Source organism: Dreissena polymorpha, chromosome 11 (assembly GCF_020536995.1).
Source record: "Dreissena polymorpha isolate Duluth1 chromosome 11, UMN_Dpol_1.0, whole genome shotgun sequence".
Classification (NCBI taxonomy): Eukaryota; Metazoa; Mollusca; class Bivalvia; order Myida; family Dreissenidae; genus Dreissena; species Dreissena polymorpha.
The window spans coordinates 60,010,741-60,299,098 of NC_068365.1; the positions used below are offsets into that span (position 1 = coordinate 60,010,741).

At 36.3% G+C, this 288,358-nt stretch overlaps 7 protein-coding genes and 1 long non-coding RNA gene across 28 annotated transcripts in view; 4 read left to right on the plus strand and 4 right to left on the minus strand.

The window, feature by feature from the left end:
* LOC127849566 (death-associated inhibitor of apoptosis 1-like) overlaps window positions 1-2,472 on the plus strand; it is a 9,062-nt gene extending 6,590 nt beyond the window's left edge. The window contains exons 3-6 of the mRNA XM_052382281.1: window positions 148-308; window positions 1,070-1,187; window positions 1,311-1,667; window positions 2,027-2,472. Of these exons, the coding sequence (XP_052238241.1) occupies window positions 148-308; window positions 1,070-1,187; window positions 1,311-1,667; window positions 2,027-2,223 (833 nt within the window). The 3' untranslated portion in view covers window positions 2,224-2,472. The remainder of the gene's footprint in view (window positions 1-147; window positions 309-1,069; window positions 1,188-1,310; window positions 1,668-2,026) is intronic.
* The window catches only part of LOC127849568 (death-associated inhibitor of apoptosis 1-like), a 49,262-nt gene extending 7,999 nt beyond the window's left edge, over window positions 1-41,263 (minus strand). Inside the window, exons 1-6 of one of the 5 annotated variants that reach the window (XM_052382286.1) lie at window positions 38,501-41,263; window positions 38,093-38,159; window positions 26,423-27,132; window positions 25,885-26,045; window positions 25,066-25,183; window positions 23,169-24,968 (exon numbers count right to left, since the gene is read on the minus strand). In XM_052382286.1, the coding sequence (XP_052238246.1) occupies window positions 24,646-24,968; window positions 25,066-25,183; window positions 25,885-26,045; window positions 26,423-27,092 (1,272 nt within the window). In that variant the 5' untranslated portion in view covers window positions 27,093-27,132; window positions 38,093-38,159; window positions 38,501-41,263 and the 3' untranslated portion in view covers window positions 23,169-24,645. Of the gene's footprint in view, window positions 1-23,168; window positions 24,969-25,065; window positions 25,184-25,884; window positions 26,046-26,422; window positions 27,133-37,053; window positions 38,037-38,092 lie in introns of those variants that run through there. The other 4 variants (XM_052382287.1, XR_008034914.1, XM_052382284.1 and 1 more) reach the window with 4 other exon arrangements.
* LOC127849571 (E3 ubiquitin-protein ligase XIAP-like) lies at window positions 4,474-7,548 on the plus strand. The gene is made up of 3 exons (XM_052382292.1): window positions 4,474-4,581; window positions 4,809-5,656; window positions 6,083-7,548. The coding sequence occupies exons 2-3, from the start codon at window positions 4,840-4,842 to the stop codon at window positions 6,535-6,537; spliced, it is 1,272 nt and encodes a 423-aa protein (XP_052238252.1). The 5' UTR covers window positions 4,474-4,581; window positions 4,809-4,839; the 3' UTR covers window positions 6,538-7,548.
* Window positions 41,264-42,197: 934 nt separating the features above from the next.
* LOC127849563 (baculoviral IAP repeat-containing protein 7-B-like) lies at window positions 42,198-53,274 on the minus strand. 2 transcript variants are annotated; one of them, XM_052382279.1, is made up of 6 exons: window positions 53,099-53,274; window positions 47,475-48,252; window positions 46,686-46,846; window positions 46,079-46,196; window positions 45,600-45,953; window positions 42,198-42,946 (listed from the first exon to the last, which is right to left on the minus strand). In XM_052382279.1, exons 2-6 carry the CDS (start codon window positions 48,097-48,099, stop codon window positions 42,744-42,746), a joined length of 1,461 nt encoding a protein of 486 aa, XP_052238239.1. In that variant the 5' UTR covers window positions 48,100-48,252; window positions 53,099-53,274; the 3' UTR covers window positions 42,198-42,743. The 2 variants fall into 2 exon arrangements, with proteins under 2 accessions (XP_052238239.1, XP_052238238.1); XM_052382278.1 differs by lacking the exon at window positions 53,099-53,274 and adding an exon at window positions 49,183-49,334.
* Window positions 53,275-55,395: 2,121 nt separating this feature from the next.
* Window positions 55,396-149,643, minus strand: LOC127849556 (nuclear pore complex protein Nup205-like). Of its 2 annotated transcripts, none has more exons than XM_052382260.1 (41): window positions 149,582-149,643; window positions 133,796-133,938; window positions 133,074-133,245; window positions 128,328-128,546; window positions 127,725-127,810; window positions 125,896-125,991; window positions 125,136-125,265; window positions 123,793-123,957; window positions 121,304-121,416; window positions 117,030-117,092; window positions 115,866-115,982; window positions 114,177-114,293; window positions 103,431-103,569; window positions 101,597-101,790; window positions 100,569-100,751; window positions 99,843-100,103; window positions 96,795-96,974; window positions 93,445-93,502; window positions 92,508-92,697; window positions 91,131-91,251; window positions 85,957-86,212; window positions 84,407-84,655; window positions 83,936-84,079; window positions 80,729-80,824; window positions 79,805-79,914; window positions 79,503-79,640; window positions 78,518-78,709; window positions 72,517-72,790; window positions 72,104-72,202; window positions 70,241-70,398; window positions 69,156-69,347; window positions 67,522-67,637; window positions 66,460-66,601; window positions 64,903-65,035; window positions 63,017-63,262; window positions 62,082-62,162; window positions 60,772-60,938; window positions 59,160-59,274; window positions 58,695-58,829; window positions 56,954-57,132; window positions 55,396-56,675 (listed from the first exon to the last, which is right to left on the minus strand). In XM_052382260.1, the coding sequence occupies exons 1-41, from the start codon at window positions 149,601-149,603 to the stop codon at window positions 56,586-56,588; spliced, it is 6,081 nt and encodes a 2,026-aa protein (XP_052238220.1). In that variant the 5' UTR covers window positions 149,604-149,643; the 3' UTR covers window positions 55,396-56,585. The 2 variants fall into 2 exon arrangements, with proteins under 2 accessions (XP_052238220.1, XP_052238219.1); XM_052382259.1 differs by lacking the exon at window positions 149,582-149,643 and adding an exon at window positions 147,920-147,968.
* A 13,108-nt stretch (window positions 149,644-162,751) lies between these two features.
* Window positions 162,752-176,997, plus strand: LOC127849581 (uncharacterized). Its single transcript, XR_008034930.1, has 3 exons — window positions 162,752-162,809; window positions 174,179-174,279; window positions 176,879-176,997. It is a non-coding gene; the product is annotated as an uncharacterized LOC127849581 (long non-coding RNA).
* A 14,432-nt stretch (window positions 176,998-191,429) lies between these two features.
* LOC127851917 (two pore channel protein 2-like) lies at window positions 191,430-251,717 on the plus strand. Of its 2 annotated transcripts, none has more exons than XM_052385903.1 (25): window positions 191,430-191,899; window positions 202,113-202,162; window positions 205,236-205,312; window positions 208,570-208,747; window positions 209,057-209,173; window positions 210,299-210,405; window positions 211,375-211,498; window positions 211,892-211,967; window positions 213,000-213,065; window positions 213,407-213,471; window positions 214,906-215,033; window positions 216,706-216,787; window positions 217,519-217,614; window positions 221,149-221,271; window positions 223,083-223,139; window positions 223,730-223,858; window positions 233,330-233,376; window positions 233,627-233,726; window positions 234,792-234,863; window positions 237,606-237,685; window positions 241,728-241,818; window positions 242,387-242,469; window positions 243,344-243,425; window positions 244,282-244,409; window positions 248,013-251,717. In XM_052385903.1, the coding sequence occupies exons 1-25, from the start codon at window positions 191,548-191,550 to the stop codon at window positions 248,101-248,103; spliced, it is 2,601 nt and encodes an 866-aa protein (XP_052241863.1). In that variant the 5' UTR covers window positions 191,430-191,547; the 3' UTR covers window positions 248,104-251,717. The 2 variants fall into 2 exon arrangements, with proteins under 2 accessions (XP_052241863.1, XP_052241864.1); XM_052385904.1 differs by having other exon boundaries at window positions 191,430-191,767.
* A 5,620-nt stretch (window positions 251,718-257,337) lies between these two features.
* The window catches only part of LOC127851914 (uncharacterized), a 34,385-nt gene continuing 3,364 nt past the window's right edge, over window positions 257,338-288,358 (minus strand). Inside the window, exons 3-39 of one of the 14 annotated variants that reach the window (XM_052385888.1) lie at window positions 286,775-286,978; window positions 283,932-284,018; window positions 280,238-280,441; window positions 279,840-279,965; window positions 278,760-278,897; window positions 278,160-278,297; window positions 276,674-276,811; window positions 276,229-276,366; window positions 275,475-275,612; window positions 274,332-274,469; window positions 274,012-274,149; window positions 273,223-273,360; window positions 271,818-271,955; window positions 271,432-271,569; window positions 270,645-270,782; window positions 269,178-269,315; window positions 268,728-268,865; window positions 266,877-267,017; window positions 266,499-266,636; window positions 266,169-266,286; window positions 265,937-266,052; window positions 265,282-265,403; window positions 265,010-265,097; window positions 264,345-264,418; window positions 264,158-264,194; window positions 263,908-264,005; window positions 263,385-263,510; window positions 263,095-263,243; window positions 262,782-262,917; window positions 262,420-262,569; window positions 262,120-262,222; window positions 261,663-261,736; window positions 260,710-260,847; window positions 260,349-260,474; window positions 259,710-259,870; window positions 259,291-259,429; window positions 257,338-259,094 (exon numbers count right to left, since the gene is read on the minus strand). In XM_052385888.1, the coding sequence (XP_052241848.1) occupies window positions 259,023-259,094; window positions 259,291-259,429; window positions 259,710-259,870; window positions 260,349-260,474; window positions 260,710-260,847; window positions 261,663-261,736; window positions 262,120-262,222; window positions 262,420-262,569; window positions 262,782-262,917; window positions 263,095-263,243; window positions 263,385-263,510; window positions 263,908-264,005; window positions 264,158-264,194; window positions 264,345-264,418; window positions 265,010-265,097; window positions 265,282-265,403; window positions 265,937-266,052; window positions 266,169-266,286; window positions 266,499-266,636; window positions 266,877-267,017; window positions 268,728-268,865; window positions 269,178-269,315; window positions 270,645-270,782; window positions 271,432-271,569; window positions 271,818-271,955; window positions 273,223-273,360; window positions 274,012-274,149; window positions 274,332-274,469; window positions 275,475-275,612; window positions 276,229-276,366; window positions 276,674-276,811; window positions 278,160-278,297; window positions 278,760-278,897; window positions 279,840-279,965; window positions 280,238-280,441; window positions 283,932-284,018; window positions 286,775-286,978 (4,721 nt within the window). In that variant the 3' untranslated portion in view covers window positions 257,338-259,022. Of the gene's footprint in view, window positions 259,095-259,290; window positions 259,430-259,709; window positions 259,871-260,348; window positions 260,475-260,709; window positions 260,848-261,662; window positions 261,737-262,119; window positions 262,223-262,419; window positions 262,570-262,781; window positions 262,918-263,094; window positions 263,244-263,384; window positions 263,511-263,907; window positions 264,006-264,157; window positions 264,195-264,344; window positions 264,419-265,009; window positions 265,098-265,281; window positions 265,404-265,936; window positions 266,053-266,168; window positions 266,287-266,498; window positions 266,637-266,876; window positions 267,018-268,727; window positions 268,866-269,177; window positions 269,316-270,644; window positions 270,783-271,431; window positions 271,570-271,817; window positions 271,956-273,222; window positions 273,361-274,011; window positions 274,150-274,331; window positions 274,470-275,474; window positions 275,613-276,228; window positions 276,367-276,673; window positions 276,812-278,159; window positions 278,298-278,759; window positions 278,898-279,839; window positions 279,966-280,237; window positions 280,442-283,796; window positions 284,019-286,774; window positions 286,979-288,358 lie in introns of all 14 variants that reach the window. The other 13 variants (XM_052385887.1, XM_052385889.1, XM_052385891.1 and 10 more) reach the window with 13 other exon arrangements.

Sequence of the window (288,358 nt, forward strand, 5' to 3'; positions counted from 1 at the left end):
TATTTTTCATTGAATGAAAGCTGTGTACATAAATCAATACCAATACTGTATAAAAACATAAGGTGTGTCCCTGCGTAAAGAAAATCCATGCAAGCTGCGATTTGGTTTCAAATGTATTATTTTTCTATTCAAATTTAATTTATACAGGTCAGGGTGATCGTTGTAAGTGTTACTGGTGCGGAGGAGAACTCCACGACTGGGATCCAGAGGACCTTCCCTGGGTCGAGCATGCAAAGTGGTTTTCGCAGTGCGGCTTTGTGAGGCAACAGATGGGCGAACAATTCGTCATAAACGTCAATAATGGCGTGGTGAGTGCAGCTTAGAAATCATTTAGAATTAAAACTGAATGTTTGTGACTTTTGTGACACCAGACATACATTTTTCTAATTTTGTAATAATAACCAGCTTGTGTAAAAGCCGGATGATATCAACTATTGAAGTATTGTATTGTTCTTAATGACTATATATGGTTTAATCCGGCTTTATTAAGCTGCGTCACATGTGCGTTTGCATTTGAGCTTTGTACTTCTATGATGTTATTCTAGTTTAATTTAAACATGTCAATATAAATTGTTCTTTCATACCAAGAATCTCGCGGTTTGATTAAGAAGTATTAAGCCTCAGTCAATGATGCCACGTTTATGTATCAGAAAATGGTTGAGTGAGGCTGATATTTTGAGTAATTGCCATTCTGTTGAGATGTTCTCTCTGTGATTTCGTACTTGAACACGTATGAATAATCGTTCTTCTATAACTAGTATCGAAAAAAATATGATTAAGACTGAATTATTGCCAGCATTAATGACACGTAAGTGGTTCAGTGGACAGAGTATTTCAGTCCCACGCTTGTTCCTCTCCACCCAGGTGTATAAATGGGTACCTGTGTGGGAAATAAGTCAATGTGCCGTTGCTGCCTTGTGCGCCATATGTTAACGGACGACTTAAATCCTAGTGATCGGGGGTTAATGTCAAAGTCGGCTGAAGATGCATATCGAAGCAGACTATAAACCGCATCTTTAACCTTTAACCTTTCAGTCATTATATTTTGAATTATTTATTTATGACGTAGACAGCAAACGTTGAGTCTCCTAGCAACCAGGAGTTCTTGAGACGTCCACATGTTCTTGCTGCACTGAACGACTATAGATATACACGAGAGCAGGTCTTGGAGGCATTACACACATACGGTAAACATACTTGCAGTAATTCTGATCAGCGTTGTAGACTTCATTAAAAAGGTTTGGTTGTGACTGTTTTTATATCAGAAAATGCGAAGAGTTATTCTTATAACATTCATCATGTTGAAACAGGTGTCCTGAACCTAGTAACTGCGCAAGATATTAGAAAATATGTCGAGGAGTTGACACAGAAGAGGCAGGTAGCCCAAATGCATGCAAGACTCACTGAAACCGTTACCTTTGCAAACTCAAGACCATCGAGTCATTTGGTCAACGGGTCAGACAGTTCATTTGCTGTGTCAGCTGGTGGCCAGCAAGTAGCCCAGCCCAGTGACGATGCGGGGGCCTCCAATGGTCAGTTGCGCATCGAGGATATGGCGATGGAGGGCGTGGGGGAATCAAATACTGGCAGTATTAATAACAGGCGTTTACAGAACTTGAGTCTGAATACTAACTCAAGTTCCTTGTCCTCAGCAAGTATTCCTTCAGGTGAGATCAAAACGTTTAGTTTTGTATTGTAGAATTTATTTAAACAACTGTAACATTAAATTATACAAATATAAAACCATTCCAAAATCGACTTCAACGGCATGTTTTGAGATTTGTCCAGACACACACACACGCGCGCGCACCAGCACACAAACGCACACACTCGAGTTTTTATAGTTTGTAAATGTGCGAAGCGAAAGTTAATTTTTCGATATCTTGTTAGGAAACGGTTCAGTTCTGCCTTGTGCGGTTCCTATATATACATTTTCTTCAATTATGTTTTGAAAATAAGGCATAGCGTCAGAGGTCAATTTCATGTTGCTTGATGAAAATCATTGGATGTATAATATTTGTTGTAGATGTCGACTATTTTGTTAAGGAGAACGAGAAACTCAAAGAACAACGCGTGTGTAAAGTATGTATGGACAGGGAGGTCTGCGTTACCTTCCTTCCTTGTCGCCACCTGGCAACCTGTGAAGAGTGTGCTAAATCAATCAGTACTTGTCCCAATTGCAGATCGGCTGTTGAAAGCAAAGTTAAAGTATACTGGGCTTGATAGGTAAAGCAAAGATCAAATGGTATATGTTCCTTAATAAAAAAAACTATCATAGAATATATGTATTTGTTATTGTACAACTCCTTTAGAATCGGAGTTTACGCAGAACGAGCTTATTCGAGGGATAAAATCGTAGTTATTATCTTGCATTGGAAGGTTGTAATCTTTTCTAGTTATAGAATATGTTACTTTTAATGTATTATTTAATTTTGATATTGTATTTAGATTGCATTTGTATATTGTATTTTTTATTGACATCATAATCTGTGTTTTATTCTTTTGGTTTACTGTTTGATGTTTTATATTTAACATAATTCATAAGTACTATAAATTATACAATTTTATTCATTACAAATACCGAAACAATTATATCGTTTTTATTTAATTGTCGTTGATTTTTATACAATACACATTTATGTACAATTCTAAAGCGTTTTATTTCGGGGACCTAGTGTCACCGTTAATTGTATCGTATTGGAAATTATTGCAAAGTTATTATTGTAAGTGTTTGTTTTTGCATCAAATCCTTTTAAAGTTAAAGGCCAACAACAACAAAATACTTTGCAACGAGGGTGGATCAATTCCAAATACATGAACGCGTATAGTTAAATCACATGAGAATCTGATAATTAACTTAACCGCAATATCATTCCAACATTAATTAACGACAAGTGACTTTGTAACTTGGGAAATAGTCACTCTCACTTGTTCATCCGTTAATAATTTCCTGTTTGCTATGTTAGATACATCTATTTAAGTGCGCTAGCGATCACTTTGGGTTATGCATTAACATAATACATTACAAACTGAAGATTGTGTGGTTTAAATGAGAGTCTTCGCGAAAATTGGGATTCCAAATATAAAGATCTACACATCCGGTAGGCACCAGTCCCATTGTGAGATTACGGGATACCACTCTCAATTCATCTGTACAATAACTGGAATACCTTACCAGTCCCTTGAAGCTATTTGTGTAGTCTGTCACAAAAAAATATTTGTGTGTCTCGGAACACATATTGTTTAACAACAGTGATATATAGAGAGAACAATCAGAGATACTCTTGTAATTATTAACTCAATTTATAACATAACATTTCATATCAATATACTATGATACAAACTGGGTTTACTGCCTTGTAATGGCCAATGGAAAACATTTGGAGGGCTGGGGCGGTTAAACCGGTTTCAGGCTAACCTCACACTTAGACCAGGGAATAACACAGCAAATGCTCGTCTAAAACTATCTTAATCAAATGAACCTATGCAGACTGAAAATGAAATTAATTTTAGTGCACTAGTATCGAAAGTATCGGAGTTAAAAAAGATATTAAAGGATAGATTTATAATAAAAAAAACATTTGTTACTGAAGTTAATGTATTGCAATACATTGCAAAATCAAAAAAAAACATACCAATGGCTTGAAAAGCGCCTCGCTCTTTGAAAATGAGGCAAAATGCGTGTGCGTGAAGTGTCAACCCACAATAGCATATGTAAATTTTGCAGTCCGCAAAGCCTAATCAGGGAAATATTTCGTTTTTGTCTTACCGGAAATCCAGTTTAGGCGGACAGTATCGTCCCTGATTATCCTGTGCATCGGCTAATATGTGACCACAATTTACGCACATTCAGCTAGCCCCGTTTTCTCACACCGAGGCTCATATCTCAGTTCGTTTCAGGATATGACTCGCAACGGATTAAATAACAAAGTGTTGACTTAAACATGTGTTCGTGTATTTCATTGTCTACATGAAACCTTACAGCACGTACGCCTTTCAGGTCTGAAAGTGTTTCACTACAGGATGTTATTTTACATTTGTGAAAAACAAAGTAGATTAACACAACCAATATCACATCAGAGTGAACGTGAATCAGATTGCACCTATTGTAAAAGTACATATACTATTATATTAAACGCACATAGATATGATCTGTCTGTAAATTATGTGTTTCAAACGCATTTACAGTTGATCTATTAATGCAGATTTTAGAAGTGGATAACTTCACGTTTTGTTTATGTTGTTCAACCTTGAGCGAAAAACATCAGTAGTCTTTTACTATAATAAAGATCCATTGAAGTCCCATAGGTTTATTTCATATTCATCATTTGCTTGTTATCATGATGAACGTTTTCAGTCATATTTAATACTAGAAACCTTTTATGGTGGTATTTGAATTGTGTTTACGTCCGCAATAACGACACTCCACACTCACTACCGCATCGACTTTTCTCTATTTATAACGTATGAAATTTCCATACACGAGGCTATATATTCAGTGGATATACAACAGAAATAGTATAGTTTGCATTCCACTACTACTTGAAAATAACTCAAGATTATCTGTTTGGTGAGATACACGTAAGTCATATTTTGTTACATATACTAACTTCGTTAAACTTAATAATTATGGTAACATCAATCGTGATAATGTTAACATATCAATATTTTATTAAAATCAAGAAACTTCACCAATACTTTTTGGTAAAATAATTTAGAAAAATATTTCTTAAATAAACGACAAACCCCGCCAAAAATTTGCCTGTCGTGTATTATAATGATAAATTTAAACACATCTCCAATTTCAGGTGCGTTTTAATAGCTCTTTTAGTGAGGACCATGGAAGAAACTAGTTTAAAATCGAGTAATGTTAGCGATGTTAGTGGGAACTATACCAGTAGTTTAAATATCCTACCATTTTTAACTGTCGGGCAATATAATGATTTAGAAGAAGATTCGCCACCAATATTTACACTTAATTCTCGCCACCAAGATGGGATGATGGACGACGAAAGCATATATGAAGAGACAGAAGACTCAGATCCACGAGAAGATTATTCTCACTTCTACCGTGAGAGTGAGAGACTCTCAACGTTCCATGACTGGCCTCATTGGGCAAATGTAACTAAGGAAGAATTGGCCAAAAATGGGTTTTTGTACCTACATGTATCTGATCGCGTACAGTGCGTGTTCTGTAGAGCGAGTTTGGGTAGCTTTAAAACAGGTGATAATATTGCTAATCAGCACAGGAAATATTGCCCGGAATGTCCATTTGCGTTTGGCAATGAATGTGGAAATATACCCATTTCTTCGGGTAAGGTAGTTTCACAGGCGACATCCGTAAAAACATTGAATAGAACAAACCTTTTAAGAACGACTGCAGCTGGAATCTTTGCTAATTCTCCCCTAAGATCAGGCCTGATTCATACAACTTCAACTCTATACAGAGCCGATACTGCCGTGGTCGTCCCAGAATTACAAAGTGCATCAACCCTGTCTTCGGTTGATTCAAACCAAGGAACAGCAGCAGCTATCACAGAGCCCAAGTACCGTGACTGGGCTGACGAACACACAAGGTTATTGTCATTTAGGGGATGGCCCGCACACATGAGACAAACACCGAGAGACTTGGCAGCTGCTGGCTTGTTGTATATGGGTAAACAAACTTGTTATTTAAATAAGATATTACGCATTTATTTTTCGCAGGGATTTATTGTTGAAGACTATGGAAAAGAAATAGTTAACACTATACATTTTGTGTTGGAGAATTGTGCGAATTAAAAAAAATCATAACCCTTTTTTCCCGAAACAATATTTAAATTAAAAAAAAACACAGACTAAATTTCAAGTTAAATGTTATGCTTTCTGGGTCTTTGTTTTGATCACTGTCAATCTAGAATCAATAAAACTCTAGTTATTTATACATAAATGGCGTGAGTTTGGATATGATAATAATATATTCGTGTACATTATATAATTTTAACAGGTTTGATCGACAGAAAGTACCCCTGCTTATTAAAAATAATAAGACATTTTGCCGTATTTAACTGAAATGCTAATGTGCATTTATTACCTTCGGTAGATCAGGCTGATCGTTGTAAATGCTACTGGTGCGGAGGTGAACTTCATGGCTGGGAACCAAACGACATTCCCTTGGTAGAGCATGCAAAATTGTTTCCACAATGCGGGTTTGTAAGGCAGCAGAAAGGCGTTGAATATGTTATGAACATCAAACATGGAGAGGGGTTGACAAAAAAGAAGCAGACAGCAACTCAAGAGCAAACAAGACCGGCAATTGTTTCACCCAGCCAACCTGGTATTTTGGTCAACCGGTCAGACGACTCAGTTGTCATGACGGCACACGGTCAAATAGTCGCCCAGCCAAGTGATGCGACGGATGATGCCACAAGTCAGTCAAAGGCTGACGATCAAGGGCTGGACCATGAACCAAATTCTGACCATCTTACTAACCAACGTTTGCAAAATCAGAGTTTTATGAGGGACTCTAGTTCATTACCCGCAACCAGAGTTCTGTAAGGTGAGTCGAACTGTAAGAAACATAGTCATTAGTGTCGATGTGTCTTGTGTGAGGTTGAGCGCTCTAAAACCGGTTAAAACCCACAATGCTTTGCATTGACCGTTCCAAGGCGGTGACCCCAGCTTTATTCTTATATGTGTTTATGTTGTTTTGTATTGTGCTGTTTGTACTGTTTTGGCAATTGGTCACTTGCCTTAAATAAAGGACTAACTAACTGTATATAATGAGAATACAATACTGCTCAAGCAGCTGGAGTTACACTTCTTTATATTGATTAGAAACTGACGTTTTGCAAACGGTTTTGCATTTTAACAAATTAAAGCACTTCTGATTACAATATTGTTCAATAGATATGCTCTCTTATTACTAGGGGTGGTCTGCATTTCTCAATGCTTTCATCTAAAGTTGGTTCACCACATCATTTCAATGTTCCTAAATTTAAACCATAATAAGTGTTCCGGTCGGAGACATATGCCCCCCCCCAAAAAAAACACACAAAAAAGCAACAACGTGACCTTGACCTTTGACCTAGTGACCTGAAAATCAATAGGGGTCATCTGCAAGTCATGATCAATGTACCTATGAAGTTTCATGATCCTAGGCCTTAGCGTTCTTGAGTTATCATCCGGAAACCATTTGGTGGACGGACCGACAGACGGACCGACCAACCGACATGTGCAAAACAATATACCCCCTCTTCTTCGAAGGGGGGCATAACAAATAAGCTTTAGGTCAATTGTAGATGACGTTTTTTATAATTAAATGATATTTTATAACACTTTGTGCATATTTATAGAGCCCAATTCAGTCTTGAAAGAAAATGAGAAGCTGAAAGAGCAGCGTGTGTGCAAGATCTGCATGCATGGATAAAGAAGTGTTAACCATGAACATGCCGTGTCGTCACCTAGCTACCTGCTGCTGTTCTAGATACATGTCCGATATGCAGAAATCGGATTTATAAAAGAGTGAGCGTCTACTGGACCTGATAGGATTGCCTTGATAATAATATTTCCTATTTTTTCTTAACATGTGTGAGAGCAAAAAACTACTACCCCATATTATCGGGCTACATGCAATACAAAAAACTGAGGAGGAGAGGCATATAAAAAGTAACCAGTGCAATACTCACTACTAGAATATGTTAATTTGTGGTCCGATTTCTTAAGTCGTTTCATTAATTGTTTTGTGAATGCTCAGGTTGTGTACTTATTGTAATCACAGACTGCGAATTATATTAAGGAATATTTTTTTATAGTAATAAGAACTTGTTTGTAGCTTGATTTTGCTTATACCTTGGAGTGGGCATTACAAAAATATTAAAACGGGATTATGAACAAGCATTTATGACACAAGAAACATTGACTTCAACTGCAAAGTTTTATTTTTTGTCTTGTAGGTGTTTTTTCTTATATGTGTAAAGGGTTATTTATTTTTACAGTCTAATCATTGATGTTGTGATTAAATTTTGCAGTTTTTTTCAGTTTATACAATAAATGAGATTCCCACATATTTTACTCGCGTTATCCGTAAATCTAGTTTACCAGTTCTCTTGCTATCATTGTGTGATATTTTTATATTAATTTTTATTTATTTGCTAACGTTTTTGTTTTCTTTTTTTTAACATTTTCTTGTTGTTTATGTGTTGACTTATACAGGCATTCTTTTGATATTTTACTGAAATACTGAGATCTCAAAATTAAATAATACATAAGGTGATATTTTTATATTTTTATTTATTTATTCCATTATAAAATTATACGCACAATCATAAAACGCAATTATATATATTTTTTTTAATTTGTGTTCATTTATATTAATACTTAATGTTTACATAATTTTAGAGTATAGGCATGTTGAAAAGTACAGTTAAGAAGATATAAATACATGATCAATAACATTTCTCGAAATCATCTAAATAACTATCTTTTAAAAAATGCAGTTAATACTCACACCTTTTTGACATCAATTTGTCTATAATATGTACATTCAATGAATTGTAATTTACTCTATCATATTTAACAATTTTTCTTGCAATTTGGTTACATATTTAGTTTGAGATTTGAATATATTTAATACAAACAAATGTTGCCACTTATATGAAATTGTATTCGAAAAAAAACACCTGTTATTTAGGTTAATATACAAGTAATAATTGTTTGTTACTAACGAAGACTTTCCTCATTACTGAACATTTTCACGAAACGTCACAGGAATGTTCTTTGGATTAATTATAGAAAAACAATTAAGAGAGCCAATATTGCCCGTAATCGATCACCTGAGCCAACTGTAGGTACACCAATTGTTCACAAATAAACCTAGTTTTGCACTGATGTTGATCAAGACTCAAACATGGCCTTGATGTCATAAATATTTATTCAAACAATATTTTATCATGATTTAGTTATACATATGGTCAATAGAGCGGTATTTCTAAGATTTGGCACAAAATTTTTCAACGCACTTTATCCATATTCAATCTTGGCTAAAATGATGTCAAGATTATCAATTTGACTATTTTAATCAAGATTGTACCACAACTGTGGTCTGTAAAGTGGCAACGAGGTTTAAAAAGGTTGACGCATATTTTTGCACTGTCACAAACGTTAAACATAGACTGATCACAAAAGCTCTAAAATCTTTTAAGCAATGCAGCCGATATATATAAACATATTTATGCTTAACCCATGGTATGTCGTCATAAACGTTCAGTGTGAAAATCATGACAAACAACAATATTTTAATTCCTAAAACAACTATGCATGCAGCGCTCGATCTTCATCCTTATAACATTGTTAACTTACACTTTTCAAAAGTTTAGGTAGCAGACATACAAATTAATGGACCGTTTTCGATTAACTGGTATTTTAAAATATGTAGAATGTATTTATGGTCTTAAATACTTCGGAAGTTTCAAAACCGATGAAAATGGAAATAATTAATGTTTTCATAAACATGCTTCTCCGGGAACGATTTTACAGTCAGTATTTAATTTCAATCAAACAAAGAAAGTTTCCAAACACTTTAATGATTGTTTTTTATAGTCAGCTTTATCAAGTGTTCAGTAAAAGTATTTAAGCGTTTCTATGACCAATTGGTAAATGGAAAAAAATAAGTGATATTGTTTGACAGGGAAGATATTTGTGTTAGGCTTTTGCTAGTAATGTAATCTAATTATTAGATCAGGACACATGGTCTAACAAAATCTTTCCAAGCAATCATCGAAATTTTAAATCAAATTTAATTTTATGTTTTAACCAATCACCGATTGCGTTTTCCCGGCTTTAGACCAGATGTTCATTGACCAAAAAGGTCGGATTCAATTTCGAATAAACCCCAAAGGACGTGGGTTGTAAATTTCCTTCTTTGTCTCGGAAATATATTCAAAATAGCCTAAATGCCATCGTTTTTTTAATTTTACCTGGAGCAAGGATGACTGGGCCAACGACCAGTTTTACCAGACACAAACGCAATTCATTATGGTAATGATTCTGTGTTGATGAATAATACAATACTTTAAAATGTGTACACTTGCCGATGTGATATCTCATTAAATAACAATATTTTTCTCCAATGAATGTATAGTGCGCAACTAATCTACAATTCTTAATTTTGACATACTAGAGATATTGTTTGTAATGTGGGTAACAATAGATTCAATTCTATTCTCCTTAAACAAACACCTATGACCTAGATTTCTTAAGGTGAGTATGCAACGGGAGAATGCTTATTTGAATATTGCAAATGCTTTTTAGTTTAGGGAATACAAACACAACAATGGTTTATTTTACCACAAAATAAATATTACATACATCGGGGAAAACATCTTCGACGAATAACAAGAACTGATGATAAACATTAAAACTGTTATTCAATTCGTGCCTTGAACATAATGTTGTTATTTTATTTATAAAATGGCAATTTAATGAGCATACGAAAGCGGTCTGTTGGAAGCAATTACTTATCTCCAATGCACTAGGTCATTTCGATAAAATCACAAAAAAGAATGCCTTTAAGGCGTCGTGTGAAAATGGGTCTTATGGCGTTTCGGCTAGCGTAGCTCAAGCCCAGCCTGTGCAGTTGCGCAGTCTGGTCAAGGGCGATGCTGTCCGCTATAAAATCACTAAGGTTTTATGGTCTCATAATGTATCTCCTGACCAGACTGAGAGATGCTCAAACAAGGTGGGATATAGCTATGATGGGCGCATATTGCATTAGACCCATTTTCGCATGACGCGGGTTTAAACAAATCTTATTGCGAAATGTAAATGGCTCATTTTAGAACATATATTTTCGATATAAAATTGAATTCAAAATAGCAAATACAGCAATAAGGGTAACCTATTCAGGCGTTCAGGAACGATTTCCAGACATGCTTACCGATTACGGCAAAAATTTATGGTTAGATAATTAAAAGAGTTTTTCTTATCGTGATCCTATACTATTTCGGTGGTGTTTGTTTTCTATTTTTGCAAGCAAAACTGTGTTTATCGATAGTCAATTATGTCTACCCCTGACGATTAAGTAACCGAGTAAAGAAAACTCCGAAATTCTGCGATATGGATTTTAACGCGTAATTGTAACTGGGCCATAATTTGTGTCTATGTGTTGTTTGAACATGCAGAGAGTAGTCCGGAATTTCTTACACTGAACAGTGTTACATCCTTTACACTGTGCATAGACAAAGTGATGTAGACAAAGTTCAGGGAATTTCTCTCGAATAAGCCTATGAAATATCCGAATGTATTCATTTGTGTCTGCTGGCGTTATGTAAAGGTCATTTAAGGTATAAAGCTTTTGTAAAGGGAATTTCCATCATGAAATAATACTCTTGTGTTAGGAATCAATATTTTAACAATATTCATTTAATATGATGGTTATTGCAAATTTTATTTTATATCAACTGGTTCTCATTATACCATTTTCATCATATTTTGTATTCTTTCAGAACGTAAAAAACGGACATGCTTTTTAGATTTTGTCTTAGTTATCTCTTTAACATAAATAGGATGATAAACAGTGCACACACCTCTCGACATGTTCGTTAAGACGCACTCTTTATAAATGTGAACGGGTTGCTTTCATTTCAAACTTGCGATTTAAAAAGCTATAACCTAATAAAAACAAGAGCTGTGTTTGTGAAACACAATGTCCCCTACTGCGCCGCTTTGAAGCCATATATTTGACCTTTGACCTTGAAGGATGACCTTGACCTTTCACCACTCAAAATGTGCAGCTCCATGAGATACAAACGCATGCCAAATATCAAGTTGCTATCATCAATATTGCAAAAGTTATGACCAAGGTTAAAGTTTTTGGACAGACACACACATACAATGACAGACAGACACATGCAATGACAGACAGACAGACAGGCCAAAAACAATATACCCTCGATCATTCGATCCGGGGGCATAAAAATGGGTTGCGTCTAAGATAATGCAATAGCGAACAACTCCAGAGCCTTCAGCGCTTTGTAATTAACATATCTGAATAACACCGCACTTGCGTAGGTACCAATACAACTTAAAATACGTAGGAACATGTGTCTTCAAAGTCGACCACACGTCATATGATAATGTTTACAACTGATGCATAAAGTAGGTCACACAAATACGATCAACGTAAAATATTGTGTTTACTAAGTGTTTAAAGAGTTTATTCACGTAAACGATTACATAAACGATTATATTACCATGGGAAAAAGTATGCAAATCATTCGGCAACTTTGTCGTTGTTTACTTCACGTTCATAATGTAGTATCTTAAAAATAATACAATATGCGATAGTTTAAGTTAAGATAATTGAATTTCGTTAAATGTAGATCACAAACAAAAATTTAAATATCCTATTACATAAAATTGAAATTAAATGAAAAGTGAACATTAAGTTTTAGATGAAGATTAAGACAAATAAACAAAACACAAATTAAAGATTTCACATCGCAAACGAAGAATGTTTATTCAAATAAACACTTGTTTTTTATATTAGTAATGTGACATAACAGTCATGTGTATACACATCCAAGTTAACTATCAGGCTTTTTAATATATTGTATGGCTTCTTATATGGATCGATTTGCAATAATAACGACATAAAATGAAATAATTCTGGGTTATGACCTCTGGTCAATACAAGAAAGGATTAAGCGGGTGCATTTATTTATTTGATTTCATTTGTTGCTCTGTTGAACCAATGAGTAAACAAATTTTTCGTAAATTGAATTGATGTTCAATAGCTTTATTGTTTTATTTGCATTAAAAGAGCACGCGGTTGCGTAATTGCATCTGTGTGTCTAAAATAATTTTTTGCTTTGTATTTGATTCCTTCAAACCGGTTTAAATCATCCAATCCACGGTTGTGGTCTCAGTTTGTGTTGTGTTGTTCTTTGTTGTGTCCGTTATTGCATATGTCTATTTTTATATATTAAAGACTATCGTATGGATAGGTGAGTGTCTCTATTTGTGTTGTCTATGGGGTTACAATACTCCACACATTAATATTTCAACCAGAAAAAAATCTCCCGCCACAAATGAGTGAACCTGTGTCCTTCCGGTTCGAAGGCAGATCCTCTACCGCGACGCCATAAACGCTCGCTCATATTGCAAGGCAGTATACGTGCAACGTATACCTAACCCTACTACATACTTACCCATTTACAAATTCTTCCACGAAATTCATTTGCCATTGCTTCTGTAGGATTCCAAACAGATAAGAAAAACGTATATTCATGTGTTATTTATTTTGGGCGCAAATGTAACAAATCTAGAAAAGATCACCGACCACACTGGGGATCGAACCCACGCCCTCCCGGTTCGAAGGGAGATGTTTTTCCGCGTCGTTATACAAACTAGCTCATATCGCAAGGCAGTATAAATGCTTCTTATTTCTCACCCTACTACGTATATATATATATATATAAGATTCGAACCGACCAAAGATTATTTTCACGTACATGACAAGGTACCTGACTTAACATGTATTATACAGACAGCTACACTATACGGGAAGCTCCTCACCTAGGGTTAGGTAAAAATGTTTTGTAATAAAACAATTGTTTCTTTACACAATGCATCACATATGGTACTGACGTTAATAGCACCGAAAAAAGACTTACATAAACTTTGTAACAGCCCATTACATTAAATCGTTGCCCTGTGATGAGTCACAACGTTACACTTGACGTATTCTGGTATTAATGCATGTATCTGAAGGCAAGAAATGCCTATTTTGGTGTACAATGTGTCAGCTGATACATTTTTGTAACATATTTAATCAATATTGTGAGGTAGTGTAATGCACTGCAAAAGGTGACCAACCGAAGCTTACTCAAAACAGCATAGTATTTATTACATTTTAAATGCGTGGCATGTGATTAATGCTTCACGTGCTTGTCATGGTCAGCTCGGATTAAACTCTGGACCAAGGGCAGCTCGGTTTGATGCTACATTGTTTTCTTGGGTAATACATTTGCTGGATCGACTTCACGCTGTTCGGAATTAAACAGTTAATGCCGACATCTGGTCTGGACCGTGACTTCTACTTCTCTACAGCAACTTGTGCAGCGAACGTTGATAGCACGGTTGTGAGAAGGTGACTCTGTTGGCATTGTATTTTATTTAAGATTATTAATATTTCTTAGTACTAATGTTGTCAATCACTTGGTTTAAAACCATTATGGTTCGTATATTGGCCCAAAGGTAGTAATAGTGCTTGGCTGTAATAAGTCGTCCAATCTGAACGTCAAACACAAATTCGCGTGTAACAGACAGGACTTAAAATAAATTGTTAGTTTTTGTGAAAGTTTACAAATAGCAGTTTTCCTACTTTTAACCAAAGGTCGTCCAATCTGAACGTCAAACACAAATTCGCGTGTAACAGACAGGACTTAAAATAAATTGTTAGTTTTTGTGAAAGTTTACAAATAGCAGTTTTCCTACTTTTAACCAAAGGTGAATCATGCTTTGTAAACTTGTACGTATAAACTTCATAAAATTTCCACGTTTAAATGTGGAAAAAATATACTGTGGCTTGTCTTAATAAGATTTTCATATCAGAATGAGTACATTTCTTTTTCAAAGCATGTGTATCATCAAATGTAATATATGATAATTAATACATGTATTTCAGAATGAATGTTTCATTGAGCTCTTAAGGTTCTCATCAACATGCCTTAATTATACATAGCGTCCACTTCGTCAATGTGAGTCAATAGTTATCTCTTTATGACTAGAAAACACTACAGTACGCAATAGGATCCCCAAATGGAAGTACTTAATTATTCATATTCTATGAGTAGTACGAACACACAATGATATTTATATATTTCCGTCATTTTTATGTAATCCACTTCAATCCAATTGGGAAGACTGTATTGACGTACGGTAATATTTTTAAATAAGATTAAGTGAGATCCGTGCGGTACAGTACTCATCTTATATAAACGATTCAACAATATATGTCATTTGGCATTCCCCATTTGGCTAGATGGGAATCCAGGCGTTTGACAACATTTGATACCGATGTAGAAACTCAATGGGTAATTATATTGTTGCGTGGTTTCGAAGAAAACTTCGTTGTTTTTCCCATGAGTCACGTGTGAAGGTTACTTTATTTGAGTGAGGCTTTATCGCACTCGAACGTCATTCACAATTCTAGAGCAATTGTCAAATACGTAATCTAGACACTCATATAACTCTCAAACATGAGTAAATGCGGGTTTGTACCATACCAATACAACAGGATGTATGGTCAATGGAAATACTGAAGAGAAACAACAGTCATTCTCACATCACTGATGAAAACACGTTTTTATTTACACATGTAATACACAAAACGTGATTGTTTGAGTATACAATCATTGGCCTTTTAACACTGGTTCTGTAACATTAGTTCAATGGCATATACATCATAGGTTATTATTGTTATAATATTAGTATTCGTGCATAGATTAATCACTATAGTCAAGTAGTTTTATCACTTGTGCAAATGAGCAAAAACGCGACTTTAATGTCGGTTGAACAGTAAAACCGACTTAAAAAGTAAATTACAATACTTTGCACAAATTAAAAGGAAGCAAGTATGAGAAACTTCTCAAAGAAATAGAGTGTAGCTTTGAACAAGAAAAGCTGTGAACGTTTCAAGTGACAGAGAGGAACATTTAAACTCGTTGGATTACCGATGCGATACCGAAGTGAATAGCGATCGATAACACACTGCCACTTTAATTCTATGAACATTTTCCTTCACTCTTAAATTAAAGCATACACAAATGAAGACCGGATTATTTGGCAAGAAACAATCCGTATCTCTTGTATCTGGAAAGGTTCAACCCACTCAAATTTCAATATGTGTGTGATAGCTCGGTATGCTTAGTTTCTTCCAAAACTCATAGTTTGCCGAGTTTTAAGTGAATACTTAACGTATCAATTACTCACACACAATAGTATTGTTCATTCACTGTTACCAAGGGCTATGCGGTGTTATAAAAAGCAATTATAAAAGTGTATGTTGCAAAAAAGGTTGATACGAGTTGCAACATCACTTATTTCTTAGATACTTAGCTTTTGGAATAACACGCTCTTGTATAGTCGCATCAAAACAGATTGACTCAGTTTTCTGACAAATGTCACCAGCTGATCATTTTAATTTAATTTAGATTTACACAAGAAGAAATAAGATTTCCAGTTAGCGCGTTGGTTTGTCAACAAGATTCTGAACGCAGTAATCCGGTTAAAAGCCTATGAAATAGGTAATTAGTTACTTTATAATATATAGGATTGCACTGAAGAAAAAGTATCAGGAGAGAAATTCTTATTAACACAGCTGGTGTTTGTTTTATTTAAGCTAGTGACAGATTGCCTATAAAGTACATGACAATGTAGCTGATTGCCTGATGAAATATATACAAACACTACGTTTACGTTCGCTTTTGGTTGCACGTGTATCGCATGATAACTACATTTTTTTATTCACATTTGTCATACCTTCAGCTAGTAGTTATACGAATGGTTAGATTAATGTTATCGTATTACTGGTGCTGCATGATTTGCAACATGATTACCTGGCCATAAATATTGGCGACGTTTCGAAACCGATTAGTATAGAGATAATCCCGGTTTGCATATACATGTTTGTGTCGAAATGTTTTTCTTAAGAATAAACGTTTACGTTGCTTTAAACAAACCTATTCAATTTTTACATGCATCCAATTCAAATTAAGTTTAGGCACTGTCGTATCAGCACTCAGCAGTTTCCCACGGGTTCAGTAAACTATCTTAAAATAGCGCAGTACTTGGTTTGTTTCGCTACTTATCATAGCCATACTTAATTTACTGCTTCCTTTTTATGAATGCATATTTGAAATTGAAACGGCCATACAAATACAGTGTATGTTGTATTGGTGTGTTTTATAAATTGTTTCACTGGGTAAATACAAGTGGTTAGCTTAGCTATTCTCCGGAAGATAATATAAAGCCTGTAACTATGTGTATATAACAGTGAATATTAGTAAAACATTAGTCTGCGTTCAAAGTATTTCAACCAAAACATTTAACCGGAAAGCATTAAAACATAATACAACCACCAATAACCGCATTAGTATTATGTTAATGTACGATGTTAATATGCGTTGAATCTAAGGTTCACAAGACTTGTGTTAAATGACAGCGCACCCCTTCGTTCCGGTCTTGTAACAGAGTGTAAACAAAATTCTTTACACTATATGATATGAAGTTCATATTGTTTCATTCGTGCAAAAGGATTGTAAACATATTGACGCAACTACCAAAAAAAACCATGTAAATACGACACGAATATGACGTTGGTAAATACCAACGAATGAAGTGCACTTGTACTTATATTTCCATACACAAATTTGATTATATGTCATATTTCCACTAGCAAATTTCTGATTTTTCCCAACATAACTTGCGTAGACGAATTATGTGGTAAAGTATTTATGCATTTAAATAAACAGGAATCTCTGTAATCACTACCGAAATGTTACCCTTGAAATTACACTAATTTAGAATAACCATTAAATTGGATATGAATATGATATTGTTTTAAGTTTTCAATTGTTGTTCTTAAAATATCAATGTATAACATATTAGTTAAAGTCGTTCAATCGAAGTCCAGGAACCTGTATGAACAATAAAACAACTTATATTTTAATGCAGCCATATATGGACACGTGAAGTACAATCATAAGTGTAACTGATTTATGGTTTTGAAATATAGAAGGTAGACACCGCATGCTGAACGTTATGCGGTATTTTCACTTCTTCTTTTCTCACAAGTAAGTTTGAGCGAGATGACGCACGCTTTAGTTGCTATAGTGTCCATTTTTGCTTGTAAAGAACACGTGTTGGACTGTTGGTGATCAAACTATTAACGCTGTTATAAATGTTTACAAATTCGGATTCTGTTGTTTTTGTCAGAAAACAATGGCAAATGTTGGCCTATTTCCAGTTCAGAGGCTGTCTTACTTCATATGTTACTGGCTTATGGAAGCCTTATCCTGTATATATATGTAAATACGTTATCTGTTATCGTTCGATTTCTTTTACGTCCATCAGTTGTGAGGTCAGCAAGCGGATATTACACACCGTTAATTTACAAAAAAAATCTTACTTAATGACTTTACTTTATTATACTGTTAAATAAGTCATTAACTTTATTCGTGGTTCCACCTTTACGAAAAAATATGGTCATACTCTAGTGGCCATCTAGCCATAAATTACGACCTGGCGCATTAGTAGGGTTTCTCGCAAGTTGATGCAGCTTAAGTTTCGCTTTGCGTATATATATAGTTTATAGTGTATACTATTATGTCAAGCATATCGATTTTATTTAATTTAAATTATTTCGAGACCTATGTCCAGCCAGCCAGTCGATTAACTGGCGTGTACTTACAGTAGCCTGGGTTTAAATTAATGCACTCCAAACGCATGCAAGATTAAATTTGATTGTGCGTAACCGCATCAGACGAACTTAAATTTATTTCAACAACTTTGTTGTTGTTTCGTATTGATACTGATACACGCCGGGTATGCGAATACTTCGTTGACGGATGGCACTTCACTAACAGAGAACAACAAACGCCACGCGTTTTAGTTATATCCTAAAGATTAGTTTTTAAGACAAGACACATGGTCGAGTTGATAAATGGTGTATCCTTTTGTATTGGTAATACACAATTTCCCGGAAGAATGGTACAGTTTTGCCCAAAATATAGAAAATTCGATCGGAAAACAACATAAACTGGATGAACAGTAAACATTTTAACAAAATAAAACTACTTAGAATTATTGCAAGAAATTGTTTGCTATTCCAGCATGTAGAGTAATCACTGTGCTTCAAATACTGAAATTTTGAAAGTATTCAATGAAATATAAACAAAGAAAACAGCATGTTGTAATAGGTGGCATACATAAAGTTGCAGGCACTTTGTTTACCGATAAAGGGCACTTCAGATTACGGAGACTTTCAACAAAGCGGACACTCTAATAACTGAGTTTTATCTTCTACCTTAAATGCATTTATTTATATTATGGCTATTCATACGTAACATTTTGAAAATATATTTTTCAAAAATCACATTACTTTTAATATATACTATGTTTATTATAATTGCAATTTTCAAATAAGATAATATTTATTATAAAATAAATGTGTACATAATGAACTTGTTTTTTATTGGTAACTTGAGATTCAGAGAAATGAAAATACAACGGATAATGCGGATCAACACAATTGTGTTTAATTTTACTTATATCAGGGCTCTAGATTACGGTAGTAAAGGGGTCTTTATGAGGCAAATACACATTTGTTCTTCATAAAATCCTATGTCGGTTGTGCTTATTTGAATCGCATCATCAAGACGATACTTATGCGTAGCAACAAAATTAAAAAGAGAATGGTAAAACTCCCTTAATTGTGAGCCCTGCTTATAGGGAGCACTTCCCTTTACGCAACGCTAACGTTTGCTCGAAGTGCGATTCACCTGACCCTAAATCACTGTATTGGTTGAGTTTAAAGAAACACGGGTAAAATTAAATCGTAAAAACAACTGATTCTGGAAAAAAGGAATGCGTACATAAAATGTTTAAATGTCATATTATGGTGTCAGTACTTAGTATACCCCCACAAACGAAGTTTAGGGTGCTATATAGGATAGAACTTGTCCGTCTGTATTCGGAAATTGTGGAGCATTGTGTAAAAGGCCACAAGTGCCAGACTTTAAAATACAGAGAGCTTATTCTTCAAAGCGAAACTGGATTGCTTAAGTACCAGTCGAAGTCCCACGAAGGGATAATTTCCATAAGATTGGAGAATGAGGGGAAAACTATTGAAGTAAGGGGTTCGCAATAGAATTTCGGACCTGCATCGCTGCTGATATTAATCTCTGAGTCAGTTTAAGCAGAGTGATTATTCATGACATGCTATCTAATATATAAGTAAATAGCCTTAGTACCTTCATTTGGACATAAAGATAAATGCTTTAGATCAACGGTTTAGAACGTAATTTAAAATATATGGTCATATAGATTTTACTCATTAGACATATCCAATTTGTTTAACATTTCTCTTTCACATTTATACCAAATCATAATCATATTTCAAAGGGATAAGAACATGCTTCGGTAATTCGTTTTTTATTTGCGTACTAAGTGCATACATTTTTATTTATTGCCTGCTTACTTTAACAGTATTCCACAGCGAATTCTGCATTTTTGATTCACAAAAAAACGAGTGTGTTATATCTGGAAAAAAGTGTCTAGATGTCGGGAAACGAAGTGCCATTGTATTTTAGATGATCGGTAAACGAAGTGCAGATGAAAAATGTGCATGCGACTCTTAAAGCATTTGAATTTTCTCAAATACATTAGTAAACTAAAATGAAACATGTTGTAACATGACTGGATATATTGATCTTTTATTTCGAATAGTAAGCACGTTCTTGATTTATTTCAAAGTATGTTTATTTTGTTAAATATGTACTGATCATTCAATTCATGCTGATTATCGATGGAATTTTATCGTGTTTTTTTTAATAATTCACCGTTTTTCCGCGAATTTCTTTCTTCGCAATACGAAGTGCTATACCATTAATCACCCAAACAATGTTCTGTGTCTAAAAACCAAATAAACAGAACATAAATACAAAAAGCTGAAGAACTCACATCTCGCGCGTGGCTTTTGTTGTTCTCTGTTAGTGAAGTGCCATCCGTCAACGAAGTATTCGCATACCCGGCGTGCTGATACAGAGGCGATATATCGCCCCCTTGGTGCAAAAAGGTACCAAGTGACATTGAAATAAGAAGGCACGTGGTACCTTTTTGCACCAATGGGGCGATATCCATTTATCACTTTTAACGACAGAACAAGCAGAAAACAACATATATATGTACTACGCCATGTGCAATAGAAGTAGTCATACCATCACAAGTACCGCACATAGTTACGAAACATACAATTCACGTATTCCCTAGCAATACGATTGTTACTTAACATACCCTTTTGCATACGTAAGGGATTTCGGGGAATTCTAAATCGTAACATAAACTCTTAGACTTAAGATATCAAAATAGTTTTCCTACTTAAATGATCTGTAAAATAAAGTGAACATTATTAATACTTGACTGTCAATTGCATATATCTAAATGCAAAGTATGAGGCGCTGCGTTAAAAAATTTAATTAACTTGTGGGTAATTTAAGAGTTTATACTTTCTGAGGATATGACACAATCGTACTGTTATATTTTTTCTTTCTTTTACCAGATGTTTCCTCCACGTATGTGTTGAAAATACGAAATGCTGTTATGCTTAAAAAACAAGTTAAAAATGTATGACCTTTCATATTTAAACAAATTTATAAGCATGCATACATAGCTATATGATTAGTCATAATTGCTCACATTTATATTCATTCCTCCAAAACTGTATGATTTGTCATATTTGAACGCAAGACTTCGCATTCTTACAAAACTGTATGATTTGTCTTGTTTATCACATTTTTCAGCATTTCTTAGATAAAGCATGTGATTGGTTTAAGAATTTAACCACATATGCCTAGTGGACTCTCCCATCCTTCTAAATTGGATCAATTTATTTCCAAAAAATAGGGATGTCTAGCATATTTATTTCTATATTTAGAAAAATTCTTACAGAAATCCCTTTAAGCAAACAGCGCAGACCCTGATGAGACGCCGCATGATGCGGCGTCTCATCATGGTCTACGCTGTTTACTACGGCTTTTTTCTAGACGCTAGGCATTAATGGGTTAAATCCGTAATCAACGTGTTGTAATATCGCCTTACTTCGCAAATTTCCGTCACCTCGAAGGGTATCCGATTATGTGAGTAAAACTACGATAATTTGGTCAAAATAAAAACCAGATATGCCATGAATAAGAATTGCATTCCTAACATTCCCCTAACACTGTGGTGTAAAGATAAACAAAATATGCTTTCATGTCGAGAAGTCAAGGGTTAAATTCCCGCCGAGAGAGTACTTTCAAAATTAACGTTTTTAAAGCTATTTAAACTATTTAAGACTATTCCAAATAATATAGTGTTGTTAATAAATACGTTCAATGCCATAACACAAGTGCGAAAAAGTATATTTGTTTTTCAAATGATAATACACCACGTCTTATACATTATTGAAAAACGTATTTTAAGTGACAACGTTGGTATTTTCCGTTTGCCGTTATTATGTGAAACATTATTTGTTAATGACTTGTGACACGAGATTTGGGGTTTTCATGGTCTACTAAGAGGAGATAACAACGCTTGGTTGATTTTATTTGCTTTGTTTTACTGTTTACATCTCATGTACTATCATACATTGCTTGATCAATATTCATAAAAAAGATATTTCCAAACAAATGGTTAAACAAACAAATATAAAGAGATATTGAAAATTTGCAAATTGCAATGACTGATACTCCTTTATTGTTCGGTAAAGTTTTTTTAAACTTTTATTTTGGATGCAGAATACCATGGCCATAGGACAGGTACGAACAGAAGCTGTAAAATGTCGTTTTACATTTCTAAAACCTTAATTCGAAATACGGAACATTTTGTAGGAACTCGGGTCACTCGATAAAATTTTGTGTAATATGACTCCCAAAATGTATGTAGTCATTTAATAATGAATCAACATAGAGCTGCACGCATGTGAACATTATCCATCAACGAACGCGTTAATAAATGTATTTATAGCAATATACTCAGTTTTCACATGCTACGGAAAGTATTTGAGCAGATGAGTTAAGAGCTAATTTTATAATATTGTCCTGTTTCGGTAATCCGTTTCGCGTTGTTAACAGGCGGGTTTACAACGACAGTGCGTTTTAAGAACAGAAGCGACTATCATGTAAGAATATATGTTATATGACAGTGTGATATGACAGAAACATTTATTTTTACACTGTAATCCGTGTGTAGAGTGTTTTTGAAACAAAATATATAAAATCCATAATGACAAGTGTTTTACCCGATACTGTTTTGCGTTATTGTGTATGACGTTAAAAAGGTGTAATACAATGGGCGTACACTGAAATAACACGAGTTTGTAATGTACAGTTGTCTGGTTTTGTATTTGGTCAAAGCTAATAAATGCAAAATACGAGTTTAGCTGTTCTTCAAAAGCATCCACTGTTGTACAGTATGTACTGACATTTGCCATATGTGATCTAATTATCATTTAAACAAAAAAAGATAATACATGTTACAGGAAATATGATTCACAACTAATATTAATGAATTTAAACTTAAAGCGATTATGTTTAGGCCAATCTTATGTGTTGTTTACCCAATGTTCATGCTTTCGAACGGTCAGTCGACAAACATCGTAGAGAGCGGATTACAACACATACAAACAATTATAACATATTTATGTGTGATCACTGATGCATACAGCGAGAGACGATGATAGAGCTCACGTGTTCAAGTTTAAAGGATATTATTGAAAGTGTACCATTCCTCGTTAATGCTTGAATCATCTCGATATCCTATGTATTTGATACACAGATGCGCGTTTCACTACATATCGCATAATTAACGTAGTTAATTTATTGCAATCAGATTTCAAAAGAATATTTAATATAAAATTACAAATTTAATGTTATTTAAATATTTCTCATTTCGGCAAATGTATGCACATGCACACCCCGTATTTTGCAGAATGCGTGTCAAAATCACCATCTTTATAATTTTTACTGGTGTATAATTAAATAATTCACTTTTCCTCCATTATCGTGTACCTTAAGCATCTTAAACCTGTTTTCAGGTCTTGCTTTAGTTTTGGTCCAGGTTTACAGATGTGTTTCGATAAACCGCGATGTTTACATTTTATCTCTCGCTCGCTCTCTCTATCTCTCTTCCCATGATGCCATGTAAATCTTCTTTACTTATGAGGAGTATGTTCATAGTGTTCATTTCCGTCAAAACCACTAGAAAAGCAGTTATCTAGCTAGACCCTATAGATAGAGACAATTAGTAAATATGTGTGATTCGGACCAGCGCACTATTACGGGGTCTTCAATAACTCCTCGGCAGATATTGTGAGTATTTAGCCTTAAAGCGCAATCTTCACACGCTATTAGGTAAAGACAATTAAAGAATGTCATACACATGTTCTTGCCCCAGCAGATCTTTCACATCACTCACTTTGTTAGTAAATCGTGTCCAAGAAAATTATCTATATCTTAAACATAACGGACAAAAGAGCAAATTCAAATATGGGAAACATCATTTTGGATGGAAACTACTTAAATGGCATGTATTTGTTAAGAACCCCTTACATTATCCCATTTATGCCTTGCGTCTTGAAAAAAGGCCTTGGCAAACAGCGTAGACCCAAATGAGACGCCGCATTATGCGGCGTCTCATTAGGGTCTGCACTGTTTGCTTAAAGGAATTTCTGTAAGAAATATTCTAAATATAGAAATAAATATACTAGACATCCTTAATTTTGGAAATAAATTGATCCAATTTTTAAGGATGGGAGAGTCCACTAGGCATTTATGGGTCAAGATGCAACCTGTCCAAAATGTTTATTTATGTATTGTTGTATTGAATTCATAACAAATACATACTAGTTTACAAACTGATAGAAGAACTAGAATGGCTATTTAGACTGAGGTTCTGCATTTGCTGCTGAGTAAGGCTGTCAGGATATTGCGATTCTTCCATGCCTTCAATCCTTACATCTTCACTGCACAGCTGACCACTGGACACCTCCATGTCATCACTGGGCTGGGCGACCTGCTGACCACGGTCTGTCATTGCAACTGAACTGTCTGACCGGTTAGAACTTACAAAACGTTCAGAGATTCTTGCTAGCGTTTGGGCTGCCTGCCTTTCGCTGTTTAACTCCTCAACGTATTTTCTAATATCCTGCACGGTTACTAGGATCAGGACACCTAATTAAAACAAAATGTATTTTTTTTAAGTATTGCTATTCCCCCTATACAACAGCTTGTCAATTCGCGTATACTTTGATAACATGACAGAACATACCATATGTGTGTAATGCCTCCAAGACCTGCTCCTGTGTATAGCCATAGTCATTCATTGCAGCCAGAACATATGGACGTCTCAAGAACTCCTGGTTGCTAGTAGACTCTATGTTTGTTCTCTAATCCAAAGGCACATAAACCACAATAAATGGCAAACAAAGAAAAATACATTCACATAAACTTCATATAAGCTTTTTTCATACAATGTACACTGTACATGTATTTCAGTATATGGTAATACTTACTTATTTGTGTCATTAATTAATTATTATCAATAAGCAGCAGAACCTATACGTATTGTTGCTAAAGCATAAGTGTGTTTGATTTGTGTCATTAATTAATTATTATCAATAAGCAGCAGAACCTATACGTATTGTTGCTAAAGCATAAGTGTGTTTGATTCAAGCATTATTCGGAATAAAATTCAGGTTAGCAACACGATTGATAATTAAGATAAGATTATACCTTCCACTGATTTATAACACGCATACATTTGAAACAAATCACAAGATTACCCGAGCGCTTATAGTGTTTTAATGAAGTATCATGTTTCTGTCATATTGTTTTATTGTAATGTGCATATAAATAAATACATACATATATATATATATATATATATATATATATATATATATATATATATATATATATATATATATATATATTCACGCTGATAAGTTCGTTTACTAATTTATCTGTAACGATATGATTCAATTGTTGCAAATATCAGTTTTGTTTAAAAGTAGAAATTCATACTTATTTTTCTATTTACTTATACAGACGAAAACTCATTGAAAAGAGCATTTATTTCCAATATTACCTCTCCATATTTGATGTGATTTACATATTCAACGCCCTTCTGTTGTCGCACAAAGCCGCACTGTGGAAACCATTTTGCATGCTCAACCCACGGGTCGTCATCTGGTTCCCATCCATGGAGTTCTCCTCCACACCAGTAGCATTTGCAACGATCACCCTGACCTGTGAATGTTGAAGATATTGTGTTAATACACTAAAAAGGAATTTGTTAGAAAATACATCGTTATCTTATATTGGTACACACAAAAATCACTATATTAATTTATTTTAAAATCACATATCATGTCATAAATTAACAATATTAAGCAATCGAGTAAAACAACCATACTGTAGGTGCATAAAATTAGTATTAAATATTTGGATTAGATCCGTACTTGTTGCGTGTTCTTGTCGTGGAGATTTAGATGATATCAACTGCCGATAACCTATATAGGCTTTACAACCACGCGTACTTACATGGAGTTGTTGAGATTCACCCTTGAGATTTGGAATGTAAATTTAATAAACACTAAACTTGTGATTATTTATAACATGCTTACCCATGTACAACAGTCCTGCGGCTGCCAGATCTCTCGGAGTTTGTCTCATTTGTGCAGGCCATCCCCTGTAAGACCGCAATCTCGTATGTTCGTCCGCCCAGTCCCGATATTTTGGCTCTGTGATCACCGCTGCAGCTCCTTGGTTTGAATCAGCGGTGGACAAAGATATTACACTATGTGATTGTTGCACAGCAGTCGCATTTGCCGATCTGCTTGGAGTTAAAATTGGCTGAACTAGACCAGCCCTATTTGAAAAATGTGCAAAGTTACCCGATGCCACAGGCCTTGCCCTGTTTCTTGCATTCAATGACTGCACAGTTTGTGTTGGTTGCTGAACTCGATTTGCAGATGGTATTGGTATATTTCCGCATTCATAACCAAACGCAAAAGGACATTCGGGACAATATTTCCTGTGTTCATCGGCTACAATATCACCTGGACCAAAGCTACCTAAACTCGCTCTACAAAATACACACTGTACGCGGTCTGATACGTGTAAATACATGAACCCATTTTTAGCTAAATCTTCCTTAGTTACATTTGCCCATTGTGGCCAGTCATGGAACGTTGTGAGTCTCTCACTCTCACGGTAGAAGTGAGAATAATATTCTCTCGGATCGGGGGCATAGTCTTCTGGCTCTTCGTCTTCAGAGCTATCATCACCCATCATATTCTCGCCGAAGCCGATGTAGAAAAGGCACTGTTGAAATCTGTTTTAAAAAGTAATGCACGTTCCAGTAAAAATGTTGGTATTAAAACTGTTGATTAATTCCTGTTTAAACAAATCGTAATAGCTTAAAATCGTTATAATCCATTTATCAGTAGCCAAGCCATACATAAGATACAATCTGAAAAAAAAATATGCCTCTATTTTTGTATATTGCAAAAGGGACTTGGTCATAGTGTGGTAAAATGAATATTTAAAAAGTATGTCAAAGAGTTCCAAAAGAATGTATACATTAAGTTCAAACAAGAAAAATAACACTCATGACTGATAATTATTTTTGAACATTTGGTTCAGTAGTGGATTATCACATCATTCGAAATCGGTCATTTATTAAATAAAGCGTTTGAAACGCTTTTCTTTTCTTTTGTTCTTTTGAAACTAGGTGTAGCACTAAGATAATGTTTATTAATCGCTAGTGTAAACTAAAGCCTTCTTGCCACAGTGGTAGCGCACTTTTAGTTTCCAGGATTCTCGGGTATCAATCCTGATAAAGGCAGTAGTTTTTATTCAACTTTTTTGCTATTATAGTAAGTTTAGACTATTCAAAACATTATAGATTTTTATGTAAACCTATTTTATAACATTTAACAATAATATAATATAATAAATCTATGATTATGTCCCTTTAACACATATTATCAACCTTTTTAATAGGATTCAAATTTCGCCAGTTTTCGTACAGGTACTTATTTTACAACATGTTAGAACTGAAATGCGCAATTTCATGTTAAATAATCGCATAAACTTGTTTGAACATTCACACAATAGCTGCATTAATCTGACAAAAAGGCAAATCGACATAGACCAGTTCACGCGTGAAGTCACGCGCAACTGCGTGTTTACATCCGGACTACATGTACATTGATAGGCAAAAGAAAGTCACAATCCATGGGGAGAAATAGAGCGTGATCGTTTATATGTAAACGCTTATATTTAGATGCTAATTTTTTAAAATGCCAACAAGTTGTTCTACTTTACTGAAACTAATAAGATTGACAACAAGCAATAAATAGATCAATTCCAAATATACAACATAAAGTAATATACAACAAAAAGAAACCATAATGGTATTAGTCTAGGAAAACTAACACGTTGACACATTAAATTAAACATTTGATTTAATTAAATATTTTTCATTTTATTGTTTGCATCAATCTTACAATCGTGTAAACCTTTGCTTTCCGGTGTTTAATTGCCCTCGTCTTGATCAGATATTATCCAGACTTAACTAACAACAAGGTGTCATGAACCACACTGAGTGGCAGATGACAATTGATGATGTCACCATGTCTTCGCTTTCTGATAGTATTAAGCAGTCATTTGGTTGAAAATTTACCGCCTACATACTTAACAATTGCGTACATTAGATATGTTACATTTTGTACAAATTAAAATTCATGTCCAATATAGTTTATCAGAAATTGTACACCGTAATGAAACTAGCCCGTTTAATTTATAAAAAATAAAGTATTCAATAATTATAAAATTTACGTTAAAACTTTTGACGTATTTAGCGGGTATCGATTTATTAAAACTACGTCATCCCGTATGAAGATTTACGGCAATGCACGCACGACATCATAAAAACAAGAAATAACGTTTGGCACCAACTGTGGTAAATATTTTTTCAAAATATATATATATGTATATATATTTATGTGTGTTCAAATGTTAGATATTTGTCACTCATACTCACTCGTAACGAGTTTTCAATATACAAGAATACACAGTTCAATTTGCATCATGAGAAGTTTTGTTTTCCAGTTGTATGTTTAAGCGGTACTGCACGATTTTGTCAAATATTTATGAATTTATATAAAATGTGTAAAAAAACTTATTATACATATATATTTCAATATAAATTAAAATAAAAAATAAGAAGTATATGTGTCGACAAATGAGAAATAAGCCAGATCTTTAATTCTGAAATCGAAAATGTCTGTGCAGTCGAATTCGCCAGCATGTATATCATGCATCTACGATGTGAATCTAAATTTAGTTCTACGGATCATTTTAATTTCCTGCAACGATATCTATTCATACGACGAACGAACCCTAACTCCGCTTCTTATAAAAATACGAATGCTTCGGTTATTGTAGGAAAATATGTACGAAATATCTTCGTCACAATCGGCTCGGGCGCTTATTTGTCTTTGCTGCATTTTATGAAATTCGTCTTAAATGTATACTTTTTCTTTCCTATGTTTGTGTTATTGTAACATATTTATATCAATATATTACAATTTAACACATATAAAAATCGTGCAATCTCGCTTTAATATTCCTCAATATTTTCTGTACAAAACCCATCCAAATTAAAATTACATGTAAATACAGCTGATCACTTTGATGTTCAAGACTGCGTATCGCGATAAATACTTGTCATTTTTAGATGATATTTTGCACACAGCATCTTCAATGCCTGTTTTTAAAAACGCATTGATTGAGTCGTAATCGGAGCTACTCTTTGTCAAACATTTCGGTATGTTTTGCTGACATGTATATACGACTTTTTTTAACTTCCGTCTCGTTTCCAAATCGAGGTTGAACATTTTTCGCGGCCACATGCTATAACTCTGTTGGAAAGTAAGAAGTTTACGCATTAATTTAATGCCATTTAGAAGTCTTTCTGCCTGCAAAAGTCCATTTCAGTTTTGATTTGTGTTTAAGATTTTGCAACACCTTAAATTAAATGAAGAATTAGGGCATTAACGGATCAAGCGTGATAATATTCGTATTGATAATACGGGCAAAAGCCCGTAGCGAAGCGGGCGTTGACCGTTCATACATATGGAAATTTAGACATAAAATTACACCTAGGGATGCATCTCAAAAAGATTTGCCACGCGACATATATTTTCGCGATGCTATTTATGACCTAGAACAAATCAAAAACACATTGACATATGCTAAATCACATGTAAAACATACCTCAGGAAAAAGTATATAAATGACATCATAATTGTGTAGTGAATTGCACTTAATATTCTCGCATTATATGTTTTTCCCCGCTACATTAGACCATTTCAGATTTAAGATTACACAATTATCTCCCCTGAATACTCATCTTCTTCATTTTCTGTCTCATAGACTGGTTCACTACATATAGCGACAGTCTTTACCAAACACAATTTCGGTAAATATAACCCGTCTAAAATGTTTTGCGTGAATCTTCGATTTCTTTCGAATTTATTTGCTTTGATCTTTTCGATATCTTATTATTATTATCCTGACAAATCACAAACGCTTGTCAAAAATTTATTTGTTTTACACATTATAGTTGGCGTCTATATTCTCGCAGTATTCTCGCGGTATTTCAATAACGACATCCTACTGTTAACATGTCAGAATTCGTGACGCATTTTCCATTCGCTCTCAGACAGCAATTTTACGTGGGATCATGAGCAATATTCTGGTAAAGTGTGGTTGTTATCCATCAGAAATACATTTATTCACAAAATTTAACGATATTCCGATTTAATTTTTAATCTTTTAGCTTATTTTCAACGTATTTACACCTCGTCTGCTCGCACTTGGCCGATATCCCGAAAGTTTACATATCACTATATAAAGTTCAGGCCTAAAACCACAAAATCTCATACCGTTGGATTTTCGTACCGAACTTTTTCGTAACAAATCTTCCTGATTCGATATGAAAAACCAAAAACAGGACATTTAGAAATTGTCTGCATCATTTAACAAACTTTAAGATTTAAGTTGGTTTTCCGTTTTTAGAAGCTGTTTGCCAAGGCAAGAGCTGGGCTGCCGCATAACACAACTCCAGCGATTCTATTGAGCAAAACTGACAGTTTGGGTTTCCAGAAATAAACAAAGCAGGGATTCCTGAACTATCGATGTTTCCAAGCTATACACACAGTTATTTGCTGTGGTGATCTTATTATTTATTAGTTCTGTTAGTTTACTTGGATGGAACATGTGTAAACGTTTACAGAAAAGTCAATATCTGTTATATCTATAAAGAAAAATCAGCAATGGCATTATAAGATCAGATGTGCAAACAATGTCAAAGTGCTGTTAAATTAACAATTTGAAGGCAATGATGCTGAAAAAATATGAAGGTTCCCTTGCAAATTTAGTCTGTATATCGACAAGTGTCTGCCAGTAAATGTCAAACTTGTAATACAAAACTTACCACAAGTATGTAAAAGGACTAATTACCTGTTGTGATCATTTTTAGTAAGATAGTGTAATTCTAAACAGTAACAAATAGCTTGTTTAGTTAGTGCATAATGCCATTAATATGATTTCCTTTATATTGTGTAATTAACAAATTTGTTGTTACTTGTTGTTCCATGAAAAATGTTTTATGCGCTAGTACAAAATCAGCATGGTTATCCCAGCGCTTTTCGGAGAAAAAGTGGGTATATTGTGGTTATCTCCGTCTTCCGTCCGTCCGTCCTGGCCACTATCTCCTCCTACACTATAAGCACTAGAACCTTGAAAATTACACACATGTTAGCTATGGGCATATGTGCGACCCCCCACTATTTGGAATTTTGATCTGACCCCTGGGTCAAAAGTTATGGGGGTTGGGGTGGGGCCGGGTCAGAGATTTTCACTCATTTTTATGTTATTTTACATTAACTTCTTCATGTCTACACCGATTTACTTCAAATTGATATTGGAAATCTCTTATGACAATACAGTCAATCTCAACTATGCATGGCCAAATTACCAACCCTGGGGCGCCCTGCCCACAAAGACCACGCCCACCCAAAATTGCTTTAAACTATAATTTCTTCATTTCTACACCGATTCACTTTTAATTGATACTGAACTTCTCTTATGACAATACGGTCAATCTCAACTATGCATGGCCCCAATACCAACCCTGGGGCGCCCCGCCCACATAGACCACGCCCACCCAAAATTGCCTTTACTATAATTTCTTCATTTCTACACCGATTCACTTCAAATTGATACTGAACTTCTCTTTTGACAATACGGTCAATCTCAACTATGCATGGCCCCATTACCAACCCTGGGGCGCCCCGCCCACAAAGACCACACCTACCCCAAACTGCCTTTTTACTATAATTTCTTCATTTCTACACTGATTCACTTCAAATTGATACTGAACTTCTCTTATGACAATATGGTCAATCTCAACTATGCATGGCCCCATTACCAACCCTGGGCGCCCCTGGGTCAAACATGCGGCGTGGGGATACGCGTCGGTCTCTGCAGCGCCATTTCTAGTTAATTTTGTAAAAGGTAATAAAATGTTACTTCATTGATTCCACAGTTTTGCAAAAGATAACATCACTTTGGAATTTCATATACGTAAATATTCTTGTAAGTTGATGACAGTGTTTTAGCATTACTGATTGTGTAACTATTATTTTATGTGCAAATAAATGATGTGAAGCGTTTTGTATCTCCACACAATACCACACACCTTTTTATATATGTACTGAATATATATATATATATATATATATATATATATATATATATATATATATATATATATATATATATATATATATATATATATATATATATACTAACGTCATTTACATGCTTCTGCTAGCGGCTTACCCTATAAAGACAATGACTTCTTTAGCGTAAGAATTCCCGGGTACATTTTAGTAAATTTTTCGTACCAGGTGTACATTTAAGTATACTTAAGAGTACCCCAGGTACATTTAAGTATGTTATATCCTTGAGATCTATTCATAGAACATATCTTATTGTTTAATGACGTCGGTGACGTTCATGACGTTGTCGTCACGGTGATTTAGTTTAGATATACAGAATCAAAGAGAGTGACTCGCGAAACGACAGAGGCTTGAATTATAGATACTGCGATACAAAACACCCGTTCCAGAAAGAAAAATGCCCAGCTTATGGAAAAAAGTAGGGATGGCAAAATTATTCGAATATTCGATTGAATGGTCAGTATTCGAATAACAGAATTGATATTCGCATATTCGCATTTATTTTCCAAACGTTATTGCCTTAATATGTAATGACCTGCGAGCCGCTTACAAATTGGCTACCGAAATTACTTGGGATTAACATGTCTGATGTGACGTTCTCCGTGTCAAACCAGGTATGTGTATTAGTACGTTAATACACATACCTGGTCAAACTGATAACGCGGCCCGTATCAGCGTTGATTGCGCAATGCAATATACACACTCTAAGAAAGGCCCCGAACTGTTGTTTGTCAATGGGATGCCAATTAATGGCTTCATTTGACTGGCGAATAATAATTAAGTTTCTGTGATCACAGTATGAACAGCCATTAAAATGAGTGAATTACTCAATTTGCGCATAATTTATATTTCAGCTGATCTGTCGATCAGATCTCCGACTTTCATTCATAAAATACCGGATTATTACGCTGGTGGAAAATGTATCGGCATGTTTTGGTTTTGTTTAGTTACAGCGCGTGCTTTCAGTGTATAAGCTCCGCCCATAATTATTCCAGAATAACCCATTAACGATTTTCTTCTCTGTTTATATGAAATTTGGCACGTGCCGTGCTAAATCGAGGCTCGCTTTCCGTAACCTACGACGGGCTTCTTGGTTTCTAACCGGCATCGGGCGGCTAGGCAACGACATATGACATTATTCTCGTTTGGAAAAATACGACATTGTGTTAGTATTGTGCTTGTTGATTTTGCAAAGAAAGTGCATCAATGGTTCAGCGCGAAAAATGCAAAAAGTGTGTCGTTTTGGAATTAAAGTACGTTATAAAGCAATATAAAATTCTATGACATGATGTTTTTCCTTTTTTTAAACCTATTTATTTAAGCTCGATTGCGTAACAAGCCTAAGCTTATATGAAACGCTCTCGAGTCCGTTTCCTTGATGTCTATGGGGGAGATCTAAAGAACGCTCCCACAGAGGGGATCGAACCCGTGACCTCCCGATCGCTAGGCGGACACCATATCCAACAATAATATGTTTTTCCTTATATTTGCTCTTGAATATTTGGTGTACTTTGCATGCATTATGATATGTTTCTTTATAAAAATGTACACGCAATCGTTACTTTAAAATTTCAAATAAAAATAAAATGATATAACATGATATTTTCTCTTCTATTTGTGCCCGATTACAGTATCGGTCATAGTATTAGCCAACAGCGATAAAATTATTTGATATCAACGTTAACAATCAAGAAAGTGTGATGCTTGCGGTAAATTGAACCATTTTTCGAAGGTTTGTAGATCAAAAGATCATGGGAACAGAGACAGACCTACACCTTACAGGGGATCGAGAGAAGTTAGATATACAAGCAATGACACAGATAGTGAAGCTTCAAGCAGTTCGGAAGAAGAATCCAGAGAATTTATTCATGCAGTCAGGAGTCAGACCAAAATGCATTTGCAAAGACAGAAAATAGCAAAGAGAAATTACACACAGTTTGGATATTGTGGACGAAATCAAGTGCATGCAAGAAAGGAGCATTGTATAGCTTATGGGAAAAGATGCTATTATTGCAACAAGTGGCACCACATAGCCAAAGTATGTAAATCTGCTGAAAACGATTATAACGAAAATACAGTACCAGGCAAGAGCAACATGCAAAGAAGAGGAACAAGAAAAAGAAGGATTAATGACTATTCATCTTCTGATGAATCGGATCACAGCTTATCCAGATCTAGTTTAACAAGAAGCGTTCAACATAACAGCAAATGCTATGACTTGATCGGAAATGGCTTTACGGTTGATTCCTTTCAAGGAACAGGAGTCAATTCATAACCATCATAAACATTGATTATACGTTTAATCAATTGTTATTTGATAATTTATTTGTTTTGTTTAATTTGCACAATTTAATTCTTTTTCAAATGATAGGAGAAATGTTATATCCTTGAGATCTTTTCATAGAACATATCATATTGTTGAATGACGTCGGTGACGTTCATGACGTTGTCGTCACGGTGATTTAGTTTAGATGTACAGAATCCAAGAGAGTGAGCATTAAAGGATTGAAATAGCGAGCAGTCTTAGTGAGTGAGTCTTTTACAAAGTAGTACCCGAACCAACAATGAGCAGTACTTAGTGTCTTAAGGGTGATCTTAAGAACGCTCCCACTTAAGGGATCAATACAGAAACCTCCCAGTTACTAAGCAGACATCATATCCACTATACCGCAGCCACCGAACCAGCTTTAAATTCCTGCGGCTAGAAAACACACAAAATTATAAGATGCTAGATCTTAAACCTAGGAACATGTTACTCGTTTGAAGATTGAATTTTTTGGATGCATAACATTATTTTTGAAACAATAAAACTATTTTGAACACAATAATGTAAAATAGTATTTATTAAAAATACATGGCTATCAAAAAAGCTTTTGCCCGTAAATTAGGTAGCACCTATAATCATATTATATTATATTAAAATATATGCAAATCTTGTTGATTCTTACAATAAATGATCACAATCTTAATGTTTTATTTATGTTCCATGTTCAATATCGATGATTAGTTATGATTCAAACAATTTACATGGTTTATAAGATGCCCTTATCTTTTCGGTCTTTTTAGGATTTTCAACAGATAATTCACACAAGAACACTATGCTTAAAGTGTGTATACAAGATCACATGTAAAGAAAACAATTTATAACAAAAAATGACTATAATTTATAACTTATATGTAACTTGGTCATTGTGAACGACACATTTCATGTTTCGACAGTTCAAATAGCGTGTTAGATGCCCCCTGAGTGGTTTCAGTCATGTGATCCGTTATGGCTACAACTGATCCGTTAAAGCATAAATTCTGCGGCGAAAAAAAAGGTATCACAAATACATTTTGCCTGCGTTTAAAAATAGGACTATGTGCTGAATCAGTAAGCAAAGGTAATATTTAATCAAACTGGTGAGAAAGAAGTATGAAAGCAATTATTGCTTTACACCAGAAAAACTTAATTACGCTACTGATCCGGTAATGGTAACTAGACTGTACCGTCATGCACTTCGCTTTTAATAGGGTTTTGAAGTACGTTTATTTTCAATGGACCCCTTACACTTTACATCACTCATTTTTATCACACTAGCGAACTCATGTCATTGATAATTATAATTTTATAATTAAATGTCTTAGTATTGTAATTTATTGAAGATTTTCTGCAAAAATTAATACGGCTAATGCATAGAGCTCTTTGATGTGTCAAATTGTCGGTCTTTCAGTCTTCAGATAATCTTTACTTTGATGCTTATGACGCGTTTTTTTAAAGATGCAAATAAATGTATTAATAAATTCGTTGGGAACTAAATATTATATGTTTTTAAAATATTTTTGCGTTACTGTTATCCATGCTTTTGAGGTTAGAATATACTAAATAATCGTTTCATGTTGCTGTACTCTCTAAAAATATATCATAGTTGACTAGAAGGAATGTTTTACACTTTAAACTATTGTTCGGGGTTTATCTTTCGGAGATAATGGTAGGGCATAAATAGGTGTTCACGACCGAATCCGTGAAATATGATAAACTTGGAGACTTTAGTAAAGCCTTGCACTGAAAAAGGGTGCATTCCACTAAGAAACAGCCGGAAAAAAAAATTGCAAAAACAGTCGATTTTGATTTGTGTCAAGTTCTTTCTTGGATTGAAGATGACCTATCTTTTTTATTGCATAAATCGATTCCGCTTAGAATAGCCTTTAAGAAAAGGTACGGTTATGGGGGTCTCTATGCGCAAAATGTTGCATTTATTTTCGCTCAAAGTTGTCGCTTTTACATTGAATTATATAGTGAAACTATTTAGTATATTGTGACCTGGACTGTCAGTGCATTGCGCATGCGCGAAAATCATGAATCAAAACAATAACAATGAACTGGTCTATTCAGGAAAGGTCTATTCTGCAAACAGAAAACGATTCAAATGACAGTTTAGCAATAACAAAGCAAGACAAACCTGATGTTGATCGTTATTTCTTTAATTCAAGCGAATGAATGCCAAACAAAACAACAGGAAGTTTTGTTTATTTGGTCTCAAACACGGAGTATATATTGCTAGAGTCCGTGGTCTCAACCTATCTCGGTCTTAAACCTACGGGAAGTAGTTTTGCAGAAATTATAAATGATGGGTTACAGCTCACTATATTGGGAAAATAGGGGCAACTCGGGGTTGATTTTTGTTAAATCAGCGATTAATATATCCGATGTTATATTTCTTCAGTTTTTGTGTATGACGTGTATGACGATAGTATTTATCTGTAGCATTTAATCATTTCACGTTAGAATCCACGTAGATGGAAGAGTTTATATTGGCGTAACGTTAAGTTGTCGAATAATAGGGTCTACGTTAAAAATAACCCGAATCTACAAATAGTGTGTTGGCAATATATATAAAGACTTATATTTGCATTTTAATGCGATTTCAAAATGTCTATTCCTTTTTATATTTTTAATGTTCGCATGTGTTGCAAATCATTTCTTACAATGTAGGCCTACATTGAAACCACGAAGAGGTTTAACCGAATATAGTGTGGAAAACTCGTATACATTATCACCCAGAAATGAATCATGGAACCTCACTAAATTTCACGAATCGTACAGAAAATAAATGTTAAACCTTGTATTAATTTCATTATTAAAAGAGAACATTTTCCTAGCAAAACGGTGTGAACAGATCATCATTATAACTTATAAGGACCCATACACAAATCAAAATATAACATTAAAAAACATACAACAGTTTGTATTGTATACACAACATCAATTGACAATACATTTAAACGCCCACAGTCAACACAATGATTACACAAAGAACATCGCGACTTATATATGTGCATATTAACTGGTTTTCCTACTTTCGATTTCAGTGCTTTATTTCAAAACATCAAATTTTATTTAATTTCGCTAGATACTATTATAATTATTAAACAAATATCCTAATTTAAATTAATATTTATTTATAGTATATGAAAAACCAATAATTTGACAGGAATTACCTTTGCGTTTATATAGTCCTGTGTATATACATCTTAGATCTCTCTGTGTGTCGGTGTAGTAAACAACCTAAATACAATTGAAAACAAGCAAATTCGTTGAATTGATATCCCCCGCCAAACTAGAGCTTTGTCACAGATGTAAGCATTTTTTCAAGATACAAAGGGCCGTAACTCCGTTATTAACGGATGGTGTACAATGCCATTTGGCGTGCATCGTCGTCTTATCCATATATATACTCATACCAAGTTTCAATGAAATCGGCCAAAGCACTTCCAAGATATGGCTCAGGACACAAAAGTGCCGGACGGACGGATGGACGGACAACGCCAAAACAATATCCCTCCGCCTTTGGCGGGGGATAACAAGCCAAAACGTCAAATGTATATTCCCTATAATATTGTCCGTACACTATATTTGTAAATGGTGTATTCTGTTCAAAATAATAACTTAAAACTGAACGATATCATAACTAGTAGGTCACAGGGAAATATAATATCAAGGGTAAGCAAAGTATCCTAGCAATTGTGTATGGTTATATATGTATATGCGTTAATCGAAACCGCATATAGTAGGCTACTTTTCGCACTGATTTAAGTTTAAATATGATGAGAACAACTGTGAGGAGCTTACCGAGACGAAGACACCGCCTAAGTACGTGCTTCATATTAAAACAACACGACTAGATTCGCAAAGGCGATAGTGCCATAAGCTCGGAAAAGCGGCATATGACCTTGTAACATTATTGTTTATCTAACATCATACTTATACTTATTTATAGTATCGGAAGAATATTATATTTAGAATTAATATGTATTAATTAATATAATTCGAAAATCTGTAAAAATGTATTGACATGAAAATATTTCCATGAGCTTTACATGTTATTTTCGGGCTTCAAAAATTCTCAAAACATGCGCATGAAACAACTGTCTACCTCTTAAGATCTGAGATATCGAAAAGTAAAATGATTCAAATCAAGTGTTTCCGAAAACAATAGTAGGAAAGCTTTCAATTTCGAAGCTTGGTGCGCCAGTCCTAGTGAACTTTTATAGTTTAAGCATTCACTGTTTATATACCATATTAGCACTTTATAGATGTAACGAATTTACAAAAAATACAAGTAAAATGTCTGGTCACGGTTGCTAAATACATAACGTTTTGTCTATGTTTATTATTCCTTGTATGCTTCCATAGCTTTAGCATATTTAACTTTAGCAATAAATGCAGAAAAAAAATGAAATAAACACTTCATATTGGTTTTCCGAAATTTAATTTAAGTGTGTGTATCGATCTGGCCTGGGAAACGAGTTGACAATCCCATGTACCTTGTGAATCGATTTATTGTAGAAAATTGCATAGAACATTTACTGTACTAAACACAGAACAAGAGCTGTCATCATAGGATGACTTATGCCCCATATAAACGCTTGATAGAAGTTATGAGCTTTTTTCGAAACCTAAACGCAGATTTCGAAACCTAAACGCGGACCCTAAGTTCAAGGTCAAGGTCACAGGGGTCAAAATTTGTGTGCGTATGGAGGCCTTGTCCATATACACATGCATGCCCAATATGAAAATTGCTATCTGAAGCGACATAGAAGTTATGAGCATTTTTCGAAACCTATACGCAAAGTGTGACGAACAGACGGACGGACGGACAGTCCGATCACTATATGTCCTCCTTCGGAGGCATGCCTGGGAAACGAGATGACAATCTGTTTTGCCGTGTGAATCGATAAGTATTGATGTAGAACATTGCATATCGAATAGTATGGGTGCATGTTCGCGGTCGACGAACGCAATTTTATTTTATTTTCGGAATGTTGATTTAAAACTAGAAGTAGAATAATATCGTTTATGGCTTATACTTGAATTGATGTAATTAAACAATCGAATATTGTAGCAAACTGTTCATTTATAAGTTATGAAGTATAGACCCAATAAAATAATGATTTCTTGGAGTTTCGTTCAGTATGTGTGTGTGGATGAACATCATTCAGAAAATATCACACAGTATTGTCAATTTGGTATTTTCTGGTCTTTTACAAATAATTTTGCTCAATTAATTTTGAATTGTACGATGTACGATCAAATTAGGTAGGTAAATATGAACCAATATAAAAATTAGCCTTTAACAGTTTTACGTGCAAAAGAAAACGTGCCCAAAAGAAGAGCAACATGTATACATGTAAACGTTTCACACACATTTACATAATTTTCCTTATAGTGCATAACGAGCAAATGCTTAGTTTGAATTTAATTATGTAATGACATACACAATCTTTATTTAAAGATGACTTTATGTACCAAACTATTTCATACTGAAACGTTTGGTCGTATAAGTACAGACGCTCCAATTGATGATAACATGTATGGCTTCTATGTAGATTTTAAGAATGGCGTATGGTTTAAATATGTGTTCACCGTCTCTCTCATTGTGTAAAACTTAGCTTCCTAGGTACAATATAACCACCAGATCGACAAAAAGGGCTACAATACAACAAATTATGAGATATGTCGCCCTTTTTGTCGTTCCGTTGGGTATATTCGTCGTTTTGGCGACTTTTACACCCGCAAACAAAACAAAATAAACACCTAAAAAGACACATATACCCGCCCGATCGGCAAATAGGGCACCAATACTACAATATGTCATTTATCGCCCTCGTTGAAGTTCTAGCGGGTATATTTGTTGTTCTGGTGTATAGTCGCAATGGTTACTTTTAGACCTGCATACACGAATTAATATGCTCACAAGAACGACGTAAACGGGGCAAATATGACAATGGTAAAATTTGTCGCCCCTGTACCGTTCTATCCAACTGTCGTGTTGACTACGTTTAAACCCACTAACATGCCAGAGCTATATGGCGGAATTCAGCCACCATACAAATACCTATTTCAACAGCAAGTGTTGATTTTTGGGGTTTGCTTACACGTCGACTTTAAATAGTATTTAAACGGTAAATATGTGAAGGTATACCAGCTGGAATCCCAGCCATACCTTAACGTCTGATGTGGACAATTTAAAGAATCTCAAGTTGTTTACATTGTATACATGCCTGTTTATTTGGGTAGACATTTGCATTATTGCAGGTAGACGTGTATGTAGATTTAAGCATGCAGGAGGGTAATCAAGCATTACGAATGACATAGTACATCTAGTTGAACTTGTTTTCAGTATCTTAAATGTTCAGACAATTCAAATGATTGTTACATAGATTTGTCAGAGCATTTTTTAAAGTTTAGTTAAGGGCACATTCAAATTAAACTGCAAGTATTTATGATAAAACACCAATTCAACACAATAGTCGCGGTATTGTTATATTTATTATTTTTGGAAGTGTGTATATTGTTTCGTATTGTGCCGTACTGTTCTGGCAATTGGTCACTTGTCATAAGTAAAGGACCACGGACGTACGTATAACAGGAATGCAATACTTCTGGAGCCGCTAAAGTTTCACTTCTTTGTATTGACAACTTTCTAACTGTTCATGCTAGTTATTATGCGTATTACAACAGACCCAGTTTCATACCTGCTTGACAAAAAACTGCAGTTCTCATTATCGTAAGACACGTATTATGCACACATATGGTTCAACCTGCAGCTGGCTTTAACATTAAAGGCGGAAAATTTTGATGAACTGATATCGGTTAAAATTCTATTAATTGTTCAGAATTTCAAATGTTTACCCAATTCTTATTTAACATTTTCATAGGGTAACACTCAGTGAACTAAATCAATTTCTTCAGTTTAAATCCGATTCACAAAATAGGTACAATCATTGTATAATACAGGTTAATCTATCGAGCTTCCCAGCATAATAACTTTTGTTATCTGGCCCCTCCAATTGTGTATTCTAGTAACCATCATCAACCATAAAATATCTTTATCAATAATCGCGTCTCTTAACTTACGTTTTCGTCGTAAAATTATTGATTTTAAGACACTTCCAAACAATAATGCTTTTCTGGAAAGTACATGCATGATAACAATTTAAAAATTGTCCATTTTAATAAATGTTTATCAAATGCAAAGAATATATAAGGAAATAATATAACTTCCGAACTGATTATTTTCTATCAATTAACTTAATAAATCCATAACTATAATATGTTTATGCCTTATTTCTTCAGCTGACCAAGGTTTGGTCTCATATATGTGTATCATGGTACATTATATAGATATGAAAATGATTAGAAAACAAATCTAGGAGTAAATTAACGATGTAGGAAGGTTGCCATCGGGGATTTAACTTTTACATTTCTTCGTTTTAAAAAGCTCGATTTCAGTCTTACGTGTCTAAATACATGGTTAACTACTAATCTTTTGATCAACGCAGTTATTTTTCTTTAAGTTACAGTTCTCATTTATGCACTTTCCTATTTACTATCCTTATTTTACAAACCTCGTGTCACTGGATCGTGGTGCAAAAAAGTTAATGGTAATTTACACAGTTTTATATGTATATTTCACTCATTCCTTCAGCGTGCTTGGACATTCATCAGGGTAAACCTGTCTTGAGGTCTTACGTTATGCGGGATATAGGTTTACCCATGTGCATACTGTTCATTTCTTTTAAAACCACTATGCAAGAGACTTCCTTCGTCGAGCCCGACCTGATACCTGTAGACCTTGGCTAAAATACCTTATCTAGTAGACCAGCGTACCCTCACCCTTTTTTCTACAGGTGCTCGGCAAATGGGGCAAATATTGAGTAATTCGTTACAATCTTCGCAAGTTGCCAGGTGACGACAAGGCAAGAATGTGATACACACTTCCTTATCCATGCAGATCTTGCACATATGTCGCTCTTTAAGTAACTCGTTTTCTTGAAGAACTGCTTCTACGTCTAAAAAAGGACAAACCATTGGTTAATTTGAAATGGAATCATTGCATTTACTGCTTGTATTGAGCTCAACGATGATGAAAATTCGTATGTATTTTAAAACCCATGATGATAAATTGTGTGATATCACATTATCCATAGCATTTTACAGAAACAAAATCATGATTATACTTATAACGCCAACGCTACAAGATAAAGTAATAGTTTAAGGCATATATTAAAATGAAATAAATAAAAATAAAAACTATATATATATATATATATATATATATATATATATATATATATATATATATATATATATATATATATATATATATATATATATATATATATACACTTCAACACCGTTATTTCGAACACCGATAATCCGAAGTCACCGTTATTTCGAAGTATTTTTCCGGCCCCGATTTTGGTTCTTCTGTGTTTAATGTAAAATTTCATTGTTAATCCGAACTTCGTTAAACCGAAAAAATCGTTAATTCGAAATGATTCTGTCGGTCCCGCCACTATAATTCTCACCTAATCATCAATCTTTAATCCGAAGTTAAAGCTGCAAAACGCTGAGCATAATTTCACACCTTTGTCGTCTGGGCATGGTGCGTCAAAAGCTGATAACCTTTGTCGTCTGCGCGTATCGTGTTAATTTTATAATGTCGTCAAAAGCCGATAATTACTATTTATGTAGTTTTGCATTCTTTAGTAACAAATAAAGTGTCACGTTAGGTCTGAGTTAATGTTGTCCAAGGAAATTCATCTTATATAAACTCTACCTTCTGCGAGCAAAACACGGGCGGAAGTGCGTTCCTCGATGTCCTTGACAAATAGGAGAAATATGTTACACGCGTCCAGTTTAGTGATGTTCAGGGAGACATCGCGTCTTATTTACAAAAAATGTTAATCCATTTCCGAAAATGTATTCGTCTGTATTCACATGTATGACAATTTGTGCTATTCGTTATATTTTATATGGTCTGGTAATGTGTGCTATTCGTTATATTTTATATGTTCTGATAATTAGTGCATATTCATTATATTTAATATGTTCTGTACTTAAAGAAAACATAAAAAGAAGAACAATAATCGTTTTATTCCTTCGTTTGTTACAAGTAGAAATCTATTGCAATCTAACAAAAAAAGTAAACAATTATTAATAGTAGCGTGTAGCCGAACCATGCGAATTCCACAACGTTTTATTATTACAGAATCGAAGAAGTCGTCTGTCAAATGTTTATTTCGAATTATCGTTAATCCGAAGTTTTTTTAACGGTCCCGACTACTTCGAAATAACGGTGTTGAAGTGTATATATATATATATATATATATATATATATATATATATATATATATATATATATATATATATATATATATATATATATATATATATATATATATACATACAAGATCACCGCCTAGCGGGTGCAGACCGCTCATCTATTTTTCATGTTAAAGGTGGAGGAACATATCTCAATACTTCAATTAAAAAGGAGGGTGGGTGGGGGTGGAGATGGGTGTATAGTGTGGGGTGTGGTCATTAATTAAATTATCTTCCAAAAATACGAAAGAAAATGAAAACAATGGGGGGATTCTTGGGTGTGATGGTGGACGATCTTTCAAAAATAAAATAATAAAAATAAGTATTTGTTTTTTATCATGTGTCAATAAAAAAAATTGGGGGGGGGGGGGGGGGGGGGTTCGGGGGTGTGAGGATGTGGTCATTTATAAGATGAACTTTCAAAAATAGGGAAAAAATTGAACAATTATTTTTGTTTGGGGGGGGGGAGGATTCTAGGGTGGGGCGTGGGAAATGGTTTGGATGGAGTCTAATGTGGTATATCAGGTAAGTGTTGTTTTGTATCTGATCATAAATGAAGAAGTTATGGCAATTTTAGCAAAATTTAATTATTTGACCTTGAGAGTCAATGTCATTTAAAAGTCAAGGTCAAATTTACCTTGCAGAAGGTACAGTACCTTCATGATAGTATGAAAGTATTTGAAGTTTGAAAGCCTTGATACTTTAGAAGTCAAGTGGATCTAAACACAAAATTTAACCAAATATTCAAAGTTACTAAGTCAAAAAAGGGCCATAATTCCGTCAAAATGTCTACCAGTGTAATGCAACTTGCCCTGTACAGTTCTCTTATGATAGTTAGCAAGTGTTCCAAGTCTGAAAGCAATAGCTATGATACTTCAGGAGTAAAGTGGACCAAAACACGAAAGTTAACGAAATTTCCAATTATAAAGGGGCCATAATTTTGTCAAAATGCCAGTCAGAATTACATAACTTTGCCTGCACAGTCCCCTTATGATAGTTAGCAAGTGTTGCAAGTATGAAAGCAATAACTTTGATATTTTAGGAATAAAGTTGACCTAAACACAAAACTTAACAAAAATTTCAATTTTCTAAGTATAATAAGGGCACATAATTCTGTCAAAATGCCAACCCGAGTTATCTAACTTTGCCTGTCTAGTCCCCTCATAATAGTGAGTAAGTGTACCAAGTTTGAATGCAATAGCTTTGATATTTTATGAGAAAAATGAACCTAAACACAAAACTTGACCGGCACCGACGCCGACGACCAGGTGATGACAATAGCTAATTTTTTTCAAAAAATAGATGAGCTTATAAGCGGAAAAATAACGATGAACTCACCAGAATGATTACTGATAGAGGAACTAGAGTTGCTAATAAGACTGAGGTTCTGCATACGCTGGTTAGTGAGGCTGTCAGGATGTTGCGATTCTTCCACCACTTCCATCCTTAAATCCTCGCTGCACAGCTGACCACTGGAAGCCCCCATGTCATCACTTGGCTGGGCAACCTGCAGACCACGATCTGTCATTGCAACTGAACTGTCTGACCGGTTGATCAAGTGGTTCGATAGGCTTGGGTAAGTACTGGCTAAACTTTCAGCGAGCATTGCTTGCGTTTGGGCTGCCTGCCTTTTGCTCTTTAACTCTTCAACGTATTTTCGGATATCCTGCGCGTTGACTAGGTTCAGAACACCTGATTCAACAAGTGTTATCTCATTAGAATACAAATCGCGGTGTCCCTTCTATGATCATTTACAGACCAAGATTGTCAATGCATGAATCTAAAAATATAACCAACATAAAATGATGTATGTATACCATATGTGTGTAACGCCTCCAAGACCTGTTCCTGTGTATATCCATAGTCATTCAATGCAGCTAGAACGTGAGGACGTCTCAAGAAATCTTGGTTACTAGAAGACTCAACGTTTGCTCTCTACGACACATATCACCCAAACTTTAATAAATACTTTAGAAGTATACAGATCAATACCAGTATATTGTTTTAGTGCTCACATTGGCCCACATCAATTATCCACCATTAGTGCATAAGCAGCAAGACTTTCATAAAACAATGCCTTATTACAAAGTTTGTTTGAGCACGACTTATGCTAGAGTAGTACTGGCAAAACAACAGTTAACACATTAAAATAAATACTCTTAAGTTGTATTACAGGGATGAAATACTAACCAATTTGATCCAAATCAGATATCAAAGCCTTTGAAGCACATATAACAAAGTTTTATGATTAGGATATATTCTTAATTAACGGTAAGCATAATTATGTATATTTTGAATACATCAAACAGCGATATTTCCAAAGTCAATTTTTACAATAAACAAAGGAAGCATAAACAAAAAATATGTTTCCATTTACGTCTAGAAACGAACGCGAACTGAAATGAACATTTTTTCCAATATTACCTCTCCATTTTTGATGATCCTAATATATTCAACGCCCTTCTTTTGTCGTACAAAGCCGCACTGTGGAAACCACTTTGCATGCTCAACCCAGGGATCGTCATCTGGTTCCCACCCATGGAGTTCTCCTCCACACCAGTAGCATTTGCAACGATCACCCTGACCTGTAAATGTTGAAGATATATCGTACCCTTCGAGCAGTGATATGGCTGGTTCCGAGTATACTACCGTAATTACACACCACGAGATGATCGTCTTGAAAAAATAAATCTTACGGTTGAATGTCTTTACAATTTATTTATTTAAGTTTTTGTCGTTAACACATGCATGCAACCCAATAGTAATTAAACATAACACAGATTAGCTTAAAATAAGAAAACGTAATACAAATGAAGTCAATTAAGTCTGGAAGTATTTTGCTTCTAATGAAGTGTTTTATCCGTGACCGCACGGGGAGGTAAACATTGCTGGGAATATGAATATATCGCTTTGTTGATGTTACGTTATGGGGTTTATAACCGCGTCTTTTTTAATTTAGGAAGAGTTTATGAGTGTAATTGTGTTTGAAACTTATTTTAAGTTGCTTACTCATCCAATAAACGATCAATATAATCTCGTCGTTATATCAATCGTCAATACATGCTCTTAAATAAACGTATTTACAAACAATGGATAGTTTATACAGATCAAACGCTGTATAATATTAATTAAATGCAACTGGTTCTCAAGAAAACGGTAAATAACGAGCTAAACAATTATCTAACGAAGGGCCAAATTTTCAAGGTTGATTACCCATGTACAACAATCCAGCAGCTGCCAAGTCTCTCGGTGTTTGTCTCATCTGTGCGGGCCATCCTCTGTAAGAACGTAACCTTGTGTGTTCGTCTGCCCAGTCCCTGTACTTGGGCTCTGTGATAACAGCTGCAGCTTCTTGAATTGACTCACTTGAAAGTATGGATGTTTCGCTGTGTGATTGTGGAACAGCAATTGCATTGACAGCTCTGTTTGGAGAGTGATGTGCAAAGTGTCCAGCTGCCGCAGGCCTTGCCCTGTCTGTTACAATCAGCGACTGAACATTTTGTGTTGCTTGCTGAACTCTACTTGAGGATGGTATTGGTATATTTCCACACTCATAACCGAACGCAAACGGACACTCTGGGCAATATTTCCTATGTTCATTGGCCACAACATCACCTGCTTTAAAGCTACCTAAACTTGCTCTACAGAACACACACTGTACGCGATCTGATACATGTAGGTACATAAAGCCATTTTTGGCCAATTCGTTTTTATTTACATGAGCCCAAGGTGGCCAGTCATGGAATGTTTCAAGTCTCTCGCTCTCACGGTAGAAATGCGAATAGTAATCACGTGGGTCGGGTGCATAGTCTTCTGGCTCTTCATCGTCATCATCCATTACTATCTCCTGCTGCTTATTTTGAATATTTTCGAAAGCCCTCTTGCATGTACATCGTGCGCAAGTTGTGGCTAGTTTAGGGTATATCCTTCCCGTCTATACATTTTTAGACTTGTTTTGTGTAACTAGTATGTTCAATTTCACACGAAATTCCTGTAAGAGACCCAGACTCAAATTCCAGAATGGTAACAAACATGTGTATTTTCCGTATTCAGTCCTTGTTTTTTAAATAAAGTTTACATTTAAAGGATCATTTTTACGTCATTATAGACGAATATATACTTAACGTACTTCTTTTACTTCTAACAGTCAATTGCTGACTATTACAGGAAGGCCTTATAGGCAGATATGAACATTTTCGAGTCCGTTTCCTGGGAAGAACCAGTACTAGGTGTCTATGGAGGAGATAATGAGAACACTCCCCAAGTAGGGAGCGAACCCACGAACTCCCGATCGCTAGGCGGACACCTCATCCACTACGCCACCGCGGCAAACTATCGGCCCCGAATCAGACCTTGAAAACCACTGCAGAGTAAATTAAGCTTTTTCTTGTTTGACAACGTGATGAGATAAAATAAGCTGTTACTCGTAAACGTAACGCAAATTTCCGAAAAAAGCAAAACGTGTACGACAATTCACAAGGCGACCCCGTTTTTTAATTCAGGCGACCGCCCGCGCCCGCCCCCCCCCCCCCCCCACACACACCTTGTACAGCCTTTATCTTATACGGATCAAAAATAAATGTATACCGGCGAGACCGTATCATACACGGGCCGTATTGACTGGATAAAAGTGGGGCGTACATTATTCTTACAACACAACAGGTTAAATTCTTAAGTAGGCTATATAATTGCTTCACGTGATTCCTAACAACACTTCAAACCTAATACAATAAAAAAAAATCTCTGTAATTTATGTGTGTCTTTCACTAGCGTTTGCAGCGAGGCGATTTGCTTTGACAGCAAACTTAAAACAGAAATTAAAACAACTTTACTAATACTATTGTAAAATGGATCGATTGAGCTACATAACTATTTTCTTAAGCATGCTTTCGTAAGGGTAGATTAACAATAATTGCGGTACCTTCAATTGGCATTTAAATCCTCTAGTTTAAACTGATTAATGGCAGATGCATTTTGACAACGAAACTCCCGTTTGTTTGCAACAACTGTTTGAATCGTATGTCCTTAAATGCGTAATAGACCAGTTATCTAGGTCTTTGCAATATATTACCACTGTCGCTATTTTTAGATATCAAATGAAGCGTCGAATTTCAGAACGAGGCTGGACGTGTATAGACTAGATCTTTTGCGGAGAATATCGATGAGTATAAATAAGTTGATTTTTATTAATTACATTCGGGATTTTCATGAGCACTGACACTGTGACAATTACGGAAAACATTTGCATACATGCATCTGTTGTTTAGTCAATAAATTGATGAGGGGTTATAAAATGAACATTCTTACACATAAGTCATATTTCAAAGCCATAGTAGACTATTTAGTACCACTAGTGTATACGTGGATATACATTTTATTTAATCTTTATTAAAATTCAAGATACCCATGATCATCAGAGCAAATGCACGTGGTCTGAATAATAAACATTGATAATTGCACAAAACAAAGATATACATATGTCGTATACTACAAAACGTTTTTATATAACTTATATTCTCAAAGGTATGTTTGTTGGTCTCTAATATTTTTCATGAACGATCGAACGTGTAAAATGTGTTTTGACTCAATCATAAGAAAAAGCAATAGAAAAATGCAAAGCCCATCACACTATTTAAATGTTATGTCATTTTTCTTTAAACTTGAATTAACCTTTACAGTGAAGGACAATATTAAAGAATTCTTTTATACAGATGAAAACAACGAACGTGGAGCAAACTGTACTGTTATGCATGCACAACTCTTCTTCCATACACTAACGAACACTCTTTATAAGACTACATAATAACGGAGATTTATTTTAGCGGTACCCGCTAAATAGGATTCGTGTTTAGACTTAAAATTTTATAAATATTTCAAATGTATAGGTATTAAGCACTTAATAATGTATCCGAAACATTCTTTCACAAGGATAATCGTTTCTACGCTAATTTGGACAAGGCGGACATTCGTTAATACGTTGTTTTAACTAACCGGACATTCATTCCCACGCTATTTTGACATCCCGGACAATCGTTTCAACATTATTTTGACAGACCGGATATTCACTCCTACATAGTTTTCACGCCCCGATTTCTGCAAGGTTTTGCAGAGTACAGATCTCAGTGTAAGTCGATATATTCGAATATTGTTAACGTAATGATTCTAATGATCACGATAAAGTCTTACAACAGAATAAAATATAACACAATGAGAAAAAAAGTATAAAAAAATATTTTAATAAGCACACATTAAAATACCGGATAATATGCCGTGTCATATTATTTTGATGACATGTGATAATAATGACCGGGATAGCAATTATTCAGGAACGAATCTCAAAATAACGAAGTCACGAATGTTCAGGTTGTCAAAAAGCATAGGAGCGAATGTCCGCCTGTGTGAAAAATAGGCTGGGACGAATGTACTGTATCATTAATGGCTAATACAGTGTTTAGTTTGAGTATTTGGCGTTACATTAGTCTTAGAAATGACTACGTAATGCTACTACCTGTACCACGATGGGACATTGGGGTGTCATAAATGATATTCAATGATCAGGCATCTACCACGGGTGGTTTTTGACACCGTGCTGGTATTTATTATTTGCCGGCACAGTATCTGATCATAACGAGGTAATGGATTTGAACAAAATCTCTAACAAAGCATGTCAAATGTGGGTAAAAAATGAGAAAAACAAGTACTTTAACCCATTTATGCATAGCGTCTAGAAAAAAAGGCCTTGGCAAGCAGCGTAGACCCAGATGAGATCATGCGGCGTCTCATCTGGGTCTGCGCTGTTTGCTTAAAGGAATTTCTGTAAGAAATATTCTAAATATAGAAATAAATATACTAGACATCCCTAATTTTGGAAATACATTGATCCAATTTTGAAGGATGGGAGAGTCAACTAGGCATAAATGGGTTAATCAAGAAAATGTATTTAATGTATAGACACTTATAATGTGAAGTACATATTTATTACTGAGTCTGACAATGTCATATTGTGTATTTTATTAAATCGTTACATCGCCGAATGTTCAAAAGAGTGAAAGGTTGAAATCAGGTGCGGCGTTGCGCGGGACTATTGGAAATTGCTACACGTTCAGCCTCGTTCTAGAATTCTGCGAGTCACATGACTTTGCGCTGTTATCAATGTTGGCCCATTGTGAAAATCGTAATTGATCATTGGGCGGTACGGAACCAGTTTGCACGAAACGTACCATTCTAATGACGGGCAAAGACCTAGGATACACTATATATAAATAGGTCTTTGTTACATCTTATCGTCCATACAAAGCCTATCTTTAAAAGCTCTTTATAATATATTTTATATTGTGACTGGCCATTGTTATAGTAGTATAACACCTCTAATTTGGGGTCTAGATTACATCGACTATATATGGAATCCTTTATGCAATAAATCGTCTGCTGATCCAGAGTAACTAGTTTATTCTTCGCGTGAACATTACTCGATTGCTCATGTGCAGCTTTTATATATGAAAACTGACATTGAAGCAGAAAAAAAGGACACTTGATGAGATTTAATTTCACACAAAAAACTGCAAAACAAAAATAAAATGCATGTTCATTTCAATTAAAATCCTAAACTTCTTATCGAGCAGTGAGTTTTACAATATGTTGTATTGGCATGTAAAATGAAAACGTGTTTCAGTTCTTAAAGCAACATTAGAATATAATGACTATTTCACGAGTATACGAAATTTAGTTCAGTTGCTCACAAAAAATAACGCCCATGTAAATTATCTTAACCATATTCTACAAATGTAATACCCATACCAGGGTGCAGAATCAAGTTTTTTTTTTCAAGAATTTACAAACAGGCTGGACAGAATGTAAACACACCCTTAAGAACTTTATTTTTGCAAATATCAAATATGTCACGTTATTGAAATACATTTGCAAAACCCTTTAGTGCATACAAGATAGTTTTCTTATTAAATATAGTAATTCTGATGTATTTCACATTGCCATTAGCAGCATAAAAATCTGTCTTTTATCCACAAGTTGAAATTCTTAAGAAAAATTGTTTTAAAAAGTTATTCGAAAAAAATCACCACTTACCGGTTCCGACAAAGTCACGTGATCCTGCACCCTGATAACTCACAAGTTGAAAATTGTGTTAATCTTTTAACAATGATTGGATCTTTGAACGTAGAGCTAATTTCAAGTTATTGAAAGCAAGGACTGCTTTTGCCGACCTCAAATAATGCAGCCTCGGGAGCGGAAGGACCTCATAAACATCTGTATACGCAAATACATACTCGTTTTTATACACAGACGGAAAGACCGGAAGGGCTTTTGTGGGGCGGGGCATGGCAGGCTTATTAATTAACGTGTCACCTTTTTACATAAAAAAATAAAGTAGTATAAAATCATGGTATATCGGTACCACATCATCCAGTATATGTTTTAGTTGAATGCCTTAGAGAATATTTTCACATCGTAGAGAACAAATTTAAGCAATATTAACGATAAGTCAATGTACATTCATATAAAACATGAAGAATATCGTGTTTTAATTGTTAGAGAGCATAACCATCGCTAATAATAAAGTTTAAGTTAATGTTTGAACAGTTTTGTGACAAAGAACTGCTTTACGATAATCATTAAAGTTTCGCGATAATTTTCGCGTTAACCAATGATCGACATATCGTGTTATTTATCATGCATCTTGTTAGTTTTTGCACAATTTTCTGTCAGTTCTTTAGCTGTATAACTAAGACCGGGTACTGTTACCTACTGACTCGTGAAATAAAACATCACACACCCGACTCGTACGATACAACCCATCGAAACAATAAAGTCGTGTTATATACCTATTTATCACATGTCGGTCGTTTTCTGCCACCAATATGTAGGGTAGTTGACACTCAAAACGAAAATCTTTTTTTCTCTTTCAGCGATTTACTGGGTAGTTCAGTATCGTATCAGTAGACGGACAACTTTCTTTTGTTCTATCTACTTTGGTAATCCTGGAACATATTGTTTACTTGACACAGGAAATGACGTAACCGTAATACATTTACGTAACTTTTCGTTGAAAGAAAACATTTTTTGTTTTATATAAAATTGTTTCACTGAAAAATAAATCACTATATTCTGATATATTTCGCCTTCATGGGCATTTTCAAAGTATGTTTTTATTATCGAGTAATATGCATAAAGGTATATTATTAATGGAATATAGTATAAGTGTGGTTGTGTCAACTTGCATCGCCTACTTGTGTGAACACGACTGGTACAAATTGTCAGATCACCAAACTAGCATAAAATTGTATTAATATGACCCGCGTCATCCGAATATGGATTTTAAGCTCAGTGCAGTCTGGTAAGAAGCTACCCAGTCCGCTATGAAGTCACTCAATGTTTCGTTGTCTCATAAACGGACCAGACTGCGCGGATGGGCATGTTAGTCTAACGCTAGGCTGGCTGCATATTTTTGCATGCCGAGGGTCATATAATACTGGTTTAATGTTGCATTCAGATGGCGCATATATGTGGGTAGGCAAATAACGCAGACAACTAGTTTTCTTTTGAAATGATTAATTTATTACAAGAGCATATTTTAATCTTATTTTGTATCGTGGGAAAATCGTATAATCCTTGGAGTACAATCAAATATGAACTGTATGGGTTCAAAATCAACCACAAAAATGATATTGCTTTGCACGCCTTATAAAAGCAAATAAGTGGTTATTATGATATTATGCATATTAACATGTCATACAGTAATCCAACGCCTGTTTAAATTGATAGTGTCTTACACTTTAAGCAATCCCAAATGGAGATATCGTGTATGTAAATATAGCTTGGTTTTACAATGTTTATGACTTTTGCCTATAAAATACATGTACGATCGAAGTGTTCCATATCTATGTCGTAAGAAAGCAAAAAAATAATAAAATGAAGTGAAGAACATTCATTTATTTAATATGTATCCTGTGCTTTCAGAAGAATGTTGATTACCCTGTACTAAAAATATTTGAAAACTAAAGGGAAGGGGAACACGACTATCAATTTAAAAGGGAGCGTCTATTTGATTGTGTGCTGAGAACACAGTAAAAAGAGACAATCCATAAGTTAATATGTGGGTGATTTAACAAATAACTTCGTATGTGATTGCCCCCGTGGAGGTTGTAATAAGGGTGGATTTATTGCATGCATTTATTTACCTACGTTTTATCAAAAACAGGTGAACCGTGAAAAAAAAACGAATAACATATGAGTTGCTCTTCAACTAAATGAACGAAACGCACTTAGAACGAACGAGTATTGTGTTACTTAACACAAACAAACATCTTAAACTGTGCGTCAGTCTGGGGCAATTTACAATTCTGGGAGAGGTGGTTTCAAGGTGTGTCCTTTATATATTTTCCGTATGTTCGTTAATAATTCTTTAAGGTGCAATAATGTAGGTGGAAAATAAATCATGCCAATGCTATTCTATTTGTGTGGATGTCTTATGAATTTAAGAGAGGCATGAACATGTTGACATGCATAAATGTAATTCATTTTACGCACGTTAAATTGACCATGAAAACGTCCGAAGGTCGTCAAATTATATTACCAATTTTACCATATTATTATCAACAGTGATCATTCAAGAACAAAAGAAAAGAGCACACGTCGCGCCACAGCTTGGAAAACATGGGTCACTGTCGACAAATGAAAAATTCAGCCTTGTTCTGGTAAAACTGGGCTTCATGAATGTGCGTAAAGTGTCATCCCAGATTAGCCTGTGGGGCTAATCTGGGACGACACATTCTGCCTTAACTGGATTTTGGCTAAGAAACTTATATTAAACAAACATTTCTATTAAAGCGGAAGTTGTCGTCATTGAGTAGCCAGTGCAGACTACACAGGCTAATCTTGGAAGACTCTTTAGGTACATGCATTAAGACCAGTTTTCCCAGAACGAGGCTCAATGTGTACAAAAGCCACAACAGAAAGGATCATTCTAAGTGATTTTTTTGGGAAACATACATCGCTAAAAAAAAGGCATTGACTTTCATGTTTCTGTGTAATACATCTTGGACAAGGGTTTACCTACTTACCTATATTACTAGTAAAAAGCGAAAGTGGGGGAATTAATAATGAACAGTAATCTACAGTATAGAAATTCAGTCACATTTATTTATAAGAACTTTTATAAGAACACAATCAGTTCAGATGCAATTAGGTGTGCATTATTAATTAAGCTTGTCAATATAAAAAAAGTAGATGTGAATGCATTTTTTAACAAATATTAATATGTGAATGTGGTAATTAATATGACTGTTTTCTACAACCTGATGACAGACACAATAGTCCAGGTCTATGCATGACATTCAAGTACAAAGGGTATGAAAAAATGCAGTTATTCATCTGACAAATTTCATAGCAAAACAATTTTAGTATAATATTGTATATCATAGTTATTTAACATAAATGTATTTCCCATTCTGAAGAAAAAGACTATGCACACTTCTTATATATACATGTATATGGGGGGTTTACACCTTAATAAGAATCAATAATCAGCATAGTTTGATGTTGTTGTTTTTTTCTAAATAAATAGTTAAATAACATGGCAAATGATTTAAATGTAGTATTTCAAGAAATGGTTCAAATATATAATAACAGAACTTGTCTCATGCACTATTAATATTTCAGTTGAAACATATATCTTTCAAATACCAAAAATACTAAATGTTAAACATATATTTTGAGTTTTACACATTAGTCTACAAAAACATGTTTTTTGTACATGTTTCAGTAGGACAATTAATTTACTTTAGGGGTAAAAATTAACTGAACATATAATAATTGTTACATTGTATAATCATCCCCTTTTGCACGTTGTGATATTGTCGAATTTGTTTCTTAGTGTCGGTTTCAAAATTACTCAGATTTCAACAAATGTTATACTATCAAAATAAGTTCACAATGTAATAGCCATAGCAACTTTAAATCTGATAATGATGTTCATACAGTTTATCAATAACACAAAACAACAGAGGTACTTTCATAACAACTTCACAAGTTGGTGACAGTTATGTTCCTATACTCAAGAGCCAGTGTGCAGTTGAAGTAATTTAATTCATATACTGTAAAGTTTCGTCCCAGATTAGCCTATACAGTCAGCACAGGCTATTTAAAATTTTGATATAAAGGAAATTTCTGCTTAACAAAATCCACTTTAAGCAAAAAGTTTCATCCTTGATTAACCTGCACCGGCAAATCTGGGACAAAACGTTGAGCATATGCATTAAGCCCAGTTTTCTCAGAATGCGGCTCAATTCAGTGACGGCCATGTTCGAGTACTCAAGAGCCAGTGTGCAGGCGAAGTAGGCGTCTTATTCTGCGGACCACAGCCTCAACAAAACCATAGTGGCTTCGACTTTTGCAGAATGTCTGAAAACAATTGAAGGGAGACAACTCCAATATGTGGCAAATATTGTAAGACACATGGTGTTATTACTGAGTTATTAGAATAAAAGTAAATGAAATTAAGGGGTAAGAACAATCTGTTTTAGGGGAGTACACACTAATTAGACACAATCAGAAAATGAAAACTTAAACCATATAACTTGATACTCTGTGTGTTTTTTTAATGCAAAGTTTTAATTATGCAAGCAACAAAAATCCAGGGCGTTGTAACACTGGTTGTAGTGTTAATGCATGCTGTTTACCTGATTGATTTCCAGTATCTTCTTGAATAGTGACTCGCTGCAAACGGTAAGCGCCGCCTGCTTGAGTGCCTCTATGTCCTGTTGACGAACATGACGTCTCGAGTCGTCCAGGTCAAAACTCAAGCCCACCGAGTCACCACTACCAGTCTGGCTTGGGGAAGAACCAAGACCAATAGAGTCTGCGTAACAGAAAGGCTTATTTAGGGAAAGACCAATTGAGTCTGCAGAAAAAACAAAAAAACAGAGAGGCTGGTTTTGGGAAGAATCAAGACCGATAAATCTGCAAGACAGAGAGGCTGGTTTTGAGAAGAACCAAGACTGATTTAGTCTGCAAAACAGAGAGAATCAACTGCCACATTTGGTCTATTTCATATGGTATGCCTACAATATTTTTCGATAAATGTTATTGAAATACGCCAATGTTCTACAGGTAGCATAGTCTATTTTGTATACCTAGAATTGTTAACATATTTTTTAACAACTGTAATAAGTGTTTCAAATAAACCTATGTTCTACAGAATAAAACTTTGTTCTACAGAAATCAAATAGATAGCAAAAAACATGTGTCATATTTGTCTCTTTTGGAGAATATAGTAGAACATTTGCTATGATAGGTCTATTTTGATGGATAGAGAAGAACATTTGATATGTTTAGTCTATTTTATAAACCTATAATTGTTGACATATTTCATATAACATATGTACCAAGCCTTTAAAATAAGCATATGTTCTGATTTCTAATAGAACAGAATATTTGTCATCTTTAGTCTTTTTTGTGTGATGCAGTAGCAGAGCTCCCCCTGTCTAAAAATTTTCTTGAGGCAAAATAACCTTAAAATACAAATAATTTTTATTATGGTGATTTCATGAGGTTTTATGAAGAAAAAACGCTGTAGCCAAATACAATTTTCTAAGCAAAATTTGATTATATGGTGAATGGCAGTACAAGCCTTGCAGTAGAATATTTGCTATGTGTTGTCTTCTTGGCATGATTGAGTAGAATATTTGCAGTTTGGTCTTTTTTAATAAAAAAAATCAATGGTTAAAGGCCTAGTAAAATGGTTATCTGACCCTTCTATGTGGTGTCCAATTGTGTATTTATCTATTAAAAACATATGTATCTTTAATTCTTTTCTCACAGCTGACATATTCAAGGTCGACTGCAGCCTTTCCTCAGCATCTAAGAATTGATCTCTGCTGATAATAATCACTCAAGTTTAATGTCATTGTTTACAAGACATTAGGAAATTATTTCAAAAATACGATTTAATCTGTAATTGACCATTGGACAATACTAAAGCAAGGACCTGGCAGACCAATCACTCAGTATGACTATGCATTTGAGCCTCGCTCTGTGAAAAGGGGGGTTTAATGCATGTGTGAAAAGTATCGTCCCAGTTAAGCCTGTGCAGTCCGCACAGGTTAATCGGGGATGACATTTCCCACCTAAACATGATTTTTGCTAAGAACAGACTTTCTTTAAACAAAAAAATATCATAAAAGCGGAAAGTGTCATCCCTGAATAGACAGTGCTGACTGCACAGGCTAATCTGGGACGACACTTTACCCACATACATTAAACAGTAACATGTCCCTTAATGCATTATTATTGCACAATTTGTTTGTTTAACATATTTATGGAATGGAGCTTCAAAACACTTTTATTACCATTCAAACTTTTTGCCAATACTTACTATCATTTTAATTAATCAATTATTAAATTACAACTTGTTCTCCGTACCCTGGAGCCTCCTGATCTGTGCCTGGCGTCTAGCCTGCGCCTGGAACTGGGTTGCCCCACGGTCGCTAGGCACGCAGTGAAGCAGGTAGTACTCAAGGTGGCGCCACAGCAGGAACAACGTGTTCTCTATGATGACTGCGGCCACGTGTTAAGAAAACATTCTAATATAATATAATAATTGTGATGGAAGTGCGGCCATGAAAAACCATTAAATTAGTAAAATCATTGATTTAGTTAAACATCAAGGAATTTCTACATGATTTTCAATAGATTTACCATACAATTTGTAAACACTTGCGCAGTGCTTTATGAAATGGGGGTTTAATGCATTTGTGTAAAGTGTCGTCCCAGATTAGCCTGTGCTGACTACACAGGCTAATCTGGGGCGACTCTTTACGCACATGCTTTAAACCCCCTTTTCACAGAGCACGGCTTATATGGATGTTATCATGGACCCAAGGATACATGAGTATGCCTGGAGCTCCCTGTAGTTGTAAGCTATGATCTGGGACAGCTTCCTCCTGGCCAGGCCCTGTCTCTGCTGGGACGACATCTTTTCTCCATCAGCTATACCAGAAAACTGCAAGAAGAATGACAGCAAATGATTAACATATACAGGAGCCTTGGAATGCTTGTTGAAACATTAAGACGGGTATTTGCATAGTAATTTTTCAAAGATTGGTATTTTACTTGTAACTTAAACATAAACCAAAATGCGGCAAAGAAATTTTAAACGTATCTTTCATTAAATCCAAAACGCATCAAAACTGTCATGATTTAGCTCCTGAAGATACCCTAAACGTCACAAAACCCCCAAAGTACATCGTGAACTCCATCTGATTCTGCGCTTGATCCAGTGAACGACCAAAAGCAACTACAGTCAAAATGCCATAATGCAAATTATAAGTTTAAGAAATAACATTTTTTTTATACAAACAAAAGCTTCAGTCTTGTAATTTTGCTTTTTCAATTTTGATTTTTAATTAAATGTCAAAAAGTAGTGTTTTCCCATTCAGAAGCAAAGTGTAAATTGCTTTATGCAACCAGCTTCTAACCAGTGTTCATGCTGTTTGCTGCTCATCATTATCTTAGGGTTGGAAATTAAGCCTTTACAACTTGAATCTAGTAGGAAAGGTCTTCAATATTGAATTTTTAAGGGACAACAAATGGGTCAAAATGCGAATCTGAGTAAGAAAGGGTTACCCCAACCACTTGTTTCAATGAGTTACCCCACCCACCTATTAAAATGTGTTTCCCCACATACCTGTTTCAATGTGTTATCCGATTTATCTGTTTCAATGTCTTACCCCAACCACTTATTTTGATTTTTCCCCATCCACCTGTTTAAATGTGTTATCCCATTAACCTGTTTCAATGTCGTACCCCACCAACTTGTTTCAAATGTGTTATACGACCAACCTATTTCAAAGTGTTACACCACCCACATGTTTTAATGTATTACCCCATCCACCTGTTTTAATGCATTACCCAACCCACCTGTCTCAATGTGTTATCCGACCCAACTGTTTCAATGTGTTTACCCCACCCACATGTTTTAATGTGTTACCCCACCCACCTGTTTCAATGTATTACCCCACCCACCTGTTTTAATGTATTATCCCTCCCATCTGTTTGAATGTGTTACCCCACCCACATGATTCAGACATCTTACCCCACCCACATGTTTGAATGTCTTACCCAAACCACCTGTTTTAATGTGTTACCCCACCCACATGTTTTAATGTATTACCCCACCCACCTATTTCAATCTATTACCCCACCCACCTGTTTTAATGTCTACCCTGACCACCTGTCTAAATGTGTTACCCCACCCACATGTTTCAATATCTTACTCAAACCAATTGTTTCAATGTGTTATCCCACCAACCTGTTTTAATGTGTTTGATCTACCCACCTGTTTAAATGTATTACCCCATCCACCTGTTTGAATGTGTTACCCCACCCACATGTTTCAGACATCTTACCCCACCCACATGTTTTAATGTCTTACCCCAACCCAACCATCTGTCTGAATGTGTTACCCCACCCACCTGTCTGAATGCGTTACCCCACCCACCTGTTTCAAGTCCTCCACACTGAGCTCAGAGAGGCCCTGCAGTTTGCTCAGGTGCAGTTTCCTTGTCTCATACACCGCCAGGAACTGGTTGGTGCACTGCTTCAACTCGTACACCACAATTCCCAGGTTAGGCAGTTGGGCAGGACTCAGAGTGGACATCGAGAAATCTGGGCCGGAAAGAAACATGGAGAAAATTGAGCAGTGTTCTGGGAAAACTGGGCTTGATTCATGTGCGTAAAGTGTCATCCCAGATTAGCCTGTGCAACCTAAATAATTTAATAAGGGACGACACTTTTCGCTTTTATGGCATTTTTGTTCAAAGGCCATCTCTTATTATAAACAAGAGGGTCAAGATGGCCCTAGTTTGCTCACCTTTTTTTACAAGGCTTTGTTCATTGCTTACCGGTAGTTGAAAATTCAGTACTCTAGAGCATATTAGATTGGTTCTCTTCTGTTAACTTTTGCAGTGTGAGCATTCTAATTGAGTATTGTCCGTTTGCATGGGTTTTTTGCAATGCACACATTTGCAAGTATTGCTAATTCTACATGTGTTTACAAGGTTTTTGTAAGATTTTGACCTAGAAATGTGGCCTCTAGAGTGTTTACAAGGTTTCTCTATAGCCAAATAAGGAATACTGCACCGCCCACTGTTTTTCAACGGACCCGAACCACTTTTGAACTCAACCAACATATCATGAAGACAAATATTTTGACAAAGTTACATAAAGATTGAGAATGTTATGTGAATTCTACAGTGTTTACAAGGTTTTTCTTTTTTTACCTTGTGACCTAGTTTTTGACCCAGCATGACCCAGTTTCAAACTCGATCGAGGTATCATTGGGACAAATCTTCTGACCAAGTTTCATGAAAATCGGACAAGAAAAGTGGGCTCTAGAGTGTTTACAAACCAAAAGTGGACGACAGACAGACAGACAGACGACGGACAAATACCGATCACAAAAGCTCACCTGAGCAATCAGGTGAGCTAAAAATCCAGTTAAGGTGGAAATTTTCGTCCCTGAGTAGCCCGTACAGACTGCAAAGGCTAATCAGGGACACCACTTTACGCACATGCATTAAGCCCTGTTTTGCCCCAAATGTGGCTCAATTACAAGTGGTTTCTCTTACGGGAATATTTGGCATTATTCAATCTGCTGAAATTGTTTAATTTGCATTGAACTTATGGTCATTTATGAAAATGCATCTAGCTGCTATTGCATATTGTACATAACCATGTCTAGACTATTATTGCATACTACCTACGTAGTAATAAAGAAAGCACAGATGATAGTAAGCAAACTATCCATACCTCCACTTCCATGCAGATCTCTGACCATGGCTTCCTCCATGTTTGGCCAGAACAACACCCTACAGTACTGAACATTGGGACCTGACATCAGAAAACAATACCCTACAGTACTGAACATTAGGACCTGACATCAAAAATCATCATGAGTTTGAGTTGATGAAAGATTAAAGGTTTGTCAAATGTATGTAATCTGTATAAATCTTAAATATAAATATGTTAAAACATGTCAATAATTTTAAAGCCTTCAGTTTAAATCTGACAATAACAAACAAGGGACAAAATTGTCACAAAACCAGGTTTTCAATTTAAAAAAAAAAAGATTAATGATCAAGTCAAACTGAACTGATTGTTTAAAATTAACCCCCTTTGTTTCAAAATCAATCTATTTTTAGTTGTGGTGACCTTGACATTGGAGACATTGACGTAATTCTTTAGTTCGACACACCGTCCAATTGGATGGTGAACAAATGTGCCAAATGATTTTAAAATCTCACAATGAATGACATAGTTATGGCCCGCACAAGCTCATTTATGGCCATTTATGACATTTGAACTCGAAGTGCGACCTTGACTTTGGATATATCGACGTATTTCTTTTGCATGACACACCGTCCAATGATGGTGAACACATGTGCCAAATAATTTTAAAATCTCACAATGAACGACAAAGTTATGGTCCGGACAAGTTTGTTCCGCCCGCCAGCCTGCCCGCCGACATTCGCCAATCTAATAACCAGTTTTTGCATTCGGAAAACCTGGCTAAAATGCGCATGAGTACTAGTGTCTTAATTCAAATACTCTTGTCCATTTTACAAATTAAGAAAAAATGCTAGAATGCTTTTTCTAATAAAAAGAGAGATCATTAGTGTTTTCTTTTAAATCTACCACAAGAACACAACAGCAATCAAAGGATCAACTCAAGACAATTTAGTTACCAGAGTTAGACACTAGTGCCCGACAGAATGACGTCACATTGGTTGCTACTTCTAGATACGCTTGCGTCACTTTTGCACAGACGTCCACACGATCGTCTGCAGGTACATCAAGGTTCTTTAGCTGCTTGGTAAGCTTCTCAGAGACGCAGTACTTAGGGAGCAGGGACACCATGTGACGCTGGATACGCAGCTTGTGACCACGGAACTCTATCTCTGCCGAGTCAACCTCTGCGTACTGTTCTTCCTCTGCATGGGAAAATGGGGCTTAGTGCATGTGCCTAAAGTGTCGTCCTATATCTGCCTCTCCAGTGAGCACAGGCTAATCAGGCTAGACAAATTCTGCTTAGATTTTTTAGAAGAAACTTCCTTGACACAAACAATTCCATAAAAGCGGAAAGTGTCATCCCTGATTAGCCTATGCAGAATGCACAGGCTGATTTGGGAAAACACATTACGCACATGCAGTAAGCCTAATTTTCACAGAGTGAGGCTCATTTATAGATTTATCTTGAGGGCCAAAATGGCATTAGATTGCAAACTTGTGGTATGTGTTTTTAAGAACATAGTACAAAGTTATTTTGCTTATAAAGTATATCATGAATCTATTTCATTATTTTCTTCATAATATGAAAAATCATAGAAAATAACAACACCTTTACTTAGACAGTGTGTTTGACTATTCTTCTGTTTCAATTAAACATTACCTTGTCACAACTGCCCCCAAATCAGACTGTAACCTTATGCACAACATTTCAGCATTATATACCAACCCCACTAATCCTTACATTTTATCCTTATTTAAATTGACCTTGACCTGGACCCAACTTTCTCAATATGCAATCCTATGCCAGGTCTGCAAGTCAGCTAGAGATAGGAGTTGTATAAACAGTACAATAAGGGGCATAATTATGATGAATTGCATTTTTAAGTTAAGGGAGTTGGTCAGTGACCTCACATGACTATCATGAAGACAGGTGTGAAGTGTAAGAATGTACAGGGATAAACTTGTTGCATGCAATCTTTAAAATGAATTTCACCTTGTATACAAACCTTAACCTGAATTTTTTACAACAAAAGGGGGAATACTCATTCTAAAAGGATGTTAAAAGTTACAAATGTTTGTCCGTGCTTGTTGTTGTAAACCCTAGACACATACATGTACATAGTTTTAATTCAATATATGTATTAGATATTGAGTTACGGAGAAAACTATATCAACTAGCTGCAACTTTGAAACTTATTTCTTTACTTGCTAATACAATCAGACCTGCTTACACTATCTATTGGTTTCCTGGGCCCGTATTAACCTAAAAATTCTTAGACTTAAGTCTAAGAATAAAGAAAATTCTTTAAATTAGAATATTCAAGAATTTCTTTAATTTTGAGTCAAACTCTGCAGTAAACATCTCTATCTATATTATTCTTCATATAGAACATTTTGTTAATGACATAATCACCAGTGGAGGCCTTAATATATTCAAACACTGAACACATTTTTCTTGGTTCTAAGTCTATTCTTTATTCTTAAGTCTAAGAATCGGTAGGTGAATACGGGCCCAGTTGTTTGGAGAGCTTTTCTCCGTAGTTTTGGGTTGTTGTGAGTAGTTTTTTCTTTTGCTAGCATTGACAGCATTACAACAACATGACTGGGTCACATATCAGTGAAACTGTGTACAAAGAATTGGCAGAATTAAGTCTTCTAAACAACATTTTAACTTAAGGTTTCACATTGTGGTTACTGCCCTTGTAATACAATATGAAATTTTATGACAAATTACCGTTCAAAATGACAAAGAAGTACATTAGTTTTATTCAAAAGTGTAAACAAACTTCCAAAAGTTTAACTCAAAACCCACACCCGCCTTACACCTTATTGCCATGGTTACCTTGACTGTTGGCCCGACATATGACAGCTGTGGTGAGTGCAAGCTCCTGTAGGGCATGAAGGTTCAAGGTCAGCCTACGGTCCAGCAGGATGGAGTGGAAGATGTCGCCGTGGGAGATGATGAACTGCATTACCTGGGGAAGTAAATAAACAGGACAATATTAAAGAGGCCGTCCAAGAGATTGGTAAATTGACAAAATAAAAAAAAAGTTGTTTCAGATTCGCAAATTTTTGTTTTTGTTATGATATTTTTTAGGAAATAGTAATACTGACCATTTACCATGCTCTTAAATATCCATTATATGCATCTTTTGATGATTTGAAAACCTGAAAATTATAAAGCGTCGTGCGACGCAAAACGATTGAATAATTTGGAAAGTTCTGTTGTTGTAGTTATATTTTGTGAAACTACGAGGATTGCTTATATAGGTAAAATTACATCCGCTCTAAGCATGAGCATGGATGGTCGAGTGGTCTAGGCGGGAGACTTTTTACTCCAGGACTCCAGGGGTCAGTAATTCGAGCCCTGTTGAGGGTTACTTTTTTTTCCTTTTTTAAAATTGTATTCTTGTTTTTTTACTGCAGATTTTTAGGTCAAATGTTTAAATTTATCAATATAAAGCATTTAATGACATGCTTTAATACATGCCAAAATCTGTTGGAGGGCCCCTTTAAAGGATAACTAGGGACTACACTACGCCTTCAATATTTTTTTTGTTGAAAAGTAGTATCCTCTTAAGACAAAATGCATTTTATGTGGAAAGTGTTGCCACTGATTAGCCTGTTAAGACAGCACAAGCTAATCTGGGAAACACTTTTTTTATACACAAAAATGAAGCCTTGTTTTCCTTTTGTGAAACGATGAACTGCAGAAAAAAAGGAGAAAATCACACCTCTATGGGTTGGGGAATATTTTGTTTTATTTTGAAAAATGTAGATTTTTTAGTGTCTAAAAATACATAGATAAACGAAAATTGTATCAATTCAGGTGAAATAAGATTTAGGAGATAACTGCGTAGAAAATACTTTCTACTATAAAACATTTCTTATTTTCACCATTTGGTGTATCTGATCCATAGCAAAGAAATGTGGATTTAATTATTTTTGCTTTGTTTCATAAATTTAAAATAGGAAATATAGTGAAATTGTTTGTGTTATAACACTTAAATAACTATTGATTAAGTAAATTCTTAAATTCCCCCCCCCAAAAATAATATGCTTATTACAACTTAAAAAGACTTTTCAAAGCCAGCAAAACTATGTATTGAAATTTTTAGACTGGATTGTGAGTAAAAAGGACCCTTTTCAATACTGGGAACATGACCTTATAACACCAGCCTTGCTCTTTAAGTAGTGTGTGTATGTGAGAAAAGTGTCATTCTGCACAGGCTTATCAGGGCAATGCTTCACATTAACAGTAATTTTACTAAGAGATTGCCTTTAAATGAAAATTGCATTTAAGAGGAAAGTGTCAACCCTGATTAGCCTGTGCCAAATGACAGATTATTCTGGGACAACACTTATAGCGCATGCCAGTCTGTGTTTCAATAAGCCCTACCTGTGTTCCAGCCTCCCTGTTCTCCGACCCGAGAGATGTCAGGATGGCCAGACAGAAGCGCAGGCTAGTGAACAGCAGGTGCCTGTACCTGGATACCGGATCTGGTAGGAAGTCATCTTCAGTATTGTACACAGACTGGGATCTAGAGGAAATATTTGACCAAGTTCACTGAGCAATCAACGGGGCTTTACCTAGGCCCTTTAAACACAGAGGTTTCCTATGATTCGAATCAGGCATACGGCTGTGCCTGCATTTCCAAATCAAACAGGACTCCTTTGTCGGAGTTTCTATATCAGGAGTGCCCATGTGCCTTTATTTTTTATATCAGGCATAGCCAAGAAGCCACAGAACTCCATCTCTGCTGAGTCGGACTCTGACCCCAGTGATTAAATTTCCAAATCAAGTATAACGATGGGGAATCCAATGTGCTTTTATTTCAAACTATCTTGTTTCAGCCCAGACATAAAACAGAAATCCATGCATGACACAGATTAAAAAACATTGAACCAATAAGCAACTGACTGCTGGTCTTTGTCCTTTCTTTTGCCCTTAATTGTTTCTGTTTCTTCTGAAGAAAGGTCTCCATAATTGGGTATATTTACATTACAATACAACATTTGTGAGACCATAAAATACATAACTTAAACACTCAAATATGTGATTTGTTTTTCAGTAACTTAATGCATATTCTTGAAATCTTTTAGATCTCCTTTATTTTGCTAAAAAACTGATGATAAACATGACATTTTTAACTTCTTAATCCTATCATAACTTAAACTTTTAATAAGAATTCTGATTAGAAAGAATCTCGACATTGGATTCAACTTCACAATCTCCACCTTATGGGAAAATGGGGCTTAATGTATTTGTGTGGGAGTTTCATTAACAAGAGACTTTCTTTAACAGAAAGTGTCATCCCTGATGAGCTTGTGAGGATTGCAGAGGCTTATCTGGGACAACACTTTATACACAAGCATTAAGCCCCATTTTCCCAGAGCATGGCTCATATAATGTAAACAGATGTTTTGTACCCGTACAAATGAGCTTTTATAATTTTCCTACCTGTCCATGTCAGGCCTCATATCAAAGAAGGAGCACTCTGCCAGTTTCTGCATGACCCCACATCTCAGAAGAGTTGTGGCCCCTACTGCTGTCTCGGCCACACGGGTCAACAGGCTCTGGAAGAAAGTATTTGTACTTGATTTTGCAGCCTTGAAAGTGCAATTGTAACTTCAATACAATTATAGAAACTGTTGATGAAACAAGAACTGTCACGGTGATGCCTCAAAAACACCACTCTAGCCTCTTTGTTCAAGATTATTGGCAGTTTAGTTTCAAGAACTTGTTTCCAAACATTTCACGATTCAAATCATGCTATTTCATCTTGATACCTCATATTAAAGTCGAGTTATTCCATGGATAAATTTTCAGCATAACATTTGCAAGGGAAATTATAAAAGCAGGAGGTATAGTTTTTGTGCACCGCATTGCTATTGAGATCTATGTACCTATGATAGTTCATGTTGATAGCTCAAATAGTATGCAAAGACATTTTAGTAAAATAGCTCTAGATTTAAATTCATGCTTGGCATAGAGGTATGCCTAATTGGTTTAATTTGAGAGTTAATTTACATGCTCTAAAGAATTTGCAAAATGAGTAAGAAGTCTCTGTAAAGGTTGATACATAAAGACACATTCAAATTAATTCACAACCATCTCAAGCCAGTCCAAAAGGTAATTAAAGATCTCTCTAATGGAACCAAAGAAACAAATATGAATATGGAACAACTGGGCTTAATAGATTAGGGACAATACTTTACGCAGATGCATTAAAGACTTTCCGTATTCCTTACCAGTTGGGACTGACACACCACAGTATTCCTTATTGCTTTGGATTAACATTGGATATTTTTCCTTACCAATTTGGATTCACCTAGTTTGGACTCGTTCATGACAGCATGCAGCATTCCATACCAGTTTGGACTCACATAGGACAGCATTCATTACCAGTTTGGACTCACATAGGACAGTATTCTTAACCAGTTTGGACTCACATAGGACTGCATTCCTAACCAGTTTGGACTCACATAGGACAGCATTCCTTGCCAGTTTGGACTCACATAGGACAGCATTCCTTACCAGTTTGGACTCACATAGGACAGCATTCCTTACCAGTTTGGACTCACATAGGACAGCATTCATTATCAGTTTGGACTCACATAGGACTCACATAGGACAGTATTCTTAACCAGTTTGGACTCACATAAGACAGCATTCATTATCAGTTTGGACTCACATAGGACTCACATAGGACAGTATTCTTAACCAGTTTGGACTCACATAGGACTGCATTCCTTACCAGTTTGGACACACATTGGACAGCATTCCTTACCAGTTTGGACACACATTGAACATCATTCCTTTCCAGTTTGGACTCACATAGGACAGCATTCATTACCAGTTTGGACTCGCATAGGACTCACATAGGACATCATTCCTTACCCGTTTGGACTCACATAGGACAGCATTCCTTACAAACTGGGACTCACATAGAACTGCATTCCTTACCAGTTTGGACTCACATAGGACAGCATTCCTTACCAGTTTGGACACACATAGGACAGCATTCCTTACCAGTTTGGACTCACATAAGACTGCATTCCTTAACAGTTTGGACATAGAAAAATATTCCTTACCAGTTTGGACTCGTACAAGTAGAGCACTTTGAGGTTGTTCACACCTCCACCCAGGAGAGCCATGAGTTTCTCATCGTCAACTGCCAGGCTGTCCACAAGGTGCTGTAGGTAACCCTTGGAGGTGATGAAGGACAGCCACTGGTTGAACTTGTCCATCATTAGGATACAGTCCAGTACAGACAGGGCCAGCATCTGTAAAAACAACATATAATCACTTATAGCAATGGGGCTGAATTCATGTGCCTTAAGTGTTGTCCTTGGTTAGCCTGTGCAGTCCACAAAGGTTAATCAGGGAAAACACTTTCTGATTACACTGGATTTGCATTTGGAAGAGACTTCCTTCAAACGAAAAATTCCATAACAGCTGATTCAAGGGTCATCCTTAATTAGGGTGTGCAAACGCACAGGCTGATCTGGGATGACACGTAACGCACAATCAGGTCTTATTTAAACCCTTGGAAATGATGAACATTGGCCACTGGTTTAACTTGTCCATCATCAGGATGAAGTCTAGCACTGACAGAGCCAGTATATGTACGATAACAATTACAGTTCACACTTAACCACTCAAATACTCACTTTGATACATCTGTAGTCCCTTAAAAAATCAAATCAAATTTAAGAACTTTCTAACTATATTCAACTTTTAAGGGCTTAGTTTGCAACCCTACGGTTGGAATACAAAAACGGCGTCAGCATTTATGCATATTAGGCATAATTTTAACATCAGTTTCTACATTGATAAAATACACAAAAAAAGCTTTTAAATTATTAGATGATGTTGGAACTTTAACATGAACAGTATGCTACCAGAACAACACAATTACAACCATTCATGACTTCAATCACTGGCATAACCTAAGAGGTGTAACCATAAGAAATAAAGGCTGATAAAAAAACTAAAAAAGTTATAGTTAGATACAACCAATAGTTCAATGATTGGGCTGTCATTCATTTGCTTTGTCCATACATCCACCACAGAGCATTATCTCTATCTTCTTTTCAGTTACTACCAAATAACTCCTTAACAACACAAGATACCTCTCAACATTTCACACCCAAACACCTGCAACTCCACCACTCACCCTGCCCACATCCAGCCCGTCACATGCGTCCCTACACAGCAGGTCCATGAAGCTGTCCCCGTAGGTGAGGATGGTGGCGATGTTCTCCCTGCGCAGCTGATCAAACTCTGTGTCAGAGGCCGCCAGTAGACGAGACTCTACGCCACCACTGGGCTCCTCTGAGTGGGGTAAATAAGGTGTATTGTAATCAAAGTATAAAGAGGACAGCGCTGTACTACACTATTACTGGGCTCCTTTGTATTGACAAGGAAGAGCAATCACACTAGTTTTGGTTTTGTCTTAGGACTGATTATGTAAATCAGTGAAGTAAATAGTTGAATTTATACAAGTGATAGGAAAAAACATTGAAAGTTAACGAATAATTTTAGCAGGTTAATTAACTGAACAAACAAAATAAATGAAAAAGAATGTTCAAAAATGTTATATGAGTTGTGTTTCATATATCAATATTTTTCTATTTAACACAGGTAAATGTTACCAAACAATGGCAAGAAGGCATCATAGAGTTTTGAAAGTTTAATATTTGAGCCTCATTCTGGGATAACTGGGTAATATTCATGTGCGTTATGTCCTCCTTGATTAGCTTGTGTTGCACAGGCTAATCTACAACAACACTTCACTGACATGTATTCAGCCCACCACTTCACTGACATGCATTCAGCCCACTACTTCACTGACATGCATTAAGCCCACTACTTCACTGACATGCATTCAGCCCACTACTTCACTGACATGCATTCAGCCCACTACTTCACTGACATGCATTCAGCCCACTACTTCACTGACATGCATTCAGCCCACCACTTCACTGACATGCATTCAGCCCACCACTTCACTGACATGCATTCAGCCCACCACTTCACTGACATGCATTCAGCCCACCACTTCACTGACGTGCATTCAGCCCACTACTTCACTGACATGCATTCAGCCCACTACTTCACTGACGTGCATTCAGCCCACTACTTCACTGACATGCATTCAGCCCACTACTTCACTGACATGCATTCAGCCCACTACTTCACTGACATGCATTCAGCCCACTACTTCACTGACATGCATTCAGCCCACTACTTCACTGACATGCATTCAGCCCACCACTTCACTGACATGCATTCAGCCCACTACTTCACTGACATGCATTCAGCCCACCACTTCACTGACATGCATTCAGCCCACTACTTTACTGACATGCATTCAGCCCACTACTTCACTGACATGCATTCAGCCCACCACTTCACTGACATGCATTCAGCCCACTACTTCACTGACATGCATTCAGCCCACTACTTCACTGACATGCATTCAGCCCACTACTGCACTGACATGCATTCAGCCCACTACTTCACCGACATGCATTCAGCCCACTACTTCACTGACGTGCATTCAGCCCACTACTTCACTGACATGCATTCAGCCCACTACTTCACTGACATGCATTCAGCCCACTACTTCACTGACATGCATTCAGCCCACTACTTCACTGACATGCATTCAGCCCACTACTTCACTGACATGCATTCAGCCCACCACTTCACTGACATGCATTCAGCCCACTACTTCACTGACATGCATTCAGCCCACTACTTCACTGATATGCATTCAGCCCACTACTTCACTGACATGCATTCAGCCCACTACTTCAATGACATGCATTCAGCCCACTACTTCACTGACGTGCATTCAGCCCACTACTTCACTGACATGCATTCAGCCCACTACTTCACTGACATGCATTCAGCCCACTACTTCACTGACATGCATTCAGCCCACTACTTCACTGACATGCATTCAGCCCACCACTTCACTGACATGCATTCAGCCCACACTTCTTGTATATTATTTTCTAGTTCAATAAGTAACCTTGGAGATGTGCCTGTGAACTCTTGGGTTTGCTGGCTATCTGCAGGTAGTACAGCAGGGCTCCATACAGTCTGGCCCTCACCCTCTGCTGGGCTCCACCTAGGCAGGGGGTGGGAATGAAGAGTATCAACCTCATACAAAGTAGAAATTCTCATTTCAAACATAAATTTCATAATTAAGCCTTTCATGGAGAAATGATTGACAAAATGTTGTAAAACTAATAGTTTTGAACATATTTTAGACAGAGTCTGATAGATCACCTAAAATGATAAACAATCATACTTGCTATGTTTTTTACTTATTAATCAATTATAAGAGATTCAGATATCTGATTGACATAAAAAAAAAGAACACTCTCAATTTCTACACAAATTTGAAGCCCAGGTTGCTATGGCAACAAATATACAACTCACTGCATCTCAGGGTGTGCTCGATCAGTCCCTTCAAAACCATCTGCAGTGAGGTTGCAAACAGTGTCCTTGACCCTGACCCCTTGTCCCAGGACACGGCTGTGTTGCTGACCCCTGCAGACCTGTCCAGCAAGGTCACGTATTGAAGGTCGCGCCGTTCTTGGTCACTAGGCAACTCGTCATGCGTCATGAAGCACTGGCGAAGGTTGGCCATCAGGGTTAGCAGGACACCAGACACAGGGGCAGTTAACTCTGGAAGGGCATTGTCGTCTGCAACCTGAGGAAAAAAATTAAAGGAAAAATAACATGAAAATAGTTCCACAGTGGTGGCGTAGTCAATTGTCTACATAACTAAAATTGTTCTAGAGCATGAGTGGAAAAACTAAATTTAGTCTTAAACAAGAACTTGCCAAAGTAGTGATCAATACAAAATGACACCACTTGTTGTATTAGTAGCATGTTGTTGCAACTTTGTTAAAGAAAATAGAAACAAGAATGCCATTTACACCAGGCATGCAAGACAGAAATAAATGAGGGAAAGATTGGACAAAGTTTCTATTGCTTTCACTTACTTTACCTTTGAACTTACATTGAGACCTTGACCTATGGCCTAAATACTTGGTTATGGTGTGCACCACTCAGTATGCTTGTAACTATGGCAATTTTTTTTAATTCATCGTATGCTCAAGACTATGTTTTGAAGTATAATCAAGCTGATTACTTTTGAATAGTTATTTAAAAATCCATTAATTCTGGACAAAGTCATTCTCAAGACAAAATGTTCAGTAATAATTACCAAATTGTGACTTATGACCTTAAGTGTGACCTTGACCTTGGACACTAAGACATGCTTTTCATGTGTGACACTATGTCTGATCATGCACTTTTTTTTAAAGATTTTAAAAGTATCAAACATTGACCTTCAATCAAGATATGTAATCCTGACCTTGGACATAAAGACCTTGGTCTTGCGGGCTACACTGCATCTGATCATGCTGATCACCTATTTGAGAATCCATTCATGCTGGACAAAGTTTTGCATCAGACTTATTGCCAAAATTTGATATTTGAATGTGACCTTTGAACTAGGGATCTGATTCTTGAGCACAACTATTTGTTAAAACATGCTAATCATGCTTTACATGAAATCCATCCATAAAGACAAATGTATGTGCCAGACAAATTTATGCATCAGACTGATTGACAAAATTTGATCTTTGAACTTGACCTTGGAACAAGGGATCTGATCCTGAAGCTCAGCTATTGGTTTCAACATGCTAATCACTTATGGCATGTTACATAACAAGAGCTGTCAGAGGACAGCGCGCTCGACTATTCCAGTGCTTGATAGTAAGCCATCATGGGAAAATTGTTCATATTCAATAATTTATTAGACAATCTTTCAAAAATAAACAAAGGAAAAAAAAAATATATTTTTTTTGTTGGGGGGAGGGTAGTAGGGGGGGGGTTGAGAGTATCATGTAGGATGTGAGGTGTATTCATTTATTAGATAATCATTCAAAAATAAAAAAGGAAGAAAAAAAAATATGTTGGGGGGAGGGGAGGGGGGGAGTGGGGGGGGGGGCAGGGATTCTGGGTTGGGGCATGGGGTATCTTTTGGGTGGAATGCATTGTGGTATTCAGGAAAGTGTTGTTTTGTGAAAGTATTAATAAAATCTGATCATAAATAAAGAAGTTATGGCAATGTAACTAAAGTAATATGCATATTGTCAATGGAAAAAGGGCCATAATTCTTACAAAATGCTTGATACAGTTGTCTGCTCTTGTTTATAGATTGGGGTCATGTTGGTAAAGAAGTATGCAAAATATAAAAGCAATATGTCAAGGGATATAGAAAATATTTGAGGTGGTACGCAAACTTTAACATAGACAAGGGCTGTTTGTAAAACACGCATGCCCCGAAATGGGCTGTCAGTTGTAGTGGCAGCCATTGTGTGAATCTGTTTTTTGTCACTGTGACCTTGACCTTTGACCTAGTGACCTTAAAATCAATAGGGGTCATCTGCCAGTCATGATCAATGTACCTATAAAGTTACATGATCCTAGGCCTAAGCGTTCTTGAGATATCATCCAGAAACCATTTTACTGTTTTGAGTCAATGTGACCTTGATCTTTGACCTAGTCACCTGAAAATCAATAGGGGTCATCTGCCATCATGATCACTGTGCCTTTGAAGTTTCATGATCCTAGGCCTAAGCATTCTTGAGTTATCATCCAGAAACCATTTTACTGTTTCGAGTCACAGTGACCTTGACCTTTGTCCTAGTGACCAGAAAATCAATAGGGGTCATCTGCCAGTCATGATCAATGTACCTATGAAGTTACATGATCCTAGGCCTAAGCGTTCTTGAGTTATCATCCAGAAACCATTTTACTGTTTTAAGTCAATGTGACCTTGATCTTTGACCTAGTGACCTGAAAATCAATAGGGGTCATCTGCCATCATGATCACTGTACCTATGAAGTTTCATGATCCTAGGCCTAAGCATTCTTGAGTTATCATCCAGAAACCATTTTACTGTTTCAAGTCACAGAGACCTTTGCCCTAGTGACCTGAAATTCAATAGGGGTCATCTGCCAGTCATGATCAATGTACCTATGAAGTTTCATGATTCTAGGCCTAAGCGTTCTTGAGTTATCATCCTGAAACCATTTTACTGTTTCAAGTTAATGTGACCTTGATCTTTGACCTATTGACCTGAAAATCAATAGTAGTCATCTGCCAGTCATGTTCAATGTACCTATGCAGTTTCATGATTCTAGGCCTTGAGTTATCATCTGGAAACCATTTTAACGCATTCGAGTCACAGTGACCTTGACCTTTTACCTAGTGACCTGAAAATCAATATGGGTCATCTTCCAGTCATGATCAATGTACCTATGAAGTTTCAGGATCCTAGGCCCAAGCGTTCCTGAGTTATCATCCGGAAACCATTTTACTGTTTCGAGTCACTGTGACCTTGACCTTTGAAACTCAATAGTAGTCATCTGACAGTCATGACCAATGTACCTTTAAAGTTTCATGATCCTAGGCCTAAGCGTTCTTGAGTTGTCACCCGGAAACCATTTGGTGGACGGACCAACCGAGGGACGGACTGACAAACGGACCGACCAACCGACATGTGCAAAACAATATACCCCCTCTTCTTCGAAGGGGGACATACATATATATATATATATTTATTTATATATATATATATATATATATATATATATATATATATATATATATATATATATATATATATATATATATATATAATTATACAAGTAACAATGTTGTTAAATGCAGTTTGCACAGATCCAGCTAAAACTGGTGAGGCCAGATTACATGTATCTGAACATAGGCAGTTGCAAAATTACATCAACAGCTTGGGCAAAAACTTTGTGTAAAGCGTGGCGTCAGCATCACATTAACATTGATGCTATTTGCATTCATTAATTTCACATATAATTTTATGAGATACTGCTATATCTGATCAACAGTAAACTACATTTAAATTGACAATTAATTGCAGCCATAATGGTCACAGATTTGTTTCAGAGATACTGTCACATCTGCTTCACAGATTCACGCAATTAAATTGACAATTAATTACTTTATAATGTTCTGAGAATATAACTGTTACATCTGCTTCACTCATTTAAATTGACAAAAAAATTAATTGCTTTATAATGATCTGAGAATATTACTGTCGCATATGCTTGCAGATACACTTATTCTCACAAAACCTAGACAAATAGCGTCGCTGATACTCAAACTATAATTACTTTTGATTAATTTTTGGATATATACAAATACACATGCTATCAAAGTGAAACAAATATTATGTTCATATGTATACAATACATATAGGATCTGATATGTTCCTGTTGATAACACTGGTGGATAGTTAGTCTTTGATAGCAGATGACTCAAGAAAAAGGCCATATGAAACTATTTAAGAAGCATCATAATGATTTGCCGACATATGAATAATTATGCATTATTATTTTACAGTTGGCCATATGATACATTTACACTTTTATTCAATATTTATCATATCAACCAAAACAGGAAATATGACAAGTGGCATCTCATAACAAAACACTAATTTTGTAATAACTGTGTATAACAAATTCAACAATAATTTATTAAAGCGCTTTACGAGTCGAATACATGTTGTGACCATATTATGCATGAAACGCACAATTTCCTTGAGGATTACACCCGATTGCGATATTCAGTCTGCTAAGTTACTTTCCGAGATTTTATCATTGAGATGTACACCGTAGGGACCGATGGTTCTGGTAGAAAAAAAGCCAAAAACCTTTCAAAATATCAAACTATTATGGCTATTACGTCACTCATCGTCTGCATGACTTGACAACAGGTATTGATGGTACTTGCGCTCTCATTGGCCAATATCGATTTACCAATACATCGAAGCTCCGTCTGTGGTTGGAACTCTCAAAATATTCTGCGATGTTGATACCGCTTTGATGTTAAGAAGTGCAAGGTTCAGAAAAATACAATAATCGGTAAATAACCAGCGCCCTGCTGATTCTGATTTCGAAATTCAAGCACCCCGGCAAAGGACCTTTAAATGGCCCGTGGAAAGCACTGTGTATGGGTGCGCAATACAAGTTATGCTTTAACTGACTGTTTAAAAGGAGGATTTTAATGTCACATCAAACTGTATATGGGAAAACAATTTTGGAAAAGCAAACCGATGCTGATCATTCTGATGATTATGCAATAAAAGCAGGGCAAGAACTTAATTATCCCCACGCGTTTAAAAGCGTGGGAATATTGTCGTTATCTGCGCGCCGTCTGTCTGTCCGTCCTGGACACTATCTCCTCCTACACTTTTAGCACTAGAACCTTGAAACTTACACACATGGTAGCTATGAGCATAATGTGCGACCTTGCACTATTTGTAATTTCGATCTGACCCCTGGGTAAAAAATTATGGGTAAATAAATGGGTAAAATAGGTAAAAAACAAGGGACAAAATTGTCACAAAACCAGATTTTCATTGTGAAAAAAAATCTGATAAAGGGAGACAACTCAAACTGAACTTTTGAAATGAACAAACAAAATTAACCCCCTTTGTAAGTTTGTTTTAAAATAAATCTATTTTTAGTCGTGGCGACCTTGACATTGGAGATATTGAGGTGATTTTTTCGTGCGACACACCGTCCCATGATGGTGAACAAATGTGCCAAATGATTTTAAAATCTCATAATGAATGACATAGTTATAGCCCAGACAAGCTCATTTATGGCTATTTTTTACCTTTGAACTCAAAGTGTGACCTTGACCTTGGAGATATTGAAGTAATTTTTTCGCGCGACACACCGTCTAATGATGGTTAACAAATGTGCCAAATGATTTTAAAATCTCACAATGAACGACAAAGTTATGGCCCGGACAAGCTTGTTCCGCCCGCCCGCCAGCCAGCCCGCCAGCCCGCCAGCCAGCCAGCCAGCCAGCCAGCCCGCCCGCATTCGCCAATCTAATAACCAGTTTTTTCCTTCGGAAAACCTGGTTAAAAACTCATTTTACTAACAACATACGACGCACATGATAATTACTTTTGACCCAGGGGTCAGATAAAAAAATGTGACAGAGGAGGCTTAAGCCCTTTGGATACAAGAAAATATTTTTTAACTAACCTTCACTTTAATGTTGATGATTTACTATTATGAAGGCTGACAAGTCATTCAAATTCAAATCATATTAAAACAGGAGTCCATAGTAGGACTAGTGAGAAATTATTGGGAATAAATGCTCTAAGAATTTTTAATATTTCATCACTTAGCGTCAAATAAAATGAAAAACTTTTAACTGATCCCTGATTGGTATAGCCTATTTTCATGTTAGTAGTATAGATTGCAAAACAATACTTTCTCCTCATTGCACCATCTAAACACATCCATGTAACACACCAAAAATCAATGCAAGAACAATCAATTTATTTATCTTATTTCATTCCTGCACCTTTTTCAGGAGGTCCTGCAGTATCTCAAACAGCACGGTCTGCCTGGTCTCTCCCTGGAGCAGGTCAGCAGGGCAGGCTGACAGTATAACCTCAACCACCTGCCTCCACGAGTCAAACCCCTGCTGCTTGCAGAACAGACTTTGGCACACCTTGTTACGCTCAATCACCATTCGCAGAATATCCTCAATCTCCTAAAGATTACAACAAAATGTTGTTGTTTTTTTTAATTCCGCACAAGGACAGTCCTTGGATACATCAAACTATGGTTATTACTTTATATATTGGCTTTGATATCCCAAGACTATTGTTACAGTAGTATACAGATTTTTTAACATTAACCATATGTCTGAACTGTGGTGACAAAATGCTGCACGTAAACCAAACATTGTTCTTAAAGGTTTCCAAGTTTGATGAGTATTATCTAATAAAATACTGAGATTTATACGCATATTTGTTTTTATATTAATTATATCGTAAGCCTAAGTCTTATTGACACACAAAATTTCGTTCAGTAAGGAGTACCAGTACTTAATAAGGGGAAATCTTGAGCATGCTCAGCCAATTTAAAACATTAGATTGACAACAAAGGAATTACACAACCATAACTGAGGCTTGCTCTGGAAAAACCAGGCTTAATGCATGTGCATGAACTGTCATCCCAGTTATATAAACATGTGCAGTCAATACAGGCTACTCAGGGATGACACTTTATGCTTTTATGAATTTTTGTTTAAAGGATGAATGTTCTAAATGAAAATCAAGGCAATATGGCAAGCGTTTTCCCTGACTAGTCTGAGCCAACTGCACAGGCTAATCTGGGACGAAACTTTACACAAATGCATTAAGCCAGTTTTTTTACAATACAAGGCTCAATTTTTAATAATTGCCATAGATTATTGTTAATCTTACAATCTTAAACTTTTCAAACAAAGAACTTTGAAGCTTATGACCCTATATAAACTCTGGCCAGGCCAGGTGTGTTACCTCGAGTATTCTCTGCCTCTGCCCAGCCATTGTGGTTCCCTGCAGGTTGTTGAGTTCGTTCAGCAGGATCCTGTGGAGAGTCTTCACATCGTAGAACGTCACCCCATCCTCATCTTTCCTTTCAGTGCTACCAACAACCTGTGAAAGGTTTCAATAATACATCAAACATATTGACATAAGGGACCAATATGAAAATAAAACATAGAGCTTTTTTATTTAGTCTTTCTTCTATTATATTCAAAGTCGCGAGCATAATTTGATCACTGCGATATTTGTCAAAGCCACATGCAATAAAGCAGTACCTGCTGAATGAGGTTTGTGTCAAAGAACTCCAGGTTCATGTGTTCCGGATACTGCTGGTGAAAGCTGAGGGTGTCCAGGATACTCATTATACGACGCCGGTACTGGCGCCCTGCAATGGAATACAGTTGAATTGCTAGGATAAAATACCTCTTGAATGTGAAAGCATTGTCTATTAATGGTATTGTCAAAGGTTAATGTGACAACTCAGCATTATTATAAATCCTTCAAGTGTGCCCACGACCTTCTGAAGGTGTGACTGACTCGTTAAATCTGCATATAAGCTCAATCTTATATCTTATTGCAGTTTTTGAAAAATCCTTCATTGGGTATAGGGGACATGGATCAGATAATAAAGAAGAGAATCAATCTATAAGCTTTGAAATACAACCGTGACCATGAGTGGCATGTCTGAACATTGTCTCAATGACCTGTACATTTGCAGCAAGTTTCATGAAATCTGTGAAAAGACAGAGGATATATGGAGCGGGCATGATAGTGTTGCAAACAGACTGTCAGAATGACTGATGGACAGACATAGGCCATTCCTTTAATTCCATGTGTGCTTGGTTGCCAGTAAAACGAAAGCCAGGCTTGTAATAGTAACAAGACTACCAGACCTTGTGGTGGGCAATGGATTTGTTACTTTTGCGAAAGCCGCAATACTTTCACAGATTTTCAATCAGTTTCTAAATGCATGTGCGTAAAGTGTCTTCCCAGACTAGCCTATGAAGTCTGCATCAGGTCAACACTTTTTCCTTTTAAGGAACTTTTGGTATAAAGGAAGTCTCTTCTAAACAAAAATCCAGTCTAGGCTGAAAGTGTTGTCTTCATTTAGCCTGTGTTGGCTGCTGATTCTAATCTGGGACAACAACTTACGGACACACATTATGGCCTAATTTCCCAAAGAAAGGCTCATTTTAAACCTCTGACATTCCTGGAGTACTGTGAGGACTGGTTTATGTCTGCCAGTCTGGAGGACAGCAGCTCCGACTCATCTGCGCCACCCACTGGCTGCAGCACTGAAATACAAAAGAGTGTAAACTGAGCCTCGTTCTCAGCATATCAAGGTTTATGCATGTGTTTAAAGTGTCTTTCCAGATTAACCTTGACGTTTTCCGCTCGTATGGAATTTTCTGTTTATAGGAAGTCTCTGCTAAACCAAAATCATGTCAATGCAGAAATTGTAGTCCTTGATAAGCCTGTGTGGACTCACAGGCTAATCTTGGAAATACTTTAGGCACATGCATTAAGCCCTGTTTTCTCAGCGCAAGACTGAATAATGTTGACAACACTGCAATTCACCAGTAGAAACGCTTAAATAACAAAATGAGTTTGACAATTTTTTGTTAGATTTCACGTTTTAAATATAAAACAAACAAAATTCTAACTCAGAAAAGAAATATCTTTACCATGTACTATCCAAACGCAAAAAATAAGCAAATAAAGAAACAAGGGACAAAATTGTCACAAAACCAGGTTTTCATTGTGAAAAAAAAATCTGATAAAGGGAGAAAACTCAAACTGAACTTTTCAAATGAACAAACAAAATAAACCCCCTTTGTAAGTTTGTTTTTAAAAAAAATCTATTTTTAGTCGTGGCGACCTTGACATTGGAGATATTGACGTGATTGTTTCGTGCGACACACTGTCCCATGATGGTGAACAAATGTTCCAAATGATTTTAAAATCTCACAATGAATGACATAGTTATGGCCAGGACAAGCTCATTTATGGCCATTTTTGACCTTTGAACTCAAGGTGTGACCTTGACCTTGGAGATATCGACGTAATTTTTTCGCGCGACACACCGTCCAATGATGGTGAACAAATGTGCCAAATGATTTTAAAATATGACAATGAACGACATAGTTATGGCCCGGACAAGCTTGTTCCGCCCGCCCGCCAGCCAGCCAGCCAGCCCGCCCGCATTCGCCAATCTAATAACCAGTTTTTTCCTTCGGAAAACCTGGTTAATAAAACAAGATATGTGTTTGTCAGAAACACTATGTCCCCTACTGCGCCGCTTTGATTTATAATTTTTTTTTATCATTTGGCAGGTTCAGATTATTTATACAAGGGAAGAAATATTTTTTAAAGGGATATAATAAAAATATTACTTCCCTTATAAAAATGCTCTGTACCTGCCAAATGAGAAATAGAAATTATCTCCCTATAAAGCTAATTACTTCCCTTGGATTTGTTTTTTTTTAAACTTTGACCTTGAAAGATAACCTTGACCTTTCACCGCTCAAAATTTGCAACTCCATTAGATACACATGCATGCCAACTATCAAGTTGCTATCTTCAATATTGCAAAAGTTATAACCAATAATAGTTTTCGAACGGAGGGACAGACTGACGGACGGACAGTTCAACTGCTATATACCACCCTACCTAGTGCATAAAAAAGAGTAAATACTTTCTGACAATTACCCCCTGCTCCAGGTTTGCAAAGTTCCTTATTTTTGCATTTTAGCAACTTAAATAAAATAATTTGGTTAATTGATCATTTAGCTTTATTTGTTTTCTCTGCTTAAACATTGGTATCAATGAACTTATCTTTAATAACTAGTTTTAACATTTCAAATTACAGTGAAATTACTGAATTGCAGTATTTCATTTAAAATTCTCATTGCAATCCATGAGAGCTAAGTGGACACATGTTCTGACTGTAAACAGTTTTCACCTACCGTATGTCTGGTCCACCTATCGTATGTCTGGTCCACCTACCGTATGTCTGGTCCACCTACCGTATGTCTGGTCCACCTACCGAATGACTGGTCCACCTACGGTATGTCTGGTCCACCTACCAAATGTCTGGTCCACCTACCGTATGTCTGGTCCACCTACCCTATGTCTGGTCCACCTACTGTATGTCTGGTCCACCTACCGTATGTCTGGTCCACATACCGTATGTCTGGTCCACCTACCGTATGTCTGGTCCACCTACCGTATGTCTGGTCCACCTACCGTATGTCTGGTCCACCTACCCTATGTCTGGTCCACCTACCATATGTCTGGTCCACATACCGTATGTCTGGTCCACATACCGTATGTCTGGTCCACATAACGTATGTCTGGTCCACCTACCGTAGGTCTGGTCCACCTACCGTAGGTCTGGTCCACCTACCGTAGGTCTGGACCACCTACCGTAGGTCTGGTACACCTACCATAGGTCCGGTCCACCTACTGTAGGTCTGGTCCACCTACCATATGTCTGGTCCGCCTACTGTATGTCTGGTCCACCTACCGTATATCTGGTCCACCTACCGTATGTCTGGTCCATCTACCGTAAGTCTGTTCCACCTACCGTATGTCTGGTCCACCTACGATATGTCTGGTCCACCTACTGTATGTCTGGCCCACCTACCGTATGTCTGGTCCACCTACCGTATGTCTGGTCCACATACCATATGTCTGGTCCACCTACAGTATGTCTGGTCCACCTACCGTACGTCTGGTCCACATACTGTATGTCTGGTCCACCTTCCGTATGTCTGGTCCACCTACCGTAAGTCTGGTCCACCAACCGAGTGTCTGGTCCACCTACTGTATGTCTGGTCCACCTACCATATGTCTGGCCCACCTACCGTATGTCTGGTCCACCTACCGTATGTCTGGTCCACCTACCGTATGTCTGGTCCACCTACCGTATGTCTGGTCCACCTACCATATGTCTGGTCCACCTACCATATGTCTGGTCCACCTACCGTATGTCTGGTCCACCAACCATATGTCTGGTCCACCTACCAAATGTCTGGTCCACCTACCGTATGTCTGGTCCACCAACCGTATGTCTGGTCCACCTACTGTATGTCTGGTCCACCTACCATATGTCTGGTCCACCTACCGTATGTCTGGTCCACCTACCATATGTCTGGTCCACCTACCATATGGCTGGTCCACCTACCGTATGTCTGGTCCACATACCGTATGTCTGGTCCACCTACCGTATGTCTGGTCCACTTACCGTAAGTCTGGTCCACCAACTGAATGTCTGGTCCACCTACTGTATGTCTGGCCCACCTACCGTATGTCTGGTCCACCTAACGTATGTCTGGTCCACCAACCGTATGTCTGGTCCACCTACTGTATGTCTGGTCCACCTACCGTATGTCTGGTCCACCTACCGTATGTCTGGTCCTCATCAAAGTCATCCAGTATGAGTTTCATTAGGCGCTGGGTGTGTGAGCGCTGTCTGTTCAGGGAGGTAACTCTCAGCTCCACAGCCACTGTCTTCAGCAACCAGGATTGGTGGCGCGCCACAGGGTGCTCTGAAACAAATATCAGGTATCAGTAATTTGCAGTTCCTAAAAAATAACTGGCTGATATGTGTAATTTTCAAAACTAACATTTTCAAATTTTAACAACTTACAAATTCGATAATGGAATTACATTACAATTTTTTTAAATAAATATGTTATGTCCTCAAATAGCATCACTTATGGTCACTCTTTTGCAATATGAAAATATAACACTTAATGTCAGCTAAAGCTATTCTTTAAAAAAACTTCAGAACTGTTGAAAAATAGAAATTAAAGCTTACTAGAGAGATGCAAATACCGTACAAGTTACCGACAATCATTTTAAAAGCGCCTTACTGTAGTTTTTCTGCTCGTATGGTAGATGCTGGATCTGTCTGTACAGGAAGTCATGTGATGTGCGCAGGTACCGTAGGGTGGGGAGGGAAGTGTCCTTGTTGGCCGACAAAAGGTAGATGAGCTTGTAACAGAGTTCCGCAAGGGTGGGGGTGTCCACTAGACACTGGGGCCCATTCCCGCTGGAACCAACTCCCTTGGTAAGAATTGCCAGGATGGAATGAAGGCAAGTCTTCTGGGAACTGAGTATGCCTGGCAGAGAAGTGGCACATTAAGCTTCAAGTCTATATATTCAATTCAACAGGGCGAACATGGCAAAAAAATAAAAATAAAAAATTTAAAGGTGTGGGTTACATATTGAGCATACATGTTGATATTCAGCAACAGAGCAGACAAGGTTAATTATGCAAATTTTCAATAATTAAAGGCTCTATAAAGGTGAAGATCCGTAAATATTTACCAATTCTTAAATAATTTTTTTCATATTTTATTTAAAAAGGTTATCAAAAAACAATATGTATATGCTATTGGACATTACAATAAAAAAAAAAGCAATACAACTTGTTTGAGCTCTAAATAAAGTGTCCTCCACGTCAATTGTGTTTACAAACAGTCAGTTTATTTACATCGCTGTTTACTCGGAAAAGAGAAAGTGAAAGTGACTCAGGTCACCAAAAATATAACGATGATTTTTAATGTTTTCTGGTATCACCCACAAAGTAGGTCTCTTCTAAATGGTTAAAACGTTTGTAGTGATCTAATAAGTTACTTTCTGCTGGTTAAAAGTTGCTTAAAATAGAATTAAAATTGAATTTTCTTTTGGCTATTTTTAGCATATGTCACCGCTCTGAGGCTACACATCACGTTAGTTGCAAAAATGTAAACATTTAATCCAATTATGAAACGGGGTTATCTTCCATAATTCTTGACAACGTTGTACCTAAGCTGTTTTATTAGCAGTTTTAATGCAAGAGTAACTGAAATCCGGTAAAAATCAGACCAGTTGATATGCATAGTCATTGGATTTGTCACCTTTATAGAGCATTTAAAGGGCCATAATTCCAAAGTGCTTCAGGTAATATGGCTAGTTATACTTCTTGACATAAATTTTATGAGCACAAGCATTGTCAATAAATTTGATAAGATTAAAACAATTTGAGTTAAAGGGCAGAGAAGGTTAATTTTGCCGATATTTTATAATTCAAAGGCCACAGTGTGTGTGTCGAGCAATCTGGATGGTTATCAAACTTGGCTGAGATGTTGATTTTCTAAAGTACCTTGCTCACCAGAAGATTCGGCCATACCATCTTGATTTATAACATAAGTAATGAGCAAAATGTTGAAAATCTAAATTACTACATAATGCTTGTGTATAATGTCTACTTCTATGAAAAAGTAGGTTGCACAAACAACCAATTTTAAAATAACTTAGTTTAAAAAATCAAAATGTGAAGATTTACTTTATAATTAATGATAATCTTATTAAAAATTCCTGTGATCTGACAATTTACTCTTTTAGGTTTCTGCATTACAAGTCCACCAGTACAACAAACCTTGATCCTGAAGGTTTGTTTTGCTGACTGGTTTCCGGATCTCAAACCCCAGCAGATAATGAGCCAGGTTGGGAGCCGGCAGATCAAGGGAGCTAATCAGCAGCTTTAGCAGGTGCTGCCTGGTTGAGATGCGGGTCTTGGCTAGACTGGTTTCAGAATCCTGCTCAGCAATTTCGTTTTCCGTCTGTTGGTCATCTTCTGCGTCATCAGTTTCAAGGCATTCAACAAACCCGTGAAGGAGTAGCTCGTTGGTCTCCTGTTATTTTAGAGAAAATAAATAACATTAATTCATTGAGAATATTAGCCTGGCCAGTGGGAAAAAGTAATATTGCTTGATATATAAAATTTGAATATTTATTTTTAAACTAACATAAAATATAAAATTCAAAACATTAAGATATAAATTCAATGGATATTACAACTTCAAACTAATTATTTCTATACTCAACAGCTCTATTAACAAACACCTCAATGTAAAACCATCAACAATTGTGAATTTGAGCTGGATTAGGAAGAAAAATACTTTTCACCAATCGGAATAAGACCAAATAACGATCATAAAATCTGATTTAAAAAAAGAAATGTACATAAAATACAAAATAAAACTGATGAAAACAGGAGTCATCCCAACAACAACAACAAAGGTTTATTGTGATATGCAGGCCGCCGGCCCCTTCCACAGTTATAGAACATAATTATATATATATACAAAAGCATGTGTGCACCTAACATCATCAAGCATGAACTGGTATAGGTTTAACATATTGAAAAAGGTAGTAAAGCATAAGTAGCTACCCTACAACGTAAGTAACTCCTTACGTCTTACAAATGCAAGGTAAATATACGATGCTAGATCCTTAATATAAGTTTCATTTCGACTTGACATTAATACATGCAATTTCATTACATTGGGATTTATAAGAAATTTTCTCGGAATAAATCGTGCCCTTAAATCCTTAAACATTGGGCAATAAAAACAAAATGATTTTCCGTTTCAACTTGTTTTGAGTTACAAACTTTGCAAATTCTTTCATGTATTGGAATATTAGAATACCGGCCCTTTTCTATTTCAAGTTCATGGTAACCTGATCTAAATTGTGAATAGCAATGCCTGTATTTTCTTATACATAGAATGTCAAGGTACCTTTCATGACTGTACGATGACTTTATATGTTTATACACCCATCCCATTGGAACCGTCAATTCCAATTATGGGGGTTTAAACCAGTTTAAGGGGGCATGAAAAACAATAGCAAATCACCCAAATGATAAATACTGGTATCACTCTCTTGGAAAAATACAAAAAGACATTTGGGGTTTAAACCCTTTTGATGGTGCGCTGAACCTCACACTTATCCCAAAATCAATCAGTAGCACACACATGAAAACATAATTGATGTCATAGTCATGACATTATCATACAAACAGGAAATCAATAAAATAGAATATAAATTTGTATGAATTGCAATTTATTTCCTCATTGATTTAATGTGCACCAGAGCAACAGAACAACATTATGGGGCACAATGAAATGAAGTTAATACAAATAATAAAATTCCTTGTTGTTTTAAAGATTTCAGAAAGAATAATATTACCTGTAATAAAAACGTTACAAAACAAACGTTACATTTGATTCCAGCAAACCTCATTTCTTTATAGTTGTTTATAGTGTTTGGTTGCATTTTAAATGTGGTGTTTATCAATTTACTGGACTGATTGCTAGCCAAAATTAAGAGTCTAGAAAGATTTTTATATCTAAATTATCTTTTTTTTGTTGAATGCTTGACAAAAAGGCTCGTGCTTTTTGTTTTCTAAACCTTGCATGATAAACCTGATCTATAATCAACACTAACCTATTATTCTATTTATCCCACTTTTTATTCAGTAAACCTTTTTATTTAAACAAAATAAGTTTAACTGGATAATTCTGCTGGATTTATGACGTCATTTTGTCGAAAAAACGTCATTTCATGCCGTGGTTTATAGCAGAAATTTAATCAATGGGGCTTCAATCAACCGAATTCGCTGTAAAAGTGGGATAAAATATGTTAAATTACTTTATGAGCAACAACTTGTATCCTGTATATCAGGTTATTGTCATAAGCAGCATGTTTTATTAATGTAAATGTTAGTAAACAAAAACTTTGTTTTAAAACTAACTTCAAAATCCTCAACAACCAGTTTCTTAAAATTGAGTCAACTGGTTGTTTTACACTTCTTCTTTGTTTTTCTTCGAGTCAATGTGTCAAGTGTAAAATGCAAATCAACCAAGAGACTGAAAAAGCATGCTCAATTATACTTGACTAGGTAAATATTTTTAAAACATGTGTCAGTATATCACATTTTATGGAAAACGGGACCATTGATTCAATCATCCCATGTTCTCTAGATAGTAAAACCAATAGATAAAGTCATAAACTATGTAAATTATCTAAGATTCACTTCACCTCATCACATGAATGATCACATGGACTGGACACAGGTTACATATGAGGACATCAAAAAGAAATCATTTTGGGTTATCATATACATTTATCTTATAAATACCTGAAGTCAGGTTGTTGACATTATATATTTATCTCAACCTAAGATAGTTACACTCATTTAACTAAGATAGCTGCAATCATAGTTCATTATAGGATTGAATCTATCAAGTAAATTACATACTAAATATAAAGCAGTCTTTGGACTTTGATTCCTCTGCATTAATTGTGGTCCGTGTGTCACCAGTTGAAAGGGCATGTAAATGTTTTAATAAGATATTTCATTTCAGTCATTCATAATAATCATGTACAGCCTAATTGGACCACTTGACCACCTACTTAAAAAATAATGGAAAACAAAGCACAGTTTGATAAGAGTTCCTGTGACTCAAATACAGACTGATTCTAGTTCTGATTCTTATTTGATTGAAACTTGGCACATGTGTTCCAGGTCATTGTGTAAAGTCACTGACTAAGTACCATAACTCTGCCATGCAATTAAGCCCTTTTTATTACTTAGAATTTTGGTTCCAGTAAACATGCAACTTCTCCATGTCATTATTTCTACCACAGGTTAGTAGTACCGCTCAGACTAGTTGGTGAATAGTTGAACTAACAAAACTGATTTAATTTTTAAGAAGCAATTTAATATGAGTAAATTTGTATCCTTGCAAAGGAATTTATCACCATGGAAAGTCCAAATCTAAAATTAAAGCACTGAGTCCAATTAAAATGAATGAAAATGTATGTACCAGAAAAACATCATAATAAACATCATACAATAAATTTAAGATATGATGTTATTGAAGAATTTGTATTATTGCTTTTAACATACCTAAATGTTAGTAAATTGAGTAATTATTTTTTTTTTTCACTTCTTTCAACCTTTATTTTATGGCAACATTCAGTTATTTAATCACCATTTTTGGTAAAGGGACCGTGTTCCTTTGGATAATCAGTTCACTCCGACTAAAATTGTTTAGCATTGATTGTTGTTTTTTTTTTGCAAATAAATATATGCACTTAAAAATTGAGAAGATAAGTGTTTTCAATATTTTATTTACTAAAGTCAATCTTATACAGCTGGGTGGGAGATGAATTAAATGTGGAAATTTATCAATATAAAAAAAAAATTATTATTTTAAAACCTTCCATTGGGAATTTAAAGGCCCCCAATGGGACTTCTTCTTCATTGGGAATGTGGTCGTATAACACAGTCTTGGCCGTAACCCGCTCCACCAACACAGTCTTGGCCGTAACCCGCTCCACCAACACAGTCTTGGCCGTAACCCGCTCCACCAACACAGTCTTGGCCGTAACCCGCTCCACCAACACAGTCTTGGCCGTAACCCGCTCCACCAACACAGTCTTGGCCGTAACCCGCTCCACCAACACAGTCTTGGCCGTAACCCGCTCGACAGTGTCCAGTGATTTTTGCGTCGGTCGAGTGAAAATTCTAAGACAGTAGCCCGATGGGTCGAGTGCTTTTTTTGTGTCCGAACTTAGTAACCAGTACGAAATAGCTTCATATAGACGCTTATTCAAGACTGCATTGGTTATTTCCCTTGAGCACTTATTGATTAGACGCTTATTGAACAGTGTTGTAAGTCGATCTCGCGAGACGTTATAACAATTATTATTACTTGGTGGAGAACTTGCGGTGATACATTTATTTTAATGTATTTTCTGTGTTATTTTGAGGGCGCATCGCACAAACATCAACAGCAAAATGAGAATGAAGGTAGCAACACAAAATATGAACAACAAAACGAAAATTCCAAATGTCATGGAAAAATAATCAGTCTTGGCTTCGTTTTGATGTCTCCAAGTATTGAGAAATTTGATTATGCGCCTGCATTGCTGACTTGCTGGTATATGCATGTCATACATAATGTAAAAAAATATGCAATTAAATATCATGCACTAACTAATAAGTATAGTTTTTTACAGTCAATCCGACAATCTGTCAAGGAACAAATCCTGACAGTACATTCAAAGGTGTATTATACTGCATTTTAGATGCTGGTACAATCGGCAAGTCGGCGACAAATCATATGTGGCTTAGGCAATAGAACTACTGCTTCAAATGTCGTTGTAGATTTAGAATACTCAGAAGTTTGGGCAGGAAAGTTGCCTCCTTGTGCTACGTCTTATGCACAGTTATTATTGCTAGTTTGACATTTTATTTACTTTATTCCGATATGTGTTTGGAAAATTTATATCATGTTATACAATTGTTTATTTTCAGGCCACCTTAAGGAGCATACATGATATGTCAGACCTGGATGTCGGAGACTCAGACAATGACCAAGATGGAATGGAGATGTCAGGAGACCTTGTGTTAATTTTTTGTAAGATATTAACTGTGAATAAAAACAGAATCAAGTGTTTATTTGTTTAATCTTTATTGTTCTATGTTTCATTATTACAAACATAGTTACAAATGTAACAGAATTATAACTTTTAATTCGGGCTAGTTAAAATTGATTTCGAGCTAGTGAAATTTCAAAGCTGGTAGCCCAACCAGGCTAGCGCCTAAAAAAAATTAATGCCAAGACTGATAACAACCCCGACTTCGAATTTAAAAACAACAACACTGACATTGATCATGAATCTTGAATATTTAGAAGCACTACAATTCAGTGGCAACTTAAAATTGTAAAAAACTTCTTAAACATGCAGATATCCTACCCTGTGTTCAGTGTAGAGAGTGATCAACTCTGCCTGTATGGGGCCTGACTTGCAGACCATGTAAAGAATCCTCATGGCCGACAGAGCGTGTTCTGGCATTGTACTGTTGAACATCAAGTACCTGCACAATAAATTCATTGAAAACATCATTACACCATAATTGATATAAACCCTTTTCCTCTCAGAAGCAAAGTGAAAATGGCTTATGCAAACAGCATAAAACCCATCAGTATGTTAAGGTAGGTAGCTTTTTAAACATGAATCTAGTTAGACAGGCATTTCATTTAATTAGATTTTCTCAAGGACTATAAATATGTGAAAATGCCTGAGTGGGAAAGTGTTAACTGGCATGATAATGCTGCCACCTTATGGGATAAAATAAGAAGTTACAGTGAGCTGCTTTATGGGAATACTGGGCTTAATGCATGTGGATAAAGTGTAGTCTAAGATTAGCCTGTGCAGTCCACAGAGGCTAACCAGAGACGACACTTTTTACTTTAGCCCGATTTTCTCAAAACGAGGCTTTCAAAGTGAAAAAATTAACGTAAGCCTACAAGCCCTGAACTGATAAATGTTAAATTTAGTTTGATTATATTCTCAGTTTGATATGGGTCATGCTCTGTGAATAGGTGGTTAAATGCATGTGCGTAAAGTGTTGTCCAAGATTAGCCTGTGCAGTCCGCACTGGCTAATCAGGGACGACACTTTCGGCTTTTTATGATCATATTTTTTTTTTAAGAAAGTTTTTTCATCACAAAAACCCAGTTAAGGAAAAAAGTGTTGTTCCTGATTAGTCTGTGCGGACTGCACAGGCTAATCTGGGACAACACTTAACACACATGCATTAGACCCCCCTTTTCACAGGCGCGGCTCATATATTCTGGCTTTGAGACAATGTCTTATTGCCATCTGTTAATACAAGGATTTAGGATTGCTTGGTAGAATCGCTAGTTTTTATGACTGGAAGGAAACTTACTATTTGTACATCCTTGCAATGTGATAAGTTGCATATTAGTGTAGCTGTTGCACCTTTCTTTATTGATAACGTTAGCTTAAAAGTCAGCCACAGCAGCCCTAACTTAAATTAACAATCTGACTAAACAATGTCTTAAATGAAATGTAATTCTAAAGTATGCATTATCACCTTAAACTAAATGGATTTTTTTATTCAAAGTTCTGTCTGTGACTGCAAATCAATGCTCCATGGGTATGATTTAAAAACCACCTCAGGGGCGAGAAAAATACCCTATCCCCCAAACAGGATTCAATTAAACTCTCTATTTTAACAAATTAATAACTACTTGTAAAATAAGATTGAGATTTCAAGAAAGTAAATCAGCAGAAAGGAGGAGAAATCACACCGCTGATGTCCCTTACTTGGTGATGGTGACAATAAAGTCTGCCTTGCCAGTGCGTGGGTTGATACTCAGCAGAAGCCTGTTTAGGGGCGTAACCAGGATAGAGGCGCCAGACTCCCTCACCATAGCAACAAACTCATCCTCCTTGACCATGCTTTCCCCTAGCAACTGTAGGCATAGCAATGCCGACCTTTCCAAATGCTTCTGACCTATAAACATTCAAATGTCATATTTTTTCTATAATATTGGTCATTTAAAAGCTGAGTTGAAAATTCGCACAAAACCGCAAGCCCTTTATTGGTAACTCTCAAACCGGAATTACTCAGTTTTTCTGTGCCATACAAACAGGCATATCACATTTTCTTAACCCTTTCAGTGCGGGAACCGAATTTTAAAGGCCTTTGCAAACAGTTTGGATCCAGATGAGACGCCACAGAACGTGGCGTCTCTTCAGGATCCAAACTGTTTGCTATTCTGATAGTATTCTTTGAAAAAAAATCGAAGAAAATGCGAATTTTATAAATTCAGCAGACGACATTTAGTAGACGACAAATTTCCCAGCATGCAAAGGGTTAATCTTAGTTATACAAATTTGAGCCTGTGTTGTTCAACTGCATATCGCAATAACTTTAAACAGGTAGCTAACAAAATTCTATGATTTGCCAAAACAAAAGTAAAGTTTTCACAGACTATCATCAAAACACACTAAACCCAAAATAGCAAAGATTTATTAAAATCAAATTTAATCAACACAATAACTTGTGCATCTCTTCTAAACTTGATTCGGTAAACAAAATATTGTCGTTTTACAGTTTCTCTACTTTACTACATCAGTTTTAACTTTACTATTTTCTCTTATTCTTCCTTAGCAGTTCTTTAAAAAAAAAACTGAACGCAATCATTTGATCAAAATAACTTAATGATATTGCAAAATTATTCCAAGATTTCAGTATTACCAGCAGTGGAAGTGAAGGTCTCAAAATGCTTCATTGTGTCATCAAGTATGCGCACCACCTGAAGTAGAACAGATATTTATGGATTGAATTATTTACAATTTTGAGTACAATAATATTCATAGCATTTAACATAACCAAATAAAGTAATACTATTGAAACATCAAACATACATCTGTAAATATTTTTCGGTATTGTTATCTCATTGTTTTGGGTGCATTTATATAAAATCATGCATTTCATGACAATAAAAAAGCACAAAGTTTTTCAAAACCATAAATAGGATCTGATGCTGAAAAAAAAAGGAACCAGTCTGCATTAAATGTAAACAAAAGCTGTCCCAAGAAAGCCCGCTAAACTATTCTTAAGCTTTGATAGTGTAATGTACATTTTCTGTCCTCCACATGATATATTGACACATTTTACAATGAATATCTAAAACAGCTACATTGTTACATGCAAAATTAAATATAGATAAAAAAAATTAGTTCAATTAATATCCCCTTCCAATAATAAATTTTGTGACTGACGCATTGATGGACTGACAATACAGATGCACAGACAAGGCCAATTCTATATCCTTCCACCTTTGAAGGGGTATAACAACAAGAGCTGTCAGAGGACAGCGCGCTCGACTTTTCGAGTGCTTGACAGTATAACGTAAGCCATCATGGGGAAATTGTTCATATTAAATAATTTAGTAGACGATCTTTCAAAAATAAAAAAAGGAAAAAAAATTTTTTTTTTGGGGGGAGGGGGGGGGGGGGGGGGGGTGAGAGGGGGTATAATGTGGGGTGTGGTCATTTATTAGACGATCTTTCAAAAAGTAACAAAAATAAAATAAAAATGGGGGGAGGGGTAGGGGGTGAGAGGGGGGGGTATAATGTGGGGTGGGGTAATTTATAAGATGATGTTAAAAAAAAATGTTTGGAGGGGGGGGGGGAGGGTGGGGGAGTAGGGGGGTGAGAGGGGGGTATAATGTGGGGTGGGGTAATTTATTAGATGATGTTTAAAAAAATGGGGGGAGGGTTCGGGGGTAGATGGGTGAGAGGGGGGTATTATGTTGGGTGTGGTAATTTATAAGATGATGTTTAAAAAAAGATTTTTTTTCTGGGGGGGGGGGGTTGGGGGGGAGGGATTCTGGGTAGGGGCATGGGGTATTGTTTAGGTGGAATCCATTGTGGTATTCAGGTAAGTGTTGTTTTGTCAAAGTAATAATGAAATGTGATCATAAATAAAGAAGTTCTGGCAATTTAAGCAAAATGTTCAATTATCTAAGTGGAAAAGGGGCCGAATTATGACAAAAAGCTTGATATAGTTATCTGCTCTTGTTTATAGGTTGGGGTCATGTTGGTAAACAAGTATGCAAAATATAAAAGCAATATGTCAAAGGATATAGGAAATATTTGGGGTAGTACGCAAAGTTTAACATAGATTTATCAATAATATGCATATTCTAAGTATAAAAGGGGCAATAAATCTGTCAAAATGCTTGATACAGTTGTATGCTCTTGTTTATAGGTTGGGGTCATGATGGTAAACAAGTATGCAAAATATGAAAGCAATATGTCAAGGGACATTGAAAATATTTGGGGTAGTACGCAAATTTTAACATTTGCTGCATATTCTAAGTGGAAAAGGGGCCATAATTATGAAAAAATGCTTGATAGAGTATTCTGCTCTTGTTTATAGGTTGGGGTCATCTTGGTAAACAAGTATGCAAAATATGAAAGCAAAATGTAAAGGGAAAATGAAAATAATTGAGGTAGTACGAAAACTTTAACATTTGCACGCTAACGGAACGGAACGGAAACGCCGACGCCGGGGTGAGTAGGATAGCTCCACTATATATATTTCATATATAATAGTCGAGCTAACAAAAATGTATAGCGCAGATGCCCATGCCGACAAATTAGTGAGTGGTATAGCTAAAACCATTTGATGAATAGCTAGTCAGCTAAAAACAGACTTAATACAGAAGCTTACCTCTTAAACCAACAACAAACACAACGAGTACAACCAATTAAATCATTAACTACTCCTTATTAACAAAAAAAAAAACACAAAAGAAAATGAAAAATCTGAGAGATAAAGGACCTATTATTGACAGAGTTGAACTGGGTACAAGTTTTTATTTTATGCTTTCCGGTGGTTTATAGAGAAATATCAGTGAAATACAACTGGTATTTCACTGTTTTAAACAGTGAAAAGTATCGATATTTTTCACTGTTTTAATGTAAAACAAGGGACAAAATTGTCACAAAACCAGGTTTTCATTGTGAAAAAAAAATCTGATAAAGGGAGAAAACTCAAACTGAACTTTTGAAATGAACAAACAAAATTATCCCCCTTTGTAAGTTTGTTTTTAAAAAAAATCTATTTTTAGTCGTGGCGACCTTGACATTGGAGATATTGACGTGATTCTTTCGTGCGACACACCGTCCCATGATGGTGAACAAATGTGCCAAATGATTTTAAAATCTCACAATGAATGACATAGTTATGGCCAGGACAAGCTCATTTATGGCCATTTTTGACCTTTGAACTCAAAGTGTGACCTTGACCTTGGAGATATCGACGTAATTATTTCGCGCGACACACCGTCCAATGATGGTGAACAAATGTGCCAAATGATTTTAAAATCTGACAATGAACGACATAGTTATGGCCCGGACAAGCTTGTTCTGCCCGCCCGCCAGCCCGCCAGCCAGCCAGCCAGCCAGCCAGCCCGCCCGCATTCGCCAATCTAATAACCAGTTTTTTCCTTCGGAAAACCTGGTTAATGATGTCATTTTTTCGACGAAATGACGTTATAAATCCAGCGAAATCATCCAGTTAAACTCTTTAACAATGTAAATAAACGATGAAAAAGCATACAATAAAAAGAAAATTTGTTGGATTCAATGGAATATCGATTTGAATTCACTTGTGATCATAAAAATATATATTTTCACTTGTGGCTGTGCCACTCTTGAAAATATTATTTTATATGATCACTCGTGAAATAAAATCGATATTCCATCAAATCCAACAAATATCCTCTATACATTAACACATAAATAACTCCAATAAGCCTAATTCATGGAATACTGGGCTTTATGTATGAGTGTTAACTGTTGTCCCAGATCAGCCTGTGCAATCTACACAAGTTTATCAGGAAATACACTTTCCACTGTTATGGATTTCTTTGTTTTAAGGTATCATATTCAAACAAAAAATTCCAGTTAAGGCGGAAAGTATTGTCCCTTATTAGCCTTTACAAACTGCACAGGCTTAACTAGGACAACATTTAATGCAAAGGCATTAACCCCAATGTCCAAAAACAAGGCTAAAATAAAAATCCCACTTCCTACCATCTGGAAGAGACGGCTATCCCTGAGCATGTGCAGTAGGATGGTGAAGCCAGCAGGTTTGTTAGCGAGCACATGACCGGCAGGTCCATCCACCACCTGATCTACAAAGTGGTCTGCCTGCACGTCGTACTCCTGCAGGAGCTTGTGGAGGATGCCCAGGCATGAGGCTGCAATCTCCCACTGAAACAGGGGGGGGGGGGGTATTTGGGATTAAATAATGGGAAAATGAAGTTAGGTATTAGAAAAACGTTTTTACAGTGGTGAAGAGTACCCCAGACGCCACAATTAGTAGTATGTATCAAGTTTAAACCACACAAAAATTGGACATCTGGGCATAATCGCTTTTGAACAAAGTTAAAAAAAAAAAATACAACATGATGTCATACCAAAATTTGAACATTTTGGCCTGGCCTTTAGTTTCAGAGGGACAGTCTGTAGCAACAATCATTTTACAGGAAGACTAAGATGAAAAGGGGCTTAACTTTTGTACACAAGACAATAAAAATTACATTTCACAAAACTTCATTTGATACAATCCAAGAAAGATGGAATATTGGCCGTCGAAAATTGTAGGAGAACCTTTCTGGCCAAATGTATGTCTGGGGACTGACTAACAGATGAACAAACAGACAAACGGACATACTTCCATATAGATTCCAGTATTAACCCTTTACTTTTTATCGGTGTTATTACAATATCAAATATTGAATGTGACACAATTAGTACTGTTTGTTATGCAAAAAAGCAAGGGCACATAAACAACCTGGATATACATTAAATTTTCCTTACGCATATTAAGCTTTAGAATTTTACAAAGACACTTAAAGCTTTTTAAGATCAAGTTTTTATCTACCACAATGTACGTGTATATTTAATTATTTCTTGTCATGTACCAGTTTGGTGGCCTGCCTTTATATCATTAAGGGGGATGCAATCATCTACTGATATGGAATACAGTTAAGTTCTACCTGACAACTTCATAAAAGTATCACATACTCATACATAAAACCCTTTTATATGTCAAAATACACAATTCGGCTCTATTTGTTAATTTATTAAAACAGTAAAAACAATAGATATGTTTGTCCGAAACACAATGCCCCCTACTGCCCCGCTTTAAAATATAAAAAAAAGTTTTGATAATATCCCTTTAAAAAATATTACTTCCCTTGTGAAAATGATCTGTACCTGCCAAATGATATAAAACAGAAATTATCTCCCTTTAAAGCTAGTTAATTCCTTTGGATTTTGTTTTTATCCTTTGACCTTGAAGGATGACCTTGACCTTTCACCACTCAAAATGTGCAGCTCCATGAGATACACATGCATGCCAAATATCAAGTTGCTGTCTTCAATATTGCAAAAGTAATGGCCAATGTTAAAGTTTTCAGACGGACGCACAGACTGACAGACAGACAGACCTACGGACTGACAGTTCAACTGCTATATCATATGCCACCCTACCGGGGGCATATAAAGCTCAAAAGTACTTAAGTAAGTAACAAAAAACACACCCGAACAACAGACTAAAATTGAACAAATCTGTGACATAGCTTTAAGAAAGTTGCTAAATGCCTATGAAATAAACATCAAACAACAGATGTGTTCGTCAGAAAAACAATGCTCCCTTTTGCGCCGCTTTGAAATAAAATTTCTATTTATCATTTGGCAGGTATAGAAATCATCTCTCTTTAAAGCTTATTACTTCCCTTGCATTTTGTCCAATCCAACCGGAGGGGGGGGGGGGGTGTGTGTGTCTGTAGACAGTCAAAAATGACCAAGTCAGACATCACTGACAACCAAGGCCTGTGGTTTATCAAAGAGATCATACGCAGAGTTCATCATGTATCTATGGACATAGGTCCACAGATATGTAATGAACCCTACCATTGACAAATTAGTACAGGAAAGAAATGATAATTATATCATTAAAAAAAACCTTTGGCAAATCAATCATTTGAGTTATAAACAATCATTTGAGTTATAAATAATCAAAATAAAAAATCTGTACAGTAACTGTGAAAAGAACTTAAATTCTTGGTAAGGAAATATATAATCTGAGATTTATAATTATATAAATTACTTCCCTTGAAAATAATTGTCTCTAACAAATCTCTATTTTTGGTAGCAAATTATTAAAAGCCACTTCCGTGACTGTAGATTCACCAATCAAAATGTGCAGCTCCATGAGATACACATGCATGCCAAATATCAAGTTGCTTTGTTCAATATTGAATAATTATCTCCCTTTTAAGCTTATTACTTCCCTTGGATTTGTATTTTTTACCTTTGACCTTGAAGAATGACCTTGACCTTTTACCACAATGTGTTTGTAAGAAACACAATGCCGCCTACTGCACCAATTTGATTTATTTAACAAAAATTATATAATTTGGCAGGTCAGATAATTATGTCCATTTCAAGCTTATTTCTTCCCTTGGATTTGTCTTTTCGACCCAGTGACCTAGTTTTTGACCCGGCATGACCCATATTCAAACTTGACCTAGATATTTTCTAGATACAATTTCTGACCAAGTTTTGCAAAGATCGGATGAAAACAATTTGAATTAGAGAGCGGACACGAAAAGTGTGACAGACTGACGGATATTGCGAAAACTATATCGTCGCTGTCGTTCTTAAACCTCGTAGCTCCAAAATTTTCAAAATATTTTTTTCGTCTTTTCCGAATATATTAAGTCTGGCGCGTGTTTTGTGCTATATCTTGTAGCTCTACGCTATGCCAATCAGAGCCCTTGAAAAAGCCACGTGACGAAATGTTGTAGAATGATTGTTGGCTTTTTTCCCGGTGAAAAGTCGCAGCGACGCCATTTCACCTATAGGTACGTCGTTTCGTTTGGACAAATTTGACAAAAACGTTTTTATAATTTTTTTTATTTGCAACTACGAGGTTTCCTATCAGGACGAATTGTCGGTTTTTTCTCTCTTCTGAAAAGTTGGCATTTTGTAGCTACGAGGTTTGAGAACGACAGCGACGATATACCCCCTTTTCTTTGAAAGGGGGCATAAAAAACACTCCCAGCCACCAACCTTTTCCCCAGAATTCACATATGCTCGAGTGCCAAACCTCAGCAGCACGTCATCCCGAATGTATGCCAGGTAGGGGTCTATTCCCGGGGATCTAAGTCCCGCCCCGAGAGCAGCAGGTACAGGAGTGTCGGTAAGAACTGTCAAGAACTCAAGGAAGGCTCGTGTCATTGGATACTCTTCATTTCTTGACTCCACCTCTTCCAGTTCCACTTTGAACCCACCAGAACTCTGGCCAAGGCTCGAGGGAATCGTTACCAGGATCTGAAGATGTATTTAAAAAAATTATAACAACACAAAGAGAATAATACGTTAGTGTTGAATACAGATAAGTTTATCAATTAAAAAATCAAATACTCAGTTAGTGCACAGACTTATGGCAAAGGCTTGAGGGATTGTAACCATGATCTGAAAATTATTTAAGAATTTTGTTACAGCACATAGAGAATGCTAGATATGCATTGAATACTGATAAGTTTATTAAGCAAGAAATACAATTCAAATACTAGGTTTGCGTTGAAAACTGATAATTTATTAAGTAAGACTTAGAATTCAAATACTAAGTCAGTTTCAAATACAGATGTCTATTTAGCATGACTTAAACTTGCTTAAGTACCCCCCCCCCCCCTAGTTTGCTGATACATTTTTTTAAGTAAAATAATTATAATAAGGGTTCATAGTCAATTAATTTGGTCTCATTGAATCATAAGAAAAAGAACAGCATCTCACCTGAGAAGCCTCCAAGGTCTGCCAGAGAGTTGCTGCAATCTCAGGAGTCCGTGCCAGGGCTGTGAGAGTACGTAGCAGCACAGACTTCATGTGGGGCGGAACGCTGCAACTCACCAGTCCAAACAGCAGCATCACCACGGACCAGTGCTGGTTCTCACACACCAGGATTCGACAGTTCTCATTCTGAAAGACAGTAGGCTTGTTTGTTTGAAATATTTTGCCATTTTCAACAATATTTCATTCACCACTGTCAGTTAACCCAAACAGACTTTTCCTAGGCAAGCTGAAAAACCAAAACTATTTGCAAATACATTTGCCAGAAACTGACACCTGCCTTACTTGAATTAGAGGTAGGAGGATATGCTTGTGTAAATAATTTTGTCCTTTCATAATAAATGTAATATGCATCAAAAGCAACTAGCTTTGATATGATACTCTAAAGTCTGCCCCCTGGAACAATGTATGTATAAAATTCATGCCCCCCAATTTGCAGAAAAGTCATCTCTGTAACCCTGACCTTGAGATTTATGAGCATATCTACTCTGGAACTGCCTCCTACCTGTTCACAGACTTCAAACCTGTTCACAGACTCCCCTACCTGTTACAGACTCCCCTACCTGTTCACAGACTCCCCTACCTATTACAGACTCCCCTACCTGTTCACAGACTCCCCTACCTGTTCACTGCCTCCCCACCTGTTACAGACTCCCCTACTTATTCACAGACTCTCCTACCTGTTCACAGACTCTCCTACCTGTTCACTGCCTCCCCTACCTGTTACAGACTCCCCTACATGTTCACTGTCTCCTACCTGTTCACAGACTCCCCTACCTATTCACAGACTCTCCTACCTGTTCACAGACTCCCCTACCTGTTCACTGCCTCCTTCCTGTTCACAGACTCCCCTACCTGTTCACAGACACTCCAACCTGTTCACAGACTCCCCTACATGTTCACTGCCTCCTACCTGTTCACAGACTCCCCTACCTATTCACAGACTCTACCTACCTGTTCACAGACTCTCCTACCTGTTCACAGACTCTCCTGACAAGCTCCAGTACAGACTGCAGGCCTTCCAGCTCCTGGGGTGTGATCGCCCGACTGTGCATCCGGTATGACACAGACTGGTCGCCCGAGGTCGGAGTCTCACGGCGCAGGCTGGAGAAGTACTGGTTCAGGGAGGTGAAGATGTGGTCCCAGGAGACTGGGCTTGATGTGTTGCCTGTAATCATGGATAAAACAAAGGCTCAAGACTCACCCACAGGGCATTGAAAAAAAGATAATTTATATCTTAAAAAGATCATGTATATCTTAACAAATATCTTCACAAATTTTCTGTAAAGAACTCATGTGTCCAATCAAATGAAAATCACAACAGGGCAATCCTTGAACAAGAAAATCTCTGAAAGTGATGGGGTCTCCCCAATGTTGAAGTTTGTCAATGAATGGGTTAATAATGTGGAAACAACTCATTATTCAAGAAGCAAATAATTCAGTTAAAACTTGCTGAAGCAGAAAAACATGTCAGAATGCCTATGTCCACCCTGTTATGATTCTGCATATACAATATGAAAATTGTTTGATCAGGACAACCAAAAAGTATATGCATGTCAACCTAATAGGGGTGATGCGTATGAATTGTCTTAAATACGGTCATTAGATTTCAAGATCAAATGCTTAAAATAATTATTATTTAAAATGCAACTTTTAACTAAAAAATCAATGGAGCGGAACCACTTCTTAATACATGTATGTGCATGCAAATCCTAAAAGACAGAGCACCTTAACTTTCATTAAATTCAGATAATTAATTCCACTGATTTTGTCTTAAAACAAAATCCATTAGAAAATGACACATTCATTATCAAAGGGCAATAATTCCCTTTAATACAATTAGACCAAAACACACTGACAAGGATCCAAATGTTCACCCTCAATGGATGCTGCTTATAAAGTTTCATGAAACTCAGATCATATATGACTGAGATCTCGTGCTGAAATCAAAAGTGACAAATATAATCAAAGGGAAATAACTCCCTGAAAATCATTTGACCGGAACAACCGGACATGGAACCAAACGTTCACGTATATCAAGTTTCATCGAATTCTGATCCTAAGTGTTGAAAAGTGTGACGGATATAAAGGATAAATTATATATGCGCTAAAAAATGACTGCTTCAAAATTTTGTTTGACGCCTCAAAATTTCTGACCAGGGGTCATTTGAATTCTGGATTTTAAATCTAATGACATCCCTGAGCTTGCTAGACCAGTTAATGCTTTTTGCTCACTGGGAAAAAATAGCGCTTAAAAACAATGAAAACGGAAATTTTTTCATTGTGAAATCTTTAGATTTGGAATTTTGAGTCAGTTTCATTTCTCATTGTACTACTTCACTTGCAGATAATGCCCTTTGGAACAAAATTGACACAACTTTCATTCCTTTTGGGAAGTTTTCTGAAAATGGGAACTTTTTCCTTAATTGAGGAAGTGCCTTTAACAGGTACTTTATAAAGAAGGAAAAAACAAGAAATGTGTCCACACGACACGGATGCCCCAAACTGTAACTTTGTCACTACCCAGTGACCTAGTTTTTGACCCGACATGACCCATATTCGAACTTGACCTAGATATTGTCTAGATACAACTTCTGACCAAGTTTGGTAAAGATTGGATGAAAACTATTTGAATTAGAGAGCGGACACAAAAAGTGTGACAGACTGACAGACTGACCAACGGACAGTGCGAAAACTATATACCCCCTTTTCTTCGAAAGGGGGCATAAAAATGCTAGGGCCTGTTAACCTACTGTTTATGTTGAGAGGGTTATGCAGTAAGTATCAAATATTAATCAATCACCCTACCGTTCATCTTGAGCAGGTTATAGCAGTGCTGGGCACTCTGTGTGGTGGAGGCCAACCCTGTCAGCATCTTGATGTACGGCACATACAGAGTTGCTGGCAGCAGGTCCCCTGCCATCCTCACGAACTTGTACAACGCAACCTGAAAACAAATAGGTGAAATCATAAAGGAAGTCGCATTCTTGGAAAGCTTACAAAAGTGTCGCCCCTTCAATCCGTACAGGATAATCAGGGACCACACTTTCTGCTTTTATAAAATTTCTTGTTAAAAAGAAGTCTCTTCAAAGCAAAAATCCAGTCATGGCCAAACAGTGTCGTTCCTGATAAGCTTGTGCAGTCCGCAAGACTAGACTTAATGCATGTGCCCAAAGTGTCTTTCCAGATTAGCCTGTGCAGACTTAATCAAGGACGACACTTACCTTTTTATGGAACTTTTTTTTAAAGAAGTCTCTTATGAGCGAACCTGTACAGGCTAAACAGAGATGAAACTTTACTCACATGCACTAAGCCAAGTTTTCTCAGTACAAGGCTCAACAACTTTTAACTATTGCCTCTGATACAGAACAAAAGAAAACAAGAGCACCGCATAACCGGTGCCAACGCTCTGCTGCGAAAGCATGTCAGAATTTTTGTTGTTGTTTTTTTAGAGGTCACAGGAAATTCGGACCTCAATGCTTAACGCTCTAAAGAAACAACAGCAACAGACTGAAGGATGACTTACAAACACTCAGAGAAGCTGTGAATTGTCTTTGTGATAAGAGCAAGAAAGAAATAGAGTTCATAGCCAGCTGAAAATGTCTGGATAAATACAAGAGTCTGAGTCATATCTGAAGGACAACACTGTAAAGCTTGCGAGTTCAATCATATTTCAAGCAAACACTGACATTGAGCAGTACCTGTCTAAACAGTCGAGTCTAGGAAGGATTTTAGACAGCATGCAGTCTCTAACACTCAAAATGAATCCAAACCAGCAGTTAACTGTGAAGAGACCATCAGAGCAGTGTTTTTTTTTGCCCAAAATTACCGCCGATAATCGGCTGCTTCCCAATTGCAAAAAATGACGTTTTTTTCCCAAAAATCTGACCAAAATTTCCCAAAAAATGACCAAATTTTTCCAATCAAGCCAATAAGATTACAATGTCATTTAGCGTTTATTTCGTAAAACGAGTGCCTATCGAGCTTGTCGAGTCTTCGCCGAATGACAACTGACTTGCGAATGTTCGCGAATGTAGCCGAATACGATTTTACGTTGCTATCCACACATCTCTCTCTATATTGCAGAGGATACCCACGATAGTCGATGTTTCCCGATTGTTAACGCCTGTTTTTACACACGTCCAAGATGGCGGCAAGCAGACGAGAAGTTTGCGATGAGCAGCGAAAATGATAAATAACAATAAAATTAACAGCAGGTATCACATGGTTATTAGGAGATAATTTAATGTGTGTGTTAATTAACGCAAAATACTATGTTTGAGATGAACAACAACAAATATTTATTAGAAATGTTCACAGTGAATGTGCGTCACTGAAATCTGTGTTGGGAAATTGGATTTCACAAAGTTAAAGCATTTAAGACGAGAACCGTTCGAAAATGGAAAGAGACAAACATGATTTGATTTATATGTTAGTGGATCTGTGTATATTCAGATTCATATTCTGATTTATTATGTTTGTCACGCTGTATAGTTTGGTGAAAAAGCATTGAACTGAGGATGTCAATTGTGCAAGAAATTAAAAGGTAAACAAATGAAATGTATTATTTTAGCTCCATTTAATACAACATTAACACAGCAAGAACACAAAAGTGTGTTTGTTAATATTTGTTAATGTCTTCACCATATCATATTTTACTTTAAAAAACATCCTGAATTAAATTCATACTCTTAAAGAGATTATGATTATATCATAATGGTACATGTATATTGAAGAATCTATAGATTATTGCAAGTTTAATATGCATGTGGAAGGATATTAACTAAACGTTGTAAGAAGACATAAAAGCAACACTTTATAATATAACAAGGGACAAAATTGTCACAAAACCAGGTTTTCATTGTGAAAAAAAAATCTGATAAAGGGAGAAAACTCAAACTGAACTTTTGAAATGACCAAAAAAAATTAACCCCCTTTGTAAGTTTTTTTTTTTTTTTAAATCTATTTTTAGTCGTGGCGACCTTGACATTGGAGATATTGACGTGATTCTTTCGTGGGACACACCGTCCCATGATGGTGAACAAATGTGCCAAATGATTTTAAAATCTCACAATGAATGACATAGTTATGGCCAAGACAAGCTTATTTATGGCCATTTTTGACCTTTGAACTCAAAGTGTGACCTTGACCTTGGAGATATAGACGTTATTATTTCGCGCGACACACCGTCCAATGATGGTGAACAAATGTGCCAAATGATTTTAAAATCTGACGATGAACGACATAGTTATGGCTCGGACAAGCTCATTTATGGCCATTTTTGACCTTTGAACTCAAAGTGTGACCTTGACCTTGGAGATATCGACGTAATTATTTTGCGCGACACACCGTCCAATGATGGTGAACAAATGTGCCAAATGATTTTAAAATATGACAATGAACGACATAGTTATGGCCCGGACAAGCTTATTCCGCCAGCCCGCCAGCCAGCCAGCCAGCCCGCCAGCCAGCCCGCCCGCATTCGCCAATCTAATAACCAGTTTTTTCCTTCGGAAAACCTGGTTAAAAATGCTGTCAAACATGAACTTAGCAATTTTTATTCTGTTTTTAAAATCATATTTATAATGTTTCCCAATTTCATGGTTTATCGCGCTAATTTTCCCAATCCAAATGCCACAGGCTGTAACAAAAAAAAGCAAACAAACTCACTGCAGAGTATATTGTAAGAATACCAAGTGACATATGTCAGACCTTCCAAATCATAGGCATTTGCAGTCTGCCTAGTGGCCAGGTCATTGTTGCAGATTACCAAAACAAAAAAGTGAAGCTGTTGGACCAGCAGTACAATGTGTCCAGTAACTGTAATGTGTCCTTTTCAAGTGGTCCATTTGACATTTCCCAAATCACATCCAGTGAGGTGGCTGTAACTTTCAATAAAGACGTTCAGTTTATCTCTGTGAGCAATGGGCAGCTGGTGAATGGGAGGAAGTTTTCATTACCGCATGCAGCTTATGGTATTGCCGACCATATATATATTGTATATCACCTCTGGCACTGCCCTGTACCACTACACTCTCACTGGAACACTCCAAAAAAAGTTGTATGAGGATGCAGGCGACTCTAATAGAGGTAACTTCTTAATTTTCCATAAACACAATAAAAACCTTATCTTTGTTGTTGATTTAAAAAATTATTTGATAATACTTTTGAACAGTTTTGAAATAATAGTTGAAGAAAAAAAAAAAAAGAGCAGTAGTGTTTATGCATATATTATAAATCTGATCTACTAATATATCACATGTTCTATGTTCTTCAGTGTGGAAATGTGCATTGAGTCCTGCTGGGGACCGTATCTATGTCACAAACTATCTGCAGCACAAGCTCCTCACTCTTGCAACAGATGGGACCCTGATAGCCATCTTCATGGACCCTTAACTACAAAAACCATATGGTTTACATGTCACACCTGCAGAACAAGTGTTTGTCTGCGGACACAGCTCTCATACTGTCATACAGATTGATTGTGAGGGGAGAAAGAAACTGGCCACTTTGGCTTCACAGAAAGATGTCTTGAGCCTACCAGCGTCTGTCTGCTGCAACACCAACACTCACCAGATGATTGTGGGACTAACTACTAACATTAAAATAATTGCTATGGACTTGCAATAGCCATTCCTGTGTAAAAAAATGATGCAAATACGTTTATAAATGTATTTTCCTTTTTTTTTTCTTTCAATAGCTTTTATGTTATCAAGGTTTTTTATCTAGGTCATGTTATTAACAAGTAATTAAACTTTATTTTGAAAATGAATTGTTTCAATGTCTTGAGATTACATCTTTTAAAACAAGCATGTATGACAACTGTCTACAATGTTGATGTTGATAAGTTCTTTATTCTGGCTTCATGTAATGTTTAAATGCATATTTTATGTTAAGTTATTATGAAGATGTTTTGAAATTTATTTATATATCAATTTTGATGTTTTTCATGATCTATTAGCAATTATTGAGGATAAATATGTTGATGTCATTTATGCTTTCTTTGTCCCCTACCGGTAAAACCGAAGGGGACTTATGATTTGCGCTCCGTGTGTCAGTCTGTCAGTCAGTCAGTCTGTCAGTCTGTCCGTCACACTTTTCTGGATCCTGCGATAACTTTAAAAGTTCTTCATATTTTTTCATAAAACATGGACAGATGGCTGTATGGAGATTATGCATGTCAATTCATTTTGTTCCTACATCAAAAATTGTGGTTGCTATGGCAACAAAAAACAAGAGCACCGCCTTGGGGGTGCAGACCGCTCATCTATTTTCTTTTTAAAGGTGAAGGGACTCTCAATTTAAGTCACAAAGGAGGGAGGGGTGGAGTGAAGAGGGGTGTATAGTGTGGGGGTGTGGACATTTATTACATTATCTTCCAAAAATGCGGGGAAAAAATGCGAAAAAATGGGGGGGGGGATTCTTGGGTGCGATGGTTGGACAGTATTTCAAAAATAAAATAATAAAAATAAATATTTGTGTTTTTTAACCGTTTAAAAATTAATAATTTTGGGGTGGTGGGGTGGGGGGGGGGGGGGGGTGTATAGTGCGAGGGTGTGGTGGTCATTTGTGAGGTGAGTTGTGAGATGATCTTTAAAAAAAAATTTAGAGGGGGGGGGAAGTATCAATCAAATCTAATTATAAATAAAGAAGTTATGGCAATTTTAGCAAAATTTAATAATTTTACCATGAGAGTCAAGGTCATTCAAAAGTCAAGGTAAAATTCAACTTGCCAGGTACAGTAACCTCATGATAGCATGAAAGTATTTGAAGTTTGAAAGCAATAGCCTTGATACTTTAGAAGTAAAGTGGATCGAAACACAAAATTTAACCATATGTTCAAAGTTACTAAGTCAAAAAAGGGCCATAATTCCGTAAAAATGACAACCAGAGTTATGCAACTTGTCCTTTTACTGTACCCTTATGATAGTTTGCGAGTGTTCCAAGTATGAAAGCAATATTTATGATACTTTAGGGGTAAAGTGGACCAAAACACCAAACTTAACCAAATTTTCAATTTTCTAAATATAAAGGGCCCATAATTCCGTCCAAATGCCAGTCAGAGTTACATAACTATGCCTGCACAGTCCCCTTATGATAGTTAATAAGTGTTGCAAGTATGAAAGCAATAGCTTTGATACTGTAGGAATAAAGTGGACCTAAACACAAAACTTAACCAAATTTTCAATTTTCTAAGTATAAAAAGGGCACATAATTCTGTCAAAATGCCAGTCAGAGTTACATAACTTTGCCTGCACAGTCCCCTTATGATAGTTAGTAAGTGTTGCAAGTATAAAAGCAATAGCTTTGATACTTGAGGAATAAAATGGACCTAAACACAAAACCTAACCAAAATTTTCAATTTTCTAAGTATAAAAAGGGCACATAATTCTGTCAAAATGCACGCCAGAGTTATCTAACTTTGCCTGCCCAGTCCCCTCATGATAGTAAGTAAGTGTACCAAGTTTTAATGCAATAGCATTGATACTTTCTGAAAAAAGTGGACCTAAACGCAAAACTTAACCAAAATTTTCAATTTTCTAAGTATAAAAAGGGCACATAATTCAGTCAAAATGCATGCCCGAGTTATCTAACTTTGCCTGCCCAGTCCCCTCATGATAGTAAGTAAGTGTACCAAGTTTGAATGCAATAGCATTGATACTTTCTGAGAAAAGTGGACCTAAAAGCAAAACTTAACCGGACGCCGACGCCAAGGTGATGACAATAGCTCATAATTTTTTTTCAAAAAATAGATGAGCTAAAAAATGATGTCAAGATGTTTACAAATGTATTGTTCTTTTTTTTCTTTTAATGGCTTTTTATGTTATCAAGGTTTTTATCTAGGTCAGGAAAAACATTTTTTGTTATTTATAGTAATTAAACTTTATTTTGAAAATGAATTGTTTCAATGTCTAAGATTACATCATTTAAAACAAGCATGCGGAAGGCAATCCTCAAATGTCATACAGGTGGATATTGAGGGGGGACAGAAACTAGCCAATCTGGCTTCACAGATAAATGGAGTGAGGTACCTAGTGTCTGTCTGCTACACCATCAACGCTGACCAGATCATTGTGGGACTAGCTAGTAACAGTAAAATCATTGTTATGGACTTAAAATAGCTATTCCACTGTTATGTTCATATAAACACGTTTATAAATGTTATTTCCATCTTTTTAACAGATTATTACGTAATAGCAGTTTATCACTAGGTTAGGACAAAATTGTTAATATTATTGGTTCATTCAGTTCATCTTTGATTATAAACTAGAAATTAAACATTATTTTGAAAATAAGTAGGTTTAATGCTCTCAATATTGCACCATTCAAAACAAGAATGTACGACAACTATCTATAATGTTGATGCTTATAAATTCTTCATTATGTCTTCATGTCATATTTTAATATATGGTTTTAAATGTTTTATCGTAAGTAACTATTGTATCCATTTTCACTAATTGCTCTACAGTGCCATTATCCTGGATCCAGGCTTTTTCCGCTCCATTTTGGGAAAATGCCACACTGGAATTTTGGGAATTTCGCGTCGTGAAAACCCCCATTTTGGGAAAAAAATTAATCGCAAAATTGGCTCAATTGGGAAAAATGTTTGCATGTAAATAGTGTTTCTTATATTTCAAAGAAGCCGTTAACTGGTAAATAACGACTATTTGGATAACTTATTATTTAAATTTTACAAAATATTATGAACATGTGTGACAAGTGCAGGTTTTTTAATCTGTATTTGGGGAAAAGGCTTGGCTTTTTTTTTAGGTGAAAAAAATCGCGCGAAGCGCCGGATTTTGAGGGAAATAAGGAAAGTCTTAAATAATCATTAACATATTTTACAGTTTTTAAAGCAAATTATTCAAGGCAACAGATAACTTAATTATGCAATGCTTTCTATTTTCTACACCGGATCAGGTCAACTCATATATTTAAAGGGTAAAAAAAAAAAAAAAAAAAAAAATTTTTTTTTTTTTAAATTGGGATTTTTTTTTTCATTTGGGAAAAAAACAACCAGATTTGCATTGTGAATGGGGCCGAATTTCGGACCCGTGGCATTGGGCGGAAAAAGCCTGGGATCAGTCATAGGGACCATGAATAAAAACAGATGAAAGTATTGAAATACAAGCGCTAAATGGAATGTAAAAACTTTAACAACAATGCCCTATTAAATGTTAAAAAATCCTTGTTAATTAATGGTCATAGGTATAACAGGTCCTATTGTTTTGAAGAATATTTATCTCATTTCAGAACATACTAAGCTTTGTCTCAGTCACCGTCTTTTGTTCTCATCAATAATTTACTGGCTGGATTTCAATTATTTATGTCAGGAATGTCCCTTGTATTGTCATTTTATAAATTTTAAGTTCATTTGAATATCTGAATATTTGATAAACTGGGGTTTCCCTGGCAACATAAACTGTTTAAACATATCAGCAAAACTTTCAAAATCATCTAGTCAGACACAGCTGGTTGATTTCACAATAAATAACTGAAATTTAATTTTCATCACAGAATTGTGTGATCTTGAATCAAATTTCTTTACATTATTTCCATTAATTAAGCAAAAGGGCTTTGATGGATTTTAGAGCAATTACATGAATGCACATTCATTAACTCTTTCAGTGCGGGAACCGAATTTTGAAGGCCTTTGCAAACAGTTTGGATCCAGATGAGACGCCACAAAACGTGGCGTCTCATCTGGATCCAAACTGTTTGCTATTCTGATAGTATTCTTTTAAAAAAAATCAAAGAAAATGCTAATTTAAGAAATTCAGCAGACGACATTTTAGCAGACGACAAATTTCCCAGCATGCAAAGAGTTAATTAATGAACACTTGACTTGGCATTATCATTGTTGACCCAACTTGACCTAGATTCAAACATGCCTTTCAAATTGTTAAAATAAACTAATCAAGTTTTATCAAGACTGAGTTATACATTTTGCCTCTATAGGGGTCACAAGTTTATATAAGATTAGACATGATGATCTAGTTTTTGGACGCATGTGACCAAGATTGAAACACAGCCTAAATGTTCTCAACGTTGACATTCTGACTGAGTTACATCAGGCTTGAGTCACAAATCAGAGACCAACAAATCCATTGCCCAGAGCCCGGGGGCAACAGAATTTGTATCGGGCTACTGACTTTTTCAAGCTCACGCCCGCCAGGCTACCATAAATCTATAAGGGCGGTTTATTGACAGACATATGTAGAACAAGACAGTTACCAAGCAATATATGCCCCCTACCAGCTCCACCATTGTCAGAAATTCCACCATTGTCAGAATTATTTTTTATATATTTGTTGCCATAGAAACCAGAATTTTGACATTGGAACAAAATGAAATGATGTGCATGATGTCCATATTGCCATCTATTAATGTTCCAAGTTTCATGAAAAAATATGAAGAACTTTAAGTTATCGCAGGAACCAGATAACCACCATTTTCAGCAGTATTTCTAGTCTATTTGTTGCCATAGCAACCAGAATTTTTGACGTAGGAACAAAATGAAATGACGTGCATAATCTCCAAATTGCCAACTATCCATGTTTCAAGTTTCATGAAAAAATATGAAGAATATGAAACCGGTAGGGGACAATAAACACGCTGACCTTGTGTTTGTACACTGTGTATTGCTTATAATCCGATAAAAAAGTGCCATCAATTATCTAATCAGTCGTCCATCACTTGCTGTAATGTCGATTGTAAATAGTAACAGTGTACTTTAATCATCCAATCAAAATCAACATTTGTGGTCTGCTTATAATATAATGAGTCCATTGGATAGTTTGCGCATGTGATGTAACATCATTTCGCAATTTGGAATTCTCTGTTTTAACCGCAACAATGAGTAATAGCGACAACGTTTTTGATGTCGTTAAATATCAAAGGACGCTGAACATTAAAGAAGTCAAAACAATAACGTTTTCTTCATAACGGAAACGAAACCAAAAATGAATATTAATAACACTGGTGTGAAGGCGGTTAACACCTGCTAATTAGTTTGCATTGTCAATTAATAATTGGATTAAAGGAGTGACTGTTAATAGTTAAGGTAAGTTTGATTTCAAATGAGACAAACAGTGTTTTAATCATTTGATCGAGTTGTGTATAGTATGCACCAATTTTGTTTCTTTTATTATAATGTATTAAATTAGTTTTGAAGGTGAAATGTGATGTGACTGGATTAATATTAAGTGATTTATGACCACTGTGTGATACTGTTGATAAGTGATTTGTTATGTCTACTGCATGTCACATCAGACTACTTGTTGTATTATGTGTATGTAAATGAATAAATAAAACTAGAGCTTTGTCACAAACGTGACATATAACCCCACGTGCCGCATTGACACATCGACTATTTTGCATGCTGTCTTCACAAAACAAGCGATTCTAATTTATGGCGATTTTTAATAATTTTTATGCCATTATCATTTATGCCATTATCATTTATGGCCATTTCGACCTTTGAACTCTTTAATTCTTTCGCATGACAAGCCGTTCAATTACTGTGAAGAAAATTAATGTACAGAATCATTTTAAAATCTCACAATATATGACATAGTTATGGCCCTGACAAGCTCATTTATGGCCATTTTTACTTTTGAACTCAAAGTGTGACCTTGACCTTGGAGATATTGACGAAATTCTTTCACGCGACACACCGTCCAATTATGTTGAACAAATGTGCCAAATGAAAAAATGTGTTTTCTAGAGTGGTAGCAAGGTTTTTCTAAGATATGACCTGGTGACCTAGTTTTGGATGCACATGAACAAGATTCAAACTTAACATTAAGATTAACATTTTGACCATCAACTTGGATGGAAAATGTGGCCTCTAGAGTGGCAACAAGCTTAAAGTTGACAACTGAACAATGCCAAACATAGGGTAATCTAAAAGCAGTTTGTGCTCTGGTAAGCTAAAAAGCACAAAAACAACATGAAAAACATACAATTACATCATTTTCCTGCAGATGTTTGCTGAATCAAACATGGTGAAAATAAAGATAAGTTTATCCCACATACTGATTCATGAATGTCGCATTGAAGAAGGAATCATCACTTCCAATTCAAGACTAACAGTTTGTCAATGGCTGCCCATTATGTCATGGTCAAAACTGCTTGTACACATTAGTTCTCTTAACAAATGTAGGGCCATACCAAAACATTTAGCAAAATAAATTGTCTGTATTGTCTGTGGTGTCCTAGACCATGAATAGACAAGTGAAAATCTGACAGAATGCACTGTGTCATTCCTTTGCAGATAAGTGGCGTAAAGCTTTTGAAAATATGCAAGTTGGCTATACAATATTTTGACCTCTGAGTTATTTGCTAGTGGGCCTTTTTTCCCCTCACTGCAGGCTCACCTGTCTCTGAATGGGCCTGTGTCAGAAAAGCTTGCTCTGGGAAAATGGGGCTTAATGCATGTGCATAAAGTGTTGTCTAAGATTAGCCTGTGCTGTCCGCACAGGCTTATTCAAGTCAACACTTTCCACATATTGGGATGTGGGCCTCTTGTAATTTCCCTCCCTGCTGACTTACCTGTCTCTGAGGGGGTCTGTGGTGGAAGGACTCATGCTGACTGAGGGGCTCCGGGGGACACCAGAAGTCAAGGGCCAGGTCCAGATGTAGGGGATCCTTCTCATACAGGGAGCAGATCTAAAAATGAGCAGAAATTCATGAGTTATGAAATGCCGTGTTCTGAGATGACGATGGGGCTTAATTCATGTCCATAAAGTGTCGACCCAGATAAGCCTGTGCCACCTTCAAAGGCTAATCAGAGATGACAATTTACACTTTTATGGAATATTTTGTTAAAAGTCTCTTCTAAACAAAAATCAAGTTTAGGCAGAGATTGTTGTCCCTGATTAGCCTTGTGCAGACTGCTTATCTAAGACCACACTTTACACACAAGCATTAAGCACACTTTTCTCTGAACTAGGCTCAATTTATATGGCAAACCAGGCCCTGTGTTCACAATACTTTCCGACTTTCGATATCAGCCGCCTTTAACATCGGTTTAAATATTTGACACCAATATTTCAAAAATGATTAACAAACTGATTTTTTGGCACCCTAATTGCAAGCTATATTAAACAAGAGCTTTGTCACAGACGTGACGAATACCCGCACATGCCGCATTGACACAGAATATTTTGCACATTGTCTTCACAAAAAACAGCGGAAACCATGCTCAATCTTTAAAACACACTAAGTGACCCAGTGATCTAGTTTTTGGCCCGGCATGGCCCATGTTCATACTTGGCGTAGAGATCATCTAGATAAAACTTCTGACCAAGTTTGGAGAAGATATTGGATGAAAACTACTTGAAATAGAGAGCGGACAACATGCTGAATGTTTAAAACGCAGTAAGAGATCCCGTTGCCTACTTTTTTACCTGGCATGACCCATATTTAAATTTGACCTAGACACATCTTCTGACCAAGTTTGGTGAAGATCGGATGAAAACTACTTGAATTAGAGAGCTGACACCATACTCAATGTTTAAAACGCACTAAGTGACCCCGTGACCCAGTTTTTTACCTGCCATGACCCATGTTCGAACTTGGCCTAGACATCATCTACATACAAACTGACCAAGTTTGGTGAAGCTCTGATGAAAACAACTTATATATTAGAGAGCGGACACAATGTTCAATGTTTAAAACGCACTAAGTGACCCCATGACCTAGTTTTTAACCCGGCATGACCCATATTCGAACTTGAACTAGACATCATCTAGATACAACATCTGACCAAGTTTGGTGAAGATCGGATGAAAACATCTTGAATTAGAGAGCGGACACTTAATATGGACCGACAGACAGACTGACAGAGAGACCGACAGACAAGTTCACTCCTATATAGCCCCCTAAACTTTGTTTGTGGGGGTTTAAGGACTGTTCTTAAAATAAAAATTATCAATGCCACTAAGTTTAAATTAAATCATGAAAAAGTGGCAAAAGCCAAATATTTTTCAATGAGAACCCAGTTTGATTAAAAACACAAAACCCCAGGAAAAAGGTAAAAAAAACTAATATTAATTTGTGTCTTTTTATAGCAAGCTACATTGAACTATTATCATTAAAATTAACACTAAATGTATTCCAGAAACTCCTAAACATAAAATTGATGGGGAATAAAAACAGTGGCACAAGCCATATATTTCTAGTGAGAGCCCAGTTTAATTGACACCACATGTATTCCACACAACCCCAAACCCTACTCACCAGTGAGAGCAGTTCCTCGAAGTCTCGTCTTAGGTTGCCAGGGGGATCCTGTCCCTCCTGCAAATGGGCCATCAAGATCCGGGCCGTCTCATCCCCACGGTTACGGATCTCCTTCACCTGGCAACACAACATCAAAGTGTCAAATCACTTCCTTTTTTTACAGTTAGTATATGATTCAATCCTTAAAAAATAAAAAAACGCTGCAATGACACAAAACCAAATTTGAAATGTATAAGGTATAAATTCAATTTTAAAATTAATTGCATGTAAGATATCTTTATAAAAACTTTCTGAGCAATACCTCCATCCAAAAAGAAGTTATTGAAAAGAAGTATTTTTGCCTTGTTTAATGGCAGTAACTGTGACCTTGATCCAACTGGTTTGAAATTCAATACCAAGTTAGATGTCTATGTAACATAAATACACACAGAAAAATGTTTAAATCTAAACTAAAATTATTGAGAACAAACTCTTTTCTTCTTTCATATTTAGTAACCCTGACCTTGACCTTAACCCAACTGGCTAAAATTGCTTCATACCTAGGTCTTTATGTCAGCTTCCTACATTCACAGTTTCAATGCAATCCCCCATCCCAACTTAAGTTATTAAACAGAAACTGTGTTTCTATTTTAAGAAACAATGACCTTAAGACAACAAGCCTAAAATAAAATCCCAAGCTAGCTCTTATGTGAGCTGGTTTTATCCAGGGTGGGTCAATACAAACTGAAGTTTTTGACCAGAAAGCACGTGTTTGTTGTTTTTCTTTGTTGAGTTTATAGTAACAGTGACATTGACCCAACTGGAATTAAATGCATTCCTAACCTAGATATTAATGTATTTAACCATTAGAAACACCCATAAATTGTGTAAGCACACAACACATATCAACTCAAATATGATTCACAGGACAATTTAATCACAATTTTATAAAATTAGCAAATAAAAATGTGAAAAAAACATGTTAATTAAAATTTAACTAGATCTGTAAATAACATTTTCACAGGAATTGTAGATAAAAATTACAAATGACTTGTAAATCAACATTTCAAAGAATTTTTAATAACAGATTTCACAGAAGTAAATAATGATCAAGCAAAATTAATAAATACTGATTTATAGGACACATAAATAACAGTTTCAGTGAACTAGCATGTTCCAATTTACCTTGAGAGGCATGTGGTAAATGAAGTCAGTGACGAGGCCATGGAGTCTTCTCACATAGAACTCCTGAAGAAGAACAGACAATATGAGGAGACATATAGCCGAGAACAGACAATATGAGGAGACATATAGCCGAGAACAGACAATATGAGGAGACATATAGCCGAGAAACATTAGTCACAGACAATATGAGAGAACATATAGCCGAGAAACATTAGTCACAGACAATATGAGGAGACATATAGCCGAGAAACATTAGTCACAGACAATATGAGGAGACATATAGCCGAGAAACATTAGTCACAGACAATATGAGGAGACATATAGCAGAGAAACATTAGTCACAGACAATATGAGGAGACATTTAGCCGAGAACAGACAATATGAGGAGACATATAGCCAAGAAACATTAGTCACAGACAATATGAGGAGACATATAGCAGAGAAACAATAGCAGACAATATGAGGAGACATATAGCCGAGAAACAATAGCAGACAATATAAGGAGACATATAGCCGAGAAACAATAGTCACAGACAATATGAGGAGACATATAGCCGAGAAACAATAGCAGACAATATGAGGAGACATATAGCCGAGAAACAATAGCAGACAATATAAGGAGACATATAGCCAAGAAACAATAGCAGACAATATGAGGAGACATATAGCCGAGAAACAATAGCAGACAATATGAGGAGACATATAGCCGAGAAACAATCAGACAATATGAGGAGACATATAGCCGAGAAACAATAGCAGACAATATGAGGAGACATATAGCCGAGAAACAATAGCAGACAATATGAGGAGACATATAGCCGAGAAACAATAGCAGACAATATGAGGAGACATATAGCCGAGAAACAATAGCAGACAATATGAGGAGACATATAGCCGAGAAACAATCAGACAATATGAGGAGACATATAGCCGAGAAACAATAGCAGACAATATGAGGAGACATATAGCCGAGAAACAATAGCAGACAATATGAGGAGACATATAGCCGAGAAACAATAGCAGACAATATTAGGAGACATATAGCCGAGAAACAATCAGACAATATGAGGAGACATATAGCCGAGAAACAATAGCAGACAATATGAGGAGACATATAGCCGAGAAACAATAGCAGACAATATGAGGAGACATATAGCCGAGAAACAATAGCAGACAATATGAGGAGACATATAGCCGAGAAACAATAGCAGACAATATGAGGAGACATATAGCCGAGAAACAATAGTCACAGACAATATGAGGAGACATATAGCCGAGAAACAATAGCAGACAATATGAGGAGACATATAGCCGAGAAACAATAGCAGACAATATGAGGAGACATATAGCCGAGAAACAATAGCAGACAATATGAGGAGACATATAGCCGAGAAACAGTAGCAGACAATATGAGGAGACATATAGCCGAGAAACAATCAGACAATATGAGGAGACATATAGCCGAGAAACAATAGCAGACAATATGAGGAGACATATAGCCGAGAAACAATAGCAGACAATATGAGGAGACATATAGCCGAGAAACAATAGCAGACAATATGAGGAGACATATAGCCGAGAAACAATAGCAGACAATATGAGGAGACATATAGCCGAGAAACAATAGCAGACAATATGAGAAGACATATAGCCGAGAAACAATAGCAGAAAATATGAGGAGACATATAGACCAGAAACAATAGCAGACAATATGAGGAGACATATAGCCGAGAAACAATAGCAGACAATATGAGGAGACATATAGCCGAGAAACAATAGCAGACAATATGAGGAGACATATAGCCGAGAAACAATAGTCATAGTATTAAGACTTATATGCCGGAAATTTGTAATCGTACAGATGTGAGCTTTTTGGTCTCATTTTGGACGGAAGTAATTTGTTGTTTTTGGAAATTATCACCATGAAAGATGAAGTCATAGTTTTATTTTAGTTTTAAGGGAAAATATGTGATTGACAAAACAGTTTTGTTCTGAGAGAATTCTACACATTAGTATGATTCCTTTAAATAAGCTACATTCTGGCAAAAGTAGGTTTAATGCATGTGTGTAAAGTATCGTCTCAGATAAGCCTGTACAGTCTGCACAGGCTAATCAGGTACAACACTTTCAACCCTGTACAGTCTGCACTGGCTAATCAGGTACAACACTTTCAACCCTGTACAGTCTGCACTGGCTAATCAGGTACAACACTTTCAACCCTGTTAAGTCTGCACAGGCTAATCAGGTACAACACTTTCCACCCTGTACAGTCTGCACAGGCTAATCAGGTACAACACTTTCAACCCTGTACAGTCTGCACAGGCTAATCAGGTACAACACTTTCAACCCTGTAAAGTCTGCACAGGCTAATCAGGTACAACACTTTCAACCCTGTACAGTCTGCACAGGCTAATCAGGTACAACACTTTCAACCCTGTAAAGTCTGCACAGGCTAATCAGGTACAACACTTTCAACCCTGTACAGTCTGCACAGGCTAATCAGGTACAACACTTTCCACCCTGTAAAGTCTGCACAGGCTAATCAGGTACAACACTTTCAACCCTGTACAGTCTGCACAGGCTAATCAGGTACAACACTTTCAACCCTGTAAAGTCTGCACAGGCTAATCAGGTACAACACTTTCAACCCTGTAAAGTCTGCACAGGCTAATCAGGTACAACACTTTCAACCCTGTAAAGTCTGCACTGGCTAATCAGGTACAACACTTTCAACCCTGTAAAGTCTGCACAGGCTAATCAGGTACAACACTTTCAACCCTGTACAGTCTGCACAGGCTAATCAGGTACAACACTTTCCACCCTGTAAAGTCTGCACAGGCTAATCAGGTACAACACTTTCAACCCTGTACAGTCTGCACAGGCTAATCAGGTACAACACTTTCAACCCTGTAAAGTCTGCACAGGCTAATCAGGTACAACACTTTCAACCCTGTACAGTCTGCACAGGCTAATCAGGTACAACACTTTCAACCCTGTACAGTCTGCACAGGCTAATCAGGTACAACACTTTCAACCCTGTAAAGTCTGCACAGGCTAATCTGAATCAGGTACAACACTTTCAACCCTGTACAGTCTGCACAGGCTAATCAGGTACAACACTTTCAACCCTGTACAGTCTGCACAGGCTAATCAGGTACAACACTTTCAACCCTGTAAAGTCTGCACAGGCTAATCAGGTACAACACTTTCAACCCTGTACAGTCTGCACAGGCTAATCAGGTACAACACTTTCAACCCTGTACAGTCTGCACTGGCTAATCAGGTACAACACTTTCAACCCTGTACAGTCTGCACAGGCTAATCAGGTACAACAATTTCAACCCTGTACAGTCTGCACAGGCTAATCAGGTACAACACTTTCAACCCTGTAAAGTCTGCACAGGCTAATCAGGTACAACACTTTCAACCCTGTACAGTCTGCACAGGCTAATCAGGTACAACACTTTCCACCCTGTACAGTCTGCACAGGCTAATCAGGTACAACACTTTCAACCCTGTAAAGTCTGCACAGGCTAATCAGGTACAACACTTTCAACCCTGTACAGTCTGCACAGGCTAATCAGGTACAACACTTTCAACCCTGTACAGTCTGCACAGGCTAATCAGGTACAACACTTTCAACCCTGTACAGTCTGCACAGGCTAATCAGGTACAACACTTTCAACCCTGTACAGTCTGCACTGGCTAATCAGGTACAACACTTTCAACCCTGTACAGTCTGCACAGGCTAATCAGGTACAACACTTTCAACCCTGTACAGTCTGCACTGGCTAATCAGGTACAACACTTTCAACCCTGTACAGTCTGCACTGGCTAATCAGGTACAACACTTTCAACCCTGTACAGTCTGCACAGGCTAATCAGGTACAACACTTTCAACCCTGTACAGTCTGCACAGGCTAATCAGGTACAACACTTTCAACCCTGTACAGTCTGCACAGGCTAATCAGGTACAACACTTTCAACCCTGTACAGTCTGCACTGGCTAATCAGGTACAACACTTTCAACCCTGTACAGTCTGCACAGGCTAATCAGGTACAACACTTTCAACCTACACTAGATTTGAGTTAAGAAGAAAAATCCTGTAAACAAAAAAATCCATAAAAGCGGTTAGTGTCCTCCCTGATAAGCCTGTGTAGTTTGAACAGGCTTATAGCTGGGTTGACACTTTTAACACATGCATTCAGCCCCAGAACATTTTCCCCAGAAGGTGACCAAAATGTAATATGGATATCAAATAAATGCTTCCTACCTCCTTATGCAGCTTGTCCACACTGACTACGGACTTGTCCAGGAAGCAGAACACATGAGCCGCCATGGCTGTATCCATGAATGTCTCGTCTTCCTCATAAAACTCACTGGCACCTGAAAAAACAAGCAGATAAATTGAACTGACATAAAGTTTCAAGTTGAAATTTTGCATCGTTTTTAAGATAAAGCCCCAAGCAGTTAACACCATAGAACAACAACAAAGGGCAATAACTCTTATTCAGTGTTCATTCTGGGCCAGATTGCTGGCCGGCCAATGGCCCATCAGCCATAAATTTAGTGGGCCATTTAAAGATTGTGTAGGGCCACCTGATTGTTATCACATTTTTGTAGACAAATGGCTGAAACAGAGAAAAACGTCAGAAAACAAAGGATTACTGTATTTAAGACTCACTTGAGTCTGTATTTTACTGCATAAATATCCTTTCTTGAATTTATCATCATCTACCTTTTCCAAATATTAGGTTTCAACATTCTTTCGCTTGACGATGGAGGCCTACTCACTTCGGCCGAACCATCTGCCGTTTTGCCACCTTCCTTATCAGAAGTCCTTTCACTTTTCCTTGTTTATTTTTGTTTAAAACAAGAAATGTGTCCACAGGACACGGATGCCCCCAACTGTAACTTTGTCACTACATAAAAGTATAACTGTGTAAACGCTTGGTAGAAGTTATTAGCTTTTTTCAAATCCTAAACGCAGATTTCGAATCCAAACGCGGACACTAAGTTCAAGGTCAAGGTCACAGGGGTCAAAATTTGTGTGCGTATGGAAAGGCCTTGTCCATATACACATGCATGCCAAATATGAAATTGCTATCTGAAGCGACATAGAAGTTATGAGCATTTTTCAAAATCTAAACGCAAAGTGTGACAGACAGACGGACGGACAAACGGACAGTCCGATCACTATATGCCCTCCTTTGGGGGAATAAAAATGTCTTAGAATATCAAAATAAATAGGTAATCCACATAAACTAGAGAGCGGACAACATGCTTAATCCTTGAAATGCACTAAGTGACCCCGTGACCTAGTTTTTGACCCGGCATGACCCATATTTGAACTTGACCTAGATATTGTCTTAATACAACTTCTTACAAAGTTTAGTAAAGATCAGATGAAACCTACTTCAATTAGAGAGCGGACACCATGCTAAATCCTTGAAATGCACTAAGTGACCCAGTGACCTAGTTTTTGACCCGGCATGACCCATATTTGAACTTGACCTAGATGTTGTCTTGATACAACTTCTGAGAAAGTTTAGTAAAGATCAGATGAAAACTACTTCAATCAGAGAGCGGACACCATGCTAAATCCTTGAAATGCACTAAGTGACCCCATGACCTAGTTTTTTACCCGGCATGACCCATATTCAAACTTGACCTAGATATTGTCAATCTACACGAAGTGTGACCGACCGACCGACTGACCGACCGACTGACCAACCGACCAACCGACAGTGCGAAAACTATATACCCCCTTTTCTTCGAAATGGGGGCATAAAAAGAAGGAGTTTGTCCCTAGCTGCTCTCCTTTTCTGCTTTACTCTTTGACATGTTTAAACACTTTATTTTTTCTTAAAAACATTGGAAAATTGCAACGAACTTTGCTGACAAATGTTTTCAACACTTTCTGATGACTTATACACAGTTTGCTGACATGTGACATCTATCAACCAATGGAAGTGCAGGATTCAACACAGTGCACCCGCGGTAGCCAAGCAATTGTTATTTTCCACCTACATTTTGACTCAGCAGACCAGTGTTAAGAACTTGCAATACGATTCTGTCGCTTTGTTTTTGAAAATGAAATCTCCCACTGATATAATTTTTAATGCGCCAAACATATTATGTATGCACCCAAATGGCCCACTGTTATTGTTTGTTTCGATTGCACCCATTAATATTTCGATGCAGGAATCCCGCAATGGCGCTGCCCAGAATGAACACTGCTTATTTTAAACAAGAGCTGTGTAAGTGAAACACAATGAACCCTACCTCTCTTTGAAGCCATATATTTGACCTTTGACCTTGAAGGATGACCTTGACCTTTCACCACTCAAAATCTGCATCTGCATGAGATACACATGCATTCCAAATATCAAGTTGCTATCTTCAATACTGCAAAAGTTATGACCAAGGTTTAAGTTTTGGGACACACACATACAATGACAGACAGACAGAAAGGCCCAAAACAATATACCCCCGATCATTCGATCCGGGGGGCATAAGAAGTGAAGGGATACCATTTTTTTTGCATGGCACTTCTCCTCATTGATATCTATACATACATAAAGTTTCATGTTTAAATCTCATATAGTTTCTGATACATAGCCCTGATAACTGTGTGACAGACAGATGAACGGAAGGACAGACAAACAGACGGGCGGACAATGCTAAAACTATATCCAACCGTCTTCAATGGAGAATGAAAATCAAACTTAAATAAAAGAGTTAAATCTACATAACCCTCACCTGCAGCCATGGGATACTGTGACAGCTGCCTCAGCATGACACCCCAGGCAAACTGGGCCACTGTCCCCAGCCCAGGCTCCCCCCATCCAGAGGTGTCTCTGAGCTCCTTGTGAATGTCAGCCACGTAGCTTGGGTCACCAAACACTGGCATGCTGCCTGTCACCTCTGGAAACAGAGTTATTTTTTTTTTAGAGGTCACAGTGACCTTGACCTTTGACCTAGAGACCCAAAAATGGGTGTGGCAGTAGAACTCATTAAGCTGCAGCTACATGTGAAGTTTCGAAGTTGTAGGTAGAAGCACTTTGATTTTAGAGCCAATGTTAAAAACCTTAACAAAATGTTTAGGTTTTAGCACGACGCAGACGCCACAACGACGGACACGACGAGCTGGCTATGACAATACCTCGGGTTTTCTCTGAAAACAGCCAAGCTAAAAATGTTATATTACAACATAATTAAATCTGTCACAATTATGTTATTGTGTAGGAACACTGAATCAAATTAACAAACAATGTCACAGTGTGTGTTTTTTCATTTAAAATCGGGGCTGGTATTCCGCCCCATTCCCAATGGAAAAAGAGTATATTTTTCCCAAATGGGAACTAAAAATTTCCTTTTCAAGTGTCCCTCAAAAAAAGATATCAGATTTTTAGTTCTCAACATTAAGTTCATTTCCCATCCAGCTTTACAAGTTACACCTTCAATAGAAAATATGTACTGAAAACACCTTTATTGTCAATTTTGAAGCATTTGTTAGCAAAACAACAACAACACTTATTTCCCAATTTTGGTCAAAACTCCGCAATTTTTCCCAATCCAAAGGGACCCTTCCCAATTCCAAAACAGACTTCTCCAGACAAAATAAAAATATAAAACTAAACAAACTGCAATTACTTTTAAAATATAAAAGCATGATTTATTTTTCCAGTGCAATTCACTTTCCCTTAATTAGATAAGATCTATCTTATTATGAAGTTTGAAGTTAATGCATGTACTTAAAATATTTTCCAGATAGGCTTAAGTCTCTTGTCAAGAAATCCAACAGCAAGACAGACAAACAACCTGTACACCAGAATAACCCTTTTGTAAATTGGGAGGGAGGGATGAGCTTAATTCATAAGCACAAAGTGTTTTCAAAGATTATTCTGTGCAGTCTGCACGGGCTAAACAGTGATGAAACTTTACACCTAGACTAGATGTTCATTTAGAAGTCCTTCTTAACGAAAAATTCCATGATAGCGAAAGATGCCGTCCCTGATTTTGGCTGACACTCAAGTGCCCATGCATTAGGCTCAGTTTTCTCAGAACAAGGCTCACATCAAAAGCCTATATCCCTTGCATACCTTCAGCATCTTCCTTCTCCAAGACTGACACATCAAAGCAATAGAGCAGGGCCATGAGCAGGGCAAGAGTTACTGGACTAAGGGTCCCATCAGCCGCCAGTAAATTGTCTCCCTTCAGATGGGAGATCACCTACAAACATACAATGTGCTACTATTAATAAGTCTAAAAGATGATGCCATTTCACTGATATGGGAAAGGTAGGATTCCCATCAAATAAAAAAAAGAATGCATCAACATTTAAGTACAAACATGATTACTAACTGACCTGAACTGGCGTAACATTGTTTAAACTAACTATTTTAATGATGCTTGTTCATAACCATACAAGATTAGTGAGTTGAAACTGTGTAGACATCAAGATATGAACTATTAACTGAAAATATTGGAAACCCACTAGTTCAGTTTATAAATAAAAATCAATTATCTAAATTTAAATTATCTGATTAATCTGTATAAATGCTGTCACGTTTAATACTGTTCTCATTGGCAACAATCAACTGGAAATTATGTTTCCAGTGTATTTTGGTTTTTCCATTTCAGATTTTGGTGGTACTCTGCACAGGCTCATCAGCGATGACCCTTCACCCACAAACTGGATTCTCTCAAAGAAAAGACTTCTTTAAACGAAAAATGCAGGGAAAGTGCTTTCCCTGATTAGCTTAGGCGGACTGCAAAGGCTAATTTGGGATGACACTTAACACACATGCATACAGCCCCGTTTTCCCGGTGCCAGGCTCATGCCCTGAAACTACAGCCCACCTGGAGTGTGTCATCCTTGCTGAGCGGTCTCTGACAGGCGAGACTGAACAGGCACTCGGCGCAGGTCACCTGTATCTCCTCATACATGTCAGACACCTGCAATACAAGGCAATGTGGATATAAATCAGTGACAAAAATAGCAAGAGATGCTTATAAAACTTGAATGCTCCACAGCAAGGTTGCTAACCCATTGCATTATCTAAAAAAATCAAATTATAATGAGGACATTTCTTACAAGGTTCAAGTTTTAGAGGCTTCATTTCCGACCTTCAGATTTCAATGAGAAGTAACCAGCATAAAACCTGAACAGACAGACAGTTACTCGCACACTGTTGTGGTTTTATGCTGGTTGCATATAACACCTTTCACTTAACTTCTCAGGAATAAAATGTAAACAGATTTTTTTAATATTACAGTCCCCTGTGACCTTTATCTTTGATCTTTTGAACTTTAAATTAATATGTTTTATCCTTCCCTCAATTAAAAAAATCAAGCATACTTATTTTGTATTTTTATGATCGTATGTGGTAGGATATTGCTGTAATCCAAACGTACCCAGCTGAAATGAATAGAGCTGAGATCCTAATGGACAGAGCTGAGATCCTATTGGACACAGATGTGATCTTTATGGACAGAGCTGATATCCTTATGGACAGAGCTGAGATCCTTATGGACAGAGCTGAAATCCTAATGGACAGAGCTGATATCCTAATGGACAGAGCTGATATCCTAATGGACAGAGCTGAAATCCTAATGGACAGAGCTGAGATCCTTATGGACAGAGCTAAAATCCTAATGGACAGAGCTGAGATCCTTATAGACCAAGCTGAGATCCTAATGGACAGAGCTGAGATTCTAGTGGACAGAGCTGATATCGTAAAGGACACAGTTGAGAGCCTAATGTACACAGCTAAGATACTAAAGTATAACTAATGGACACAGCTGAGATCCTAATGGACAGAGCTGAGATCCTAATGGACAGAGCTGAGATCCTTATGGACAGAGCTGAGATCCTAATGGACAGAGCTGAGATCCTTATAGACCAAGCTGAGATCCTAATTGACAGAGCTGCGATCCTTATGGACAGAGCTGAGATCCTAATGGACAGAGCTGAGATCCTAATGGACAAATCTGAGATCCTTATGGACAGAGCTGAGATCCTAATGGACAGAGCTGAGATCCTTATAGACCCAGCTGAGATCCTAATGGAAAGAGCTGAGATCCTAATGGACAGAGCTGAGATCCTAATGGACAGAGCTGTGATCCTTATGGACAGAGCTGAGATCGTAATGGACAGAGCTGAGATCCTTATGGACAGAGCTTAGATCCTAATGGACAGAGCTGAGATCCTAATGGACAGAGCTGAGATCCTTATGGACAGAGCTGAGATCCTAATGGACAGAGCTGAGATCCTTATAGACCAAGCTGAGATCCTTATGGACAGAGCTGAGATTCTAGTGGACAGAGCTGATATCGTAAAGGGCACAGTTGAGATCCTAATGGACACAGCTAAGATACTAAAGTATAACACAGCAGAGATCTTTATGGAAATTGATCAGATCCTGATGACAAGAGTCTTATGAAAATGGCTGAGATCCTAATGGACATGTATGGAATTCTAATGGAAATGCATGAAATGCAAATATAAATGTATTAGATCCTTATTAAAATACCTCTGATCCAAATTAATATAACTAAGATCCTAATCAATGTGCCTTAGATTCCAAAGAAATTCATATGCAAATTTCAGTAATCCTCATGAAAATGTTTGAGATACAAATGACAATTCCTGAGATCTTAATGGACATATCTGTGATCCCAATGTTTACCTGTTTTCTATGCTTTGGTGGTCCAAGTGCTCTGTTGTTTTGAAGCTTGTCTATTTCTGCTGTTAAATTCATTGTTTTCAGAACACCTGCAATCAGAAATAGGAATATGCAAACATACTTTAATTCCATAAAGTCTGGTATTCAGTAATAGCTAATTCAGCAGGAAATACGTTTTTGCAAGGTCTTTAAAAATAAACAAAAAACCAAAATTTCTTTTATTGTGGTACATTTGTATGAATGTATACAATATTGGAAGCTGAATAATTACAAACTACACATTATTCTCAGAAAAAGTTTTTAACAACAACAAAATCTATCAATATAACAATGATAACATATAAATTAACAATTAAATATACGACATGATAATTCTTGATTAACCCTTTAAGTGCGGGAACCGAATTTTGAAGGCCTTTGCAAACCGTTTGGATCCAGATGAGACGCCACAGAACGTAGCGTCTCATCTGGATCCAAACTGTTTGCTATTCTGATAGTATTCTTTGAAAAAAATCGAAGAAAATGCTTATTTTAGAAATTCTGCAGACGACATTTTAGCAGACGACAAATTTCCCAGCATGCAAAGGGTTAATCAAATCAACCAACCAAGAATCTTGTTGGTAAGGTTCTCCTCCACCAGTTTCTGCACGTAGTTATTGATGAGGTGGGCTAGGTCCGCAGGGAGTCCGAGGGTCCATGTGCGGCCCTCTAGGGCCAGGATCAGAGTGCGCAGCGCAGTCACAAGGCTGCGTCGCCCGTCATAGTACAGGAGCACGGCCACCAACCCACGGGTCAGGCCTGGGAAATCTGGCTTGTTGTCTTCACCTGCCCAGCAGATACCAGTCAAATATGATTTTAACTTTGTTTTTTAGTTTATTTGGATTTTCGGCTGTTTTTAACAATATTTAACCTACTCATACTTTCTGGGTAACCTAGTTTACCAGTACTTAGTGCACATACTTATACCAGTCACTGACAACTGCCATACTTAAAACACAGTAACAAGATTGGGGTAAAATTCAAGCTAATAATATTGAAGCAATAATGATGCAGAAACTAAGACACATATTTTTGGCAACAGCAATAACCAGTCTAAAGACTACTGAGAGACCCACAGACAAAGATTCTAGTTCCATAAAATAAAAGGGGTGTGACTTTGGAAACAGGCTCATTAGGGACAACTATTTCCATGTTTATTCAATTTCTCATTTCAGAGGAAGTCACAGAGTGAGACTAAATTTTAGCTTTTTTTCTAGATTTTAAGTTTATTTGGATTAGTTACTGTTTTTCAGTCAGTCAGTTCATGGCATTCCAGGGGATTTCCCAGCCAATTTGGGAAAAGTAGTCTGGTCAAATTCAGGATTTTTAAGTCGATAAAATGTCAACTTTGGGAATCTATTATTGACAAAATGGACCATATTAGGATTTTTTATCAACAGATATTGACACATTATTCCTTTATTATGAATATACAGAGTTGTTTTAACTTCAATTGACAGTCTGTTCTCAGCCAGTTTACACCAATGCATTAATTATGTTTTTCTAACTAAACACTTCAGAGTACATATTGTACTTTTTATATCTATGGAGATTGCAGGGCTTTCCACAGGCCATTAGCCCGGGCACTTGAATTTCGAAATCTGAGTCCCCAGGGCGCTTGAAATTTTCCGATCAGTGTATTTTTCAGTAAAAGAAAGTCGAGATTGTCAAAAAAAGTCAAGGTTTCTCTATCAGTGTATCAATATTCCCTGTTTTAAAAGAGCACTTGGTATCTACTTTCACATGTAATCTCCATAAACATCACATGGGGTCATAGATAATCCACTGATAAGAGATAGCATGACACGCTTATCGATTATTCTAGCCACATTACACAGTCATTTATGCTGACAAGGATGAATCACAGGAAACTCCCAGGTAATTGTGCAGTCGTCAAATTGTGATGTCCATCATCCAATTGGTTACGCGAATGCTTATGAGGGCGGGGTTAACTATCAACAATTAATTTTATTTGACGTCTGGCACAAAGTTAGAGTATATCGCAGCTTGATTAGTACGGAGTTGTACCATTTACATAATATAAAACCGGTTACTAGAACAGTACATTAAAGACGGTTTCGGGCATCATCATCACAACTTTTTACTGTAAACAAGTGTTACATATGACTCATAATTAATACGAGAAATTAATTGCAAGTGGTAAGCAATAACTTACTTATAGCGAGTAACTTGTGCAAATAACTCACAGTAACGAATATGCAATAACAATTTAATTCCAGTACATGTATATTTCATCATGTCCATTTATAGAACTAATTCACCTTGTTTTTCTGACATTTATTCCACACGTAATGCGCATTAACAAATTATCGTTGAATTAATTACGCACAACTGTAAATGTTTTGTTCGATTCTCAAATGAGCACTATCAATATGTAATTTGTCATCAAAGTGGAATCACGCTTCCGAATTTAAATGCTAACACGACATTTACAAATTGTAGCTTCAAATAAACAGTGTATTATACTTTGTCTCAATAAAAAGCGCACGAAAAATATGCAGACATATGCAGAACGTCGCATGGAAAGTGTGGATGTATTTTGTGTTGTATAAAAACATGAACAACATGTCAGGCGATTTACGCGTGTTTAGTGGGAAAAAAACACACCCCAATTAGACGATATTTCAAAAACTGGCGAATGTGGGTTTTTTTTATTCTTGAGCACTTTTATCGTAAATATTTACCAGAATTTGCTTTAAAACCGGAATATATGGGATTTTCAGGTAATGAGAAGGGATGGCAAAGTAGTAAGTATGTAGTGATAGATAGAAAGTATGGATGATACGGATGTATTAAGGAATGGATTGAGACGGGATTATGCATATCTATGCAGGAAAGGGTAAAAACAATTCTTTAAAATGTCGTTATCAATGACTTTATTGCTGTTTTTTCTTGAAGAGTCATAACGCACCAATATGCAAATAACTTCATTTAACTCTACAAATGTAAAAAAAATAACGCATGCAGGGTGCAGCCCTTCCATACCCCCCCCCCCCTAACGGCCCCAGGGCGTCTGAAAAAAATCCTGTTGAAGGCACTGAGCTTGGACCGAGGTGGGGTAGGACTACCATCAACAATAACCTCATTATGGACAGTGTTTGTTTTTTCACCATTTTAGGAATGGGGCCAGGTCCCTTTGGATTGGGAAAATTGGCGGCGTTTTGACTAAAATAAGGAAATTATTGTTGTTGTTGTTTTGCTATAAAATGCTTAAAAATTGAGAATACATGTGTTTCCAGCATTATATTAACTAAGGTTGAACTAATAATGGGATTTTTAAGCTCCCATTTGGGAAAAATATATACTTTTATCCATTGGGAATAGGGCCGATAACCAGACCTGATTTTGAATGAAAAAAAAACACTGATGGACATCGTCATGTCAAGACATGGGACTTGGTAGGGAAAGATTCAATATCATCCTGACACAAAGAATTGCCAGCAGTTTGTTTAGGAATTCAATCCATTAATTTGAAACAACCCGAAGCATCCCACTTTCTGATCTTTTTCGCATAATACTTGCTGTTGTTGGACGGCATGTTATGCACAGCCTCTCCAGTAATATGTGACACATTTCCAATTGTAACCACTCTGTATATTCTCCGTATCACTGCAATGTTGCATATGGACATTGACTGGGATTCCCGATAAGACAATATTGTTTTAATATGACATATCTCTTGAATCCCAAATGAAAAAAAATTATGCCAAAATAGCCTGTTGATCCGGCTACTTTTTAACTCAGTACCCTCTCCAGTGCATAGCAGTTTGATAACACCAAACAAACTCCAAATGCAGTATAACAGCTGGATTAAAACAGTATAACCCCCAGTTAAAAACGGTTGACACTGCATTCACAAGTAAAATCCGACTTTCTTATTTGAAAAGTTATCTCCAAATCTTACATGATGGAGCCATGTTCGAAACAATTCGCGCTTATTGAGGGACACGATGCTAGTCTTAGCATGTTACACAACACATCCGTACTTTAAATCTAAAAAAAATGCATAATATAAACAACAAGAGATGTGTTTGTCAGAAACACAATGCCCCCTATTGCGCTGCTTTGAAATAAAATTTCAATATATCATTTGGCAGGTTCAGAAATTATCTCCCTTTTATAGCTTATTACTTCCCTTGGATTGTATTTTTTGACTTTTGACCGTGAAGGATGACATTGACCTAAAAATTAGTTTCAGATTATATCCTTTTAAAAAATATTACTTCCCTTGTGAAAATAATCTGTAACTGCCAAATGATATAAAATAGAAATTATCTCCCTTTAAAGCTTGTTACTTCCCTTCAATTTTGTTTTTTGGCCTTTGATCTTGAAGGATGACCTTGACCTTTCACCACTCAAAATGTGCAGCTTCATGAGATACACATGTATGCCAAATATCAAGTTGCTTAATCTTCAACATTGCAAAAGTTATGGCCAATGTTAAAGTTTTCGGACGAAGGGACGGACAGACAGTTCAAATGCTATATGCAACCCTACCGGGGGCATAAAAACAAACACTCAATAATTTGTTTATACTTTTAAAAATTCTTAATTGAAAGATATTATTGGCGATTGGGAAAAAAACACGTTTGGGATTGGGAACGTTTGCTTTTAAACAACAGGAAATCCCCTGCATTCTGTTAGCCTTTTTTCTAGTATTACTGATTTACTAGTACTAAGTTACATGCTAATGCCAGTAACTGACTACTGACCTTCCATAATAACTCAAGTTTTTAGACACTCTCAATTTTCGGACACTCACGTTTTTAGCCAAAATATTATAATTATTTTTCTGGACTCTAAATTTTCAATCGCGCCTTTTTACAACCAGATTAAGGCCATAAAACCTTGCAGACAGATGCTTTGAGGCCATTGACAGTTACATTTGTGTTATTGGGTAAATAACTATGAATACTGGTAATAGACATTGGTTTCACCTAATTGCTTAAATTGAAACATACACACAAGTAATTTATACTATACAGCATGGTAATTTACAAGCACATGCTATTATTCGTTGAAACAATTGACCCTATACATATACACATTTCAAACCCGTATCTGCTTGTCAATGCCTTTAATTTTCAAACACCTTCATTGTCTTTTAATTTTAAGACCCTTGTAAATTTTAAATATTTTTGTACTTAAATTTTCAAAAACTAAGAGTCAGTATGGTACTTAAAATTAGATGCATGGCAGCATGATGATATACATTATTTCACCACACAAGTAATGTGGCCAGGCCGAGAATCTAACCTGAGATCCTTGGAATTAAAATAAAATGCTCCTTACCTGCCAGCAGGAGTTCCAGGGCGGCGTATTCATTGAGGTCAAAGAGGTCACTGATGATTATGGCCTCCTCAATCACCTCCACAGGGAACGTTTGCGTACGCTGCTCCCCATGCACCTGCAGACCCACTGTCACAGACTTCTTCACCGCCTCTCGGTGGGTGAGATTTTTTGGCTGAAAAACAGGCAAAAATTCAATTCAGCAGGGCTAACCTTTGAGTTTCAGTCTTTGATTTATGTTTCATTTACAGAGCTTTGCATTTCTGTCAGCATTGGTCAAAGAACTTTAAAAATTACAGCTTTTAAAGTTCCAGCACATTCAATAGAGCATTCGTAATGAAAATGACAACTTGAAAATTCAAAATTCGTTCTCTATTACGATCTAATTCCAAACATCTTAAAGTCAATTAGAAAGTTTAGGATTGGATTGGAGAGAAAAATATAACTTTGGGGAATATGACTGAATACTGCCTATATCAGTGTCCTCCAGAAAAATTTCAGAAGCAAGTTATATTTTCAAAGTAGACGGTGACTAAGCAATAAAACTGGTGCATTTGCAAAAATGATATTTTTGTGAAAGAAGCCGGCATCTAGATAGAATGTAACCGGTAAAATCGCCGGCTGTTGCTGCTTCCGGAGAACACTGGCCAATATACTTTACCAAAACAATTGCCCTGGGGGGGGGGGTCAACTCAACTAAAATTCCTTAAAGGCAATCTACTCACAATGTTTTTCAGCAGGGAGAGGAAGTCTGTTTTGTGCTTCTTCAGCATAACCTCTAGATCGTGCACTGCGTCTGTCTGTCTCTTGTGAATGGCCGCCTCCACTACCACCTGCAGATCCTTGAAGGGACTCCATACTCGCGCAGCTGAAAACATGTGGACATATATTAATACAGATCCTTGAAGGGACTCCATACTCGCGCCGCTGAAAACATGTGGACATATATGAAGGGACTCCATACTCGCGCAGTTGAAAACATGTGGACATACATGAAGGGACTCCATACTCGCGCAGCATAAAACATGTGGACATATATGAATACAGATCCTTGAAGGGACACCATACTCGCGCAGTTGAAAACATGTGGACATACTTGAAGGAACTCCATACTCGTGCAGCTGTAAACATGTGAACATATAATAATACAGATCCTTGATGGGACTCCATACTCGCGCAGCTGAAAACATGTGGACATACATGAAGGGACTCCATACTCGCGCAGCTGAAAACATGTGGACATATATGAATACAGATCCTTGATGGGACTCGATACTCGCGCAGTTGAAAACATGTGGACATATATGAAGGGACTCCATACTCGTGCAGCTGAAAACATGTGGACATATATGAAGGGACTCCATACTCGTGCAGCTGAAAACATGTGGACATATATGAATACAGATCCTTGAAGGGACTCCATACTCGCGCAGTTGAAAACATGTGGACATACATGAAGGGACTCCATACTTGCGCAGCTGAAAACATGTGGACATATATGAATACAGATCCTTGAAGGGACTCCATACTTGCACAGTTGAAAACATGTGGACATACATGAAGGGACTTCATACTCACGCAGCTGAAAACATGTGGACATATATGAATACAGATCCTTGATGGGACTCCATACTCGCGCCGCTGAAAACATGTGGACATAAATGAAGGGACTCCATACTCACGCAGCTGAAAACATGTGGACATATATGAATACAGATCCTTGAAGGGACTCCATACTCGCGCAGTTGAAAACATGTGGACATACATGAAGGGACTCCATACTCACGCAGCTGAAAACATGTGGACATATATGAATACAGATCCTTGAAGGGACTCCATACTCGCGCAGTTGAAAACATGTGGACATACATGAAGGGACTCCATACTCACGCAGCTGAAAACATGTGGACATATATGAATACAGATCCTTGATGGGACTCCATACTCACGCCGCTGAAAACATGTGGACATATATGAAGGGACTCCATACTCGTGCAGCTGAAAACATGTGGACATATATGAAGGGACTCCATACTCGTGCAGCTGAAAACATGTGGACATATATGAATACAGATCCTTGATGGGACTCCATACTCACGCCGCTGAAAACATGTGGACATATATGAATACAGATCCTTGGAGGGACTCCATACTCGCGCAGCTGAAAACATGTGGACATATATGAAGGGACTCCATACTCGCGCAGCTGAAAACATGTGGACATATATGAATACAGATCCTTGAAGGGACTCCATACCCGTGCAGCTGAAAACATGTGGACATATATGAAGGGACTCCATACTCGCGCAGCTGAAAACACGTGGACATATATGAAGGGACTCCATACTCGCGCAGCTGAAAACATGTGGACATATATGAAGGGACTCCATACTCGCGCAGCTGAAAACATGTGGACATATATGAATACAGATCCTTGAAGGGATTCCATTCTCACGCAGTTGAAAACATGTGGACATATATGAAGGGACTCCATACTCGCGCAGCTGAAAACATGTGGACATATATGAATACAGATCCTTGAAGGGACTCCATACTTGTGCAGCTGAAAACATGTGGACATATATGAAGGGACTCCATACTCGTGCAGCTGAAAACATGTGGACATATATGAAGGGACTCCATACTCGCGCAGCTGAAAACATGTGGACATACATGAAGGGACTCCATACTCGCGCAGCTGAAAACATGTGGACATATATGAAGGGACTCCATACTCGCGCAGCTGAAAACATGTGGACATATATGAATACAGATCCTTGAAGTGACTCCATACTTGCACAGCATAAAACATGTGGACATATATGAATACAGATCCTTGATGGGACTCCATACTCGCGCAGCTGAAAACATGTGGACATATATGAAGGGACTCCATACTCGCGCAGCTGAAAACATGTGGACATACATGAAGGGACTCCATACTCGTGCAGCTGAAAACATGTGGACATATATGAAGGGACTCCATACTCGCGCAGCATAAAACATGTGGACATATATGAATACAGATCCTTGAAGGGACTCCATACTCGCGCAGCTGAAAACATGTGGACATATATGAAGGGACTTCATACTCGCGCAGCATAAAACATGTGGACATATATGAAGGGACTCCATACTCGCGCAGCTGAAAACATGTGGACATATATGAATACAGATCCTTGAAGGGACTCCATACTCGCGCAGCATAAAACATGTGGACATATATGAATACAGATCCTTGAAGGGACTCCATACTCGCGCCGCTGAAAACATGTGGACATATATGAATACAGAACCTTGAAGGGACTCCATACTCTCGCAGCTGAAAACATGTGGACATATATGAAGGGACTCCATACTCGCGCAGCTGCAAACATGTGGACCAGGGTTTTTTCTGCCTATTTTGGGAAAAGGAGTCTGACCAAATTGGGAATTTTTTATCGACAAAATTGTCCATTTTGGGAATTTTTGCCTCGCTGAAACGGCTCATTTTGGAAAAACATCGTGAATTTATCATGCTTACAGTACAGCCAAAGCGGCACAAACATAATCCGCGGCTACGCCACGGCCAGATTATTAGTCCGCGGCGGCCGAATCGTGTGTTCACGCGGCATATCGCCGTGGCACTCGGCATCGATCCGCGCAACGACGCCGAGTCTGTATTAACCACGCGTACTTTCGCGGAGTAAATCCGCCGCATACGTACGCGGCGGATCGAGTGAAAAGATATCCACCTACATGTACATACATGTATGTGTAGCGTAAAATTAATTACGCGCAACTGTTTATGATTCGTTCGATTATCATTATTAAATTTGTAATCCGAAACACACTTCCGAATTTTAATGCTAACGCGTCCTTTGGCAAATTCTAGCGTCAAATAAACAGTGCTAAAATATCCTTTGTTTCATAAAAAGCGCGCGAAAATTATGCAGACATGTAGAACGTCGTTTGGAAAGTTTGGGTGTATTTTGTGTTGTATAAATACATGAACATCACGTCAGGCGTAAATCGCGTGTTCAGTGGGAAAAAAAAAACGCCCCGATTAGACGTTATTTCATCATCTCTATAAATAGTAACAAATGCCAAAATGTATTTGATACATAAGGAAATATCGAGAATGTTTGTGTATCGTAAATATTTACCAGCATTTGCTTTAAAACTGGAATATACGGGATTATCGGGTAATTAGTAGCGATATTAACTGTATAATATGAACAAAATAAAACGTGTTTATATACGCATATTCAAACAATAGTTATAATAAGCTGATAATTAACAAAACTACAAATACGTCGTCACCGTCTTGATTATTGATGTGGGTTCAAACTGCTAATTTTCTCAGCTAAAATATAATAGCGGAATCAACATGCAATTAATTTATAAATCCACCATATGCTGGAGCCTTGACCACTTGTATGTGCGAAAACATAATTACGTGACCTTGTTTATTTGTGAAATACATACGCTACGGGCGGGAAACAAACTTAATAATTGGCCAGACACATTAACTATGCTTACATGTATATGCTAATACAATCCTCGCACAATAAATTTATTATGATTTTAATTATTATTATAATTGTTCTTTCAAAATTTGTTAACAACATGTAACTAATAATTAAAAAAAAAAAAAAATCATGATCGCATCGACTCGGCATCATGTCGCGGACCGCGGCATGCCTCGGCGGACAGATGCGAAGTTTCGCGGCGAAATGCGACTTGCCGCCGCATACTGACGCGGCTTCAACGACTGACGCGGCATCGACTCGTTTCGCCATGCCGCCGCGGATCGCGAAATACGTTTGTTCCGCTTTGGCTGTATTGTAAATAAGACAGAGGTTTAACAAATAAATGTTTTTTTATTTGTTATTTTGACCATCAATGCAGGTAAGCATCAGATGAGTATGTTAGGTTTGTGTGAATGTGCTATGTAATGGGGAGCACAGCAGGTTCATGGTGCTAAATCCTCGCTCAACCACAGCAGTGCTTGTTGATATGATACACATCAGCTGGACGAGTTGGAACATTAATAATCTAATAATCATGTCATAAGACACTTCTTTCTAAAAAAAAAAATTGTTTTTATTTTTTTGGGGGGTGGGGGGGGGAATCGGGTAAAAAAAAATTAATTTCGGTTTGGGATCGGGTCCGTTTGCATTGGGAATGCCTCCGTTTTTCCGGAGGCGCAGACAGTGCTGAAAAACCCCTGGTGGACATACATGAAGGGACTCCATACTCGAGCAGCTGAAAACATGTGGACATACATGAAGGGACTCAATACTCACGCCGCATAAAACATGTGGACATAAATGTATTCAGATCCTTGAAGGGACTCCATACTCACAAAGCTGAAAACATGTGGACATATATGAATACAGATCCTTGAAGTGACTCCATACTCGCGCAGCTGAAAACATGTGGACATATATGAATACAGATCCTTGAAGTGACTCCATACTCGTGCAGCTGAAAACATGTGGACATATATGAATACAGATCCTTGAAGTGACTCCATACTCACGCAGCTGAAAACATGTGGACATACATGAAGTGACTCCATACTCGTGCAGCTGAAAACATGTGGACATATATGAATACAGATCCTTGAAGTGACTCCATACTCACGCAGCTGAAAACATGTTGACATATATGAATACAGATCCTTGAAGTGACTCCATACTCACGCAGCTGAAAACATGTGGACATATATGAATACAGATCCTTGAAGTGACTCCATACTCACGCAGCTGAAAACATGTGGACATATATGAATACAGATCCTTGAAGTGACTCCATACTCGTGCAGCAGAAAACATGTGGACATATATGAATACAGATCCTTGATGGGACTCCATACTCGCGCAGTTGAAAACATGTGGACATATATGAATACAGATCCTTGAAGGGACTCCATACTCGCGCACCTGAAAACATGTGAACATATATGAATACAGATCCTTGAAGGGACTCCATACTCGCGCCGCTGAAAACATGTGGACATACATGAAGGGACTCCATACTCGCGCAGCTGAAAACATGTGGACATATATGAATACAGATCCTTGAAGGGACTCCATACTCGCGCAGTTGAAAACATGTGGACATACATGAAGGGACTCCATACTCGCGCAGCTGAAAACATGTGGACATATATGAATACAGATCCTTGAAGGGACTCCATACTCGTGCAGCTGAAAACATGTGGACATATATGAAGGGACTCCATACTCGTGCAGCTGAAAACATGTGGACATATATGAATACAGATCCTTGAAGGGACTCCATACTCGCGCCGCTGAAAACATGTGGACATACATGAAGGGACTCCATACTCGCGCAGCTGAAAACATGTGGACATATATGAATACAGATCCTTGAAGGGACTCCATACTCGCGCAGTTGAAAACATGTGGACATACATGAAGGGACTCCATACTCGCGCCGCTGAAAACATGTGGACATACATGAAGGGACTCCATACTCGCGCAGCTGAAAACATGTGGACATATATGAATACAGATCCTTGATGGGACTCCATACTCGTGCAGCTGAAAACATGTGGACATATATGAAGGGACTCCATACTCGTGCAGCTGAAAACATGTGGACATATATGAAGGGACTCCATACTCGTGCAGCTGAAAACATGTGGACATACATGAAGGGACTCCATACTCGCGCCGCTGAAAACATGTGGACATATATGAATACAGATCCTTGAAGGGACTCCATACTCGCGCAGCATAAAACATGTGGACATATATGAATACAGATCCTTGAAGGGACTCCATACTTGCGCAGCTGAAAACATGTGGACATATATGAAGGGACTCCATACTCGCGCAGCTGAAAACATGTGGACATATATGAATACAGATCCTTGAAGTGACTCCATACTTGTGCAGCTGAAAACATGTGGACATATATGAAGTGACTCCATACTCACGCAGCTGAAAACATGTGGACATATATGAATACAGATCCTTGAAGGGACTCCATACTCGCGCCGCTGAAAACATGTGGACATATATGAAGGGACTCCATACTCGTGCAGCTGAAAACATGTGGACATACATGAAGGGACTCCATACTCGCGCAGCTGAAAACATGTGGACATACATGAAGGGACTCCATACTCGCGCAGCTGAAAACATGTGGACATACATGAAGGGACTCCATACTCGCGCTGCTGAAAACATGTGGACATACATGAAGGGACTCCATACTCGCGCAGCTGAAAACATGTGGACATATATGAAGGGACTCCATACTTGCGCAGCTGAAAACATGTGGACATACATGATTAACCTGCCATAAAGTGCCTTACATGTAATTAAGCTTAACACTTATAACAATATGTTTATAAGCTGATTCATTTTGGCCATTTCTAACTTGAAACTTAAACAGAAACTGGTAACTTTTTCTAATTTTGTATAATTGATTGATTTTGGAGTCCAGGGATGGAAACTAACTTTATATGGCTGGTTGCCCAGACGGGCAACCAACTCCTGAAATGAGGTTGCCCAGCAAAAAACCTACGAGCCCAGAACTTTCCTAATGCTTTATATACATTTTTGTGGTTCAACGAACGTATAATGTGAGGTCAGACAGCTTGGTAATAAAATGACATAATTTTTACATTTTGTACATTGTTTTCACTTATCCATGACCTGACAATTTAGTTAAAGCTTAAAGTTATCATAAACCTCAACTGCACACTTTTGCGTGTACAGTTTTTGATTAATTTTGAACCCTACTAGGCAAGACCATTGTAATTAAATCAAAGCTTTCTTGTTAAGTAAGTTCTTTTATTTGAAGGTCTTAATACATGTTGTAATGCAGTTATTTCAACTGTACCTTATTTTGAGGAACTGAAAATAAATAATTTCCACTGCCAGGGCCCTCAATCTATCAAATCTGCCGCCGAATTTCGTCGCTGAATAGTATTTTTTTTCCCCAAAAAACTGATTTTTTCCCCCTCAGAATTTTTTTATTATTGATTTATAGTTGAAAATTGACTCCCATATACCAAGGTTCTTTATATCAAGTTTTCCAATATATCGCGAATTGGCTATGGCTCCTAAAAATCTGATTATCATAATCCCAAAATAACATGTTTTAATCTGGGAATTTGCGGAGATAAAATCAGTTTCAAGCTAGTATTTTACCCTATTTTTCACCCACTTAAATTTTCTGTTTGGTCCGACATTCATAATCCAGTTTTGACCAGATTGTTTGTACATCACTTTAACACCTGTGTACTGCAATAAACAATAACACCACTTGCAAAACATCACAGGTCATTTAGGGTGTTACCATTCTCTCTTGAATTTGCTTTGAACTGCCGAAACACACCACACATGAAGGTGTATACAATTATAACTGTAAATGTCACAAGTAAATACTGACCTCAACAATCTTTGCACATAAGATACAGTGTAAACAACTTGCTTTTTATTTAAGGGTAAATATCCCTCAGTTTGTCCAGATGCAGTACAATTAAAGCCCATGCTGTCCACGAGGAAAATGACGTCATTTTGTACATGGGTGTCTAATTTCTGCATGCTTTCTTGAACAATAAAACTTGGCAATTGTTTTTGGATTACAAATTTAATTATACGCATTTGAAATTAGTTGAATGGAATAATGTTTTGTGTTACATGTAAACCAATGAACAACATATGGATATAACACATACTTCAATAAGGTAAGTAAATAGCGTGTTTTGAGATTGCCAAACTATGTTAATGCATACAAAAACATTTATGAATAACCTGACAATTTTTATCACGCGCCAGATATATCACGGTCGCGATCTTTGGACCCCTTCAACAGCGCTATATTGGAGTTTCAGTGTGAATACAAGTTTCAAGACAAACTTTGCATCCAACTGGACACATCACTAGCTTGTTTTAGGAACAAAAAGGACATAATGGTGGACTTATAAGATTACTGCTATATAGATTGAGTAAAAGTACACTTTTCTGTCCTATAGACAGTCACATATATAGAAATATATGTTTATAACAGTTAACCACAGTTGTTGTTTCTTGTTATAAAAATTACCCCATTTACAAAAAATTCCCCCTTCTAAGGGCTTCGGACCCCTTCCCCCAAACTAGTGTGAGGGCGCTGACTGCCCCAGACACATGTTATACATAAACAAGGGACAAAATTGTCACAAAACCAGGTTTTCATTGTGAAAAAAAATCTGATAAAGGGAGAAAACTCAAACTGAACTTTTGAAATGAACAAACAAAATTAACCCCCTTTGTAAGTTTGTTTTATAAAAAAAATCTATTTTTAGTCGTGGCGACCTTGACATTGGAGATATTGACGTGATTCTTTCGTGCGACACACCGTCCCATGATGGTGAACAAATGTGCCAAATTATTTTAAAATCTCACAATGAATGACATAGTTATGGCCAGGACAAGCTCATTTATGGCCATTTTTGACCTTTGAACTCAAAGTGTGACCTTGACCTTGGAGATATCGACGTAATTATTTCGCGCGACACACCGTCCCATGATGGTGAACAAATGTGCCAAATGATTTTAAAATCTCACAATGAATGACATAGTTATGGCCAGGACAAGCTCATTTATGGCCATTTTTGACCTTTGAACTCAAAGTGTGACCTTGACCTTGGAGATATCGACGTAATTATTTCGCGCGACACACCGTCCAATGATGGTGAACAAATGTGCCAAATGATTTTAAAATCTGACAATGAACGACATAGTTATGGCCCGGACAAGCTTGTTCCGCCCGCCCGCCAGCCAGCCCGCCCGCATTTGCCAATCTAATAACCAGTTTTTTCCTTCGGAAAACCTGGTTAACAAAAGAGCAAATATTTGCTCTTTGTTGACTCAATAGCCGCGACAGGCTTGTGTCCTTCAGATTGTTCGTGTTTCTTTATGCTATCAATTTTCAATGAGGAGCAACCCGTTACAAAAGTTTTTAGCATGCCTTGTTCAATACAATATTTGCATTTCATACCGCTCTCATGATCGTTCGTCAACCAAGGTCTAGTTTCCAACCATCCTAACTGAAATTCGTGCTCACATTTATTTTTATCATATTCATGATTATACTTGCATTTTTCTGAAGGGTTAGTTTTTTCAGGCTGAAAAACGCCTTGAATAAATTGCCACATATTTTAATTTATTACAACCTTGGCGCAGCCATTTTGAACAGAAAATAAATAGTAAATCATGACGTCAGACGCTGTAAACTGTATGTGTATTCCATGTTTTGACGGCGCAATTTAATTGGCTGAGACCATTTAACGCCAGATGGGTAATGGTATTGATGAATACCGCGCAATTAAAGTATCAATTGTTCAGATCGGCTATTTCAAGAAAGCTATTCGCCCGGTCGGACTACCTGCTTTTGAAATTGAATCGGCCAGCGTAAAAATTAGTCGCCCCGGGCGAACAGGCAACCGTAAATTTCCATCCCTGGAGTCCGAGCAGGACGAACCCGCTTTTTGCATAGGCGCTCGATGTCAATGACAATTTTATTTTATTTATTGATTGATTTATTTTTTAGTTACCCGTTGTTTATTATAATGCATACACATACTAAATTAATAAAAATGTTCTGACAAAACATCTTCTTAAAAAAAAGGTAGTTCGACTATGTACATAGATATTGACAAGGTAAATCACTCGCCATTTTCAAAAGCAACCGAAGTGCGTCATTATGCATAATAAAATCGCTGTCACCCCGCTCGCTTATTGAAATGCGAGCGCAGGCATGGAACCTCGCTCTTTCTCTATCTACTTTCAGTTTCAACAGAAACATCCACAGACGATGTGATAAATCCTTGTAACTATTGTTTCACTCAATTAATGGGGCAATCAACAAAAGATATTGTAAATTGCATGCACATGAATTATTCCTTACCAATTGTTTAACTTGATTTTGTCTGCCATGGTGATTTCCAGAAAAAAATCAGCACATCAAAAATCAAATCTGGCGCCCATAGTGTTTAGTGGCTGTTATTGTGTATAAAGAGCGAGGTTCCCGGTCTGCGCGCGCATTTCAATAAGCGAGCAGGAACCGATTTAATTATGCATAATGACGCACTTCCGTTGCTTTAGAAAAAATGCGCAGACCGATGCAGAATTGCAGCATCGGCTTCCGTTGCTGCGAAACAGGATTATTGAGGCTGCCACTTCATAAGTGGCCAGGGGTCTTGGTGTTTAGACTAGTAAAGGTAACATTTTAAGGTACGTGGGGATTTTTGCCAATCAGAAAGGCGTATCTTTTAAGCGTGGCAGGCCTTCGGATATGTTGTGGATATTGATAAAGCTGAAAGCTCGGAGCCCTGAGTTCTCCTTGCGAAGCCCTCAGGTAACTGCAGCAAACAGGCACACGGCCATGACATGTAATGCATCAAAAGAAAAATAAGTCGCGTACACACATGTTTGAGTGGTTTTGTAACTGGATTACTCATAAATACGAATTAGAAATTATGCTTTACATTGAATTTATCTTAAGCTTGAAAACACGAATCTTCAATCTTCAACTTGTTTTCGATACCCGATGGGCTTCATAGACGTTCATGTCCACACACGATAACACATGTAGTGCATTTAGCAAGGCATTGTAACTATATAGTTGCCCAATATTAACCTGATACTCTTGAATAGTGTGAAATTAAATTTAGCAAAACCTCGCTGGTCTAGCATGGCAACCACCAATCGCACTTGTATGCACTGGGAGCGAAGTCGAACCCTGGTCGCCGAGCTTAGAAGCGCGTGTAACAACCACTGGTCGATAACATAAGTATATAAGTAATTTTACATCATTTAATTAGATTAATTCATTTCAATATAAACCAAATATTTAAAAAGCATTAATAGAACAAATATGTTTTGCATTATTGACTTAAAATAGCATTAAACCATATAATATATGGTCATTTACTCTGACATCTCTCACTGTCTGACTCAATATCAAAACTGTCCGACTCACAATCGAACCGGAGTAGCTGTATTCAACTACACATATAGGCGAAATCAAAACCGTTTTGCATGCAAAAACGTTGAAATGCGTAGCGGGAATAAAAGGCTGGGTACCAGTATGAAGAAACCATCCTGACAGTTCTAAATATAGCTCAAATCATTCGAAACGGAAAACACTGTCCGACTCACAATCACTTTACCCTACCCACTACTCAAAAACAGGGTTCGACATTAACTTTTTTTACAGCCAGACCATGGGACCAGCTCCTCTTAAAATGTACTAGCCCGAATCTGATGTCTACTAGACCATAAATGACAGCAAATAAACAGAATTGTGTCGTGTAACTGTTTAATCAGGTTTTATCAGAAAATAATTAGTGAACACAAGAAAGTTATTTTGATGCACAGAGTAAAAGAATAAAATAAAACTATTAAACAACATAAATTGTTTGTTGTAATTTCACTGTTTATCTGACACCAGTTAAACAAATGATGTCTGTACAGCAGGTGACATTTATTAAACGTTATCAAATTCTGGCCTCCTTGACCGCTGTGCTCCATGCTACCACAGCTCCAATGCCCTTTTCCATCATAACCTGTGTCAGTTTAACCGTCGGATTCTTCTTTATTAACTTATTTGTCGGACGAAAATCCAATCTTGAACAAAGTCACTCTTTGAATTACATTCTCTCGTCTGCTACGCCAAAATGTTTACATTGACGATACCGATTTTCGATAGAAGTCGTAAAAACATGATGTAAAGTTCTACGACACTGCAGAAAATCATTAACTATTTCAGTGCTGGAACCAAATTTTGAAGGTCTTTGCAAACAGTTTCGATCCAGATGAGATGCCACAGAACGCACACTGCGCCCAGCATGAGAATTTATTATTTTTTCCACTTTTTACTATTTCTCAAAACTTAGCATTTCCTCATAATACAAACTTCAGTGGTTGAAATGCAAAAAACTAGAGGTTAAAATATCAAATGGTTCTTTTTTTATGGCTATTTGATTAGACAGTAATCCATAGATTATCTGTTAATCTTATTTTTCTTTGCACCTGTCGCTCGTCAAACAAAAAAAGCATGTGAAATTTGAATAAACATAAAATCAAGGCAGATTGACCTTTTAAGATGATTTTTTTTTAAACAACATAGTATTTTTGTGCCCTATTTGAATCTTTAGAGTTTATAAGTTTGCTTTTACATTAACTTTGACATATTTGAGCACAAAAAAACTGAAATGGATTCAAGAAATTTCATTTTGTTTCGGATTTTATTTTTATCAAATTGCCATGTAACCATAAGCTTTTATAAATTTTACAAACTTTGACACACTCTTGGCTGGTACATTTCCAAAATTCAAAACATCAGGGTAATGATGGAAAAACATCAGTTAAAAGGGATTATTTAGGGCTAATTCCCTACATCAATTTGAATTGAGGGACATTTTTGACAATTCTAACCTATTTTTTCGAATGAATTTCAATTGGGAAAGCAATTGACCAATATGTGCGGAAAACCTTATATATCAAATAATAAATAAGATTTTTTCAAATAACAGTAGTGTTCTAAAAATTTACACAATTCAAATGATCTCATAAAAAGCTTAAAAAATTAGTGTCATACACTTCTTGACATTATGTCTGTAAAACAAATTAAACGAAACATCACACTATCACAAATATCAGTAACAAAATTGCAATATTAGTCACATACATTAAACAAAACATCAGTCTAGCACTGACACAAGTGTAATATCCAGTCAGTAATACAGTGAAGCAATTTTTGACTCCTCCTCTGTCATGACTGAAACCACCTTGTGTTTGGATGAGCGAGCTGTGTGTCCTGACAGACAGCACCGCACACAGAGCAACTGGGCTGCGGGCGCCTCGATGCAATTTCGGGGTGTGACATGATGACCATTCGCAATGCCTCCTCGTTTGATAACTTTTGTTCATTTGCAAAGTTCTCAATACACATGACTGCTTCATTTAGAATTGATCTTCTTTTCTTCAGGCAAGGGGCATCAGCAAGAGTCTTACTTGGCCGTCTTCTTGTTTTTTTGTCATCAGGTGCAGGTTGTTAGAAGAATACACCATTTTCCCATTCTATCATATTAGCAGCAAATGATTTGTTGCCTGGGTTTGTTTCCAACAATCTTTTGAACTTCATGCTGAATGCTCTGTGATCTATGTCCAACCCATTGCAGTGTTTAATAAATTGGGTTGCTGCTTTGTCACACTTTACACCAATTTTAGCATTTTTTTTGGAAACTCCTTGGTGAACTCCCCAAATAAATCAAATGCTATTTTATTTGTCCACTTCATGTTAATGCTTAATGATCGAGAAAACTATTAAACCAGCTCAGTGTGCATGCATGTCTGCAAAGCAGACAACATGGAGAGGTTACTTCTTGTATATTAAACACAAGATGTCTCCCCAGTAGCTATGAATTAAACACAAGATGTCCCCCCATGGCCCCAGTCACATTGATCATTATGTATTACAGTACAACACATAGATGCTAGATGGAGCTGACAACAGTTATAAATTCTGACTGATGATATTAAAATGTCAATAAATCAACTTGCAACTATTTTGGTTTTCACATATCTGAAGATACCTAATAACATGCTTAAAACCAGCACTAAACTGTAATTGATCATTTTCAGTCGAAATATCCTCAAATTAATAATTTTAACCAAAATGTCCAATATGGTAATTTAACCCCAGACCCCCACATATAAATGCTACACATTATTTCTTTTTTTAACTCTAAAGAGCATAAAATTACGCTTCTAACAAGCCCTCAACCAGCCTCAGGCAGTAAGTTTTAGTTGAGATATATAATTAATTCCTATATTTACTGATCTGGGCGCAGTGTGGAACGTGGCGTCTCATCTGGATCCAAACTGTTTGCTATTCTGATAGTATTCTTTGAAAAAAAATGAAGAAAATGCTAATTTTAGAAATTCAGCAGACAACATTTTAGCAGACTACAAATTTCCCAGCATGCAAAGTGTTAATATTCATGACAACTTTACCAATGGAAACAAGCTATTTCTGCGGGAAGCTCTCCTTCGCGTCTAAAAATAGCGATGAATCATGTGAATGCTCCGCGTTTATTTATATACGCTAGTTTTGTTCTGATGTAAATAATGGATACAAAAGTTATTTTACACATTACAGTCTTCGAAATTAGCTTTGAAAAGTTACATGCCAGTCGGGCCAGTTACTTAAGAATTTTTACATGCCCAACATATTTTTTACATGCCCAAACTTTTTTAACCAAAATTATAACAAATCACAACATTTTAACACTTCCATGCTACACATAGTAAAGCAGAACATTTGTTTCAATAGTAGTGAATACAATAACAGCTAATCAATCACTAGAGTTAAGACGGTCGATGGTTACACCAGTGCTCTTGAAAAGAGCGTTCTCTGGTGTCATCGTACCATTTCTTGGCTTCCTTTTTCTCTAAATCATTGTCAATTTTCTATTTTGGAAGTGCTTTATCCGGCTTAGCCCCATCAACATACCTAAGATACTGCCTCTATGTCGACAATGACATTTGTTTACATTGACAAAAACGGAAGCGTATTACTTGATTGAAATGATCGATTCAAAAAGCATCTTCTCGATTAATGTCTAGAGAAACCGTCGATAAAAACCGAATGATACCGAACTGCATCGGTCAAAAACAATAACGATGACGTGTGCAAGCAGGTGCGTGTTGTTAAACCAATCGAATTTCATTGTTTTACAACTTACGACAAGGTGTTTGTTTGCAAAATTGAAAAATAGATCAGCAAATATCAAGAACCGCTTACGATTTTTTTTTATAAACTGTCAATTGGCTTCAATAATTTACATGCCCGGCGGGCCACAAACGTGAATTTTTGTATGTGCCAGGCAGTAATTTTACTCGCCACGGGCGATCAGGCGTGTGCTAATTTCGAAGACTGACATTAAGAGAAAAAGGTTTTCGGTTGGTTATAGTTATATGAATCAGTATAGATTTTGTATGTACGACCAGTCGGACAAGCTAGCCCACAGTTTTACTAGCCCGACCACCAATCTTACTAGACAATGTCTGTCGCACGTGCCTTAGTGTCGAACCCTGCTCAAAAAGGACCCACGACTCAATAAAAACAACCCATACTCATGACATGTTGGCATGTTTTGTTATTTGAAAGCAAAAGCAATAAAATAAAACACAATAAAAGAATGCTTGCTTGAAAGAAGTATATCACATATGTTAAAATATTTAACCGACGTGTTTATTGTATAAAAATTGATTCAAATACAAGATGCAAATGATACACAACATGCTAAAATCATTTCAATTGTAATATTTAATCGGATACTCAACATCCGAAAACCGTTAAGAATTACTATTTCAAATATACTATCTTATTAACGCAGAAATTTCATAGCCATTGCTTTAACATTTAATAAAACATCTCAATGATGTAACGTTAAACTGTTCGTGTTTGAATTAAACTTGTAGAAATTACTGCCTTACCGGCATTCACCGTCAGCGCCATTTTTTAAATTAGGTTACAATCCACTCATGTCTTAAGTTTGGCCCCCCCCCCCCCCCCCCCCCGCACCCAGCTAGTTTCCAACACTTTTTATTTCGTCGCTTAGTAGTAGCTTCTCGTAATTTCTCTCCAAGTGAGTTATAAAGTGTCTGTTCTGCACAGGGGTCTATGTGTCTTCAACAAAAATATTGAAAATATGGGTCGAAGTGTGAAGGGGTCGAAGAGTCATCTAAAATTAGTAGGGGTTGAAGTGTCAAGGGGTCGAAGTGTCTTGCTACCGTGTCGATCTAGTGTTTTAAGCATAACATATGTGAGATATTTCATGTACAACTTTCTGTGAATGTTATGAATAAAGATGGCAGATAACGAAACTGCCATGTTGATAAAGGGTAAAATGTTTTAGTATTCCGTGTTATCTTTCAGACGATACGTCGTTCTACATTATGGTTTAAATAGCATAACGCTCGATTGGTCATTGTCGGCTCGGGTACTACTTTCATGTACCCCGAGTACCGTTAAGTATACTTTCATGTACCCCGAATTAATTTTAAAATGGCTTCTGCGTTGAAATTAATATTGTAATGAAAATATACATAGATCTATTAGGAAACTTGTTTAACTACATAGAATTAGTTTTCTTGCAGGAATATGTTTTAGAACAATATCAACTCTCACGGAGAACTTGACCGAAAAATGACAATACTTAAGTTCTAATTCTGATTGTAGCCAGGCTATAAACGAATAGGTTGAGAAAATGTATCTCCATTAAATGCACTTGATTATGAACGTGCATTATAAGCTAATAGACTACTAGACTGACGATCGTATTCACTAGTACTAGATCTTGACACGAGATATATATATATATATATATATATATATATATATATATATATATATATATATATATATATATATATATATATATATATATATATATATATATATATATATATATATATATATGAAATTGGGCTTGGCAACCTCTTTCATGAATTCATATAAATCGTCGTTTGATAAGATTTGTACATTTTAAGTGACTTAGTTGTGCTTTTCCCACTTCAATACTTATATTCAAGCATACATTCAGTACATATTAATGATCCTTATCAAAAATAATTTGATGACGTGGAACGTGTTAACAAGCTATTTCTGTTTAGTAAATGACCTAGGTATCTACCTCAAATGATCCAGTATCAATATCAGACGAAATATCACTAGGTCACATGTTCTGACCAAGTTTTATGTAGATTGACTTATATTTGACTTCTAGAGAGTTAAGAAAACTTTAGTATAGACAATCAATGAAAAATGTCCCACCCCTTTGCAGCAATATATTTGAAATACTGTTTAAAAGTCCAGAGCAATTGTCAAGCTTTGATGCGATATCATCAAAACAAATGAACTGAGCAAGTATATGAAAGATTTGCGAAATAACTGCGACTTCTAGAATGTTAAGATACGTTATTTTAATATGCCATATTAACCTAGTTTTTTTTATTTCAAGTGCCAATCATTCAAACTCTGCCGAGAATCTTTTGCGACAAATGTTTTTCGGTTAACCACAACCATTGTTTAACCCAAGCTCTCATTAGAGCAAAAGTTCTGACCAAGTTTAATCAAGAGTGGACAAAACATGTGACTTCTAGAGCGTTAAGAAGCTTTATTTGTATATGACATATAGTCAGTTATAGTTAGAGTTATAGTCTTATTACGATTTCTACATATTCATATTAGGAAAACTGTTTCGCCACTGGCGGTCATGTTTTTTGACGAACCAAAACTATTTTCTAATTCGTATGAGCTATCATAAGAGAACATGTTCTGGCCAAGTTTCATGAAGATTGGACCAACATTCGGACTTTTAGAGATTTAGCAAGTTTTCACTTAAGCCATAAAAGGAAAACTGACCGGATCCTAGCTCTTCGCCCATGTTTTTGAGGAACCGAAACCATTTGCAAAAACAGCCGAGACATCATAAGGATACATGTTCTAACATGTTGGAATAGAGCTTACAGATGTTTCTCAACATATAATTTATATAAACTTATTTAACTAATGATAAGGCTTTTAAATGTATCGACATATGTTGTTTGTCAGGCTTAATGATCGAAATTACATATGAGTATTCCTGAAATAGCATAATCAGACAATTACATGTTGCTATGTTGCTATTGTACCAGACGGCACTGTTGACTCAGTGACTATTTTGGTATATCACATTTCAAATCCATCAAAGCAACATTATGTAACACTGATTACCGGTATTTCAAATAGATGAAAAATCTTCTTCCATTAAATATCCATTAGCAATAATGTTTGAAACATGCTATGATAACACGCGATTTTACGTGGACAATCGGCATGCCATTATGTTATAATATAATTTGTTAAGGCCAACCTTCTGTGAATATTGATGAGGATACGCATAGGTTTTTGTATTAATCATTGGCACAAATATGTCATTTTAAATGTAATGGAATCAATATAGATTTGCCTCTACAACTTTGTCGCTACAAAATTAATGTTTGTGCAATAGGAAAATCAGAAAATGCACATAAATGACTTGGTGAAGAATTGAGTAAAAGGGATGACTTTCAGATGGTCCGGTCGTCCAATAGATTTGTTTACAGAACAATATAATCAAATTAAAAGAGAACACACGCTCTTAAACCCCGAGGAAGATTGTACCTTTGCCCATTGCATCTTGCTGCATCAAATCATAACCGTGGTTATCACAGGACTTTGTGTCATATTACGCATTAAAAACTTGAATCAGGTGAATTTATTTGGAAAAGGGTTGCTTTTGTTTTTATTAAAACACCAAGCTTAAAGACAGTATGAGCTAATTCGTTGTTTGTGTTTTAAATCTACAGTTTATGACAGCATCTGACTTTTATCTACAAACGGTAATGGTTAAAATATATTGTACTGTTTTTTCCACACAAAAAATCAAACCCGCGTTTGCATAGCAATCAATTTATTTGACATAAAGTGTAATTAAGCTCCGTTCTTTGTGATTTTTTATGTTTTGTGTTATGTGCTTATTTATTGGGTTTAACAATAAACACAGTGTTCAGTTGAGCGTCGCCGTGGTAAAAATGCACTTAATGTATCTGCGTAAAGTGTCGTCCCAGATGTAGTCTGTATTTGTCGTTGAAAGGAAGTCTCTGCTTGCCGAAAATTCATTTACAAATGTAAGGCAGAACGTGTCTTCGCTGAAGCCTGTGCGGACACTTTAAAGTATTTTACGCAGATGCATTAAACCAAATTTTACCTGAGCGAGGCTCATTTTGATTTTTTCAGATTATAGTTAGCTATAAATGACGTTTCAGTTTGAGTTGTACAATTGTATATACATGTACTCAATTTGTGTTGTTTTGGCAAGCTGTTAGATTAATTTGAAATCGATCTTATACAACTCTTCGAAAAAGATTGATCGGGTTGAAATGTTTTATGGAACATATCGTTTTGCGACGTTTACTTTGTGACTAAGTAACACATGCTACACGTTGATCATGCGATAGTGTTGAATTATGGTTAATATAAAGTATATTGGTGTTATGTGAATAGTTCTTTAATTACCATATCGACTAGTTTTGTTGTAAATCAGATACGCATTACCGTTTGTATGTGTAACCATATTTAAGTCTTGTCCAAGTGCATGGTAAAACATAGAACAATGACTTTGAACAGTCAAATTGCATGTGTATTGGGCTTAACTAAGCAGCCCTAATTAAATGCATGTTAATTAAATAAACATTGTAGACATAGTTTCTTCTTTTTTTTTTCAAATTAAAATAACATACAAACGAAATGCTGTCGGGAAACAAAATTAATTGTCTAAATTCTCTCCATGCGATACCTTATGGATGCCTTTTACTTTGTTTATTGTTTAATTTAGGACAATGTTTAGCCTCGTATAGAAATGTACTAATTGATGATGATAGTATCGACAAAGACTTAGACTATTGGAGTAGTTTCTATCAATTTTTTTTGTCAAATCAATTGATTATTCGAATCTGATATGCTTTTGCTAAAGCATGTTGTCCATTTTGAATTTTTCAGTAAGACAGTAACAGAAATAATTTGACAAGACAATATTATTTAATGTGAAAATGGTGTGTCTGTCTTTATATTTCAGCAGTTTTTTTCACTCATTTCAAACTCAAATCAGTCTAATAAGACCAATCGCAGACGTATGCGAAATACTTTAACTGGACAGATTGCTATTGTAACTGAACAGAAGAACATTTCTAGTCATATTATGGAACCTGTAATTATAAAACCGTGAACAAATTGCAACCGAGCGAAAAGTAGCGTATAATAACGTACGACACACATCCCATCGTATCGAAGACTGTATCTCAGAGATATAACGAGTGGCAAACTGTTGCATTTATGGTTGATCGCAATGTAAAATATTGTTAAGTATGGTGAAATGTATAATATAATGGTGTAGAGTAGTGTGGTGTAGAGTAGTGTGGTGTAGAGTAGTGTGTTGTAGAGTAGTGTGGTGTAGAGTAGTGTGTTTTAGAGTAGTGTGATGTAGAGTAGTGTGGTGTAGAGTAGTGTGTTTTAGAGTAGTGTGATGTAGAGTAGTGTGGTGTAGAGTAGTGTGGTGTAGAGTAGTGTGGTGTACAGTAGTGTGGTGTAGAGAAGTGTGGTGTATAGTAGTGTGGTGTAGAGTAGTGTGGTGTAGAGTAGTGTGGTGTAGAGTAGTGTGGTGTAGAGTAGTGTGGTGTATAGTAGTTTGGTGTAGAGTGGCAGGATGTAGAGTGTTTTGGTTTATAGTGAAATGGCACAGAGTGGTGTGGTGTAGAATTATGTGGTTTGTGTACAATTATGTGGTGTGATGTAGATTAGTGTAGTGTAGAGTGTTATAGTGTGGTGTAGAGTGGTTTGGTGTAAAGTGGTGTGGTGTAGAGTGATGTGGCGTATAGTTGTGTGGTGTACAATGGTGTGGTGTACTGTGGTGTGGTGTTGAGAGGTCTGGTGGTGAGAAATGTTGTGGAGTTGTTTGGTGAAGAGTGGTGCGGTGTGGAGTGGTGTGGTGTAGGGTGGTGTTGTGTAGAGTGACGAAGTGTAGAGTAGTGTTGTGTTGAGTCGGGAGGTGTTGTGTAGAGTAGTGTTGCCTAGAATGGTGCGGTGTAGACTGGTGTGATGTAGAGTGGAGTGGTGAAGAGTGGTATGGTGTATAGTGGTGCAGTGTAAATGGTGCGGTGTTTAGTGGTGTGGTTTAGAGTGGTGCAGTGTCGAGTGGTGTTGTGTAAACTGGCGTGGTGTCGAGTAGTGTTGTGTAGAATGGTGCGATATAGAATGATGTAGTGTGGAAAGGTGTAGTGTAGAGTGGTGTGTTGTAGACTGGTATAGTGTAGAGTGGTGTTGTGTAGCGTGGTATTGTGAAAAGTGTTGTAGTGTAGAGTGATGTAGTGTAGAGTGATGTAGTGCAGAGTGGTGTGGTTTAGAATGTTGTTGTGTAGAGTGGTGTTGTGAAGAGTGGGGGTGTAGAGTGGTGTTTTGAAGAGTGATGTGGTGTAGAGTGGTGTAGTGTAGAGTGGTGTGGAGTAGAGTTATGTGATGGAGAGTGGAGTGGTGTAGTGTAGAGCGGAGTAAGGTAGAGTGATGTGGTGTATATTGGTTGGTGTAGAATGTATTGTAGTCAAAAGTTGTGGTGTGGTGTAGAGTAGTGTGGTGTAGAATGGTGTGGTGATATGTAGAGTAGTGCGGTGTAGAGTGTTGTGGTGTAGAGTTGTATGATGTAGAGTGATGTGGTGTAGAGTACTGTGGTGTATAATGGTGGTGGATTGGTTTAAAAGTGAATTGTGTAATGTGATGTGGTGTAGAGTGGTGTGGTGTATAGTGGTGTAGTTTAGATTGGTGTTGTGCATAGTGGTGAGGTGTAGAGTAGTGAAATATAGAGTGTAGTGTTGTGGTGTAGAGTTGTATGGTGTAGAGTGATATGGTGTAGAGTGGTGTGGTGAAGAATAGTGTGGTGTAGAGTGTGTGATGCAGGCTATATGGTGTAACATTGTGTTGTGTAGAGTAGTGTGGTGTGGAGTGCTGCAGCGTTGAGTTGTGTGGTGTGGTGTAGAGTGGTGTGTTTTGGAGTGATGTGGTATAGAGTTGTGCAGTGTAGAGTGGTGCAGTGTAGAGTAGTGTGGTGTAGAGTGGTGTAGTGTAGAGTATTCTGGTGGCATGTGGAGTTGTGTGGTGGTGACATGTATGGTGTAAAGTGGTGTGGTGTATAGTGGTGTGGTGTAGAGTGGTGTGATGTATGAAGGTGTATAGTGGTGTGGTGGGGGCTAGTGTTGTGGTGTGATTTTGACAGTTGTGATGTAGATAATTGGTGTATTCTGTTCAGGTTTACGTTCTTGTTCTTGTCAAATTTTATTCTTCCAGTCTGGTATAATCTAGTGCATTGCAGTCCAGTGCTTTTCAGTGCAGCCCTGTGCAATCCGTTGCAGTCCAGTGCAGCCAAGTCCATTATAGTGTAGCAGAGTGTAGTGCAGTGTATAATAGACTAGAATAGTTAAGTCAAGTCAAGTCTTTTCTAGTGTAGTTTTGTGTAGTTTAGTCCAGGTAAGCATAGTGTAGTCTAGTGTAAGTGTTGTATCGAGACAATACCGTTAGATGCGGTCTTCACTTGCATTATGTGTAAATGTGGTATCGAGACAATAAGGTAAGGTGGGGTCTTCACTTGCATTATGTGTAAATGTGGTATCGAGACAATAAGGTAAGGTGTGGTCGTCACTTGCATTATATGTAAATGTTGTATCGAGACAATTAGGTAAGGCGTGGTCTTCACTTTCATTATGTGTAAATGTGGTATCGAAACAACAAGGTAAGGTGTGGTCTTTACTTGCATTATGTGTAAATGTGGTATCGAAACAATAAGGTAAGGTGTGGTCGTCACTTGCATTATATGTAAATGTTGTATCGAGATAATTAGGTAAGGCGTGGTCTTCACTTTCATAACGTGTAAATGTGGTATCGAAACAATAAGGTAAGGTGTGGTCTTCACTTGCATTATGTGTAAATGTGGTATCGAGACAATAAGGTAACGTGTGGTCTTCACTTGCATTATGTGTAAATGTGGTATCGAAACAATAAGATAAGGTGTGGCCTTCACTTGCATTTTGTGTAAATGTGGTATCGAAACAATAAGGTAAGGTTTGGTCGTCACTTGCATTATATGTAAATGTTGTATCGAGATAATAAGGTAAGGTGTGGTCTTCACTTGCATTATGTGTAAATGTGGTATCGAAACAACAAGGTAAGGTGTGGTCTTTACTTTCATTATGTGTAAATGTGGTATAGAAACAATAAGGTAAGGTGTGGTCTTCACTTGCATTATGTGTAAATGTGGTATCGAAACAATTAGGTAAGGTGTGGTCTTCACTTGCATTATGTGTAAATGTGGTATCGAGACAATATGGTAAAGTGTGGTATTCACTTGCATTATGTGTAAATGTGGTATCGAAACAACAAGGTAAGGTGTGGTCTTCATTTGTATTATGTGTAAATGTGGTATCGAAACAATAAGATAAGGTGTGGTCTTCACTTGCATTAGGTGTAAATGTGGTTTCGAAACAATAAGGTAAGGTGTGGTCTTCACTTGCATTATGTGTTAATGTGGTATCGAGGCAATATGGTAAAGTGTGGTATTCACTTGCATTATGTGTTAAGGTGGTATCGAAACAATAAGGTAAGGTGTGTTCTTCACTTGCATTATTTGTAAATGTGGTATCGAAACAACAAGGTAAGGTGTGGTATTAACTTGCATTATGTGTAAATGTGGTATCAAAACAATAAGGTAAGGTGTGGTATTCACTTGCATAATGTGTAAATATGGTATCGAGACAATATGGTACAGTGTGCTATTCACTTGCATTATATATAAATGTTGTATCGAAACAATAAGGTAAGGTGTGGTCTTCACTTGCATTATGTGTAAATGTGGTATCGAAACAATAAGGTAAGGTGTGGTCTTCACTTGCATTACGTGTAAATGTGGAATCGGAACAATACGGTAAGGTGAGGTCTTTACGCGTTTTGTGTATAAGTGTGGTTTCCATAAAATATGGGAGGGTTAGATCTATGCATTGTGTTTAAGTGTGATATCGAGACGATAATGTAGAATGTGATCTTAACTGTTTATTACCCTACTGGTTATCATACCGGTCATCATAGTGGTCATTACTCTGGTCATCTTACTGGTCATCAATAAGTTCATATCCTTTTACATCAAACTGGTCATCAAACTGGTCATCAGTCTGATCATCACGATGGTCATTACTATGACAATCAACCTGGTTATCATACTGGTAATAATAATGATTATTTTCAGATCATCATACTGGTCATTATCCGGGTCCGCATACTGATCATAATACTTGCCTGTAATATGGTTGTTTCACTCTGGTCTTCATACTGAGCATCATACTGGTTATAAATATTGTCATCAATACGCTCATCACTCATCACAGTGGTACACTAGTTAGAATACTGGCCATCATTCTTCTCATTATACCGATAATCATACTGGTCATCAAACTGGTAAGAATAATGGTCTTCACTTTGGCCATCATCTTTCCGGTCATCATACTGGTCATCATACTTGTCTTTTATTTTGTCATGATATAGGTCATCATGCTGGTCATCACAATTGGCATCATACTGGTCATCATAAAGGTCAACACCATCTTCATCAACATGGTCACCACTCTGGTCATCACTTTGCTCCTTACTCTGGTCATCTCACTGGCCATCATTCAGGCCATTATTCTGGTCATCATACTGGTCATCGTACTGGTCATCATAATGGTCATCATACTGGTCATCATACTGGTCATTATACTGGTCACCATACTGGTCATTATACTTGTCATCATACTGGCCGTCGTACTGGTCATCGTACTGGTCATCATACTGGTCATCATACTTGACATCATACTGGCCATCGTACTGGTTATCGTACTGGTCATCATATTGGTAATCATACTGGACATCATACTGGTCATCGTACTGGTCATTGTACTGGTCATCATATTGGTCATCGTACTGGTCATCATACTGGTCATCATACTGGTCATCGTACTGGTCATCATACTGGTCATTATACTGGTCATCATACTGGTCATCGTACTGGTCATCATACTGGTAATTATACTGGTCATCGTACTGGTCATCATACTGGTCATCGTACTGGTCATTGTACTGGTCATCGTACTGGCCATCATATTGGTCATCGTACTGGTCATCGTACTGGTCATCAGACTGGTCATCATACTAGTCATTAATTGGTCATCGTACTAGTCATCATACTGGTCATCGTACTGGTCATCATACTGGTCATCATACTGTTCATCATACTGATCATCGTACTGGTCATCATACTGGTAATTATACTGGTCATCGTACTGGTCATCATACTGGTCATCATACTGGTCATCGTACTGGTCATTGTACTGGTCATCGTACTGGTCATCATATTGGTCATCGTACTGGTCATCGTACTGGTCATCAGACTGGTCATCTTACTAGTCATTAACTGGTAATCATACTGGTCATCATACTGGTCACCTATACTCTATATCATACCATATGATACACTGCTTTGCATTCAGTTGCATTGTGTTTATGTAAAATTTACAGAAACCAGAATATAACACGATATGATCTCCAGTTCAGGTAACATCCGGTTGAGTAGATATTTCGCATTACTCGTCTTGATTAGACTGACTTGAGTCCATGAAAGTAAACTGCTAAAACCATACAGGAAATATATAGGAAGACAAGTCCTATTAACAATACATCACATGCCCTTTCCAAAGTTATCATGTTACTGTCTTTAAAAGTTCAAATAGACCAGCATGTTATAGTAGAAGCAAAGCAGATTCGAAGAATCATATATATAACAAAATTAATATACGACACAAACTTCTCTTTTCACGACCATAATGATCATGTTGCATTATAAGGTATCGAATGCAGAAACTATATGATAAATGTGTTTTTTTCTATCAAAATGTGTTTGCATGTTCTTTTGATTTCGAATAAATGTCTGTTAGAAACGATTTTCTACAATGTTTCATCAACTAAACCTGCATGTAATTAAGGTCGCCGTGGTGTAATGGATATGGTGTCCGCCTTGCGACCGGGAGGTCACGGGTTCGATCCCCACCGTGGGAGCGTTCTTTCGATCTCCCCCAAAGACACCAAGTACTGGTTCTAGGCCCAGGAAACGGACTCGAGAGCGTTTATATAAGCCTAAGGCTTTCGACGCAATCGAGCTAAAATAAATAGGTTTAAACTAATTAAGCACTGCAACTCCATACACAAGTCATTTTACTGCAGGCCCGGTACGATGTGTATACCCTTTCTCCATTAGAAGCGAAGTGAAAATGGCGTTTGCAACCAGCATTAAACCGGAACAGCCTGCGAGTAACTCGCAGTCTGTTCAGGTTGTATGCTGTTTGCTGCTCATCAGTATCTTTAGGTTTGAAATGAAGCCTTTTAAACTCGATTCTAGTAAAGAAGATTTTAAAGTTATTAATTAGATTTTCTAAGGGACTACAAAAGCCTCAAAGTGCGTGTATAAGGGTGAAGGGTTGAGCATGAAATAAGACTAGAATTAAATATGGTTACATATAACAACATGTGATTCGTGTGTGATTCCGAGTAAAACTTGTCGAGATGGCCATTAAAAAGATGGTAGCAAACTCGTTATGAATCATAACTTAAAACAGTCGCAGTTCAATATGGGACCCTGAATGCATTAGTAATAAAATAAATTAAAACTTGCTTCTATAAACGAACTGTAACATGTGTTACTTGGTCACCTTACGCAAAACGATATGTCATATAAAACGTTTCAACTCTATCATTTAATTTCAAAGCGTTATATAAAATCGATTTTAAATAAACACAACAGCTTGCCAAATCAACAACATAAAATGACAATCCTAGTTCTGGGAAAACTGGGTATAATGCATGTGCGTAGAGTGTCATCCCAGACTGCACAGGCTAATCAGGGACGACATTTTACGCCTGTATGACATTTTTCTTTTAAATGAAGTCTCTTCTTAGCAAAAATCCAATTTAGGCGGAAAGTGTCGTCCCTGATTAGCCTGTGTGGACTGTACAGAATAATCTGGGACGATACTTTACGCACATGCATTATGCACAGTTTTCTCAGAACGCGACTCAAATAATAAGCGCTTAACACGAAAACAAAACATCACCAAGAACGGAGCATAATACAATGTTATGTCAAATCAACTGATTCCTATACAAACATGGGTTTGTTGTAATTTAGCAAAACGGTACAATATGTGTCAGACCTTTATCATTTATTCTTAAAACGATTGTTTTAGATTTAACACACAAAAATTGAATAAGCTTGAACTGTCTTTAAGGTAGCTGTTTTAAGAACAATTGCATACCCCTTTAAACGATACATTCACCTTATTCAGGTTCGCAATTGCGCCATAGAAAAAAGACTCAGCTAGATCATCCTAAATATACCTTGATACAGAATTGACATGCAAACGATGTTTCTCGGATGTATTAGGACTTGTCCTTTAATATGATTGTATGGCTATGTAAAAACAAACATATTGTTGGCAATTTGACGACTGGACCATGTGGAAGTCATCCCTTCAGCTCACAACCACCATCAACTCCTTTTATGTGCGCCAAAGTTTTATATGCGAATTTACATTTGTTTGATTACATTACAAATATCAGATGTTGTTCCGATGATCGATGGATCATGAATCATACGCATTTCCAAATCAAGAATCCATTGAGCATAACGGCATGCCGACTTTCCACGTAGAATCGTATATGGAAAGGCCTGTGCGAATAATGTATCAACTGTTTAAAAACCATTTAAATACTATTACTTTATATCTTTCTTGATTAATTACTGAGTTAATTCTCTTTGCTTAATGTTCAACTTGCGTAAGTAAAATATATACCTAAGTTTCAAAATATATACAATTAATATTAATATATAACTCACAGATGCAAATATGATGAAATTTTCAATACAAAGAGCTAATTAGCTATTTCATTTATATTTGCGGAGGAAATGACCTTTATTTTTTATTGTGTGAATCAAAACTACATCGTTATTGATCCAAAATTAAGGTAAACTGATGAAAATACATTGACATATTGAGTCTGGACGCTGTTTCTTCTTCGACTTATGTTAGTAACAGCTTATAATTTGGAGGCTACTTACTCAAAACAAAGTTCGATTAAACAACCTTCTGTAGCAATAATTAACGCGTTTCCCAAGTAAATATGGACCTATATAAATTGTATTATATACAATGCACGCATCAACTAAATTCAAAACGACATTAACAAATTTCGAAAGCCTTACTCTTTTTATCGAGCTGATTTACTGGCACATTCATTATAGTGGACTAATTTAATGACGTCATCAAAGAAATATATCCAGTTTATCCAGTTTAAAGACAATCGAGGGTATGGTAAACATGTCTCCAAAATTATTGTTGCTGGATATAAATTTGAGAGAGCAGTAGATTGAAGCTTGCATCTATTTAAAACAGTTAGTGTTTAATTATATATTTTAAAAGTGGATTTGAAATCTGATCACATTTATGATATTGCATGAACATGCAAATGTAAATGACATCGTTCATGCGTGTAAGGAGCGTTTTTTGCTGTTCGTGTTGTTCTGTTCAAACGCATAAGTCAAATGAAATACGTTAACTGAACACAGAACTATACTAAAATCCATTAAAAGGTTTTATAACTATCGGAGAGACAAAACTCTATAATATCTATCATCCCATTGCTTCCATTAAAAGGTCCAATACAGCTTGATTCGTGTTTTCCAATTATACTAATTGGAAGGGATCCTGAATGTGTTCGCACCATATGTGGTGTTTTAATGAGATAGTTACATCCATATTTGAATAAAATATATGATTAATAATCTCTGCAGCTGTTAGAAAATGATCAGTAGCTCCGATATCGTTCTACTTGAGAAGGCGGTTCCTAATGGGCCATTATTCGTTTACGGTAACATGACCGATTAGTTCGATTGGCTGCACAGCTATGGGCGTAACTGGTTATGTCATTCGACTATAAAATAGTGAGAGTTCTGTTGGTAACAAACACTTTGGTTCCGACACTCGAATAAGTGCCTGTGAAGCAATAGAAATTCTACATGTAAGTGTTGAACATTTTAATATCTTTGTGTCATTATATTATTGGTCGTGTTGAATGTTAACAGCGAGGCGCTCAAACTAAGCATGATGTGGATGCTCAATAAGTTTCTGGCTTGTGATGCATTTAATAATAAGACATGGTGTGTATTCTATTTAAATGATTAAGCAATACTACTACTACTACTACTAATAATAATAATAATAATAATTATTATTATTATTATTATTATTATTATAATAATAATAATAAAAAAATAAGAATAATATTTTTACAACAGTTTTTTATCAATGTACGTGTAAATTTGGTGTAAATTTGCATGTGCTGTTTGTGTTGTATTGGAGGCATTCGTTTAACCAGTGTAGAGTTGTTGTGGTTGGTGCTTACATTTTCATTTTTTGTGGTTGTATTGTTTGCTTCTTGTCATTACTTATACATTTGAAATTGTGAATAATAAGTTTGAAGTGCTGTTATTCCTCTATTGATTAAGCAATCACCAGAGAAAACTTTATATATTATCACGAAATTGCTAGTTACGCATTAAAAATAGCGTACTCCTGTGGCATATTTTTAGAGTGCTTTCTGTACAGACCACTTCTTGAAACTATTTTTGAAGAGATGTCGCCATAAATTAAGTTAATACAATTTAGATCTGACGTTTTGAACACAAAACAGGTATGATGGGAAACGAGCATATAGCAACAACTAGCACAATAATTTTGTACATGCAAACATATTCTTATATAAATAACACCTAAATTAAATTGCACAAATTTCAAGAATTTATGTTACTTATCATTCTATTGACTGTAAAAATGCATTTAACATCTTGCCCTAAAATACACATTCCATTTCAATTCATTATGATAAATGTCATTTTTATAGTTTGTATTTACGTCTCTCTCTCATTTTTTTTACGCGTCAATGCCTGGCTAAGCATTTATTTGTCAGTCAGCATTCCGCTGATACATTACTGGCATGTATGTGCCCCGACCCGGGATCGAAACGGAGACCTCTGGGTTTCAACGAAAGCGCCTTATCCACTGAGCTACGGAGGCACAATAGAGAATACTTTTTATTTACGATAATACTTGTAGCCTTTTAATAGCACACTGTATGTTTTCATAATCAAATAAACTGAAAAGTGTATATAGGCAATTTTTAATTGTCAATATGCAATATTGAAGTGATAGTTTATAACAGTTTTTTCTGTATTGTGCGATTACATTTCACACATGACCCTTTATGCCAAGTCCAAACATAAGTTAAACCAAGCTTGTATAGTATTGATTTGATTTGATTAGCAAAATTTCTTTAGTAGTACGTTATGTTTAGATTTGCGTCATTGAACAGTAATGTATATGTTATTTTCACGAAACTATCATTTTACACCAATATTTAAATATGTGTCATGTTCATATATGTACATCATTATCGGCCTAATTCGCCATACAGTGCTGATAGATTTGTTGATTTGTTGACACATGAAATGTGTCTTAAAATGTTTGTATTAATAATCTCTAATTATTTTTCTGAATCTTGTCTCCAGATTTCAGCAGAAAAGTGAAGAACCGAGGTTACTGATTGATAAAAAAGATTTATATTTGCTTTAGTTCGAAACGCAATATTGGTTTACAACAGATAAAGGTCGATGAAGCGCTCTATTACCTTGTTGTGATATAACAGTTTCCGTTATCAAATAAAGTAACATCACAGTATTTGAATGATGTGACGATTTCTAACGTGTCACCATATAGAGTAAAGTTAAAACTTGTTTGTCGATAACTTTTTTCGAAAATAACAAGTTTTATTTTGCTAATATTGATTTTCAGTATTTATCTATTTAAATAGTTTTCAGTGTCATTTGAGATTAGTTGGGCTGATGTGGGCGAAGTTGAAAACAGGATTTGAATATCGGCATAAGATAATAACGACAATTTTATATCGTTAATCGATATGATTCCTTCAATATAAAAATTAATATCTTCAATAGTTTCAATGATGTCATTAACGAACATCATGCATAGTATGCTTGAGCACGGGTCGTCTAGTTCAACACCAGAGTATATGAATTGATGTTTTCGGACATTTGATTGTTTAGCCTAACCGCTGATTTCACTGATGAATACATGGCTTTAGGTGCGGAAGCAATTTTAGATCTTATTTGTGAGGTTATTAAATTTAAATATTTTAATGAAAGATTTATTATCAAATAACATTTAGCATAATCAATAAAAATGCAATTTATCCCACTTTTACAGCGAATTCGGTTGATTAAAGCCCCATTGATTAAATATCATCTTAATCAACGGCAGGAAATGACGTCAATATTTCGACGAAATGACGTCATAAATCCAGCGAAATTATCCAGTCAAACTAATTTTGTTTAAATAAAAAGGTTTACAAAATAAAAAGTGGGATAAATAGAATAATAGATTAGTGTTGATTATAGATCAGGTTTATCATGCTCGGCACGAAAACGAAAAAGCACTAGCCAAGGCTCGTGCTTTTTGTTTTCTAAGCCTCGCATGATAAACCTGATCTATAATCAACACTAACCTATTATTCTCTATATAATTTTGACCAGATTTTATACCTTGTTGTTTATACTGTTACATATAAATTTACAGTCGACTGTATTTTCATCTCAGGTCAGTCACTTTAAAAGAATCTGAGAACAAATCTTTGATATAATATTATTAGCAGTTATTCCACGATAATTGTTTGCATTGCTCGGGTGTCCGCCTTTAAATATTGGTGAGATGAAACCCATTCCCCAGCTCACAGCATATTGCGCAGTATCAAAAATGTTATTGAATATAGTTGTGAGGTACGGTTTAATAGAATTATGTGCTCTTTTAATTAAATATTAATTAATTTAAATATTATCGGGTCCACTAGACTTGCAATTATTTGTTTGAAAACAGATTTCTGTCTTTATTTCTGTCTCATCACTGTACAAGTATATACAACAATAAAAGTATTCATATCAATTACAGTGCCAATCATATAATGGATTTATAAGAGACATAACAGTAGTCAAGAACACAATTACTATGCATCAGTTAAAAGTTAACCAAATATGTTAAAATTATAAAACATGGATTATAAAACAATAAAACAATATTGCATAAGTGGAATATTGAGACCTTTGATAGTTTCAATATAAAAATAATCTCATGAAACCTGTGTGTAGAATTTAAAAGTATTAGTTAAGATATTTACTTCCAGAGTGTCATGTTGGAATAATTTAAAGCAACAATCAAAGGTCCTATTCCCTTATTGTACAAAAATGTAGCTTGTTTATGTTATCTACAAATAATTGATAAAATCTAAAAACTAAAATGCCATATAGAATGTGTAACCTATCTATACAAATAAGCATTTCTGGTCATTAAAATATTGTAGCAGGCTTTGGCAGTATCTCTTATCAATAATTTGTTGGAGAATAAAACTACCATCTTTTCTATATCTGACATAGAGTTAAAATCAGTAATGGTATGACATTTTTCAAAAAGAGAGGTCCTGATATCAGAATAAAGTGGACAGTATAGCATAACATGAGTTTCTGATTCAACACAAGTTGTACAATTAGGGCAGAATCTATTTTCAACAGGCACATTAGCATAACGCCCAATTTCCAACATAATTGGGGCTACCCCACATCTAAATTTAGCAAAAGCAGAACGATGTCTATATGGTAATATCATCTTACAATACTCTTCTGTACAATATTCATTCTTGAATTGACAATAGGTTCTTAGCTTGTTTCTGCCATTCCCTCTTATTGCATTTGGTTGTAATACAGTATCTTTCCAATCACTTTTAAACTTACAGAACATAGCACTATCAACCTTGTCACTAAAAGTTTGTTTAGACACAGTAGCTGGATAAATACAGAATTCTTCAAGATTCAAATCTTTAAACATCATTTTCACACTGAACACCCAGTTCTTACACTTAACTCCAGCAGTATTAACAGTCCACTGAAAAACCTTCCTATTGACCCGGTTCATATTCATACTACCAAATCTATGCCACAAATTACAAACATGTTTGTACTGTTTAACTAGAGGTGGTTGCCATCCCATATCACCGGCTAATGCAGCTGATGGAGTATATTTACCAACACCCATAAAGAAGCATAGGGCCCTATTTTCAACAGCATTTATACATGCATATGTCCGTATGCCCCATATAGCTGATGCATATGAGATAACTGGCCACACTGTAGAATTGTACATCTTGCTATAAACTGCAAATGACATACCACCCATACTTTTATATCTAGCAATAAGTAAGCCAAGTGCTCTACTAGCACTCTGTGCAACAGATTTGGCAGAAATACTAAAGTCCAAATGTTCTGATAGTAATAAACCTAAATAGGAGTATTTGTCAACATAAGTTAATCCATGAACACCACATTTGAAGTTGAATTAAGATCTGGGCACAGAGTTTGGCCTGAAATGCACAATGTTACTTTTATTTGCATTGACCACCATACTATTCGAGGTACACCATTGGCTTAATACATCTAACATGCATTGCAAATCTTGCTCGTTTTCCGCAATCAACACAAGGTCATCTGCATAGCACAATATACAAACTGGCTCGTCTTCAATCAAAACACCTTTACCAACCGCCTTAATCTGCACAGATAAGTCATCAAGGAAGAGATTAAACAGCAACGGTGACAACGAACAACCTTGCCGTAAACCAGTGGTAACTGCAAACCAATCAGTATAATGGCTATTTATACGAACACAAGAGGAGACCGACGCATACAAGGATTTGATTGCATCTAACATTTTTGTTGGGACACCTATACTATTCAACCTCTGCCAGAGTAAATTCCGCTCAATACCGTCGTACGCACGTCTAAAATCAATAAATGAACAAAACGTAGATTTATGTAACTTCTTGCGAACATCTATAATATTGGTCAGTGCAGAGATATGATCTAAAGTGCTGCGCTTTTTGCGAAAGCCGTTCTGTTCATCCTCTATTTTATCATTAAGTTCTGACCAGCTTGACAGCCTATGGTTCAAAATACTTGCATACAATTTATACATAGTACAAGCCAAACTAATACCACGATATTGTAAAGGATCTCTCTTATCAGCAGTGCTCGACTTAGGGATAGGGTTTATGATATTCTTACCCCACATTGATGGGACCATACCAGTTTCATAACATACACAGAATAAAGAATGCAAAAAGGAGATAGACATGTCATTCTTAAGAACTTCATTAGGAATTTGGTCAATGCCCGTCGCTTTATTCAACTTGGCTCGGTCAATAGCTGCTTTCACCTCAAAAACTGAAAAAGGTCTATCCAACTCCTCATGGTACACATTATCAAAACTACTTGTATGCTGGCCGACATTTGAATTAACAGATTGATTCAAAAGATTTGCAAAGTCATTCTTCCATCTCAACAACACATCCTCCAATTTTGAAGAAACTGTCCCATTGTCTAACACAACTTCAAGAGGAATACCCTTCTTACGTTCCTGGCCAACACCACAAGTTCCAATAGTCTTCCAAAACTCTACATCATTATCAGAAGCTAAGTTAGATAATCTAGACTGTGTAGAAAACCAGTAATGTCTTTTGGCCTTTTGTACCGCTCTATCAAAAAACCTCCTAGACCTTATATAGTCAGTCTTAAGCTGAACTTTTAAATGTTTATTGTTACATCTTAACCATAACTTCTCTTTTTTGCACATATCTGACCATAGACTACTTAATTCATTACTCCACCATGGCTTACCAGACCTGCGCTTTCTTCTACAGGAATCATGAATAATCGTTTTGAACGGAAGTTTATCATACATTTCATCCCGTACAATACCACACCAATCTCCAAATGCCTGATCTATGTCTGATTGTGTTCTGTAACCCTGTTCAAGGTTAGAAATACAGTCGTTAATCTGACCTACCAGAACTTGGTTTAGCAGAAAATCATTAGGAATTCTGGAGCAATCAAATTTATCTGTACTTTGTACTGACCCAGTCTTATCTGTAGCAAATTCCAAGTCAGTGGATTCAATTTCCATAACCCATGTGAGAATAGAGTGGTCAGGGACACATGTTGGAGCAATACTATCCTGCAATTCAATACTGTTCATAACATCAACAACTGTATGCACATAGAACTGACTATATAATGACAAGTTTTCATAAGGTACTATGCAATAATCTACAACTGATTGACCCTTTACAGAAATTGACGTGTAATCATTATGGACTGTATTACGTCCATTTAACATGCAAAAATTGCAGTTAATTAAAAAATCAATAAAAAGATCTCCATATTTGTTTGTTTTAAAGTCTATCACATCTCTCTCAATATTATCAACACCTGCTATGAAGTCCTCCAAATCGCCACAACGACTATTAAAGTCTCCACAAATAAAAGGCAGACCTAGGTTTTGATATTCATATAAGTTTACAAGTATTGTGTCAAAAAAGGCAGTTGCATCTACATGCCTAGCAGAGTTTTCTGGAGGAAGATAACAAACACATGGTAAAAAGCAAAAGTTATCATTTTTGTGTACAAATTTCAGCCATAATATACCATCTGTGGAGTCATTTAAAATAGATACATCAAAAACATCTAGAACACTGTTGCGGACCAAAAACCCAACTCCACCAGAACCAGTTCTTGCATTCACATGAATATTTTTACGATTATTACCAAACCATGTATAATCAGAAACATCAATACTATTAAAGTTCTTTAAATGGGACTCAGCAATCCCAATTAAATCAAGGTTCAAATGCTTAATACATTGTTCACGTAAAATAAAATTGTCACTAGAGCTCGAACTGCTCCAACCATGAACATTCCAAAAGCCTGTTTTTAACTAATAATTGTCTCCTCCTCGTCTTCCTCTGTTCTGCTGTGCTCTTTGCCATCCCCGATCACTGTTGGTACCACGCCCAGAAGACCCACCGCGTCGAGGAGCACCACGAGGACCATTCCACCCAGTGTTGCGCTGTGAGCCATCACCCTGTGAATGACTAGTTCCTTGGTTCTGCCTGTCATCACTCAACATTGGCCTGTTTCGCACCACACGATTCCCTCGAACACTCACCCCCTCGGCATTCATTGCGCCAACTAAGGTTCTAAAGTTACTCATCATCAAACGCTCTTCTCGCGATTGATCGCACTGGATGTAAACATCAGAATAAGTTCTGCTTTCGTTCAGCTTTGACTTGTTTTTCAACACTTTCTGCCTATCTTCTTGTGACTGCATGGTAGCAATAACAACACCCGGCTTGGAACTGTTAGCACTTGTCTTTCTCTGTGTGTTGCATACTTGCACATTACATTTCATTACGTCTTTGAACATAGATATCACTTTACTGTTCAGATTTTCTCCCTCATGATAGGGAAGGCCACGAATTGCCAAATTCTTTGAGATATCCTGACCACCACTGGGTCCGCCAGCTGCAGCCGTGACTGAGGAACACTTTTCACTGACTTCTTGTAACTCTTCAGTAATTTTCTCCTTAAATGAGTCAAGTTGCTCTTGCACATTCGTCTTAATACGACCCAGCTCAATGTTAACTCTCTTGTCCAACAGTTGTGCAAATTTATGGGTCAACTTTTGCTCTATGGAACTTTCAAGTTGATCAATACGATTGTTTATCGAGACATTCATGGCACATATGTCAGTAGAGAGCTTTGATAATAGGGCCTTGAGATCAGAGTTAACTGGATGAAGTTCATTGGACACCGGCTCAGACAGGGAGCTCATTTTATCGCTAGAAGAACTTTCACAAGCAACATCCTCCTTTACCTTCTTCGCGGATCCATGAACTGGGGACGAGTGGTTTCGCTTCCTGTTCTGTTTGACAGGTGTGAACTCTGCTACTTGTGTGATGGACGGGCCCATGGTCGACTCGACATACTCATGTGACTCTTTAGTGTCTAAAGATGCCATACTGAAACAACTTCAGGTTTACACAGGTAGCTTATGGGCTATCGAACACTATAATGACAGCAGTTAAAACGGATACAGTGTGTAGAAGATAATAATCGACAATATCTGAGCCACGAAAACTGATGACACTTTCGGATTACCCGGTGCTCAGGTACAAAGTTCCCGTCCAAATGGTCCGCTTCTAGCAAACTGATTATATTTCTTCAATTACACAAACTACCATGCACAAATACCACTTTTTCCTTGATGCACAATGTCACATACCACTTACTGCCTATAATAAACTACTATATAACTTGTTAATCTGTAAGTTTTTCTTAAAATTTTCAATATTTTTCCCCGTCTTCAAAAAGCGCGTGCAGCTTCTAGGTTATCACTATATTTCCGACTCTGAAATTGGTCGGCCTTGACAGTCAATTGTATGATTTTCATTAATTCGCTTCGAAATGTGTCCAAAATTTAGTTCATTTGAATTTGTATTAACGTTGTTATAATCATCTCAATGTTTATTGTATTCTAATATAAACGATAATAAGCAAGTTCTTGATTATAAATCTTCTTCAATAAAAGTGTACCATAAGATGCAATATTTTCTATGTTATTCTCAATTTCTTCGAAAAAAAATTATCAAAATCTACATCTCTCAAGACTTTTGAATTCGTTGGTGCAATCTAAGTGCAACATATGTTCACATCTTTATCAAAATTTACATTTTTTATCCCTAATTTATTTTAACCATATAATGCCAGAATCATTCACTCTTATACTTGATATCTTATCTTTGAAAGAGTTTTTATAAAACAACAAAAATACCTCTGGCTTGTCAGCCTTTTTTAACTCCATTAGATATATCCATAAGCATGCGTGCTTTCACAGTTTGGGATGGTTATTTTTGCACTCTTTTTTGTTGGTCCATGTTACACTTAATACCTTAAGGACAAGTTGATTAATGTATTCCAGAAAGTCAATATCATTTAGTTTTTGCACAAGTCCATCAACCGTCCAAGAAATGATCTTTAACTTCTAATTATCCTAATTAGTTATCTCTATATATCAATACCAGTATGTGTTTTGTATTTTAGCAAGTCCATTCTCCCGACACTTCTTACACTTTTCAGCTTAAAAGCTTTTTTATTGTTTAAGGAATAAATGCATGTTACATTGTATATGTTAATGATATAGAGATTTATTAGAGATATTTAGTATGAGTAACATATGGAGGTCCAATGATTGGTACATCGATTTTGCCCATTTGCGTACCAAATATGCGTTCATGTCATTTGCTTGCTTATTTTTGTTAAAAATGTAATTTATAAAATATACTATATATTGGGAAGTGCTCTGTGAAAATGGGGTTTAATGCATGCGCGTAAAGTGTCGTCAAAGATTAGCCTGTGCAAACCGGACAGGCTTATCAGGGACGACATTGTCGCCTAAACTGGATTTTTGCTAAGAAGGGACTTTCTGTAAACGACAAGTACCATAAAACCGAAAAGTGTCGTCCCTGATTAGCCTTTGCGGACTACGCAGGCTAATCTGGAACGATACTATACGAACGTGAATTTAACCCCCTTTTCACAGGGCACGGTCCATATATTATAATATAGGTTGATGACTATTGATATCAAATCAAACATTTTCCTAAGCAATATCAGACTCGCCATATAGCACATCAAAAAGGCACCGATCATTTAATTAAGTATATTACTTAAGATAAATCTTTCTAATCATAGTGAAGGCGATTCACTACGAAAAACTATAGAACTAAAATATGTATTCATCAACTATTTTAATATATTACCAATATATGAGTATGAGTGAAATTGCAGCAAAGAATTCACAACAAATGGGGAAATAGCCTAAAGCGCAAACACATTAATTACGTCTTGTACATTTTAATAAGATATCACGAGGTTAGCAGATTACATAAAGTCATTTTTAAAGCATTCGAAAGCCAAATTGGCTTTTACTTCAGATTTAACCCATTTATGCCTAGCGTCCTGAAAAAAGGACATTGCAAACAGCGTAGACCCAGATGAGACGCGGCGTCTCATCTGGGTCTGCGCTGTTTGCTTAAAGGAATTTTTGTAAGAAATATTCTAAATATAGAAATTAATATACTAGACATCCCTAATTTTAGAAATAAATTGATCCAATTTAGAAGGATGGGAGAGTCCACTAGGCATAAATGGGTTAAGATTGTTCGAGAGCTTACCGACATTTCCAGTACTTCGCTGAGAGAAAACCCAAGATACTGCGTCGTGCACATATGAGTCGTGCTCTGAGAAACTGGGCATAATGCATGTGCGTAACGTGTCGTCCCAGATTAGCCTGTGCAGTCCGCGAAGGCTAATCAGGGACGACACTTTCCGCCTAAATTGGATTTTTGCTAAGAAGATACTTTGTTTAAACGAAAAATGTCATAAAATCGAAAAGTGTCGTCCCTGATTAGCCTGTGCGGACTGCACAGGCTAATCTGGGACGACACGTTACGCACATGCATTATGCCCGGTTTTCTCAGAACACGACTCATATTCTTCCTGAGACTCAGGTTTAAGTCAGACTCAATACTAGCCTAATCATCTTTGACCATCAACTTTCGCATGATGATCAACCTGATCTTAAAAATTGAGAGAAACTTAAAGTTGAGAAAAAAAGCTCACCTAAGTACGGTCGTTATTACCCAGGTCTTTCCAATGTATGGCTTATTTATTTTTAGTTTCAGAATTTATGTAAAACAACTACACGTGAAACTATTTGCATATAAACAATAATATCATCAATATTACTTTGGCGTGATTGGAGATGATGACGTCGAATAGTCGAATTGACGTCTCTACGTTTTAATTTTATATAAAATAAAAATGAAATCAAATATATAAGCCGTAAATTTCATATACCAATCCATCTGTATATTAATTCCACAAGTTAGTAGTTGCATGTGATAAATCAATAATTTATAATGTGTGTAAATTGATTAAATACGCTTTAGTTGAAATAAATACAATTCTTAATTATACTATTCAATAAACTTCAGTACCGCCTTGATAGAACCTACGTGCTCTCAACTTCGAATTCATTCATCTGTATTTGTATTTTCTAATGACTATTTTTGTTATTTAATTTTATGTTGTTATGCCTAGTTACGTGACAGAAAATAATGTGTGTATTTAAGCATGAAGAATATGTACGTTTGTCTGCCTGTCTGTCTGCCTGTCTGTCTGTCTGTCTGTCTGTCTGTCTGTCTGTCTGTCTGTCTGTCTGTCTGTCTGTCTGTCTGTCTGTCTGTCTGTCTGTCTGTCTGTCTGTCTATGTGCCTGTCTGTTACAGTGAATAGTTTTTTTTGTTCCGCGTGTCGCTCCGAAAATGAGACGCTTCGTGGGAAATGGCCCCGTCATTCTTTTTTGTGTACTATTACAGCTCAACCATGAACAAACTCGTCCTGGTGCTCCTGCTTGTAGGCTGCGTCGCTCTGCTGACTCTGCTGCCACAAGTTGCAACAGGTCTGCAAGAGACTAAAGGTGAGTTGTCGTCGCTCTGCTGACTCTGCTGCCACAAGTTGAAGGTGAGTTGTCGTCGCTCTGCTGACTCTGCTGCCACAAGTTGAAGGTGAGTTGTCGTCGCTCTGCTGACTCTGCCACAGGTTACTGAAGGTGAGTTGACGTCGCTCTGCTGACTCTGCCACAGGTTACTGAAGGTGAGTAGACGTCGCTCTGCTGACTCTGCAACAGGTTACTGAAGGTGAGTTGACGTCGCTCTGCTAACTCTGCAACAGGTTACTAAAGGTGAGTTGTCGTCGCTCTGCTGACTCCGCCACAGGTTACTGACGGTGAATTGACGTCGCTCTGCTGACTCCGCCACAGGTTACTGACGGTGAGTTGACTTCGCTCTGCTGACTCTGCAACAAGTTACTAAAGGTTAGTTGACGTCGCTCTGCTGGCTTTGCCACAGGTTACTGACGGTGAGTTGAAGTCGCTCTGATGACTCTGCCACAGGTTACTGACGGTGAGTTGACGTCGCTTTGCTTACTCTGCAACTGGTTAATAAAGGTGAGTTGAAGTCGCTCTGCTGACTCTGCAACAGGTTACTGAAGGTGAGTTGACGTCGCTCTGCTGACTCTGCCACAGGTTACTGTAGGTGAGTTGACGTCGCTCTGCTGACTCTTCCACAGGTTACTGTAGGTGAATTGACGTCGCTCTGCTGACTCCGCCACAGGTTACTGACGGTGAGTTGACTTCGCTCTGCTGACTCTGCAACAAGTTACTAAAGGTTAGTTGACGTCGCTCTGCTGGCTTTGCCACAGGTTACTGACGGTGAGTTGAAGTCGCTCTGATGACTCTGCCACAGGTTACTGACGGTGAGTTGACGTCGCTTTGCTTACTCTGCAACTGGTTAATAAAGGTGAGTTGACGTCGCTCTGCTGACTCTGCCACAGGTTACTGAAGGTAAGTTTACGTTACACAGGCTACTGAAGGTAAGTTGACGTATTTTTTTAAGTAATTTTTTAGCTAGGTAAATTGCATGGATACTTCGGTGTTGGCTTTTACAACAGTCATGGATGAAAGTTTTAAAAGCCTGGTAAAGTGCATGCTTAATTACAAGTTATTTGTTAACCGCATACAGTAAACAGGAATCGGGAAAAAAAATCAATTTAGTTAAACGCAATATATTGTAATGTCTTTGTTTTAGTTGAAAAATCCAATTACCATATATTACCATCCGGATTGCTGTTTATTGCAAAGCTTTGTTTCATATCATCGCGACGCCTAGAATCAAGGGTGCTCTTTGATCAGCAATACTATGGTGATGAAATGTTTCTTGCAGAACAATACTCGAAAATTTCCAACGGCAAGCGGTAATTAAAGGCGACGCCTGACATCTGAGTATTTTATTGTCGAACTATCGTGCTTATATTCGCAATGAAGAGCAGCATCAACAATTGAGTGTCGTCTTAAAGAGTCGGTTATCGTTGTAAAATGTCTTAACCCTTTGCATGCTGGGAAAGTTGTCGTCAGATAAAATGTCGTCTGCTGAATTTCTAAAATTAGTATTTTCTTCCATTTTTTTCAAAGAATGCTATCAGAATAGCAAACAGTTTGGATCCAGATGAGACGCCACGTTTTGTGGCGTCTCATCTGGATCAAAACTGTTTGCAAAGGTCTTCAAAATTCGGTTCCAGCACTGAAAGAGTTAAGTCATGTCGTTGCTTTGATTGTCATGTGTCGACCTCGCACGGCAACAGGCACCATTCAATTCGGCGCACAATACGACATTTTAAATGGCGAGCGATATTATATCGCAAATATTGTCGACTTAAGCCCATGGTACAAGACAAACGAATTCAAAATGACGCGCGACATTTCAAACTATGCACAATATTCTTTCGAAGTTGCTTGTGGCAGTTTTTTTTGCAAATAAGGCTCATAGTATCATCGGTAGTAAAATAATTAATGTACTTATTTATCCAATGTAATACCATGAAAAACGTTGGCTCCGGTTTCTTAAATAAGTGAATTTTTTTCCATAAAAGTTTATTTTTCGTTAAAATATGATAATTTATCATTCAAAATGATGTTTTCACTAATTAATATCATAGCCACACGCTAACCACCTGTGGTTGAACCCTACAAGAAAAATATCCGCACCATTACAACGATTCAGATAAAAAGTATCCTTTTAGCTATAAATTGTATCCATTAATGTTATATAAATGTCCTGAAAATAAGTCTGTGCAGTGTGAAATCACTTCCCTTTACTTACCGACTCCAAATACGGACCTCGTTCATACGCATGCGCACATAAAACAACTGTTTTGTTTACGTTCGATTGTAGAAAACTAACCCAGGGTGTATCAATAAATTTTACATGACATATCTGTTATTATTAACGAATAAATCCAAGAAAAAAACAACATATATTTCGTCCGAAAAATACTTTCGTACCAGTATAGATGCTTCGCACTTGTTATGGTGCACATGGGTGTTTCGACACAAAAAAATCTGATATAAAAATGATATTTCTTTACTTTACGTCGACATGCCTCTATGACTTACGAAACTTTCATTTTTTATATCCTGTTTCAGCGCCCCTCTGTATTTCGCTTTCTATATCCTGTTTCAGCGGAATGTTTTTGCGTGAGCCGCCCTTGTGAGTCTTATGAAAGAAATAGAGGCCCATGCCAATACGGGAGCCTGTGCTGCAGTGGTAGTACGAAAAAAAAAAGTTAAAAAGAGTTAGATAATGGCAAGTATTCATCATACCTTTATTTCCACATAGAATTTCTGCTCCTTTTACGGTATACGATGTTTTTCATAACGCAAATTATATGGTACAGCGTCCGTAAGGAATCGTCTTGTTCCTTCACCAGGAACGACGTTAGCTATCGCTCAAATTAACCCATTTATGCTTAATGGACTTTCCCATCCTTCTTAATTGGATCAATTTATTTTCAAAATTAGGGATGTCTAGTATTTATTTCTATATTTTTAAGATTTCTTATAGAAATTCCTTTAAGCAAACCGCGCAGACCATGATGAGACGCCGCATCATGCGGCGTCTCATCTGGGTCTACGCTGTTTGCCAAGGCCATTTTTCTAGACGCTATGCATAAATGGGTTAAACCTATAGCTTTCATGCAGAGATGTTGATTCGTTTGACACGTTAATATCTTCACTGCTCACATTGTGGGAGCAGTGGTCTAATGGTAGGACGCTGGCTTAGGGATCGAGAGGTCCCGGGTTCGAATCCCGCCCTGACCACTGTAATTTCCTTGAGCAAGAAATTTGTCCCACATCTGCTCCTCTCCACCCAGGTGTATAAATGGGTACCTGTGAGGGATATTAGCCAATGTGCCGTGGCTGCTTGGTGCGCCATATGTAAACGGACGACTTAGATCCCAGTGATCGGGGGGTTGATGGTGAAGTCGGCTGAATATGTATATAGAAGCAGACTATAAACCGCACCTTTTTAACCTTTATTGATATCAGATGTTAGAGTCGCTTATTGCGCTTTACTATGCTATACAACTATAACATATTCATCGCTCTAACGATGTATGCAGAGTATTCTGATTCTAGTTTCTTTGTCATTTTGTTTTGGAATACCACAAATACGGCGTTCATTTGAATACAATTGTTTGTCATTTTACTGTAAGACAGAACATAAGGTGATTACAATAGCCCTTCTTGTCCAAGAGAGCTAATAAAATAAATATTTTTACACAGTATGAATGTACTAAAGTCATTATATTCTATTTCAGACTCTCCCAAGACATATCCTGAAACGACCGTCGTGTTATTAGTTTGATAAACTATTGAAATGAAGAGAAAGCATCCTATCATGGTGTTTGTCAATTTCTTCAACACGTACACGTTCATTCAAATGTTTAAGAATTGAACTTGCCTCGAGTAACATACATGATAAAGTACAAACCGGCTACGCACGCATATGTGTGCATAAATAAAGTAGATTAAATTGAAAGTATATGAACCGCGCTCTTTGAAAAGGGGTTTAATACATGTGCTTTAAGTGTCGCCCCAGACTAGTCTGTGGAGTCTGCACGGAGTATTCGGTGACTCCCAGACTAGCCTGTGGAGTCTGCACGGAGTATTCGGTGACTCCCAGACTAGACTGTGCAGTCTGCACAGACTATTCGGTGACAACACTTTCCGCCTAAACAATATTTTTTCTATGAATAGACTACCTTTACACATAAAATATAAAAGCGGAAAGTGTCCTCCCTGATTAGCCTGTATAGACTGCACTGGCTAATCTGGAGCGACACTTTGCGCACAAGAAGTTAACACCCCTTTCTCAGAGCGAGGCTCATATATAGAGTATATACATATCCTGTGTGACGCCGTTGGGATTTTGGGTTAAGAGCTTATTAATTAAATTATGATTGCATTTCGCACCAAAACAACTTCAGTTAGTATCGTTCAATATTAGCGCAGTGATACCTGCAAAAAAACTGAAATCAGCGTATCGACGTGGTGCTCTATTTAAGTCTACGTTTAACTACGCATAGCGTAATTGAGTGATTGATGAGAGATTTTATGAACATAAATATTAATCCACAGACACATATTCAATAAATTAAACAATGTTGACAACTTGTACAACACTTTTCTTCATAAATCTTAAATGCTGCAAAAAAAAATGTTTATTTAGCAATCAGCATATGATCATTATCAAACGACTAAAAAATCTTGGCTCTTCTTTGAAAACCGCGTGAGTCAGATTCCTCATATTTTAAAGGAGACAAGGGCATTGATATAAAGGAAAATTCAAAATACGTTTTGCCAGAAGTTTACAGTTGATTATGGTATACGCGATTTTATAATTCGCATTGTTCTAGTCTTAACAACCCGTTAACTAAACTATACGCAGTTTTGCGGCTACAATTTCACCAGTGGTTTTCCAGGATTTTAGCACAGACCATATCTATGCCTCATAATCGGATATAATAACTAGTAATTTCGCAGAAAATGTATCAGTAAGCCGCCGTTTAAATATAATAAGCCCAAATCGCGCCAAAATTCAGTCATGCTGTTTTCCTAGAAAAGCGACAAATGCGACTTAAAAAAACAACAAAAATATACAGCACACTTGGAATGAATATGGATTTCAAATGACCCTATGCGGAAATTACGTAGAGGTTTGGTAGAAATTTAATAAGTTTAATAAAGCAATAAATATTGATCACAATCACTCAACTTTATTTCCTTTGAGACAAAGCAGTGAAAGAAAATAATCCCACAACATTATGAACAAGTTACAAGCACTACAAACACGTAATTTTAACCAAAGATTTGGCAGTATTGCACGCAATGCAACGGAACCCCCTAATATGAAATCTATTCATCGGGATACATTTTTGTTGTTGTTTTAACAAGCGTCTATCATAAATATAAATATATGGGCCGTGTTCTGTGAAAAAGGGTTTAAATACATGTGCGTAAAGTGTCGTCCCAGAACTGCGCAGGCAAATCTGAGACGACACTTAACGCACATGCATAACGACCCCTTTGCACATAGCACGACCTATATGTTAAAGTGTTAGCACATTTATCAATAAGCGATCCCGTACTACGCATCAAGTCCGTTTTTTTTCTTAATAACAAAGCATGTATATTATATTTGATGACGTATCTCGGGTTCTATATATACACACCATGACATTAATTAAATGTAATCCGATGCGCCATGTCCGTTTGCATATTTGCATTTTTAAATCATAATTTTGTGCTTGCAAATAAATGAGATTCGGTAATTACGGGGGCTACTGCGTTTCTTCACACCACACGTTGCTCAATAAAAGATCATATGGCATCGCCCGAAACGTAATTCGCAAAGAACAAACCGATGGTCGCAAGGAGCAATTAATTACGATGGTGCTGCTGCTGCTGATGATGATAATGATGATAACTGTGTTTAATTCTTAGAATATTTCTCTTGACGAATGTCAATGGACTATTAAACTATACATTGTTAAACAAGAGGGCCAAGATGGCCCTAGTTCGCTCACCTGAGAGGAGTCGGTTCATCCAATCTTTATCAAATGTCAAACTTGACCTGGATATTGTCCAGACAAACATCCTGGTCAAGTTGCATCATTATTGAACCAAAACTCTGGCGTATGGAGTGTTATTGTTTTTGTAAGATTTGACCTGGTTACCTATATTTTGAGTTGATCCCCCCTTACCAAACATCAAACTTGCTTACAAAAATAAATATTATGACCAAGATTCATAAAATCTGAAACAAAATTGTGACCTCTAGAGTGTTTACAAGGATTTTGTATAATATAATGAAAATTTGGACAATCTAAGGGCAATAATTATGGCATTAATGATGTGATTTTGCTCATTATCAAACTTGACCGAGATCTTTCAGCAACTTTGATAAAGAATGCTAAGAAATGTGAATGCTAGATTGTTTACAAACCAAATGTGGACGGACGGACGGCGGACAAAGACCAATCCTAAAACCTCACCTGAGCAATCAGGTGAGCTAAAAAGTGTGTTTCACCGATCTGAGCAATTTTCCAAATTGTCTGAGAAATCAATAAAACCAATGTATTGTCTGAGTTTCACGATGACTAGGCAAAAAATTAGACTTCTGTAGTGTTCAATCACAAGGTTTCTCTCTAGTCACATAAGGAAAACTGCCCCACCCCCTTGCGGCCATGTTTTTTTACCTATCGGGACCATGTGCGAACTCATCTGAGATATATATAAAACCAATCTTTTCACCAAGTTTCATGATGATTGGGCAAATAATGTGACTTCTAGAGTGTTCACAAGCTTTTTTTTTTACTATATAAATATAAGAAAACTGCTCCCCCCCCCCCCTGGCAGCCATGTTATTCAACTGACCGAAACCACTTTTGAACTCAACTCTCATATCAAAGAAACAAATGTTCTGACCAAATTTCATGAAAATTGGGCCAAAAATGTGACTTCTAGAGTGTTCACATGTTTTCACTATATACATATAGAGAAAAATGCCCCGCCCACTGGCGGCCATGTTTTTTCACCGATCTGGACCATTTTCGAACTCGTCCGAGATATTAATAAAACCAATGTTTCGAAAATTTTTCATGATGATTGGGCAAAAATTGTGACTTCTAGAGTGTTAACAAGGTTTCTCTATAGCCAACTAAGGAAAACTGCCCTGCCCACTGGCGGCCATGTTTTTCAACGGACCGGAACCACTTTTGAACTCAACAAACATATCATTCAGGCAAACATTTTGACGAAATTTCATGAAAATTGGGCCAAAAATTGTGACTTCTAGAGTGTTCACATGTTTTCAATATATACATATAGAGAAAAATGCCCCACCCACTGGCGGCCATGTTTTTTCACCGATCTGGACCATTTTCGAACTCGTCCGAGATATCAATAAAACCAATGTTTTGACCAACTTTCACGATGATTGGGCAAAAATTGTGACTTTTAGAGTGTTTACAAGGTTTCTCTATAGCCAAATAAGGAAAACTGCCCCGCCCACTGGCGGCCATGTTTTTCAACGGACCGGAATCACTTTTGAACTCAACCAACATATCATTAAGGCAAACATTTTGACCAAATTTCATGAAAATTGGGCCAAAAATGTGACTTCTAGAGTGTTCACATGTTTTCACTATATACATATAAAGAAAAATGCCCCGCCCATGGGCGGCCATGTTTTTTCACCGATCTGGACCATTTTCGAACTCGTCCAAGAAATCAATAAAACCAATGTTTTGACCAATTTTCATGATGATTGGGCAAAATTTGTGACTTCTAGAGTGTTTACAAGGTTTCTCTATAGCCAAATAGGGAAAACTGCCACTATATACATATAGAGAAAAATGCCCCGCCCACTGGCGGCCATGTTTTTTCACCGATCTGGACCATTTTCGAACTCGTCCGAGATATCAATAAGACCAATGTTTTGACCAACTTTCATGATGATTGTGCAAAAATTGTGACTTTTAGAGTGTTTACAAGGTTTCTCTATAGCCAAATAGGGAAAACTGCCCCGCCCACTGGCGACCATGTTTTTCAACGGACCCAAACCACTTTTGAACTCAACCAACATATCATTAAGGCAAACATTTTGACAAATTAACATGAAGATTGGGCATGAAATGTGACTTCTACAGTGTTTACAAGGTTTTTCTTTTTTTTTGACTTAGTGACCTAGTTTTTGACCCGACACCACCCAGTTTCGAACTCGACCGAGATTTCATTGGGGCAAAGCTTCTTACTAAGTTTCATGAAGATCGGACAAGAAATGTGGCCTCTAGAGTGTTTACGAACAAATGTTAACGGACGGACGACGGACAAACACCGGTCACAAAAGCTCACCTGAGCAATCAGGTTAGCTTATGAAAATTCGAGAATGAACAATTTACAAAACAATACATAACTATGCAAGCTATTTTACTAGTTACATTTAGCATAATACGACGATTTCATAAAATAATATGCTTCTATTCATAAACAAGTACAATATAAACCTCTAAAATACACATTAACGAATACAAACGCAAGTTTTCAAAGAAAAGAGTGCAGATGAAAAAAAGGTTTACAAGCACTGAGTGAATTTTGTCCTTCTGAAAACACAAATTATTTGAATGCAAATAGATGATTAGATACAATGTTTATAAATGTACTAAATAAAGCACATCTAGCATCCATAATAATGATTTGCCTATGATTTGTGTTAATAAATTATTCTTACAAAATTCAAGACAACAAAAATGTTTACATCAATAATTCAGACAAGTGATTAAATACTCATTTCACCAAGCGAAATAGCCATTACAAAAGTAAACACTTCCTGTTAGCACTCTTCTTCCAGTTCCGGTACTGCCGCCTGAGGGCACGGCGGCGAGTAGTGGTCTTTGAACGAATTCATGAACAATTCTTTGAGTTAAGAATGAGTTAAGACTTTCTAAAATTGTTATTTGAATAAGGTGTTCAAACATGTGAGTTTAAACGTTCATAAATCGCCTCTTATGTTAATTGTTAACTTATGGCAAATTTATTTGCGAACTTTGCAACAGTTGGCGCATGTATAAATGCAAAATTACGTTTTCGTGAGTCTAATGCTACATTGTTTAGCTTATGTATGTGATGATTTAAAACATGAAGCTGAAATGGTCAACTAGATATGGTGCCCGATTGATCCCGGGTGCGATACACAAAGGGCATCGTTCTCAGGATCTTTTCAAAGACATCCAGTGCTGGTTCGTCCAAGGAAACATACTCGAGTGTGTCAATATAATCCAAAGACTGACTGTGCAATGGAGATGAAATAATAAATACGTTTATACTAGGAATGTGTTTTTGAATACGGGCCTGAGGATGGCACTAGCCTCAAAGGTGTCGAACAGGGCCCATGGGAGGCCGCTAGCCACTAATGTGTCGCATATGTTCGCATGGTTTCTTTTAGCCACTGATGTGTCGCCAACGTCCGCGAGGTTTCTTCTAGCCACAAAGGTGTCACAGAAAGCCCAGAGGATTGCGCTGGCTAAAAAGGTGTCACCGACAGCCCAAGAGATGCCGCTAGCCATAGGTGTCGCAGACGTCCAAAGAGATGCCGCTAGCCACAAAGGTGTCGCAAACGTCCCCGGGGTTACCGCTAGCCACAACGATGTCCAGACGCTCCCAAAGGATGCCGCTAATCACAAAGGTGTCGCAGACGTTCGCGGAGGATGTCGCTTAACACAAAGGTGTCAAAGACGCTGCCGGATGATGCGGCTAGGCACAAAGGTGTCGCAGACGCTTCTAGCGGATGCCGCTATGCAAAAAATGTCGCAGACGGCCCATGGGATGCCGCTAGCGAAAAAGGTGTCGCAGACGGCCCATGGGACGCCGCTAGTCAAACAAATGTCGCAGATGGCCCATGGGATGCCTCTACCCAAAAAGCTGTCGCAGACGACCCATGGGATGCCGCTAGCCACAAAAAAGTGAAACACGCTCCCAGGGAATGCCGCTAGCTGCAAGGTTGCGCAGACGTCCAATGGAATGCCGCTAGGCATCAAGATGTCACAGACATCACAGGTCATGGCGCTGGATACACAGTTGTCGCAGACGCTCCCAGGGGATGCCGCTAGCAACAAATTTGTCGCATACGCTCGGAGGGGATGCCGCTTGCCACAAAGGTGCAGTAGACGATTTCAGGGATAGCCTCTAGGAACAAGGTGGCGCAGACGTCCCCAGTGATGCCGCTGACCACAAAGTTGTCGCAGACGCTCGCATGGGATGCCGCTAGCCTCAAAGGTGTCGCATAAGCTCGAAGGGATTGCCGCTAGCCACAAAGGTGTTGCAGGCGCTTTCAGAGATAGAATGGAATGCCGCTAGCCACAACGAGCCGCAGAGGGCAAGTGAAGGTCGAAAAGTTGCTGCAGACGGGCCATGGGATGCTGCAAGCCACAAAGGTGTTGCAGACGCTCGCTGGGTATACCGAAGGCACAAAGTGTCACAAACCTCCCAGGGTATTTCGCTAGCCAAAAATATGTCGCTAATGGCCGATGGGATGCCGCTAGCAACAAATGTGCCCCAGACGGTCCAGGAGAAGCCGCTAGCCACAAAGTCATCACAGACAAGCCGGGCTAGCCACTAGCAACAAAGTGGTCGCAGTCGGCCCATGATAGCCGCTAGATACAAATTGTCAGAGACGGTCCATGGGATGCCGCTAGCCACAAAGGTGTCGCAGATGGCCCAGGGGATTTTGCTAGCAACAAAGGTGACACACACGGGCCTGGGGGGGGGGCGCTATCCACAAAGGTGTCGCAGACGGCCAAGTGAGATCGCTAGCCAAAAAGGTATTGTGGACGCGCCATGATTATGCCTATGGCCACAAGGGTGTCACAGACGGACCATGGGATGCCGCTTGCCACAAAGCTGTCCCACACGTTTCCAGCGGATGCCGCTAGCCACAAAGGTATCGCAGACGCTGGTGTAGATGTCGCCAGCCACAAAGGTGTCGTAGACGCTCGTTAAATTCCTTCTGATTTTGAGCAGTCGTATGATACCTGCAGGCATCGACCATCTAAGTGAACGTAAAAAGTAGATTAAGAAAACACACAACAGAGTTTGGAACTAGCGTTGTCCTTAAATATTTCAAGAGGGATGGCGTAAAATGTGTCTTTTACCATAAAACAATTTGACCTGGTTAACTGTTCGAAAACCAGAACAAATGTTGGTTTACAGTATAACAAAAGAGAGGAAGTCAACTTTCATTCAATACTACAATACAGTCATTTAAAAGCAATATATATTTCGCTAAATAAGATCATTTAACAATAACAATATTATTATTCAATTTTTGATGCTCTCAGCCTGTCGAATGTCGTCGTTCAGCTTCGTCACTGCTATGTTAGAGATCACGGCGGAGCATAAATGTCACATATGTATTATTTTCAATTAAAGCAAAACCAACTTTATGATCATACCATAAAGCACAAATGTCACCAATGTTGTATTTTCAATGAAACCAATCCATCTTTACGGGGCTACATTTAAGCATATTCAATCAAAGTCAACCCATCAATAAGAGGTCACTATAAAGCAAATATATCACATAAATATTATTTTCATTTTAAGCCAACCAGCACTATCAGGCTACCTTAAAGCATAGTTGTAGCATGAGTGTTATTTTAAATAAAAACCGAACCATCTAAAGTGGCTACCCTAAAACAATTTTATTGTTAATCATATTGACATTATTCGAACATATAAATGTGTACTGTTTACAATTTACACATATAATAAAGGGTAAACAATTGAGTCATACAAATAGCTTGATACAAAAATAACGTCTTGAAGCTTAACTGCCCGTTAAAGTTGTGAGCAAGAGGAACCTGTAACGTATGTGTGATGAGCACATGGATAACAAAGTTAAAATTGTCATTAAAAAAAAGAATGTGTAAATGATGTTTTTTTTCATTAAAAACTTCGTTTGCAGATTACTCGTGCGGGCTGACGTCAAAATATTGCCATGGTGAGGTGACAGTGGCACATAAATGCCCTTGCATTGGCGACTTGGTCGTTGGTTAGACGGACAAGTATCGTTAAACTCAGTCATGTTTTAGAGTATGCAACTTGCATAGTTCAAGCCCTTGCAAGATGTATTACTAATATTGTCGACATAAGATATAAATATGAAAATAATATGTGTTTATGGTTTTTGTATAGGGAAATGTCTGGATATTAAAAGTAGTAGCCTGTGAAAAGGAATTTAATACTAATGCGTAAAGTTTCGTACCAGATTAGCCTGTGGAGTTTGCACAGGCTAATCAGGTGCGAAACTTTCCGCATATATGGTATTATTCGTTTACAAAAGTTATCTTCTTAGTAAAAGTCCAATTTAGGCGTAAAGAGTCGTCCCGGATTAGCCTATGCGGACTGCACAGGCTAATCTTGGACGTCACTTAACGCACGTGCATTAAACCCCATCTCAAAAAGGTCGTATGACGTCATGTCTGTTGAAAAAAAATGCAGTGGAGTTATTTGGGCAACAAAACACAATTACCTAACGATCGGCTAGCAGTATGTTTGCTTTGACGAAGAACATCGAACCGTATAGGCATACATTATTTTAACGAAAATATTTCAAAATCCATAAATCCATACGGGATTCCGTCAATTATAAGTACCAAAAAAGACGAACCAACAGACTGATGGATATGTTATCCAATCAAAATTACAATTTCATAAAATAATGTATAATCTCATTTTTATCTTTAACTTATTTAATAATTTTAATTAATCCTTATTAACATTGTTTTAATTAATTTCAATTAAAAAAATATTAAATAGCTATTGTATAATGTTAGGAACGCTTAATTTTATGTAAGGAATTGTGCAGTTTATTTTCTGATAACATTATATCAAATTGACAGCAGCTTTATGCACTTGCGTTAAGCCCCGGTTTCCCAAAGCACTACTCATTTTGTACGCACATTTTCCATATTGAAGTTCACATGATGCATTTAATTTATGAAGTTGTAGAAATAATAAATACATAAACAAAAAGTAAATAGAAAATATAATCAATAAACAAATGAACAAAAAGATGTAAAATAAAAATAACAGCAAACAAATATTTCTCTATCGGACTTAATCACCCACATGTTTCACCCCGGAGTTCCACCTTTGTGCACTTTTACTATGAATGAACACAAAACATAAGCCGGGTACAAAGCAACCATAGATGAGTAACACATTCCTATCCAAATTCCTCCCCATAAAAACATGCATGTACATTTTATTCACATTCTGAAAGACAAATGATATAATGGTATTTACAGTATAAAGTTATATAGCTGTGATAAAAATATGTCTAAAAAACGTAGGAACAACTGTCCGCCTTGTCAAAATAAGCGTAAGAATGATTGTCCGTGGGAACAATTGACCGGATAAAACTTCTATGAAAGAAATACAAGTGTAATTATCAAACACTGACACGTCGGTACTATGTCATTAATAATTGTTATCCCCTTTTATAAAATCAGGATGTATCTTTTATTTCCATTATTTACATTGTTTTTGTGTATTAATGGCCAGAAAGCTAAGTATTAACAAAAAACAACAACACTAAGTTAAAACTTTAAGACATACACTTATGGAAGATTTAGCTATTGTTGGAGTAAATGCTAGTTAGTGATATGTATAATACGGTGCCCGGGGGGGGGGGGGTACCTTCCTATATACGGGAATATAGGGGTGTGCCGATTTTATAGGGTGTGTTTTTCGACTAAAATTATAGAAATGGGTATGGTTTTGAGCATCCAAGTATAGATCTGGGTATTGAAATCAGAAATTTGCTTGTATATAAATGCATATAGATTTGAAAGTATCAGTATCAAAATGGGTATGATAACTGTCATTCTTGTATATAAATGGGTATCAAAAAGTAAATTTCAGTAGCGGGAAAGATGCAGAAACTTGACTGTTTTTATCTGTTGCTTGATCGCCCAAGATTATACTGTGACGTCATATATTAACATACGTCATATATTAAGTGAAGTTACATAATCTAAAAGTGCCGGGAAAAGTGCAGTTACTGCAAATGATTTATGAAAATTGTGTCGGAAGTAGACGACTGTCAAAATAACAGACTTTACGCTACATGTACAATATACAGACATATTTTTTAAATGGCAAAGTTTTATGATACACCAAAGTATATGTGTGTAAGTTGGATCATATAACAACTTGATCTTTTTTTTTCGTACTTTTAATGGACCCCATTGGAAATAAGCTTTTAGCTTAATGGGTTATCCATAGGTCAAATATAGTATTTCAATTGATAACAACTAGATCTATTTTTTATAACTGTTATAATATATAGATTTAATTTATTTAAATATTTATATATTATTTGATAATTACAGCTGTCAGAATGAAATTTGTGTAACTGTGTTTTATGTATTGTGATATTGTTATATGCGTTTGAATGTAAATAAATAAATAAATACATATATGAAATTTACAAATACACATATAGAAATCTATTGCAAATTCAATAAGTATACTGTATTGATATGAAAGAGATTACAATTCTAGTATGAAATGTGTCCACTTTATCAAAGTCTTGTATTGAAATGGGTCCACTTTCTCAATGATATCGTATACAAATGTGTATGCTTTTTCAAAAATCTTGTATCAAAATGGGTCTACTTTATCAGAGTTCCGGTATAAAAATGGGTCACATTTCAGAAGTCCTAGCGGGAAACCCCTACCCTAAATTTCGGGAAGTTACCCCCCCCCCCGGGATACGGTGCTTTTACTGACGCTATTTTTGTACTTAATGCTATTATTCAAAATGTCGTGAATTCTAACGGACGTTTGTACTGTTGTTTTATCGACATGAAACGTGCATTTGATTCGGTCTATTTAAATGGACTATGGCATAAGCTTTACAACGCAGGTATTAACGGTAAATTACTAACGCTCATCAAAGACATGTATCATCAAGTTAAATGCTGTGTAAAAAAGTGTAATTCATACTCGGATTTCTTTAATTGTGCGATTGGACTCAAACAGGGAGAGGTACTCTCGCCGGTGCTGTTTTCTCTATTCTTAGATGACCTTGAACTATTTTTAGAAAAAGACGTCAATTCTGGACTTTCATATGATGACTTGATATTTATACTTATGCTTTTTGCTGATGATATGGTAATATTCGGCAAGTCTGTAACTGACCTCCAACAAAGTATTAACAACCTTAGCGAATATTGCGATCTTTGGGGTCTAGAAGTTAATATTAGCAAAACTAAGGTAATGGTATTTAGAAAAAGAGGACCGACTTTTAACAATGAAAAATGGTCATTTAAATGTGAAAAGTTAGATATAGTTGATGACTTCAATTACTTAGGAACAGTTTTTAATTACACGGGTTCGTTTTTACTAAATGCTGAATCTCTTTCTGGGAAAGGACTTAAAGCCCTAAATGTTTTAATGATTAATTTAAAAAACCTTGATATCAAACCTAGTATTGCTTTTCAACTTTTTGACGCATTCGTGGGTGCGACTTTAAATTATGGTTGCGAGATATGGGGATTTGATAAGTTTATCGAAATAGAACGTATACATCTTAAGTTTTGTAAAAGGCTCCTAGGTATCAAAGCATCTAGCAGCAGCATGGGAGTATATGGGGAACTAGGAAGGTATCCACTTTGAATTAACAGAAATGTTCGTATAATAAAATACTGGTGTAAACTTATCCATTCAAATAACATAATCATATCAAAATTGTATGAACGCTTCAAAAGTATGAAACTATGTAAAGGCAATTGGGCTTTAAATGTGAAGAAGTTATTGGATACCTACGGATTTTCATACGTATGGGACAATCCCTCTTCGGTCAATCTCGATACCTTCCATATTGTATTTAAGTCAACTGTTTTAGACGTTTTTAAGCAATCCTGGTACAATTCGATTAATAATAGCAACTCATTAATGACATATAAATTATTTAAATGCACCTTTGAGTTTGAACCATATCTTGATTAATTGCGTATATGTGTTTCCAAATTACGATTATCGTCGCTCAAACTAGCAATTGAAACAGGTAGACATAACAATATAGAGAGATCACAGCGAGTATGCGCAAAATGTCAAGTCAGAGATATTGAAGACGAGTACCATTTTATCATGATATGCCCAGCCTTCAATTCACTTAGAAAAGAACTAATCAAAGCCTACTATTATAAAAGACCAAGTATGTTTAAATTTGTTGAATTAATGGGTACTTTAAACAAAAAACAAGTAAGGAACCTGAGCAAGTTCATATGTAGAGCCATAATGCAGCCCCACCCAGCTAACTAACCCTGGATATTCAAATATTAACTAATAAATTTCCCTTCATCTAGTAGTTGGGTAAATAAACTCGTCTTTTTTTAATGTTTGATGGTCGTACTATGTTCATCCTCAACATTCGTCTGTAAAAGTTCTTAGTACATTCACCTTATTCATCATCTGAATATGTTAGCCTAGCACAACTTAAATATTATTGTTGCATATTTTGTAAAATGTACAAAAATTAATCAAATTTTGTACAATTACCTGTTGTTTTTAAATTATATATGTTGTACAGTTTAGTATATTTCAAATACTTCACTTATAGCCTTAACGCATGATCAAATTTTACTTATCTTGAACAAATTAGTTAAAATATTAACTGACTAATTTTTCTTCATTTTTTTCCGTATCAAGTTGTCTTGTATAACGTTTAAATAATTGAACTATATTTATGGTTTTCATCCTCCAATATTTCTATGAAAGTTAATAACAAATAATTGTTTTCATCATCTGTATATGTTAATCTAGAGAAACACGAATACTATTTTATTGTTTTTTTGTTTTTTTGTTTCTTATTAGTATTTAAAACAAATCTTTATTATATACAACTTATTAATTAAAATCATGTATGTATGAATATGATCTTTACGCGATCAATATGATATTTAAATATTCTTATTTGTTATCACGTTGACATAATGCTTTGTATACATCTAACTATTTTGTAAATGACAAAAAACTGTAAAGTTTACGTCAATAAAACATTCTGTCTGTCTGTCTTTAAGGGGCGAAACGCTCAGGAGTGTAAACGTGTTGGAGCGCATGGTTTTTCAACGTTTCTGATGTAGTGTGACCTAAAACGCCTCTTCAATTAAAAGGCGTAAATGGAGAAAATTGAAAATTGCGAAGAATTCTGCTATGATTTGATTTAATTTATTTAAGTTGTTTTTTATCATGTACGATATTTATTGAAGGAACTTATCAAACATGGATATAACAAATGGCACTGTGGTTGTATCGGGTAATGACAATCCGCTTGAATCGAGTGAACGGCAATCAAAAAGTCCTTTAAGTTTAAATGTCAACACAAATGCGAAAAATCCTAAACAGGATATCCACAAAACTGTTCCAAATCACGATTTGGAAATAGACGATGACCCGCTAATTGATGTGTCCGATACTGAAGATTTGGTCCAGGAAACCTCAAGTAAGAAAAGCTCAAAAGCTGCAGAGAATTGTGCACATAAATCAGCAAATAAATCTGAACAATTGCAATCAAGACCAGCGCGTAGTAGTTCCATGGCCAGTGGTACATTTGATGCAGAGCAAGCAAGTAATGGTATGCAAATAATGACGTATTGCTAATGTGTCCATCCCATAGTGCACTATACTCTTTGTTTAGCAAAAATGGCATAATTTTGTATTGATTGAATTGCTCAACACATTCATCATCTATATTGTCCAGATTTTTGTATTGCATTCCTGGCATGTAATTATTGGATGTTAGTGTTTTTCCCAGGCTATTTCTGCATGGCACTGCACCACGCCCCCATTGTGAAGAACCTCTTTGCCCTTTTCAAAGGCAAAAGCCGCCTTGTACCTCAAGGAGTGTATATTGATAGGAGATGAATCGAGTAATTGACCCTTACTGTAGTAAATTCAATCTTATGCAAAAATATTCATCCGATTTTATTGGTTTATACGTTATCTTGTTGCTTATTAATTCCTCTTTCAAAAAAATATAACTTTTAGTATATTCCCGTTGTTATTAATGGATTTATAGCGAGTTAAACACAAGAAATACACATTTTATGTTTTACCACCGTGCGTTTTAACGTGTTGTGGCTATCGATCTTTTACAATTAGCGTACAGCGAAGCGCCGAGGTTATACATTTTGATGTACCCACTCATGTCTTTTGTTAAATTATAGTTTCATTTCTCGGCCGATTTTGACAAATTATATATCATTAGAAAGCTTACGTAACGTAGTTTTCAGATATATAAATATATATTAAGTTTTTCTTCTGACTTCGACAGCCCGGCGAGTTATAACTTTAACTTTTGCAAATATCATACCGTTTTGGAGTTTTAGAATCTAGATTTACAGTTGACATGTTCGTACTTAATACCAATTTGTAGCGTTTATATTTGGAGTTCAGTTTTAAAATTTACATCTTGCTTAGGAGAATAGAATTCTGAATACGATAGAAAAAAAATTGTTTAAAAACGAAAGTAATTAAGGAATGAAGGCGGAAGAAAGTAGCGCGCGTTCCTCACGCACTGAACTGATGCTACGGTCTTGGCGATTATGCTTTTGTTTAGAAACCAGCCATTGAATTTCCTTTGCCATATTATTATATTTTTTATGAAATATATTGTAGTATTTTGTTCACAAAGCATATCAATAAAGCTTATTATAAATGAATCTTAATAAATTAACGATTTCAGCTCTTGTTTATAACACAGAAAGGGTGTTAAATTTATGATGAAACGGCGTATATACATGTAGTGGACCCTCTCGATATTATTCGGCGTTGCATGCACACTTGAAATAAAATGGGTGTCAAATACATTCATCTTTTGATGTTTATTATCAACGAGGTAATTATGTATAATTATATGAAATGTTATTTACCGTAAATTATTAATTTATTAAAGATTCTTGAAAATCACGGTCGGTGTTACGTGGGTCATTTCGTATTTTGACATCAGGGCATCATGTCCAACTATTCAAAATCAGATTTTTTTCACTAGGACGATGACGGCTTGGATTTAGACAGGCAGACAGATAGTTTTTTCAGACTAATACAGCAGTACATCGTCTTCAGCTCAAATATATAAATTATTTTTAGACGAATTTGTAGGTGATTACACATATAGCAGTGATGATTCTGAGAATGCTGCCATGTTTCTTATCCGTGTAATCTAGAGTCCGTGGTTTGAGCATTTTTATCGCGGTGTTCAATAAAAGATATCTCAATAATCTTGTTTATTGATAGATCTGTGGTTTTATTGCCCCTGTGTTCAGCACAAACCAATTATCTCGTTATGATCAGATGCTGTGCCGACCAATACTAAATAACACTATGGTGTCATACGCCACAGCAGGGACCTATACTTGTATATTGGTCCCTAACCACAGGTGGCTATGTCTGGTCAGTTGACACTTTTTATGATACCTCCATGTCTTCTCGTGGTATTAGTGGTCATTTCTTGGAGTAATGTAACGCCAAATACTCAATTTTGCGTTTATAAGATATGAAGCGTATTGAAAACATTTATAGTCATCTGCCCATACAGATTGCCATAAACTAAAAACTGTATAGATGTCAGCCAGCTTAATCATAATAATTATAAGTGCTTAATACCTATACATGTACATTTTAAACATTTACAAAATCTAATGCTTAACATTAAACGTATTTAGCGGGTACCGGTAAAAAACTCCGTCATTTCGTAGTCCTATAAAGAGTGTATGGTAGTGTACGGAACAACATGATTAAAAACAGCATTCTCATTTGACCACAACGGGGTTAAATTTTCAAAAAATACAAATAATACAGAGTTATAATTTAGAATTCTATATATTTATAACTCTGATAACTTATAAAGATATTTCAATATACATGCATAGACAGTTGACCGTGATTTTCAAGAATCTTTAAATAATTTTAATTAATTGATAATTTATGGTTAATAACCTTTCATATAATTTTACATCATTACCTTTTTGATAATAAACAATAAACGATGAATGTTTTGACACCCATTATATTTGAAGTATGCAAAGCCGAAAAATATCAAGAGGGTCCGCTATATACGCTGTTTCATCATAAAATTAACACCCTTTCTGTGTTATAATCAAGAGCTGAAATCGTTAATTTATTAAGCTTTATTAATACTTAGCTTTATTGATATGTCTCTAGAACAAAATATTTCAATATATTCCATAAAAAATATAATAATCATGGCAAAGGAAATTCAATGGCCGGTATCTAAACAAAAGCATAATCGCCAAGACCTTAGCATCAGTTCGGTTCGATAGGACCGCGCGCTACTTTCTTCCGCCTTCATTCCTTACTTGCTTTCATTTTTAAACCATTTTTTTTTCCTATCATATACAGAATTCTATTCTCCTAAGCAAGATGTTATTTTTAAAACTGAACTCCAAATATAAACGCTTCCAATCGGTGTAAAGTACGAACATGTCAACTGTAAATCTAGATTCTAAAACTCCAAAACGGTATGATATTTGCAAAAGTTAAAGTTATAACTCGTCGGGCTGTCGAAATCAGAAGAAAAACTTAATATATATTTATATTTCTGAAAACTACGTTACATAAGCTTTCTAATGATATATAATTTGTCAAAATCGGCCTGGAAATGAAACTATAATTTAAAATAATACGTGAGTGGGTACATCAAATGTATAACCTCGGTGCTTCGATAAAAGATCGATAGTTACGACACGATCACGTGACTTAGACACAACAAGATATTTGGCGTAACTGTCCCGTTTCTTTTCCGTGTAATCTAGAGTCTGTGTGTACCCTTATTGAGAACATCATTATTGCCTTTTGACCAAACTTTTAAGCCGAATAGTATCAGATTATGGTCCCAAGGCAGCAAAGATACTTGCGGTTGTGAATAAGTCATGCATGAAATACCCCATTTCAATATCAATCACTTATTTAAGTGGCTTTGTTTTACCAAGCATACTAATGGGTCTTCAATGTGTACTCCTCCAGGATATAAAAATCGTGCACATTTGCTTAGCTGACTTATGATGTTAACCGAGTGTAATCCTCATGCAGTGATTTTTTTCCTTCTTTGGACCACAGGTGTTTAGCGTGTGGCAATGATATTAATTAGTGAACTTAAAATTTTGAATGATAAATAATCCTATTATAAAGAAAAATCAACTTATCTGAAAAAAATATTTCTCTATCAAATATATATATAACAAGGTATCAAACTCAAAATGACCGGAAAACGGGGTGCATCGCTTTGAACAGCCATAACTTCATCAATTGTGCAGCGATTTTCACGATCTTGGTCTTATTCAAAGCAGAAATGAATTTCCTTTCTGGAATGTTGGCTTCGTAAAAAGTTTGGTGTCTGTTTCGTCAACCCATTCCCCTCAGTGCACTGCAAAAAAATTGTCGAAGATGACAGTAGCCAAATGCAGATTGACGACGAGTTATTTCTTCTATTTTATATTAAATTAATAAAATTAAATACTGAGAATTTGTGTTACGATTAGTTATAAATAGCAGGGCTTTTTAGCTCACCTGAGCACAACCTGCTCATGGTGAGCTTTTGTGATCGCTTTTTGTCCGTCTTGCATCGTCCGTCGTCCTTCGTCAACATTTTGCCTTGTGAACACTCTAGAAGCCACATTTATTGTCTGATCTTCATGAAATTTGGTTGGATCATTTGTCCCATTGATACCTCGACTGAGTCATGCTGGGTCAAAAACGAGGTCACTAGGTAAAAAAAAAGAAAAACCTTGTGAACTCTGTAGAAGTCACATTTGATGCCCAATCTTCATGTAACTTTGTCAAAATGTTTGTCTAAATGATATGTTGGTTGAGTTGAAAAATGGTTCCGGTCCGTTGAAAAACATGGCCACCAGGGGGGGGCGGGGCTGTATTCCTTATGGCTATAGAGAAACCGTGTGAACACTCTAGAAGTCACAATTTTTGCCCAATCATCATGAAACTTGGTCAAAACATTGGTTTCATTAATATCTCGGACGAGTTCGAAAATGGTCCAGATCGGTGAAAAAACATGGCCGCCAGGGGGCGGGGCAGTTTTCTTTATATGGCTATAGTAAAACCTTGTTAACACTCTAGAGGCCACATTTATTGTCCAATCTTCATGAAATTTGGTCAGAAGATTGGTCTCAATTATATCTTGAGTGAGTTCGAAAATGGTTACGTTTGCTTAAAAAAACATGGCTGCCAAGGGGCGGGGCATTTTTCCTTATATGGCTATATATGGCTATAGTAAAACCTTGTGAAAACTCTAGAGGCCACATTTTTTGTCCAATCTTCATGAAATTTGGTCAGAAGATTGGTCTCAATGATATCTTGAATGAGTTCGAAAATGGTTACATTTGCTTGAAAAATATGGCCGCCAAGGGGCAGGGCATGATTCCTTATATGGCTAAATACGGCTATAGTAAAATCTTGTTAACACTCTAGAGGCCACATTTATTGTCTGACCTTCATGAAACTTGGTCAGAAGATTCACCCCAATAATATCTTGGACGAGTTCAAAAATGATGCTGATTGGTTGAAAAACATGGATGCCAGGGGGCAGGGCATTTTTCCTTATATGGCTATAGCAAAACCTTGTTAACACTCTAGAGGCCACATTTATTTTCCGATCTTCATGAAACTTGGTCAGAAGATTTGTCCTAATGGTATCTTGGATGATTTCGTAAATGGTATCAGTTGCCTAAAAAACATGGCCACCAGGGGGCAAAGCATTTTTATGTCCCCCACTATAGTAGTGGGGGACATATTGTTTTTGCCCTGTCTGTTGGTCTGTCTGTTGGTCTGTCTGTTTGCGCCAACTTTAACATTTTGCAATAACTTTTGCTATATTGAAGATAGCAACTTCATATTTGGCATGCATGTGTATCTCATGAAGCTGCACATTTTGAGTGGTGAAAGGTCAAGGTCAAGGTCATCCTTCAAGGTCAGAGGTCAAATATATGTGGCCAAAATCGCTCATTTATGAATACTTTTGCAATATTGATGATGATTTGTCCAAATTATATCTTGGATGAGTTTGAAAATGGTTCCGGTTGGTGGAAAAACATAGCCGCCAAGGGGGCGTGGCATTTTTCCATATATAGCTATAGTTAAACCTTGTTAACTCTCTAGAAGCCATATTTATTGTACGATCATCATGAAACTTTGTCAGAAGATTTGTCCCAATGATATTTTGGACAAGTTCGAAAGTAGTTCCAGTTGCTTGAAAAACATGGCCACCAGTGGGCGGGGCATTTTTCCTTATATGGACTTATGAATCTTCATGAAACTTTGTCAGTATATTATAAATGATATCTTGGATGTGTATGAAAATCAGGGTTTTTTTTCCACTTTTTGGGAACATAGCCCATGGCTTTGGAATTGGGAATTTTATCGGCATTTTCATGAAATTGGGAAAATAAATTCATTAGCCTTTTTTTCCACACGAAAAGTCCACTGATTAGGGAAATACTAAATTTGATATAACTTTTTATAATCATTCAAATTAAAAGAACAAAATCATAGAAAACTTTGTTAGATGTAATTGAATTAAAATTGAGATAAAATACACATTAGACTTCTTTCTATAAAAAAAAAATGGGAATTTTTTGCCACATTTTGGGAAAAAAGTATACTTTTTGGGATTGGGAACATAGCCGAATTTTGGCTATAAAATGGGGCCAAAAAAAACCCTGAAAATGGTTCTGGTCTGTTGAAAAACGTGGCTGCCAGGGTGTTCACTAGTCATGAAAGTTGGTAAGAACATATTGTTCTAATGACATCTTGGGCTGCACAGAACAGGTCAGTTCCTTTGAAACTCAGGTGAGCAACTTTTGGCCTTTCAGGCCCTCTTGTTATGTCCCCCACCACTATAGTGGGGGACATATTGTTTTTGCCCTGTCTGTTGGTTTGTGTGTTTGTTTGTCCCAACTTTTACATTTGCAATAACTTTTGCAATATTGAAGATAGCAACTTGATATATGGCATGCATGTGTATCTCATGGAGATGCACATTTTGAGTGGTGAAATGTCAAGGTCAAGGTCATCCTTCAAGGTCAAAGGTCAAATTATATAGCTTCATAGTGGCGCAAAAGGGGACATAGTGTTTCTGACAAACACAGGGTTGTCATTATGATTATAAACAAAGGATTATTTTGGAAAAGTAACCGATTCGGCCGGGGATCAAGGGGGCCGCCTAGGCCCCCTTGTAGTTCCAGGACAAGGCCCTGGTAGGGGTCAGGGTGGCAAAGCCCCCCCGACCGAAAACGAATTCTAGACATTTTAGGGACAAAAAATTGCTATTCTCAGAGCATGAAAAGTTGAAATGAGGTCTAAAAAGAATAGAAAATTTTAAGATTTTCATATGTTTAGTATACTGTACATCTTATATTGATAGATTTTTGCATGTTCCAATTCTATCCATTACTCGATAATCCAGTATAATTACGATTTCTTTTTTACAAAACCAAATTACGGCAAATATTGACGATGAATGTTGTCCGCCATTTGACGCAAGTGCATATACAAATTGAATTGTGGGATTGGGGAATTCCCATTTAACATGCGTGAATCACGTGACGCGATTTGAGAGCATTGAAAACCGTTTATATTTAGTAATTACGACAAATCGACGACTCAATCTAAACTGTTACATGTACCTCATTTCAGAAAAGTTTGCGAAAGTGAAAGTGAAATTCTGAGAATAAAAACGCGTCTTTCTTTAAATTTTTACAAGTACTTTTCATTCCGGATCATGATATAACTTGTCAGGTCATTCATGCATGTAGACCTATATGTATGCATAGTTTGGCAATCTCAAAACACGTTATTTACCTACTTATTACATTATGTGTTATGCCAATTTGTATAACAAAATGCATTATTTAATTGAAGTATTTTCAAATGCGTATAATTTAATGTGTTATCCAAAATCATTTCCAGATTTCATTATTCACGGAAAATTAAGAAAATTCTAGCAACAGAGACACATTTCTCGTGTTTTTCATGCACAGATGAAAATCATGCCAAAATTAGACTTCATGTATAACATCACGTCATTCTTCCTCGGGGAAAGCGTGAACTTTAATATTTAGATGCTGAATAACAACTCCGTAACGCAGAGGTCGCTAATATCTTTTATTTTGGTAGAAAATCGAAAAGCATTTTTTTATATGTGGCAACCTTTTCTTTAACTTAAAAAACTAGTTAATTACGCTCTACAGTGCTACATTCGTTGAGATACGGTCAGTAATAATCTGTGAAATGTACAGCTATTTGATACAATTTCACGTGGGGTCGGCGTGTATTCGGCTGCCTGAGCGCTGATTGGTTGACGTGCTTACCAATAAGAATTTGATTGACAGCTGGAAAAATCAATATTGGCCACTCGCTGAGAAATTCATTGAAAACAGTAGCTCTTAGGCGGAGTTAATGGACTGACTGAATGGGCGTCGCTCTACTATACTACGGTTATTCCTCGTCAATTATTGTCGGTTTGCGTGATCAAAACTTCCGATAGCAATTTAAAAGATTCAGGAAAAACAACCGATTTTCTAGCGATTTTAACCGATGAATTCGATCGGCAATCGATCAATAATGACAACCCTGCAAACAGATATCTTGTTTTTCTTGATTTGTGGAATGGGAAACTTTTGTGCAAGACTGTGAATAAAAGTTTATGTTGCTTTCCCAGTGCTCCAGCTAGGCCATAAATAGAAGGGCGCCCCGTCCTGCCCTTCCGAAGCTCTGCCCTGCCCTACCCATGCCCCACTTTTATTTTAATATTTTTTTTTTTCAAAGACATTTTATGATGTGTTACGTTGTAATTAATTCATTCCTCATGGTACACATTTTGTTTGCATGGTTTATTAATAATGAAAATAATATAGTCTAACAATTATTAATAACATAAAAATTAATATACAACAGGGGTGTCATTTAAAGCTTACAAAAGTTAAACAATGTCTTTAAAATACCATTCTTCAATTTTTTCAATTTACAACTTGATTTTTCCCAATTGGAAGATCTCGGGACTCGTTTTTTTCCCAATTTTGTGATTTCACGACGCGAAAACTTCCCAATGGCATGGGTACTGGACCAGTTCCCAATGGGGTGAAAAAAATCACTGCCTCATGGAAATTGTGCATTTCATGCATAATACAGTAATATCAAAACATTTATTTCTACATGTAATTTAATATAGAATACAACAAACTGTATATTTATCATTATGGTCTTTTAAATAAGTAATTATTGAAGCCATTATTGTACCCTATACTAATTAAACAATAATTAACGATGCATACAACCTTTTAGATACAAACAAGATGATGTATTTATTAGTAATTTACACAATCAATGCATGTCACCGAAACGAGTGATTGCAAATTGGCTTTCAGTTTACTTGCACATTTTAAACATCTAAAAAGGTTATTGTGAGCAAATTGGATAAGACATACATGGTTTCATTTATATGTTAGTGGATCTGTGTATAATCAGATTCATGCACATATATTGCTTTATAATATTTTTTGTCATGCTGTACTGTTTACTGAAACAGCATGGAACTGAAATTAATTAAAGTAAATTAAAAACATCAATAACACATAAGTGTGTTTGTTCATATTTTTATGTTTTTCCCACAACTGCCACTGATGATTAAATGTTCCTCCCAAAACCAGGTTTTCACATAATGCACTTTTTGCCTAAACTGTGTGTTAAAATGCCCTTTTTGAATGCTCTGCGCAATGCCCCTTTGCTCTCCTGACACGATGACAACACAATATGGCAATAAGCCAATGTATGAACATTGAATTTATTTTAATCGCGGGCGGTTTATTGAAAGATCTATTAAAAAACAGATAGATTTTTGGTGTTTAAATGACGTTTGGGACTTAGACCCTGTTTGATATCTGTGTAGTTTTGGAATGACAGTGTATCAGAGTTCGCCTTAGCATCAAATTTTAGTCACTTCTCTTTTGACTTGTATTCGAGGAGAAATCAAGGGATGTCATGTGTTTTTTTTTGGTTTCATATAAGTTTTAATGTAATGAGTCGCATTATTTAACCATTTACTGAATACAAAATGTACATTCTGATTCTTACTCATTCAATTCTCTTTATTATTAATTAGATCAACAATCAAGGAAAAAAAACAACAACAAAATATACAACTCACCTTCAAGTGTTCATGAAAGTGCTTAATATATTTACATACACATCCCAACCACCCTACAGACAAAATTTTTTTTTTTGAGGCACAGGCTCAGCCCTGTGATCATAGAAAAATAATGTTTTCACGTGTGGCTGCGTCACTCTTGAAAATATATTTTCTATGATCACTTGTGAAATAACAAACGATCTTACACTGACATGAACAAATATCCTCTATGTAATCATATATACTAATATATGCCAGTAAAAGGGTAAGGAAAATAGCCCTGTAAGCCCTCTTGCAGTGTTTTTTATCACCATTTTGGGAATGGGGCCAGGTCCCTTTAGATTGGCCAAATTTGCAATGTTTGGACTAAAATTGGAATATTAGTGTTGTTGTTGTTTTGCTGAAAAATGCTTCAAATTGAGAATACAAGTGTTTTCAATATTATAATTACTACGGTTGAACTTACATGGATTGGAGATAAACAAAATATAGAGATCTAATTTTTTTCTTCTTGTTGAAAACTTTCATTTGAAATTTTTAGCTCACATTTAGGAAAAATGTATACCTTTTTCTCATTTTGAATAAAAAACCCACTGTCTGGTCTTACTACTGCGTTTTGTCTTGGTTTCAGATGAACTCCACCTTCTGCAGGCCCAGGTGTTTATTGAAGATGCAGCCATGGTGGGTATTATAAATGAACCCCCACAAGGAGTGGGTCTATTGGGGTCGGGGGGGCCCGGGGGGGGGGGGGGGTATTTCCGGGATATTTCTCAGCAACTAATGACCGGAATTCAATGAAACTTTATGGGAAGCTTCACTACCAAGAGGAGATTTGTATATTATCAGCTGGTTCTAGTCCGATGATTTTTCACAGAGTTATGGCCCTTTGAAATTTTCCATTAACTGTACATACAGTGCAATTCTTGTCCTGGCTATTTCTCAGCAACTAATGACTGGATTTCAATGAAACTTTATGGGAAGCTTCACTACCAAGAGGAGATGTGCATATTATCAGCCGGCTGTCGGATGATTTTTCACAGAGTTATGGCCCTTTGAAATTTTCCATTAACTGTACATATAGTGCAATTCTTGTCTGGGCTATTTCTCAGCAACTAATGACCGGAAGTCAATGAAACTTTATGGGAAGCTTCACTACCAAGTGGAGATGTGCATATTATCAGCAGGTCCTGGTCGGATGATTTTTCACAGAGTTATGGCCCTTTGAAATTTTCTATAAAAAAAATCTTGTCCCCCCCAACTACTTTGCCCTCAAGACGTTTCCTTTTATCTGAATATATAGTGCAATATTGTGACAAAAAAATCCTTTGGGGAGCATCACCCGTCTCCGACGGTTTCTTGTTAATATTCTTTTTATTTGCTATTTTGGGGAAATTTTTGGTTGATTTTGGTCAAAGGTCAAGGTGAAAGGAGATTTCATCATGAATTAACATTTCAACTACCGGTATGATGAAAAACATCACTTAAGCGCATTTTCAATGGTGGCTAATACAATAATGTACACAACTAGATTCCTAGATTCACTGGATAGAATATTGGATAGATTAAGATACTGACTGCTGTAAATGTATTGAAGCAATTAATCCTGATTAACAAGTTGTTGACAAAAATCCTGTTTGAGCCAGTTTAGCTAGCCATGTAGTGATTTGTATTACTTGCTGATTCTTTAATGTGGGGATTGAAAGCATTTTACAATTGAGCAGGGATCTGAGAAAATTGGGCTTAATCGTCTCTGAAAAGCCTGTGCAGACTGCACAATAAACAATTATAAACAATCTTATATTTGTGAAACATAAAATTCAAATTTTAATTATGCCCCCCTTCAAAGAAGTTGGGGTATATTGCTTTGCACATGTCGGTCTGTCGGTCCGTCCACCAGGTGGTTTCCGGATGATAACTCAAGAACGCTTTGGCCTAGGATAGGTACATTGATCATGACTCGCAGATGACCCCTATTGATTTTGAGGTCACTAGGTCAAAGGTCAAGGTCACGGTGACCCGAAATAGTAAAATGGTTTTCGGATGATAACTCAAGAACGCTTAGGCCTAGGATCATGAAACTTGATAGGTAGATTGATCATGACTCGCAGATGACCCCTATTGATTTTCAGGTCACTAGGTCAAAGGTCAAGGTCACAGTGACCCAAAATAGTAAAATGGTTTCCGGATGATAACTCAAGAACGCTTATGCCTAGGATCATGAAACTTTGTAGGTAGATTGATCATGACTTGCAGATGACTCCTATTGATTTTCAGGTCACTAGGTCAAAGGTCAAGGTCACGACCCGAAATAGTAAAATGGTTTCCGGATGATAACTCAAGAACGCTTATGCCTAGGATCATGAAACTTGATAGGTACATTGATCATGACTCGCAGATGACCCCTATCGATTTTGAGATAACTAGGTCAAAGGTCAAGGTCACGGTGACCCGAAATAGTAAAATGGTTTCCGGATGATAACTGAAGAACGCTTATTCCTAGGATCATGAAACTTAATAGGTAGATTGATCATGACTCGGAGATGACCCCTATTGATTTTCAGGTCACTAGGTCGAAGGTCAAGGTCACGGTGACCCGAAATAGTAAAATGGTGTCCGGATGATAACTCAAGAACGCTTATGGCTAGGATCATGAAACTTCATAGGTACATTGATCATGACTGGCAGATGACCCCTATTGATTTTCAGGTCACTAGGTCAAAGGTCAAGGTCATAGTGACAAAAAACATATTCACACAATGGCTGTTACTACAACGGAGAGCCCATATGGGGGGCATGCATGTTTTACAAACAGCCCTTGCTTAAAATGTTTTCATTTGTTTGTATTCAAGTAATAGAATACAAGAGTTTACCAAGTTAACTGAAAATGAATCTTTAGTTTTGCCAAGTTGACTTGATATTAAAATTAGCCTTTATCTTCACTGCTTCAAATGTGACATAGGCCGTTTGTACTAAGTTAGCAAATAATTTGAAAAGCACATTAAATGTTTTGACCCAGCTACATAATTATCTTGTTTGAGGATAATTGGTCATGCAATTATTTCTACAGCCATTGTCCCCCTATCTCTGATTTAAGTAGGACAGTTGTCAGCTATTAGCATAAGTATGTGCACTTAAGTATATGTATTAGTACTAGTAAATTAGCAAGCCCTTTAAAAATGTGGATAGGGTAACCCATTTATGCCTAGTGGACTCTCCCATCCTTCTAAATTGGATCAATTTATTTCCAAATTATGGATGTCTAGTATATTTATTTGTATATTTAGAATATTTCTTACAAAAATTCTTTAAAGCAAACAGCATAGACCCTGATGAGACGCCACATCATGCGGCGTCTCATCTGGATCTATGCTGTTTGCAAAAGCCTTTTTTCTAGACGCTAGGCATAAATGGGTTGAGTGATGATTGAGACAATAATCCAAATAAACAAACAAAACAAAACAAAAAGACAATTTAAATGAGCCTTGTTCTGAACAAAAACGGGCTTGATGTGTTTGCGTAAAGATTATTTCCTGATTAGCCTGAGCAGCCTGCACAGGCTAATCAGGAACAACACTTTCTGCTTGTATGGTATTTTTCATTTTCTGGAAGTCTCTTCTAAATAAAAATCCAGTATAGGTCAAAAGTGATGTACCTGATTAGCCTGTGCAGACTGCACAGGCTAATCTGGGACAACTCTTTACTCTCATGCATGAAGCCTCGTTTTGCCGCTGAAATGTCAGTTTGTGTGTTTCAGTATCGGTCTGTGGACCACAAGGTTGATCGCAGGTCACTGGTGCTGTACCGCTTCTACCATTCCAAACTGTTCTCACTGTGAGTAGCTTACTTTTCTGCATGTTATTATTAAAAGGTCAATATCCTCTTTTCCTATAACTTCGTGCAGCCCTATAAGATCGTGTACGTTTTTATGACGTAAACTTCTAAGCAACATTCGAACGCACGTGCCCGAAAACTGTTCACTTTTGTTTCCACAGCCGATAAGACAACAATCATGAGGTAAAAACAATAAATATGATATAATTTGTCTGTTTTTCTGACCCCGTTCCAAAGAAATAGCCTAAACAATGTTTAAAATCTGCACATTTCCTTCACCAGACGGCTATGTTTGTCAATTTTTTTATCGTAAAATGTTGTAACAGTAGTTTCCCTTGGAGGCCCGTCTCAAATTTGTATTGTGCTCTCTGAACTTTGCATTACAATACGATTAAAGTATGATGTGTATGCTGAAAATTTTACCCCCAAATGATGACACGAGACCATACGTTAAGATTGTGACCGGCCTATTGCGATATAGGTTCTCACTGCGTCAATTTGGGATTTTGTCACAAAACAACTGTCATTAGAAGGGATGACAGCCTTTTATGCCCCCATTGTGAATATAATTTTATTTAGCTATTTTCTGTTAGTTAATACATTTTATCTAGACCTCTGAATACAGTTATCACAGTTCATATTTCGTTTTTATGAAGACCAGTTTTGTTTAAACCGTTCTTTTCAATACAGTTTATTCACGAAATTCATCAGAAACAACACATTTTTAATTCAAATAAACACACATTCACAAAAACATATATTGGTTATTATAAACACATCCCAGGGCCTCGCTGTGACGTCATCAAAATCGGTGCACGATCTTATAGGGTAATTCTGTGTGACGCAGACTACGATGTACATGAATGTTTAAATGTACGTAACTCCATTTTTATTATCTGTCAACCAGCTTATTTCACTCGTTATTTGTTAAACAAAAGATAAATCATAAAGTACATATCAAGTTTAGTTATTGTCTAATGATTTTTCATGAAAAATATGCCTTTGAAGTTTAAGGTGCACGAACTTATAGGTTTAGAGGCTAGTGTCCAGTAAGTTGAATGTAGTAAAGTTCTAAGTACTGCATAACCAAACATTTGTTATTTGAATCTTGGTCAGATGGTACCACCCTTAGTTTCAAATTTGGCTGAACACCATGTAGAAGATACAGATGACGTTTTTTGGATCAATCACTTCAGCCTCTGGTTGAGACAAGCAATTAAACCTGTTGTTCTTCTAGTTGCCAATAATAAACCTCAGGGAATTCTTGGAGAAATACGCCTCCCACTTAACATGAACACCCAGAGCCGCATTCTGGGATAACTGGGCCTAAATCATGTGCTTAAAGTGTCGTCCCATATTAGCCTGTACAGTCAGCACAGGCTAATCAGGAAAGACACTTTCCTCATTAACTTGATTTATTTATTAACACACTCCCAGTAAACAAAAAATTCTCTGGAAGATGAAAGTGATGTCCCTGATTAGCCTGTGTGGACTCTTCAGTGTCTGGGAGGACACTGTTGTCCCTGATTAGCCTGTGTGGACTCTTCAGTGTCTGGGAGGACACTGTTGTCCCTGATTAGCCTGTGTGGACTCTTCAGTGTCTGGGAGGACACTGTTGTCCCTGATTAGCCTGTGTGGACTCTTCAGTGTCTGGGAGGACACTGTTGTCCCTGATTAGCCTGTGTGGACTCTTCAGTGTCTGGGAGGACACTGTTGTCCCTGATTAGCCTGTGTGGACTCTTCAGTGTCTGGGAGGACACTGTTGTCCCTGATTAGCCTGTGTGGACTCTTCAGTGTCTGGGAGGACACTGTTGTCCCTGATTAGCCTGTGTGGACTCTTCAGTGTCTGGGAGGACACTGTTGTCCCTGATTAGCCTGTGTGGACTCTTCAGTGTCTGGGAGGACACTGTTGTCCCTGATTAGCCTGTGTGGACTCTTCAGTGTCTGGGAGGACACTTAACGCTCATGCAGTAAGTCCAGTTTGGCCAGAAATTGTCTCACCTGGATTGTCCACAGCCGATCCAATTTTTCTTAAGATATTAGATAAAAAAATATGCATACATCCTACTTAAATTTTCTGTTATCTAATTTCCAAACTTCATTATATTACAGAAGCTAAAATGTATTCCTAAAAATGGTACTTTTATTTATTGTCCCCTACTGGTTTCACTGAAGGGGATTTATGGTTTGTGGTCTGTATGTCCGTGAGTCCGTCAGTCTGTCACACTTTTCTGGATCCTGCAATAACTTAAAAGGAGCCTTTTCACAGATTTTGGCATGTTTTGAAGTTTGTGATTAAATGCTTTCTATTGGTAAATGTAAAGATTTGCTCTAAAAAGCTCCTGTAAAAAATCAGAACTCTCCAAATTATTCAATCGTTTCGCGTTGCAACGCTTTATAATTTTCAGGTTTTTAAATTGTTAATTCGTCAAAATAGCTCCTGTAAAAAATCAAGAATAAAATTAAAAAAAGAATAAAAATGAACCCTCATCAGGGCTCAAACCACTGACCCCTGGAGTCCTGGTGTAAAAAGTCTCCGACTTAGACCACTCGACCATTATTCCGCATACAACGTTAGGTGTATTTTATGCTATATATAAGCAATCGTCGTAGTTTCACAAAATATAGCGATAACAACAGAACTCTCCAAACTATTCAATCGTTTCACGTTGCAACGCTTTATAATTTTCAGGTTTTTAAGTCGCCAAAAGATGCATATAATGGATATATTTGAGCATGGTAAATGTTCAATATTACTGTGTCCCCACAAATATCATATCTAAATCGAAAATTTGTGAATCTGAAACAACTTTTTTAATTTTTGTCAAAACTTGAAACGTGGACAGATGGCAATATGGAGATTATGCACGTCATTTCATTTTGTTCCTACGTCAAGAATTCTGGTTGCTATGGCAACAAATAGACTAGAAATACTGCTGAAAATGGTGGATCCAGCACACTTTTCTTGATCCTGTGATAACTTTAAAAGTTCTTCATATTTTTTAATGAAACTTGAAACATGGATAGATGGCAATATGGACATTATGCATGTCATTTCATTTTCTTCCTACGTAAAAAATTCTGGTTGCTATGGCAACAAATATATAAACAAAAAATAAAAAAATTCTGACAATGGTGGAGCCTGTAGGGGACATATATTGCTTGGTAATAGTCTTGTTTATGTCTATAAGTCTGCTAATTAACTCACAAAGTGGTTTACCATTTCCTTTCCTATGATGTACATGCTCAACTTTCAGATTGAAGATAGGCGTGATCACCCTGCTGCACATTCTCGCCTTCTTTGAGTTCCCGTCTTCCCTGACATGGACTTCCGACATTAGGACCCGAGGGGAACGGGCGGCTTTACCCTGTGGTGTCACGGAAACCATTGAAATCCTCTGTCTTGTGTTCCTGGTGTGCGATGTCATTCTGAAGGTAGCCCTGCTACCTTTGTCTTTAGTAAAAAACCTATTTGAGTCGCATTCTTGGGAAATGGGGCTGAATGCATATGGATACTGTCCACATGTGTGAAGAGACTTTGTTTAAATGAAAAATTTCTTAAAAGCGGAAAATGTCGTCATGATTAGCATGTGGGCACTGCATTGGCTTATCTGGGACACTTAACCCACATACCCTGTTTTCTCAGAACAAGGCTCAATTTAGCTCAATTTAACCTAGGGCAGTTAAAAACTTAATTTTTAGGTCAAGCAGATCAAAAGGTAATGCAAAATATGTTGATTTCAGTACCGGATATATGGCGCCTATTACTTGAAGGTGAATCGTTGGTTGCTGGTGGAACTTGTGGTCCTGGTGATATCCTTCATTGATTGGAGCGTATCTGTGGGCATCGGATGTGGAGAGGTAGTGTTGGGTTTTTTGTTGTTACCCTGTTTTGGGGAAAGGAGCCAGGCCTTTTGTATTGGGTAAATTCACACTGCTTTCCTGAAATGTGGAAATTTATTGAAATTCAGGCAAACGCAATAAAATTGAGAATTAAAAGTGCTTTCAACAAGGTTAAACTCAAAAAGCTGGAAGGGGAGATAAACTGAATATTGCTCAAGATAAATAAAAAATAATTTTTCGTGTTTTAAAATTTTTTAATTGGGAATTATCGGCAATCATTAGGGAAAAATATATACTTTTTATGCCCCGGTATCGAATGATTGGGGGTGTATTGCTTTTGGCCTGCCTGTCTGTCAATCATTGTATTTGTGTGTCTGTCCCAAAACTTTAAGGTTGGTCATAACTTTTGCAATATTGAAGATAGCAATTTGATAATTGGCATGCATGTGTATCTCATGGAGCTGAATATTTTGAGTGATGAAAGGTCAAGGTCAAGGTCATCCTTCAAGGTCAAAGGTCATTTTTATGCCCCCAAAGGAGGGCATATAGTGACCGAACTGTCCGTCTGTCTGTCCGTCCTTCTGTCCGTCACACTTTGCGTTTAGATTTCGAAAAATGCTCATAACTTCTATGTCGCTTCAGATAGCAATTTCATATTTGGCATGCATGTGTATATGGACAAGGCCTTTCCCTACGCACACAAATTTTGACCCCTGTGACCTTGACCTTGAACCTAGGGTCTGCATTTAGGTTTCGAAATCTGCGTTTAGGTTTCGAAAAAAGCTCATAACTTCTATCAAGCGTTTATAGCCGGCATAAGTCATCCTATTGTGACAGCTCTTGTTTTCTAAAATAGCTGCAGTGCGTCTTCAAAGCGCAGTAGGGGGCATTGTATTTCACAAACGCAACTCTTGTTAAGATTTGAAATGGGGCACAATTTTGGCCCCAAATCTGTAAAAAACAACAACACTCTGGGCATGACTATTAGTTTAAATCAGCACATTCATGGTATTTTCCCTTAATATAAACATTTATTAAAACAAGATGTATTCCACCTTTTTCATGCATGAATTTATGTATTACTTTTATAATATATATGACTTAATATGGTTTTGTTCTTTATGTTTTTGTCCTTTCAATCAGGTTGTTAGAGTAAGAAGAATGCTTCGTCCAATCTTCATCATCCAGAATTCGTCCCTCATGAAGAAAATTCTTAACTCTCTTCGGAAAACTGTTCCACAGATACTTGGGTTTGTTGTAATTCTTTATTATGATTGTTTATGCCCTGTTAGAGCGGTTTATTGGATTCCACCACATACCACTTTTGTCTAAAAACTTGTTATTCCTTAGAGTGACCTTGCTGTAAAACACATAATCATTGGTGAAAGGTCAAGTAAAAAATTCAGGGTGTTAAAACATTTCTGCTCTGAAAGAAGTTGACTTTATATTATTATGCTCAAGCAAATTGTGTGCGCTGTATACATTTTATGTACAAGCAAATGACATTAAAAGAAAATTTGTAGATTTTAGTGTAAGATAGTATTATCATATGTGATAATTTAAAACAATTGTTTTTATTAGGTATACTATTTATAATATTATCACTTATAATATTTTAGTGTGATCTAACATAAAAACCAACAAATATATATTCATATGTACCTGTTTCGTGGTTATTTGCTAGCAAACAAAACAAGCCTGCATATTTTTTTACGACATTAGTTGTAATATGGCTTGATCTCCAAATTATTGTTAAATGACTGTTTAGTCAAGTTCTTTGAAAAAGGGATTTTTTCAACAAATTCTATTCTTGCAAGTTGTGCCTACTCTGATTTAGTGTGCTTCTGCTCATAGTTCTGGGTTCTGTACATCTTCATGCTGTTTGGCAAAAAATACATATGAGCCTACATGAAGCTAGCTCTGGGAAAATGGGGTTTAATGCATGTGGGTGAAGTCTCATCTTAGATTAGCCTGTGCAGTGAGCACTGTCTGAAAAGGGACGACACTTTCTGCTTTTATTGTATTTTTCATTTAAAGGAAATAATTGCTTAGCAAAAATCCATTATAGGCGGAAAGTGTTGTACCTGATGAGCCTGTGCTGTCTGGACAGGCTAACCTGGGACAACACTTTCTGAAAATGCATTTAACCCGGGTTTCCCAGAGTGAGTATTGTATAATAATTGATTACTGGTTGATGAACAACCACCTGCATGTTTCAGTGTGCTTCTACTGATGGGCCTGCACTTGTACATTTTCACGTTATTTGGCATGCTGCTGTTCCCAAAGCCAAACAAGGACTACACACACCCCGTCAACACCACCAGTACGACAGGAGATACTGAGGTCTGTTGATTTCTGAATAAATATGGTCCTTGCTCTGGGACAATTGTTCTAAAGTTTGTAAATTGTATATATGTGTCACAATTTTGATGTTACTTGGTCAGAATGTTTATCCAGACTTTTTTAAGGCCATGTTTGAATTTAAGTATTAAGTCATAATTAAATTATAAATTATATTTTTTTAAATATAAATTTTATTTACGTCATGTCTTGACTTAGTTATGGTGTACCTTGTACTCAGCTTCAAGGCCATCAAGGAGCTCTTGTTTTGTTTTTATGATTTGAAAACGTGTTTCCAGACTGCTTATTTACACACTCTGTCTAAAAATTTTCACGGTTTGACACAGCTATGCAGCACATTTAATCCTCATTAGTAGTGAGATCGTGTGATTGCAGGCTGCCTACTTCCGCACTCTGATTGACTCCTTTATCGTTCTTCTGGTTCTACTGACAACTGCCAACAACCCTGATGGTGAGCTGTGGGCCATAATTTTCTTTTGTTTCATGTGTTGACCAATTCACAAATTTAACACCAACAAATTGGACAATGACCAGCTCAAATGTCTCCTTTTTTTTAAAATCATAAATCTACCAATTGAAAACGTGATTTAAAAAAAACAACACAACATTTCATGCCGAGGAATATAAATAATTTAACAGAATTACTGCATTTAATTGCTTTTTTCCTTGATTCATAGTACTATTTTTAACTGTTGAAGATGGGCAACAAATTATTTATGTTGTTTTAGGAGGATAGAACATATAATTTACATACAATTTTATAATCTTCTAAAATTTTAACAATGTTAGGTTTGGATATTTAATTCCAATGTATGAAAATTTAGATTAATGTAATCCTGTTTACACAAAAACAAGAATATTTGAGAAGTTACAGCCTGACTGTTGGATTGACATTATAATCAGGTAATGTTGACTCCCTCTATATTAAAAACATCGATGAGACCAAATGTTGTACTTAGGATAAAAATGAAGCAATACAATACTGCATATGTGTATCTCATAAAGGGTTGTTCATGCATGTTTTATAGTGAAAGTACTGACATACTTATAATGTAAAACATTAAAAACAAACCAGAAAAAGCAGTCCATTTTATTCTTATAAACTGAAGACAAGGCAGAACCAGAACAATACTTTGCACATATTGATGAGTGCCATGGTGTTCGGTTTTCAAGGAGGTTTATGTGTACACTGAAATACATCAGCCTTGTTTTGGGAAAATGGGGCCTTATGCATGTGTGTAAAGCGTCCTACCTGGGACATCACTCTCCGCTTATATCGAATTTTGCATTTAAAGGTAGTCTCTTATAAACTGCTTTTTTGGCGGAAAGTGTCGTCCCTGTATGGAGAACAATATTGTTACATTTTCAAAGGATTCCAGTATTATTTTACTTAAACTTATATATAATGAATACTAAACTATTGTTTCCGTATTTAATGAAATCACATAACATTTTGGTAAACTGCTGTTCTGTTTTGTTTCAGTTATGATGCCGGCATATTCAAAAAACAGACTGACAGCGATTTTCTTCATAGTATTTGTGATAATTGGTAAGCTATGACATACATTATTATTTCCGTCAGACTAGACACTTAAAAGTCTGTGACTTTTCATGATACTTTTTACTCGTATTTGTATATTTCACGTTTTCAACATGTCTAATGTTATGGCAGATAATTTAGCTGTTATCGCAAAATGTTTCTGAAAATTGACACTTTCATGCATTTTTTACAAAGGAAAGCGTTTTCAGTCGAAGAAAAGTAATTAACTTTTGAATTTCAACAAATGCTCTTTTGTTATGGATTTAGTGATGTTCTGTGAACTGGGTCTTGAAGTAATTAAGATGGAAAAAAGGTATATTATGTGCTGTTGATTCAATGCTGTTTTTCAGGTCTCTATTGTTTCATGAACATGCTGACTGCCATTATCTACAACCAATTTAGAGGCTACTTTCTGGTAAAATATTTTGCCATTTGGTACTTTAATGAATGAACATACTTTCATGTTATCATGAATAATTGTAGAGAAATATGTTTTTACACCATACAATTAGTTATCCCCTTTCAATGGTAGAGGGATAATGTTTAAGTGTTTTCTGTTTGTGTGTCAAGGACACTTTTGTGTCCGGAGTCATATCTCACAGCTTCTTGGGCCAATTTCATTGAAATTTAGTGTTTGTATGAAATTAATGACAGGATGATGCACATGAAATGCTGTTGCAATCCATATGCAAATATTGGAGTTGTGGCCCTTTTTGACTTGAAAATAAGCAGACTCTTGTGTCTGTAGCCACAGGTGTCCTCCTAGATTAGCCTGTGCAGTCTGCACAGGCTACTAGTCAGGGAGGACTCTTTCCATTTTATGGAATTTTTATGCTCCCCCAAAAATTTTTGGGGGGAGCATATAGTCGCCGCTTCGTCTGTCCGTCCATCCGTCCGTGTGTCCGTCTGTGCACAATTTTTGTCCGGGCTATTTCTCAGCAACTAATGACCGGAATTCAATGAAACTTTATGGGAAGCTTCACTACCAAGAGGAGATGTGCATATTATCAGCGCGTTCTGGTCGGGTGATTTTTCACAGAGTTATGGCCCTTTGAAATTTTCCATTAACTGTACATATAGTGCAATTCTTGTCCGGGCTATTTCTCAGCAACTAATGACCGGAATTCAATGAAACTTTATGGGAAGCTTCACTACCAAGAGGAGATGTGCATATAATCAGCGCATTCTGGTCAGATGATTTTTCACAGAGTTATGGCCCTTTGAAATTTTCCATTAACTTTACGTATAGTGCAATTCTTGTCCCGGCTATTTCTCAGCAACTAATGACCGGAATCAATGAAACTTTATGGGAAGCTTCACTACCAAGAGGAGATGTGCAAATTATCAGCGCGTTCTGGTCGGATGATTTTTCACAGAGTTATGGCCCTTTGAAATTTTCCATTAACTGTACATATAGTGCAATTCTTGTCCGGGCTATTTCTCAGCAATTAATGACCGGAATTCAATGAAACTTTATGGGAAGCTTCACTACCAAGAGGAGATCTGCATATCATCAGCGGGTTCTGGTCAAATGATTTTTCACAGAGTTATGGCCCTTTGAAAATTTCTAAAAAAAAATTCTTGTCCCCCCAACTACTGTGCCCTCAAGAGTATACCTTTTATCTGAATATATAGTGCAATATTGTGACAAAAAAAACGTCGAGGAGCATCATTCGTCTCCGACGGTTTCTTGTTTGTTTGAAGGAAGTCTCAACTTAATGAATTTCTAGTCTAGGCAGAAAGTTTCGTCTATGATTAGCCAGTGCAGACTGCACAGGCTAAGCTGGCGGAACACTTTACGTGCATGTATTAAGCTCAGTATTCCCAGAACAAGGCTGATATTTTCCAGAGGTCCATGCAGAGCAGCCTGATGAGGTGTAGGATGGGACAGCGTGCTGCCTTTGAGGCTCTCAAACAGAAGAGTGTGACCTTGCAGAGCATTCAGAGTAGCGTGTCAGAGTCAGAACAGCAGCGTAGGTAAGGGTGATGACAATTTAAAGTAGGCTAGCTATCTTGTTTGATAGAGCACAGGACTACAAATACAAGGATTGCGGTTTTGATTTATGTCCCCACCATATAACTTGTGGGGTGATTGGTAAGTAACTTATTTCTTTGGCCTATGCCTCCCGACCTATGATTCCAATTGGGAAATTGCCAATTACAGGCTTTAGTGATTGGTTATTAACTTATTTCTTTGGCCTATGCCTCGCTACCTATGATTCAAATTGGGAAGTTGCCAATTTCAGGCTAAAGCATTTGCATTTCTGCATTAAATGCACATTAAATGCAATTTTTATGCACTTAAAATTCACAACAAAAATGTTATTAATTTGTGTTTTACCTGCATCTTTGAAATAATACGATCACAGGGGTTTTTTTTAGAAAAAGGGGAAGACGCTGGACGCTGGGTAAAAGGGGAAAATCGAGCGCGAAAGAGTCATATTTGGGGAAAAAATAAAAACTGTTCATTTCAATGTCTACAACTCGCTTACAGACTTCAGTTGTTTTTTTTTTGAAAAAGAGGCATGTCTCTGACCTTTTTGTTCTAAAACACATGAACAAGTATGATATTAAAGTCAAAGTCCTAAATAAAGTTGCAGAGTAGATCTAATAATGGGAAATGTTTTCAACTGGGGCCGGGGAACGATGTCAATATTGTGATTTCAATTTCATGATGAATGGGTTGGCGATCTAGATCTGCTACAGTATTGGAAAGGAAAGGTGCGGCAGCTGCCGATTGTCTACTTTCACTTTCACAATAATCCGACAGTATTAATCGATGTTGATTACAGTACCTCCGAATCCTGCTGGGTTTCAACGGTTTTTGATGATTCATTCTTAAAAAATGCGTTAACGCAATTAATATTTTCCTAGTCCGAACGTTTTATTTTATTCGTGTATGAACGCCAATTGTGAGAATTTTTTCTGTTTTAACGTTTATATCTTGGCTTTCACATAACCCGGATGAAAATTTGACTGGTTTCCGGTAATTAATTGACGAAACACCCTTCTCGCGCAAGACCGGAATCCAGTAAAATAGTCACATGATTAATACGATTAGTTGCCCAGTTTCCATGACGTAATTTAAGAGCTAAATATAGAATCACTGGGATTCCCAGATTTGAGTGTTCGTCGGGAGAGAGAGAGAGAGCGAGATCGTTGTACATGGTACAAATTGGATAAGTGTCGACTTCCCAAAAGAAAAAAACATTTCTTTGAGGGTAAAATATTATATTTTGTTGAAAAATTTTATTTTTGGAGGGGAAATGGTAGTTTTAGGGGAAAAATTCTGATAGGGGAAGACGCCGAATATCGGCGTCACTTTCTTAGTAAAAAAAACCCCTGGATCACACATTTTATTATGAAATAAATACAATTAAGTAAATTTGAAGTATATTTTAGAGTGAATAAGTGCACTTGTTAAGAAAACAAACATGTCACAGAAAAAGTACATAAATACCAGTAATAAACTTTGTGTTTTAAATTAAAATTTAATATGGTGCCAATACCTCTGTATTCAATGGTCATAAATGTGGAATATATTCTCTTTTTCGTGAAGGGTGAGTACCAGTCTATAAGGACAGGGGAGGTGTATGCTTTTTTTTGTTGAAACAAGCTATTATCAAGTATAATTGTATCCTAATTTTAGTGAAAAGGTGCTAGTTCGAGATTTGAAGTTGGTGATTACCAATGCCAAACTGGGTCAGGATATGAAGGTGCTATTAATGGAGGTAAGATAAAGTAAGATATAGATGTAGATATTGTCAAATCGTTGGGATTACATTGCGGCAAAAAAAAAAAGGTGTGAAAAAAACTAAGCTGTTGTTCCACTGTGTTTAATTTTAAGTGAGCCACTCTCTGGAAAATAGGGCCTAGTGCATGTGGGTAAAGTGTCTGCCAGATGAGCATGGGCAGCTGCCCAGGCTATTCAGGGACAAAACTTTCTACCTTAGCTTGATTTTCATTAAGATTAGACTTCTTTAAAACGCAAACTACCATACAAGCGGAAAGTGTCATCCCTGATTAGCAAATGCGGACTTCACACACTTCTTTGGGTTGACACTTTTTGTACATTCATGAAGCCCTGTTTTCCTGATTATATGTTTTGCGACCTAGGCCATGATTTCTATAATATAGGCATGTCTGTTTTCACAATTTGACATTGGGACATAACAACCAGATTTTCAAAGGACAGATTTGATCACTGCTCTGAGAAAACAGGGTTTAATGCATGCGCATATTATGTCAGAAAATGCAATCTGCACAGGCTTGTTAGCTTTTATGGAACTTTCGTTTAAATAAGGTCTCTTCAAAACAAGAATCCAGTCTTGGAGGAAAGTGTCATCCATGATAAGCCTGTGCGGACTACACAGGCTTACCTGGGATGACACTTAACGCACATGCACAAGGCCGCTTTTCCCAGAGTGAGGCACATTTATGTGATGTGGATTTATCATTGCAGACAATTGCAGCTGGTTTCAACCCTGAGCAGCTGCTGACCTGGAACAACTTCCTGTCCGTGCTACGCATGATGGAGATGGACAAGAACAAAAAAGAGGTACTGGGGAATATCAAAGTTATGTATTTGGAACGGGTTCTGGAAAAACAGGGCCTAATGCAAGTGAGTAAAGTGTCATACCATATTAGCCAGTGCAGTCTGAACAGGCTTATCAGGGACAACACTTTCTGCTTAGAATGGATTTTTGTTGTCCACTACCTGTGAAACCGGATGGGACTTATGGTTTGCGCTCTGTGTGTCCGTCAGTCTGTGAGTCTGTCACACTTTTCTGGATCCTGCGATAACTTTAAAAGTTCTTAATATTTTTTGCTCAACTGAGCACAACGTGCTCATGGTGAGCTTGTGTGATCGCCTTTTGTCTGTCGTCCTTTGTCCGTCGTCCGTTGTGAGACGTCAACATTTGCTTTGTTCACTATCTAGAGGCCACATTTATTGTCCAATCTTCATGAAATTTGGTCAGAAGATTGGTTAACATGATATCTTGGACGAGTTCGAAAATGGTTACGTTTGCTTGAAAAACATGGCTGCCAAGGGGCGGCGCATTTTTCCTTATATGGCTATAGTAAAATCTTGTTAACACTCTAGAGGCCACAGTTATTGTCTGATCTTCATAAAACTTGGTCAGAAGATTCATCCCAATAATATCTTGGACGAGTTCGAAAATGATGCCGGTTGGTTGAAAAACATGGCCGCCAGGGGGCGGGGCATTTTTCATAATATGGCTGTAGTAAAACCTTGTTAACACTCTATAGGCCACATTTATTTTCCGATCTTCATGAAACTTGCTCAGAAGATTTGTCCCACTGATATCTTTGATGAGTTCAAAAATGGTAACCTTTGCATGAAAAACATGGCTGCCAAGGGGCGGGGCATTTTTCCTTATATGGCTATATATGGCTATAGTAAAATCTTGTTAACACTCTAGAGGCCACATTTATTGTCCAATCTTAATGAAACTTGGTCAGAAGATTCATCCCAATATTATCTTGGACGAGTTCGAAAATGATTCCGGTTGGTTGAAAAACATGGCCACCACAGGGGTGGGGCTATTTTCCTTATATGGCTATAGTAAAACCTTGTTAACACTCTAGAGGCCACATTTATTGTCCAATCTTGATGAAATATGGTCAGAAGATTTGTCTTAATGATATCTTGGATGAGTTCGAAAATGGTTACGTTTGCTTGAAAAACATGGCCGCCAAGGGGCGGGGCATTTTTCCTTATATGGCTATATAAGGCTGTAGTAAAATCTTGTTAACACTCTAGAGGCCACATTTATAGTCCGATCTTCATGAAACTCGGTCAGAAGATTCATCCCAATAATATCTTGGACGAGATCAAAAATGATGCCGGTTCGTTGAAAAACATGGCCACAACAGGGGCGGGGCTATTTTCCTTATATGGCTATAGTAAAACCTTGTTAACACTCTAGAGGTCACATTTATTTTTCGATCATCATGAAACTTGGTCAGAAGATTTGTCCCAATGATATCATGGATGAGTACGAAAATGGTTTTGGTTGCTTTGAAAACATGGCCACCAGGGGTGGGGCATTTTTCCTTTTATGGCTATATAAGCCTATAGTAAAACCTTGTTAACACTCTAGAGGCCACATTTATTGTCCAATCTTCATGAAATTTGGTCAGAAGATTGGTCTCAATGATATATTGGATGAGTTCGAAAATAATTATGTTTGCTTGAAAAAAATGGCTTCCAAGGGGCGGGGCATTTTTCCTTATATGGCTTTAGTAAAATCTTGTCAACACTCTAGAGGCCACATTTACTGTCCGGTCTTCATGAAACTTGGTCAGAAGAGTCAGCCCGATAATATCTTGAATGAGTTCAAAAATGATGCCGGTTGGTTGAAAAACATGTCTGCCAGGGGGCGGGGCATTTTTCCTTATATGGCTATAGTAAAACCTTGTTAACACTCTAGAGGCCACATTTATTTTCCGATCTTCGTGTCCCAATAATATCTTGTTATCTCAGGTGAGCGACTTTGGGCTTTTCAGGCCCTCTTGTTTCATGAAACTTGAAGCATGGACAGATGGCAATGTGGAGATTATGCACGTCATTTCATTTTGTTTCTACGTCAAGAATTCTGGTTGCTATGGCAACAAATAGACTAGAAATATTGCTGAAAATGGTGAATCCTGCGATAACTATAAAAGTTCTTCATATTTTTTCATGAAACTTCAAACATGGATAGATGGCAATATGGATCTTATGCACTTCACTTCATTTTGTTTCTACGTCAAGAATTCTTGTTCCTTTGGCAACAAATAGACTAGAAATATTGCTGAAAATGTTGGAGTTTCACCGGTACGGGACCATATTGCTTAACAATAGTCTTGTTTAGAAAGAGACTTGCTTAAAACAATAAATTCCATAAATGTGGGAAGTGTTGTCCCTGATTAGCCTGTGCTGACTGCACAAGCTTATATTTGATGACACTTAACGCACATGCATTTAACCCTGTTTTGTTTAGAGAGTGAGTCTCAATGATAACCCAGCATGGAGGGGGTATTTTATAATCATGCGGTCAGTCAGTTTATAAGTCTTTTTATCTGTTGCTATTATGGTTTATTTAACCCTTTCCCACTTAAAAACAAAGTGCAAATGGCTATGTGCAAGCAGCATAAAACAAGAACAGCCGGCAAGTAACTCGCTGTCTGTTCAAGTTTTATTTTGTTTGCTGCTCATCAGTATCTAAAGGTAGGAAATGAAGCCTTTAAAACTTGAATCTAGTTAGAAAGGTTTTTAATTAAATGTAATTTTTTAAGGGAATACAAATACTTCAACATACATATCTAAGTGGTAAAGGGTTAAATAAAATGTTTTAATATTTAATAGTAAACTTCTTCAACTTCTCAAGAGATTAATTTTATACTTGGAAGATGTCATCATCATAAAGTATAGATGCACAATACACTTTAGGTATCACCACATTTCTGAGTTATTTTCCTGAGATCAAAGCTGACCAAGTGGTGCGGGGGAATGCTTTTATTTGAAATATTGTTAAAACTTTTGAAATATGTTTGTATGCTTATGAAAGAGGAGAAATATTAATATTAAGAGTCTGGATAGAAAAGATTGACAGTTTTATTGTAATAATCAAGTCCAGACTGTATGTATGAAGTTTATGACTATGCCATATATGGGGTCTTGTACACCAATAGAATCTATTACAGTTTCCATTAAAAACATTCCAAATGCTCTTGAATTAATTTCTTGATTAATAATTGTTTATTGGTTGATGACCTATGATTTGGAGTTCTGATGTGTTGAAGGGGAAAATTATTCTTTAGAAATTGAAACAATACTATATTTGTTTTATGGATCAAGACGATTTGTTTATTTGTTTATTGGATATTTAAGTTTCAATGAGAAGGTTCTTTTCCAGGGAAAGAAAATAATGTATAATTTATGATCATGTCCTTTTTCTTGGGAAATATCAGAAATATTGTGTATTATGTTACAAAATTGACATTAGAAAAAAGAGACTTTTAATTGGTCATTGAGCATCAATTTTAAATAGCTTATCATAATTATTAACATTTGTTTTATCTATAGAAACCTGAGATCAATTGGATTCAAGGTCGGCCCTGGTTGCTACGGATACAGAAGATAGTGTGTCACAGATACTTCAGCTACTTTGGCAACTTCATCGCTCTCGTCAATGTCATTCTAATATCTGTAAGTAAAGGTTAGGAGTTTTGTAAACTTTGTGCAATGTTTTGGGACAGTAATTATCTTTATTATTGATGAAAAAGTTGTGTAGAAAATTGCATGTATCTGTATGTGAAATCCTTTTTTTATGCCCCCGGAACGAATGATCGGGGGTATATTGTTTTTGGCCTGTCTGTCTGTCTGTCATTCTGTCTGTCATTCTGTCTGTCATTCTGTCACCAAAACTTTAACCTTGGTTAAAGTTTTGCAATAACTTTTGCAATATTGAAGATAGCAACTTTGATACTTGGCATGCATGTGTATCTCATGGTGCTGCACATTTTGAGTGGTAAAAGGTCAAGATCAAGGTCATACTTCAAGGTCAAAGGTTAAATATATGGCTTCAAAGCGGCGCAATAGGGGGCATTGTGTTTCTGACAAACACATCTCTTGTTGATTGTCAATCTTCAACATTATTTTGTCAATACAGGGAAGCCACTGTTGTTGCTCAATTTTAATGGAACTTGGTCAGGACCTTTTTTCCAATGAAATGTCCAAATGAAGAAAAAGCTTGTGAGCATTCTAAAGGTCAAAATTATTTCAGAATTCTTCATGAAACTTGGTCAGAACCTTGGTCCGAATTCTGTTTGGTTCAAAACAAGGGCATTAAGGGAAAATAATATGGTAGCTTGGTCAAAGGAAAAAAAAAGCTCTAGTGGTTACATTTATTTCCCAATCTTCATGAATCTTGGTCAGAATATTTGTCCCCATGATACTTTGCATGAGTTGGAAACTGTGACAAGAGGGGTAAAAAACTAGTTTTCTATGTAAAAGAAAAGAAAAAGCTTGTGAACACTCTAGAGGCCACATTTATTGCCCAATCTTCATGAACTTGGTCAGAACTTATGTCCCAATGATGTTTTGTGGTGATATGGAGTCACATTCTAGGTCACTTTGTAAAATTAAAGAAAAAAAGTTGTGAACACTATATAGGCCACATTTATTGCTCAATCTGCTTGAAAATTGCTCAGAACATGCTTCCCAATAATATCTCAACATAGTAAACAATCTGGGTTTTATGGGGTCCTTAACTAGGTCCTAAGGTCAACAAACTTAAGGTAAAGACTGTGTTCACAATATGTCACATTAATTTCCAAATCTTCATGATGCCAGGTCAGAAAATTTGTCAAAATTATATCTTAACTGAGTTCTTAACTGGGTCACGTGCAGTAAAATCTTCTCAGATCAGTTCCTAAGTCTCTCATGTGACCACCATAAGGCCTTTTCGATACTTATTTATTATGAAAATCCTATAAAATACAATTATGTTGAGGTAGTTCTGTTCAGCTAGGGATAGTTAAGTTATCTTAAAGATGTGAGCCTCGCTCAGTGAAAATGGGGTTTAATTAGTGTGTGTAAAGTGTCATCACAGGCTAGCCTGTGCAGTATGTGCGGACTGCAAACGACGATACTTTATGCACATGCATTAAACGGCCTTTTCACGGCCCATATTTAGGTCGCAACAGTACAACTCCGTTGAATTTGGAAGGGTTTAAGAAAAATGGTGTCTACTTTGCAATCACGAGATTTCGGGTTCAAACATCATTTGGAGAATAATTTCAGGATCTTTCCAACGCTATTAAGTTCTGTTTCTTTCTGAGGCAAGGGGCTCAAGTATGTATATAAGCTTAAAGCTTTAATTAAAAGATATGAAATTTACTAGCTCTTTGCATTAAGCTTTGGATTAAGATATATTGTCTTATTTCATTAAAACATGTATGTACTGTTTTGCATTTGAAGTCTTGTACTTAAATATGCAATTATGTTTAATGTTTTAGTTTGAACTGGCCACAGAGTATGACAGGGCCTTGACATCCAGTAAATCAGCTCTCAGAGTGAGTTTTTTCTTTTGATTATAACAGATATGATAAGCACCAAAATAACTAAAAATAAATTAAAATTTTCTTTTTGTTAAAACTCTTCCAGCTGAACTGTTTATATAAAATCAGTTGTTTTCCTAAAGTTTGACAAAATCAAAATTGAATTTAAAACCAAACATACATTATAAGAAGAAAAGAAGAAATTCAAAGAATTATTAAATACATTGTATCTAGTCATGCATGATTCATTGTAAAATATTGGATCAGTTGCTCCCCTTTGCTTGCAACAATATCAGTAAATTCTTTTTTAACAAATGCATAATTTGATCTTAATGTGCTCTGTAAACGTCATATACATTTTATCCCCAAAAATGTTTAATATGATCCTTCTAGTAAGTGATTTTGTCCCATTTTATATTCAGTTGTTTGCTAAATTTAATGCAGAATAATTTTTTTAATATTTGATTTATCTTTAATTAACCACTGCGATTCTATTAACATACTAATCTTAATTATATACAAATGTTTTTGTCAGATACAAGGGTTTCACACCCAACCATTGACATAAATATTCTTGTTGTTATTAAACAATATGTTGTTTTCAGATAATCAACTTTTTGTTTATCATCTACTACGTGATAGAGCAAAGTCTGATGGTTGTGTGTTTGGGATTTAGACGCTACCTTTACGACTGGACCAACATCTATGATGGAATCATTGTCACTATTCTTTTGGTATGAACAATCAAATAAATATAACTTAACTATTTCTTAGCTCATCTGAGCACAAAGTACTGAATGTGACCTATTGTGATCACTGTATGTCCCGTGTCTGTAGTGCTTTGGTGTCCAGTGTGCGGTATATGGTGTGCATCCTTAATTTTTTAGCTCGACTTTTCGAAGAAAAATGAGAGCTATACTACTCGCCCCGGCGTCGGCCTCAGCTTGGCTGTTGGTTAAAGTTTTTAGCTCATCTATTTTTTGAAAAAAAAAAAGAGCTATTGTCATCACCTTGGCGTCGGCGTTGGCGTCGGCGTCCGATTAAGTTTTGCGTATAGGTCCACTTTTCTCAGAAAGTATCAATGCTATTGCATTCAAACTTGGTACACTTACTTACTATCATGAGAGGACTGGGCAGGCAAAGTTAGATAACTCTGGCGTGCATTTTGACAGAATTATGTGCCCTTTTTATACTTAGAAAATTGAAAATTTTGGTTAAGTTTTGCGTTTAGGTCCACTTTCCTCACAAAGTACCAATGCTATTGCATTCAAACTTGGTACAATTACTAACTATCATGAGGGGACTGGGCAGGCAAAGTTAGATAACTCTGGCGTGCAGTTTGACAGAATTATGTGCCCTTTTTATACTTAGAAAATTGAAAATTTTGGTTAGGTTTTGTGTTTAGGTCCATTTTATTCCTTAAGTATCAAAGCTATTGCTTTCATACTTGCAACACTTACATATGTACTAACTATCATAAGGGGAATGTGCAGGCAAAGTAATGTAACTCTGACTGGCATTTGGACAGAATTATGTGCCCTTTTTATACTTAGAAAATTGAAAAATTGGTTAAGTTTTGTGTTTAGGTGCACTTTATTCCTGAAGTATTACAGCTATTGCTTTCATACTTGCAACACTTACTGACTATCGTAAGGGAACTGTGCAGGCAAAGTTTAGTAACTCTGACTGGCATTTTTACAGAATTATGGCCCTTTTTATACTTAGAAAATTGAAAATTTGGATAAGTTTTGTGTTTTGGTCCATTTTACTTCTAAAGTATCATAGCTATTGCTTTCAGAGTTGGAACACTAGCTAACTGTCATAAGGGGACTGTACAGGACAAGTTGCATAACTCTGGTTGGCATTTTGACGGAATTATGGCCCTTTTTTGACTTAGTAACTTTGAATATTTTGTTAAATTTTGTGTTTAGATGCACTTTACTTCTAAAGTATCAAGGCTATTGCTTTAAAACTTCAAATAATTTCTTACTATCATGAGGGTACTGTACCTGGCAAGTTAAATTTGACATTGACCTTTGAATGACCTTGAATCTCAAGGTCAAATAAATAAATTTTGCTTAAATTGCCATAACTTCTTTATTTAGGACCAGATTTGATTCATACTTTGACAAAACAACGCTTACCTGATATACCACAATGGACTCCGCCAAAACCATCCCCCAGGTCCAACCCCAGAATCCCCCCCAAAATTTTTTATATATATTTTTTTCCTATTTAGCTCCACTGGCCAAAAGCCAGCTGGGCTTATGTCATGGTCCTGTGTCCATCGTGTGTGCGTGCGTTAACTTTTCCTTTAAACATCTTCTCCTAAACTACTGGTCCAATTCTGATGAAATTTCTCAGGAATGTTCCTGGGGTGAACCTCTTTCAAATTTGTTCAAATTATGTCCCTGGGGTCAAATTTGACCCTGCCCAGGGGGTCACAAAAATGAAAATTTACTTATATAAGGCCTATTTTGTGAAAACTTTAAAAATCATCTCATCCATAACCATTGGGCCTAGGGCTATCAAATTTGGTATGTAGAGACATCTAATAGTCCTCTACCAAATTTATTTAAGTTATGCCCCTGGGGTCAAATTTGACCCTGCCCCGGGGGTCAGAAAATTGAACATATGCATATATAAGGCCTATTTTGTGAAAAATTAAAAATCATCTCTTCCATAACCATTGGGCCTAGGGCTATCAAATTTGGTATGTAGAGACATCTAATAGTCCTCTACCAAATTTCTTCAAATTATGCCCCTGGGGTCAAATTTGACCCTGACTCAGGGGTCACAAAATTGAACATATGCTTATATAAGGTCTATTTTGTGAAAACTTAAAAAATCATTTCGTCCATAACCATTGGGCCTAGGGCTATCAAATTTGGTATGTAGAGACATCTAATAGTCCTCTACCAAATTTCTTCAAATTATGCCCCTGGGGTCAAATTTGACCCTGACTCAGGGGTCACAAAATTGAACATATGCTTATATAAGGTCTATTTTGTGAAAACTTAAAAAATCATTTCGTCCATAACCATTGGGCCTAGGGCTATCAAATTTGGTATGTAGAGACATCTTATAGTCCTCTACCAAATTTCTTCAAATTATGCCCCTGGGGTCAAATTTGGCCCTGCCCCGGGGGTCACAAAATTGAACATATGCTTATATAGGGTCTATTTTGTGAAAACTTTACAAAACTCCTTGTCCATAACCATTGGGCCTAGGGCTACCAAATTTGGTATGTAGTGACATCTTATAGTCCTCTACCAATTTTTTTCAAATTTTGCCCCTGGGGTCAAGTTTGACCCTGCCCGAGGGTCACAAAATTGAACATATGCTTATATAAGGCTTATTTTGTGAAAACTTTAACAATCATTCTGTCCATAACTGTCTGGCAAAGGGGTACCAAATTTGGTATGTAGTGACATGTAATAGTTTTCTTCTTAGTTTGTTCAAATTATGTCCCTGGGGTCAAATTTGAAACTGCCCCGTGGGTCACAAAATTGAATATATGCTTATAAAGGTCTTATTTTGTGAATTCTTTAAAAATCATCTTGTCCATAAACATTGGGACTAGGGCTACCAAATTTTGTATGTAGTTAAATCTTATAGTTCTCTACCAAGTTTGTTCAAAATATGCCCCTGGGGTCAAATTTGACCCTGCCCCGGGGATCACAAAATTGAACTTATGCTTATATAAGGCCTATTTTGTGAAAACTTCAAAAATCTTCTGTCCATAACCATCCGGCCTAAGGGCTATCATATTTGGTATGTAGTGACATTTTATAGTCCTCTACCAAATTTGTTCATATTTTATCCCTGGGGTCAAATTTAAACCTGCCCCGGGGGTCACAAAATTGAACATATGCTTATATAATGCCTATTTTGTAAAAAATTTCTTGTCCATAACCATTAGGCCTAGGGCAACACAATTTGGTATGTAGTGACATTGTATAGTCCTCCACCTAGTTTGTTCAAATTATGCCCCTGGAGTCAAATTTGACCCTGCCCTGGGGGCCACAAAATCGATTATATGCTTATATAGTGCCTATTTTGTGAAAACTTTAAAAATCATATTGTCCCTAACCATAAGGCATAGGGCTTCCAAATTTGGTATGTAGTGACATCTAATAGTTCTCTACCAAGTTTGTTCAAATTATGCCCCTTTGGTCAAATTTGACCCTGCCCGGGGGTCACTAAACTGAACATACACTTATATAGGGCCTATTTTGTGAAAACTTAAAAAACTTTTGTCCATAACCATTGGGCCTAGGGCTACCAAATTTGGTATGTAGTGACATCTAATAAACCTCTTCCAAATTGTTCAAATAATGCCTCTGGGGTCAACTTTGACCCTGCCCTGGGGGTCACAAAATTGAATAAACGCTTATAAAGTTCCTATTTTGTGAAATCTTTAAAAATCTTCTTGTCGAAAACCATTCAGACTATGGCTACCAAATTTGGTATGCAGTAACATCTTATAGTCCTCTACCAAGTTTGTTTAAATTATGCCCTTTGGGTCAAATTTTACCCTGACCCGCGGGTCACAAAACTGAACATTATATACGCTTATATCTTGCTTATTTTGTGAAAACTTTTAAAATATTCTTGTCCTTAACTCTAGGACCTAGGGCTTCAATATTTTGTATGTACATGTAGTGAGATATAGTAGTCCTCTACAAAGTTTGCTCAAATTATGCCCCTGGGGTTAAATTTGACCAAGCCCAGGGGGTCACAAAAGCGATGTTCTGCCTTGGATGCGCCCTTGCGTCATTGGCTCAAAAATAAAAGATTTGTCCCCACCTGTTTTCCGTATATGGGTCCGCGAGCCCACAGGAATTAGTAATAAAAACTAATCAATTCAATTGGTAAGTCAGTAAAGTAATCGAGTGAGTGTGTAATCAAAACGAATTATTTCATTGGACGTGACGTCATTTTGCAGCCAATGGTAAATTTACTTTAATAACACTTTATTGCATTGATAAGTTGAGATGATAACAACCAATCAAAATGGCGGAAAGTGACCGGCCGAAGAAAACAAAATCCATTTTAGTTTTTGTCCTCCAGCAAGTAAAATTAGAAAATACGACGATAATAATAACAACACCCCAACAGAGTCTTCCCAAGTCCCAACATCGCTTAGCAATGACAAAAAAGTCTACCCCTGACCCTAAACATACGTTCCAAGCAAATTGGCTTCGAAAATTGTCTTGGTCACTGTTTGACAACAACAAAATGACATACACTTTGTGCATAAAGCACAAAAAAAACGCCTTTACTATCGGTAATTCTAATTATCGAACAAGTACTTTGACACGCAATGCTGAGTTCAATGACCATAAATCTGTTGAAAGTTTTGTAAATATGTTGACTTTTGTTTGACAGTTTTAAAAAGTTTTTAAAATATTCATGGTTGAATAAGAATGTTAAGTCCTGTGGACTTGCTGTAAGAAGAAAACAAGCAAATTTAAGAGTGCAAGTAAAATATAATAAGTTTCTGAAAATTAAATTCTGCTACAAATATATTTCTCTGTCCCCATATTTTTCCTTTTTGTCCCCACTTTTTTAACCATAAAGGTTCCCTGTCCCCAATAGTAAAAATTCACGGCAGAACACTGCAAAAGTGTACATGTGCTTAAATAGGGCCTATATTTAAGTATTTGAACATGCAGAGAATATTTGTTTCAGCCTTTTTTCAACAGTGGAGCGATACAGGGCCATCATGGCCCACTTGTTTTTTATACCCCCGGTAGCAGTTGAACTGTCCGTCAGTCTGTGCATCCATCCGAAAACTTTAACATTGACCATAACTATTGCAATATTGTAGATAGCAACATGATATTTGGCATTGATGTGTATCTCATGGAGCTGCACATTTTGAGTTGTGGAAGGTCAAGGTCGTACTTCAAGGTCAAAGGTCAAATATATGGGCGTCTGTCCGTTTGCCCGAAAACTTTAACATTGGTCATAACTATTGCAATATTGAAGATAGCAACATGATATTTGGCATGGATGTGTATCTCATGGAGCTGCACATTTACAGTGGTGAAATGTCAAGGTCATCCTTCAAGGTCAAAGGTCAAAGGTCAAAATTTGCAATATTGAAGATAGCAACTCAATATTTGGCATGCATGAGTATCTCATTGAGCTGCACATTTTGAGTGTTGAAAGGTCATGGTCATCCTTCAAGGTCAAAGGTCAAGGTCAAATTTTGCAATAATGAAGATATCAACTCAATATTTGGCATGCATGCGTATCTTATGTAGCTTCACATTTTGAGTGGTGAAAGGTCAAGGTCATCCTTCAAGGTCAAAGGTCAAATTTTGCGATATTGAAGATAGCAACTTGATATTTGGCTTGCATGCGTATCTCATGGAGCTGCACATTTTGAGTGATGAAAGGTCAAGGTCATCCTTCAAGGTCAAAGGTCAAATTTTGCGATATTAAAGATAGCAACTCCATATTTGGCATGCATGTGTATCTCATGGAGCTGCACATTTTGAGTGGTGAAAGGTCATGGTCATCCTTCAAGGTCAAAGGTCAAATTTTGAAATATTGAAGATATCAACTCGATATTTGGCATGCATGCGTATCTTATGTAGCTTCACATTTTGAGTGGGGAAAGGTCAAGGTCATCCTTCAAGGTCAAAGGTCAAATTTTGCAATATTGAAGATAGCAACTTGATATTTGGCTTGCATGCGTATCTCATGGAGCTGCACATTTTGAGTGATGAAAGGTCAAGGTCATCCTTCAAGGTCAAAGGTCAAATTTTGCGATATTATAGATAGCAACTTGATATTTGGCATGCATGCATATCTCATGGAGCTGCACATTTTGAGTGGTGAAAGGTCAAGGTCATCCTTCGAGGTCAAAGATATGGCTTTAAAGCGGCGCAGTAGGGGGCATTGTGTTTCACGAACACAGCTCTAACAACACTTACAACACTTACCTGAATACCACAATGGACTCCACCCAAACCAACCCCCACCCCAGAATCCCCCACCCCCCCCCCCCCCCCCCCCCCCCCCCCCCGCCCGATAAAAAAGAAGATTCCCCCTCTCCACCCCCCCCCACACAAAAAATATTATTTTTTGAAACATGGTAAAAAACAAAAAAAAAAATGTTTTTATTTTTGAAAGACCGTCCAGCCATCACACCCAAGCTATTGCTATCAAACTTGAAATGTAATGTTATTAGTTTGTTTTATGTCTTTACAAATGTTCAATAGATTGTTGAAAATATACTTGAACTCAGAATCGCCCAGAATGTACCACTTCTTTAAAACATGAGTGATCAATATGTTTCAATTATGGTCCTCTTCCAGTTAGAATATGACTATATTACCTTGACCTTATTGAATATTAACAATTTCCCCTTTATACTGTCAAGCACTTGAAAAGTCGAGCTTGTTGTCTTCTGACAGCTCTTTTTAGCTCATCTATTTTTTGAAAAAAAAAAATGAGCTATTGTCATCACCTTGGCGTCGGCGTCGGCGTCTGCGTCGGCGTCGGCGTCCGGTTAAGTTTTGCGTTTAGGTCCACTTTTCTCATAAAGTATCAATGCTATTGCATTCAAACTTGGTACACTTGCTTACTATCATGAGGGGACTGGGCAGGCAAAGTTAGATAACTCTGGCGTGCATTTTGACTGAATTATGTGCCCTTTTTATACTTAGAAAATTGAAAATTTTGGTTAAGTTTTGCGTTTAGGTCCACTTTTTTCAGAAAGTATCAATGCTATTGCATTCAAACTTGGTACACTTACTTACTATCATGAGGGGACTGGGCTAGCAAAGTTAGATAACTCTGGCGTGCATTTTGACAGAATTATGTGCCCTTTTTATACTTAGAAAATTGAAAATTTTGGTTAAGTTTTGTGTTAAGGTCCGTTTTATTCCTTAAGTATCAAAGCTATTGCTTTCATACTTGCAACACTTACTAACTACCGTAAGGGGACTGTGCAGGCAAAGTTATGTAACTCTGACTGGCATTTGGACGGAATTATGGGCCCTTTATACTTAGAAAATTGAAAGTTTGGTTAAGTTTTGTGTTTTGGTCCACTTTACCCCTAAAGTATCATAGATATTGCTATCATACTTGGAACACTCGCAAACTATCATAAGGGTACAGTAAAAGGACAAGTTGCATAACTCTGGATGTCATTTTTACGGAATTATGGCCCTTTTTTGACTTAGTAACTTTGAATATATGGTTAAATTTTGTGTTTCGATCCACTTTACTTCTTAAGTATCAAGGCTATTGCTTTCAAACTTCAAATACTTTCATGCTATCATGAGGTTACTGTACCTGGCAAGTTGAATTTTACCTTGACCTTTGAATGACCTTGACTCTCAAGGTCAAATGATTAAATTTCTCTAAAATTGCCATAACTTCTTTATTTATGATTAGATTTGATTGATACTTTGACAAAACTACTCTTACCTGACATACCACAATAGACTCCACCCAAACCATCGCCCGTGCCCCCCCCCCAACCCCCCCCCCCCTTTTTTTTTTTTTTTTTTTTTTTTTAAGATCATCTCACAAATGACCACCACACCCTCACACTATACCCCCCCCACCCCACCCCCTCCCCAATTTTTTTTTTAAACGGTTAAAAAACAAAACTATTTATTTTGATTATTTTATGTTTGAAATACCGTCAAACCATCGCACCCAAGAATCCCCCCCACCCCACCCCCCCCTCCCCCCGCCCGAATCCCCCCCCCCTATTTTTTTTTTTTTTTTTTTTTTTTAAGATCATCTCACAAATTACCACCACACCCTCACACTATTCCCCCCACCTCACCCCCCCCCCCCATTTTTTTTATGAAACGGTTTAAAAAACAAATATTTATTTTTATTATTTTATGTTTGAAATACTGTCCAACCATCGCACCCAAGAATCCCCCCCCACCCCCCCCCCCCAATTTTTTTTTTCCTTTTTTTCGCATTTTTGGAAGAAAATGTGATAAATGTCCACACACCCACACAATGCACCGCTCTTCACTCCACCCCTCCCTCCTTTGTGATTGAAAATGAGAGTCCCTTCACCTTTAAAAAGAAAATAGATGAGCGGTCTGCACCCGCAAGGCGGTGCTCTTGTTTTAGCTTGTTACCACTCTAGAGGCCATATTTATTACTCAATCAGAAATTTGGTCAGAATGTACAGTTGGACAATATCTAATTGCCTAGTTGGGTCATTTATGTCGCAAAACTAAGTCACTAGGTAAAAACATTGTTAAGTGTAGATGTTCATTTTTGAGGAAACTTGGTCAGATTGTTGCGCTAACATTTTCTAGGCTGAGTTGGAGACTGTTTGTTGCGTGTATTAAAGGTCATGGTAACCGTTTGAGGTAAATAGTCAGAGTTGGCTTGTAAAAGCTTGTGTTTGACATAAGAAGAGTTTTGAGATTAAAGTGGAATTTGTGCCCTATGCCCACATGTCTTGTTTATTTAGGGCTTCCTATTGTTCTCTTACTAAGTTTGTGACCTCTGTCAGGTCAAGTCCTCAACAATGAGTGGCCGTGAACTAAAGTGAGCACTAAAAGGCCATCATGGCTCTCTTGTTTTCACTGATAATTTTTAAGTTGCTTCTTTATTGTTAATCATAATATGATGATGAGAATGCTTGCTTTCAAAAAATATGCCCCAAGCAGTTATAATAAATAAATCAAACTGAAAGTTGTTTTCTAACAATGGCCAGTTTTATCTTTTGTAAGGTTGATATTTCTAACATAAAAGTATTTTCAGTTTGTTAAAACTTAGTTGTACAAAATTACAGTACAATTGTAGATACATCATATCAATTTTCGTATGATCTGCAACATTTACATGTACTTCTGCTAAAATGATACAGGGTCTAAATTAATGTAGGGTCACCATTGCATGTTGGATATGGTGTCGTCCTAGGGAGGTCATGGGTTTTATCCCCACTATCGAAGGCAGAATGAATAGTACTTAAATAAAATAATAAAGGTAAAAATGTAATATTATAGATAAAACATTATCAACTTTTATATAACAATTATAGAAAAGAAGACTGAATCAAATCTTGCACTGATTTTAGACTATTATACAGCCACAGCTATACAGCTATACTATACACGCTAACCATTTCAATAAAGATGACTTCACAAAATGATCATAGATGTTCAAGCAACTGACTGATAACACAGATTTTTTTATATATATTTCAGATCAGTGAGATTGTCACAGTGTCAATCTATGGCTTCCCATTCTTCAGGTATTTGTTACTCACAGTCTGTTCAGGTTTAATGCTGTTTGCTGCTCATCAGTGCCTAAGGATTGGAAATGAAGCCTTTAAAACTTAAGTCTAGTAAGAAAGGTCTTCAATTAAATTTAACTTTCTAAGGGACTAAAAATTAGTCAAAATATGTATCTAAGTGATAAAGGGTTTAACAAAAAAATCAGGATGCCATTTTACGCACATGCATTTAATCCCGTTTTCCAAGAGCGAGGCACACATGTTTCAGTGAATCAGAGGCTCATGACAACACCATACTGTGGAACACTGTGCGACTGATCAACATCTTGATTATGTTTCGAGTTCTCAGGGTCATCTGGCATATTAAGGTAACCATAACAACAAGTATTCTATGTGATTTCCTTAAGGATTGGAATAATACTGAAACATTTGAGTATTCTTTTTCCTTTATTTGAATATTTAAACTCTTTAAAAGGTATTTTTGCCATAAAAAGACAATAGTTTTCTTTAAAATTATGGTTATGTACCTGCATATTTGAATACCTGTGTTGATGTATTAATTTAAAAAATCATAAATGAAATTCAAACACAGTTCACTGAAGTCAAAGTTTGGCCTTTAATATTAACTTTTTTTTGTCTATAAAAACACTATAGCCATTTTAAGCTCGGCGTTTTCGGAGAAAACCCGAGGAATTGTCATAGCCAGCTAGTCGTGTCCGTCGTTGTGTCGTCCGCTTTGTGCTCAAATCTTAACATTTTGTCAAGGTTTTGAACATTGGCTCTAAAATCAAAATGCTTCAACCTACAACTTTGAAACTTCATATGTAGCTGCACCTTGATGAGTTCTACATGCCACACCCATTTTTGGATCATAAGGTCAAAGGTCAAGGTCACTGTGCCCTCTAAAAAAAATTAAAAATTCTGACAAGCTTTCATTTATTAAAAACTGCACCCGCAGCCGAGTGTGGCACCCGTTATGCGGTGCTCTTGTTAGGTTTCAGAATTTGGTGAACATTGACCTTTCATTCTCACTCAGTTCAAGCTGTCTAAACATAATAGATACATATTGTTTTCACGTTTCAGGCAATAGCTATATAGCTATTGTTTCCATGTTTCAGGCAATTGATATATAGCTATTGTTTTCATGTTTCAGGTAATGACTAATTAGCTATTGTTTCCACGTTTTAGGCATTGGCTATATAGCTATTGTTTCCATGTTTCAGGCAATGGCTATATAGCTATTGTTTCCATGTTTCAGGCTATGGCTATATAGCTATTGTTTCCATGTTTCAGGCAATAACTATATAGCTATTGTTTCCATGTTTCGGGCAATGGCTATATAGCTTTTGTTTCCATGTTTCAGGCAATGACTATATAGCTATTGTTTCCATGTTTGAGGCAATGGCTATATAGCTTTTGTTTCCATGTTTCAGGCAATGGCTATAGTGGCTCACACTCTTCTAGACCTTGTGAAAAACCTGAGGTCATTTGGAGGAATCCTGGTTGTAAGTTCAATGCAGTTGAAAATGATTATTGTATAAAAACATTCTGATTTTATGTGATTAATGTGTTATGATTGCTCTGGGAAAAAAACGGCTTAATGCATGTGCGAAAAGTGTTGTCCCAGATTAGCCTGTGTGGACTGCAAAGGCTAATCAGGAATGTCAACGCTTTTTTTAAAATTAAATTTTTGTGTGAAACAAAGTCTCTTCTGCAGGTAAATTCAATCTAGGTGGACAGCACAGGCTTATCTGTGATTACACTTTAGGCACATGTATTTGTTTTAGTGTTTATCCCAGCATTTATAGAGGGATCACAGATTTGCCCTTGTCATCTGTCAGGTTTTTGTGTTGCTTATAATTTTATAAAGTTTTGCGGATGTAGTTTACAATCGTGGTAATCTGCATGTGAGCTTACACTCCTGGATGTTTTGATGCAGTTTGTATCATGGTGAGCTATTTGGATACCATAGTGACTGTTGTCGGTCTATTCGTATGTGTGTGTCTGTCCCGTCAGCTTTTTTGTTCAAACAACACCTCATCCATTGCTGGGGGGTTGACTTTGACAAAGCTTCACAGGAATGTTCTTTGGGTGGTCCTTTAACCCTTTACCACTTCGATACTCATTTTGAAGCATCTCTGAAATTAAACTTAATTAAAGACCTTTCTTACTTCATGTAGATTCAAATTATAAAGGCTTCATTTCCAACTCTTACATACTGATGAGCAGCAAACAGCATAAAACCTGAACAGAATGCGAGTTACTCTCGAGCTGTTCTTGTTTTATGCTGTTTGCACATTTTCATATGCTTTTAAGTGGTCCTTTAATGTTCAAATTCTTCAGATTGTTTTGGCTTTGCTGATTAATAAGGTCACAGGACTCAAAACAGGGATTGGGAAAAAAAAATAAAAATTGAAAATCATTACTGAAAACCCATTGCCCTTATTTGTAATTTGTCCCCTACCGGTTTCACGGGAGGGTACTTATGGTTTGCGCTCTGTCTGTCTGCCTGCCTGCCTGCCTGCCTGCCTGCCTGCCTGCCTCTGTCTGTCTGTCTGTCTGTCTGTCTGTCTGTCTGTCTGTCTGTCTGTCTGTCTGTCTGTCTGTCTGTCTGTCTGTCTGTCTGTCTGTCTGTCTGTCTGTCTGTCTGTCTGTCTGCCTGCCTGCCTGCCTGCCTGCCTGCCTGCCTGCCTGCCTGCCTGCCTGCCTGCCTGCCTGCCTGCCTGCCTGCCACACTTTTCTGGATCCTGCGATAACTTAAAAAGTTCTTGATATTTTTTCATGAAACTTGATACATGGATAGATGGCAATATGGACATTATGCACGTCATTTTATTTTGTTCCTACATGAAAAATTCTGGTTGCTAGGGCAATAAATAGACTAAAAATACTGCTGAAAATGGTGGTGTTCTGGATCCTGCGATAACTTTAAAATTTCTTGATATTTTTTCATGAAACTTATAACATGGATAGATGGCAATATGGACATTATGCACGTCATTTCATTTTGTTCCTACGTCAAAAATTCTGGTTGCTATGGCAACAAATAATATATAAAAAATTCTGAAAATGGTGGAATTTCTGACAATGGTGGAGCCGGTAGGGGACTATATTGCATGGCAATAGTCTTGTTCCAGTTGGTATACTGCGAAATCAATATTGTAGGTAGGATTATTGGTGGGTCCGCTAAACCACAAAATCAAAAGTCCAAGAAACATGTACGTCAATGTCTTTTATCACACAATATAAAGTTATTAATACAAATTAGATTATGCTTCATTGTAAAAATTCACAAAATTTAATTTCAACAAAATTAAATGATTCCACATTTAGCTGAGTTTTGGGGGCACATATCTGTTTTTTAAAGCTAAGCATTTTTATGCCCCCGGATCGAATGATCGGGAGCATATTGTTTTTTGCCTGTCTGTCTGTCATTCTGTCCCAAAACTTTAACCTTGGTTAAAGTTTTAAATAACTTTTGCAATATTGAAGATAGCAACTTGATATTTGGCATGCGTGTGTATCTCATGAAGCTGCACATTTTGAGTGGTGAAAGGTCAAGGCCATCCTTCAAGGTCAAAAGTCAACAAGATATGTGTTTGTCAGAAACACTATGTCCCCTTTTGTGCCGCTTTGAAGCTATATATTTGACCTTTGACCTTGAAGGATGACCTTGAAAATATTGCAAAAGATATAGCAAATGTAAAATTTGGCGCAAACAAACAAACACACAAACAAACCAACAGACAGGGCAAAAATATAATGTCCCCCACTATAGTAAATACAATCCAAGGGAAGTAATAAGCTTTAAAAGGGAGATAATTTCTAAACCTGCCAAATGATATATTGAAATTTTATTTCAAAGCGGGGCAATAGGGGGCATTGTGTTTCTGACAAACACATCTCTTGTTATATAAGATATTACAAATACATGTTTTTTTTCAATGGAACAACAACAACAATGCATGTTCAAAAGGTAGTTTTGTATGTGTTTAACAAACTTTTTTTTTCCTTCTTTAGTATGGAAGGCAGTATTCCCTCAATTAAATTCCTTTAAAATCATATACTTTTCCCAAAATTTTATGTTTACCTTCGAGAATTTTTCCCTTTCCTTATTTGTGTTGGAGATATTTTTCCCGATACAAAAGGCTTAAGGTCCATTCCACAATACAAAAGAGCCATTCTTTTACTTAACTTGTCTAGTTTTGTTAAAATGCTGTATACAGTTGCTTTGTATTCTTTTTAAGGTGATCTACTATTTTTTTGCCATGCTGGGAATGGAGTTGTTTCAAGGCAAGATTACATACGCTCCTGTCAACAACACCGGGTAAGAAAACTTGGTTTTCATGTTTCAATATATTATTTTGCCTCCTAAACAGAAGCATTTTTTTCTTTGCTAAACAGTTTAAAATTAATTATATGAGTTGTGTTCTGAGAAAACTGGGCGTAATGCATCTGTGTAAAGTGTCGTCCCAGAGATCAGCCTGTGCAGTCCATCCAGGCTTATCGGGGACTACAATTTCTGCTTTTATGGATTATTTTGTTAAAAGGAAGTCTGATCTTAGCAAAAATCCAGTGTAGGTGGAAAGTGTCATCCCCAATTAGTAGTGCTGCAACAATATGCCAAAAAGCGTATTGCAATATATTGTCACTTCAAAAACCTGTATTGCAATATATCGCAATATATTGCTAACTTGTACCAGAAGTATAACTCGCCAATTACCCGATAATCCCGTATATTCCAGTTTTAAAGCAAATTCTGGTAAATATTTGCTATAAAAGTGCTCAAGAATAACAAGAAACACAAACGGGATCCAGACATAAGCCCCCCAGGACAAAACCCCCCCAATGAAAAAATGAACATTTGGACAATTGCCCCCCAGTAGAAATGACAGGTAGGATATAAGCCCCCCAGTGCTTATTTTGCATCTGGACATTTGCCCCCCAGTGCTTATTTTAGAAGTGGACATTTGCCCCCCAGTGCCTAATTTTCAATGACATTACTCGATTGAGCAGATAATCATGTCCAATTATCACCACGCCACCTGATTACTCAAAACCTTTGAGATGATAATCCATTTATCCAATTACCACCACTGAAAGGCTTAAATAATGGAAGGGATAAATAAGGCGACACTGGATTTGATCTCTTCTCTGACTTTCATAACTTCTATGGCTAAGTGGTCAGCATCGTTACTGTGTGTTGTGGATGATGTGACCATAGTAACCTGAATATATAAAAACAATTTTTTAATATTGTAACTAAGGATAATAGCAATGAAACATTTAATTTATTACATATAAAATTATTTTGTGACGTTTTGTATAACTGTTTGGAATTAATTATGTAAATTAATTGATATTTTGAATGTTGGTAAAGCTTACAAATACTACATTTACCTTTACTTCAAAAAATTAAATTTGTGAAGTTATGCAATACTGTCTGGAATTAATTTTGCAAATGGCTATTTTAAAAGTTATGATAGCAAAGATAACAAATAGCATTTTAATATTATACTTACATCAAGATTAGTTGTCAAGGTTCCTTTACATGAAGCGCTTCTGCGCTTGGAACATTCCCAATGTATTGATTCTTTACGAGACTTCTTTTTGGTGTAAGAGTACCCATCCTTCAGTAATTTCTCAGACCCTTTATTACTCTTAATAATTTCCATGATGAAATGTATCATTTGAAATTTGATAGTTTCGTTATATACTAAGTTTTAGTTAATTGTCACTCAAACAATGTAACTACAAAAATAATTGCCTTTAAATGTTGTTATATGTGTTCACTTTAATTATCATTATTTGTACTAAGTTATGATAATTATTATTGATAATCCTTTTGATTGATTAAATAAAGAAGCCATTAATTTTCATTAACAAGTATATGATCAAAGCCACATGTCACACCTTTAACAAGCTGATAATCCTTTTGATTGATTAATTAAAGAACAATTCTTTAAGATGTTTGTTTTACCTAAGATTAGGAAATTCAAGTGTGTTTCTGGGCCTTTTTTATTTCAAATTATAATGATCCAAGTTTCTATGATTATATATTTGTGAGATATGAAATAATAATGAATCCAAAGACAGAGATATACTAGTTTAATGTAAACAACATATGATATTAGCACTGGGGGGCAAATGTTCACTTCTAAAATAAGCACTGGGGGGCAAATGTCCAGATGCAAAATAAGCACTGGGGGGCTTATATCCTACCTGTCATTTCTACTGGGGGGCAATTGTCCAAATGTTCATTTTTTCATTGGGGGGGTTTTGTCCTGGGGGGCTTATGTCCTACAATCACACAAACATTCGCCAATTTTCTTAAGTATCAAATACATTTTGGCATTTGTTACTATTTAAAGATGTCATGAAATAACGTCCAATCGGGGCAGATTTTTTCCACTGACCACGCTTATATCGCCTGTGATGTTCCTTTTTTTATACAACACAAAATAGACCCGCACTTTCCATGCTTTTTATTAAGACAAAGGATAAAGCACATTTAATTTCACGCTAGAATTTGTTATTGTCGCGTAAGCATTAAAATTCCGAAGCGTGTTTCTGACATTCGGATTACATATTAAATAATTAAATTAAATAATTAAATTAAATTATGCTCAATTCTGAATCGAACGAAACATTTACAGTTGTGCCTAATTAATTCAACGATAATTGTTCAAAAGCATCAAACGAATGCTCCCATGTAAAAACGCTACTCCCTAAAATAGACTTTTTAGAATGCTATTTTTACGTAACAATTTATTTTTCCTTAACGACGCTTTGTTTTGTTTACCTTGATATCATTATTATGCCCCCCTTCGAAGAAGAGGGGGTATATTGCTTTGCTCATGTCGGTCGGTCGGTAGGTTGGTAGGTCGGTCGGTCCGTCCACCAGGTGGTTTCCGGATGATATCTCAAGAACGCTTGGGGCTAGGATCATGAAACTTCATAGGTACATTGATCATGACTCGTTTCAGATGGCTTTCTGGACGTAAAACTTTTGTACCGGTATGATGAAAATCGTATCGCAATACAATATGCGGATGGCGTATTGCGATATAAACCGATATACTGGAAAATTGTTGCAGCACTACCAATTAGCCTGTGTGGGCACTGCTTTGGGAAAACACATCTTAATGCATGCATGTAAACTGTTGTCTCAGATTAGCCTGTGCAGTCCACACAGGCTAATCAGGGACAATACTTTCTGTTTGTTTGTATTTCATGGAAAAGAAATATCTTCTAAGCAAAAATCCACTTTTTGTGTGGACGCAGACTGTACATACTCATCTGGGATGACCATACACATGCATTGACCCCTGTACACATGCATTGACCCCTGACACTACACATGCATTGACCCCTGACACTACACATGCATTGACCCCTGACAATACACATGCATTGACCCCTGACACTACACATGCATTGACCCCTGACACTACACATGCATTGACCCCCAACACTACACATGCATTGATCCTTGACACTACACATGCATTGACCCCTGACACTACACATGCATTGACCCCTGACACTACACATGCATTGACCCCTGACACTACACATGCATTGACCCCTGACACTACACATGCATTGACCCCTGACACTACACATGCATTGACCCCTGACACTACACATGCATTGACCCCTGACACTACACATGCATTGACCCCTGACACTACACATGCATTGACCCCTGACACTACACATGCATTGATCCCTGACACTACACATGCATTGATCCCTGGCACTACACATGCATTGATCCCTGACACTACACATGCATTGATCCCTGACACTACACATGCATTGACCCCTGACACTACACATGCATTGATCCCTGACACTACACATGCATTGATCCCTGACACTACACATGCATTGACCCCTGACACTACACATGCATTGATCCCTGACACTACACATGCATTGATCCCTGACACTACACATGCATTGACCCCTGACACTACACATGCATTGACCCCTGACACTACACATGCATTGACCCCTGACACTACACATGCATTGACCCCTGACACTACACATGCATTGACCCCTGACACTACACATGCATTGACCCCTGACACTACACATGCATTGACCCTGACACTACACATGCATTGACCCCTGACACTACACATGCATTGATCCCTGACACTACACATGCATTGACCCCTGACACTACACATGCATTGACCCCTGACAATACACATGCATTGACCCCTGACACTACACATGCATTGACCCCTGACACTACACATGCATTGACCCCTGACACTACACATGCATTGACCCCTGACACTACACATGCATTGACCCCTGTTTTCAGAGCCGGTTCATATTCAGTTCTCTTTCAGTGGCAACTCCTCGATATTGAGTAACCCAACCATGGAGTGTGGTAGCTATGAACAACTCAACTACTGGGCAAACAACTTTGATGACTTCGCTGTTAGTCTTTGACATTCAACTTTTTATGAGTGATATTGTTGAGGATATTTTTTTTATATACTAAACATCACAAAAAAATGTTTGGGGATAGATACAAGGGTCCAATAATAAAATGCTATTTTTAGTGATCAATCTGTTAGAAGTGTGTTGTGCCTTTTCTGGTATTTATCATATATGTAGGATTGGATATCATCAATATTAAAATGTTACAATACTGATATTGTTAAAAGTATGATATTTTTAACGGTACTGAAAATGATACTTAACTTAAAATTTATACAATATTATGTTTTTTTTATTGAAATTTGTCATTTATGACTTTTAGCAATAACTGCATGCAAACATGATCAGTTGAAAAAAATGTACACATTTAAAGATGAATTGATCACAATAGCTCGCCATCTAGGAACAATAGAACTTTTCTCTAGTATTTATTCCTTGGTTGTTTATCAGATTTTACTTAAACCTTCAAATGTGAAAAAATGAATTATGACCCTTAAAAAACTAATAAACCTTGATAGCATGACATAACAGCATGAAGTAAAATGGTATGCTTCTATGATTTCAGGCCTCGATTGTTGTTCTATGGGACATCATGGTTCTTAACAACTGGCAAGTGTTCATGTATGCATATGGAAAATACACGACCAAGTATGTTGTGAAATAATCTAGAGTTGATTGTAATAAGTTTGTTTATGCAAGGCTGCAAAGCAGGAGGGGGATTATTGGAAAGCCCCACATATATACATCCGTCCGTCAGTCGATCCGTTACACTTTTGTTTCTGCTTTATATCCTCTTTACCTGCTGACATGTTTATATTAAATCTGCTTCAAATGAAAATGTGTTGAATAGGATGTGCAGAAGGCATAAGGCAGTCATACTGGCTCAAAATTAAGGTAATTATGAGTCCAAACATTGAGCCTCCATTTTCGCGTATCTACTCCTTATCTCCTGTACTTGTTCAAGGATTTTTGTGTTCATGTTCAGGTCATTGAGACAATGTGCACAAGGCTGTCATGCTGACTCGCCGTTAGTGTCTTTTCAAGCGCAAAGTTTGTGATTTCATTTTTTTGTCCTCATTGCAGAATTCATGTCTGTCCTGCTGGCTCAATGTCAAGGTCACACTTTAAGATTAAAGTGTTTAGCCCTTATTGTTGTGTTAACTCCATAATTTCTATAGCTCCTGAAGGATTTTCATTTAAAGTTAATATCATGCAGAAGTTGTGAAGAAGTGATGAGTGAAACATAAAGGTCCAAGTCAGGCCAAAATAATCACTGGAATATAGCTATCTCTTGGACTGCCTTATTGTTCTTCATATCTTTATCATAATATTTAAATCATCCAATTGTTTGGATTTTGAAGTAAACAAAGGCACTATATATGTATTACATGAATATAAATACCACAAATATAATTATAATATTTATGCTTATCATAGAATGCAATTACTGCATACTGTTTTCAGCTCAAATATTTATCAAATTGTTTACAATATTATACTCAGTAATTTGTTGGTCTTGCAGATGGTCCTATTTATACTTTATTGTTTGGTGGCTGTCCTGTGTGATATTGATACTAAATCTCTTCACTGCATTAATATTGGAGGTAAGTACATGTATTACTGTTTAAATAAAATTTCTCTTGTTGATTTGATTTAATTATGCAAGATGAGGCGATACTTCTATGTACATGTATACACATGTAAAATAGTGTATTTTTGTGTACAATTTGTTTTGTAAAAGCTTAAATTTATACAATGCATAAAAATATGAACAGATTGTATAGGTACATGTATCTAAGTGAGAAAAATCTGATTAGTATAATAACTCTTATTGGTTATGTTTGTAAAGTTGCTCTGTACATGAAAGTTTGAAATGGGTTGTTATCTACATTTTCTTAATGGCAATTCACATTACATGTTAGAATGATTATACTCGTATTGGTGGAATGCTCGTATCAAATTATACTTCCCTTTAAGCTGTGCTCTGTGAAAAACAGGCTTAATGCAATTTCGAAGTGCATAAAGAGTTGTCCCAGACTATCCTGTAGGGAGTACACTTTCTGCTTTTATTGAAATTTTCATACATAAGAAGTCTCTACTAGACGAAAATCCATTTAATCGGAAAGTATCGTCTCTCATTATCCTGTGCATTTGGGACGATACTTAAGGCACATAAATTGAGCTCAAACCGCGGCTTATTTAGAAAGATATCACTTGTAATATTTGCATCCTAACTTACATGATGATAAATGATATGAGCCACATTCTGGGCTAATTGGGCTTATCAGAGATGAATCTCCGCTTTTATGGAATTTTTCATTTAAAGGAAGTCTCTTTGAAACAAAAATCCAGTCAAGGGTGGGTAAGTGTCGTCCCTGATTAGCCAGTGCAGACTGCACAGGCTAATCTGGGATGCACTTTACGCACATTCATTAAGCCTAGTTTTGCTTGTTTTTACAGAATTTCATCATGAAGTGGGATCGTTTCTATGACGCCACTCACCAGCGTCGGTCCCGACAGGACACTAGCAGACAGTCCGTGAACAACAACTTCCACATGAATACACTAACAGTGCATGATATATTCAGGTAGATACATTCTTTATGCAGCAACACCTCTTTTAATGGGTACATTTTGTATAGAGACATTGGTCAAATCTAGTTCTACCAATGTACCGGTAGACAGAAATGCTTGACTGTTATTGAGTTTTTTAGCAACATGTACACATTTTATTGTTTTTGTTTTGAAATAAGGTTCATTTAAAAAAGATGAGCTGAAATTGTACACAGATTGTTTAAATGTTTTCACATAATCAAAACTTTGTTGGTGCATTTTGGACTGCCACATTAGCTGTCTTTTTCAATGCAATGATGTCTATGAGTTGTATTGTTGTATTAAATAATCATCTGTAAGTTACTTTGTACATTAATGTTTAGACGAACAAGTATACATGTAAATTGAGGATTTTTTTAGTCTTCCATTATACCCTGTTAACAAAGTTTGAGATGGGGGTATATTGGATTCACCTCTAGGTCAATTTTTATTGGTAAGGTTGTTAGTTGGTCAGTCCATGTAAAATGCTACATGTTTTTGGAGTAAACTACTTCCAAATTTCTGAAGTGTTTTAATAAAATTTTCAACAAAGTCATTATCATTTAGTGTAGACTGTTCATGTCCCAATGATCTGACTCAAAGTTCCTGTGAACAAAGCGCTACATGGGTGTAAATCTTGATTGTGTTAGAGAGCTACATGGGTGTAAATCTTGATTGTGATAGAGCGCTACATGGGTGTAAATCTTGATTGTGATAGAGCGCTACATGGGTGTAAATCTTGATTGTGATAGAGCGCTACATGGGTGTAAATCTTGATTGTGATAGAGCGCTACATGGGTGTAAATCTTGATTGTGATAGAGCGCTACATGGGTGTAAATCTTGATTGTGATACAGCGCTACATGGGTGTAAATCTTGATTGTGATAGAGCGCTTCATGGGTGTAATTCTTGATTGTGATACAGCGCTACATGGGTGTAATTCTTGATTGTGATAGAGTGCTACATGGGTGTAAATCTTGATTGTGATAGAGTGCTACATGGGTGTAAATCTTGATTGTGATAGAGTGCTACATGGGTGTAAATCTTTATTGTGATAGAGCGCTACATGGGTGTAAACCTTGATTGTGATAGAGTGCTACATGGGTGTAAACCTTGATTGTGATAGAGCGCTACATGGGTGTAAATCTTGATTGTGATAGAGGGCTACATGTGTGTAATTCTTGATTGTGATAGAGGGCTACATGGGTGTAATTCTTGATTGTGATAGAGCGCTACATGGGTGTAATTCTTGATTGTGATAGAGCGCTACATGGGTGTAATTCTTGATTGTGATAGAGCGCTACATGGGTTTAAATCTTGATTGTGATAGAGTGCTACATAGGTGTAAATCTTGATTGTGATAGAGCGCTACATGGGTGTAAATCTTGATTGTGATAGAGCGCTACATGGGTGTAAATCTTGATTGTGATAGAGCGCTACATGGGTGTTATTCTTGATTGTGATAGAGTGCTACATGGGTGTTATTCTTTATTGTGACAAAGCTTTTATTTAGCCTCACTTTGGGAAAACATGTGATTTTGCAGTTGCATGAAGTGTAGTCCCAGATTAAACTGTGTAGTGAGCTAAGGCTAATCAGAGAAATCACTTTCCATTTTTAGCTCACCTGAGCACAACATGCTCATGGTGAGCTTTTATGATCGCCTTTTGTCTGTCGTCCGTCGTCTGTCGTGCGTTGTCTGTTGTGCGACGTCAACATTTGCCTTGTTCACTCTATAGAGGCCACATTAATTGTCCAATCTTCATGAAATTTGGTCAGAAGTTTGGTTTCGATGATATCTTGGATGAGTTCGAAAATGGTTACGTTTACTTGAAAAACATGGCTGCCAAGGGGCGGGGCATTTTTCCTTATATGGCTTTATATGGCTATAGTAAAATCTTGTTAACACTCCAGAGGCTACATTTATTGTCTGATCTTCATGAAACTTGGTCAGAAGATTAATCCCAATAATATCTTGGACGAGTTCGAAAATGATGCCGGTTGGTTGAAAAACATGGCCGCCAGGGGGCGGGGCATTTTTCCTTATATGGCTATAGTAAAACCTTGTTAACACTCTAGAGGCCACATTTATTTTCCGGTCTTCATGAAACTTGCTCAGATTTGTCCCACTGATACCTTTGATGAGTTCAAAAATGGTAAACTTTGCTTGAAAAACATGGCTGCCAAGGGGCGGGGCATTTTTCCTTATATGGCTATATATGGCTATAGTAAAATCTTGTTAACACTTTAGAGGCCACATTTATTGTACAATCTTAATGAAACTTGGTCAGAATATTCATCCCAATAATATCTTGGACGAGTTCGAAAATGATGCCGGTTGGTTGAAAAACATGGCCGCCAGGGGGCGGGGCATTTTTCCTTATATGGCTATAGTAAAACCTTGTTAACACTCTAGAGGCCACATTTATTGTCCAATCTTGATGAAATATGGTCAGAAGATTTGTCTTAATGATATCTTGGATGAGTTCAAAAATGGTTACGTTTGCTTGAATAACATGGCCGCCAAGGGGCGGGGCATTTTTCCTTATATGGCTATATAAGGCTATAGTAAAATCTTGTTAACACTCTAGAGGCCACATTTATAGTCCGATCTTCATGAAACTCGGTCAGAAGATTCATCTCAATAATATCTTGGACGAGTTCAAAAATGATGCTGGTTGGTTGAAAAACATGGCCACCACAGGGGCGGGGCTATTTTCCTTATATGGCTATAGTAAAACCTTGTTAACAATCTAGAGGTCACATTTATTTTCCGATCATCATGAAACTTGGTCAGAAGATTTGTCCAAATGATATCTTGGATGAGTTCGAAAATGGTTTTGGTTGCTTTAAAAACATTGCCACCAGGGGCGGGGCATTTTTCCGTATATGGCTATATATGGCTATAGTAAAACCTTGTTAACACTAGAGGCCACATTTATTGTCCAATCTTCATGAAATTTGGTCAGAAGATTGGTCTCAATGATATCTTGGATGAGTTCGAAAATAATTATGTTTGCTTGAAAAAAATGGCTTCCAAGGGGCAGGGCATTTTTTCTTATATGGCTATAGTAAAATCTTGTTAGCACTCTAGAGGCCACATTTACTGTCCGATCTTCATGAAACTTGGTCAGAAGATTCATCCCGATAATATCTTGGATGAGTTAAAAAATGATGCCGGTTGGTTGAAAAACATGGCTGCCAGGGGGCGGGGCATTTTTCCTTATATGGCTATAGTAAAACCTTGTTAACACTCTAGAGGCCACATTTATTTTCCGATCTTCTTGAAACTTGGTCAGAAGATTTGTCCCAATAATATCTTGTTATCTCAGGTGAGCGACTTTGGGCCTTTCTGGCCCTCTTGTTGTTTATATTTTTTGATTAAAGGAAGTCTCCTATTAGTGAAAATCCAGTTTAAGAGGACAGTGTCATTCAGTGTTGTTCCTGATTAGCCAGTGCCGACATGCTATTCTGGGCCAACACTGTACACACATGCATCAAATCCTTATTCCCAGAGAGAGGCTCAATCTACTTGCTATCTACAAATGTCTCATATTCTGGGTCTTGTTGAAATACCAGGTATTTACTGATGCCTTTTCAGACCAAACCTAAAGGAGCCGTCAGAAGCTGAGATCATGGAGACACTTTCCAGGCTGAGGTTTTTCCCCTGTGAGCAGAACTTGAGTGTGTGATAGACAACGACACTTGAACGTCAGATTGTCAATACTTGTACTGTGTATACAAGTCTGCAAAATGTTTGCATTTATACAGCAGTCAGAAATTTATTATGTGTGTGGTTAACATGTTCCACAGAATAACAATTTTAATAATTGAATGATGAAATGATTTAAGTGAAGAACTTCAGACTGCCAATGTGAATTGAATATATATCTGAAAAACAATTACAGCTGTTATTATGAGTAGAATAAATAACTTGACACACAATTCCAGGCCTCTTGAACAGAATGATGAAGCAAGTTTAAACATGAATCTCATTTGTTGTGTAATTGTGATGACTCCGCATTATTAGGTTATGGTTTGCAATATGTCGCTACTTGGAACATTTTTAGCTCAACTATTATATATGAAATATATATAGTGGAGCTATCCTACTCACCCCGGCGTCGGCGTTAGCGTTAGTGTTAGCGTTAGCGTGCAAATTTTAAAGTTTGCGTACCATATATTTTGCATACTTCTTTACCAACATGACCCCAATCTATAAACAAGAGCAGAAAACTGTATCAAGCATTTTGACAGAATTATTGCCCCTTTTATACTTAGAATATGCATATTATTGATAAATCTATGTTAAAGTTTGCGTACCACCTCAAATATTTTCTATGTCCTTTGACATATTGCTTTCATATTTTGCATACCTCTTTACCAACATGATCCCAATCTAAAAACAAGAGCAGACAACTGTATCAAGCATTTTGACAGAATTATTTTCACTTTTATACTTAGATAATTGAACATTTTGCTTAAATTGCCAAAACTTCTTTATTTATTATCACATTTGATTCATACTTTGACGAAACAACACTTACCTGACATACCACAATGCACTCGACCCAAACCATCCCCCATGCCCAACCCCAGAATCCCCCCCCCCCAAAAAAATATTTTTTTTCCCTTATTTTTGAAAGAGCATCTATTAAATGACCACACACCCACATTATACCCCCCCCACCCCTCTCCATGATGGCTTACGTTATATTGTCAAGCACTCGAATAGTCACGCGCTGTCCTCTGACAGCTCTTGTTTTGTTTATTGTAGTAACCGCTGTCATTTTGAACATTTATGTATGTATGCAATTAAACTGCCTGTTCTTCCATATTTAGGTTGTATAAAACATCTTTTTTTTATTTTAAATTTATTGTTAAACTTAAAAAAATCTGTTGATTTTATGTGAAGTAACAAAGTTGTCTTGTGAAAGTCATGAATAATGACAAAATATTGACTGCTTGTATGTACAACATTGCCCCTATGCAAAGGTGTGTATTGAACAAAGCAATACTTTTTTGTGGGCTAATTTATATGCTTGCACATATTTTTATGACAGAATAAGACTAATGTCTTCCCATAAGTATCATCATGGTTTTGATCCTCACTATGTTATAGTGAATTATTAACTGTCTAGGCAGATTGTTCTCAATACTGTTTGTTTTATCATAGGGCATATAAGTTGTTCTTGTTTTTTATTTAGTTTATGTTTGTTTGTCAAATGTTTTTTGCAAATGTATGTTATATTTTTCCTCAAACAGTGATAAGCTGATATTAGCTTGTTTATATTTTGATTAATATTTTGTCGCTTTTTTGCATGAAATCTATCACTTATCAAATTAAAACCTTAATGAATGTTTTTAGCTTACATTTATTGTAAATTTTTTGAAAGCACCCCATGCCAAATGTTACAAGTGTAGAGCATTTTAGGTAACTGTTTATGTCCATTTATTGTTATGCAATGCCCTATTGTTCATATATATTATATAATATATGTTATGTTTTGTTATGGTACTGATACTTTCCATTTGTCGTCATTGACTACAATCAGAATGGAAAGCATGTTTTATGAATGCAAAATCAAGGGATTATAAGACCAATGGATTTTTTTAAAGTGCGAAAACATTCCATTGTGGCTGTTTTTGCCAACTTGCAATTGTTTTTTATGTACCTCATTAATTGTTAATTATACTAAATTGCTGGAGAATTGAGTTTCAATTATTTTTTTACGAAAGGAATTTTTTTTTATCACAATAGAAATATTTTTGTAACTTGCCTCATACTATCAGTTAATTTTAATAAATCAGCTGACATGCGACGTTATTTCAATAGATAAATAAATAAATATATATGTGTATAGATCAATAAAGTACTGAGAATTACTTTCCATAATGCATAACTGTAAATTTGAATATCTTATGTTAAAAGTAATTATCTATGCCCCTATTATACCAACCCAATGTATTAGCGAATATTCTATACCATACCACTTTATGAATGCCAGCTGATGTTTAGCATTTGTCCTAACTCTAATGATTTAATCAAAAACCGTTATCCTTTCCACTTAATGTTCAGCTTTTGTTCTGCTAATTTCATAACTCTTACCAATACATGATAACCACCTAATTGTATGAGAATGTCCGAACCCTTGCCACTTTATATACACCAGCATAAGTTTTACAAATGTCCCAATCCTTGCCTTAACCAACGAATAGTACCCGTTACTGTGCTATCTCTAACCACACTGTAGCGCCTATTGCCGAGACCCTAACCATTGCATAATACATGCTGATTTTTTGCATATGTCAAAAGTCTAACCTTCCCGTTATTCATACTCTGGTTTTTAGATTGTCCGAATCCTAACACTTAATAATACTGGCTCATGTTTTGCTTATGCCCTTACCATAACCTTTAGCACATTTTACCTGATCCAGTTATGCGAATATTGTCGCCATCAACCTAAACAAGCCACAGCATTGGCTCCTGGTATGCCCATTGTTTTCATACGCTTATAGTTACCACATAGTAATATTATTATCTGAAATGGGAATATTCTTACATGGAACTTAAACATATTGACCTATGAAATGTGAAAATTCTATCACTGAAATTAACCTTCAACCTGAATCTACTGTTTTACCGGCTCCATTAATATTTTTTTCCTTCAATTTAAACAAACTGTATAATCGACTTCCGGTATGATTATGTCCTTACACTAACACGTAGCCACTCTGTGTGTGGGGGTATTTTGAAGTTTATGAGGTCATTCTGAGCCTGAGGGTGCTTTATGTATGGACTCTGAATGTGTTCTAGCACTCCTACTTAATTAGTTTACTACACTCACGAAATTTGGGACGAACTTTGAATATAGCTGCAATTTCCAGCTTTTAAGTCGATACTGAAGAATAATCAATTTTGAGTTTGTTTTGTGTTATTTGACTTGAGACGCAGAGGAAACCACACCTGGCATACTCTAATTCTAACCACATCAAAGTACCAGCTTCTGGTATACTAATCTCACAAAACCTAGCAAAAATCATTGCAGTATTAGCTCTTGTTTCGAATGATCTTGCTCTAACCCTACTTAACTTGTATATACGGTAATTTATATATGGTCATAGTTGTTGATAGTTGTTATTATAGTATGCTAAAGATAACAGAATAAACTTTAAGTTATGAAGTAAGAGTCTGGTTATTTTATTTTTTTGTAAAATGTTATATACGGTTATTTATATACGGTAAAAAATGTTGATTATTTTATCAAGTTATGCCATTAAAACAGAATAAATTTTCAGGAGTGAACACTGAGTCTATTTTTATTGATGTAAATTTTACGAGCTGTTTAGATGTGAAAATTTAAGGTCACTTAACATTAGCAGCCGTTAAAATTTTGCCGTGGCACAGCCTCGGGAATGAATGTTGTTAGAACCTTTATGGGTCCAAGATAATTAACAGTATCCTTGCATGGAATCTGATATCAATACTCGTGCTATCTTTGTTCTTTGCACAATAGCGGAATGAATGCAACACTTTGCAGTAGGACATAAGCCCCCCAGGACATAAGCCCCCAAATAAAAAAATGAACATTTGGACAATTGCCCCCAGTAGAAATAATCGATAGGACATAAGCCCCCCCAGTGTTTATTTTGCATCTGGACATTTGCCCCCCAGTGCTTATTATAGCCATAGAAGTTATGAAAGTCAGAGAAGAGATCAAATCCAGTGACGCAAACAATTGTGGGAACCCAGGTCAACTTTTGAGTGATAACCTATCGAAACATCCAGTATGTGTAATGTGTATGAATGGCTGCTGGTAAGCCAGACACATTAAAACGTGCTGTTAGACGAATTAAACGTGGAAATACAACACCAGAACCAGCAAATGTAACAGAAATACCTGAGATTCCTGAAGAGTACACAGCCACTGGTGGGATGGATAATATACCATTGTTACTTTATGACAATTACAAATCAGATCAGGAAAATGAAAACATAATTTTAATATATGGAGCTAAGTTGGGATTAAAACATTTATGTGACAGTGATAAATGGTACATGGATGGAACATTTGGAACCACTCCTAAACAATTCAAACAGCTGTATAAAACAATAATATAATATTGTAAATAATTATAATAGCAATTAAACATTTAATTTATATATAAAATAAGAAACATTTTGAAATAAATTTTGAAGTATTACCTCAAATAATTACATTTGTGAAGTTATGCAATTTTGTCTGGAATTAATTTTGTAATTTGTTATTTTAAAGTTATGATCGCAAAGATAACAAATTGTAAGTTGCTGGACCTTTTTTATTTTAAATTATAATGATCCAAGTTTCTATGATTATATATTTATTAGATATGACATAATACTGTATCCAACAACAGAAATATACTCATGGAAACAACATATGATATAAGCACTGTGGGGCAAATGTCCACTTCTAAAATAAGCGCTTGGGGAAAATGTCCAGATGCAAAATAAGCACTGGGGGCTTATGTCCTACCTGTCATTTCTACTGGGGGCAATTGTCCAAATGTTCATTTTTTCCTTGCGGGGCTTATGTCCATGGGGGCTTATGTCCGGATCCCCTTTGCAGTTCTTTTGAAAGTTATTCATAATGTGCGCATACAATAAACTATTAGCTTAATTTTTGGTCAATTGCATAATTTCAATTTATTTGGCGTGCCAAATAGTTCCATCCAAATATTACATAATTAAGTTTGAACGAGTATGAAATGCATTACTTTAATTGTGTGTAATTCATGTTTGATTTTGGCCTGGGGCGTAGTCCCAAGGCCATAGAAATGATACTTATTTCTGAGCCGATCCGAATTGGCTGGCTGCCAAAAAGCAAATTTCCAAAACTCAGATTTACCACTTAATTCATGCGCACTAAAAGAAGTTCTTAGCAGATCTCAATAACCCGCCTTGTAAATACAGAACATCACTATATAACATGACAGTGTCACAAAAAGTGTAAACAAAAAATATTAAAGCAAAATTGCTAAGCATTGGCTACGACATAGTTTTTATTGTTTACATATTCATGCGAGAATAAGTTCCTCACTAGACGGTCTAGGCCGACAAGATACGAGTGTTTACGGAGACAGTAAGAATAAATTTTTTTTGTGAAATTTTTGAAGAAATAATATTGGGTATTTATAAACATATTTTAAAATATTGTATTTTTTTTCTACGTGAGACAAAGTACACAATCTGTACACCGTTCTTTATCAGGGCAACTGGATTTTCTTTTGTATACACATTACACAGGAAGAATGAGTGTTTTCCTGGTCTGATAATTATGTAATAGAAAGCTATTTTAGGCTATACACTATGATAACTATATTTTTCTTGGAGATCTGAACTATGATTGCCTTATTAAAGAGAAATGTACAAATATTACTGAACTATGTGACATGTTTGACCTAACAAATATGGTGAAATCACCGACATGTTATACTTAAAATCATGAGCCTAGCCTACTTGATGTTATACTTACCAACTTGCCGAATAAATGTTCAAACATATTGAATTTTAATTGCAGTATTAGTTACTGCCACACTATGATTGGTTTTATTTTTAATTTAACTGCCCCAACATATAAAGCTAGCTGGATTAGCTATAGAGGTTTTAAGAAATTTGATGTAGACAATTTTTTAAATGACTTTAAATTAGGCCCGGTTATGGATGCAATACTGCTCTACTAAAAATTGTTGAAGACTGGAAATACTTCTTGGACAAAAATCAGTATCTGGCAGCAATTTTGATGGATCTCTCAAAAGCCTTTGACTGTTTGCCTCATGATTTATTGTTATTAAAAATGAATTTCTATGGAATGTTTGAGCAGTCTTTGAATCTTATTTGAAAGTTATTTAACTAAAAGGAAACAATGTGTTAAGATAGGAAATATATGTAGTAATGATCAAGGTATCATAAAAGGTGTTCCATAAGGTTCCATACTTGGACTTATACTTTTCAACATATTCTTTATACTTTTCAACATATTCATTAATGACACATTTTATTTTATTTACAAAAGTCAATTTTACAACTATGCAGATGACAATACTCTTTCTTACTCTAGTTCTTGTGTTACAAATTTAGTTAGTACATTAGAAACAGATATCTGAAATCTTATAGACTGGTTCTCAAAAAATCATATGCAGGAACACCCAGATAAATTTCAGGCAATAGCTCTTGGGAAGAAAATCCACCAGCAGAAAATTAACTTTAAATTTAATAATATAGAAACAACATGTGAAGATGAAGTGAAATTACTTGGTGTAAATCTAGATTTTATGTTAAATTTCAATTCTCATGTATCAAGTATTTGTAAGAAAGCTTCTAGACAGCTGAATGTATTGAACCGGATTGGTAGACATCTGAATAGATTAAGCAGACTCACTATATACTACTCTTTTGTTATGTCAAACTTTAACTATTGTCCCCTGACTTGGCACTTTACCAATGAATCTAATACTAGAAAGATAGAGAAAATACAGGAAAGAGCTCTGAGATTCATATTTGATGATTTCTGTAGCAGCTATGATGAATTACTTTAAAAATCTGGTCTTATCTCACTGAAAGTTAGAAGGTTAAGATCTATTGCCTTAGAAACATACACAATTCTTAATAAAATGTCCCCAGAGTATCTACATGGTTTACTGCATCTAAAAAATGTTAATAATAATTTTAGGCACTCTTATACTGTTGAGATACCCCTATCAAGGACAGAAAGATATGATATAATATATTTTAGGTATGCTGCTGCCAAACTATGGAATGACCTTCCGGAAAACTTCAGGAAAGCATCCTCTTTTAACCATTTCCGATCTCTAGTAAACACTTGGCATGGAGAAAACTGCTCTTGCTCCTCGTGCGATGTCACATAATTGTCAATAGCCTTGGCAGCGATATATCTGGATTTCTGTTATTTCGATATTTTGCCATGTTATGTTGCCAGCTTTTCTTTGTTGTTCTGCTACCGTTATTTTGTTTTCTGTTGCTGCTAGTTTATAGTTCATAGATAGCTTAGCAAAGTCTAGAACGATTAGGTGCATGCTCATAATAGCTTTATTAGCCTGCAATGCTTTAAATGCTTTACGTGTGCTTGATTATATGTGCTAAATACTAGTCTTAATCATATGTCCTTAGTCATACGTGTACTAGCCTATGTCTATTTTGAATGTCCGGCTGTAACAATGTGCTATCCTTGCTTAAAGTGCATAAATTTAAATTTAATTATATGTATACTCTGTCTTGTAAGGAAGCTGCTGCTTAGTTCCTCACAAATCTAATTTGAGAGGATAGTCGATTTCTTACAACATTTTTTACTTGTCGCACTGTTGTGTCCATATTCGTCTGTCAGTGTTTTTACTCTCTTTCTTTTATGGCGGTTTAAGACATATAGTCAAGATCAGCAGCTATACCACAAGTTTTTACTCTGTAATATTTGTATAATGTTTGTATTTCTGGTTTTATTGTTTAATGTATATGTATCCTACCTAGTACCTTCCCTCTTTGATGTACTACAATAGCATAGCATTATATTATATATATATATATGGATATATAAATGTTAAATTCGGACAATACACCCTAAATGCATTTTACGTCACACTAAATCTAGCCCCAGGCCTTCAGTGCCTACAGCGCTTTGATTTAATTTAAGTATACGCATATAAATTTTATGCAACGATCGTTATTTTATGTTTATGCCGATAAGGAGGTAAGTGATATAATAAAGCAAAAAAATCGATCAAAATACTTCAAATCGTCACATTTTTGGGATCAAACAAAAAACTTGCCATATACACAAAATAATGCGAATTTTATATATTATTGTCATCAGTATTTTTTCAGGAATGAAAGCTCTATAATTAGTTAACACGAAAATGTCGAGAAACACCGGAGTCTTCTTGACATGTCAAAAGTGTGAGCCTTCCTGATCACTTCAACCAGATTGGAACGCTACATTTCCTGTCCCTGAGTAAGATTCATATCTTTGGTTTCGGAATAGATGGCGAGCCGGGCCAATGCCATCATTGATGGTGGCGCTGCTCAAGGCCCTAATCCATCTCCATGATTGATTGGACGATCGAAAACCATGGTGGTAACCCGGCGTCTTTTGCCATGCATGCAGATTACTGTCACGGTATTAATATGTATAACTGTTACATAAAGTACATATTTATATACTTTTGAAACGTGTGTGTCACATTATCGTATGGTTTACTTAATTTTTAATATGCATTTTCTATAAAAAAAATCATCTGAATAATTACATAATTATTTACGTTGTTAACTAGCAACATATTTGTAAGTACCTTAAACTATTGTTTCATACATCTATATTTGTTTCTATTTCACTTCAACTACTTGGCTACTTTATATGGCGAGTTATGACTGGACTACAATATACTGTTGAATACCGTATGCAGATTCCAGGTTGATATCACAAAACAAGATATTGCTTTTGAAATTGATTAGACAATATTAACGTATGGCTGCGCATAATAATTTATATCATTTGTATATAAAAAATATATACATTTGTTGTTTAATGGTTACTTAATTAAGGAGATTAACATGAAATGAATTTAAAACCGTTAGCTTCAAGAAATAAATAGCAATAACACGTTACACATAGTTTTCAAGACAACATGGAACTGAAATATTAAAAACATGTATATTAAATAAACAGCATTACAAGACATACAAAATGCCACGTTGGCGTAGCGTTTTCGAAAAGTAAGACTATCTTCAGAAGGAGCGATTGTGAGAGAATACCAGTTGGAGGCCGTTGTAAATAATTTGTCAACAAAGACAACGCTGTGCGATACTCGACATAGACACGCAGGCATTAGAGAGATTATCCAGGCAGCCAATGGAATAAGGTAAAAATCATGCATAATATGATAATGAATTTATTAATATATCGGCGTTCAATTTTTTGTCTTATTACTATTTTGTAACAAGTATATATTGTTTCGTAAATCAGAATTGTTTTTTTTCTGCACAAAGAAACACGTGTATATTCGTATGAAGGCTGTACCAGTAATTCCAGTTCTCTGCAGATGAACAAGATGTAGCAACATAAAGGGCATCACGTGGCGCTGTACATCAGACATTTACGGACCCGGCGTTCTGCTTCAGTAATGCGACTCGTCCACATCAAGACACGCATAGCTCTGTAAATCTGTTCGACCGTACGTTCATGCAATGATATGCTATGCACCAACACTGTATTTGTCTATGACAACATAATGAATTAAACAACTAAGTTAACTAATTTTATGGTCCGTATTATAAATCAACATGTTAATATTTGCTCAATTTGTCGCAACTGACTCAAACGTCAAACTTAAAATGTAACATAACGTCACAAAATGCGCATTATTTCAATAATTTGTTACTATTACACTTCACATTAATGCGCTATATAGACACACAGCAAACGTGTGAAAATTGTCATTAACGCATGTGATATATTATTCTAATGTTAGATAAATTAAAACGATAATATTTTAGCAAACAATTTCGAACATGGTTTACGTAATAAACAATTGCGTCATAGGTAGACATATATACATTTTTTGCCTCTTCGATTATAAATCCAATGAGAAAAAATGATATAAGAACGTAAACTATCAAAGCTCAATTTTTCTATAAAACATGTTTCTTGTGTTTATGAATCACGAATGCAAACTATTTTTCTCGGAACTGTAAAATGAATACCTAGATTTTTATACATCGAACGATTTCTTTCAATAGAATTCTATATAAAAAAAACTTAAAGTGTAATATGATGACAAAATATCCATACATTTAGTGTCGGCACTTTATTAGAGTGGTACTTATAGTCAAAGTCTGATTAAAATATAATGAGGACATATACAGATAACATAAGTAATTAACAACACATTTATATCTGATCAAAAGGCAATGTTTGTGAATGAGTAAGAAGCGACGTTTAAGTGTATCAAACTGTCATATCGAGCAATTGACTGTAACACAGTTATGTCACACACAAAATGAAAGCATCGAGACAAACAATAACACGAAAATGAAGACCATGTAACTTATTAGGGAAAATGCAATTTAATAAATGAATTGTGGTGAGTGGTGAAGAAGGTACCCCATGGTGTTTATCAGTGTTTAAATATTTAAAGAAATCACTTGCATATACAATTCAACAAAACAACACGAAACAAATTCTAAATATCCGCAAATAAAATAAACACGTAGGGTATTCACATATGTAACATGCTTAAACAATCGTAAGTTTTGATTGGTTATAAGTAATACACGCAATTTGGGAGATAATTTGATCAAAATCGACACATTGTTAAATAATATCTACAAAAACAGTTTAAATAGCATTTCTATATACATCTTCCAACTTCAAATATAATAAATTCCGATGAACATTTATGTCCACACAAAGTGATGACTTTATAGATAAGCATGCACTTGTTATCAAAATATATATAGTTTATTATTAGTACAGTTCTATTCGTTATTGACAATGTACAACAACTTATTAATTTCTTATTTTACGTTTAAACAGTATGTTCAATGTCTATATTGACGTGTTTAAAGGTTCTGGTAGGTTTCCGCGTTCTTGATGTATGACAAAATGGCTTCATAGCAAAATCTGTACTGTGCCTGAAGTGAAACATTTTAATAAAATAATAAACCTTCCAAACGTAAGACAATCAAAGGGTATTGCCATAAAAATGCATAAGGCATTGTATACGCGCGGCTGTTAAAAATCAAACGATTTTATTTTTACTAATTATAAAGGCATTGCAGCAGTATAGCACGACACAACTTTACAATTTTGAAAATTTCGTTCATTTACCTTGCTTTGAACCAAATCTCTAAACTTGGTCTTCATTGTTTTTGCAGATTCCACAATGTTTATTTGCCCATTTTCTTTTCTGATTCGGACCATCTCGTTCATGACCAACGCCGTAAGTCCGCATCGAATAAAACCAGTTCTAGAATAATACACGAAGATAATAAACACAAATGGTTTGGCTAAGGTGATGATGAAACGCATTGAAAAAGTATGTAAATGATAACGCATTAGTTTATAAAATAAAACCATTCCGACATTATTAATTACATACTTAATTCGTAACAAGTAAAGTCTCCTTTCGTAGTTTTAAATATGTATACCTTAATGCAATAAACCCCATAATGATTTAACAGATTTTCCTTTATATGCAAATAAACAGTCACATATTCGCATGAACTTCCGCCTTATACTAAACTCACTGGCAATGGATCAGTATCGGCTTGCTGTCGGAGAGTTGGGGCTGCGAATCCAGCGCCTTCGCAATCAGATCTAGGAAGGACTGCATATCTGGTGGAGTGTCACTTCCCTCCAGCCATGATGTCAAATGGAACTGCTTTATTGTGGTCAGGTTATTCTCACCCTGTTAAGATATAATAGAAAAAGTATTATTTACTTAGTGATGAACGTAGCTAAAATTGTTAAAAATGAGTTACCAACAGTGAAATTATCAAATATTGGTCGGAATCATATTGAAAACAATATTATTTTTCAATATTATTTATTTAATTGTAGTTTTTGTTATACCCTTAATGTTATACCATACTTAATAAGGTTTTTGTATTGTGTGTTGTTGTTGATGACAATGTCAAGTCCATACTATATGTTCATATTGATGAGGATAACGCAATCTAGCAGTGACAATATGCACACAACCAGCGATTTTATAATAAAAAGTGGGGGCGAAAATATTAGGGGCACAATGCACTACTTTGAGCAAGTCCACAGACAGACGGACTGTCTATTTTTCATAGACCAACAACACGAGTTCCATGATATTTCTTCAACAGTCCAATAGAAGATTAAACTGACCTCGTCTGTGTTTAGTTAACGCTGCTTACCTCATGATTGTCATCTCTACATGAGAAACTTCTTTCCACAATGCCGTTGTTTTTCTTTTCCTGTATGTACTTGACAGCAAATTTTCCTACCCGACCGCTTCCTCGACCTCCCAAAAATTTACAGGTCTAAAAAGCAACCAAGTCAACAAAAAGTTGTATTCATTAAAACGTTCTGACATACGCAATAAATTAGTTTATATGTTTAGTAATAAGAGTAAAAATACACGACGGTAGCGATGTTTAAAGGCGTGTTGGAAAAAAGCGTCAGTCAATAACTCATTCTTAATAATAATACAGAAGGTAATAATGATGAGTGCATATTTATCAAAACATGCAAGCTAACTGCATACTGATACTTTACCTCGTATGCCGCACTGCCGGGCGCTGATAGGTTGATCATTGTGGTTACATGATGTTCCTCAGCTAACGACCAGAACTCTTCCAGATGTTGGTCAGTGGGAGACATGCACACTAGGAGGGCATTCGTACTTCCGAATGCCTGTTCATACCCATAGCATACATATGAACATACATTAAGTAATAATTTGACTTTTCATATATTTTTTTTTATACAAGTTAAATATAAGCGAAGTGATTTTCGTAAAAAGTATTTTATATGCCATTTCCATATGTGTTTCAATGTGTACATTACGTGCCCAGATAATACATTCACATCTTGAAAACGAGCTCATTACCAGTATCAAAATAGATATCGTCCATCTATGGAAGCCTATAGTTACATAAATACTCAAAATTAATGAATATTTCGTAAAGTATTTCGTTAAATAAAGTTTACCCATAACAAATCAGTGTCTCTTATAGCAATAACACAAATTCCAACGCTCGATGTGATCTGGTAACATAGATTTAACGAGATACACATTTATTTTTGTGTGACAAAATATTCCACGTGTATTTCACGCAACGATATCCGAATATTGACGAACGAACGCGACTTTGGCTTTGGGCAGCTCATGAAAAATACGTCGTGCTTCCGACGCTGCCCGATGCCAATTTCGCGTTCGCTCGTAAATGTTTGGAAATCGCCGCGGGAAATTTACATCGAATATATTGTGACACGAACAATAAAACCGAGCATTTTGAATCACTTACCATACCACCTCTAGCGTTGAAATGTAGGCTATTGCTACAATAAACACTGATTTTTTATGGCGCAACTTTATTTTACGAAATATTCGTTTATTTTGAGTATTTATGTAGCTTAAATCAATTGAATTTATGATTTCTAAATGAACTGAAAATACTGCATTTTAAATTCATGCAAAGTTATATAAATAAATTGGTCATTCCTACCGGGATGAACTCAACGCCGAGCTGCTGGATATAGTTTGATCCCCGCTTTAGCAATTGGGGGCGGTACGCGTCAACTAAATTAGTAAATAATGACATTAAAACATATTGTGTTCAGAATAAGTATATCATCTGTTAAAAAAGATGACATATCCATATATATTTCTATTTAATTGACTCATTGCTATTAAGTAAGTCGTTCTTTGACTATTTCACTTGCGTTGAAAGTTAATATTATGAATATCATAATATTATGTTATTTTATCATTAGTGGTTGGTTGAAAATTAATAGTTATAAAACAGCAGCAGCATCAATGCATCAAAAGGTCTGAACACCAACAATACAGTATCTATTTTACCTATATTAACTTGTTAACGTATGACACAAACGTATAAGTATAAGAAGATGATTATGGCAAACACTGTATTTATCTTTATATGGACTAATTGAGCAACATACTTTCAGAAATAGCATTGTCCAAGTTGCCGTAAATGGGCTCACATGACGCATGCGCAAATGCATTGACTTCTCTAGAGCTGTCTTCTACACTTCTCACAATCAACTACAAATATAATTATTTATTCAGATAAGCACATATTCTGTCTTCCTTATTTAACATGGAAATTTATACACGAGCAGTGTTATTTGTTTGCCTCATACTTTTACAAAAGTGATGCTATTTAAAGTTGGTAATTTTATTTATATAATTGCATAGGTATACTCATGAAGAGTATGATTTCGCTGATCGTGTTCACTTACATCAAATTGCTTGTCCACGCGTGTAATGTTTGAACCTTTCTCATTTCCTATCATGTACTTGAAGACATTTTCAAACTGCCTCGTCAACACGTGGTGTGTTCCCATTAAAAAAGCATCTGCCAGTGCTTCATGCATATACACATACTGGTCCTACAAAAATATTTATTTGTTTCTTTATATATTTGTCAAAATGGTCATGCTGCTCTCAATGTTAAACACAATGTCAATTACATGATTTAATAATTATATAAACGATAAAATTCCAGTGAAATTATAAGAGGTCAATGGCCGATACACTGCAGGGCAATACACACAGCACATCAATAAACAAAGTCAATATAAAAGCAAAACAGTATACACACCTTTGTTTGAACCATGTTTACTCTCTGTTGTCTCAGCGCCTCGACCATTGGAAAGGGCGTAACATATCCTTCCATCCTCCCTAGGTTGATCAAAGTATCAAGAGCGATAAATGTTCCTGTCCGGCCGACCCCAGCACTGTCAAATAAAAGCCTATTATTGGTGGCGCTAATGTGTATGTGATCACGTATAGTATATAAATGGACTTGAAAAATAGCTTTAAATACAGATAGTGAATCAGATGTTTAATGTAACACATTCAATCAACAATCTCAGCTTAATTTTAGCACACATATCGTGTATATCCGCGCAAACCTGCAATGCACAACAATTGGTGAGGTATTGGTGGAATCATTAGTGTCAACAGCTCTCCAGAAATCGAGAAGGCACCAGGTTGTGTCGGGTACATCTTTATCTGGCCATGACTTGAAATGAAACTGCTTCACATGGCGTTTCTCTTGGCCCTAGGATTCATATAAACAGACATCGGTTCTTTAATAATAAAAAAAACGCACAATCATACGCTCTCATGTATTTATTTATTATAAAAGGCTTCAACACTACAAATTAGACATTAGGTTTTACGTTAACGTATACGCCCAGACCTTGTGGATGTTTAAAGTTCTGATGTTGAAGTCATAAGTTTCCTCAATGCCAATAAACTTGACATTTACATCGCCGAAAGTACTAACACTGCCGATTTCTTCAGGCCAGTACTGGAGACACTTTAACTGAAAAATACACACTCAAATTATCAATACCTATACAGAGAACACATTAGTCCAATTAAAAGAATTAGGACGAGTCTTCTGAGCTCGGAGAAGGTTCAGATACAACTTACAACTAGATCATGTTTGACCTGTTATGATATATTGCAAATCAGCTTATTGCGCAAGTTGGTTATTGAGTTTTCTTTCCATAAATTGTATAAAAGCGAGAACTGATGCACGATGGTGCATCATATGGGCAAACAGAAACAATCGCATATCAATGATATAATCTCCCTTGGTCAGCAAATGTTTTAACAGTTCCGTTATGAAGAAAAAGCTTAATGTATCTTCCACTCAAAGAAAGCAGATGTAAAATAAAACACAATAACAGTGGTAAAGACTAAAAAACAATATTTACTGTTCCAAGTTCCATAAGGTTTGTCAACATGATAATCTTCTCTACTCGTTGTTGCCATATCATACGCCAAAAATCAACGATCATTTTTTCAGTCGGTCCTGTTACGTGGATAGCATGAAATCAAAACATTGTTTTATTTGGATGGAAACCTTATGTACACATACTTATAAATACACTAGATTGTTAATTTTAGAAATATAGTGTGTTGAGTTTTTTTTCGAGAAATTTCAAGTAAAGGGTAAAAACGTACCTTGAGATGCGATGAATTTGTTCACCTTTTCGAAGCCCTACATATAGAAAATGTTTGTTAGAGAAATTTTCGAAGTCATTCAATTAATTATATGCTATATGCTCATTCAATAACAAACAATAGCTCGCTCGAATACGTACAAGTGCGTTGGATGGATTTCTATCACACAACTTATACAATATCTTACGTGAATGTAGCAAGCATTGATATAATCGGAGTCGCTTGGTTTTTCCTTCTTCAACGGAACTCGGGAATGATCATCTACAAGTGTGTACGCAAACACTTTGTTAAGTACATTCAACTGCAGTCATTTTTATTGATTGTCTAGACATAAATAATTCTATGATGGGTAATAAGGTAAAATATATGTTAGCTTTAGTAATTTGTTTTAGGAATTACCTCATATGTTATTTGACCATGTATATTGATTAAATATATGTAGCTTGAGTGATTTTTTAGGAATAACTTTGAGTATTTCTTGATTAAGTATTTTTGCCTGTGGAACATTTGAGGGTGATTGTATTAGTTGTATTGTGCCTGTCACATTAAACGACTAATTCCGAGTATGTTGGTTCGAGTCCTATTATTTTTAATTTGATGTTTTCTATGTCACCATGCATAATACTAACACAACAATTAAAGTATCATTGAGCGTAGCATTTTTTGAATTACACATTCGGTCATAATAAAATATTGATGCTGTGAAATTGTATTGTATATATCTATTTGATTTTGGAACTTAATTTTAGTAGGAGGAAACATTATTTTAAGACTTGAATTATTCTAAGTATATTGTCATGATAAATTTCTATATTTTGATAAAAAAATAATTCATAATTGAACGTTTCCTACATGCAAACATCTCCCGGTATCGATTCTTTCCACTGTTTTCCGGAGAAGAAGCAACATCGTGTTTATGAATCAATCCAGTTGGTAACTTCTAAAAATAAAATATTAACGGGGTTCATCGAATGATGTAAAAATATCGAAACAGTTAATCAAATAATGAATAAAATAGTTTGTTGATATTGTTCATTGTAAGCTATTTTGAATTTACAGTGAACTGATTAAATAACAACAGACACCATTCAGACGTATTTAGACGAATGATCATGCTAATATACCGCAAATTCATCCGAGAAATACGAGGATCCATATTTTCTTTTCTCTCGAATATTGTCCCACAATAAATGAATTTTGATTCCTGGTGCGACGGACTTGAAACTGTAGTAGTCGCTGTCGAGGTCTGGAATTTAATAGAACGTACTACAATTTTTGTACGGAGTTTTTCACAGCTTGTTAAAATGAAGATATTCAAAATATTTGTCATACATTAAAGAAATACTGAACAAATTATGTTCAAACAAGCAAAATAACGCAGCTGACTGAAACACGTTTAAATGCTCATTAATGTATAATCACGTTCTAAAATCGGTAAAATAATAAAGCCTTTGTAACGCTATTCCGCGATATTTCGGAATAATAAAATGATTACTAATATAGCGTCACTTATATATCTGTTAATGACTAAAGCCAATTCGGCACCGCGATAGCAATATATAGTTTGCTTCCAGATGTCCTACGCTCGAATCCAGGGGAAAGAAAAATTTAAATTAGACTTTTTCTTGACATTGTAATTAGTTAAGACTCCTCATTATTTTATAGTTTTGTTAGTAAACATATTAATAATAATTTTCACAAATGCGAAAGTCTTTGAACAAATCCATTTGATATAAAATGCATGTAATACACGTTTGTCCAATAAACGTACATACATACTTTCAAAAGCTTTGTTACCGACATCAGAAAACGCATTGTTATCTTGTCCAATTGAAGAACGTAATGTTTTAGAAATATCGGTCATCTCAGTGTCGTTATGTAGCTGTGCTTCTTTTCTGTTAAAAAAATAAGCACATTTAATGTTCGATCATCATCATTGATGTCATATTAAATAACAAAACAATATCATTGTCAATAATAGGAATGATACAGTTAAGCAGTGTACGCGTACTTAAACACGTGTCTCTTTCGTATCACTATGACGACTACAGCGGCAACTACAATGGCGCTTACTGCAGCCCCAACACCACCACCAATTGCAGCTGCTTGTGTGCTCTTTAGGTCGTCAGCTTATAAACAGAAACACTTACAAATAAAATAATTTTGGAATGCATATGGTTTCATATTCAATACAATGAGATATGGTTTTTAATTAAATGTTATGTATTCTTGCCTTACATTTCGTCTTGCTTTTTACTCGTCTTCATAATGTATTTGCAGTTACATTTCGTGCTGTTAAAATAAATTAAAATTCAAATTAATAAATAAATCAGTATAATACCTTTACACAGTCCATTTTCGAAATGAAATCCGTCATGACAACGCTTAGACAACAAGGCGCACGACCCATTGATATTGTGACAGTTGTCACAATGACACTCCATTGAACAGTTATCGCCATACAAGCCTCGATTGCACTCTGTAGAAATAAAAACAACACATCACACATTTTATAATAAGGGCGAACATATGAGTTTATGCTTTTTTTCCTTTTTTTTCAACATAAACAGTACTTTGTAATTGTATGCATGGCATTTATGTGCATATGTGCGTATTGTCCAGAAATAATAATTGAATGTGTATATACAACGTAGGTCATATTCTATAAATAATGGCTCTCCACAGTATCTTAAAAACGCATATTTTACTTATTACAAACTTGTGCAAATTGCATCTGAAGATCTTATGGTAAATCCCGTGAAGCAACTTTTAGCCAAAGCACATGATCCAGTAACGTGATTGCACCCCTCGCAATTGCAGTCACTTGAACAATTTTTACCATACGTTCCCGGCAAACACTCTGCAAAAGGAAACACATTATTATTGTTTGCTTACATACAGGTAACGGCACAAGCAAGTAAATGTATACACGTCTGATCACGAGCAGCAGACAGATGTCACATATCAAATATGTACAATAACAAATATGCTGCAATGGCATGACTTTAACTACTATAATGCGTCTCGTTACTATAATTTAAAGAAAAGAATGTAACATCAGCTTTAATGAATATTAAATATTAATTGGTTATACACACAGATTTTGAATAAAGTTCTCGATATTAAAAACGCCGATGGTGTGGACATTTAATGCACATATAAAGCACGACGTGATTGGGAGTTTTAATGGTTAAGTCGTTTATCTCTAAATACAACTCAAACATGAAGTATCATAATTGTTATTATTAGAATGATTTAACCTCATTAATTCGTGTTCTCTCCTCATTTGACATCGTCCGTAAGGTAATCGAGAAAAACCAAAGACATGAAGGAAAACATTTTCTTCCACCAAGGCGATGAAGCATAACTGAGGCTTAAAAGTTACACCACATTGTGTATAAATAATTAAATGACCATTTGCAAACTGAAAATTCAGGATTGGAACTCCGCATTTGTATTACATGCGTGTATTATATTGAAATGTGTATTGAATGCTAAATTTTTTTAATTTATTTATTTCCATTTATTTGATTTGTATTTTAGAATAACATACATAACTTAAATTGTACTTGCTTTAAACTTTACTAAAACAAAATAAATAAACATAGTAATACAATAAAAAAACAATTTACATTAACATGCTAAAAGTGATTTTACCATGATAAACATTATCGGCAAAAACAAATTATACATAATTAATTATATGCTTTCAAACGGGTGTAATACGGACAAATTATGCACTCTATGAACACATGATATACGGTTGAGTTTTAATATAACAAAAAATGGTTGTGCGCTCTAACCATTTGTTCTGATCGTTCCATACATGAAAATATACAAATACCCTTATATGTAATGCAAGCCTATTGAAATTTAGAATTGGCACCAATCGCTAACGGATTTCAACCAATTCAAGAGCGCTAGGCTAAAGCTATTGCATGCTATATTACCACAAACATCATCAGGCAGACATGTTGTTACAATGGCCTATGAGTAAACAGTTTTAGCCGCAATAAGCAGTCACATCCAAAATGTTTGGTATTTATTTAATAACCTAAACAAACACTCAAATTTTCTTTACATTATAAACTAATGCATGCGGCGAATAATTTAAGATATAGTGTGCACTTTAGATGTAACAAATAGTAGTATGACACCGTATTACTAAAATATCAAATAATTCATTTTTAATTGGGATATATATTTTCAAAGAAAAAAAGTGTTAAGAAAACTAGCTATGTTTTGTTTAAAAGGCTTTGAAATGCGAGAAAATGTCTTATACATGAAAGATAAATTTTTTTTTTCACAAAGACAATAAGCTTACAATAATGTTATCAGTGTTGGAATTATTAAACTACATTTTTACATTATGTATTAACCTCATCCATGTGCCATTCTCACTAAAACATGTTGTATTTCATTCCTTTTTTAAATTGATATTTCTTTGAAATGATGTATGTTTTGTATTTAATTGAAACGCATTTTGTTATTGCATATTTATGTTTATGACGATGAGCTATATATATGCTTAAGTCGAATTAACTATTCTGTTCTGTTCTGTTCTATTTACCTATGCTGCAATTACCACTTGCCCATCCCGCAGCGCACACAAAGTCATAACAACTTCCATTAACATGGTTGCATGTAGGACTGTTTTGACAATGACATTGAGACGCGCAGCCGACTCCAAATTTATCTGCCTCACATTCTGGAATAACCAAACGAATGTTATGTGTACTTTAAAGCAACGTAAAATCCTGGTACATTATTTGTTTCACAGATTTATTTTGATAAATTATGTATGATACTAAACTGTATTCATACATGTGTGTATATTTAAATAAAAATCATAAAATGTTAGCATGCACTTCTGATAATTGAATCTTATACTAAAAAAATGGATTTTTAATTGTGAAGAATCTGTGGATTTGTTGTTGAGTTCCACTTAGAGAGTTTGAAATATAAAAAAAACACAAATAATTTCACACACGTAAAAGCATGTCCAATAAATAGGACTTACCTTTACTGCAGTTATCCCCTGTATAACCATCTCCACATCGATTGTCCGAACAGTTGCCGTTAATGTGATCGCATGTAGCAACCACCCGGCAGTGACATCGCGACGAACAGTTCATTCCAAAGTAGTCATGTTCACACTCTAAAATGCATATTAAGCATATATGTTTAATGTTCCCATTGCTTGAATGAAATTCATGCATTTTTCATAGCGGGTTGACATCAGAGTGTAAACTACCTTTTTGGGAATTGCTATTGCACATTATTTTGGAAACTACATTTTCGTGATATATGTGTATTTCTAAGGGATATATTATATTTCTGAAATAGTCTATGAAATGCATGACTTCTTGTAAGTCTTCTCAATATACCTATTGAATAGTGAAATTTATAAATTGCGTTTACTGTGGTCTATCAAATGGCTATTTCGCAACAAATATAACCTCAATCACATCGATATTCGAACAACCTTTTAAGTAGAACATACCGCATGTTTTTAAAGAAGCTGAACAATATAAATTGGGGTAAATAGGTTTTTGTAATTTGCAGTGTACTCAAAGTTTGGCTACTGATGATTTCGTTAAAATATTTATCGTATTTGACCACATCAAGATTTGAGAAATACTCTGCCCACGCTATTTATCACATACGATATAATCATACTTATACAAACAAAGTATATACTTAAATCCTTGAATCGTAGGCAACCTGCAAGTAAACATGTTGACAACTATGTGTTACTTTTATTTGAAAGCTGCTATAACGTTTTCATATCCTAGTAGTATTTAGATTCGAAGGATAAATTGAAGTCTTTCTTAATAAGTTGTGTATACCATACTAATATAACGGACAAAAAGTTACCCTAAAGTATCTTTTTTGTTTAAAGATTTAAATTTCTTGTTAGATATATCCTCTACACAAACCGTCATATCCGAACATAGCATGTGATAGCAATCGACATGATTAAATAATTGAAGCTAGGAAATATTGATACAATACATATATTCACAACGTAAAAATACTGAAAATACTAACAGTTTCGAACGTAAACCACTGTCCACCAATAATTCAATCAATGATAAATGACAAGCTGTTCTTATGACAAAACATGTCCTGTTTTATTCATTTTTTGCTAACAAAATTGTCAATATTTTCACAAATACATATATTCTTTTGTATCTTCGATAACGCTTTGGGCAAATATCACAATTTGTACGTTTGTCGGCTATAGGAACGTGATGTACTTGATAAATTCCATAAAACATCTAATGTAATGACGTATATAGAAATCTATTATTAAATAATCTTTACAAATATTTTTTATTTAACCGGTTTGAATGCGTGTTATTTTTAATTTTGGTTTGTAAGATGTCCATTATTAAAACGTTTGTTTGCAAAGCATTACTGTTCAAGTATTTTTTGACCTGGATTTTTACTTTTATATTATATTAGTTGCTTTCGTGAAGAATACCTGCACTGCAGTTTTCCCCTGTCCACCCTGCTGCGCATTGCATGTTTGCACATTGACCGTTTGTATGTTTACATTTCACATCTGGCTGACAATGGCACGGAGACGTACAATTCATCCCGAAGAAACCGTCTGTACATGCTGTTGTATAAACATATAAACAGTTTTATTATGCGATGAACTACATCGGCAAATTACGTATTTATTTTTATTTCATTTATGCTTAGTTAAGATTAAACGTTCATGAACATTAAACAAAAATACCCGTTAAGTAGAAAAAGTACCGGCACATGAACACAATTTTATGTTTCTGCAATGGCAGATCATTTTTGTTAGTAGAATCAAATACTGATTTATTTGACGTTAAGCGCTGTCGCCGTTTGGCAAGTGTTCCGCTCGTAACATACATGGATATGTACATATACATGTATAGGTAATGCACGCTTTTTGCAATTCGCATTCAGCAACAATTGCCAACGAATTTCAACGAATTCATTAATGCAAGGATAAATATACTGAATAATATATCACCACATACATAGGGCAGCTATGTTGCTACAATGGCATATGGGTGAACAGTTTTTTTGCCGTAATAAGCATTGTCACATCAAACATGTTTTGAATTTACTTAATTACATAAAAAACATTGTCATTTTCATGTAATTAAACAATAATACATGCCGCAAATCATTTACGATGTATAGCTCACTTTAGTAGTAGCACAAATTAGTATGACACTGTAGACTGAAATATAAAAAAACATGAACTTGTTATTGGGAATAATATTTACCTATACTGCAATTATCACTTGTCCATCCTGCTGCACACACAAAGTCATAACAACTACCATTCACGTGGTTGCATGTCGGACTATTTTGACAATGACATTGAGACGTGCAGCCAACTCCAAATTTACCTGCCTCACATTCTGAAATAACCGAATTGTTTAAAAACTAACGTTATGTGCACTTAACAATTCACGTAAATTTATGTTACATTCTTTGTAATATTGATGTATTTTTAGGGCATACGTGATATTAAAATGTATACATTTATTTATAAAACTCATGCAATGTGTCCATGCAAGTCGGAAAATTCAATCTTATACCAAAAAGTATTCATTTTGAGTTTGAACGAACTTCACACAATTAACATCGCCTTATTAATATAACTTACCTTTACTGCAGTTATCCCCTGTATAACCATCTCCACATCGATTGTCCGAACAGTTGCCGTTGATGTGATCGCATGTAGCACCCTCTCGACAGTGACATCGCGACGAACAGTTCATTCCAAAGAAGTCATGTTCACACTCTAAAGTGCACATAACACATATGTTTGAATTTTTGGGGGAGAAAGTCATTCATACATCGTGGTAGGTTGACCTTAGAATGCAAACGAACTTTTGGACACAGTACGAGACACATTGTTTTGGATACTACAGGTTTTTGGATGTAAACAATTGAACGGCACCATGTCACAAATGTTCATGTTTTTCTTAGAGATTTATTACATTTGTTTTATAGCCTATGAAATGCCTTACCTGTTTTAAGTCTTCGCAATGTTACTATTAAATAATAGTAATAATTTACTTTAATTTAAAATGGCTGTTTCGCAATAAATATCACCTCAAGCAGATCGATATTCGGACAGCCTTTATGTCAGAACAAACCGAGTGTTTTACATATATTGAAGAATATTGCTTAAGCAAAGATAGGTATGAGTAATTTGTTTTGGACTCAAAGTTTGCTACAAATTATGTCATAACAATGTTAATCGTATTTTAACACTTCACGAATCGCGCCTCCTATCATAAACGATATAATCATATTAACACAAAGAAAGTATATACTTAATTCACCGAATCCTTCCAAAGCCACCATTAACATGTTGACAACCGTGTGTTACTTTTAGTACTAAGCTAATATTTGATAATAAGTTGTGCAACCAAAACTTATATAACAGAACAAGGTGACTCGGCATTCTCTTTAAAAATAAAGCTTAAAAAGTCTTGTTTCATAACACGTCTTTACAAACCGCCATATCCGTACACTGCATGTGATAGCAAACGACAAACTTAAATAATAGCAGTAAGTAGAGATTGATACACTTCATATATTCATAACTTAAGAATATTGACCAATCTACGAGATTCAATCTTTAACCACTCTTCACCGACCATTCAATCAATGATAGTTCAGCCCCTGTTCGAATGACAGATCAATACGCGTTTTATTTCATTTTTTTTCTAAAACGATTGTCAAAAATTTCCACCAATACATTTAATCATTTGTATCTTCGAAAACGCTTGGTACAAATAGCACAATGTGTACGTTTGTCGCTTATAAGAAACGCGATTTAAATGATTAATTCTATAAAACATCAAATGTAATGGCATACATGGGATTTATTTGTTAATAAATCGTAACAAATCTGCATTATTTGACAGATTTGAATGCGTTTCATTTTAAATTTTAGTTTCAAAAATGTCAAATATCAAACGTTTGTTTGCACAGTGTTAATATATTTGTTGAACTGGTGTATTACTTTTATATCAAATTAGTGGCTTTGATCAGTATACCTGCACTGCAGTTTTCCCCTGTCCACCCTGCTGCGCATTGCATGTTTGTACATTGGCCGTTTGTATGTTTACATTTCACATCTGGCTGACAGTGGCATGGAGACGTACAATTCATTCCGAAGAAACCGTCCTTACATGCTGTTATGTAAACATATAAACAGTTTATGTATGCCAGGAACTACATCGGCATTTTAAGAGTTTATTTATAATATTATTCAGTTTTCAGTCACGATACAATTTTCATGAATATATAAACCTAAAGGACACGTAAAGTAGAAAAAGTACCAGAACATGGTCAATTTCTTTTCAAAGAACATATAATATTTATTTGTAGAATAAAAAGTGATTAATTTCATGTTGTTCGCTGTTATGATAAGACAATATTTCGGATCGTTTCATACATGAATATGTGCAAATACCCGTACATGTAATGCACGCTAATTGAAATTTAGAATGGGCAACAATAGCCTACGACTTTAAAAAAAAATCATAATGACGAGGCTAAAGCTATTGCATAAAATATCACCACATACATCATCCGGCAGATTTGTTGCTTCAGTTGAATATGGATGAACAGTTTTTTGCCGCAATACGAATGATAACATCCACAACGTTTTTAATTTATTCAGCAACACACAAAAACATTATCATTTGCATTATATAAAACATTTTTACTTGCCGCATATATTTTACGATATATAGTGTAATTTAGTAGTAGCAAACTATAGTATGATACCGTATACCTAAAATATCAAATACACATTCACATTTAATTGGGTTTATATTTACCTATACTGCAATTACCACTTGTCCATCCCGCAGCGCACACAAAGTCATAACAAATACCATTTACATGGTTGCATGTCGGACTGTTTTGACAATGACATTGAGACGCGCAGCCGACTCCAAATGTACCTGTCTCACATTCTGAAATAACCGAATTGTTTCCAAACGAATGTTATGTACACTTCAAAGCAACACACATTCGTGATACATGCTTTATTACAAAGGCTGATTTGTGTTTGGTTATGTATGATACTAAATAATTGACATAAAGTAAAACATATAACGTAGCATAATTAAAAGCAAGCCCAATTAATATAACTTACCTTTACTGCAGTTATCCCCTGTATAACCATCTCCACATCGATTGTCCGAACAGTTGCCGTTGATGTGATCGCATGTAGCACCCTCTCGACAGTGACATCGCGACGAACAGTTCATTCCAAAGTAGTCATGTTCACACTCTAAAATGCAAGAAATTCACGCTTATATAAAAGTGTGTTGACATCAGAATGTAATCGGCCTTTTGGGAGAAATCGCTAGTACACACTATTATAAATACTATAATTTATTGGATGTGAAAACTTGAATCACACCATGCCATACAAGTTTATGTAGTTCTTTGAGATTTATTATATTGACTAAATAGTCCATCAAATGCTTTAAGGCCCAGTCTCACTGTGATGCCGGTGGAGCCCCGGTGCGTGATCCGGAATCTTCCGGATGAACCGGGGCTCTACCGGGATGAACCGGGGCTCCACCGGGGACGACCGGGATGAACTGGGGACGACCGGGATGAACTGGGGACGACCGGGGACAACCGGGGCTCCACCGGGAAAGTATTTTAAATGTTAAATACCTCCGGGATGACCCGGGAGTCACCGGGAAGGACCGACGCGGCACCGGTAACAACCGGGACGGCACCGAGAACAACCGAGACCGCACCGTAGCTCCACCGGGGCCCATACAGACCCCGGCAGAGCTACGGCAACCTCCCGGTTGTCGCCGGTGGTGCCCAGGTGGAGCCCCGGTGAATGCTGGCAGAGTCCCGGTATAGCTACGGTACATCGGTAAACAGGCGCTCTGTCGGGACGCCACCTGCATTCATCTGGGCTCCGCCTGGACATTACCGGCGACAACCGCGATAAAACCGGGGCGTTGCCGTAGCTCTTCCGGGGTCTGATGCCGGTATAGCCCCGGTGGGTGCCGGCGGAGTTACGGTAGACCCGGGCTCTGCCGGGACGCTACCGGCTTTCACCGGGGCCCCACCTGGGCATTACCGGCGACAACCAGGTCTCTGCCGGGGCTTCACCGGGATAAACCGTTGCTAGTCCCGGGTTGACCGGGACTCTGCCGGGTTGTTGACCGGCTTCAACCGGGGCGGTACATTTGTTTGCACAGTATTAGTGTTAACACATTTGTTGACCTAGGTTATAATATATTAAAGTATTTGCTATTGATAAGTATACCTGCACTGCAGTTTTCCCCTGTCCATCCTGCTGCGCATTGCATGTTTGCACATTGACCGTTTGTATGATTACATTTTACACCTGGATGACAGTGGCATAAAGACGTACAATTGATCCCGAAGAAACCGTCCTTGCATGCTGTTATGTAAACATATAAACAGTTAAATTATGCAAGGGACTACAGCGGCATTTAAAGCGTTTAATTATAAGGTCAATTTTTCAGTTACGGTATATATAAAACAAATATAAAGGCCAAGTACAAAACGTACCAGCACGTAATCGATTTGTTTTGAAAGTGCATATAATTTTTGTTTGTAGAATAAACACCTTATTCATTTGACGTTTCGCGCCGTTACTGTAAGTCAAGAGCTCTGATCGTTTCATATATAAATATGTACACATACCCGTACTTGTAATTCGCGCTTGAAAATTAGAATGTGCAACAAAAGCCTACGTATTTCAACAAATTCATAAGGGGCAGGTTAAAACTATTGCATAATATATCACCACATACATCATCAGGCAGATATGTTGCTATAATTGAATACGGTAAACAGATTTTTCCAGCAATAAGAATTGTCATATTCAAAATGTTTTTAATTTATTCAATAACATACAAAACCATTCTAATTTACATTCCATTAAACATGAATACATACCGCAAGTAATTTTATATATGGGTCATGCTCTTTGAAAAATGGGTTTAATGCATGTGCGTAATAAAAATTGACTTTTAATTGAGATTTATATTTACCTATACTACAATTATCACTTGCCCATCCCGCTGCACACACAAAGTCATTACAACCACCGTTGACATGGTTGCATGTCGGATTGTTTTGACAATGACATTGAGACGCGCAGCCTACACCAAATTTACCTGCCTCACATTCTGAAATAACCGAATTGTTTCCAAACTAATGTCATGTACACTCAAAAACAATGCAAATTCCTGGAACTATCTTTGCCATAGGTTTTTGTTTGTTAGACTATGTGTGATAATAAATAATAAACATATAATTATATTAAAACTCATAAAATGTACCAATGCATTTCTGACAATTCAATTCAGTACAAAAAATTTGCATTTTGGGTTTGAACAACCTGATGATTTGTTTTGGATGTCAATTACTGTGTTTGACTCATTTAAAACACAAAACTTAACATAATTAAAGGCATGCCCAATTAATATAACTTACCTTCACTGCAGTTATCCCCTGTATAACCATCTCCACATTGATTGTCCGAACAGTTGCCGTAGATGTGATCGCATGTAGCATCCTCTCGACAGTGACATCGCGACGAACAGTTTATTCCAAAGTAGTCATGTTCACACTCTAAAATGCATAATAAGCATTTGTTCAAGTTTTCTTTTGTTTGTATGAAATTCATGCTTATTTAATATCATGTTGACATCAGAACGTTAACATCTTTTTTGGAGAGATTTTTAGTACACACTATTTTGGATACTATATTTTGTTGGATGTGAAAAATTGAATCACATCATGATACAAATTTTCATGGTTTTCTCAAAGATTAATTACACTGGTTAATGAAATGCGCGACTTCTTTCAAGTCTTCTCAACGTACTTGGCTTAAAGAACTGTAATTTACTATGGCTATTTGCCAATAAATATCTCTTCAAAAACATCGATAATCGGGCAGGCTTAATGGCAGAAAACACCGCGTGTTTGAACAAATTGAGCAATTTTGCTTCAGCAAAATAGGTATATGTAATTTGCGGTGTACTCAAAGTTTCGCTTTGAATTATGTCTTTACAATCTTTATCGTATTTGACCAACTCAAGCTTTGTACTTGAGCATTAGACTGCTCGTTCTACCTATTACATACGATCTTATCACATGTGCACACAAAGTTTATTTGCAATTCCTTGAATCGTTACCAACCTGTATGTAAACATGTTGACAACTATGCATAACTTTAAGTAGGAAGCTGCTATTACGTTTTCATATCCTACCAGAGTTTAGATTCTTGAGATACGTCTGATTTTTTCTTCATAATATGTCGTGCAATCCAAACGATTATTACACTTACAGACAAAAAAATGACTGCGCGTTCTCATTAAAAATAAATTTTTTATACTTGTTAAATCAAAGGTCTTTTCAAACCGTCATTTTCGAACATAGATTATGAAAGCAAACGACATGATTAAATAACAGCAGCCTGTAGAGATTGATAAAATACAGATTTGAATAACGTCAGAATACTGAAAACAATCTACGAGTTTCAAAGTTAAGCCACTGTCAACCAACAATGCAAACAGAAATAAAACACCTTATGTTAAAACTCATCATGGTATGTCATTAGAACAGCTGCCGATTAATAATTGTTGCTTTTTTGTTAACACAATTGACAAAATATTCCCATGTTTTATCATTTGTATCTTCGACATCGCTTGATACAAATGGCACAGTACGTTTTCGCTTGTAGTGAACATGGTGTACTTGATTAATTCCATATAACATCAAATTTAATGGCGTATTTGCAATTTTATTTGTTAATAAATCATAACAAATCTGTTTTATCTAACCGATTTGAATGTGTTTTATATAAAATTAGTTTTTAAGATGTCCATAATAAAATATGTTTCTTTCGAGTATTAGTGTTAAAGTATTTGTTGTCCTGGGCTATTCCTTTTATATTATAGGCTTTTGATCAATATACCTGCACTGCAGTTTTCCCCAGTCCACCCTGCTGCGCATTGCATGTTTGCACATTGACCGTTTGTATGAGTACATGTTACATCTGGCTGACAGTGGCATGGAGACGAACAATTCACTCCGAAGAAACCGTCCTTACATGCTGGTGTGTAAACATATTTACATTTCAATTATTCGAGGAACTACAGCGTGAATACAAGTACAGCAGAAAATGTACCAGAACATGAACAATTCTAAATATTTTTACAATTGCATATCATGTTTTAGGATAAAAAAGATTCATTTAATGTTGTGCGCTTTGAGTAGTAGGCACGAGTTCTGATCATTTTATTTTTTAATAGATATGCATTAATTGCGTGATGCCTTGTTCTGATAAGGTCATGGTTTCCAGCAAATTTGTTCCGAAGTTGCGGGGTCACGTAATTTTTAAGAATTCTCTCGTATTATCAACATGTCTGACTGTTTAATAAAGAAACAATACTGTCAACATTACATTGTCTTGTGATAGAGGAAAAGCCGTACCCAGCTGAACACGCATCAAATTACAAATTACGCAAAGTGTCTACTTGCAATAATATAAAATCCCATTTGAACAAAAACTAACTTGCGCTGCAATTGCTGCCGATCCAGCCCGATGCACAATTGCCATCAGAGCATTGGCCGGATTCTCGATGACAGGTAGATATATTGCGACAATGGCATATGGATGAACAGTTCTGGCCGAAATAACCATTATCACATTCTGTAATTGTTAAGGCATTGTAATGGCAATTAAAACATAAATAAATACATGCGACAAATATGTAACATATCTAGTGTACTTCAGAATAATTAAATTAAAGTATGATACTGTATATCTAAAATATGGAATATAATGATTTTCATTGTTAAACCAATTACACTGTACTTTTATGAACAATTATCGTATATATCAATTTTTGAAGTATTCACACTTATAAAATTATTGTTTTAAGATTGTTCTTTCATATGACTGCCTTGACTTGAAAGTTGTTTGGAAGTGAATACATGCATAAACTACTTGCATGACACACAAAAATGTAAACTATGCCCGTAATTTTTTGACGTTTTATTTATACATGTGTTATTTTTTATTTTAAACCTAAGCGGATCGGTGAGCCAACAGATACATCTAAAAGTGATAGCTAGATAGTTGCCAGAAGAGTTTTCAGAACGGACGTACAAGATAAAGATATTTTGATTATGGTTAAGACGGTAAACAATTTATTTGCTAAGAATCACAACGGTGTGATATCAATCAAGAATTATATTACAATCGTGAATTGTGCTGTCGATTCATTATCGCATTAGCCGAAATGAATCACAAACCATACGCGCTTTTAAATTGTTTAAATTGGTAAGTCCAAATGTTCCATCATCACCCTCTCACGAGGTAAGTTTATTAGGAAAAGTATTATCACAAGACTAATGCAAAGAAATCTAAAATTGGCTCAGCGCACTATTTACATAAGGGTTCCATTTAATACTTGTGTGTGCGAACAGTTCCTACAATCATATCAAGTGCACATGTTTATCAAGTTATTAGTCTGTAATCATCGACATTCCCTCATATGCAGGCTGGATTTGCGCATGTAATTCTGTAAACAAAATTGGTTTAACTAAATCAACACTTAAATTAAATTAATCAATATTCGTCGATTCTTACGTGCAGAACACGTGCCGGGCTTCCAACCAGGTAAACATTGAGCACACTCTCCAGTTATGGAATCACAGTTACCAGAGCAATGGCAATAACGGTCACATCTGTCTCCAAACCTTCCCGGAGGACATTCTAATAATAAAAAAGTTATTCTTTTAAACGGACTGATTCATGCACATGTACTTAAACAGTGTATAAACGCGTGTATGCGTGCGTGTGCATGCATGATTGTTTGTACGCGTGTGTTTGCTTGTGTGTGTGTGTGTGCGTGCGTGTGTGTGTGCGTGTGTGTGCGTGTGTGTGTGCGTGCGTGCGTGTGCGCTTGTGAGTGTTCGTAGGGGTTTAAGGTTTTAGAGGTTTGAGGATGCTTGTGTGTACGTGGGTTCGTGTGTTGAACAACTCACCTCCAGCAAATATTTCCACTTCACACAATGCCATATACATGTTTATTGCATCTTGTTGTTGTATTTTCACATATCTAGCGAGTATGAGTGGAGTAAATAATAACGCGAGGCCGAACGTAGACGATGCATTGTTAACAGGTACTGCAGTTGAATCACGCGTCAATCGTATAAACGCCTGCAGAAATGTGGTCTGATGTTGCGCATCTAAAATAAAAACAACTGCACGTTGGTCTGTTTTAATATTAATATCTCACTCTCTCCCTCACTTCAGTCTCTCAACTTTAACTCACTCATTACTCATTTAGTAACTAATAATGAATCATCATAACGTTCGATTGTTTGATCCGTCGGTCGGTCGCTCTGTCAGTCGTTCGATTTATAGCGAATCGCCAATTAAATCGGTGAATGATTGTTTTGATTCGTTTGCTTTATTTGTTTATGTGTAATATTATTCGGCATAGCTGTGTAGCCCAGCTTTTTAACTTAAAAGACCTTTATTTAACGCCAACACACCCGAATGAATACATTCGAAAATTTCACTGGCTGATTCGAGAGAAATCCAACATAAATTTGGCCGCATCACTGCGTCTGAGTATTTAAACGGATAGGATGTAACACTGTTCAGTTTACGGAATTCCGGACAAATCTCTGCGTGTTCATACGACACATAGTCTATACATTATTTTCCCATTTACAATTACGCGTTAAAACAAATTCTCAGAATTTCCGATTCAGTACTCAATCGTGATACATCGACTATCTCCGGAATCCTCCGCAATAAAAATTTATGTAATACAAACAATGTAATAAATCGTCTTCTTATCCAAAGTGGGTCAGTACTTGATCACTAAATCGTCAAGGGAAGATATACAGGGGAAGTAAAAACTACTTGATTTAGGTAAAGCCACAGGTTTACGCATTGTTAATGGTAGAGTTGGCAATAGCTGCAAGCATACTTTTTGCTATATCGGATTTTGAAGTGCATGATTTCAACGAATTAAGTGATCACGCCCCGTTACATTTTTCTTTGCTTAGTAATAATGTCCCGTCAGAGTCCTACACTGATGCCAATTATAAATGGGACGATGTTTTACGAGATAACAATTTCGCTCAGGGATTATTTCTATGTTACCTACATTTAATAATATTGCCCAAATCAAGTCGGTCATCAATAAATGACATGTTGAATAGTTTTACTGATACCATTCGCAGTGTTGCGGACCGTTATTTTCCAAAAGCCGTGTTTATAATACAAACCCTAGCTTTAATGTAAATACCTGTGTAAAGCATACGGAATGGTTTGATCACGAGTGTGTTACTACACGAAATTTGTACCACGGCGCTTTACGTGTTTTTAAGTCTTGTAAAACAGATATTAACAAAGATTGTTTATGTTAAGGTAAGATATATTATACAGATTTAATTTGCAAGAAGAAAGCCTGTTGTTATAGACAAAAAATGTTGAAGATTGAAAATTTAAGGAAGCACAAACCAATGGAATTTTGGCCAGTTTTTTAAAATAAAAAATAGCGTCATAAATAATAAAATATCTGTAGAAGAATTTACAAAGTTTTTTTTGAAATCATAGTAACAATATGTCTTATTTTTGTAATACTGAAGCAGATGATTTCTGTTTAAATAATGATTTTAACCTAGAAAATTCCGCATTTCCAGAATTTAATGTGCCTATATCTATTGAAGAAGTTAACTATGCAATAAAACATTTAAAACGTAATAAATCATCTGGCAGTGATTGTATTTTGAATGAATATTTTATTGAATGTGCTTATATTTTATCTGCCCATTTGTGTGACTTATTTAACGGTATCTTTGTATCGGGCTTCTTTCCCATACTTGGAACGAAGGGGTTATAATCCCTTTGCATAAAACAGGTACTGTAAATAATGTCAATAACTGTAGACGGATTTCTCAAAAAAGTTGCTTTTCAAAATTATTTTCCACGATTTTAAATAAGCGCATCGAAACATATTACAATTTAAATACTATTATTTCGGATGCGCAGTTCGGATTTCGGAAAGGATATTCGACTGTTAATGCGATTTTTATACTGATGTCAATTGTTCAAAGTTATTCAAATAAAAATAAACGTTTGCATGTTATATACGTCGATATGTTAAAATGTTTTGATAGTATATACCGCTATGCATTATGGTTGAAAATGTTTAAGTTTGGATATGTATACAAATGCCAAGTCTCGTGTTAAATAATTTTCATCTTATTCAGAGTATTTTAGTTATGCGGTTGGACTGAGGCAAGGGGAGGTAATGTCGCCGATTTTGTTTTCTCTATTTGTTGAAGACATTGAACTTAACCTACAAGATAGCATTAACCCTGTCTTGCATATAGACGATATTGTGTTGATTTTATTATGATTTGCTGATTACATGGCTGTTTTAGGCAAGTCACCTGCTGATGTTCAAACACATTTAGATAACTTATACTTATATTGCCATTCTTGGGGGGTTAAATGTTAACACTGCAAAAACAAAAATAATGAAATTTCGGGAGAGGGGTGGATTAAAAGATAACGAAAAATGGATTAACACTTGTAATGAAATTGAAGTTGTTGACAACATTTATTAATAAGGCACAGTGTTATATTATATTGGAAGTTTTAAACTAATACAGGAGCATTTGGTTGGTAAAACCCTTAAATGTATGATACATTATTGTCTAAATGCAATGAATTTGACATAAAACCGAAAGTATTTTTCCAGTTGTTTGACTCTTTTGCGGGTTCTATATTAAATTATTCTTCAAAAGTTGTGGGCTTCACGAAGTCAGGGATTGATATAGAACGCATACATTTACAATTTTGCAAGTCTGTCCGTCTGTCTGTCTGTCCGTCCGTCCGTCCATCCGTCCGTACGTACGTCCGTCCGTCCGTACGTCCGTACGTACGTCCGTCCGTCCGTACGTCCGTACGTCCGTCCGTCCGTCCGTCCGTCCGTCCGTCTGTCTGTCTGTCTGTCTGTCTGATATAATGGACTATCAATAAAAGGTTGACAACACAGTATTGCTTTCACGATGAGAAAACAAACACTATCGAAATAGTATAGTGTCATGATAACAGGGAAATCGTTTAATTATCTAACCACAAATAATTGCCGTACTCGGTCAGCCCATCTGGAAATCATTCCTTAAACCCTGAATAGGCTGTTGAAATTTGCCAGTTAGCTATAAATAACACAGCTTGACTTCAATGTTCTTTTAAAAAGTATTGTGCTTCGATATTCCATTTACATGACGCAATGACATTTTTAAAGACTCGCGCCATGCGACAATGGGTCTTATTCCACATTTCATGCAATGGGTATGCGACCAAAAAGTGAAAAAAACGAAAAATTTAATTATTTAGAAACGTAAATTTTCTCACTTTATTTTATAGTCAGGATATACTATGAATATCTATCTATAAATATTTATTGTCATTATTATTTTAAGTTATTTTTAAGTGATTTATTATATTTATCAGTCGTTGGTATTTACTTTATGCATTATTTTCGTCTATGCTTATGTCAAAATATAGCATACATACTTGTTATGCTTCGACCATAAACGTTGATACTACGAATAAGAAAGTTCCGCCCTAGGTCCACTTCCCAACTAGAATGCACATTTTGAGTAACGCTGCATTCGGAACACAAATGTGTATTGTCGCTATTATTTTTACCGTTTAACGCATTCGCAGCAAGGCAAGGTATATAACTTTCTGTATAGGTAGATGATTGATTTGCCCATCCCAATAAACGTAGTCCACCTGTAAATATAATTAATTATTATAAGAAGTGGAGTAAGGGGTAATGTATATGTATAGGAACAATAATTATCCCCACGCTTTTCTGAGAAAAAGTGGGGATATTGTGGTTATCTCCATCTTCCGTCCGTCCTGGTCACTATCTTCTCCTACACTATTAGCACTACAACCTTGAAACTTAGCATATGTGCGACCCTGCACTATTTGGAATTTTGATCTGACCCCTGGGCCAAAAGTTATGGGGGTTGGGGTGGGGCCGGGTCAGAGATTTTCACTCATTTTTATGCCTTCTTCGAAGAAGAGGGGGTATATTGTTTTGCACAGGTCGGTCGGTCCGTCGGTCGGTCCGTCGGTCGGTCCGTCGGTCCGTCCTCCAGATGGTTTCCGGATGATAACTCAAGAACGCTTAGGCCTAGGATCATAAAACTTCATAGGTACATTGATCATGACTGGCAGATGACCCCTATTGGTTTTCAGTTCACTAGGTTAAAGGTCAAGGTCGCAGTGACTCGAAACAGTAAAATGGTTTCCGGATTATAAATCAAGAATGCTTACGCCTAGGATAATGAAACATCATAAGAACATTGATCATGACTGGCAGATGACCTCTATTGATTTTCGGGTCACTAGGTCAAAGGTCAAGGTCACAGTGACTCGAAACAGTAAAATGGTTTCAGGATGATAACTCAAGAATGCTTACGCCTAGGATCATGAAACTTCATAGGTACATTGATAATGTCTGGCAGATGATCCATATTGTTTTTTTTGTTCACTAGGTCAAAGGTCAAGGTCACCGTGACTCGAAATAGTAAAATGGTTTCCGGATGATAACTCAAGAACGCTTACGCCTAGGATCATGGAACTTCAAAGGTACATTGATCATGACTGGCAGATGACCCCTATTAATTTTCAGGTCACTAGGTCAAAGGTCAAGGTCACAGTGACTCGAAACAGTAAAATGGTTTCCTGATGGTATCTCAAGAATAATTAGGCCTAGGATCATGAAACTTCATAGGTACATTGATCATGACTGGCAGATGACCCCTATTGATTTTCAGGTCACTAGTTCAACGGTCAAGGTCACAGTGGCAAAAAACAATGGCTGCAATAACAACTGACAGCCCATATGGGGGGGCATGCATGTTTTACAAACAGCCCTTTTTTAGGTTATTTTACATTAACTTCTTCATTTCTACATCGATTCACTTCACATTGATAGTGAACCTCTCTTATGACAATACGGTCAATCTCAACTATGCATGGCCCCATTACCAACCTTGGGGCGCCCCGCCCACATAGACCACGCCCACCCAAAATTGCCTTCTACTATAATTTCTTCATTTCTACACCGATTCACTGCAAATTGATACTGAACCTCTCTTATGACAATACGGTCAATCTCAACTATGCATGGCCCCAATACCAACCCTGGGGCGCCCCGCCCACATAGACCACACCCACCCAAAATTGCCTTTTACTATAATTTCTTCACTTCTACACCGATTCACTTCAAATTGATACTGAACCTCTCTTGTGACAATACGGTCAATCTCAACTATGCATGGCCCTATTACCAACCCTGGGGCGCCCCGCCCACATAGACCACACCCACCCAAAATTGCCTTTTACTATAATTTCTTCATTTCTACACCGATTCACTTCAAATTGATACTGAACCTCTCTTATGACAATACGGTCAATCTCAGCTATGCATGGCCCCATTACCAACCCTGGGGCGCCCCGCCCACATAGACCACACCCATCCAAAATTGTCTTTTACTATAATTTCTTCATTTCTACACCGAATCACTTCAAATTGATACTGAACTTCTCTTATGACAATACGGTTGATCTCAACTATGCATGCCCCATTACCAACCCTGGGGCGCCCCTGGGTCAAACATGCGGCGTGGGGATACGCGCAGGCCTCTGCCGCGCCATTTCTAGTTTTATGTACTTTAACATTTGCCATAACTTTTGCAATATTGAAGATAGCAACTTGATATATGGCATGCATGTGCATCTCATAGATCTGCACATTTTGAGTGGTAAAAGGTCATGGTCAAGGTCATCCTTCAAGGTCAAAGGTCAAAAAAAAAAATCCAAGGGAAGAAATAAGCTTTAAAGGGAGGTAATAAATGAACCTGCCAAATGATAATATTTTTTTAATAAATCAAAGTGGCGCAGTAGGGGGCATTGTGTTTCTGAAAAACACATCACTTGTTTTATGTTATTTTAAATTAACTTCTTCATTTCAGTACCGATTAACTTCCAATTGATACTGAATATCTCTTATGACAATACGGTCAATCTCAACAATGCATGGCCCCATTACCAACCCTGGGGCGCCCCCTTGGTCAAGCATGCGGCCTGGGGATACGCGTCGGCCTCTGCCGCGCCATTTCTAGTTATATTATTATTATTATTATTAAAATAATAATAATATTTATGATAATATTAGTAATAACAATGATCGTGATAATTATAATAAAAATATTATTATTATTATTACTAGTAGTAGTAGAAGCAGTAGTAGAAGAAGAAGAAGTAGTAGTAGTAGTAGTAGTAGTAGTAGTAGTAGAAGTAGTAGTAGTAGTAGTAGTAGTAGTAGTAGTAGTAGTAGTAGTAGTAGTAGTAGTAGTAGTAGTAATAGTAGTAGTAGTAGTAGTAGAAGTAGTAGTAGTAGCAGAAGCAGCAGCAGCAGCAGCAGCAGCAGCAGGAGCAGTGTTCTTACTGTTCTAACTCTTTCAACCTCTTACTTGCGTTTTGGTAGACTGTTATTTCACATACTGCCATGTATGTGTCATTTGCGCCTGTACCATTAATTCTTATCAGTTGCGCTAATTGCGGAGGGTTGAATTCAGCAATTGTTGATGGGTATCTTCCGTTCTTCAATATTTGTGATGTGAAATCTTCTAGTTGCAAAGCAGTTTCCAATTGAATATTGAAATTCTGATCACTACCTAATGTAACATATGAATTAAATATAAGTAAGACTGTATCGAATAACGAACGTAAACAAATGCTTAAGTAAGCAGAACGCTCTCATTAGAAAATGTATCAGACCTAATCGAACAAACCGTCGCGGTTGCATAAAAATGCCTCTCATGCTGGATGCATACATCGAAATAATGGGTCCTTACATTTATCAATAACTAGTTTAGATAATACTTAATGAAATATTACAAGGTGCCCATGATAGAAAGTCACAGTTATTTGGGTTTTGACTTAGATTAAATAATGGAATTCAATTCATTGATAAATTGTTAAAATCACATGTTAAAGTCACCCAAACATTCGGTCATTCGTACATAATAATGATCTATATGACAACAGGTTTCATGTTATAATATATAAATTACTTGGAAATAAACATGGGTTGTGTAGTTTTGACTTCGAACACGAAGATGACAGTTTTTATGTAGTATCATAATACTTATAATAGGATATTATACATATGTTGTTGTGTATCACAAAGTATAATATTTAGAAGCAACGTAGGTTTGTGTCTTTTTGAATATAAAAGAGAGTAATGTGTTGTGTACTAGAGTCCAGCACGAGTTCATCTAGGATATACATTCGATTTATTTTAATTGTGAATCGCGGGGCAGGCCCGTAAAGGTCTGGCCATCCTCCTTTACTTTTATTTATTGGACTTTAATACTTAACGATCTCGAAAATAACTGAATACACCTCATTAATCATAATATTTTGTGGACTTGTTAAATAGCAGAATAAAATCTAAATGAACACTTCATCAAACTTGCGCATGTATGGTCTTTCAACCGAATATGTTACAGTATAATTATTTTGAAACAAAAAGAACCCAGAAGTAAGTAATGCACCATAGGCAAAAAATGAGAAGACATTTTACACAAATGATAACACAATTTTAAACTGTCGTCTTGAAACAAAAAAACATATTTTATATCAATGCGACATTAAATAATCACTTGACGATTAAACCCGACTTACAAATGCAGATGTTCATAATCTTAATATTAGAGAAAAAAGGTACCTGCTGTTTAACGCGGCGTGTCTTGTTTAAATAACACGCACATGGATTGATGGCAATAGCATGTATATAGTTAATAACGATGTTACAAACGTTTTCATAAATAAGCTGCAAGGTTGGTTAAGAAATATAGAAATGGGGATGACACGATGTTTAATAATGAAATTTCTTAAAAATAAAAAAAGAAATGCGTGTCATGCTTACGTTAATGTTCTGCTTTAACAAAGCGCGATAATAATTGTGTTTGTTTCCCTTGTTGTAAAATGTGTTTACGGCTATTTTGGAAGATGTTTGATGTATACTGTTATAGCATTTCTATTTAATATGG

Excerpts from the sequence above, each read along its gene's own strand:
- LOC127849571 (XM_052382292.1), top strand. The coding sequence starts at position 4,840 with ATGGAAGAAACTAGTTTAAAATCGAGTAATGTTAGCGATGTTAGTGGG. Across the intron at positions 5,657-6,082 it reads TGCTGGCTTGTTGTATATGG|ATCAGGCTGATCGTTGTAAA; the intron begins GTAAACAAACTT and ends TACCTTCGGTAG.
- LOC127849563 (XM_052382279.1), bottom strand. The coding sequence starts at position 48,099 with ATGGATGATGACGATGAAGAGCCAGAAGACTATGCACCCGACCCACGT. Across the intron at positions 46,847-47,474 it reads TGCTGGATTGTTGTACATGG|GTCAGGGTGATCGTTGCAAA; the intron begins GTAATCAACCTT and ends CAACATTTACAG. Across the intron at positions 42,947-45,599 it reads CTCTATCAGTAATCATTCTG|ACGTAGAAGCAGTTCTTCAA; the intron begins GTGAGTTCATCG and ends GTCCTTTTTTAG.
- LOC127849556 (XM_052382259.1), bottom strand. The coding sequence starts at position 147,953 with ATGAGACGCCACGTTCCACACTGCGCCCAGATCA. Across the intron at positions 67,638-69,155 it reads ACTTGTACGAGTCCAAACTG|AGCCTGTTGACCCGTGTGGC; the intron begins GTAAGGAATATT and ends ACTTTCTTCCAG. Across the intron at positions 56,676-56,953 it reads AGATACTGGAAATCAATCAG|ACATTCTGCAAAAGTCGAAG; the intron begins GTAAACAGCATG and ends AATTGTTTTCAG.
- LOC127851917 (XM_052385903.1), top strand. The coding sequence starts at position 191,548 with ATGGATATAACAAATGGCACTGTGGTTGTATCGGGTAATGACAATCCG. Across the intron at positions 205,313-208,569 it reads CATTCCAAACTGTTCTCACT|ATTGAAGATAGGCGTGATCA; the intron begins GTGAGTAGCTTA and ends CTCAACTTTCAG. Across the intron at positions 237,686-241,727 it reads GCTCCTGTCAACAACACCGG|TGGCAACTCCTCGATATTGA; the intron begins GTAAGAAAACTT and ends GTTCTCTTTCAG.